This window comes from Notolepis coatsorum (genome assembly GCF_963971535.1).
Source record: "Notolepis coatsorum genome assembly, chromosome: 4".
In the NCBI taxonomy this organism is placed as follows: domain Eukaryota; kingdom Metazoa; phylum Chordata; class Actinopteri; order Aulopiformes; family Paralepididae; genus Notolepis; species Notolepis coatsorum.
In genome coordinates this window covers 94069083-94309520 of record NC_140168.1, presented here as the reverse complement: position 1 = coordinate 94309520, position 240438 = coordinate 94069083, and the positions used below count along the sequence as shown (strand labels likewise).

The following is a 240438-nucleotide window of genomic DNA, read 5'->3' as shown; positions in this document are numbered from 1 at the left end:
AGAGAGAGAGGTAGAAAGAGAGAGGTAGAGAGAGAGAGGTAGAGAGAGAGGTAGAGAGGTAGAAAGAGAGAGAGAGGTAGAGAGATCTTGACACTACCTGAAATGCTCAAGACAGCACTATATGAATGAATGAATGAAAACTTTATTTAACAGATTGCAGAATGGGTACAATACAGTACGGCTCAATACATACAATTGTTAAGGGGATGCAGACCTGAGAAAGACGTTTGTCTTGTTTCCATCAGGGTCCCCTATAGGATACACTATTTGCACAGCCATTTGAAATCTACAGTTAAGTTACACATTACTGTATTTCAGGGGTGTAAAGTACTTGAGTAATTGTACTTCATTACAATACTTAAGTACTGTTTTGGGGGATTTGTGCTTTACTTGAGTATTATTAGGTTTGTATACTTGTACTTTTACTCAATTACATTTCTGAGAAAAAAAACACACTTTTTACTCCTTACATTTAAAACGCAGACCTACAAAGTACAAAGTACAAATCTCGCAGGTCCAACTATTTTAATTAGTATATTTGTTTATCTGGCCAAACTAACGTTAACGTTATTAATCCTGCGGCCGCGCTTTATTTAAAAACAGCCAATCAAATCCCCATCAATCGAAAATGAACCCGCCCATACAGGGGCGTCCATTTGGTATGGCTCGCCATACCTTGGCAAATAAAAATGTAAATTTTTTTTTTTTTTTTTTACAATTTTTTATGTTTTTATCAAAGGGCAGCAGAGACAAGTGATACAGGGACACGGGTAAGGTCTGGCTTAGTGATTATAATAGTGCAGTTCAGCATTCAGTAACCCATACTTTTTGTGAATGTGTTTTTGATACTACATTCTGTTGAACACACACCTCAAAACCGTACCTAAGGAAAATTGGCTCAATTGCAAGAAAAGTAATAGACAGTTATGATATTACATTCTGCATAATTCGTATGCAAAACATTGTGGTTCCCTGCTTTAGTCTGTTGACACATTTCTATACTAAAAATGCTTGTGTAGTCCTGTGTCATACCTAAATGTCATATAACTGAATTGTATAGAAACAACTCACCAAAAGTAACTATTGCACAACTGATTTGACAAAAAAATTCCACCAAGGGGGGGAAAACCCCCCTTTACCCCCCCCCCCCCCCCCCATCCTTGCCATACCTTGCCTTTTACTGAAAGGACGCCACTGCGCCCATACCCATGCTGATTGGTCCTTGTGCAAGACTAGAAAGCGGGGATCTTTGATTAAACACCTGCTATCAGAAGAATAGACAGTCAGAATAAAAGTTTTTACTTTTTAGTACTTAAGTACATTTAAAAGTAGAAACTTTTTTAATTTTACTCAAGTGTGTTTTTAGCCAGATACTCTGACTTTTACTTGAGTATGATTTTGAGACGGTACCCATACTTTCACTTAAGTATAATTTCTGGGTACCTTTTACACCCCTGCTGTATTTAGAGTACAAGACACTGAATATGTATGTTTAAAATTTTTACTGCATAATTATGCTCTTCTGCAATTCTAATTTGTTCACAGCATTGTGCAAAAGAAAAACGTATTTATAACAAACATATGAAACACCCTTTGGGTAGAGCTGTGCACAACTGTAAACAATATTGCAGTACATATTGAAACTGAATTGGAACATACAACAACATACACAGTACTGTAAATCATTCATTCACATCCAGACGTTCCTGTCTGTCTGGCAACATAATTATCTTCATCGACATCACAGTGAATATCATCCCTGGCAGCGAGGAAAGTATCTCCTCGAGCGGCGAATCCTCTTCAGGACTGTATAAGTACAAGTGGAAGTCTTTATTTGTCATCAGATTAACACACACACACATATGCAATGGGCGACCCACAGGAACACAGACACATACACACACATGCACTGAGTCGCTGATGAAATGTTCTCTGCACTTCCCATCCCGTCGTCCTTCCCCCCTAAGGGCAGCCGGGAGCAGACAAGGGCTGCAGTGTGGGGCCGCGCCCCCGGGGACCAATCCAAGTGCTCCTGTCCGTCTTCATCAGAGACGCGACAGCGTTAGCGATCTGTTGTGCATGTTTTTCCATTGGGTTTCTCTTATCGGGGGGGAAACCCTTGTGAGCACGGGGGGAGAACATGCAAACTGCACACAAAAAGGCCCTTGGAGATAAGATAAGATGATAAGATGATCCTTTATTAATCCCCTTGGGGAGATTCAGGTGTCAAAGCAGCATGGGGGGGGGGGGGGGTACTGGGGGGGATACATAGCTTCACAGTCCTATACTGTCCAGTATCTATATACACTATAGATACACTTAAAGTATAGATACAAATACAATATAATATAAAAAAAAGTACAAACACAAAATAGTCCAGTGATGAGAGTCCAGTGATTATGAGTCTCTAGTGCAAAATACAAGATAGTCAGTTCGGTGATGTGAGTCTCTAGTTCTCAAGTCCCGAGTTCTGACAGTGATAGTTCTGGCAGTAGATCCGGCCGTCCAAGTCCTTTGTTGTAGAGCCTGATGGCTGCCGGTATAAAGGACCGGCCCAGACGGTTTGTGGTGTGTCGGGGTGGGATGAGCTTCTAGTTTTTTCCTCATCCTCCTCTCAGCCACCACCTCTAGGTTATCCAGCTCACCGCCCACTACTGAGCTAGCCTTCACCAGCTTGTTCAGCTTGCTGGAGTCCCTCAAGCTGATGTTGCCCCCCCAGCACACCACAGCTAAAAAGAGGACGCTGGCTACAACCAGCGTAGAAAGATAGCAGCAGTCGGTTGCACACGTTGAACGACCTGAGTCTCCTCAGGAAGAACAGCCTACTCTGTCCCTTCCTGTAGAGGGCCTCAGTGTACCACCTGGGTAACTGGCAACATGGCAACCTGGTCCCCAAGCGAGAATCGAACCCTGGACCTTCTAGCTGTGAGGCGACAGTGTTAATCACTACACCACCGTGCCGCCTCATAGTATTTGATTTTTTTTTTTGAGCTACTTTTTCTCCCATTTTCTATTTTTCTCCCATCCCAATTTCGTATCGTCCAATTCTACCCTCCCCTGTCTCGAACGTTGTTAGGCCATGCCTCCCACAAGCCGGCTGCAATGTGGACTAAGCCTTACATCACGTGTCCCCTCCGGTACTCGAGGAAGCAGCAGTCGCATCTTTTCACCTGCACAGCACAATCTCTCAGTGTCGGGGGTCTGCGTTTGGAGGGCACGCCGCCCCCGTCGCTTCCTGATTCTGCTGCGCAGGCGCACCAACCAACCTGTAGGAGTCGCTGTCCACAACGTCCGATCCCCACCCATCAGCTTCCCACCCCCTAATACTGCCAATTGGGACTTCCGGTTGACGGCACGCGTGTTCATGTCGCTGTGAGTGTCTCCTCACAAACCTCCAAAATGTGTTGAAATTAACGTAACTCAACTCGAAATATAAATATAAATCAAATCATGTTGTGCCAATGGATCTGAGATCAGGAGCGGTTACTCAGACGAACACGACAAAGAGCAAGACAAAGAAGCCGCCTCACGGGACAAACAAATCAGAACCAGAAATGGAAAAGCTCGAACAAAGTATCAAGATGATGTTGACAGACTTCAAAGAAGACATTTCCAAACAAATTGGGGATCTCCGATCCGAGTTTGGGAATTTTACGTCGGAGATTAAACAAATAAAAAAGGAAGTTAACGAAATCCACTCTGAAGTAGGAGAGGCTGCAACTAAAATTATAGAGGCCGAGCAAAGAATACATCAGCTTGAAGAGAGAGAGTCTACTACAAACGCGGCCCTGAAACACCTGCTACAAGAACAAAAAAAGACTAACGAAAAAGTAGAATACCTAGAAAATAAATCTCGGCAGAACAACATACGGATTTACCAAGTAAAAGAAGGCGCAGAGGGGGACAATGCAGTGGATTTCATTAGTGCACTACTTTTGGAAAAGCTGCAGATCCCCGCGGATACACTGCATATTGTCGCAGCGCACCGCGCGCTCAGTAAGAAGCCGACACAAGAAAATGCCCCCCCTCGGTCCTTTGTGGTGAGTTTCCTACAGTGGAACACCCGGCGACAAGTCCTACAAGCAGCCTGGTCTAAGAAAGAGATAAAAGTAGGAGACAATCGAATCTACTTCTCTCAGGATTTCTCAAGCAAGATTCAAAACGAAAGAAGCAGGTACGCCCCAATAAGAAAACAACTGAAAGAAAAAGGAGTGAAATCACACATCATATACCCAGCCAAACTTAAGGTGTTTGGAGATGGTGGAACAACTACAACGTATGACTCTCCAGAAGAGGCAGATGCGCGCTTAAGGTAGCAGGGAATTATCTCTACTACCGAGCCGAGGATATATCAGGCCCCGGTGCGCAGCGCAGATGCCCAATCCACCGCGTTCCAGAGGGCGCGCGACCAGAGGCACGGAGCAGACGGTGAGACTGTTGGCTCACACCTGAGAGACTAAGGTACTGTAAATGTGACGACTACGTAAGAGAATATCTACTGGAATCCAGTGACAATTCCCCACCATCGCCATCTCCTCCCTTTCTTTTTTCATGATTATTCGGACAATATGGAATATTGAACTTTATAAGACAATTGCAGTTTCCCCCCCCCCCAGCCCTCTCTCTTGAGTCTATCTTCCCCGACTCCCATTAGAAGATGTGAACTTGTATGAGCTTACACACGGACAACAAACTAAAGATAATTGTGAAAGGATTTTCGTTTTGTTACTCTAAAAATTATGTATTATTTAATTAATAGCCTATACCTTGTAGACCTTAAAGGAGCGGGGAATTATCTTTACTACACACCCGAGGCTATATCAGGCCCCGGTGCGCAGCGCAGATGCCCAATCCACCGCGTTCCAGAGGGCGCGCGACCAGAGGCACGGAGCAGACGGTGAGACTGTTGGCTCACTTCTGAGAGACTAAGGGTGTGTTCACATCTGAAAGTCCGGGGAAAGTCCGGACTTTCCGTGGAAAGTCCGGACTTTCTGGTGGACCAAATGTGAAAATGATACATTGTTTAATTTTGGTCTGCGTTCACACTACCCTGTTTGGTGCGGATCTAATTTGTAAACAAAGGACATGCTGTCGCATCTATTGGACACAAACGTAATCAGTTGCCGGCAGCGCAGTTATTATGGAGCAATCTCTCTCTGTCTCTCGGATCAATCAAATCAAATAATTAACACATGTATGTTGTCATTTTAAACAACTCACCATTCATTCATTATGCATCAGCAGCAGCTAAATTAACGTTATTATAGTTCACAACACAGCAGCGCGTTTTGAATCGCTAGCCTATTAATTATCGTCTCAGCAAGCACAGTCAATACTTTTTTCCGTAGCCGCATTTCGCGGAGACAGCTGTGTATAGCGAGAGAGAGAGAGAGAGAGAGAGAGAGAGAGAGAGAGAGAGAGAGAGAGAGAGAGAGAGAGAGAGAGATTTCCTTCCTGCGTAAGCTGTCAACTACTAGACAGCTGCATAGAAGCAGCTCGAGATGCGTTGTTGTTACAGAGCTGCTCCACGCTGCTATTATGAAATTACCCAAAGCTTTTTTTTTAAGCTTTTTTTTTCTTTATCTGAATGTCCGCGAATGTCCTCCGAGTCCTCACGCAGGAGAAAGTTGGGGGGTCCGTGCGCGGCGCGAGTCTAGAGTAGAGAGAGAGAGAGGAAGAGAGAGACTGCGTCTAGAGAGGAGAGAGAGAGGGAGGAAGAGAGAGACTGTCCGCGTGCGGCGCCAGTCTAGAGAGACTCAGGACTGGAGGCTACTTTGCTTCCTGGATTAGGTACTATAGTTCGATTGAAACGAACCGAGTCCCAACTTTTCAAGAGGACCATGGTTCGGTTGTTTGGTCCTCATTATAGTTCGGTTTGCGTTCACACCTGTACAAACCAAACGGACTATCGATCTAAAGGCAACATGGAAGAACACAAGATGGCAAGATACAACGTCAGGAGAGCAGTAATAGAGGCAAAACGGCGTTACAGGGATAAAGTTGAACTTCAGTTTGAACAGGCTGACTCTAGAGGCATGTGGCAGGGCCTCAGAACAATGACAGACTACAAAGGAACCCCCCTCAAACTGAACAGTGACATCTCCTTAGCAAATGATCTCAACTCCTTCTATGCGAGGTTTGAGGCTGTGAATAACAACACCAGCCTACAAACCACGGCAATGGGGGGGGGGGGGTCTGCTGATGGAGACTCAGTGTTCAGGGTAACAGAGCATGAGGTGAGACGGATCTTTAAAAAAGTGGATATCAGGAAGGCAGCAGGACCGGACGGCATCCCCGGCCGCGTCCTAAAAGTCTGTGCCGACCAACTGGCCCCGGTATTCACTGACATCTTCAACCTGTCCTTGGAACAGGCCGTCATCCCCACCTGTCTGAAGAAGTCCACCATCATCCCTGTACCCAAAAAATCTACGCCCGCTTGCCTCAACGACTACCGCCCTGTAGCCCTCACCTCCATAGCCATGAAGTGCTTTGAGAAGCTAGTGAAGGGCTACATCTGTTCCTCCCTCCCCATCAACCTGGACCCTCTGCAATTTGCATATCGCCCCAACAGGTCCACGGAGGACGCCATAGCCCATGTGCTGCACACAGCAGCATCACATCTGGACAAGAGGCAGGGGAACTATGTGAGAATGCTGTTCATCGACTACAGCTCAGCATTCAATAACATAGTCCCCTCCAAACTCATAGCCAAGCTCAGGGACCTGGGCTTGAACTATGACCTGTGCCAGTGGGTCCTGGACTTCCTGACGGGCAGACCCCAGGTGGTAAGAGCCGGCAACTGCACCTCCTCATCCATCACGCTCAACATAGGGGCCCCCCAGGGCTGTGTTCTGAGCCCCCTCCTCTACTCCCTGTACACACATGACTGCGTAGCACAGCGGAACAACAACACCATCATCAAATTTGCTGATGACACAGTAGTGGTGGGCCTGATCTCTGCCAACGACGAAAGGGCCTACCTGGAAGAGGTAGAGAACCTGTCACAGTGGTGTCAGGAGAACTGCCTCTCCCTGAACGTCAGCAAAACAAAAGAGATGATTGTGGACTTCAGGAGGTCGGGGGTCAAGGACTACAGCCCCCTCAGCATCGACGGGGCACCAGTTGAGAGAGTGAACAGTTTCAAGTACCTCGGAGCCCACATATCCGAGGACTTGACATGGACCACACACATTGACAGTGTTGTGAAGAAGGCACGACAACGCCTCTACTTCCTCAGGCGCCTAAGGAAGTTCCAAGTCAGTCAGAAGATCCTTAGGAACTTCTACTCATGTACAATAGAGAGCATCCTGACCGGCAACATCACCTCCTGGTTTGGGAATAGCACTGCACAAGACCGTAGCAGACTACAAAGAGTGACACGTTCAGCCGAACGCACAATTAGAGGGGGGCTTCCCACCCTCCAGAACATTTACAACAAGCGGTGCAAGGGGAAGGCTAAGAGAATTATTAAGGACTCGAGCCACCCGAACAACTGCCTCTTTGAACTGCTGCCGTCAGGCAAGCGATACCGGAGTCTTATGGCGAGCACAGAAAGACTCAGAAGGAGCTTCTATCCCCAGGCCATCAGGCTGCTAAACGAACAATAATCGCTAAACGAACAATAATCACTATGCAACAACCATCAAATGCACACAGCACACACACCCACACGCACACACTCACTCAAACAAACAACACACTGCAGCACCCACTCTCCACACTTTAGATCACACAAACACACTTACACTTTATATTTATTGATAAAGGATTTGCACTACAACTCGTACACCTACTGTGAATTGTACCTAAACTGCACCTCGTCCATTTATGCCTTGCACTATATAGTATTGTATATTAGTACACTGCACAGTATTGTATATTGTATGGTAACTACGTCTACGAACATTGTACATATGTCTAAACTGAACACTGTGACCTCTTTTTTTACTTCTAATTTTTACTATGTTTTTATTTCATACTTATCTTGTCATGCACAGTCTCTGGAGCGCAACAGTAAGAAGCATTTTGTACAAAAGTATTCTGTACTTCTGTATGACAACTATTAAAGAAACTTGAAACTTGAAACTTGAAACTAAAGGGACCATGGTCCACTTAAAGGGACCATGGTCCACTTAAAGTGGACCAAACAGAGTAGGTGTGAACGCGCCCTAAGGTACTGTAAATGTGACGACTACATAAGAGAATATATCTACTGGAATCCAGTGACAATTCCCACCACATCTCCCTCTCCTTTTTTTTCATGATTATCCGGGCAATATGGAATATTGAACTTTATAAGACAATTGCAGTTTCCCCCCCCCAGCCCTCTCTCTTGCGTCTACCTTCCCCGACTCCCATTAGAAGATGTGAACTTGTATACACACGGACAACAAACGAAAAATTATTGTGAAGGGATTTTCGTTTTGTTACTCTAAAAATGATGTATTATTTAATTATTAGCCTATACCTTGTAGACCGCAAACGGTGTTTATTTTTATTTTTTATTTTTCTCAATTATTAAATATTAAACTAAGAGCCAGAAGAATGGGAACAAGGTGAAGGCTTAAATGATCTATGGATGATAACAAATACAATATATATATATTATTAGTGTGGGTGACCTGGCGAAGCCAGGTTGCCACCCACACTATACATATCCATACTCTTTTTATTTATTTATTTATTTATTTATTCCACCGATTTTGCAAACACTTTGCAACACGTAAGCGTTCGCGCCCCATACACGTGAAAGGTATCAAAACGAGCGGCTTGCCTATGGCAACACCGGTCTCCGAACTCGTAAAGTTTCACCGCACCGTCTGGCTACGAATCGACTTTAAACGGTAAAATTTCAGAAATGCATGCAATTTAGAGTGCGAGATCCACCGATTTTCCCAACAACACTCGTGCCAGAGCGTTCGCGCCCCATACACGTGAAAGGTATCAAAACGACCGGCTTGCTCCAACTCGATGTGATATTCGAACTCGTAAAGTTTCACGGCACCGTCTGGCTACGAATCGACTTTAAACGGTAAAATTTCGGAAATACAGTGCAATTTAGAGTTTCAAACACTTTGCAACACGTAAGCGTTCGCGCACCATACACGTGAAAGGTATCAAAACGAGCGGCTTGCCTATGGCAACTGCGGTCTCCGAACTCGTAAAAGTTTCACCGCACCGTCTGGCTACGAATCAACTTTAAACGGTAAAATTTCGGTCCCATTGGGAATGCATTGCAATTTAGAGTGTAGCAGCTGAAATAATCTTTTTCCCCCTACCTTGGGTGAATTGCGAGTGTGATCTCAATTTTGGACGTAGAAATAAAACAAACACATCAAAACGATGACACGGCTGTCATGCCCGCTCACAAAAGAAAAATAAATGGAATTGGACATTTCTATCTCAACTGCCGACCATTTGTTTGAAGGTTCTCCTCCCCATTGACCGCCATGCAATCGCCCTCTAGAAATCAATTTTTTTTTAGCCTTCTGTTCCGATCGCCGAAGGAGTGCCACAATATCGCACGAATGCCACAATCTCGCGCACAATCCTTCGCCTACTTGTTGTAGTGCTCTTGTGCGAGTCACAACGCTTCATCTCTTATAGTTTTCTTTTAATCAACGTGACAATGCAGTCATGTAAAGAAATTTCAGAATATGCAAGTCATTGTGCTCATGGCTGATTGGTTCAGGCTTAACAGCTGTGAGGCTCAGGGCTCATGGCTGAGCTGACCGCGTGTAGCTGTTTCGCAACAGTAAGTGACTTCCGGGGTAGGCCTGATTGGCCCCGACAGGCACGTGACGCGCAACTTTCTCTGCCGCGCGGCACGCTCCGCGGAGCCCTTACGGAATTACGTAACCGTCCAAATACGCCATGACTCTCATTCGGCGCTATAGCTCACCTCGCAGAGCAGTGGTCCTGCGATCCTGCGGTCCGTTGTTGGTGAGTTCGAATCCCATCAAATCTTTTTTTTTTAACGTGATTTTTTTTTTAACATGTATTCTTTCGCCGGTTAAGGTTAGGCATGGTTAAGGTTAAGGTTAAGGTTAGGCATTGTTTCGGAGTTGGTTAAGGTTAGAACGGTTAAGTTTAGGCGCTGTTAAGGAGCTGGTTAAGGTTAGAGTTTGTGTTAGAGAATGGCAATATTCTTTCTATGGTTAAGGTTAGGCATGGTTAAGGTTAAGGTTAGGCATTGTTTCGGAGTTGGTTAAGGTTAGAACGGTTAAGTTTAGGCGCTGTTAAGGAGCTGGTTAAGGTTAGAGTTTGTGTTAGAGAATGGCAATAGACAGCCTATTTCCGCGCGACAGCTCTCAGCAGCCTCGTTGCGCGTCCTGAGTTTGCCGCGTCACGTGCCTGTCGGGGCCAATCAGGCCTACCCGGAAGTCACTTACTGTTGCGGAACCGGTACACGCGAGCTGACCTGCCAATGACATCATCCACTTAACCCATCATTGGCCATCACTGTGTTGCACTACTGAATTGGTGGACAGCGCCCTCTGTCTTGTGGGTTGTGTCATTGTACTCAGTAGGGATATCCTCTTTCATTTTTCATTGGTCCATGTTGACCACCTTTCATTGGTCGATGTTGACCACTCCCCCGATCCTTAGACCACGCCCCCTTAGGCCACACCCCCTCAGTGTATCTCTTGAACCGTTTGTCGTAGAGACTTGCGGATTGTGCCATTGGTCGATGTTGACCACCTTTCATTGGTCGATGTTGACCACGCCCCCTTAGACCACACCCCCTCAGTGTATCTCTTGAACCGTTTGTCATAGAGACTTGCGGATTGTGCCATTGTACTCGGTGTAATAGTGTAATAGTGTGTAATAGTGTAATAGTGTGTAATAGTGTAATAGTGTAATAGTGTGTAATAGTGTGTAATAGTGTAATAGTGTGTAATAGTGTAATAGTGTGTAATAGTGTGTAATAGTGTAATAGTGTAATAGTGTGTAATAGTGTAATATTGTGTAATAGTGTAATAGTGTAATAGTGTGTAATAGTGTAATAGTGTGTAATAGTGTAATAGTGTAATAGTGTGTAATAGTGTAATAGTGTGTAATAGTGTGTAATAGTGTAATAGTGTGTAATAGTGTAATAGTGTAATAGTGTGTAATAGTGTAATAGTGTGTAATAGTGTAATAGTGTGTAATAGTGTAATAGTGTGTAATAGTGTAATAGTGTAATAGTGTGTAATAGTGTAATAGTGTGTAATAGTGTAATAGTGTGTAATAGTGTAATAGTGTAATAGTGTGTAATAGTGTAATAGTGTGTAATAGTGTAATAGTGTGTAATAGTGTAATAGTGTAATAGTGTAATAGTGTAATAGTGTAATAGTGTGTAATAGTGTAATAGTGTGTAATAGTGTAATAGTGTAATAGTGTGTAATAGTGTAATAGTGTAATAGTGTGTAATAGTGTAATAGTGTGTAATAGTGTAATAGTGTAATAGTGTAATAGTGTGTAATAGTGTAATAGTGTGTAATAGTGTAATAGTGTGTAATAGTGTGTAATAGTGTAATAGTGTAATAGTGTGTAATAGTGTAATAGTGTAATAGTGTGTAATAGTGTAATAGTGTGTAATAGTGTAATAGTGTAATAGTGTGTAATAGTGTAATAGTGTGTAATAGTGTGTAATAGTGTAATAGTGTAATAGTGTGTAATAGTGTAATAGTGTAATAGTGTGTAATAGTGTAATAGTGTGTAATAGTGTAATAGTGTAATAGTGTGTAATAGTGTAATAGTGTAATAGTGTGTAATAGTGTAATAGTGTGTAATAGTGTGTAATAGTGTAATAGTGTGTAATAGTGTGTAATAGTGTGTAATAGTGTAATAGTGTGTAATAGTGTGTAATAGTGTAATAGTGTAATAGTGTGTAATAGTGTAATAGTGTAATAGTGTGCAATAGTGTAATAGTGTAATAGTGTGTAATAGTGTAATAGTGTAATAGTGTGTAATAGTGTAATAGTGTAATAGTGTAATAGTGTGTAATAGTGTAATAGTGTGTAATAGTGTAATAGTGTAATAGTGTAATAGTGCAATAGTGTGTAATAGTGTAATAGTGTGTAATAGTGTAATAGTGTTATAGTGTGTAATAGTGTGTAATAGTGTAATAGTGTGTAATAGTGTAATAGCGTAATAGTGTAATAGTGTGTAATAGTGTAATAGTGTAATAGTGTGTAATAGTGTAATAGTGTGTAATAGTGTAATAGTGTAATAGTGTGTAATAGTGTAATAGTGTGTAATAGTGTAATAGTGTAATAGTGTGTAATAGTGTGTAATAGTGTAATAGTGTAATAGTGTGTAATAGTGTAATAGTGTGTAATAGTGTAATAGTGTAATAGTGTGTAATAGTGTAATAGTGTAATAGTGTGTAATAGTGTAATAGTGTGTAATAGTGTAATAGTGTAATAGTGTGTAATAGTGTAATAGTGTGTAATAGTGTAATAGTGTGTAATAGTGTGTAATAGTGTAATAGTGTGTAATAGTGTAATAGTGTGTAATAGTGTAATAGTGTAATAGTGTGTAATAGTGTAATAGTGTGTAATAGTGTGTAATAGTGTAATAGTGTGTAATAGTGTGTAATAGTGTAATAGTGTAATAGTGTGTAATAGTGTAATATTGTGTAATAGTGTAATAGTGTAATAGTGTGTAATAGTGTAATAGTGTGTAATAGTGTAATAGTGTAATAGTGTAATAGTGTGTAATAGTGTGTAATAGTGTAATAGTGTGTAATAGTGTAATAGTGTAATAGTGTGTAATAGTGTAATAGTGTGTAATAGTGTGTAATAGTGTAATAGTGTGTAATAGTGTAATAGTGTGTAATAGTGTAATAGTGTAATAGTGTGTAATAGTGTAATAGTGTAATAGTGTGTAATAGTGTAATAGTGTGTAATAGTGTAATAGTGTAATAGTGTAATAGTGTAATAGTGTAATAGTGTGTAATAGTGTAATAGTGTGTAATAGTGTAATAGTGTAATAGTGTGTAATAGTGTAATAGTGTAATAGTGTGTAATAGTGTAATAGTGTGTAATAGTGTAAAAGTGTAATAGTGTAATAGTGTGTAATAGTGTAATAGTGTGTAATAGTGTAATAGTGTGTAATAGTGTGTAATAGTGTAATAGTGTAATAGTGTGTAATAGTGTAATAGTGTAATAGTGTGTAATAGTGTAATAGTGTGTAATAGTGTAATAGTGTAATAGTGTGTAATAGTGTAATAGTGTGTAATAGTGTGTAATAGTGTAATAGTGTAATAGTGTGTAATAGTGTAATAGTGTAATAGTGTGTAATAGTGTAATAGTGTGTAATAGTGTAATAGTGTAATAGTGTGTAATAGTGTAATAGTGTAATAGTGTGTAATAGTGTAATAGTGTGTAATAGTGTGTAATAGTGTAATAGTGTGTAATAGTGTGTAATAGTGTGTAATAGTGTAATAGTGTGTAATAGTGTGTAATAGTGTAATAGTGTAATAGTGTGTAATAGTGTAATAGTGTAATAGTGTGCAATAGTGTAATAGTGTAATAGTGTGTAATAGTGTAATAGTGTAATAGTGTGTAATAGTGTAATAGTGTAATAGTGTAATAGTGTGTAATAGTGTAATAGTGTGTAATAGTGTAATAGTGTAATAGTGTAATAGTGCAATAGTGTGTAATAGTGTAATAGTGTGTAATAGTGTAATAGTGTTATAGTGTGTAATAGTGTAATAGTGTGTAATAGTGTAATAGTGTGTAATAGTGTAATAGCGTAATAGTGTAATAGTGTGTAATAGTGTAATAGTGTGTAATAGTGTAATAGTGTGTAATAGTGTAATAGTGTAATAGTGTGTAATAGTGTAATAGTGTGTAATAGTGTAATAGTGTAATAGTGTGTAATAGTGTGTAATAGTGTAATAGTGTAATAGTGTGTAATAGTGTAATAGTGTGTAATAGTGTAATAGTGTAATAGTGTGTAATAGTGTAATAGTGTAATAGTGTGTAATAGTGTAATAGTGTGTAATAGTGTAATAGTGTAATAGTGTGTAATAGTGTAATAGTGTGTAATAGTGTAATAGTGTAATAGTGTGTAATAGTGTAATAGTGTGTAATAGTGTAATAGTGTAATAGTGTGTAATAGTGTAATAGTGTGTAATAGTGTGTAATAGTGTAATAGTGTAATAGTGTAATAGTGTGTAATAGTGTAATAGTGTAATAGTGTAATAGTGTAATAGTGTAATAGTGTGTAATAGTGTAATAGTGTGTAATAGTGTAATAGTGTGTAATAGTGTAATAGTGTGTAATAGTGTAATAGTGTGTAATAGTGTGTAATAGTGTGTAATAGTGTAATAGTGTGTAATAGTGTGTAATAGTGTAATAGTGTGTAATAGTGTGTAATAGTGTAATAGTGTAATAATGTGTAATAGTGTGTAATAGTGTAATAGTGTGTAATAGTGTAATAGTGTGTAATAGTGTAATAGTGTAATAGTGTGTAATAGTGTAATAGTGTGTAATAGTGTGTAATAGTGTAATAGTGTGAAATAGTGTAATAGTGTGTAATAGTGTAATCGTGTGTAATAGTGTGTAATAGTGTGTAATAGTGTAATAGTGTGTAATAGTGTGTAATAGTGTAATATTGTGTAATAGTGTAATAGTGTAATAGTGTTGCGGGTTGTGTCATTGCACTCAGTAGGGATATCCTCTTTGATTGGTCTATGTTGACCACTCCCCCGATCCTTAGGCCGCGCCCCCTTTTTGTATCCTTTGAACCGTTTGTCATAGAGACTCGCGAGAGACCCTCTCCCCCGTTGGCCGGCGGTGCACAGGCGTCACCCACACTTTCACAATTTCCCCCGCGCGGAATTGTCTAGTTATTATTATTATTATTATTATTATTATTATTATTATTATTATTATGAATGATGTATTATTTAATTAATAGCCTATACCTTGTAGACCGCAAACAGTGTTTATTTTTATTTTATTTTTCTCAATTATTAAATATTAAACTAAGAGCCAGAAGGATGAGAAATGATCTATGGATGATAACAAATACAAGTTATATTATTATTATTATTATTATTATTATTATTATTATTATTATTATTATTATTATTATTATTATTATTATTATTATTATTATTATTATTATTATTATTTTATTATTATTATTATTATTATTATTATTATTATTATTATGAAAAAAGAAAAGAAAAGTCCTCATTATTCTCTTGAGTATGAGTAGTGTGTGTAGGCATGTTTATGTATATATATCTTCTTTTTTTTATTACATTTTTATAATTAGGAATGGGTGCATGTGTGCATGCATATGTATGTGTGTATGTGTATATATATGCACAGGTTTATGTGGGTATAGTGTGGTGATGTGTGTAGCATTGTCATACGTGCGTGGTGTGTGGGCATGCATACCTGCATGCATGCAAGCAGACAGGGCCGGTTCTGGCTTTTTGGGGGCCATAAAAAAAAAGTTGTATGGGGCCCCCTGAACGTTAAGAAGATATATTTATACTATTATTGTTTTTCCTTCTCTCTTCTTTTCTTGAGCATATAGGTACTTTCACTCAACGCACAAGAGTGCTTGGCTACCAATAGAGACTTGTCATTTTAATTAAAAAAAAAAAAAAAAAAAAAAAGGCTAAAACGGCAGTTTAGGGACACTATACATGCACATAATGGTGATTGGTGTTGGTATGGGGGGTATGTGTTATGTGTGCTCACATGTGGGTGCAATGCATGTGAGCGTATGCACATATGAGTGTAGGTATGACATATGGTTACCCTTCCCCGTATTGGTGTTAGTTGCTGTGTGTGTGTGTGTGTGTGAGTCGGTATGTATGTAGTTTTGTGTATATGTATGCATGCCGGTATATACTACGACTATTATTATAATCTATGCTTTGAATGGTATTAGAGATCTATGTGAGCTATAGAGATTGGAGACATGTCTGGAGGGGAGGGTGCTGTTGATTGTTGTGTGTGTATGTATGTATGTATGTATGTATGTATGTATGTATGTATGTATGTATGTATGTATGTATGCGTAGTATCGTGTATATGTATGCATACCTGCATATACTATGACTATTATTATAATCTATTCTTTGAATTGTATTGGAGATATACTTGAGTTACACAAATTAGCTATAGAGAAATTATTGGAGGGACTGTGCACCCGCATGCCGTCTACCATGCAGATATGGGCAACCTTTTGTCCCATAACTATAGCCACACTCACCACCTTGTGGCAGGGGTTACTTAATGATAACCCCTCTTTCCACATAACCTTAATAATGTGGAATATCTCCTGTAACCGGTTAGAGGTTGCAGAAATTGGAAGTTCACTGTTGGGTGTTATGTTTGTGTTTTATGTTTGTGTTCTTGTACACAAAGTTTCAGTTATCTATGTTTTTTTTATTTTAATTTTTTTGGTTAAAGGTTTTGAATACATATATAAGAAAATAGCCTCAAAAGCAGTGCAATGGGGACACTTAAATTAATCTCTCTCAATACAAATGGCCTAAATAACCCAATAAAAAGGAAGAGGATACTGCAAAAACTTAAGAAGGAAGGAGGAGAAATAATCTTCCTTCAGGAAACACACTTGACCAAAGTGGAACATGCAAAGTTGGAGAAATTAGCCTCAGCCCAAGTATTCTTCTCCTCTCACACATCAGCAAAAAGAGGAGTGGCAATCCTCATAAAAAATAACCTCACTTTTAATAAAGAAAAATGTATTAGAGATAAGGAAGGAAGATATGTTTTGGTTACGGGGGAAATAGAAGAACAACAAATAACTTTGATTAATGTCTACAATCCGCCTGGAAAAGGAGCAGATCTAATGAAAATAATCGTATCCTTGATAATGACAGAGGTGAAGGGAACACTCATAATGGGGGGAGACCTCAACTTGGTGATGAATCAGAAGGTAGACACCCAAAGTAGAATAAAACATAAATCGGAACAAGCGGCAGTGTTATTAAGAAAAACCCAAATAGAGTTGGGACTTTTGGATGTTTGGCGTTGTCTACATCCCCAAGGCAAGGCCTTCACCTTTTATTCCAATGCACATAAGGTCTATTCAAGACTAGATTACTTCTTTATGTTTAAAAATGAGATTTCAAAGGTCACAAAATGTGAAATATTACCTATAACTATAGCAGACCATGCACCAATCATAATGGAATTAAACTTGAAGATGGAACGAGGGGAAACGATTTGGAGGTTAAACAACTCCCTATTTGGCGACCAGGACTTCAAGGAGAAAATAAAACATAGCATGAAGTCTTACTTTGAGATCAATGACAATGGAGAAGTGACATCCACAATACTGTGGGAAGCTGCAAAAGCAACAATACGAGGAGAAATCATAGTATATTCATCCTGGAAAAAGAAGCAAAGAGATAGAGAAAAGATGGTACTGGAAAACAAAGTAAAAAAACTACAAGAAGAACATGAGAAAGGGAGGAACAAAGAAGTACAGATACAATTGAACGTAGCTAAAAAAGCATTGGAAACTATAGAAATACATGACATTGAAAAGAATCTCATGCTCTGTAGGCAAACATATTATGACAACAGCCCAAAAGCACTGAAAATATTAGCATTTAAACTAAAGAAACAGAAAGAAAAAACTGCAATAGCCACTATTATGGATAACAACTCCACATATAAGAGGGGGAAATCGAAAATAGCATTATGTTTTAAGGATTATTATCAAAACCTCTACACTCCAGAAGTAATAGGTGTGGACCCACAGAAAATTAAACAATACCTAGATATTTTAAACCTTCCCACAGTGTCCGTTAAACAAAATAATGAATTAGTACAACCAATAGTAGAGACAGAAATCCTAAAGGTCATCCAGAAGGGTAAACCGGGAAAAAGTCCTGGAAGTGATGGATTTACTTACGAATTCTACAGGGAGTTTAGATACCTAGTTACTCCCATCTTATGTAGAGTTTTTAATGAGATCCTACAAACAGGAAACTGGCCGGACACATGGAATTCTGCCATCATTACTGTTATACCTAAAGAAGGAAAAGACCCGACAGACTGTGCATCGTATAGACCAATATCGCTCTTAAATGTAGATCAAAAATTATTCACATCAATTATAGCAACCAGACTCTCACATATACTACCTAATATAATTAACTTGGACCAAACAGGATTCGTTAAAGATCGTCTCCTAAGCGACAATGTGCGGCGTACTCTTAATATCATTGATTATGCAGTACAAACAAAGCAACAAATGCTGACATTGACATTAGATGCTGAAAAAGCCTTTGATCGGGTGTCATGGCCCTTCATATTTGGAGTATGTGAGAATTTTGGATTCCACCAAACTTTTATTAAATTGATTAAGGGAATATATAAAGAACCTAACGCAAGAGTAAGAGTGAATGGGACACTCTCTACGAAATTTATTTTAAAAAGGGGGACAAGACAAGGGGACCCATTATCGCCCCAAATATTTGCCTTATGCATAGAACCCTTATCCGAAAGCATAAGGAAAAATATGAGGATAAAAGGTCTCACAATAAAGGAAGATGAACATAAACTAGCACTGTACGCGGACGACATCATAGTGTATCTTACAGATATATATATTTCACTACCGGAGTTACTCGATGAAATTACAAACTATGGAGTTCTGTCTGGATATAAGCTTAATTTAAATAAAACTGAAGCTATGGAAGTAGGTGACCACTTGGAGAAAGACTTCAAAAAACAGTTTAACTTTAAATGGGACCGAAACAAAGTGAGATATCTGGGAATAACTATACCTAATAACCTAGACAATCTACATCAGTGTAATTATGGAAGTTTGGAGAACTCTGTAAAGGAAGATCTGAATAGGTGGAAAATTGTACCTCTCACTTTATTTGAAAAAATTAATATTATTAAAATGAACATCTTGCCACGTTTTCTATTTTTATTCCAAAACATGCCATTATACATAACACCTAAATGTTTCAACGTTTGGGAGGGGCTGCTGAGAAAATTTATATGGGATGAAAAGAAACCTAGAGTCAAACTCAAAATCTTGCAACAAAAAAAAGAAGGAGGGGGACTAGCATTACCAAATTTAATTAATTATTATTACGCAGCACAGGTAAAACCGATTCTAATATGGATGAAAAACGAGATGAGACCCAAATGGAAGTCAATTGAGTTGAATCTAGTGGAATCACTCAGCACATTGATCTTCTCCAGATATAAAAAAGCACAGATCAAAAACTTGAACCCCCGAAAGTAAACAAATGGTTAGAAACTGTAGAGGACATATATAGTATGGAAAAGGTAACCTACAAAATCAATAAGAATGAAAATATGCTGGGAAAAAGATGGGGTCTCTTTAAACTATGGAGGGGTACTAGTTGACAGACAGATCAGTCTTTAAGGAAGATTTTAAGTAACAGGAAACAGTGATGATCTACTGATCAATTGTTGGGGAACACCCCTTATAGGCCTACAGCTACTGTATACCTACAATGAAAATTCAAGCCTTTTTACTTATTATTATTATTTTATTTAAATGTTTAGTTTTTTGGTTGGTTTCTTTTTTCTATTTTCTTATTTGTTTGCTGTTATTATTGTTGTTGTTGTTTGTTGTTTTTCTTGTGTGTGTGGGGACGGGTAGGGATGGATGTTGGATGTATGCCGGTCCGGGATCTATGCTGGTGCTCGCCCCTTTGTTTGTGTTTTCGTCTCCTGTTTTTTGTATGGGTGATGGGTAAAAAAAAAAAAAAAAAAAAAAGTGTCAAGATTTGGAATATGCGTATGTACATTTGTGTGGGTATGTACGTATGTAGGTATGGACAGGTGCAGTTGTGTATGTGTATGTGGGTACACTTACTATACCTAAATGTAAAATGTTTTTGTTTGACACAATAAAGTATAAAAAAAAAAATAATAATACTGCCAATTGTATTAGTATGAACGACCAGCCAAGCTGATAGCAATGCGGAGAGCTGGGCTCGAACCCAGCATATTTTGCCTGTCATTATCATTGTTGACGGTGAGGCATAAAGTACTTTAATCATATGTATACATTTCTTTCCAAGTCCTGTAGCCTCTAGTACCGTCCAAAGATATGTTTTACATGTTTTTATGTTAATTTGCACAGTTGAAAAGGATCAACAGCATACATGTTTTTTTATTAGGCAAGATTGTTTATTATTTATTTACCATTTTTGGGTAAATTGGGCGCATACGTGTGATATTTCTGAATAATAAACAAATGTTCTACTCCACAATTCTTCTTTCATTATTATTCAAATAAAACCATATTATATGATGGAATAAGGGACACATAAGGTGTAAGAAAAGCTAAGTATTGTTGAATATTTACATTATTAACACTTTGCAATAGCTATGTATATGTCCCTAACAGGGTGGAACTCTCTCACGGTCGATGGCTGAACAATCCAGCCATAATTATTATTATTATTATTTAAGTGCTAGAGCTCTACCAATACAAGTACCTGAAGGTTAAACATGTTATTTACCTGATATAATTCAAAAAACGCAAAAAAAAACATGATTTCTTCCCCAAAGGTTAGCACATTGAAAAGTCACCAATAGCCAGGAATGACCCATATTCAATGACAAGTATACGTCACATGATGGCAGACGCCAGATGCCTCCTCCGGGGCATAAATCTCAGCACAGCCGAGCCTAATGATCTGTTTTCACGGTGGGTCGGGAGACGTGTTTTAACTTATTTCATTTCTTTACAGCAGCCGTGAAGGCAGCAAGAGATGAGAGAATCGTCTCTGAACAACCGAACAATCCCATTGTTTCCAGAGCTTCTGATGAATGTGAGGAGGGAGGGAGGGAGGGGGGGGGCAACAATTCCAGCACTGTTATCAGGAGCAAACAGAAGGAGCGAACGCTCAGTAGGGGCCCATTCACAGCCCTGCAGCGAAGATCCCGTACCGCCTGACTGTGACTCACGCAGCTGCATGGATGGTGTGCAATGTAGCTTGTGTGTGCGTGCGTGTGTGCGTGTGCGTGCGTGTGTGTGTGTGTGTGTGTATAAGAACGTGTTTGTGTGTTTGAGTTTGTCCTCACAGCAGGGGGGTTATTTATGTTCACCCAGTGATTGAACATGTTCTCTGCCGCTGAACGTAAGTTCTGCCGATTGACTTGACTTTTGTGAAAAGCTTTCCTTTGCTGCGCTAACCTTTTCTGCCTAAACAACAACAACAACAACAACAACAACAACGACTCCATCACACTGCATTCTTTAGGGTGTGAATAAACACGATCCGATACCTGGTCCCTTTGAAGATCAACCAGCTACTGAGCCTCGTGCACCACATCGTACACCACATCGTACACCACATCGTACACCACATCGTACACCACATCGTACACCACATCGTACACCACATCGTGCGCCACATCGTACACCACATCGTACACCACATCCAGAGCCTTTTGGCAGTTGCTGTCCATTATATAGCCTAGCAGCCCCAATAAAGAAAAGATTCAATGAAAGACGCAGATGCAGCGTCCCCACAAGAAGATCTACCTGGAGCAAACCATCAGCAGCTGTCACCCTTATTTGAGAAGAAGCCAATTATAGGCAACATGACAATTACTGAACAGATCCCGTTTCAAAAGACCAGGGCCCTCATTTATCAACGTGGCGTACGCACAGATATGTGCTTAACCCGTGCGTACGACCATTTCTAAGCAAAGTGTGGGATTTATCAATTTGAACGTGAACTTGACTTTGTGCTTATGTCTACGCACAGCTCTGAGCATGCTTAGCTGACGCCCAGTGGTAGAATATCGTTACTACGGCATATGCGCTCCTCAGTTCATGCATTAGTTTCAACGCGGAAATAAGCTTTTGTGCATTACTCCTGACACTGGCGCGTGTTCTGTATGAACCGTAATTCATTATAGTTCATTGTGAAATAGCGACAGTAGTGTAATTATAATGGGCTCATGCGCGAACAAGAGGTTGGCTTGCTTGTTTGGCAGGCGGGGCAGACGCAGAACACCTAGTGTAACTGCCGCCGTGTCATAGTGTAATTCAAGTTAAGCTTCAGTATGATGTCATATAGTAGAACCGGTTAGAACAGGCTAGAACCTTCCAGAACTGCGCTCCTGTTACGACCCCTGTGAGTCTAAGGGTAAAGGGCTGTAACATAACAGTTGGTTGACAGAAAAGATGGACCACGTTTGTAAACAACAATGATATTTATTGATAGATGCAAAGGAAGCACATGTAGCTCAAGGGTGAGCCCAGGCCAAAACAACAAACAAACACCACTATACTCCAAATAAACCCAATCTAATCTATGGTAAAAGAAATTACATTACCTAAACTACTCTTACCTAACCAAAACAGGAGAAAACAATATCCAAAGGAAATGGCAGCTCACCCCATCTGTGCTTCCTGAGAAAGAGAGAAAAACACATTAATGATACATAAAACAAAGGCAGAATATATACAAAAACAAACTATAACTAGCAATGCTCTCTCTGTGGCCATACACACACAAGGCAATTGCCACTAAGCACAAAGGCCAATAAACGAAATGCAATATTGTCAAAGTCAAGGTTACAAAATCACACTAGGCCTCATGCCAGAGAGAGAGAAAGACTGAAGGGAGAAGCCATGTTTTAACAGGTGTGTGGTGATCCATGATTGGGTGGTGTTGATTGAGTGTTGGAGTCTGGAAAACCATCCACCAATCGGTGCTGTGTTGCTATAATGGAAGGGCAGGCCTGGCAGGGACCAATGGTGGAGGGAACAATGGCTGGAGGGAGGAAACAAAAATGGAGAACACACACACATGGAGACACACACTGGGGAATATATACATTGGGATGTAACAGCTCCACAGTGTATAAATAGAGAGAACTTACAAGGGTTCTCTCTCTCATTTCTCAACCACCATCAACCACCTAGCCCCTTTCGTGACTGTGATGCACCGAGTGAATCCACAGTCACTTGCTCCTCAATAGGAAACCAACCTAGATTTACCCTGAATGACTGGTTCTGACCGAACCGTTCGTTATACAAGAATCACAGAGACGTTTCAAAGGTACTCACAGTTGCAGGAGGGTTTCGGACAGAGATACGGGATGGTTTGAAAGCTCGGCGTTGCTAATAAACATTTTAAATATTTTTTATAAACTGGTCAACACTGCATTATTTCCGGCGTTGTGTGCATGATGCGCATGCGCTGTGATCACACCAGGCAACCAACGCCGGAAATAATGCCGTGTTGACCAGTTTATAAAAAATATTTAAAATGTTTATTAGCAACGCCGAGCTTTCAAACCATCTCGTATCTCTGTCCGAAACCCTCGTGCAAATGTGAGTACCTTTGACATTTCTCTGTGATTCTTGTATAACGAACGGTTCGGTTAGAACCAGTCCTTCAGGGTAAATCTAGGTTGGTTTCCTATTGAGGAGCAAGTGACTGTGGATTCACTCGGTGCATCACAGTCACGAAAGGGGTTACAGAATGCCCACCTCCACCAAACGCGATTAAATATTGTTTCAAATAAAATTATTTTGTGTCATGTTTCCAAATAAGATTGGCCACAACGAAATGCTTTCTACTTCAATTTGTTGGTTAATAGATTACCTCGCTCCGTTGAAACTTCACTGAGACTAACAGTAAAAGACAGTATTTTAATAATAATAATAATAACAATAATAATAATAATAATAATAATAATAATAATAATAATAATAATAATAATAATAATAGAGCTTCATTTTATATAGCGTCTTTCAAGAGACCCATGCAAGGTCGCTTTACATAGATAGGGGGGGGAAATAACAAAGTAATAAACATAGTGGACAGACTATGTAAATATGATGATGGGATTCAAGTTCATGTTTGTATTTATCACATAGGCAGGCTACACATGGCGTATAGGCTACATCATACATGGCAGTGAGATTCATTGTTTTTGTATATGCTCTCGTATTATTGTTTATATAGGCTACCCAATACTGACATCAAAATAGATTGTATGCCTCTAGAAATCATATGCAGCAGGTAGAAAATGTACGGAAAATCTGTCGCGATTTGGAATACAATTGAGGAGAACTTTAATCCCTGGGTATTAATCGATCAAAACGGAAAAAGGCAGTCATATTCCAGCATGGGCTTTATTAGTTAATATGGTCTTTAAGAGATATCATATCCGACATCACCGTACGTGTACATGTCTGTCAGCTTGTCTCGTATTTCTCCATAACACGCAATTCCCTCGGGTCAGTCCATTATTTCACATCCCATGGGGGTGTTTCATGACCATATATGGATAATAAGGGCGGTTCTGGTATGCAAATACTTAAAACCATGCACAAGCTCAAGCTTAGGAGCAAGGTGATATTTATGAAGACAGGTGTGCGTAGGACCTGTGTACGCACGTGTGATAAATCCCGTTTATTTTGTGCGTGCACACATTCAAAATTCTGTGCTTACGAATGGAAGTAGAATACTTTCTAAGAAAAATTGATAAATGAGGGCCCAGGGCCCTCATTTATCAATCATGCGTAGAAAGTGTTCTATTTTCGTTCCTACGCACGGAATTTAGAATGTCTCTACGCACAGAAAAATCTGGATTTATCAAACGTGCGTGCACAGGTTGTACCGACTCGTACGCACACTCTGTGTTGATGAATACCAATTGTTCTTACCGTCTATGCTCATGCACGATTCTAAGTATTTGCATACGGAACCGCCCCTAATCAACCATATATGGTAATTAAACACCCCCATGGGAACATGCCTGTTTGTGGAATGTGGAATAATGGCTATGCGAACTATAAAGAGAAACTTCACTGAGAGCGAGATTGATCACGGAGGTCATCTAATGAACAAATTCAAGGTAGAAAGCATTTCGTTGTGACCAATCTTATTTGGAAACATGACACACAAAATTATACTCAGCTTTTTACTAAAAACAATAATTGTATGATTTTAAATATTTTTGGAGAATAAATAAATCCAATTAAGTTGTCCATTCCAGTGGATGGAGCGTCTAAGGGTGTTGACTGACGCAGTCCTATACAGAACCAGCACATTGACAGAAAAAAATGACAAGCTGACCCGACATTTGCACTGTAATGACTGAAATGAACAAGTCACTGAAGCAAATTGCTACGTGTGCAACCCAATGGAGAATACAAACTATTTTGCGCTTGCGTTTACTACTGCAAAATAAATGCACTCTATGGCTCTTCAATTCGTTGATTGATGGAGCTGTTGATGTTGGGAAATGGAGCGATCTCCAATCTCACACTGAGAAGAATCCCAGGGTGGAGAGGACTTGAATGTGAACGGGGATGGCATTCGTGCGTGTTGTTCCATGCTCCAATTTGTGTCCCGGGTAGCGGACTCTACTTATTCTCTCTGCAAATAGACTGCCATATCCGTGACAAATCTTCCTATAACACAAGATAAACCATGCTGCATTCATTCGGAAAGACCTATTCAAAATGCTATTTATAGGGTTTGACAATAATTACACTCATGTCTCTATTTTACAATTAACTATAATTAATTATGAGTCATACCGAACACATCGGTGTTGGAACTCTAATGCATGAAAGTTTATTCCATCTGCAGTCTTCCTATTCTACTGCTTGGTGCCATATACGCACAGTCGGAGCTGTGCGTAGATATAAGCACAATCTCAAGCGCACGTTCATTAACTCATTCAGTGCCAGCTATTAGTCTTGGCCTTGTAGCTAACGTGCTAGGTTTCCATTACATATTTTCACTGTGCGTCACTATCTTTGGAGAGCTATATCTATATTCTATATTATAGCTATGGGGACAATACTATGGTCATTTGACAGTGACTTTCTTCTGTCCAAGATGCAAAAAAGAGATAATTTTTTCATGCATACGTTCACGCGTTATCCCGTGGTGAATAAAAGTATAATTTCAGAGTGATCCGGGATAATTCCTGGGAAGCGATTTATAGGGCGCAACGTGAATTCTACTATAAGCGTTGAACACGCTACTATTTCCAAATCAAATGTATGTCATAATCAAGGCCCGGGCCTTCCTCTGCCCCCATCCTGCCGCGCCCATATATGGGCAGCTTCCTGCTGCAGCATTCCCACGCTGCCAGACGAGCATCAATCAGCGCGGCTGTGAGGGATTCCCTCATCAGCAGCCCCTATATCACCCCACGGATCCTGTCGTCCTTCGTCGCAGTGTTATCTAGTCATCCTAGATACGAGGATGTATCCTGCCTTGCTGCACTTCTAAGTACTGCCGACCCTGTGCCCAGGAAACCCGCTGCCTGCCTACACTGTCTATCGAGACTCCGCCTGCCCGGACGTTCCCGAGGAGAACGACGAGCACTCCAATATCACATTATGCACATTTCTCTGTTGTACTATTGACGCCTGGTACCTGTGGAATAAATATCCTAAACCGCTCCATTCTCTCTCTCCCTGTGTGTTCTGCTATTGGGCTCAGCCACCGCTGCCGCCACTTCCTGCGGTTCCGCCGCCCCACATCCTTGACGGTCAAACTGTCTACACGGTGCGGAGGATCATGGGTTGTAGGCGGAGGGGTAGAGGGTTACAGTTCTTGGTGGATTGGGAGGGGTACGGGGTAGAAGAGCGTTCCTGGGTGCCTCAAACGGATATCTTAGATCACAGCCTTATCGACGATTATCGTCGGCTGCATCCCGAGGCACCCAGATGAACGTCAGGTGCCGTTCGTCGGGGGGAGGTACTGTAACGTCTGGCTTTCTTTCCTTATTCAGGAGTGGAAGCCCTATTGCCATCCTGGAATTCTCACTCTGTCTCTGTAATTATCCCTGATTGTTGTCACCTGCGTGTGTTTTGTGTCACTGGTTCTGATTGGGTCTGCGGGGTCTGCGGGCTGTGTTGAGGCCTTTATAGTAATCCCTTGCCTCTCTCTTTGTGTCGGTTCTTCAGCAGTGTTACTGGGAACAGCCGTCCACGGGCAGAAGTCGGATATCTCGCCCGGTGTTATTATTTAAAGTTCTTTTGCTTAAGGTCGAGAAGTCGGATCTCTCACCGCTCTATTCTCTGTTGCTTTTCCTTATTTTGATTCTCTCAGTACTATTCTTTTGTCTTGCTAATTACCTGCTTTTGCTACGTAAATATATATTATCGCTCAAAGTGTTTCTGATAATAAATGAAGTAACAATTTATGTTCATATGGCCAATAGATTTGATATTATAGTGTATTTTTGATTGATTAGTAATAGTTATTTCAACAGTATTATAGCATTATTCAGAATGGCTAGTTGACCACAGTTTGGCTTGACCTTTGTAAACCTGATTAAGTTGACACACACACACACTATCTCACCCCCACCCAGGAACCAGTTTTGTTGTAAACCTGATGAACAAGAGAGACACACACTAGATGCATGTGACACACACACACACACACACACACACGAAACTAAAACATTGAGGACCCACATACAGGTGGAACAAGGTTACCCTCCACACAGGAGCCAGAATGAGTGAATTACCATGTTAATGTCTAGAACGAAAGTCAGCCTTTGTGATCAAATAAATGTATTGTCATTATGCTATGTGGACCAGTCGACTCCAATACCAGGTACGGGGGTCGAGAAAGTGTTTAAATACTGAGCAGTCTCGACATTAGAACACACTACAGACCCAAGCTGTCCGTGTCACTGAGAGATTCTTTTGTATCCTGTGAATTTGCTGTATTCAACCGCTGATGCCCTGCTGAATAAATCGACTGAGAACCTGAAGCCATTGACTTTCAACTTGTATCCAGCATCTGCTTTCTTGCCCTGAAATTGGTCATTTCATAATTGTTGTTTACAAAGTCACAGCTGATTTGTAACCTCATTAAACACTTTAATCGCCATGGGTTAAATTCATAATTTACCATCCCTCGCCAGCTCTATTTGTCTATGGAGAAGTTCCCCTTCTTTGCAGGGCTATAACTTTTTAAATTCTATTGCTAAATTGCGATTATTATGGCCCATTCAATGTCCTATATGTATTGTTCAGGGTGTAGCAACGTTAATCTTTTTCATTCACATATTCATACTAAAATATGGTCTAAAGTATAAGTATGTTTTTATCGTTTTCTGCAGCTTTCTCCAGAACTTGATTTATAGCTCCAAATGCATTATATGCATGATGAAATACAGTTTGATAGCGATCTGTGCCAGATAATAAATTTCAACTGGAGGTACTTCTAGAAGTTTCTACGTATCATCTGATGATGACCGGATGGGCGGGGGATCGTTTATAATTCCGTGGGCAGCGTTAGATGATTCATCCAGAGTGGGTCATATGTTCATCAGAGCAGTTAGTAAAGAACACGTTAGAATATAACGCTGGATCTTACCGTATCTTCCTCGCGCCGCTGGCAGATGAGCGTGGAACAGAATTTTTTATATTATGGGATGTAGAAATGCCCGATCAATTTCCAGGTTGTATAATAGTATATACGTCCAAATCATGTTGTTTTTTCGAGTTATTTGCACCGATCGATGTTCACTGTATCAAGACGGAGTCTCTCTAACGATAGCGAGTGGCCGGACCACATATGGATGAGCACTACCGGTTCAAAGGTTAATATCCGGTTGGCGATCTGCCGATCGGCCACCAGATGGCGCTCTTGAACCGCTAGAGAGTTGAGAGGAGCTTTGCACTGTGTCTCAGGGCTCCGGAAAGGAAATATTTCGATTTCGATGACAGATTTTTGAAATATTGACATCAAAGACGAGTTACGGCGTCTTCGGCAGAATGAGCATGGCTCGGAATGACGTGAAAACTCGTTCCCGGCGATCATAGTGTTAATGGTGCCAGAAACCCGGGGACGATAAACCAGAATTAGGACCGAACCAACAAAAAGAAACAAACAACTTTTGGACCTCGCCAGCAGAACTCTTCAAACAACTAAGGAGGACATTGCTATTCTTTTCAAACACTGAGTTTCATTTCTTAAAAAGCTGAAGGTGAGTAGAACTGCAACATGTTAACAAAATGTTAAATTGTGTACCATTGCCAGAAGGAGAGAATGACTGATTCGGGGAGGAAAGTAACCTTTGAGGCATCCAGGAACGCTCTTCACATACCACTTTAACATAACCCATAGAGGTCAGTGGATCAAGGGTTGAATGCTCCCAAGCACTGGGATACACAAACGTCATGTTGAATGCATACTTTTACTTTTGATACTTAAGTACATTCAATATCAAATACTTCTCTACTTTTACTTAAGTAGAATTTGAATGGAGGACTTTTACTTTTACCAGAGTACTAATTTATCTGGTCTACTTTTACTTAAGTAAAGGAGTGTTGGCTAATCCACTGAAACGGTCTGTTACTCTCTCAAGTCTGCCAAAGTATCATTTAGATGAGGTATTGAATATAGTCACTAGATGGCGATATTTGCTCATCCATATGTTAATCACCTCATCATGCTGGGCTGATGATCCCAGGTCAAATATAAATATTGATTCTTCAAATCTACTGCTCAACTCAACTGTAGACCTTCTCAGCCAATCAGATCAAGAAACATTATGCTAACGCTCTACAGGAGGAGTTTCACTGCCTTTGTACTTGTTAGATTAGATTATACTTTATTGTCATTATATTAGCATACAAAGAGATTTGGGACTCAAATTTAAGGTGCAGTAGTGGAAGCCGAAGCAAATATAAAGTCACACAAGTAATAAAAGAGAAACATACGTGTGTGATGAAAGGCTGACTTTGAATGTACAGTTGTTGACTACAGGCTCAGTCAGGCTTAGCGGATATGAATAGAACACACACACACACACACACCCCCCCACACACACACACACACACACACACACACACACACACACACACACACACACACACACACACACACACACACACACACACACACACACACACACACACACACACACACACACACACACACACATCTGTTGTTTGAACTACTGGGCTGAGTTCATTTCCCCTTGATCAATTTTGTAACAGTCTTGGGCTATTGTGACAAAGGTGATGGAGATGTCTTGGCCTACACTACACATGGCACTAGACTACACAGCACTACACTACACATGACACTACACTACACAGCACTACACTACACAGCACTACACTACACATGGCACTACACTACACAGCACTACACTACACATGGCACTACACTACACACGGCACTGAGAGAAATGTGGCTTCATTTAAAAAGCTGAGGCCGTAATCCAAACGTAAATAAATGGGTAGACCCACCAACCAACAGGAATAACGGATGGACTGCATCAGGGCCGTTTCTATCTTTTTGGGGGCCCTATGCAAAATGTTGTTTGGGGGCCCCTATTTTGTGAAACTATGGTGGGGCGTGGGGGGATTACAAACCCTTTAAGATGGGCATGCATTTAACATTTAATGCATCAATCTGGTGCACTTTAACACTTTGGATGCCAGCGACGCGTTTTGTCGTTAGTTCATGCTGCCAGTTGAGTGCCGGCAACGCTATATAGCGTTTGTTTGTTGTATTTTTTTTATTGGCGGTTTGAATTCATATTTCATCAATCGAGCCTCACGCTAGTGTTGCAGAGTCTCTCTGAGCTCAATTGGGAAGATACCGCCCCCTATCGTCTCCCTGTGTAACTGCTGCCCCATTAGTTTAGACTGATGAAGGGGGGGGGGGGGGGGGGGGGGGCAGTTTTTTACTTTTCCGTCAAGCCAACTGAAGAGACCAAGTGATCGCCGGCCCTCAGAACAGCTTGGATTATGTATTTCCAGCACCCAACGCTGAATCAATAAACGCGATCGATATTTGAAATGCCGATCAGGAATTGGAATAATCTTTTTGGATAACATTTGATCTGAGGTAAGGAATCTATTTTACCAGTCTTGGGGTAATCAGAGCTTTTTTCACAGATATATCAACGTGTCCCATATGTGTGTGTGTGTGTGTGTGTGTGTGTGTGTGCAATCAGGAAATGAGAGAATATACTTTTTGTGTATGCCAGAATATTCCAGTAAATGCCGTTTATCACGGAATCTATATATTTTCCTGAAAAACGAGGGCTTTTCAAAATGCTATAAAACGGAAATGAACCGATTAAAAAAACAATCCGTTTCGACAATGTTGACTGCAAACAAGTCATTGATAAATGACGGGCAGATTAGACACATAGCCATAATTTAAGACAGAGATTATGCGTTCACAACGCTAAGGTACCCATGTACATGTCAAAATACTTCCCAAAGGTCAGTGAATACCACAACCACTACACCAGAGGAAGCTCAACAAATCATGTTAAACCCAGATTCGGCTCAAACAAGGGACTAAACACGTTTCGCAATTATGCCACATCAATGTGGAACGCCCTACCCAAAGCTGTAAAGGAATGTGAATCCCTACCCACATTCAAAACCACTCTTAAAGAGCACCTACGGGAAGCTGCAATTCGAAACTGGCCACCGTAAATGCCCAAACCCCCCACCACCTCCTAATAGACAGTCTCCTCCCCACCGCATGTATATATTCCCTCCCCGCCGTATGTATATTTCTCTCCCATCCACCCACCCCCTCCAAATGTACAGTCTCCACCCCACCGTATGTATATTTCTCTCCCACCCACCCCCCCCCCCCCTCCTAATGTACAGTCCCCTCCCCATCATATGTACTCTGTCAGGATCTATGGGTAACAGAACTGTATATTTGAATACCGTTTATGTCACAAATGTATCAGTACTAAATACCTGTATGTCCCTATGCCATAAATGTCATGTATGTTGTGTATGTCATAAATGTCGATATGAATTGAAAATGGGGGACCCTGATGTAAACAAGACAAACGTCTTTCTCAGGTCTGCATCCCCTTAACAATTGTGTGTATTGAGCCGTACTGTATTGTACCCATTCTGCAATCTGTTAAATAAAGTTTTCATTCATTCATTCAATCATTGAAGTGGGTGCTGGCATTTAACCACGTTTTACCATGTTCACCAGTGGTAATCAAAGTGTTACTCGAAACTAACCTAAAGTTAGTTTAGGTTCGTGTTAAACTTTAGATAATGTATAAAATAAACATATTCCGCTGCTATAGACGTCGCTCTTTTATTTTGAAACCGCCCAGAAAGGAAGTCATTGCTCTCGTTATTTGCTTTAGTGTCCGCCCGGTTCTGTGTTTGTTGGTTAGCTCCGTTAGCTAGCAGCCTATCAAGACCAGCCATTGGAATACTGTTTTCTAAATTGGGGAGGCTTTTAATCGTCAAGGTAAGAGGATTTTAAGTCATGGTATCCATAAACTTCAATCGGTTCGGATCCTTTGAATGAATGAGAATGTCAACAAACCCGGCTTCACGTTGAAATCACTGACTGCGCCCAGAGAGGAGTGGTTAGGCAAAAAATTGTTCTGAGTATATTTGCTTAGAAAACGTAATTGTAGAATTCTTTATTTCTCCACGTGGTAAATACACAGGTCACAATATGTTTACAGGAATGTTTTGGAGTTGTATTTGGAGTGTATTTCGTGACTGTAGGGCACTGTATGGAACGTCAGGGTACAAGTCTGACCCACTTCCAGGGATGAAGCTAAGCTACGCTAATGGAGCGGCTGTTCCCTAAGCCTAATGCACGCACAGAGACAAAAAAGGTATGTATCTTCTTGTCTAACTCCAGGGAAGATGTTAAATAAGCTAATTTCCCAAAATGTTGGAGTTTTCCTTTAAGCTGATGATTTTTTACATCCGTACAGGATATATATATATATAGTATACAGTGTATTGAGTAAAAAAAAAATTATAATAATAATTATAATAAATTATTATTATATATATATATATATACTTTTTTTTGTTTTGTTATGGAATTTTAGGCGGCCCCATGGTGGCTTCGGGGGCCCTATGCAACCGCATAGTCCGCATATGGCAAGAGACGGGCCTGGACTGCATAATAATCACTTTACAACGTATGCCTCACATTCACGACGACGAAGGCAACCAACCAGCTCGTTGGGAGCACTTAGTGTCTTGCTCGAGGCCCGGGAGGAGCTGGGATCAATTACTGGACTACACTCTACCTTCTGAGCCACTGCCGCAATGAATAGTAATGAAGACACAGTTTCATTATCTTGTTGATTGAATGAGCTATTAACCCTTTCACTACCACACTACAGAAGGTTAACACTTTCACTACCACACTACAGACGGCTAACCGTCTATAGTGTGGAAGTGAAAGTGTTAAACTTCTGTAGTGTGGTTGTGAAAGGGTTAACCTTCTGTATTGTCGCAGTGAAAGGGTTAATCGTCTGTAGTGTGGTAGTGAAAGTGTTAACCTTCTGTAGTGTGGCTGTGAAAGGGTTAACCATTTTGTTGTGTGGCAGTGAAAGGTTTAACCTTCTGTATTGTCGCAGTGAAAGGGTTAATCGTCTGTAGTGAAAGTGTTAACCTTCTGTAGTGTGGCTGTGAAAAAGTTAATCCTTTTGTCGTGTGGCAGTGAAAGGTTTAACCTTCTGTATTGTCGCAGTGAAAGGGTTAACCGTCTGTAGTGTGGTAGTGAAAGTGTTAACCTTCTGTAGTGTGGTTGTGAAAGGGTTAACCCTTTTGTCGTGTGACAGTGAAAGGGTTAACCTTCTGTATTGTTGCAGGTTAACCATTTGGTAGTGTGGCAGTGAAGGGGTTCATTCAAGAACACGCCCCGAAGGGGGAATGCATTACGTCCACAAACAAATTGACAGTGGTGGAAAGTAACTAAGTATCTTTACTCAAGTACTGTACTTAAGTAAAATTTTGAGCTACTTGTACTTTAGGTGAGTATTTTCATTTTAGGGAACGTTATACTTTTACTCCACTACATTTCAAGGGAAATATTGTACTTTTTACTCCACTAAATTTTTCTGAATCCATCAGTTACTAGTTACTTTGAAGAAAAGGATTTTGTAGACCTTTTATCAGAGCAGCATAACTGGACCACATACCACTTGGGGGCCCTATGCAACCGCATAGTCCGCAATGGCCGATTTTACCATTTTTCACCCCATGGCCATACATGGATGCCAACATGAATCTGAAGGAAATCCTAACATGCAAGGTGTTGAAGTGGATTCCCAGGCTGTTTCGGTTCTGCTCTGCTTCAGAACCTGTTGCCTTAGTACTCTGCGTTGTGATTAAATACCTTAAAGCTGGGATCACTTCTCTTCAAACTGACTGAGCAGGCCGAAAGGCAGAAGGAATTAAGGAGGAAAGATAGTTTAACAGTTGTTTAATCAAAGTTTAAGAATGTATACCAATTACAATAAGAAGATGCTATGGTTGTTGATCACAAACACTATGCCGTAAGATGATAACAACCAGACTAATATTACAGTATAAAGATAAATTGTTGCTGGTCTTTGTTGTCCTGGCTGACAAAACAAAGCAGTCTGTTTTCAGTATAAAGCTGGTCTTTGTTGTCCTGGCTGACAAAACAAAGCAGTCTGTTTTCAGTATAAAGCTGGTCTTTGTTGTCCTGGCTGACAAAACAAAGCAGTTGGTTTTCCCTCCAAAAAGTCCTTTTGTTCTCGTTCTGCCTGCTGTAGATGGGTGAGATGGTGGGTGAGGTCCTGTCCTGTGTGGGTTTTTGGTTCAGAGTGTTCTTCTGTTGTTTCCTTGAGTCCCTCTCCCCACATCACACACCCATCTTATAGCCCAGGGCCGTGTCTCGGAGTTGATGACATCATCACATTAGTTCCTCCAATCACAGGACTGCTTAAGCTGGCATTTGAAAATAGGGGTTTGGCTTATAGGCCAAACCCTCACATTACTAACAGAGAATATTTTCCCTATAAAATTACTTAAACATTACCTGACTTGTTAATACTTTGATGAATCAAAGTTTATATTGATTACCTAAACACAGATATATTTCTTTATTACTAAGTCTGTTTGACTTTCAGAACATATATCTAACAAATCTAATCTTTCTGTTAGCTTAATAGAATACATTTTAATACCATATAGAACATTGCTTAACAGATTGCAGAATGTGTAACAATCAATTAATCATACTGAACATTAATTGAAAATAGCACAGACACATTAACTAATTGTAGACATTTTAGTATGACCAAACACTAATTATATTTTAACTTACTTATTCAAATTACTATTTTAACAATATACCAGGAAATAGTTAGTTTGGAGATCTCCTGTGTGTGTGTGTGTGTGTGTGTGAATGTGTATGTGTGTGTGTGAATGTGTGTGTGTGTGTGTGTGTGTGTGTGTGTGAGTGTGTGTGTGTGTGTGGATGTGTATTCGAAAATGTGTGTGTGTGAGTATGTGTGTGTCTCTGTGTGTGTCCCCAGGCCGTAAGCAGATAACACTTCATGGGCGCTTTGATCACTGTGTGTGTGTGTGGATGTGTATGTGTGTGTGTGAGTATGTGAGTGTCTGTGTGTGTGTGTGTGTGGATGTGTATGTGAAAATGTGTGTGTGTGAGTGTCTGTGTGTGTGACAGGATACTCCAGCGAGATAACATGTCTACATGACCTTTTGTCTTTGTTTGATCTTTACAGAGCCCATTGTCCCCGGCCATAGCAGATGGTCCTTGGGTTGCGGTCATAGATAGAATCTTTTGACCACTCAGTTCATGTGTAAATCGACCTGTGTGGCCTACAATGGCAATCACTTCTATGTAACCACACACACATTCATATTTCTTATTGTTTTGAGGCCTAAATATTTCCACACATTAGTTAATCATGAGTCTATGTTTGGGAATTTACTACAGTTCCCCACTCGGATAGTTTACCTATCCTTAATATGTCAAACATAGATATCAATCTCTACACACTACTATCTAGATAACACTTAAGACATTTTAAATCATATTAGTATAACATATATATGGTTTTGCCACACTCAGATCCTAAAATTCAAATTAGCCATTTCAGTTTTTGTGATCATGTGCACGGTCTTTAATAACTTGTTCTCGTACCAAGATCAAATGGAGCATTTGAGGAGGGGGGTCCATGTTTTTTAGATTTGACCCTGCCTCCTCTTTATTGCTCAGAGCTGGTGCAATATCACGACTGCTGGGTGCAACTCAGAAAGCAAATTGCCTTTCTAATACACCCCATCTTCTGTCAAGCACATCTTGACTCGTGGAGATCCTCTCTTAGGGGGTAGAGCCCCCTGCTGTAGTATCTTCTATTCTTCACAGCGATGGGGAGGTCGTTGCTGGCTGCTCGACCCCTTCGCTGGTTGACCCTCGGATCAGTGGAAGAGGTTTGTGTCTCCTCCCCTCCGCCTGGTCGTCGATAGGGGCGATAGCAGCTCCCCCCCCTTCGCTTGTTGACCCCCTGGTCAATAGTTGAGGCCTTGCTTCTGTTGACAGCCGGAGTTGTTGCTGAGGCCTAGCCGCCTGTCTGCTCGTTAGTTGTCTGTCGTTTCCCTCTGAAGCCTCAAGACTCGGTCACTGCGTTGGCCAAGACAGGCGTCTCCTGGTTCTCCGCAGTGTTGTGGTTCCCCATGGAACCGCTGGGTAGACACTAGCCAGTGTCCTCTCCCATCCGTATCCTGTAGTGAATATATCGCTTCGGGGCACAGTGGGGATCACTTCTACCACAACAATTGATTGAGAATCCATAATTTCCATCCCTCAGACTCTCTTTACTGGTCTGAGCTTTTGACAACTTTCTTTTCCAAATCATTTATCTATATATTTCATGGCTTCTAGATCATTAAATTTCAAAATTCTGAAAAATTCACATGGCTCTCATTATATTATGCTGATACGTATATTCCTCCACCTCTCGATGTGAAATACACAATGAAACATCGTTACCGTCTTCCTCTGGTTTCGGACAGCTGCATCCCGGACCGGACAGCACTGACATCCATTCTCCCAGTAACCTGTGTGTACGGCAACAATCACAGTCCGCCTTAAACACATATTTTCCACATCACAAGCCAATCATCAATTGCACATGTTCACACCCTACACAAGACTAATTTGGCCAATAGCGACCAAATCTATTGAGCTTCATTAATGTACAGAGAATCATGCTCCCCAACACTATTACCAACCACGACACACCCCCAGCCCCTAAAACTGGGTATTCAATGGGCGGGAACAAAAATCCATAACTAGCTCATGATCCTTCACTTTGTTCCCAGTCCATTTTACAGACATATACTACCCCGTCCTGATGTGTCGAGATCACTCCCAGCTTGCCAGGTATCCTAAGAAAAAACACACAGAAAGAAAGAAAACAGAAAACAAAACACAAAGAAAACGCTGCCAAATCAATAAATGAAAAAATAAACCAAACTTGTGAGCTTCCTAGCTCATTTTTAACTAAAAAATAAAAAGGGAAATCAAATGAATAAACGAAATGTACACTCCCGGCCTAAGTCAGGAATTGCTCATATCACACTAGAAAAGAGAAGTAAAAATAAAAGTAAACAAACACCTATCCTATTGCTCATAACTGTTAATATGCTTCTATCAATACTATAAAATACTAGAAACAACTATGAGTCTTTTCAATTTCTTAATCATGCAGTCCACCTCTTGATCAATCTGAATGTTGACCGAGCATGGATAATTTACTGATCACTAGCTGCCGCAGTGTCACATCATCACACTGTCTAATATCGATTAACTGTTTAACATAATTTGACCTCTTGTTAGTCTGATTAGTTCATGCATTTGTCAGTCACCCATACATTCGTTTTTAGTAACTTTCATTCATAATCTAATCACCTAACACCTCTATTCACTTTTTATTCTAATCTAATTAGGAGCATATTTTATCATTCAATATATCCCACCTCTACCCTAGTCAGTTGCATATATTTTTATTCTGCCGGTGGCCTCTGCAGACATGACCTTTGAAAATGACCTTTCACCCCACAGCCCCAACAACACTGGCGGTCTCCCCCGGGTTGTGGGACCCGGTGGGTCAGTTGCCTGTGACCGGATGACCCTGGGGTCATCGGGCCCAGTACATGTCCTGGTGGTGTGCCATCATCGCCATGGTTCCCTGGAGCCTGTTCGGAGGAGAAAGCCACGTACCTATTTGGTCCAGTCACAGTTCCTTGAGAGGGGCCCGTGGTTGGGAGGGGCCCGCCACCTGTTCCTGCACAAACACGCCCTGTTGGGGATATATGGTCCTGCTCTGCACAGTTCCGAGCAATGTGTCCGAGGGTCCCACACGTCCAACAGTGCACCTGCCGCACACGGTAGCCAATCGGATTCCTGCCTTTGCCTACACCTTTTCCTCGTGGTTGCCACCTCGTGGGTGGTCCCATTGGGGTTAGTTGTTGTCCCGGCACGGGACCCCCTTGTGGCCCCAACTGGGCCTGTCTCTGGCCATCTGGTTCTCCAGAGGGAGAGGGAGAGAGGCGATTGGAACCTGTCTCCCCTCCGGGCTGTGTGGGCTGGAGTAGGCCTTGGAGATAGTCCACTACCCGTCTAGCCTCGGCTAGCTGTTCTTCGAGAGGGAGGCACGTCTGTAACTGGCAGTCATCTGCAACGGACACTTCAGCTTGGAATACAGCTGTCTCTGGGTCGCTTGCTGCAACGACTCCCTGTGGCGGAGTAAAAGACATTATTTCCAGTCCCTCCGTCTCACTGGACACTAGAGGGGAGTCGATCAAATTCCAGTCAATCAAGTCAACGTCCAATTCGGTCAATGTAATGTCTGCAGAGGTTATCGGCATTATCTTGATTTGGGTACGCATTCTACACCGGCCTCCTTTAACTACAAGGTTCTGTAATGGCCTGAATATCTTTGGCCATCTCTTCGTCACTTTTATTGTGACATCCCCAGTCGTTGAAATAGACAGATTGTCTACCCTTTCTATGGTCAGTGCATCTAACCCTCCGGTTGCCCCTATCTGTGTATTTTCCATTCTCCGCTTCCTTCAATCACTCGTAACGTCACCGTTTGGAAAGCAAGTTTCTCTGTATTCAAACTATTTTTACCAAACTTGAGTTAATTTCACTCACACTTCTATATTGGTGTAAACAGGAATTGATAATCCCGGTCTTGTGATACTATACCCCCTGACTGTCAACAGTCTCTTCGATTTCCCTGTTGGGGTTCGGAATTGTCAGCGCCGGCCATCCGTCCTGGAGCAGCTGTGAAAAGAGAGAAGCAAAAAATACACTTAATTATCAGTGACATTTGCCATTCACAATCCATCATTTGTCTTTAAGCATGGAATGTCGGGCATCTCCTAGACTATGATCATATGAGAGCACTTGTGCAATTTTCGTTTTTGATTTATCAATGACACCGCCTTAATCTTTTTTCCAGTTGTCTCCATTGGAAACCCAGATTCTCAATCCTGTTGTCAAGATCCTCCATAGAATACCACTCCGGGGAACTTATTTTCCATCAGCTGTTTCCTGAGATGGTGGTCAATCAGAAAGTTGTTATTTACAGCCTATCATTCCTAAACATCTGTATCGGACATTGTAATTTAGGTGAATAATCTCACTTTTACCCTAATCGTTCTTTGCAAATGACTATGTGTATGTGTAACTATATTTATTTCTGTCCGTGAAAGCCTAGTATGTATTTCGCTCATATTACATTACACATATCAGTAACACACATATTTTCCATTCACAATCTCTCACACAGTTATTATATATCCCCCGTAACACCTAACCCTTTAGGTGTTAAAATAACGCTCTTCTCACGGGAACAGAAATCAATATCCAGCGCCTTATGTCACTGAAGTCCCCGTGCATTTAGAACAGTGTCACACAACCCGTTCATAACCACAGGCGGCGACACCATCCCCATATTGAAAATCCTGCCGACCAATGACATTCCACTGGCCAACTCGTCCTGTGGCCCACGGCATCACCCCCAGTTTGCAACCTGGAACGTGACACCCCGGGCCCCTTACCCAAGGATATTCAAAAATTATTCCACTCACAACCACTGCCACACACATACAGCACCCCACTCAACCACCGTAACCAGTCACCCAAACACTCACACACAATATAATTCGACGCGCGTAGTGTGGCAGCGAGCCTTTGACGAGTGCACGCATAGCGCACCCCGTTAATGCGCGGTGGCAGACAGCGAGCCCACCCCCGCCACGACGTTTAGCAGTCCCCGTACCCCTGGTAAAATGAAAAAATGTGCGCAGTGTGACAGCGAGCACCGACGAGTCACACACAGCGCACAAAGCGTGGAGGCAGACAGTGAGCCACGACGAACTGTCTACCCACACCCCCATTGCAGCCGAGTAGAGTATTTATGCTCCGACTTACGGCCCACCAACATGAACTGGAACGGAGCCCCAGCCGGGGCCCGTCCAAATGTAAGGAAAGAAGTACGAACGCCTTGTCGAACAAAGCGTAGCGCCAACGCAGGCAATACCACTGCCAGCACTAGAAATTCCCTAAAAATAACAATAAAACTGAATATGGAACAACAACATACGCATAACAAGTCCCAAACTCAGCCTACCGCCTTTGAAACCTTACAGTAAACAGCAATAAACAATATACCTAGCACTACACCGCGTTTGAAACCCATAAAAAACTCTATATACAGGCCCTAACCTAGGAGAGAAAGTGAAAGCGTTTCGGGGGGGCCGAGGGGGGGGGAAGTACACGGAAGAGAGGCGGTGTTGAAATGAGGGGAGCGAGCGAGAGGGGGGGGTAAGAGAGAGAGAGAGTGAAAGAGGGGGGAGGTGAGAGGGAAAGAGGGGGGGAGGTGAGAGGGAGAGAGGTAAAAGGGAGAGGGAGGGAGGAGGGTGAGAGGGGGGGGGGAGAGGCGAGAGGGAGAGGGAGAGAGGCGGAAAGGGAGAGGGAGAGGGAGGGAGGAGGGTGAGAGAGGGAGGGGAGGCAAGAGGGAAAGGGAGAAAGAGAAAGAGAAAGAGAAAGAGAGAGAGAGAGAGTGAGAGAGAGAGAGGAAGAGAGAGAGAGAGAGAAAGAGAGAGAAAGAGAGAGAGGGGGAGAGAGAGAGGGGGAGAAAGAGAGGGGGAGAAAGAGAGGGGGAGAAAGAGAGGAAGAGAGAAATAGAGAGAGAGAGAAAGAGAGAGAAAGAGAGAGAAAGAGAGGGGGAGAAAGAGAGGAAGAGAGAGAGAGAGAGAAATAGAGAGAGAGAGGAAGAGAGAGAAGAGAGAGAGAGAGAGAGAGAGAGAGAGAGAGAGAGAGAGAGAGAGAGAGAAAGAAAGAGGAAGAGAGAGAGAGAGAGAAAGAGGAAGAGAGAGAGAGAGAGAGAGAGAAAGAGAAAGAGAAAGAGAGAGAGAGAGAGAGAGAGAGAGAAGAGAAAAAGAGAGAGAGAGAGAGAGAAAGAGAGAGAGAGAGAATAAGAGAGAGAGAGAGAGAGAGAGAGAGAGAGAGAGAGAGAGAGAGAGAGAGAGAGAGAGAGAGAGAGAGAGAAAGAGAAAGAGAAAGAGAAAGAGAGAGAGAGAGAGAGAGAGAGAGAGAAAAGAAAAAGAGAGAGAGAGAGAGAGAAAGAGAGAGAGAGAGAATAAGAGAGAGAGAGAAAGAGAGAGAGAGAGAGAGAGAGAGAGAGAGAGAGAGAGAGAGAGAGGAGGAGAGAGAGAGAGAAAGAGAGGGGGAGAAAGAGAAGAGGGGGAGTGAGAGAGGAAGAGAGGGGGAGAGAGAGTGTACAATGAAAACGTTCTGTGAGCAGAATCCAAACATATTCATCCTGTACACTTCTGCCCCCTACCGTATTCCCAATAAACTCCACCTTCCCCTTAACAATGGACGCTCGCCACCCCTACCAAGATGGACGCTCGGCACCCTCCCAAGATGGACGCTCGGCACCCTCCCAAGATGGACGCTCGGAGCCCCGTCAAGATGGACGCCCCCTCGCGAGACATACCGAGAGTCCCGTCATGCCATGACGTCAGCACAGTTAGCTTAGCATGTTAGCCTAGCATATTAGCTTAGTTAGCTTCAACCTAGCGCGCGTAAGCCGTCAGACCGCGCACCCTTGTGACGTCACAACCGGCGATCGCTTTAGCCATTAGCGCGGCTAAGTAGCATTAGCTTAGCTTACCCCATGATCCCATAAAAACGTTCCCAACGACCCGTTCCGCCGCGCGGGCCGTCCCCTCGCAACGTTAATACAATACCACATACCCCACAACAGAATCCTACTTCCCTCAAAACGCCAGTGTAGTGATCTAATTAGAAATATAAAAACATAATATCAAAACACTAGTTGACCCCTCCGTCGTCATTTCCGGCGAGCTTAGAACGACTTCCGGGTTGGGTTTAGAAAATCCCGATCACCTTAAACATTACATAACTGGTTTTATCTGCGGCGAATATGAAAACTTTTAAGTGCCCTACATATCCCCGTAATCTCAAGACACTATCGATCGACCTTATACATTTGAATTACGTCCACTTTTCGCTCCGCATGCTCCGGTGTCCAGAGGCTAATACCACAGCTAACGGCTGCTGCGTTCGACGGGCCTCGGAAAACCGGCGTTCTTCTTAAAATTCCCTACGGCCAATCGGTGCCCTAAATTACACAATAACATAACCATACTCTCACACGTCCCACCAATCACTCCTAACCATAAACATTCGCCAAACATACATTCATACACGCTTCCTAACACAATTAAAAAGTACACAATTAAAAAATACAAAATCAGCATTCACGCACATTTCCGCCTCTCGAACGCCGCACGCGGCGCGACCGGCAAACATTTCATTAAGCACTATTTTGTTACAGCACGCCCGCCCGTGCCCAAGGCTAAAACCAGACCTACTCGTGCTAACTCTTCTACTGTAGAGAATACTATGCAACGGCGTGCTTCAGTCACTACTTTAAGACATACTATGCACGGTGTCTATCCCGGCTTAACTCTGAGCACGAATCTAAGACATGTTCCTATCCCCTTACTTGTTCCGACTGGCAACGGCGCCCCGTTCATAGTGCTAACATTTTTACTATAAAATATACTACGCTCGGTGATTACAGAGCCGCCCTCCCCAGCCAGAATATTCAATTTAATTTACCCTTACATCATGATTACATGAGGTTAAATTCTTAGCAACCCCCTCCGCGGTTCGAATAGAGCGCCCATACATCATCACACTCACCTCTTAGTAACTGTTCCTAGTCACTTTGAAGACGATCGACCAGTTGTTCTCCTCGTCGACCGGCGTGTAGGAAAAAAAATTCCTTTGTTGTTGTGATAACATGAGCACTAGATTCACTGAAGTCCGGCACCAAAATGAAGTGGATTCCCAGGCTGTTTCGGTTCTGCTCTGCTTCAGAACCTGTTGCCTTAGTACTCTGCGTTGTGATTAAATACCTTAAAGCTGGGATCACTTCTCTTCAAACTGACTGAGCAGGCCGAAAGGCAGAAGGAATTAAGGAGGAAAGATAGTTTAACAGTTGTTTAATCAAAGTTTAAGAATGTATACCAATTACAATAAGAAGATGCTATGGTTGTTGATCACAAACACTATGCCGTAAGATGATAACAACCAGACTAATATTACAGTATAAAGATAAATTGTTGCTGGTCTTTGTTGTCCTGGCTGACAAAACAAAGCAGTCTGTTTTCAGTATAAAGCTGGTCTTTGTTGTCCTGGCTGACAAAACAAAGCAGTCTGTTTTCAGTATAAAGCTGGTCTTTGTTGTCCTGGCTGACAAAACAAAGCAGTTGGTTTTCCCTCCAAAAAGTCCTTTTGTTCTCGTTCTGCCTGCTGTAGATGGGTGAGATGGTGGGTGAGGTCCTGTCCTGTGTGGGTTTTTGGTTCAGAGTGTTCTTCTGTTGTTTCCTTGAGTCCCTCTCCCCACATCACACACCCATCTTATAGCCCAGGGCCGTGTCTCGGAGTTGATGACATCATCACATTAGTTCCTCCAATCACAGGACTGCTTAAGCTGGCATTTGAAAATAGGGGTTTGGCTTATAGGCCAAACCCTCACATTACTAACAGAGAATATTTTCCCTATAAAATTACTTAAACATTACCTGACTTGTTAATACTTTGATGAATCAAAGTTTATATTGATTACCTAAACACAGATATATTTCTTTATTACTAAGTCTGTTTGACTTTCAGAACATATATCTAACAAATCTAATCTTTCTGTTAGCTTAATAGAATACATTTTAATACCATATAGAACATTGCTTAACAGATTGCAGAATGTGTAACAATCAATTAATCATACTGAACATTAATTGAAAATAGCACAGACACATTAACTAATTGTAGACATTTTAGTATGACCAAACACTAATTATATTTTAACTTACTTATTCAAATTACTATTTTAACAATATACCAGGAAATAGTTAGTTTGGAGATCTCCTGTGTGTGTGTGTGTGTGTGTGTGAATGTGTATGTGTGTGTGTGAATGTGTGTGTGTGTGTGTGTGTGTGTGTGTGTGTGTGTGAGTGTGTGTGTGTGTGTGGATGTGTATTCGAAAATGTGTGTGTGTGAGTATGTGTGTGTCTCTGTGTGTGTCCCCAGGCCGTAAGCAGATAACACTTCATGGGCGCTTTGATCACTGTGTGTGTGTGTGGATGTGTATGTGTGTGTGTGAGTATGTGAGTGTCTGTGTGTGTGTGTGTGTGGATGTGTATGTGAAAATGTGTGTGTGTGAGTGTCTGTGTGTGTGACAGGATACTCCAGCGAGATAACATGTCTACATGACCTTTTGTCTTTGTTTGATCTTTACAGAGCCCATTGTCCCCGGCCATAGCAGATGGTCCTTGGGTTGCGGTCATAGATAGAATCTTTTGACCACTCAGTTCATGTGTAAATCGACCTGTGTGGCCTACAATGGCAATCACTTCTATGTAACCACACACACATTCATATTTCTTATTGTTTTGAGGCCTAAATATTTCCACACATTAGTTAATCATGAGTCTATGTTTGGGAATTTACTACAGTGTCTAAATGATGTGTTTCTTAACGGGGAATTCAAATATGAGGTCATTTTTGTGATAGGATAAATATAACCTGCATAATTTTGGATTTCAAAATGGCTGATTTTACCATTTGAACCCATTGGTATTGTATTACAAAATTGCAAAGATAAAAAATATATGGGAAATCATTTATAATGACAAAACCATCAAATTTATTAACAAGTGAACTGTATATAACTGGATACAACTCCAAAGATCAATAATAATAATACTAACTGTAACTGAGGGGTACAATTCCCTGACTGTATTGATAAGTATGGTATCATTAAACCACTACCGCTTTATGTACTTTAACTACTGGCCATACAGTACACGATATCTAAATATGATGAACACTTTCCCACAATGAAAACGGTTCCACACAAAGGTAATAATCAAATATTTAATATAGCAAAAGGTACATATGATAGTTACTATTACATTTATGATTTGAATGCACTTGTAAGGCAAATGAGTACTCGTAGGCAAATCAACACTGAATGTCCAATCTCTGGTTACGCAGGAAGCAAGTATACAACCTGGCTCTTAGGGAATTAGATCTATGGTACTCTTAATGATATAGCAGGATATTCTGGAAGGGGTCCTCCCGGTTGTAAGCCGGTAGGGGGGGTAGGAGAGCCGTCGGTAGTAGACCGTCTGGTCAACGATATCTAGGGAGACTTCAAGTACAGAAGACAGTGCAGTAGACTCTTGATCCGCAGATGAATACACCTTGGTTCTCTTGTAGGCTGTAGCTCCACAATGAAGAAGAAGCTAGGCGACCTCAGTCTCTCTGAGCGCCGACTCAACTTGACTCCTCTCGGGGGTAAATCCAACACTCACAGGCGTCGGCGATTATCCGCTCCACAAATCATAGTACCAAAGCAAATATATTCCAGCCGCATAGGGCTCAGCAGTCGTCGGGTAGGTAATCCAGTGTACATGTCCCTCGGTCCTCGTCTAGATCTCCTCGGATGAAGGCGCCATGTGGTCGGCCCAGCCTGGTTAAGACTCTAGATAACACGAGGAAGCGTTGGAGATGCTGGTCACTTTAGAACTCTAACCGCACGATGCACCATACACTATAGACTATTATTACTTAATAGAAATACGTCGCACTCGACGGTACAGTGCCAAACTCTGACAATTCAGCTATTAATTCGCACGAAGTCTCGATGCTATTCTAAGGCCAAACAGGCCATACTACACCGCACGCGGTATCGTGGGTGAGGCTTCACGTTCTGTTACTTAGTTGGGTAGAAGGGTAAAGGACTAAGGGATTTCTACATTTACTTGCGCCATATTTATATGCACGGTGAACAAATAGTGCCACTCTCATTTCGGTAGCCGTATCCTTGAGCGGAGCCGGGGCTAGTACGGACATGTCTCGTCGGTACCTTTGAACTTGACGTCAGGGGCCGGTCCCCTGGCGCCTGGTCCTTTTGTCCAATAAGAGAATGAACTATTATGGGCTATAGTAGGCTAAAGGGATATTCCGTGTATATGTACAAGGAATATACAAGGGATATCAAACGATATACAAATACTATTCAATATATATCCATAAATAAATATATATATTCGGTTTAATCTGATCCTTCGTAACACTAACAATAATAAATTGTATTTGTAATGCACACAAACACCTAAGTGCTAAATCTCGATCTCCTTTGTCAAGTTGGACAAGTTATTTGATATTTTAACTTGCAAGTGCCAGATTACTAGTTGTGAGGAGGCAGGTTGTGAGGGTTGTGTGATGCAAGCCCACATTAACTGTTGCTGCAGCAAAGACAAAAAGATTCCTGTGAAAGATATTGCCTACATCAAGGGACAGAGGGAAAAGGTTGGAAGTAAAGGACCACACCAAATGGCTGGAGCTGATCTGCCTGAGCACAAGAGACAGGTGAAAACATTGGAAAGGCAGGGGATGGAAAAGAAGGCAGAGAAAAGGAGAAGGGGCAAAGAAGAAAGCTTTGCAGCAGCAGACAAGGTTGCCAGGAAGGATGTTGAGAGCTTCCTTACAGTCCCTGAAGTTGAGCTCATTCCTGAAACTGACCCTGCAAGCTTCAGCAAAGCTACGGAAAAATTATGATGAGATTCCAAACATCGCCCTTGCTAGTGTAAGGTATGGCATAGGTCTAAGGCCAACTGCAGCTATAGCAACTGCAGCTCTGGTTGATGCAGGACTCATCTTAGAAGATGACACAAGTAAAGTGATTGATAAGAACAAGGTTAAGAGAGCACAAGAAAAGTTGATGCAAGAGCTGGGGGAAGAGTTTGAGGAGAAGTGCAGGGAGGAGGGGGGGATCTCCTGTATCCTCTTTGATGGGCGGATTGACATGACCAATGTGATCATGGAAGCTGAGGGCAGTGACCAATCTTTTCCTGCAAAGATCAAGGAAGAACACTATAGTGTTGCTAGTGAGCCTGGCAGCAACTATCTGTTCCACTTTACACCAGAGAAAGCAACTAAAGAGGAGTCCCATGCAGAGAAGATTGCTAAGGTCCTGTTTGCCTGGCTGAAAGAGAGAGGTTCTGATAAGACCTTGTGGGCCATTGGAGGAGACTCGACCAATGTCAACACTGGAGTGAAGGCAGGTGTAATGCGGAAGCTGGAGCCGCACCTGGGGAGAAAGCTGGTCTGGTTGGTGTGCAACCTGCACACTGGTGAACTTCCACTGCACCGTCTCATTGTTGAAGTTGATGGGGCTACTCTGTCAGACAACAAATTGTCTGGGCTAATAGGACAGCTCCTTGATTCTGTTACAGACTTGGAGATCAATCCTAACTTCACCAGGATCTTTCTTGGCCCTCCACTGATCAAGCTGCCTGAGAAGATCATTCAAGATCTCTCAACTGATCAACACTATGGCTATAAGCTGGTCTGTGCAATTAGGGATGGAGTGCTTTCTGCAAGGCTGGCTCTGCTGGAGATTAGACCGGTAAACCACAGCCGCTGGCTCACCACAGCAAACAGACTCCTCAGGCTCTGGGTGTCAAAGCATCAACTTAAAAGAAAGAACCTGAATAATCTACAATGCATTGTGGAATTCATCATTGGAGTGTATTATCCATGTTGGTTCAACATGAAGGTCAAGCACTCCTGGATCGAAGGGCCTAGGCACATCCTGTTTCAGCTGGACTGCCTCAAGTCTCAGAGGAAGGAGGTGCTGGATGTTGTGATGCCAACTGTGAGAAGATCTGCTTGGTATGCCCACAGTGAAGCCATCCTTCAAACACTGCTGTGCTCTGAGGATCAAAAAGAGAGAATTGAGGGGGTGGAGAGAATCCTGGCCATCAGGGGAGAGGGGGATCCAGTCACTCAGCTGGGAGACTCCTCTGTCAGGATCAGAAGAACGCCTCACATCAATAGTGACGCTTCCAGCATTGGTGGCTTAATCAGCTGGTCAGAAGATTTGTCAGAGCCACCTCTCACCTGCTCCCTAAGCACCTCCGAGGTGAAGAACTGCATCAACACCCCCATGGAGGTTCTCGACTGGCCTTGCCACACACAAAGCATCGAGAGGGTTGTTAAAATGGTGACTGAGGCCTCAGCTAAGTACTTTTCACAAGAAAAAAGGGATGGAGGGATCAGAGCTCAGGAGACCAGCAGGAGGCTGATGTCCAAGAATGAATCCAAGCAGGACTTGTGCAACCTGATCAAATTTAAGAAGATAGAGGATTGATGACGTTTGTTAAAATGGTTACAGAGGTTTCTGCTGAGTAGTTCTGGAAAGAGCTCACCTATTTATGGCTGACGTTGACTTTAAGTTTGTGTTTGTAGGTTGGTGGCTAAAGCAGTACAGTAGGAGATCTTGCCATCCAAGAATGAGTCCAATCAAGATATTGGAACCTGGCAAAGTTCAAGAAGTCAGGAGATCGAGATTTAGCACTTAGGTGTTTGTGTGCATTACAAATACAATTTATTATTGTTAGTATTATTATTATTGATCTTTGGAGTTGTATCCAGTTATATACAGTTCACTTGTTAATACATTTGATGGCTTTGTCATTATAAATGATTTCCCATATATTTTGTAATACAATACCAATGGGTTCAAATGGTAAAATCAGCCATTTTGAAATCCAAAATTATGCAGGTTATATTTATCCTATCCCAAAAATGACCTCATATTTGAATTCCCCATTAAGAAACACATCATTTAGATACCTTGCATGTTAGGATTTCCTTCAGATTCATGTTGGCATCCATGTATGGCCAAGGGGTGAAAAATGGTAAAATCGGCCATTTTGAAATCCAAAATGATGTAGGTTAGAGTTATCCTATCCCAAAAATGAACTCATATTTGAATTCCCCATTAAGAAACACATCATTTAGACACCTTGCATGTTAGGATTTCCTTCAGATTCATGTTGGCATCCATGTATGGCCAAGGGGTGAAAAATGGTCAAATCGGCCATTTTGAAATCCAAAACAATGTAGGTAGGAGTTATCCGATTAGAAAAATAATCCCATATTTGAATTCCCCACAAAAAAACACATGTTTTAGACACCCCACTCGATTGATTTTCCAAAAAAAAAGTATGGCCCGCCCTACATAACAGGCAGGAAGTGGTCACGCCCTCATCCTTCCAAGTTCGAATTCCATACGCGGAAAACATCCAAGGGACCTCAGGGCGCTGAAGAGCGAGATGCTCAGCCAGTATTCATATAACTAGGGTTACAGGATAACCTTACGTTATATTTCACTACTGGCATCGCGTCTCGCTCTGCCTTTTTTTTTTTTTATACACTTTTTCTCCCCATTTTTTTTTCTCCCATCCCAATTTCGTGTATCCAATTCTTCCCTCCCGTCTTGAACGTTGCTAGACTATGCCTCCCACAGGTCGGTTGTAGTGAGGACAGAAGCCTTGCATCATGTGTCCCCTCCGGTACACGAGGAGGCAGCCTGTCGCATCTTTTCGCCGCAGCAGCTCGAACTCTCAGTGGCGAGGAGTAACGCGTGGGAGGCTCATGCTGCCCCTGTCACTTCCTGCTTCCGTCGCACCGGCGTCACCAAACCGACCTGTAGGAGTCGCTGTCCACAATGTCAAATCCCCACCCACCGGCTTTACCACCCTCTAACACTTGCCAATTGTGTTAGTATGAACGACTGGCCAGCTGGTAGCAACGCCGAGAGCTGGGCTCAAACCCAGCGTCTCCTGCGTTAGAGGAGAGCGCCTTGCCCACTGCGCCAATCAGCCGCTCGCTTCTGAGATAAAGGGCAGAGCGGACGCGTGGCCACGACAAATACACCCCCTGAGGGCCCGTAAGCCCCAGCCAGGGAGGAGGGGAGTCCCGTCCACCCGCCCGTCCTAACGAAGGGGGGGAGGCAGTCAACTACAACCAAAGTGCCACCACGAGTGGAGTGCGCCCTGACGCCCCCAAGGGGAACCTGTCCAGCCAACGTGTAGCAAAGGGCAACCCTCGCACAACCAATGTGACAGTGCTTGGACAGCGCCTTACCCGCCCGAGGGCCACCGTAACAAACAAACAGTTGATCGGAAGCCCTGAGATCCTGCGTGCGACTAAGGTAAACCCTCAGTGCACGGACAGGACATGACAGGTGAAGGCTCGCCTCCAACCCACTAGCGTGAGGAGGATGAAACGCCTGAATCACAATATCCCTGGAGCAAAAAGAGCTCCGGATATTCTTTGGCACGAAGACCGGATTAGGCCTCAGAGTCACACCGCTATCGGCCCGAATAGACAGGCACTCAGGCCGCACCGAGAGAGCACACAGCTCACCCACGCGCTTAGCGGAGGTGATGGCCAAAAGGAACGCGGTCTTAAAAGACAGCCGATCCAATGGCGCCTGCCAAGAGGCTCAAACGGGGCCTCCGACAACTGGCCCAGGACCAGTTGGAGGTCCCAACTCGGAGACAGAGAACGTTCCACAGGCTTGAGACGCCGAGTGCCAAGCAGGAAACGTTTGACGAGAGAGTGGCTGAACAGCGTACTGCCGTCAAAGCCCACGTGACAAGAGGATATAGCCGGGGAGTATACCCTCACTGTCGAGGCGGACAGCCTATTCAGGATAGACTGGAGGAAGGAAAAAGCCGAGTCCAGGAGGCAAGACACTGGGTCCAGGCCCCCAACCTCACACCACTCTCGAACCATACGCCACTTCCCTGTGTAAGCCGCGGTAGTGGACGGAGCGTGCGCGTTCCGGATGGCGTTAACCACAGAAGAGTTAAGACGCATCCCCACCAGATTCACCTTTTCAGCAGCCAAGCCATCAGGGGCTGCCCCAGAACAGGAAGCAGAACAGAGTTCCGCGTGCCTGAGAGAGGGCCCGCGGTGACCACGGAACAGGCCACGGCGGGGCCACCAAGAGCTGAATCAGGGCCGGGAACCACACAGCCGTGCCCCGGCCCGGCGCGACCAGGTTCAAAGTCCCGCGCTCCTGACGTACCCGCCCCAACAGCTGAGCTATCAGGTGTATGGGGGGGAACGCGTACAGAATCCCGGGGGAGACGGGGGGAGCGTACTCCTCCCTGTCTGATGACATACGATGCAGACGTCGTGCTGTCCGTCCTGATCAGAACATGCTCGCCCATCACATGATGGCCGAGCCGTCCGAGGACTCGAAGCTCTGCCTTCAATTCCAACACATTGATATGTAGTGCAGACCGGGCAGCATGGTCCTTGCCAGCTGCCCCCTACTGTGTCGGTCCGACACGTCCCCCCCCCATCCTGTGAGGGAGGCGTCGGTGAAGACCGTGACGTGTGACAGCCTGCTGCCCATGGGGACCCCGCTGGTGAGGGCCCCAGGCCCCCCCCAGAGGGCGAGGTCCCCCAGTACTGACATGGGAACCTTCAGCAGCTTCCACTTGACTCTCACAGGGTCTATTTTCACACTGAAAAACCCACCTCTGTATCCTCCTCATGAACAGGAGGCCAAGAGGGACCACAGCTTGAGCAGATGCCATAATACCGCGCAGGTGTATCACGGTCAGCGCCGTAACCGTCCTGCCAGGACGGAACCTCCCGAGCACGCCGAGAATATCCTCTCGCCGCCACTCTGAGAGGGATGCCCATATAGACCTTGAGCTTAGAAATAAGCCCAAGTACTCCACCCGTTGACTGGGAAGAGGAGCACTCTTGTTCCAGTCTACAGCTAAACCCAGGCTGGTGAGGAATTCCACCACCTGCCTGGTATGAGACCTGGCGATCTTCTCTGACCGCCCGAGGACCAGAACATCATCCAGTGTAGAATAAAATTCATATCCCCTGACGACGCAGAGGCCCCAGAGCGGTCTCCACGCACTTGGTGAAAATGTGAGGAGCCAGAGAGTAGCCGAACGGCAGCCTCTGGTACTCGTACGCTAAGCCCTGAAAAAGGAAGCGTAGGTATGTCCTAGGAGGGAAGATCGGGATGCGAACACGCATCCTTCAGGTCTATGGAGGTGAACCAGTCCCCCACCTGACAGCGCTTAACAGGTGGGTGACGGTCAACATTCTGAACCTTCCATTGGACAGGTCCAGTATGGGTCTGACACCCCCCGCCCCGATTTCTCGGGCACCAGAGAATATCGGGAGGAAACGCCGCTCATCGCGTCCTCCCATGGGACCACGACGACGGCCTGCTTCGCCGCCAGAGAACGAATCTCCTCGGCCAGGGCTGTCACTGCCGCGGACTCTGATAATAGAGTCTGTACCAAACCCAAAAAACGGAGGGCGGGGGTGTGTAAACTGTAACACAAGCGCCGCCCTCAGCGTTCTCTCCATCCACACGACCTATGGCTACTACTGCAGCCATACGTGGTAAAAATTCCAAAGCGCCCCCGCCGCCAACTGCCGCTAGGAATCGTAGATAGGTGGCCCGGTCCCTCCCGCTGTGTGTTGTCAACCCTGGTCTCGCCAACCACGCGAGCAGGGTGTCCCGCAGAGCCGGGATATCGCACCCTGACTCTACTAACGAGGCAATCGCACCCAAGGGGGGGACCCCGACAGCAGGGGCGGTCTGATACCATCACCCCTGGTGACATAGGCTCCCCCGCTGAGCATCTTCCCGACTTGGCTTACTGAGGACAGCCTGCTCTGCAGCTGGACATGCATGGTGTGTGGTCCCACACTGCCCGATAGGGTGGGTCTCTACACACCGTAGCCCTGTAGTGATATTACTACCACTAAAGTAATACCCGGCCTGGCGAGGGCGGGGCTGGGGGGAACCCACGCTGCAACCTCCTGGGCCTAGAGTTCCCCCTCTGACAAACATTTTTAGATACAGGGAACCCTGCTCCGTCGACAGATACAACACCAGGCTCACCAAACACAGACGCAGGACGTGTGGTGTGGGAGCCGCTTGACAGCACAGCATTCTCATATACAGACCCAGGCCTAGCTAGCAACTGGGTGTCAGCCCCTGTCTCCATGAGAAGCGAAATGTGGGGCCGCTCGCGCTTCACTGGAAGAACGTGGCCCGCAGCCAAAGGGGACAAATCAGAGCCCTGAGTCCCGTAGTGTAGCGGGGGGGAGTAACCGGAGAGCGTGCTAGACACAGCTAGATGGCAACGGTTTTTTAGGGCGTGCCCATCTAATATAGCCGATCCCTCGGGCCGCCAAGACTGTCGGCCTTGTGATCACCTGTTTTCTTTGTGTCCAGGGTATCTCAGGCGGGGGAAACATGGCCGCTGGCTGGGGGCTTCGCCGCAGCCGCTGGCGAGGCCGTGCTCTCACCTCTGGCTGCGCAGTGTGGGGCAGCGTGGAGGCCAGGTCAAATACCGCCCGCGCCTCCATGGACAGACCAAGGTCCCACCGTGGAGAGGGGAGCCCTGAGGAGGAGACCCCTCCCCTCCTCAAGGGGAGATTGCTCCAACCAAAGGTGCCTGTGAACAACCGTTGACAGCATCCTAGCCCTCCCTGCGGTTATAGCTTGCGGCTGGGTCAAAAGCTGAATAACCTCAAAACCTTGCGCGATGGTTTCGACGTTGGCTGGCCCTAAGGCTCCACCACCGACACCATTTTTGACAGAAAAGCAGCCAATTGAGCAATGTTGTTAGTTGCTGCTAAATTCTGTACCGCGGCGGTATACGCTTCATCAGCCCACCAGCCACTTGCCGGGCCGACTCGCCTCTAGGCGTCGGCCAGGCGGGATACCGTTCCACCATGTCAGGGCAAAGGACCGATGCCACCTGCTTCACTAAGCACGGAACACCAGTGGCGGCTGCTGACCAAAGTCTATTACTAGTGAAGCACTGCTCCACTAGTAGTCATGCAATAACTTCCACTGCGGTGTGCACCCGTGAAGGGATAAATGAATAATATATTGCAGAATGGGCTAGCCCAATAAACACAATTGTTAAGGGGATGCAGACCAGAGAAAACGTTAGTCCTGTCTATATCAGGGTCCCCTATTTTCAATTCATAGATTCACAAAATGCACACCTGCCCTGAGCCCTGTCGTCAGCCCATCCACCCATGTAAAGGGTAAATAAGCCTCAGCTAAAACCCCCAACATTAGACACCGATTGACCGTCAGCATGAATGGTTAAGAGGAGGGAAGAGTAAAGACAGCCCCGGTGGGGTACATGGGAAACGGCGCCCCAACATTGTAGCATTAGCACCAGCTGTTCGCGCTAAGATACTTGGAAAAACATCCAACAGTGAGTCATGATGACCACGTTTATCCAAATATCCCGCCCCACGCGCCAATACATGGCCCGGTCGTCTCACGAGACAACGAGCAGTATTAAACATGCCAGTACCAATGCCTGCCAGCGCAGGTCCTACCTGGGCGCGACGTGGCTCGACTGCCAAACGCTGTGCGAAGTCCATCGGTCCGCTGTCAAACGACGAGGAAAACCCAGGATAGGACCGCCGTGCTGTCTGGACGTGCCGAGAAGGTGCCGGGGGCTGGCGTACTTCTCCCTACGCTTCATAACAAAATTCCACCTGTTTGCAAGTGCACATGCGCAGCTTCCGCGTTTGGAAAAGAATGAGGAAGGATGAGGGCGTGACCACTTCCTGCCTGTTATAGGGGCACGCAGGGGAGTGGCGTGGTCACGTACAAGTGGGTGCATGTGTTTTGGTTTCCGTGGCACAGTAGGTGCTGGAGATAATGATATCTCAGAAGGCAGAGTGAGACGCGATGCCAGTAGTGAAATATAACCCGACTAACCTCGGGTCTGGCGTTGAATGAGTTAATCAGAGCAGCAGAACTGGACCACATACCACTTTAAGATTACCTTTAATCAGAGCAACATAACTGGACCACATACCACTTTAACATAACCTTTAATCAGAGCAGCATAACTGGACCACATACCACTTTAACATAACATTTAATCAGAGCAGCGTAACTGGACCACATGCCACTTTAACATAACCTTTAATCAGAGCAGCATAACTGGACCACATACCACTTTAACATAATCTTTAATCAGAGCAGCGTAACTGGACCACATACAACTTTAACATAACCTTTAACCAGAGCAGCATAACTGGACCACATACCACTTTAACATAACCTTTAATCAGAGCAGCGTAACTGGACCACATACCACTTGAACCTATAGAGGTCAATGGATACACAAAACGTCATGTAGAATGAGTACTTTTACTTTAGATACTTAAAGTACATACTTCACTACTCATTTATCTGGGTATTTCTACTTTTACTTAACCCTTTCACCGCCGCGCTACCAAACAGTTATGTTATGGTTTGACACCGACCCCAAACGCAAACGGCACAGAGAGAGTAGTTTCAGAGTTAGCCAAAATCTAGGGCTTGTTTATTTTACAGAGTAACAGAAAGGACTTGGTTGAGAACAGAAACAAACTGGGAAACAAGCATGTGAGGAATGTTGCTGCTCTGCAGCTTCTCCCGGGGGGGTTACGTCTGAGGAATCTGTCCGTGACGTCAGAGCCGCTCTGCAGAATCCTCCCGGCAGTACTCCGAGGTGGTAGCGGAACAGGGAGAGAGAGAGAGCGGGTTAGCTCAGTGAACAGTTGGGAACTGACAGGTGACAGGTGAAGTGACTTGTCCCAAACAGATAATCCAAGTGACAGAATCTTCGGTGTGAAACACACAGTGAGCAATGTCCAAACAATAAATCCAAGTGACAGAATCTTCGGTGTGAGACACACAGTGAGCAATGTCCAAACAAATATGAATCCCAATGAATATCCAAAAACAGGCAAAAAGGGTGAGAGACAGTCTGAACGAAAAACAGGATCTCTTCAGTGTTTACACACACGAAAAATGATTGAGTCCAAAGACTGTCTTGCAAAAACTCACCAGAGCGCTGTGCGTGAAGCAAGCAGATCAAACAGGGCGAGCGCTTCGTAACGGGGAACGGGTTGTCCAAACGGAATACTCCTCGAGAGTCCTGGGAGGCAAAGCACAGGGAAAAGCAGGCGACGGAAGGAACGGCAAATGCAGAGAATATATCAGAACGATCCAACAACACTAAATGGGGAATCCGAGTATATAAAGCAAAAGGGATGCTTAATGACAAGCTGTGACAGCTGCGGGATGAGATTGACAAGCGTGTGGTTGGGGGAGCACCAATCAAAAGGCATCTACAGGAAGAAGCGTGTGGAGAGGAGAATGCAATTAATTAACCGAAATCCCTTAAAGGAACAGAGCGAGTGGGTGGGGAGCGGACCAATCATCACAGTACTTTAAGAAGCCCGTGGTGGGGAAAGAACCAAACCTCACAAGTTAACCCTTTCACTGCGACAATACACAGAAGGTTAAGTAAAAGGAAGGGACTTCTATCACCGCTGCTGATTGAGGATTTGAAGGGCGGCGGCGAGGTTGAAACGCAAGACCCTTACATGAGGCCCTCTTGTAACCATGCGTGTGCAGGGGCCCCAGGTCCCTTGGAGAGGAAACGGGACCCCCTTTTCAGTTCTGGGCACAACGGTGACCCCACGGAGAAAGAAGGTGTCAATTGGTTTTCAGCCGGGCTGGTAGAAAAAGGAAGAGGAAAGTGGGAAAGAAAGGGAGAGAGGGGGGGAAAAATACATTGGCACACCACCAAAAGCTGCAGGTGTCCAATAGACAATAGACTGCACTGGTGCCTGGCACACACTGGCCAAGCTAGGTCCGTCCCGACCAGGATACCCAGCCGCATGACGGTAAACACAGGAAGAGAATTACTGGGCTCTCTTTGGGTCACAATGTCACAGATGACATGTGTGATGATGTTGATGTGCAGCGCCAGTGCTGCAAACTGTATGCACAGGCCAATATATGCTGGAACGAAAATGTTATGTGTTCTACAGATAATGTGAAAATAAGCCTGTTGTAAAAACTGCAGGTAGCATATACTGATGCATTCAGGATCCTCCTTAACACTTTGAGTGCCAACGACGCTATATGTCGTTAGTTCATGCCGACCGTTGAGTGCCAGCAACGACAAATAGCGTTTTTTTGTTAGTCTCTCTAGTCTCACGTTAGTGCTGCAAACTCTCTCTGAGCTCCATTGGGAAAATACCGCCCCCTATCGTCTCTCCCTGTTGTACTATTGGATTAGACAGAATTAAACATATGGGGGGGGGGGGGGGGGAAATCCAGTTTCCTCATTTTACTTCTCCGGCAAGCCATCCGAGAGGATCCAAGTCATTGCAGAGCCGCAAAACAGCGTGGAATACATATTTCCAGTACCCAGCGCTGAATCAATAAACACGATCGATATTTGGAATAGCGATCAGGAATTGGAATAATCTCTTTGGAGAACATCTGATCTGAGGTAAGGAATCTATTTTACCAGTCTTAGGATAATCAGAGCTGTTTTCACAGAGATATCAGCATGTGCCCTATGTGTGTGTGTGTGTGTGTGTGCTGATCAGGAAATGAGAGAATACATTTTTCAGCTTGCTTCTCTAGCATGCATAAGTACACAAAGTATCGATAATCTAGCGTTTATTTGAAAACTATTCATAAATAGGCCGAGAAATGACAATGTTTTTTGTGTATTCCAGAATATTCCAGTAAAGGGCGATTATCACAGTATCTTTATATTTTCCTGAAACTTTCAAGAAAACAAGGGTTTTTCAAAATGGTATAAAGCGGAAATTAACCGATTAAAAAACAATCCGTTTCGATAATGTTGACTGCAAACAAGTCATTGATAAGCGACGGCCAGATTAGACACATAGCCATAATTTAAGACATCGTTTATGCGTTCACAAATATGAGAGCGCTATCATTGAAGTGGGTGGTGGCATTCAACAGGGGTAAGGCGCACCGCATGGCTGGTAATCAAAGTGTTAAGCTCCCAAGATGGACTAGTGCCAGCTATTTGTTTGTGACAAAAAATGTCCCCACATTCCATGCTCTGCTGAGGAACTTGATGTTTAAATTTATGTGTTGACTATTAGAGTAAAAAAACTGAATAATAGGTGCCATTACTGATGTCAAACAAAGCGATACAAGGTACTCCTCTGGTTTGTGGAAACATTGGAATAGATGCCTTTATGTATTTTAATCTACGTTGTCCTTGTTTATTGTATTGTTTTTACATGTGTAATATGGACCTTGAGTCTCGAATAAAGTCTTCATCATCATCATCATCTCTGTATATCTTTAGAGACCCAGAGGCTCTCTCTCTCTGTGTACATTGTGGGAGACCTACTTGATTTATGACCTACTTGGGCCTGTTGCTTTTTTTCCCATTTCCTTATTCATACAAGGGAGGGGTGTGTTGTCGTGAAGTTTAATTAAAGGAGGCTTGACAGTTGACAGACGATATTCAGGCTCTGTGTTCTGAGTTGGTATTTTCAGTCTGTGGTCTTGACACTGAAGAATAAGAAAATGAAATACTTTATTATTATTATTATTATTATTATTATTATTATTATTATTATTATTATTATTATTATTATTATTATTATTATTATTATTATATTATTATTATTATTATTATTATTATTATTATTATTATTATTATTATTATTATTATTATTATTATTATTATTATTATTATTATTATTATTATTATTATTATTATTATTATTATTATTATTATTATTATTATTATTATTATTATTCTTTTTTACTTACTTGCAGAACATACAGGTAATTATATCTATTGAGAAAACCTCAGTTTAGCCATTGACTGTAACGGTAACAACAACTGTATTGTACCAATTAGCGGTTTTGTTGACTTTTATAGTTCCATGTACTAAAATGCCATTGCAATATGATGTGACAAATATTATTAGGCCACATTAAACAATGCACCTGTCCAGTGTGGATGGAGTAGGGTAGGCTACCCATGAGTTGACACACTTGCAAGTTATCGTGCCCTCAGGACACACACTCTGGGTGAGAGAGAGTCTTTCTTTTGTATTCTCAGGTGTAGTGATTGTACATAATTCACACAGAACTGTTGTTGGGAATATTGGTTCCCCCAGAACGATTTAGGGTGTGGCACTTCCTGCCACCGGCATTCATGCTATCTATCGAGTCACGTACGTCGACATGTTGTTTTACTGATGAATAACACTATGGGTGCCGGCCAGAAATCCGGAAAATGACTGTGGATTGCCAGCGCTATTTGTCTATGGAGAAATTCCCCTTCTTTGCAGGGCTATAACTTTTTAAATTCTATTGCTACATTGCCATTATTAGGGCCCATTCAAAGTCCTATATGTATTGTTCATTGTGTAGCAACGTTAAACTTTTTCATTCACATATTCATAGTAAAGTATGGTCTAATGTATAAGTATGTTTTCATCTCTTTCTGCAGCTTTCTCCAGAACGTGATATATAGCCCCAAATGCATTATATTGATGATGAAATACAGTTTGATGGCAATCGGGGCGATATAAAAAATTTCAATTGGACGTACTTCTAGAATGATCTACGTATGATCTGATGATGACCGGATGGGCGGGGGATCATTTATAATTCCGTGGGCAGCGTTATATCATTCATCTAGTGTGGGTGATATGTTCATCATAACAGTTTATATGGAATACGATCAAAAATAACGCTGAATCTTACCGTATCCTCCTCGCGCCGTTGGGCGATGAGCGTGGAACAGTCATTTACCTATTATGGTATGTAGAAATATCGGGTCCATTTCCAGCTTGTATAATAGTATATATGTCCAAATCATGTTGTTTATCGAGTTATTGGCAATCGATCGCTATGTATTGTGTCGAGATCGAGTCCCGGTAGCCAAACAGAGTGCCCGGAAGTAATACGGCCGACCAGCACAACCTCCATAGCACTTCCTGTTTGGCGATTGCGCCGATCGGCCACCAGATGGCGCTCCTGAACCGCCAGAGAGCTCAGTGGGTCCTCCTGGTGGATCTCAGGCCAGCGGAGGGGAAATATGAATCCGATCGCAGATTTTTGAAATATTGATATAAGGACGCTGTAAAGCGTCCTCCGGCAACTTGAGCATGGCCGGGAATGACGCTTTTAAGCGTTTTCCGGCAGTCAAAGTTACATTCAGCTTCGAGACACGGCCTCCGACTCCTATCTCTCAGCACTACACTGGTGACCCCGACATTAGTCTCGAAGAAGTTTCCGAGACAGATACGACGAACATGGCAAACAACGCCGTTTTTCTCAGACTGCCAGAATTTTGGGAGCAGTCGGCAGCAGCATGGTTTGCCCAAACGGAGGCGCAATTCGCCCTACGTGGAATTGTTGATGACGCCGCAAAATATTTCCACGTCGTCTCGAGCCTTAACAACACTACGGCGGCGAGGACGGTAGGATTCATTACAGCTCCACCTTCCCATAATAAATATGAGGCGTTTAAGACGCACCTTCTCAGAATTTTCTAGTTGTCGCAGTCAGAGCGGGCCCGACGCTTACTAGCTATACAAGGCTTGGGGGACAGCAAGCCGTCGGAGCACATGGAAATGATGCTGAACCTACTGGGCACCGAACAGCCTAATTTTTTGTTTAGAGAACTGTTCCTCAGGCACATGCCGCTACAGGTGCAGACGGCACTCGCCAATACGACAATTACGGATCCCCGGGCTTTAGCAGAGGAGGCGGACCGCTTCTACCTAGCCACGCGGCACTTAGCCCCAGAGGTGCTAGCCCCGGCACGAGCGCACACGCCCAGAGGGGGAGGGGCGAAGATGGAGAGAGGCGCCACTGCCGCGGCCGACGGCAATAATGACACAGGCCTGTGTTATTACCATGCACGTTTCGGCGCGAGAGCGACAAAGTGCCGCCCAACTTGCACTTTTGTCAGGTCGGGAAACGCCAACACCTGCGCCCAGTAGCGGCCGTGAGCGCAGGTACGTCAAACAGGCTACTGTTCATTAAGGACACACTCTCCGGTCAAAAATGTCTCTGTGACACCGGAGCGCAGAGGAGCGTCCTACCTGCGACTGTGGAGGACACCGCCGGCGGGGATGCGTCTATACTTTTACCAACCCATTTCCAGTTTCGCGTTCTGCGATCTGATTGGCCACTGACGTTTCTGGTCATGTGACATGTGCGCCAATCACGTGACGCCTGTTTCTGCACCTATTTCCGCCTCGAACAGCCTGCAAACTACCTAACGCCTAGTTTATCACTGGTTAAGCTTAGGCAACTCTTTCGAAGTTGATTACGGTTAGAGTTTGGAATCAGGGCTGGTGTTCTATCGCCCTGCTCTAAGACAAACTCTAACCTTAACCAACTTCGAAAGAGTGCCTAAGCTTAACCGGTGATAGAAACAGGCGTCACACGATTGGCGCAGATGTCACATGACCAGAAACGTCAGTGGCCAATCAGATCGCAGAACGCAACGTGGAACTGGGAATGGGTTGGTAAAAGTAATGACGCGGCGGGGATGGGGGTCCGTGACTGACGACCGCCAATGGTAACCCTATCCGCACCTACGGTACGAGGACCGTGGAATTGTGTTTTGAGGGCCAGCGGTTCACGTGGGACTTCGTCACGGCCGACATCTCGTTCCCGCTACTCGGGGCGGATTTCCTTTGTGCACACGGGCTCCTCGTGGACGTTAGGCACGGCCGCCTAGTAGACGCCCAGACATATGCTTCATTGACATGTATGCACGATGAAGTGGTATACAGCGGGCTAGCCAGCTCGATCGCAGAAGGTGACGTGTACCAATGCCTACTACGGGAGTTTCCCAGCTTAACACAGCCTACATTCTCGGCCGCGACCACCAAACACAGGGTCGAGCACCACATCAAGACTGAAGGAGCTCCCGTGTACGCTAGGGCCCGCCGGCTCAATCCTGACAGACTAGCAGTCGCTAGGTCAGAGTTCGCCAACATGGAGAGGTTGGGGATTATCCGACGCTCGGACAGTCCCTGGGCCTCTCCGCTGCACATCGTTCCTAAGGCTGACGGCGGATGGAGACCGTGCTGCGACTACAGATGCCTCAACGACGCTACTACGCCAGACCGCTACCCAGTCCCCCACATCCAGGACTTTTCAGTGCACCTGGCGGGTAAGCTGGTCTTTTTGAAGGTGGACCTGGTGCGTGGTTACCACCAGGTGCCGGTACACCCCTCGGATGTTCCGAAGACGGCGGTGGTAACACCCTTCGGACTATTCGAATTCCTGCGGATGCCGCTCTGACTTAAGAACGCGGCACAGTCTTTTCAGAGGCTAATGGACTCGACACTCAGAGACATGCCGTTTATTTTTGTTTACCTAGACGACATCCTCGTTGCCAGCTCCTCGCCCGAAGAGCACCTGGCGCACCTCCGGTGCCTCTTTACGAGGCTTGGCCAACACGGCCTAATCATCAACCCGGCTAAGTGCCAGTTCGGGTTGACCTCCATACAATTCCTCGGACACCTCATCGACAAGAGGGGGGCCGCCCCCCTCCCGTCGAAGGTGGAAGCCGTTTCCGCTTTCCCCCGACGGCCTGAGCACTCAGGGAATTCCTCGGGATGGTTCCGCTGGCGTTTTTCAGCTGACCCCCAGGGAGCGCAAGTACAGCGCATTTGACAGAGAACTCCTAGGCCTCTGGTTGGCGGTGCACCATTTCCGGTTTATGCTAGAGGGCCGGGAGTTTACGGCCTTCGTCGACCACAAACCCCTCACGTTCTCCATGTCCAAGGTGGCTGAGCCGTGGTCCGCGCAACAACAGCGCCAACTCGCATATATTTCTGAGTACACTATGGATATAGGACATATCGCCGGGAAGGCCAACGTGGTCGCAGACTGCCTATCCAGGGTCGTCATCGGAGCTGTGCAACTGGGCCTCGACTACGTCAGCATGAGCTCGGAACAGGCCTCCGACCACGACATCCAAGCCCTCAAGACGGATACCAGTCTGCACCTCGGGGACGTCGTGATTGGCGGCTCAGGCGCGTCCCTGCTCTGTGACCTCTCAGAGAGAGATTAAGGATCCAGCTTCTGTCAGACCTTATATATATATAGATTAGTGCTGTCAGGCGATTAAAAAAATTAATCTAATTAATTACATGATTTGTAATTAATTAATCTAATTAATCGCATTTTAATCGCATAACCATTTTATGCCTGATATTCTATATTATATAATCATATTTCAAATTGCATGTGTCCGGATGGCAGAATTCAGTACTGTATCTACAAAACCTTCTGTTTAATCATCTTCCATCTATTAATTTGCTTAGATTTTTCAGGTCTGGTCAATTTGAGCATGGTGTTATTCACAGTCAAAGATACAAAAAAATGTATTGATATTCTCATTTGGTTCATTACAATTTACTCAAAATAAAATTTTCATTCAATCAATCACCGCGCAGATTGATTGATTGAATGAAAATGTTATTAACAGATTGCAGAATGGGTACAATACAGTACGGCACACAATTGTTAAGGGGATGCAGACCAGGGTGCAACTTGCACCGTGCAATCCATTCTTTGTGGATCTAGCCCACAGTATTTCTGACACTGGGAATACATTCCCTGAGATTCATAGATGTCCCTAGAATCAGATACCAAGAACATGCAAATGGACCATATTAAAAAATAGAAAAGTCTGTAAATGTGTATTCTACATTCTTATGGAATGAATGAGATACAAAAAAAATATTATTAAAAAAAAAAAAAAAAAAAAACTTTTTTTTTGTAATTAATTTTGAGTTAATTTTCATAACGCGATAATTTGCTGTGTAATTAATTAATCTAATTAACGCGATAAACTGACAGCCCTAATATAGATATATATATATATATCTGTCAGACCTGCATATAGCCACGCCCCTTTTAGTTTGATTGATTGCAGCCACGCCCCTTTTTGAGATGATGTATGACCCCCTAAGTCCTGCCCCCTTCTCTGATTGGTCGATGATTCAAGGAGGCGGGACATCCGGTTTTGAGGGGAGGGACATCCGGTTTCGGAAGGGGAGGGACATCTGGTTATGGAAGGGGAGGAGTTTTCAGATTTTTTTCAAAATAAAAGTTTTATTTTTTTTTCAAAAAAAAAAAAAATATTCAAACGTTTTATTTTCAGATTGTGTGTATTCCAAGTTTTTCAAAATAAGTTTTTTTTATTGTCAGAAATAAAAGACTCACGTTTTTTTTTTAGATTCAAACGTTTTTTTTTTAGATGCAAACGTTTTTTTTCTTCTTTCAGATTGTGTGTATTCCAAGGTTTTCACAATATGTATTTCTGTATTCCAAGGATTAAACATTTCACAATATGTATTAGTGTTTCTTCACAATATGTTTTATGTGTATTCCAAAAGTCTTAAGAATAAATGTGTTTATTTTCAGATTGTGTGTATTCCAAGTTTTTCAGATGAAACATTTCAAATGTGTGTGTTTTCTTAATGCCATATGCCAAATGCAAAATACATTTATTCTGAAGATACAATGTATTATTCTTCAGAAAGTGCATTCTTCCAAGTGGTGTTTGTGTGTTTCTTAAGAATGTATTATTCTACAGAAATGTTCAATAGCCGCTCAGTCAGTATGGTGTTTCTTTAAGTAGAAAGCGTCTCCCTCTCAGTAGAATGTCTACCTCTCAGTAGACTGAATATTTATCCCCATGCTCTGTTTGTCTCCACTCCGTAGGCTGTCTCCTCTCAGTAGACTGAATATTTCTCCCTCTGTCTAACTGCAGCTTCTCTGAAGTGTCTCTCAGCAGATTGAAATGAAACGATGCAGGTTCTCTGAAAATTCTGATAGTGACATCCCCCTTAGCTGTCATAGTAAGAGGGTGTTTAACGAGGGCTAATGGGATGGCTCGAAACTAGTGTATTCACCTTCTGTCAAAAGCAGATTTATGACCCTCAGACTTCCTCCTTTCTGCAGACCTCACAGTCCCCCAAGGTGTGTGTGTGTGTGTGTGGCTATGCGTGTATGTGTCTGTGTGTCTGTTTTCATAAAATGTTGTTTATTGATTATTCTTGTTTAATTTTATATGTTTGGATCCAGACCCCAGGAAGAATAGTCGCTGCTGAGGCAGTGACTAATGGGGATCTGAAATAAAGAAATAAAGAAATCCTACAGTTACACCTTGGGGGACTGTGAGTTTTCTTGGCAATCATGTTATGATCACTGAATCCAATTGGCAATTTACTAATTGCTGAATTAGTAAAAATATGATCTATATTTTTTATCTATGATTTGTTGTCATTAATGAAGTAATTGGGACAAGTTGCATACCGTGGGTATGTCATTAAGCATTCTTCTCATAGAGCAGGTATTAGATAGCCCGTCTATGTTTAGGTTTCAAGTTTCTTTAATAGTTGTCATACAGAAGTACAGAATACTTTTATACAAAATGCTTCTTACTGTTACGCTCCAGATACTGTGCATTGGGGGATTATCCATGAAAACAGACACACAGACACATACACGCATAGCCACACACACACACACCTTGGGGGACTGTGAGGTCTGCAGAAAGGAGGAAGTCTGAGGGTCATAAATCTGCTTTTGACAGAAGGTGAATACACTAGTTTCGAGCCATCCCATTAGCCCTCGTTAAACACCCTCCTACTATGACAGCTAAGGGGGATGTCACTATCAGAATTTTCAGAGAAAGGGGGGGCAGGTGGCGCACGGAGATTACGTTCGTCACCAACACCGGGAGACACTGTTCGAATCCAGCTCCCGGCGTTGCTATCAGCTTGGCTGGCCTCTCACACTGATACAATTGGCTGTATCAGGGGGTGGGAAAGCTGAAGGGTGGGTCCTGGGCGTTGTGGACAGCGACCCCTACAGTTCGGTCGGGGCGCCTGCTCAGCGAGGGTTGGAACTGAGGAGAGATAGTGTGGCCTCCCACACGCTACACTCTCCCCGGTGAGAACCTGCGCGGCCAGGTTGGCCTGCCCCAGGCTGCACATGCGTCGGAGGAAAGCATGTGACAGTCTCCGGTCTCCCGGACCAACAGTAGGGGAAAGTACGCAACAACCAGGAAGGGTGGGATGGGAGAAAAATCGGGAAAAAGGAGGGGAAAAAAAAAAAAAAAAAAAGAAAAAAAAAGAAAGAAATATTCAGTGACCCTGCATCGTTTCATTTCAATCTGCTGAGAGACACTTCAGAGAAGCTGCAGTTAGACAGAGGGAGAAATATTCAGTCTACTGAGAGGAGACAGCCTACGGAGTGGAGACAAACAGAGCATGGGGATAAATATTCAGTCTACTGAGAGGTAGACATTCTACTGAGAGGGAGACGCTTTCTACTTAAAGAAACACCATACTGACTGAGCGGCTATTGAACATTTCTGTAGAATAATACATTCTTAAGAAACACACAAACACCACTTGGAAGAATGCACTTTCTGAAGAATAATACATTGTATCTTCAGAATAAATGTATTTTGCATTTGGCATATGGCATTAAGAAAACACACACATTTGAAAACCTTGGAATACACACAATCTGAAAATAAACACATTTATTCTTAAGACTTTTGGAATACACAAAACATATTGTGAAGAAACACTAACACATATTGTGAAATGTTTAATCCTTGGAATACAGAAATACATATTGTGAAAACCTTGGAATACACACAATCTGAAAGAAAAAAAAACGTTTGAATCTAAAAAAAAAACGTTTGAATCTAAAAAAAAAACGTTTGAATCTTTTATTTCTGACAATAAAAAAAACTTATTTTGAAAAACTTGGAATACACACAATCTGAAAAAAAACGTTTGAATCTTTTATTTTTTTTTGAAAAAAAATTAAAGCTTTTATTTTGAAAAAATTCTGAAAACTCCTCCCCTTCCGTAACCAGATGTCCCTCCCCTTCCGAAACCGGATGTCCCTCCCCTCAAAACCGGATGTCCCGCCTCCTTGAATCATCGACCAATCAGAGAAGGGGGCGGGACTTAGGGGGTCATACATCATCTAAAAAAGGGGGCGTGGCTGCAATCAATCAAACTAAAAGGGGCGTGGCTATATGCAGGTCTGACAGATATATATATATAAGGTCTGACAGAAGCTGGATCCTTAATCTCTCTCTCCTCTCCACCGGACACCCCCGCCCGCTGGTCCCTAAAGGCTGGCGTAGGTGGGCCTTTGAGGCGGTGCACGACCTGTCTCACCCCGGTAGGAAGTCTTTGAGCAGGTTGGTTTCACAGAAATGTGTGTGGCGAGGGCTCAAGAAAGACGTGATGACCTGGGTCGATGCATGTGTGGCCTGCCAACGGGCTAAGGTGCACCGACATACAGTATTAAGGCCCCGCTTGTGACATTCGCAGTCCCCGAGAGAAGATTCGATCATGTCAACGTTGACCTTGTGGGCCCGCTTCCCTCCTCTCACGGGTTTACCTACCTGTTTACTATGGTGGACAGCATAGGCGGCGGAGGGGCGTATGATCTAGGTAGGCTGTAATGGGAACTCCCCCTCACGCGTAGCGCTAGAAAAATTTGACCTTTTATTTTTGGTTTCACGCAAACTGTCCAGGTTCTGATTTCATATACACACACACTACTAGGCTATACTACAGCGAGCCCCACTCATTTATATATAGTGCAAATTAAGTGTTCAAATGAAGGCATCCAATAATATATGAACCATTGTCTTACCTTAATGCAGATAAATGCGACGTTTCGTCTTGGTGAGAATTGAATCACAAGTTGCAATGAAGTGAACGTTTTTCGTAATTTAGATCTCATCATGCTTTGAAAACAATGTACATACAGTAGCTCTAAAAAGTTTCCACGATTTGATGAACTCGGACTCTCATCATGTCCTCTTAGAGCAAGCCCTTGTTTGCCAAGATAAAACAACATACAGCCTCAGGTGATCGCTAGTTATGCCTCCTCGCTTCTCTACAAAGCGATCGGCGGGCTGAAATTCAGAACACAGATGTTTGCTTTACTCTGCCTGCGGCATCAGATTCAGGATGATCATGTGAATGATGTGATTGGCCACATTATTTAACCTGAGCCTATGCGTGATTGGTTACTGCCTGTATACCTGGAATGTTAAACGCTGCCACAGAATGACACCTTCGTCGTTGACACCTCGGCCAGCGAGCCGGCTGCAGCACAAGACACACACTAGCCAGCAGCCTGCGCATATATAGTATATACATTTCAACAGTGGCGGCGGTGCTTTGTGGTTCGCAGTTCACGTTAATAGGTCGAGTTGAAAATGTAATGCTCTGAGATGCTCTGGAGCAGGGGTCGGGAACCTATGGCTCGCGAGCCATATATGGCTCTTCTGGTGACAGCATATGGCTCCCAGACATTTTTGAGAAAAAAAAAAAAAAAAAAATTTTTTTTTTTTTATATACTTGTGATATTTCTTAATAATACGGTGTCATTTTAAAGTAAACAGAAATTTGTTTTGAAGATACAGCTAATAGTATCTGTAGCTGAAGATATAGCGAGCAGAGCTGGCGAGGGAACACAAGTGGACAGAAATTAAAAATCTTCAACCTGAAGACCAGCTGATTCTTAAAACTTGGAACGAGCTTCCTGTGACATACCACACAATGCAGCGTGAGTATTGCCGTATTGACCATGTTTGGCTCTACATATGCATATGGGCAGTCATTCTCGCATATGAGGAACATTAAGACCAACCTACGCTCACGTTTAACTGATGGAAGCCTCAACGCCTGCATGAAGCTCAATCTCAGCACGTATGAACCAGATTACAAGGCCATCAGCAAAACCATGCAGCACCAGAAGTCGCATTAAAAGTAAGACATATTTAATTTATTATACGTTAAAAATACTATATGGCTCTCAATGAAATATATTTAGAAATATTTGGCTTTTATGGCTCTCCCAGTCAAAAAGGTTCCTGACCCCTGCTCTGGAGCAATCTCTCTCGGTCTCTCGGATCAATCAAATCAAATAATTAACACATGTATGTTGTCATTTTAAACAACTCACCATTCATTCATTATGCATCAGCAGCAGCTAAATTATGTTTATAATGTTTATACAAACGGTGCGTGCGATGTGATTGGTACAGACAGTACTGGATGCATTGCGGTCTGGAATGTCAACTGTGTCACCACACCTACCCATTGACACCTCCGTCGGGGCGACCCCCCCCCCCCCCCCCCACACACACACACAGACAGGCTGCCTAATTCTGCAGTATGCCCAATATTATTTATATATAAATGCTAAATATTTACATCAGACATGTACAGACAATGTACAAACAAACAATAATTCTACATATTAGGTACAGGCAAGCATATGGTGTTCTGCAGGGATGTTGTTGACAAGTTCTTTTTTAACCATGTTTTGAAGTGGGGGTGGGTGGGGGCTCCTGCCAGTCTTCAGTGTATTCAGGCCGTCTGGAATGTTAAGTGTCACCACACCTATCCATTGACGGACCCCAGCCCCCCCACACACACACAGGTACACAGGGGAAAAAATAAAGGCTAAAATTTTTTTTTTTTTAAATAAATAAAAATAATGTGTCGACTGGTCTGGGAAGGCACAGCCTGCCCCAGCCTTATACAACCGCCGCCCATGGTGGACAGGACCACCCGATGGCCGGAAGCCGTTCCCCTCGCCTCGACATCTTCTTCCGACGTGGCCCGCACCTTTATCAGCACGTGGGTCGCACGTTTCGGGACCCCGTCCGACCTCACCTCCGACCGGGGCTCACAATTTACCTCGGAGCTCCGGAACGCGGTCGCCAGCGGCCTGGGGGTTAAGCTGCACCGTATCACCGCGTACCACCCTCAGGCCAACGGGCTATGCGAACGCTTCCACCGGTCCATGAAGGCAGCCCCCGGTTCTCCACACACGCTGAGGCCGGAGAGTTGTTCCCCCCCGCCGGGGGGATTTTGACTATGGGTGAATTCTGGGGGGGCTTGTGTAGTGATTGTACATAATTCACACAGAACTGTTGTTGGGAATATTGGTTCCCCCCCAACGATTTAGGGTGTGGCACTTCCTGCCACCGGCATTCATGCTATCTATCGAGTCATGTACGTCGACATGTTGTTTTACTGATGAATATTAAAGGAGTTACGTTGAGCTTCGAGACACGGCCTCCGACTCCTATCTCTCAGCACTACAAAGGATACATTTATTTTCATTATTTATTTTTTGCTCATTTCAGAGGTGCAAGTTCAAATACAGAACGAGGGGAGGAGGAGGGGGATGGATAGTGTTAATTAATTAATTAAATATATATATATATTTAAACGACTGGTCAGCAGTGGTCACGTGGGCCATTGGGAATTTCCTGATAACCAGCTAGCTAACACAACAAGTCGAGACAATGTGAAACATATCTATTGTTCACCAGTTGATGGTTTAAAAAAAAAGTTTTTTAGTTACAAAGTCTAGACTCAACGTTGCCTTTCATAATCCAGCTGGGCAGCATTCTAGCTGACTCGACACTTATCTGAACGGCGGCGACACAGAGTAGAAGACGACGACAACAACAACGACACTCCTCCACTCCGCAAGAGAAGAAGAATAAGAATAAGAAGAAGTGAAGTGACAGTTAGCACCATAGCACCACTATACTGTAGTCTACTGTAGCTGCTGCAGCGAGAAGAAGAAGAAGAAGAAGAAGAAGAAGAAGAAGAAGAAGAAGAAGAAGAAGAAGTGAAGTGAGTGACAGTTAGCAGTGGCACTACTATACTCACTGTAGTAGTTTACTGTAGCTGCTGCTGCAGCGCGAGCCCGGTCTAACCGGTAACCCTTTCACTGCCGCACTACCAAAACGGTTAACCCTTTCACTGCGACAACAACAATACACAGAAGGTTAACCCTTTCACTGCCACTACACGACAGCCGATTTTAAAACCCTTTCACTGCCCACACGACAGGAGATAGTAGTGATAGTGTGATAGTAAAGGGTTAACCTTCTGTCGTGTGGCAGTGAAAGGGTTAAACCAGTCCCCGGTGCCACGCGCCAGAAGAACCATCATCAACGTGTGGAGCACGAAGAAGAAGTGAGTGACAGCTGTGCTGCAGCGCGAGCCCCGTCTAACCAGCTGTAGCAGCGCGAGCCCCGTCGAACCGGTAACGTTAAACCAGCGCCACGCGCCAGAAGAAGCATCACCGACGTGGAGGGAGCGCGAGACGACAGGAGAGAGAGGGGATGTGGTGGTGGTGGGCACGCTGTTGACAGTTACTGCTGCGACCCAGAGAGGAGGAGGACACACACACCGACAACACTCCCGACTCCCCGAGAAGAAGCTACAAGGAATGTAGCTTGTGATAAAAAGGTATGCCCGTTTTGTTTTAGTACGACACGGCGAAGTTATTATTATAGCACATTATACTTTTCAGAGAAAAAGTTCACGTCTGGTTTGTCGGTAAAAAAGAAAGTTGGGGATATTGTCGTCATTGAACACATGACAGACAGAGCCGCTACAGTTCCAACTAGGCTATATAATATAACTTAATACGAAGTATCATGCTGTCGAGACGGTGGCTAAATATGGGATTGTTAGCAGCAACCCACTGTCAGGATGTTAAACAAGAGACAATAATTAGGGGGATATTAAACCTCCCTCTTGAACACGGATAACGCTGATCCTGTGAGTCACAGTCTACATAAACACTGCATGTTTTAGTGACAGTGTCTACCGTTTGGTTGTGGACTCGGGGGATTATTTATTATTGATCATTGCCAAAAAAATGCAAAGTTGTCGAAAGTTCAACTCCACTGCTCTGTCGTATGATCGAATTATGGATTATGCTCGACAGCCTATTTGCCTATGAACCACTTTGCTGCAAGGCAAGACACCCACTCATCACCATCAATAGACCTATAAATTACTGTAGTAGTCGCTGAAAAACAACCCCTTTCCTCCCTTCCTTCCAGCTGTCTGATGCGTTTATGATGAATTGAAAATGGGGGACCCTGATGTAAACAAGACGAAAGTCTTTCTCTGGTCTGCATCCCCTTAACAATTGTATGTATTGAGATGTACTGTACTGTACCCATTCTGCAATCTGTTAATAAACTTTTCAATCAATCAATCAATCAGTCTCTCTGCCAAGTCAACAGACCGGCCAGATATCCATTAGGGAAATTAGAGCTACTACTACTTTCCCTGACCGAATAGCTGTACTAGGAGGGCCAAGAGGTCAGCTAATCAATTTCCATTAACTAGGTCTTGGAAGACTAGCGTTTGGCTGTACATTCTAACCACCAAAGGCAGATTGATTGATTGATTGAAAACTTTATTAATTGATTGCAGAATGGGTACAGTACAGCTCAATACATACAATTGTTAAGGGGATGCAGACCAGAGAAAGACGTTCGTCTTGTTTACATCAGGGTCCCATCAGGGATGAGGTCTTGGTAGTAATGGATTACAATGTAACGCTAACTGGATTACAGTAATTAGGTCTAAATAATAAAAAAAAAAAAATGAAAATGTAAACTGATTACAGAAAAATGCAGTAATCATGTTACAGATACCTTTTAAATCAGCTACTAACTTGAATACTCAGAAGCATGTTTGAATGGGTAAAATGCACTCTGATGGTGATAATAAGGACATTATTAGATTGTAGACAATGATACTAACGTCATTCAAATGACAGTGTGTACATTGGAATAGCCTAAATTGTCAGTTTTTACCTTTTCATTTCTGTGCCTCAGAAGCAAAGTAACCCTAAAGTATTCAAATGTAATCCACTTATGTTACTGTGTTTCGGGAGCAATCCAACCGATTACATTACGCATCACTATACCTGTTGGCAGGTCATCAGTAATCAGTTACTGGACTACATTTTCTTTTTTCCCTAACCCTGCCAAGAGGCAAATAATGCAGCAATTACCTAAGCGTTTACATTTTCTATAGACAGACTGAAGCTATTTGCGTCAGCGTTGTGTCAGAGGACTCCTGATTAGAAGGCGTCTCTATCCAACGTTCAGCCCTGACCTCCATCATCGCACGCCTCTGCCTGGCTGACTCGGTTGAAATGGCGTCCCCTCCGTGTTGTATATGCCGAGTGTAATCACAGAAGAGAGTTTGTTTGTGTTGCTAAGAGGCACCGCTGTTTACATGGAGCGAACTCTCCTTTTCGGCGTTCACAGTTTGACGTGTCCAGCTGGTCTGGCATTTTTCTCTGACGGCATGTTGTGGACCACAGATGGTGGACGGCTGTCTTTCTGTCTCGCTCTTTCTTTCATTCATTCATTCTCTCTCTCTCCTGTGAATGGTATCAATGAGTGCGTCCCGATCTGCACCGATATATCCTGTTATACTGACCTGACCTGTTTATCTGACCTATCTCTGACCTATCTCAAACAGAATCTGGCCCATCTCAAATCGCTTCAAGGCAAGCAACGCTTGTGATTGGAGGATCACGAAAAGAGCGCCTGTTTTGAGATGGGCCAATATTATCAACAGGATATATCTCAAAACCTGCCCCTTTCCCCCCCGATCCTCCAATCGCAACTGCCGCTTCGAGGGAAGCAACAGCTGTGATTGGAGAATCAAGAAAAGAGGGCCTATTTTGAGATGGGCCAATATTATGAACAGGATATATCTCAAAACCCGCCCTTTCCCCCCCGATCCTCCAATCGCAACTGCCGCTTCGAGGGAAGCAACAGCTGTGATTGGAGAATCAAGAAAAGAGGGAGTGGCTTGAGATGGGTCAATTGGGATAGTTGGCTCATGTATCGTGTCCCTGTTTACAATAACTCAGGGAAGTTCTTATACCGATTATGAGAACCCTGAATAAGACTGACTCTGGGATACTATATACTTTTAATTTTTTTATTTTATTTAACCAGGAAAGTCACATTGAGATAAAAAATCTCTTTTTCAAGACAAGCTGCAGCAAAGGAATACAAAATTGCACATAAATACAAAAAACCAACAACAAATTACTAGGGCTGACCTTCGATTTTTTTTGGAATTCGAAGCTTCGGGGCCGAGATTCGATTTTAATTCGAAGCTTTGAGATAAAAAATAAAAATAAAAATAAAGTATAATTAAAAAAAAAATTTGGGGGGGACTTGTACAGCACTTTGTTCAACTTTGTCAGTGCTGTAAAGTTTAAACCTTTTTAAATCTTAGACAAACAAAACACTTTGCTTTCATGAAATATTGTAAGCCGTCATTTGAGGCTTTATAAAAGCAGCACAATGAACACAAATCTGTCAGTGCCGAGTCCGACCTCATCTTAAATAACAAACAGCACTCATCTTAAATAACAAACAGCATTGCTTGTTGTAGTTAACACTTTAATCGCCGGAAACGCCGTAACTCGTCATTCCCCGCCATGCTCATTCTGCCGAAGACGCCGTAACACGTCTTTGATATCAATATTTCAAAAATCTGTGATCGAAATCATATTTCTCCCCCGGGGACCTGAGATATACTGCTGAGCTCCACTCAACTCTCTAAGGGTTCAAGAGCGCCATCTGGTGGCCGATCGGCAGATCGCCCAACAGGAAGTCATGTGGATCACTCGCTATCATTAGCAGGACTCCATCTTGACACAATGGATGTCGATCGGTTGCAAATAACTCGACAAACAACATGATTTGGACGTATATACTATTATACAACCTGGAAATGGATCGTGTATTTCTACATCCCATAATATGAATATCTCTGCTCCACGCTCATCGCCCAACGGCGCGAGGAAGATACGGTAAGATCCAGCGTTATTTTCCAACGTGTTCTTTACTAACTGCTCTGATGATCATATCACCCACACTAGATTAATGATATAACGTTGCCCACGGAATTATAAACGACCCCCCGCCCATCCGGTCAACATCAGATCATACGTAGTAACTCCTAGAAGCACGTCCAGTTGACATTTTTTATCTCGCACAGATTCCTACCAAACTGTATTTGATCATCAATATAATGCATTTAGGGCTATAAATCAAGTTCTGGAGAAAGCTGCAGAAAACGATAAAAACATACTTATACTTTAGACCGTATTTTAGTATGAATATGTGAATGAAAAAGTATAACGTTGCTACACCCTGAACAATAGATATAGGACATTGAATGGGCCATAATAATGTCAATTTAGCAATACAATTTAAAAAGTTATAGCCCTGCAAAGAAGGGGAACTTCTCCATAGACAAATAGAGATGGCGAGGGATGGTAAATTATGAATTTAACCATGGCGATCAAAGTGTTAACAAAGAGAGGCAGAGTTGATTTTGCAAAAAAAAAACATCATATATATATATTCTTTTTATAATCAAATTTTATTTTCATATTCGAATCCCATGCCCATCGAACGAAGCTTCGAAGTATTTAAGACAGCCCTACAAATGACACAAATACACTAAACAACCAATATCAGAGCCAGAGGCAACCTAGCAGGGCAGGCAGCAACAATAGACTATTAGGGCAAATCAAAACAACCACAGACCATTGATTCAGCCTCTAGTCCCTTCATGAGGCATTTAAAAGCATCCAGTGATACATAGTCAGAGAGTTTCAGGTCATTCTGTAACATGTTCCAAGCCGAGGGAGCTGAATAACTAAATGCTCTCTTTCCCATTTCAGTACGAACATTCGGAACAGACAATAGGAGCAAACTTTGAGAACGTAGAAAATTACTCTGAAAACTTTTCTGGACAATATACTACAAGTAAGTACACAAGTAAGGGGGGAGGAGACGGATAATTGCCTTGTAAATCAATATGTACCAATGCACAAGTCTGTGGGTGGCCAGTGCAGACCAGCCAACACGGGCATACAGGGTACAGTGATGATGAGTCAACCCTACATACAGGGTACAGAGTGATGATGAGTCAACCCTACATACTAGTGATGTGACGATTCATCGATTTGCATCGGTGCGCTGGCATACACGTTCACGATGCAAGTGCACCGGTGGAATAAGTCTGCGTCGGCAAAATGTCAGGCTGAACTCGCGATGCATCTTGTTGTAGCGTCTTTGCATCGGTCAAAAACCGATGCATTGATATAATTTCCTCTCATCCACTTGTCAGCAGTGCACTGTGACTGCACACACACACACACAGCAGATACTATTGCTTTGCTACTACATAAGGCGAGAGCCGCGTCACAGTTATCAACAAACAGTGGAAGTCGAGGAGACATGAATAGAATTGCTCAACATGCTAACGCTAGTAGCCTCTGGCTAACGCCAGTTAGCCGTTCAGCTAACGCTAAACTAGTGTCTAACTAAAGTGACTCTGCAACACCAGTAACATTAGTGAGGAGGGGGGGGGGGTATATTGAAGACGCTTGACAACAGGGGTTCAAAGATAACTTCACATTTATTGGTTATTCATTTCTTAATTATATCGCTTCATGCAATCCATCCAGGCTGGCTCGGTGTTGTTGACATAATGCTACGGTCGGAAAGTATATAGACGCATCCTAGTGACCTAGTCTAGTGTGTGACATCATCAACTGTCGACGGCCGCTCAGACGGGGAGGGTCTCTCTCTCTCTCTCTCTCTCTCTCTCTCTCTCTCTCTCTCTCTCTCTCGTGTGTTTTTATCTAAAGTGTATAGAAAAGACAGTTTATGCAAAAGTCTTCTTAGGCACCCAAGAGTTTTTATATAAATTGTCTTACAGTAGATTCTTTTATTTTTAATAATAATAAGCTGCATATAAGGAATACAACCAAATCCTCTGTCATACCATAAAATTGTATTATTTATTATTATTTTGCATCGTGTTGAATCGCATCGTATCCCCCCGAATCGCATTATGTTGAATCAAATCGTATCGAATCGTATCGTATCTCAACAGGGGGTGAATCATATCGCATCACATCGCCCGGTGCTTCAAATGTATCGTTAATGTATCGTATCGTTGGCACCGTATCGAGATGCACATCGCATCGGCCTCAGTGAGGAGATGCACATCCCTACTACATACAGGGTACCGTGATGATGAGTCAACCCTACATACAGGGTACCGTGATGATGAGTCAACCCTACATACAGGTACAGTGATGATGAGTCAACCCTACATACAGGGTACCGTGATGATGAGTCAACCCTACATACAGGGTACCATGATGAGTCAACCCTACATACAGGGTAGTGATGAGTTGACCCTACATACAGGGTAGTGATGAGTCAGCGCTTTACAATTTGTCACAAACCTCAACAAGCTGTGATAGATAGTCAATAATACTCCGACACTGAGACGACGCGTGTATGTACAGAACATCACCGTAATCAAGCACAGGCATAAAAGTTGCAATAACAAGCCTTCTTTCAGCCTCAAATGAGAAACAAGCTCTTTATTTCAGTCTCGATTCGATTTTGATTTCAAGTTTCTATGGATTCATTTGGGCTTAGATGGCTCTGGTTTTCAGCACCTGCCGTTGTTGTCAAAAGATGTAATTAGGTCAACACGAGTTTCCATTGTTAGTTCAGCAGAAACTAGAGACATCTGCAGAAATAATGTTTAGCGAAAATGTTCACACATCCACTGAAAAAAGGCATACTGTAGAGGCAGTGCCGGGTCGAGGACCGGGTGTCCAAATCCACCACTTGATTTTACTTTAGATTTTAAGTTGACGATGGATTGGATTTCCCCTAGTGCCTGAGGCAAAATACACAACATGCAGCACAACTGATTCCATTTCCTGTTTTGTTTTGCCTTGACTTCTTTGTCACCTCCGTTTCCTTGGTAGTTCAGAATGTTCTGTTCTAGGGCCATCTGCGATTGGGACATACTGTATATAACGAGCTGAAGATGCATACAGCTTATTCTAAATATGCTGCTGCATTCTGCTGTTTGGTCTTAGACCACCAAGGATTCTTGTCAGTCCATATACCGGTATGTCGATTTGTTTTTCCCATGATGAATGAATTAGCTTATTTTCTGAAAAGCATGTCTCTGGTAAACACTCGATTTTAAAGCGATCCCTCTGCATTATTGCATACTTGTGGAAAACTAAAATTTGACAGATTGGTCAGAAAAGAGTTTCTTTAGTGGAGGCCCTAGATTTTTTTGTATGTTTAGTAAAAGCATTCACGGTGAAGTCCTGTTTGACAGGTGGTGGTGTGAGGAATGTCTTTCACCAGAATTCACTTTCCTACATTCCAGGCCCCGGGTTCAGTGATCTTTTACTCATCCCCTCTTGACTGATAAAATCTGCCCTTTGTTCCCCCGCCATTGTCAAACTTGTTTACTACACTGTGGTGTGTGAGCCGTTAGGGCTGGGAAACTTTTGAGAATTTCACAATTTAAACATAATTTCTTTCCTCTGGGTCGTGATTAAAAAAATAATCGTGACGTTGTCTTTTCGTTCGGATGAAACTTTACAGTCTGTAGGACTAGGCTTGACGCGGTAGTCGGTAGGGTTGGGTACCGTTCATATTTGAACCGATACCGGTACCTGAGAATCTATACCGGTAGCTGGCTGTACCTTTTTTGGTACTTTCATTATAAATAATGTTAATAAAAATGTTATTTCAGACAGTTGTAAAACTAAACTAAAGTCTAAACTTCTCAATTTGAACATTGTTATCACACCACACAAACTAAAACCTTTCCCTACCTCCCTCTCCCAAACCGTTACTACAACAATTTTTTTTATGTTGCATGATCATGTTTACATGTATTATTTTTAAAGTTTTCAAATATCAACATTATCTGGCCATCCTCAGTAAATACTATCAAACTCCTCTGACCTCATCCAAAGACCAGAGATGGAAAACACACACACACACGCATCGCACACGCACATGCACACACGGAACAAAATAAGCACCCGCCAAACGCCAATGGCGTGTAGATTTCCTCTTTGGCTGGTAAATTACAGAGGCTACCCGGCCACTCTGGCGTGTAAAATAATTGGGAGCCATATGAGCATATTAGAGTATTATATCAGGGCTATACAGTGCAAGCATTTCACTCGCATTTGCCTCTAAAAATAGATTTGTGCGAACCGGGAAAATCATTTAGGAGCACAGTGTGCGAGTAATAGTCTTGCGCAGTGGGCGTCTCAACTGCGCGATTGTCATTTCATAATAGAGACGGAGCAGCGTGGACCAGCTCTGTAACAACTCATCTCGAGTCTGCTTCTATGTGCAACGAAAACTCTGCGAGCAGCAGTTCCAATAGACCTGTCGCTAAACCACGCCCCCTTTGAAAACTCGGTCAAGCTAAGCCGACCGTGGATGACTCTCGTTGACGATGGCCGTAGGCAATGTTCCCTCTAATTTATTTTCGGTCTGAGCAAACACTCAAACCTCCTGAGCAGACATCAGCAACTACTGAGCAACATACGTCACCTGCAAATTAACCGGTTAGTTGATAAGCGGCAGTTTGTGAAAAATCTGAGAATCTTAATTTCCCTCAATGTCTAACGTAAAAATATATACATTTTGCTGATACACAGAGAAATAATACAAAAAGGCATATTATATTCCTTAATCAAATATTTATTTGACCACTAATTGACGATACAGAGCAAAGTCCTTCTTTGGTGTGAGTCGTGTCACTAACTTTTGTCTTTTTAGGAGGCTGACTCGTCATTATTTTATTAAGTGAATTATAATGCGACTTCAAGGGTGACCATATTGTGATTATTTTTTAAAGAGGACACTCTGCCTTCAGCCTCAAGATACTTAATGATACTCAAAGTTTACTCAAAGATGCCTTATCATTATAATATATTTAAAGTATGCCTCCTCTGTATTGATATAAAATTATTGTTTATATAATTTTATAATACAAAATAATATCTCTCTAGAACCAAAGTTACTCAACATGCTGTATTATGCCTAAAGTAATCTATCTGACAAATCTCAAGAAAATAACAAAATCAACCTATGACAAAATAATATATATTTTCAAGTCTTACTGGACAAAATAAATAACAAGAAAAATATGAAGTAATGTTCTAAATAATACCTCTTCTGTATTAGAAAATCCAGCTTTAAAAAATATATCTTTGTATCTTTTCAATGTAATGTATATTATAAAACAGTAATCTCACAAAGATACTAATTTAAAAGTGCACTATGCAGTTTCAGATTTGTTGCAATTAGTGTACTAAACTAATTTATTACACACATAATCCTTAGAATGATTGTATCATAAGCATCTTATCAAACCAAAACATCATTTTGAGGCATCAAAATAGTTTTCAATTATTTTCTTTCTCTCTGTATAGCTGCATTCTTCAATCAATTCGGTCAACTTTGCCATCAAACTCTCGCCTCGCACTGCTTTGTTTGTAATGTTTTTCTGTGTCCATGTGAGCTTTGAGATCGCCAGCACCTTTATTAGACACAGAAACATATGGTCAAGCTTTGCAACATGAATGACCACAAGGTGGCGCGATACAACGTAAGGAGGACAGTGTCAGAGGCCAAACGACGCTACAGGGATAAAATTGAACTCCAGTTTGAACAAGCTGACTCTAGAGCTATGTGGCAGGGGCTCAAAACGATGACAGACTACAAAGGCGCCTCCCTCAAACTGAACAGTGACATCTCCTTAGCAAATGACCTCAATACCTTCTATGCAAGGTTTGATGCTGGTAATAACAACACCAGCTCACAAGCCTCGGCAATGGGGGGGGGGGGGTCGGCTGCTGATGGAGGCGCAGTGTTCAGGGTAACAGAGCATGAGGTGAGGCGGACCTTTAAAAAAGTGAATATCAGGAAGGCAGCAGGTCCAGACGGCATCCCCGGCCGCGTCCTAAAAGTCTGTGCCGACCAACTGGCCCCAGTATTCACTGACATATTTAACCTGTCCTTAGAACAGGCTGTCATCCCCACCTGCCTGAAGAAGTCCACTATTATCCCTGTACCCAAAAAATCCAAGCCTGCTTGCCTCAACGACTACCGCCCTGTAGCTCTCACCTCCATAGCCATGAAGTGCTTTGAGAAGCTAGTAAAGGGCTACATCTGCTCCTCCCTCCCCATCAACATGGACCCCCTGCAATTTGCATACCGCCCCAACAGGTCCACGGAGGACGCCATATCCCATGTGCTGCACACAGCAGCATCACACCTGGACAAGAGGCAGGGGAACTATGTGAGAATGCTATTCATCAACTACAGCTCGGCATTCAATACCATAGTCCCCTCCATACTCATAGCCAAGCTCAGGGACCTGGGCTTGGGCTATGACCTCTGCCAGTGGGTCTTGGACTTCCTGACTGGCAGACCCCAGGTGGTGAGAGCAGGCAACTGCACCTCCTCATCCATCACCCTCAACATAGGGGCCCCCCAGGGCTGTGTTCTGAGTCCCCTCCTCTACTCCCTGTACACACACGACTGTGTGGCTCAGCGGAGTAGCAATACAATCGTCAAATTTGCTGACGACACAGTGGTGGTGGGCCTGATCTCTGCCAACGACGAGAGGGCCTACCTGGAAGAGGTCAAGGTCCTGGCGGGATGGTGCCAGGAAAACAGCCTCTCCCTGAACGTCAGCAAAACAAAGGAGATGATTGTGGACTTCAGGAGGTCGGGGGTCAAGGACTACAGCCCCCTCAGCATCGACGGGGCACCGGTTGAGAGAGTCAACAGCTTTAAGTACCTCGGAGCCTACATATCCGAGGACTTGACATGGACCACACACATTAACAGTGTTGTGAAGAAGGCACGACAACGCCTCTACTTCCTCAGGCGCCTAAGGAAGTTCCAAGTCAGCCAGAAGATCCTTAAGAACTTCTACTCATGTACAATAGAGAGCATCTTGACCGGCAACATCACCTCCTGGTTTGGGAATAGCACTGCACAAGACCAAAGCAGACTACAAAGAGTGACACGTTCAGCCGAACGCACAATTGGAGGGGGGCTCCCCACCCTCCAGAACATTTACTACAAGCGTTGCAAGGGCAAGGCTAAGAGAATCATTAAAGACTCCAGTCACCCGAACAACTGCCTCTTTGAACTGCTGCGGTCAGGCAAGCGATACAGGAGTCTCAAGGCGAGCACAGAAAGACTCAGAAGAAGCTTCTATCCCCAGGCCATCAGGCTGCTAAACGAACAATGAATGAACACTACACAACAACAACCACCAAACGCACATAGCACACACATCCACACGCACACACTCACTTTAAACAAACACACTGTAGCACCCACTCCACACACTTATAGCACACACCCACTTTAAACAAACACACTGTAGCACCCACTCCCCACACTTTATATTTATGGATGAAGGATTGCACTACAACTCGTACACCTTACTGTAAATTGTACCTAAAATTGTACCTCATCCCATTTCTGCTTTGCACTAGATAGTACTGTACATTAGTACACTGCATAGTATTGTGTATTGTATATTATATGGTAACTCAGAACATTGTACATATGTCTATACCGAACACTGTGACCTCATTTTCTTCTTCTAAATTCATGCTATATTATGTTATTATGTTATTTGATACTATCTTGTCTAGCACAGTCTCTGGAGCGTAACAGTAAGAAGCATTTTGTATGAAAGTATTCTGTACTTCTGTATGACAACTATTAAAGAACTTGAACTTGAACTTGAACTTGAACTTGCACTCGTTGCACTCCGCTTCCAATTAAACTCGCCCGGGACGATAAATTGGGAATTTTCTCTGCAGTTCATCTGTAATGTACATTTTCGCGTTTGCATTGTGAGGAGCCAGCGATGCTGGTTGGATCTGTGCTTCCTGCTCTGTTGTCTGTGTGAGAGCGCAGTAGCGACGCCCACAAAGCACTGAAAGCGAGGCTTCTCTTGGTAACGTCACACGCAACAGGTTACCGTAGTATTCGGTGCAACGCGCCAGTCAATTTAACTACATGCATATTTTACACAAACGTTTCTGTGCGCAACAGATTTCAGATGTGCGCGGGAGCGTTTTGCCATGTGCGCACGGGCGCAGCTTAGGGGGAACATTGGCCGTAGGTAGCCCCTTTCCTGACTGATGCAAGCCTTGCTTCACAGTCACGAAAGGGGCTATGCCGCGGGAGATTTACCACAGCAGGTAATAGACCTGTTTTTTAAAGATAACACAAATATTTCATCTAGAAGCAGACAGAGAGGGTTACAATATGCAGTGGAAAAGTACGTTCATGAGATACCCATTTACCTTAGACCTCCATGGTGATGCAAGCATTAGCTATAGATAACGTCGCATTACTTACAGTTGACTTGATTGAAGATTACAAGAACTATGACGATAATCCATGATTATTACTATTGCTGATACATTTAGTTTAGTGGTCCAACGCAGTATACAAGCTAGACCAGACAGTTGTGTCACTACTAGTCACTAGAATGAGGAAAAAAGTGAGAGCTGTCACTTGCCAACAATCCTCATCCATAAAGGGGTGAGGCATCAGAGAATGGTATGCTGCACATTCTAGTGTACATCAGGTCAAATGATTGATTACACTAACTATAAATGTATAGTGATAGAGACCAAAGTAAAAAGACCTAATAATAAAATAGACCTAATAATAGGGGGCGACAGTGGCTTGGGAGTAGAGCAGTCGTCTGGTAATCCGGAGGTTCTCGGTTTGATTCTCGCTCCTCCCGGGCAGCGTGTCGAAGTGTCCTTGAGCAAGACACTGATGAGCAGGTTGGCACCTTGCATGGTTGCCTCCACCGTCGGTGTGTGAATGTGTGAGTGAATGGGTAAGATGTGAGAAACAAATTGTAAAGCGCTTTGGATAAAAGCGCTATATAAATACAGCCATTTACCAAAATACCTGTAAATCACAGTATATGGGTACAGGACATTTTCTTTTTCTTATAACTTTTCTTATAACACTAAGTATAAGTTATATTTAATATAAATATAAATAAATGCATATACAACACATTCTCAAGATAGATCACTCTGATTAGAAAAGAAAACCCACAACTAAAGTGTACATAAATAGCCACTATTTTTAATATATACAATAAATATACATGGATTTACAGTTACACAAATGGATGTATGATATAAACTGGAATAGCGAACAATATCATGTGTTGTTGTGATACATCTATGGTAATTTAACATTATATTCTTCTAGTACCTCCATTGTGGATTAATAGCCTGGTCTGTTGACATTTGCAATATCAGCAACTGTTGATGAAGATTAAGTACTTTAACATTGTAAACCAGCAATCTGAGGGACACAGAGCAGCATAACTGGACCACTTTAACAACCTTCAGGTCAATCGAGGGTTGAATGCACTGAAATACAAGAACACCCTATAGATTATGTACTGTACTTTTACTTTTGAAACTTAATACAGTACTGTAGTGATTGTAATGGTACATAATTCACCCACAGACCTATTGTTAGGAACATTCTAGAAAATTAGTGCCGCCCGAACATTCTGGAACGTGTGTGATGTCATGGCAGTACATTCTAGAACCTTAGGTATGCCCGATCATTCTGGAACGTTGGTGATGATGTCATAGTAGGACCTTCTAGAACATAGGTGTCAAACTCATGGCCCGCGGGCCAAATGTGGCCCGCCACGTCATTTGATGTGGCCCCCAAGAGCTATTTTTTTAACATTAATCTTGGGTTAAAAAATAGCGGCGTTAAAATAATTGTGGGTTAATGCGTTAATAAAGCTTTAACTTTGACAGCCTTAGTTATTACACATTCTTACACATGCATGTATGTTGAACATCTGAGGTATTGATGAAGTAACAAAGGAAAAAAGCCAAAAGCACTTACTCCTCAGACATTCTTTGACAATTTTACAGCCCAAAATACAAAAAAGATCCAGGCGGAATAGGTAACAAAGGGTTGAAGAAATATTATCTGAACTGTCGGATGCAAACTGGCTGTGTGACATAACCGAGCATCTCGCTCAATTGAATAAGAAGCTGTAGGGATGCAAACAAGTCCCACCCAAAACTTGACCAATATAGTTGTGAACTGAGACAACCCTTATTTTGTTACAGTTGTGTGTTCATGCAGACACATAATAGCAATTTCATTACGAATTGAAAATGGTGGACCCTGATGTAAACAAGTCGAAAGTCTTTCTCTGGTCTGCATCCCCTTAACAATTGTGTGTATTGAGCTGTACTGTACTGTACCCATTCTGCAATCTGTTAATTAAACTATCTTCCATTAGTTGGATGTATGGCCTCTGCAAGGTTGTGTGCAGCCATTTGTTTTTGTAACATCTGCTACATCTGTCCCACATGTTCTTTGCAGCTCAGTTGTTAGTTCTGCCTCTTGACTGTGACAAAAAGGTTTTGAACAAACATAATGTCATAGCTTGTATTTGATGATCTTCTTCTTTGTTATTTATTTGAATGGTTTGATTAATGGAGTAATATGGGGTTCTGATAAACTAAAATTATTTGTTAAAATAACATAAGCTAACATATATTTTTACATCTATGCAAATGCATATGCAATATGTATAACTTGAATAAGTAATAAATACAGAAACAACATGTTTAACAATATGTAAACGAGTAGCTACATTTATTTTACATTACATTAACATTTATACGGTATTTGGCCCTTTGAGGGCAACCATAATGCTGATGTGGCCCTCTGTGAAAATGAGTTTGACACCCCTGTTCTAGAACCTCTAACATTCCTATTAAATTTTAAGCATTCTTTAGCTTTCTAGTAATGTCCACCTTCCGGGGAGCCTGCTCCACAGGCCGGCACTCCTCATCTGGAGTAAGAGGGGAGGAGAGAGGGTGATGGATAAGGAGAGAGGGGTGATGGATAAGGGGAGAGGGATGAGGGGGAGAGGCAGTAACATCTCCAGCACACCTCATTCTGTGAAAAAAACACAAAAAGCTGAGTATTAGCTAAGCATAGACAGATAATAATAATAGTTCATTTATGGAGCATCTTTCATACATAAAATGCAGCTCAAAGTGGATTTTATTGATTCCTACAAACCGGTTGATACACTCACACTCATCTGTGGCCTTTTGGAATAAACCTAGTCAGCGTTAGAGTATGGTCAGGGTTAGCTTATGGTTATGGTTGGGGCTAGGTTATGGTTCTGTATATATAACCTTTATTTACCAGGGTAGGTTCGCTGAGCATGAATGCTCTTTTTCAGCAAAGCCCTGCTTCACATTCACACAGTTCCATTCACACCTGGGAGCTTTACCACTAGCTGGCTCTACTAGTACTAGCCCTGCTATCAATCCAGTCCAGAGTATAAGCTAACGTTATGATGCAGAAAGCTAACCTTATGATGCAGAAATATCTGCGGTATCGTTACATGTTGGCAGCTAACGTTAGCTAGCTGGGCTGGATATACGATAGCTAGTTCGCAGTCAAAGTCAAACGTTAGCAAACTAATAGTTTGGTCTACGTTTCTAATACATGACGTCAAATATTATGTCTTTATGAATTGACCTTACCTTTGAGCAAACATATAAGTGTCCTTGGTAATGGTAGCTGCTAACTTTAGCTAACTAGGCTGGATTATACAATAGCTAGTTCGCAGTCAAAGTCAAACGTTAGCAAACTAATAGTTTGGTCTACGTTTCTAATACATGCCGTCAAATATTATGGCTTTATGAATTGACCTTACCTTTGCGCAAACATAAGTGTCCTTGGTAATGGTCTTCACATTCAGTTGTGTATGTGGTCGACGACACAGTAGAATCCACCGCTTGCACTTTTCGTTTGGGCTTCGGAAAAGGTATGAAATATACTCCTCCATCCAGTCTTTCAGGGTACCTGGTGTCCGAATTACAGGTACCCCATGCACAGCGTTTCACCATCGGATATTATGTAGATAATAACATAAAACTGAACTCTTGACAGTGGTTTCGATCAAAGCCGTCTGGTTTGATACAGCCTACAATCCTAGTTGACCGAGGTTTGTGCAGCGAGGATTTTGCTGTGATATGATTGGACAAATTCTATTTTGGGGCGTGGTTTAGTGACAGGTCTATTGTCTAACATGCTTTGCATCCTCGCCAGTTATACCCACGTCGCGCTAAAAACATTAACTACTGTAATAGTATCTGCTAACTGAGTACTCCAATTAAGCTAACCTGCTAACGCTAACTACTGCTGACGCTAATCACTGGGGATGCTCAGAGGCATAGTGGGAGAAGAGAGGGCTGAGAATCTGTCTCTCTCCATCTATGTGTGTGTGTGTGTGATAGCATTTAAATGATAATGAATTAAATAATTGTATAAAGAATTTTCCATGTTCTGTCATCTAATAATATATTCCATTACCTTTCCTATCTGTATCAAAGTCAAAATGTTGGTATTGTGACAACACTACAACATACAAAAGCAGCTTGACAACCAATGTCCTTTGTGTCTAGTAGTAGGCATGGGCCAATGTCTGATTTTGGTGATATGTGCTATTGCACAGATGTTGACCATTAGTATGCACATGCACGCACAGTATAATATGCATGTAATAAATAGTTTGTTAATAAACTCTGTTACTTGAAAAATGTTCACTGTGCTCCTAAATTTATTAATTTTAATTTTATTTAGGAGCACATGTGCTCCCGGGGGAAAAGGTTAGCGTAGAGCCCTGTATATAGTAATAATAATAACATGGCGATATACTAAAAAGTTATTTCAAATTTTTGGCTGGTAAAAAAATCTGCCTGGCTGGTAGTTTTTTTAATCTACCAGCCACCTTGGCTAGTAACACACACACACACACACACACACACACACACACACACAGAGGGAGAATGGCTTATAGCAAACTGATTTTAGAATATTTCAGCTAATGAAATATGAAATGAAATGTTTATTATCATCAAACAGTTTGTTTTTAGAATTCTGGGTCTCAATGAATCCAAAATGTCAATGTGGTTAGAAGTGGTGGAGAGAATAAAAGCTAGCTTATAATGGTAGTGTCTGGTTAGGAGCGAGGGATAATGGAGGTACTATCCAATGGAGGGGTCCGGGAGGGGGGGGTTCGAGCTGGAGCATATATGTGTAGGTTTTTAGATAACAGGTATTAGGGGTATATCATATATAAGACGATTAACTAAAATGTGATTTCATTGGATGTGCACTGACAACTAATGCTTGTATATCTTATCGTGTGTTGTCATGTTTGTTTATGTGTTTGTTTAAAAAATTATAAAAAAATAAAATACAAGAATATTTCAGCTAATGAAATATGAAATGAAATGTTTATTATCATCAAACAGTTTGTTTTTATAGTGTAACATTTGGCTGCTTTAAGTCCTTGAACGTAGAGAGAGGGAGAGAGCGGCTCAGCCCCCCCCCCCTTCCTCACTAATGGACCTCGAAACTGGTGTCGCAGAGTATTTATCCGCTGTGAGCTTAAAATAAAAAATGCTAATTATTTTAGGAATTTGTGAATTGATTTTTAATCTGGGGTAGATACAATCTTGATTCTCAGTCTCTCCCCCCCCCCCATCTGACCCTCATGAACCAGTGTTTCCCCTAGGATTTTTTTCTATTTTTTTCAACTACTAGTGTTGTCGCGGGGCGCGCGTGTCACGGATACGTGGTGTCAACAGTGTCGTCATAGACGTGCGCAGTAAGGCGGTTGTTAGTATCGGTGCATTTCTCTACACTGAGCTGAAATGAAACGATTGCACATAAATTAGGTAAATAAATATTAACAATACAACACATAAATTAACTTATTTACAATTATACATACAGTAGTGACAACACACATATGAACTATTTACAATACAGGGAGGCACATACAACACTCATAACTATTTACAACCAGTGTCAGAGCGAGCGCACTCAAGTTGTTCGGAAATTCTGAGGGCTCAGTGCACACTGGATGCTCTGACCAAAGAGTCAGTTTATCAGAGCGGAGCAGATTTTCAGAGTGAATTTATTAACTCACCTTAACACATTAACTGCCACGCTTATATCCATCAATGTTTGATCACTGCCACCAATCTAAGTATATGGAGATGTTCACCTTCTTTGCAGGGCTATAACTTTTTAAATTGTATTGCTAAATTGACATTACTATGGCCCATTCAACATCGATTATCTATCGTTCAGGATGTAGGAACGTTTTACTTTTTCATTCACACATTCATACGAAAATACCGTCTAGTATAAATGTTTTCATCGTTTTCTTCAGTAATTCCTAGAACGTGAGATATAGGCATAAATGCATATATTAGATTATCAAATGCCGTTTGATACCGATCCACGCTATATTAAAAATTTCAACTGTACATGGTCCTAAACGTTATGACTGATCATGCGCGGGTGAACGGGGGGGGGTCGTTTATAATTCCGTGATCGTCGTTAAATGATTTATGTAGTATGGGTGATATATAGATCAGAGCAGTTTGCATCGATAATAATAAACAAAAACGCCTCCTCTTACCGTTGGGCGATGATACTGGCGCAAACAGATCCCAGTTATTTGATGGGGATTGAGGCGATCCATTTCCGGTTTGTATAATACTAATACACGCCCAAATCATGTCGATTATTGAGTTATGGCAGCGATCCATATCCACGGTGTGTGGCTAGAGTCCTGGGATGATATGCGAGTGGCCGGACGTAATTAGGAGACGCACCGATATCCAACCGGCATATCCGGTTTGGCAACTCGCCGATCATCCACCAGGTGGCAGTATTGAAGCGTTGCAGAGTTGTGCTGAGTCCCACAGCATCAGACACGGCTCTGAGTGAAATATGAATACCTTGGCGAAAATATGAAATATGATCAAAATAACGTCGTACGCCGTGATCTGGCAGATTTCACATGAAACCCGTTGTACGACGTCTTTGGCGCAGAAAGTGTTAACTAGGGCCCTATGAAATCCGTTTTTATCTTTTCCTGTTTTCGGATATATAATTTTTTTTCGGATTTCTCTGATTTAATATCTTTTTCCTTTGTAAAAAAACAAAACAATCAAAAATTATGTTTTTAACTAACTTTAACACATTGAGTGCCGACCACGAGATTAGTCGGGTTAACTCGCCATGCGTTGCGTGCCAAGGCCAGAGAAAACCAGAGAAAACGTTCTTTTATTAGCAATATCCATAAATTTTTCATCCATCCAGCCTGACGTTATCATTGGGAATGGGTCTGAGCTCGAAAAGGGCAAATACTGCCACCTATCGTCTCCCGGATGGTATTGCACATCATTGGATTTGATTGGGTGGGGCTGTGCATCAGAAAAAAAGTCCGGTCCGGGGTTTTCCCTTCTCTGGCAAGCAGTATCTGTTACCACATTCACTGGGGAGGCTCGGAGCAGCTTTTGATTGTGTTTTGGACTATAACGTTGGATCAATAAACACAATCAATATTTGGAATGGCGATCAGGAATTGGATTAATCTTTTTGCAGAACATCTGATGTGAGGTAAGGACTCTGTTACCAGTTTTGGGTTAATCAGATGTTTTTTTCACAGCGATCACAACGTGTGTGTGTGTGTGCGTAACGTTAGCGCTAAGCACGGCATGGATAATCGATTTTTCAGCCCGCTTCTCTAGCGTGCATAAGTACACATATACTATCGATAATCTAGCGTTTATTTGAAAACTATTCATAAATCAGCCGAAAAATGACAACGTGTTTTGTGTATTCCACTAAAGAGCTATTATCGTGGAATTTCTCTGGAATTACTAGAAATCTCCAAAACTATACTCGTATTTAAAACTGAAGTGTACCAATGAAAAAACAAGCAAGTCTGTCATTGATAAGCTAGGGGTGTTTTAGACCTATAGCCATACTTTAAGATATAGTTTAAGCCTTTGCAAATCCCCGACCTCCCATTGACTTCCTTATTGGCACGGTAGCCCTAATGCGTGTTGCTTTTTAACAGCAGTGCAAGAATGTGACAATTTGACCATGTGACCGCGGCAACGCGGGAGAGCGGCAGTGCGGAAATAGGCTGTCTCTAAGACAAACTCTAACCTTAACCAGCTCCTTAACAGCGCCTAAACTTAACCGTTCTAACCTTAACCAACTCCGAAACAATGCCTAACCTTAACCTTAACCATGCCTAACCTTAACCTTAACCATAGAAAGAATATTGCCATTCTCTAAGACAAACTCTAACCTTAACCAGCTCCTTAACAGAGCCTAAACTTAACCGTTCTAACCTTAACCAACTCCGAAACAATGCCTAACCTTAACCTTAACCATAACCATGCCTAACCTTAACCGGCGAAAGAATACACATTAAAAAAAAAAACACGTTAAATAAAAAAATGTCATGGGATTCGAACTCGTCAACAACGGACCGCAGGACCGCTGCGCTGCCAGGTGAGCTGAGCGCCGAATGAAAATCATGGCGATTAGGGCGGTTACATAATTCCGCAAGCTCTGCCGCTCCGCGGTTGCCGCGCCTGCCGCGGGGCGTGTCGCAGCCAATCAGGGAAAACGCGGAAGCAACGGCAGCACTGCTCCGCTGTTATTAAGCAATAGGCAGCCCTAATATGGTCAAAGGAGCGTGGCGTTCTTTTTATCTTGTGGGACTTGTACAGCACTTTGTTCAACTTTGTCAGTGCTGTAAAGTTTAAACCTTTTTAAATCTTAGACAAACAAAACACTTTGCTTTCATGAAATATTGTAAGCCGTCATTTGAGGCTTTATAAAAGCAGCACAATGAACACAAATCTGTCAATGCCGAGTCCGACCTTATCTTAAATAACAAATAGCATTGCTTGTTGTAGTTAACAAAGAGAGGCAGAGTTGATTTTGCAAAACTATATATAATTATTATTTTTTTTATTGAATTTTATTTTCATATTCGAATCCCATGCCCATCGAACGAAGCTTCGAAGTATTTAAGACAGCCCTATTAAATGGACTGTTATATCTTATTAAATTGTGGACATTTATTCATTCCCACTTATTAGGCACTATTTCTGATGGTAAAATGAGCGTATAAAGCAAAATACAGAATTCTGAAATATTAAAACGAAAAAAAACGGAATTTGGAAAAAAATAAAACGGATTTCATATGGCTCTAGATACATGATGGTTAGGCCTTTGTGTTTTCCTCAGTGAGGGATTATCTTTTGTCGGTCAGCAGCGTTTTGTACTTGCTGAAGCTTCTCTCTGTAATATCAACATTATCTGGCCATCCTCAGTAAATACTATCAAACTTTCCAAAGACCAGAGTTGGGATGCGCACACACACACACACACACATGCCGTGCCGCGCCACCGTTTTAAAGTCTTAGTGAAGATTGATTTATATGAAAACAGATTTATGTATAATTTAGCTAGCTCGCCAACGTTACTGTGATTAAAGCAAATCTTTTTTTAAACGAAAAAAACGTAATATAATCTTTTTTTTATTATAATTTGTTCAGGGGGGGCGGGGGGTCCCATTGACGGGGCAGGCCTCCCGCCAAGGCAATGGTAGGGGAAACACTGCATGTATTGCATGCACTGCCCGCCTCAAGTGTCCAGAGTACGCTAGCTTCATCCGGAGGTCCGTATTTTTTAAATCCGAATGGGAACCGATGGGAGCCGTCAGCGCTTTGGTAATTGGTCCGTCTCGAACTCCGCCTCCAAACTCTGTTTGAGGAAAGCATAGCAACAGTCATGATTGGAGGATCAAGAAAAGAGGGCGGGCTTGAAATGGGTCAATTTGTCTTTTGTCACAGCCACATGCTGCCTTTTGGCAAATTATCATCTATTTACTGGGTGAGTTTCATTCAATACTACTGCTAACCAGTGGAGGCGGTGGTGGTAGTGGTGGGCAGAGGCAGGAGAGATGTCAGTAGGTGTGAGGGCAGGACTTTCTGACACGTATCCGTCTGTGTGAGGGCAGGACTTTCTATGGTTTATCTTTTTTTTATTGGAAGAATTTATGCAGATTTATACATTTCAGTTATCCAAATTATACAACTTCCATTTCCTTCCCCATTCCTATCTCCTCACCCCATCCCACCCAGTGAGGGTGACGACAAACATACATATAATTCACATAAATAAAAAATAAAAATAAAAGAAAATAAAAATAATTAAACAAATACAGATGTGACAGACAAAACTACGCAAAAAGAAATTAAGTAAAATTAAAAGAAATAAGAAAAAATATAAATAAGAAAGACGGTAATAATAATATATAATATAAGTAATACTCTCCATTTTAGTAGCATAATTTCCAGATGGTAAAACAAATAAAATGTAAAGTAAATTTCTCTCTCACCTTTTATATAATTTCGTTATTTTCATTTTTCTTTCTACTAAAACTGTATTGTTTATTTTGCTCTGTAAAGTTTTTTTTTTGTATTATATATATATATATAAATAAAAAATATTTATGTATTATTATTATTATTATTATTATTATTATTATTATACCACTGCTTAGGGACAGCCCGAATCTCTTTGTGATGGTGGGTCTGTCTGAAAATTGTGGCGGGCCTTCGCCAATAGCCTAGATCTATCCGCTGTGTGTTGTCGCCAGTCCTCTCCAGATGGCCGTGCTCTGTGTCGTGAACCTCTGTGTCGTGAACCTCTGTGCTCTGTGTCGTGAACCTCGGTGCTCTGTGTCGTGAACCTCTGTGTCGTGAACCTCGGTGCTCTGTGTCGTGAACCTCTGTGTTGTGAACCTCGGTGCTCTGTGTCGTGAACCTCGGTGCTCTGTGTCGTGAACCTCGGTGCTCTGTGTCGTGAACCTCTGTGTCGTGAACCTCTGTCGTGAACCTCGGTGCTCTGTGTCATGAACCACGGTGCTCTGTGTCGTGAACCTCGGTGCTCTGTGTCGTGAACCTCTGTCGTGAACCTCGGTGCTCTGTGTCGTGAACCTCTGTGCTCTGTGTCGTGAACCTCTGTGTCGTGAACCTCGTGCTCTGTGTCGTGAACCTCGGTGCTCTGTGTTGTGAACCTCTGTGTCGTGAACCTTGGTGCTCTGTGTCGTGAACCTCGGTGCTCTGTGTCGTGAACCTCTGTGTCTTGAACCTCTGTGCTCTGTCGTGAACCTCGGTGCTCTGTGTCGTGAACCTCTGTGTCTTGAACCTCTGTGCTCTGTCGTGAACCTCGGTGCTCTGTGTCGTGAACCTGTCTTGAACCTCTGTGCTGTGTCGTGAACCTCGGTGCTCTGTGTCGTGAACCTCGGTGCTCTGTGTCGTGAACCTCTGTGTCTTGAACCTCGGTGCTCTGTGTCGTGAACCTCTGTGTCTTGAACCTCGGTGCTCTGTGTCGTGAACCTCGGTGCTCTGTGTCGTGAACCTCGGTGCTCTGTGTCGTGAACCTCTGTCTTGAACCTCGGTGCTCTGTGTCGTGAACCTCTGTGTCGTGAACCTCGGTGCTCTGTGTCGTGAACCTCGGTGCTCTGTGTCGTGAACCTCGGTGCTCTGTGTCGTGAACCTCTGTGCTCTGTCGTGAACCTCGGTGCTCTGTGTCGTGAACCTCTGTGTCTTGAACCTCGGTGCTCTGTGTCGTGAACCTCTGTGTCGTGAACCTCGGTGCTCTGTGTCGTGAACCTCTGTGTCGTGAACCTCTGTGTCGTGAACCTCGGTGCTCTGTGTCGTGAACCTCGGTGCTCTGTGTCGTGAACCTCGGTGCTCTGTGTCGTGAACCTCGGTGCTCCGGCGTTTAAATAAAGCGTCTTCTTCTCCGCGGGCCAAAGGATCACATCTGTCCTCCGCTACAGACCTCACTTCTCCTGCGCCGCGGTACAAATTGAATATGTGTGATCGACAACGGTGCACATTCCTGTGTCACACTGTGTGGTGCTGCTGCGTTAGGCCTTAAAGGAACAATGTGCAGGGTTTGCACAAGGTCCTTGAAGTCCTTAAAGTGCTTGATTATTTTACAAAAAAAAGTCGATGCCTGGAATTCCTTAAACAGCAATTTTTTTACAAGGTGCTTAAAAAGTCCTTGACCATTGGCATTGAAAGTTGTGTTCATCCATGATTAAATTGTTCTGAATCAAGAAATATAATTATTATTTTTATTTAAAGTGTAACTAATTGTCGGAAATTTGTTTTAAGCCATAAATATTGGATCAGGTTTTATTTTCTATAAAAAAAACTGCATTTAAAAGGGAATTGTATCCTTTTAAATGTCCTTAAAAGTGCTTGAAAGTCCTTGAATTTCATTTTGCAATGTCTGTGGGAACCCTGTGTGTGGTACTGCGTTAGGCCTTAAAGGAACACAATGTTGGCATCTAACAACCAAGAGTCAGACGAGAAAGATTGATATCCATCTCATCTCTGCGTGCTCGGTAGCCGCGGAGAGAGGTCCAGGTGCATGCTGGTCTGGAGAGCAGCAGGGAGCAGCTAGCCTGGCTCTGTCAAAGGCGAAGAAATACAACTTCCCCAGAACTCCAAAACCGACGCTACAGGGATGATCGATCTTCTTGTCCGACTCCGGGGGAAGATTGCTTTCCCAAATGGCTTTAGAGGCAAATTCCTCTTTGCTCGGCAGGCTCGAGGCTATCGCTGCATGTTAAGCCTTCTGTCGGATCTCCACTCGTTCCAGACCTCCTCCCGGCCACGGCTATCGGATTCGGTGGAGGGAGGAAGGTGTGACGGACGTCTAATAAAAGGGGGTTTTGTCTGCAGCCTTGAGAGAAGCCGTCTCCATTCTGTAACCTCAGGACCTGAGAGCTCTCTTCTGGCCGGAGCCCAGCGGCCCAGTGAGAGGGAGCGGGCCCAGTGAGAGGGAGCGGGCCCAGCAGGGGAGGAAATTAGGCCACTTTACTCGCCAAATGCGAGTATTTTTTACGTTTGGCGAGTAATTCATGAAGAGCACTCGCCAGTCTGGCGAGTACTTGTAATTACAAAACAAACAAAAAAATCATTCTGCAATCTGCTGATTCGCTCACTGGCACAAGCCGAACTCTGACTCCCCCCTTGATTCCTCCCATTTGCGCCTCAATCCAACCATAACCAATGAACATCATCGTTGTACAGATGCGCTCTAAGCTCCTCCAATGAACACTCATTTTCTAGAAGATGCCGCCCATCTAGGGGAAGTGGACAGATCACTGCGTGCGGACCTACAGACTCCTGCCACCGGCTTGACAACGTAGACAAACTTAGACAAAAACACATCAGTGGATGAAAATAATTACATGTAGTGTCGTCGCTTTCGGATATCAGTGCGGTCTGACATGGGGGCGAACAATAGCATGCGACGCGTCTCCTTCGAGTCGGATGAGAATGACAAGTCAACCAGGCACCAGCATTAGCCGGCTAGCTACCTAGCATGTAACAAGCTACCATAACGCGCGTTCAACATAGTGGACTATACTGAGCGGCTTTGCTTAAATGCAGCCGAGTGACATTTTATTATTACCGGGTTTCCCCCCATATCACCACTCGCCCATATGCCCTTCACAACGGTGATGTTGTCATACTTGGCATTCAGAATACACCTGCTGAACCCCTAGCGTTGTCGATTCGGTTCCAATGTATTGTCATCTTACAGCACAAGTACAGTACAACCAGAATACATTTGGCATCCAACCAGAGTGCAAATGTAACAAGTCAAGTTGTTTTATTTAGCTATTACATTACAGTGAAATGCTTGGTTCTTTCACTGCCCAACTCAGTCCAACCTAGACCAGTCCAACCTAGTCCAGTCCAGCCCAGCATCTTTCACTGCCTAGTTCAGCCCAACCCAGTCCAGAATAGTTCCCTCTTTCATGTTAATATGTGATATCCTAATATTTTGAAGAGTAGAGACAGTGTGATTAATACATGTTGTATGCTAATATTGTGAAGAGTAGAGACTGTTATTAATGTTTTATGCTAATAAATATTTTAAAGAGTAGAGACACGGTGTGATTTTTACTATGATTGAAAATCAATTTAGACAAAGACATACAAAGAAGTAATTATCACAATTAGCGATTTTTTTGGGCTGGTAAAAAATCAGTTTGTCTGGTAAAAAAAATCAGATACTCGCCAGTTGGCTGGTAAGCCAAAAAGTTAGTTTCCTCCCCTGGGGCCCAGTGAGAGGGAGCGGGCCCAGTGAGAGGGAGCGGGCCCAGTGAGAGGGAGGGAGCCCAGTGAGAGGGAGCGGGCCCAGTGAGGCCCAGTGAGAGGGAGCGGGCCCAGTGAGAGGGAGGGAGCCCAGTGAGAGGGAGCGGGCCCAGTGAGAGGGAGCCCAGTGAGAGGGAGCGGCCCAGTGAGAGGGAGCGAGCCCAGTGAGAGGGAGCGGGCCCAGTGAGAGGGAGCGGGCCCAGTGAGAGGGAGGGAGCCCAGTGAGAGGGAGCGAGCCCAGTGAGAGGGAGCGGGCCAAGTGAGAGGGAGGGAGCCCAGTGAGAGGGAGCGAGCCCAGTGAGAGGGAGCGGGCCCAGTGAGAGGGAGTGGGCCCAGTGAGAGGGAGCGGGCCCAGTGAGAGGGAGCGGGCCCAGTGAGAGGGAGCGAGCTCAGTGAGAGGGAGCGGGCCCAGTGAGAGGGAGGGAGCCCAGTGAGAGGGAGCGAGCCCAGTGAGAGGGAGCGGGCCCAGTGAGAGGGAGTGAGCCCAGTGAGAGGGAGGGGGCCCAGTGAGAGGGAGCGGGCCCAGTGAGAGGGAGCGAGCCCAGTGAGAGGGAGCGGGCCCAGTGAGAGGGAGCCCAGTGAGAGGGAGCGGGCCCAGTGAGAGGGAGCGGGCCCAGTGAGAGGGAGCGGGCCCAGTGAGAGGGAGTGAGCCCAGCGTCTCCGAGAGCTCCGATGGGGGGGAGAGGAAGCCTCTGTGCTTTATAGCGAGACTCGACAGCGCGGTGTGCGGTGGGGTCTGAAGGCCTAAACAAACCAGACGAGCTCAGGGCCTCACACAGGCCTGCATGCTGTAGTGTTGAGACACACACACACACAGACATATAGACAGACACATAGACCTCACTCACTCACTCACTCACTCACTCACTCACTCACTCACTCACTCACTCACTCACTCACTCACTCACTCACACACACACATTGACAGACTAACGGACACATAGACAGACATCACTCACTCACTCACTCACCTACTCACTCACAGGAGGAGGAGGAAGGGAGAGGGAAGAGGAGTAGTAAAGAGGGAGGAGGAAGGGAGGAGTAGTAGAAGAAAGGGAGAGGGAGGAGGAGTAGGGAGAGGGAGGAGGAGTAGTGAGAGGGAGGAGGAGTAGTGAGAGGGAGGAGGAGGAGTAGTGGATGAGGAGGAGTGGAGAGAGAGGAGGAGGACGAGGAGGAGGAGTAGTAGAAAGGGAGAGGGAGGAGGAGTAGTAAAGGAGGAGGAGGCGGCTGGCGGTCTCACTGTTCATTGTTGACCTGCTGTAATATTAAAGGGATAGTTCAGATTTTTGGACATTAAGTTGTATGAAATACTTGCCAGTAGTACAGTATAGTGGATGCGAAGCCATTGGCTTACTTGGTGAGTCCCGCGGTGGGAGTTGACTACATAAAAACACGTTCGGGCGGCGAACGGCAGAAATGGGGTCACGGAACCAAAACAATTCTAATCCACACCACAACATGCCAGCAGAGGGTCGGCCATCTACAAAACAACATGTCCTCCAGCATTTCCAAACGGCTGATTGGCTGCGTTACCAGTGAAACGGCTTCATAATGCACCGGCTTTTTCCAAGAAACAAAACGGTGCCAAGTGATTGCAGAATCCATTGTGGTGGAGGATGATGATTCATTGTTAGAAATAGCGAACCCTTTCCCTTGCATGTTGTGGTGTGGATTGAATTATAACTAAGTTTGCTTTCCGGTTCTCTCGGAACCCCCGGCCAGAACTCCGACCGCAGAGTTTTGGATAATATCCAGAAATCATCCGAACTATCCCTTTTTTAATGCAGCACCTCGTTGTCGACACAGATGAACGCTGTGGTTTGATCCCCCCTCCACACCCATCCCCTCCCCTCCCCTTACCGAAGCACTTCCTTGAAAATGAAAAGTAGTGCTTGGAAAAGTATTTAAAAGTCCCTTAATTTCATTTTTGCAATGTCTGTGGGAACCCTGGTTTCAGTGACTGCAGTAGAATCAAAACTAACAGCACCTGGGTTGGTACAGTACAGTAAAAGGACAAAAGACAGAACAAACACCAAGGACTACACACACTCACACCCCGCCCTCACCAAACAGTTACAGCCAACAGTTTCTTTAGGGAATGAAGATCATGACAAAGGGAACAATAAGAAATAACCCTTTTCATCCACCCAGTCCTTTGTCCCAGTGTCTCCTCAGAGCACTTGAGATTACATTTTATTTTCATTCTCAGATGTACTGTATCGACGGAGCTCTTGATACACAAGAGGCGATAATAGTATGGAACTTAATTTGTGACGGTACTATCAGGATTAGGGATGGGCGTGAGTAATCGATTAATCCATTACTCGTGGCTATGAGAAAACTCTGAAATTATAAATTTTTATTATACATTTTTTATTTATTTATTATTTTTTTTATCCACTTTTTCTCCCATTTTCTATATTTTTCTCCCATCCCAATTTCGTATCATCCAATTCAACCCTCCCCTGTCACAAACGCTGTTTCTTGCCTCCCACAAGCCGGCTGCAATGTGGACTAAGTCATACATAGTACAAGTCCCCTCCGGTACTTGAGGTAACAGCAGTCGCATTTTTTCACCTGCGCAGCTCGATCTCTCAGTGGCGAGGAGTAACGCGTGGGAGGCTCACGCTGCCCCCGACACTTCCTGATTCTACTGCGCAGGCGCACCAACCGACCTGTAGGAGTCGCTGTCCACAACGCCCGATCCCCACCCATCAGTTTCCCACCCCCTAATACGGCCAATGTGTATTAGTATGAACGACCAGCTAAACTGAAAGCAATGTGGAGCGCTGGGCTCGAACAGGCGAGCCCAGCGTCTCTGCATTCGTGGCGAGCGCATTGCCCACTACGCCACGTAGCCGCCCTATTTATTATAATTTTTTAACATATTTGTTTCACATGTATGTGTAAGATTATAACTGTTTGTTTGTTTCATTAAACATATACGTGAATGAACAAAATTAAGTAAAAAAAAAGGATATAGGTTGTCCAGCTGCCCAGAGCTGTCAAACGCAGGGCTGAAGGGCTAGAATTGACGGTCCGCTCTGCTCTGACAATTGCGCGTTGACAACACGCCCACTACGCAAAGCTATTACTTGCACAGTGTGCTCCCAAATAATTTTTCCAGTTCGCACATAATCTATTTTTACGGGCAAATGCGAGTGAAATAGTCGCACTGTAGAGCCCTGTGAAGTATAATCCATCAATTGCATGTCCTATTTCTCGCCTAGAATGTTGTCTGAAACATATTTTAGATAACCGCAGTGGAGAATGTTTACGAACAAGTCGTAATTTTTTACATGCATGTTTTTCTTTACATGCACACACGGGTCAAGGGTCACGCATCGTCGGGGAGAATTATGACCCCAGATGCAAATCTGAATGGCTCGTTGAATCCCAATGTATTCTGACCTTAGGCAGCACAGAAAAATCTGAATTTCATCATTTGTGACCTTTAATGTTCAGGGGAACCATGTTAATAAATAACTGAATAAAATGTCCCCCCACACAGATTTGATGGCCTGCCTCTGCCGTTCATATCTAACGAGCATCTTAATAATAGCCCTAAGTGCGCCGTTATGATGCTGGCATGTTGATCATCATCAGCCTGGTCTGTTGGGTGCGGCGGTGTCATCAACACTCGGACTCATTTGTATGCAAATGCACTGTATAGCATTAGTGCAAAGAGAGGAATATGATCAAGTTAATGGTGAAAAGGGGCCGGTCCATCATCTAAACCTCCACCGTCTGGGAGGCGGCTTTTGACTGAGATGTTCAATATGGAGAATGACTTGCCGTTGGTGGTGGTGGTGGACTTTACTGCTGCAATGATTTCATGTTCACTCTGTGTCCTCGGCAGTTATGAAGCATAATGTTTCATCATGTTCTCCACGGGGTTCATGATAAATGCTGATGCTAGATAATGTATTTATAACTATAAATAACTTCATGCCGTCTCTCTCTCTCTCTCTCTCTCTCTCTCTCTGTGTTTCTCTGCCGTTCCTCCAGAGGGCTGTGTCCTCCCGGGGCACTCTGTCTCTATCCGACCCCCCTGCCCAGACGCCTCCTCAGCGGGGGTGAAGCGGAGCCGCCATGAGGGGGCGCTGCTCGCGGAAGCTGGGCGTGCTGGCCAAGGCCTTCCTCCTCCTCTGGCTGCTGTGGCTGGCCTACCTCCTCATGGCCCACTCCTCCTTCTCCTCCTCCCCCGACTCCCCCGCGGGGGACGATGACGACGGAGGGGGGCGCAGCCTCCTGGTGAGGCAGTCCATCGAGAAGAGCGCCGAGGAGGGCCAGCTGGCCAGGCCGCTGTACGCCAAGGCCCCGCTGGACCTGGACCAGCCCGGGGAGTGCGGCCGGGCCACCCGGCTCAGCCTTGGCCCGGAGGACAAGAAGCTGGAGGAGGACAGCGTGGAGCGCTACGCCATCAACATCTTCGTCAGCGACAAGATCTCCCTCCACCGGCACATCCAGGACCACAGGATGTCTGAGTGAGTATGGCTCCAAGGTCGCCGTCGGGATCCCTCTGAAACACGGCCAAGTTTCCGCCATCGACTAAACAATCTGAAATAAAAACGAAGCAAAAACCAAAAACCTTCTTATCAAATCAAATCAAATGTATTTGTAAAGCCGGCAATTACAAGGTAATGCCCCCATGGGCTGTACAAGGCAGGCAGAAAAGTGGATTTTTTTTTTTAGCGTTTATCGCTTTTCTGGTCAAGCATGACCGACAGATACAGGGTGAAACGGGATATAGAGCAGGGGAAGACATTCTGGCAAATGACGGCGGGTCCGGGAATCGAACTCGGAGTCCACCAGATCCGTGACGCAGCACGGTTTTCCCCGACGCAGAAATAGCGCAGAGATATGCGGTGAGCTACTGGAGCTCCCCGTGGCAATTTCTTTTACTTGAACTTGGAAGTTCAACTCAAGTTCAGACTTCTGTTACTCTATTTCATTAGCACTAAAAGTGATTTTCCTTTTTTGCATTAGTAACTTCAGAATGTTATCTTTCAAAAGAGACCAGGCTCATGCATGTGCTATAAGTATAAAGCTAAGCTTTGCAAAAAAAGTATGCAGTCCTCAAGTTCAAGTAAAAAAAAAAAGTTCTGGGTGCCTGTTAACACATTGATCGCCATAAACGAGTTACGCCGTTTTTGAAATCAATATAAAAAAAAATCGCTCCCTCTCTTCAAAACCGGAAGTTGTGATCGGTGCGTCGAGGAAATCCCTCCGGCAGTCATATCTTGTTACGTGGGTCCAGACAAACACTGGCGTGCATATGGATCGCTTCTATAATGCAATAATCAATATGATTTCGGCGTTTATTGCGCCATACAAACCGGAAATGGATCTAGGCGATCGGCGTCAAATAATTGGGATATTTTTCTTCCAGTCACATCGGCGCACGGTAAGAGGACAGTAACGTTATTTTCAGCCCAATTGTGTTTCTTTGTTTGCAAACAGTCTGATCAATATATCAACCCATACTACATAAAGCCGTTACTGACGATAAAGAAATTATAGACGACCCCCCCCCCCCTTTCCTTCACGCATGATGAAGCCTAATGTATACCGATCATATACATTTGAATTTTTTAATATAGCGTGTATAGGAAAGAAACGGCAATCGATAATCTATCATATGCGTTTGGGCCTATAACTAGGGTTTTTGGAATTACAGCAGAAAAGCTTATAAACATACTTATATTCAAGACGGTATTAACACAACAATGTATGAATGAAAAAATATAACGTTCCCACATCCGGAACGATAGATAATCGATGTTGAATGGGCCATAGTAATGTCAATATAGCAATACAATTTAAAAAGTTATAGCCCTGCAAAGAAGGTAATTATCTTTCAACGGTGGCAGACTGGCTATATTGATGGATATAACCCATGGCGGACAATGTGTTAAGAATCTGTCGTACACATTGTTTTTCTGTCATTTCTGGAGTCACTCGTTCATCACTGACAACACGCTTCATTTGGTCAAGAAGTTACACTTTTCCGAGGCTTTAGAGCAGCCATTCAGTGGTTTCGCGGTGGTCACAGAGTCCTTAGTTACCATGGCAACCACTCACCGCGCAATTATTCCCAGCCTTTTGGCAGAGATCGCGATTGATCGTAAAACATCTTTTAACGCCCGGACTGCCGGAATGGCCTCACCCCCTTCAGCCACAATGCTCTCAGACCGTCGTAAAAAAATTTAATTCATGATAATATAACAAACAAACTGTCTTTTCTTGAATTCAAAAAACACTTAAAGTTAAATAAATGTCAATACTTTCATTTGTTGACTTCTGATGATTTTCATGTAAAAATAATAAACAATCCAATAATTTGCGTACTGTTGTGGAATATTTTAAATGAGCCAAGACGGTGAACTGTAGAAATTCAGATGAGTCAAATTGTATCAAAAAGAACAGAAAAAGTATCCTCAGTTTACAATCCGAGACGAGTCTAAACACGAGCGTCTGACCAGAAAGTGAGAAAGAGCTCTGGTCAGACTTACAATAAATACATGACATCAAAAGATGACAAATTAATAACAGATATGACAAGAAAAGTAAACAACGATGAGATTAGGGGTTTTGTCATATCTGTCACAAGATTGATATGAAGCCAACAAGAAAAAGAACAAGATGTGATTTATGGACATATGTCATATCTAAGTCAAGCTGTCCTGACCTTTTAAGTTGTTTTAAGAATGAATAAATGCAAACTTTATTTAACAGATTGCAGAATGGGTACAATACAGTACGGCTCAATACACACAATTGTTAAGGGAATGCAGACCAGAGAAATACGTTTGTCTTGTTTACATCAGGGTCCCCCATTTTCAATTCATAGTGATTCATGGAACACCGTCAGACTGTCGCCTAGTGTCTTGACTAGTCAAACTAGTTAAAGCTTTGTACAGAGAAAGATGTATTTATAACAGAGCTATGAACATGATCATATTTTCGACCACAGTACGCAGTGGTCACATTTTACGCTTTTTACCCGGGTGAAGTCGACACTCTTGGAAGCCTTGGCACACGCAGCAGACCACTTCACTTTCATCCAGCGTGGTTCGAGAGGCACGCTTGGCCATACGATATATTATACCCTGTATATTGTTCATCTACAATTAGGCCTGGCCTCGGCTTGTAATATGCGCTGGCATTGACTCTATAATCAAGGTTTCTATTCGTCAGAGGATGTCCGGGCCGCTACTCTCTCTCTAAACTCTTTAACCCTTTCACTACCACACTACAGAATGTTAACCTTTCACTACGGTTAAGGGTTGACCTTCTGTAGTGTGGTTGTGAAAGGGTTAACCAGTTGTGTGGCAGTGAAAGGGTTAACCTTCTGTATTGTCGCAGTGAAAGGGTTAACCCTTTGGCAGTGAAAGAGTTAACCTTCTGTGGTGTGGTTGTGAAAGGGTTAACCATTTGTTGTGTGGCAGTGAAAGGGTTAACCTTCTGTAGTGTCGTGGTGAAAGGGTTAACCCTTTGGTAGTGTGGTAGTGAAAGGGTTAATGCCATCCTCTGAAGCCATGGTTCTGTGGTAGAAATGATATGCCCCCCCCCCCTCCCAGTTACCCCCCCCCCTTCCCCACACCTACCATAGTCCCAGTTTCCCCTGATTAATCCCCAATACACATGTCCTGTCTTCCCTTAATCAATATCCCTTTCTCCCCTGATCAATCAGTCCTCCCACCTAAAGCCCCCACATTCCCTAACACCCCCCCCCCCCTCCTGGTATAACCTGGTTATCACCTGGCTCCACCCCTTCCTGTCATATATAAATATCCATGTATTCTGTGATTCAGGAGCCCCTCGTTGGGGCTCCTCTAAGCCAAATCTCCTATTTGACCTAATAAATCATAACAACCGACTATGGACCAAGGGAGTTATTTCCTCCGGCGTCCACCACAGTTCCTTGAGAAACATATGCTTCTACTTTTCTGACCGGCAGCTGTCAGCGTGCCATGTACCCCCACGCTGCTCCACGGAGCCCCACGTGGCCAGAAGGACAGTGGAGGCTTTCAGTTCATCCGCAGAAAAAGTCTTTCATATCTCTACTAGGAATATTACGAGCATTACGAGCGCATTCGACAACATTTACAAGTTGCAGAAGGAGAAAACCATCCTGTCTGTGAGCGATATTCATTTTTGCATAATGAGTAGGGAGTAGGGACCTACTGTCTCTGTGAGAATACAGCCTGTGTGGTTTGCAGGTCGCGGTTTTGGTCCAACATTATTTAGATCGGCCTGTGGTGAAAATCATATCGGGAGTGAGAGAGGGGAATCTTAACACAGAGAGAGAAAGACACACACACACACACACACACACACACACACACACACACATACTAGGGCTGACCCCTATTAGTCGATTAGTCGACTAATTGGTCGAAAGGAGCCGTAGTCGACTGCCAACCTCTTAGTCTAATAAAAAAAAATAATAATTTATAAAAAATATATATATATTTTTTTATCATTCTTTCCAAAAGAAAAGAGGCCTAGAAGCGTGGCTAACGCTAATGGCACGCATACCAGAGGCTAACTGCCTACGAAAACAGGCACAGAGGCACTGAAAGATGATTTCACCCATCTAATGAACACACTAGACTAGACAAATATCAAGATGTATCCATCAGTGGACCAATTGCATGCTTTTGCAGAGGACAAGAAGCCTTCAGTCGACTCCTTCAGACATTAAGCACCCCCCACAGCCCAAATGGAATGATTTTTTTTAGTCTACTAATAGTCGACTAACAGCAAATTTTGACAAATCATAGTCGACTATCCAAATCCTTAGTCGGGGACAGCCCTAACCACACACACACACACACACACACACACACACACAAACACACACACAAACACACAACACACAACACACAACACACAACACACACACACACAGAGAGAGAGAGTGAGGGGTGTAGTGGTGGGAGACTGGAGAGAGACAGAGAAAAGGGGGGGAGGGAGACTGTCCAAGGTGTTTATAGAGAGAGATGAAAGAGAGAGAGAGTGGTTGCATATGGTAGGCAGCAAAAACAACGCAGCAAAAAACGAAACTCTTGCTTTATATGGATATATTTATTTAGACATAAATAGATATAGTGGTCTGTGTGACTGCTTGCCGGTTATAGGTATAAATGATCATGTATATAGATATAGTGGTCTGTGACTGTGCTTGGCGGTTATAGGTATAAATGATCATGTGTGTATATATATATATATATATATATATATATATATATATATAGTGGTCTGTCTGTGGCTGTGCTTGGCGGTTATAGGTATAAATGATCAGAACTCTATTGTAGTTTGTTTTACAATGTTCTTACGTTGTGAAAGCATGTAATAAGACATATTTAGGAAAAGTCATGGACTGAGAACATCATAGCTTTTAATTATACAGAATTATATACATTATGCAATTTTGCGGCTAGTAATTTAGCTGTTCCCGCCATCTTCAGTGTTACAGATTTCCCCCGTTCAGAACTAGCATATTATATTTAGACTGCAGGGAGAAGTTGCATGCGCGCTCTCCAGCCAAAACCACATCAGGAGGGAACGCAGGCCTGTCCGACGCTGACTGAGCTTTCTGAGGTCTCTCCTGGATATATATAGACCGTCACTGGTATCACTTGAAGTAGAGTAAAGTACAAAAAAATATATACTGTAACTATTGTGACAAGCCTGGTGGGGTTCAGACTCGCCACGGTTCAAATACAAACAAATTTGAATGTCCACACAAGAGCAATATCAATCAATACAAGTATTTATTGAATTCAGGGCAGAATCCAGTGGGGAAAAAGCAAAAGAATGGCCATAGACAGTCCGAGGGTCAAAAACACAAAACGGGCTCGCCGACAGAAAAGGGGATTGTTCACTATTCAGGGTAGTCGTCCGGTCCAGGGTCAGTACACAAGGGGGTTTCTCAGCCAGTCCAGGGTCCAGTACACAAATAACACCTACTCGCCTTCACAACTCCGAATACTACAATCTCTCTCTCTAAATAAACAACAACTCCAACCTCACCTCCGCTCAACTTACTCCTAACTAACCTAGTGGCTTTGTAGTGTGTGGGTCTGGGCGTGTGCACGTGAGATGTGGGTGGACTAATGATGCAGAGGTGTGTTCTATCAGTACTAATCAGCTACCTAATTGACTCTACTCCTTCTGTGGCAAAAGTATCTCCCATCCTCCCACTTCAGCCACTTCAAACATATCCATGAGAGGGGGGGTGAGATCTGCCACAATATATTATATTATATTATTGCAGGACCATTTTGAATGAAGTAGCACCATGACAATTGTATTACAAGATAACGACATAAAAAATATGTAATATCACATTGTAATTTATACTGGAAAACTATACCATCAAATACTGTTGTACCTTCAAGAGACTAAGAAAAATATTGTTGATATGATACTTTTTGCCATATCGCCCAGCTCTACTTTGCATGGATCCATGGATGGTGTACCTTCATATTTGGTATACCTCCTCCTAGCCCTATGCCAGAATAACCAAATGCACGTTCGAATAATTTAACTATTAAATTAAGAATCATTGTTAATTTTGAAACATTTCAGTTGTTTCGTCAATCCAAATCACATACAAGTACATAAATCACATGAAAATACTCTATGAACTAACTATGAATGTACACAACACTCCAAAACGTACTATCTTTTGATAATTACGTTTAAAAACATTGTTAATCAGAAAACTGTGTTTTTCGTAGGGCTGTGTATTGGCACTGATTAATAATAATAATAAATGTTATTTGTATAGGGAATTGCACTTCAAAGTGCTTTACACCAGTAAGAAATAAGACATAAAATCTGTGTAAAACAAGCAGCAAGAGCAAAGCATAAAGTGAGATAAAATAATGATAAAGGTCATAGTATGCACCCAGCGGATAGTGGGGCGTAGAAATAAAAAAGAAGTAAAATAATAGCAAGGGTAAGATACAATGATAATATTGAGAGATGTAATTACTAGGGCTGTCAGTTTATCGCGTTAAGTAGATTAATTAATTACACAGCAAATTATCGCATTATGAAAATTAACTCAAAATGTATTTAAAAAAATCGATTTAATTATTTCTTTTTTTATCTCATTCATTCCATAAGAACGTAGAATAAACAGTTAACATTTTGGTCCATTTGCATGTTCTTGGTATCTGATTCTAGGGACATCTATGGATCTCAGGGAATGTATTCCCAGTGTCAGAAATAGTGTCTGTTACTAGGCTTGAGTAAATTGTAATGAACCAAATGAGAATATCAATTCAATTCTTTATTTTTTTCTCTTCTTTTTGACTGTGAATAACACCATGCTAAAATTGACCAGACCTAAAAAATCGAATCAAATTAATAAAGGGAAAATGATTAAACAGAAGGTTTTGTAGATACAGTACTGAATTCTGCCATCCGGACACATGCCATTTGAAATATGATTATCGAATATAAAATATCAGGCCTAAAATGGTTATGCGATTAAAATGCGATTAATTAGATTAATTAATTACAAATCCTGTAATTAGATAAAAAAAAATAATCGCCTGACAGCTAGGGATGGGTACCGAATTCGGTACTTTTGAGGTACCGAACCGAAACACGTCGGTACTACCGAGTATCGAATCAAGTGAGATACCGATTTTTATTTAATTTTTTTTACTTATTATTATTTTTTTTTAACTTTTTTCTTTTCATGTCAACGTTCACACGCACAATATATGCTTTTTCTTTTCATGTCAACGTTCACACGCACAATATATGCTTACCTAGGATTTGACTTGATTCAACAACAAAGCAGTCGGAGCAATGACGAGCCGAAAACTGTCGAAATTGTAGTTATTTGAAGTTTGGATTTTTTTTTTACGACTGAGGTAGGTAAATTAAATTTCTTGAGACTAAAGTACCGAAAAAAAGGTACCGTTGGGTACCGGTATCGATTCACAGGTACCGGTACCGGTATCGGTTCAAATGTGAAAGGTACCCATCCCTACTGACAGCACTAGTAATTATGTCTCTCACCCTACTTTGTCACTTCAGCCACTTCAAACTGTTAACTGCGCTTAACATGACAGTGGCGTCTTTAATTTCTCCTGATGAGAGAAATTAGACAACAATACCTTCCATACCGGAGCTGACTAGCGCCACGCCGATACATATCGTTGCTGTCTCCCACACTTTGACCCTTCTAGCCTCCCTCTCAGGGCCAGCCTCCCTCCCTCAGGGCGAGATTCCCCAACTGCCTCTCTGGGGCGAGGCTCCCCAACTGCCTCTCTGGGGCGAGGCTCCTTGTCAGGGTGCAGTTCTAGGCGTGGGGCCCTTTCCACTCCAATTAATGTGTTTCACAGTTTTGGGGCGTAGTTTACAAAGGCTGCATCACCGATCTTCTTATGACTCTTTCTGGTGACCTCTAATAGACCTGCATCTGATGATCGCAGTGTTCTGGCGGGTGTGTAGTTTATTAGAGAGTCAGCAATGTAGCTGGGACCTTGTCCATTTAGAGCTTTGTATGTGAGGAGAAGCACCTTAAAATCTATTCTAAAAGTTACAGGAAGCCAGTGTAGAGTAGCTAAGACAGGACTAATGTGTTCCCTCCTTTTGGTTTTGGTTAGTAGTCTAGCTGCAGAGTTTTGAATGAGCTCTGGAGTCTTTCTGTAGTTTTCTTGGGGAGACCAGTGAATAGTGCATTGCGGTAGTCTAGTCGGCTAGATATAAAAGCATGAATTAGCTTCTCTGCATCATTTTGATTTATGAATGGTCATACCTTCACTATGTTTCTGAGATGAAAGAAGGCTATTTTGGTCACTTTGTTTATGTGGGAGTTGAAGTTCAAATCTGAGTCCAGGACGTCACAGAGACTTGTCACCTCCGGTTCAATCCAAGTGGTTAAGATGCCTAGATTATTTGTTAGCATCTCCCTTTTTGATTTGGGGCCAACACAACACACAGGACTTCAGTTTGATCCTCGTTCAATTTGAGAAAGTTATCGTTTATTGCCGACAGGCAGTTGGTAATGGAGTTTATGAGTGTCGCATCATTTGATTCAGCGGATTATGTACAATTGTGTATCATCCGCATAGCTGTGGACATCTATACCATACTCTCTGATGATGTCACCGAGCGGTAGCATATATAGAGAGAAAAGAGTAATGGACCTAAACGGCTGCCTTGTGCAACCCCGTAGCGGCTTTCATATTTCTCTGATGTATGGCCTCCTAGATTAACATAAACCATTAAGAAACCAATAAGCTTTTCAAGTCGATTTATTAGGATGTTGTGATCAACAGTATCAAAAGCGGCACTGAGATCTAATAGGATAAGGATGGAGATTTTATTTGCATTAGAGTTGAGTCTGAGGTCACTAATTACCTTTTTGAGAGCAGTCCCCCATACTGTGCTATATTCTGAAACCTGACTGAAAGACTTCTAAATCTTCTAAGATTACCCGATTTGATTTTGATTTAATTCGGCTTGATGGGCAATTCAATTAGGCAAGGGGGCCAGCAGCAGCTGCCATTGTTGTCAAATGATGTAACCTGGTCGACTGAGTTTCTGTAGTAGTACAGTAGAAACTCAGCGCAAGGCAAATTAGAGACTGAGATCTGTAGGACGGGAGAAATAACATTTAGCGAAGATCCACTGAAAAAAAGCATACTGCAGATTAAAATATCTATCTTGGGATTTTAAGAATCGATTAGATTCAAATTAAACAATTCTATATCAGCCCCCCCTCACCCCCTGATATATTTTCCCAGTCCCAGGTGTTGTCTCAGTTGTTGAAAGGTCCTGTGGTTCTCTCCCCCCCCCCCCCCCTCTCTCTCTCTCTCTTACTCACCCTTCTTCTCTCCATTCCATCTCTCTCTCACCTTCTCCTGTACCCTTTCACTGCCACATGACAAAGGGTTAACCCTTTCACAACCACACTACACAAGTTTAACCCTTTCACTACCACGCCACAGACGGTTAACCCTTTCACTGCCACACGACAAAGGGTTAACCCTTCCACTACCACACTACAGATGGTTAACCCTTTCACTACCACACTACAGACGGTTAATGAGGATGAAGTGCCTGCATTCAGGACGCATTACCGGCGCCTTGATTGTCGTCTTGGAAACCACCTCTCTCCCGGCACCTCCTCTGAGTGCAGCGCTTCTCCGCCAGGCTGCCGTCCACAGCTGTCCTCGACTGACCGGAGCCTCGCCAGTGTTGTGTGTTAATGTCTTCACCTAGTGAGGTAATGTCTTCACCTAGTGAGGTAATGTCTTCACCTAGTGTGGTAATGTCTTCACCTAGTGAGGTAATGTCTTCACCTAGTGAGGTAATGTCTTCACCTAGTGAGGTAATGTCTTCACCTAGTGAGGTAATGTCTTCACCTAGTGTGGTAATGTCTTCACCTAGTGTGGTAATGTCTCTTCACCTAGTGTGGTAATGTCTCTTCACCTAGTGTGGTAATGTCTTCACCTAGTGTGGTAATGTCTTCACCTAGTGAGGTAATGTCTTCACCTAGTGTGGTAATGTCTTCACCTAGTGAGGTAATGTCTTCACCTAGTGTGGTAATGTCTTCACCTAGTGAGGTAATGTCTTCACCTAGTGAGGTAATGTCTTCACCTAGTGTGGTAATGTCTCTTCACCTAGTGTGGTAATGTCTTCACCTAGTGAGGTAATGTCTTCACCTAGTGAGGTAATGTCTTCACCTAGTGTGGTAATGTCTCTTCACCTAGTGTAGTAATGTCTTCACCTAGTGTGGTAATGTCTTCACCTAGTGAGGTAATGTCTTCACCTAGTGAGGTAATGTCTTCACCTAGTGTGGTAATGTCTCTTCACCTAGTGTAGTAATGTCTTCACCTAGTGAGGTAATGTCTTCACCTAGTGTGGTAATGTCTTCACCTAGTGAGGTAATGTCTTCACCTAGTGAGGTAATGTCTTCACCTAGTGTAGTAATGTCTTCACCTAGTGTGGTAATGTCTTCACCTAGTGAGGTAATGTCTTCACCTAGTGTGGTAATGTCTTCACCTAGTGTGGTAATGTCTTCACCTAGTGAGGTAATGTCTTCACCTAGTGAGGTAATGTCTTCACCTAGTGTAGTAATGTCTTCACCTAGTGTGGTAATGTCTTCACCTAGTGTGGTAATGTCTTCACCTAGTGAGGTAATGTCTTCACCTAGTGTGGTAATGTCTTCACCTAGTGTGGTAATGTCTTCACCTAGTGTGGTAATGTCTTCACCTAGTGAGGTAATGTCTTCACCTAGTGTGGTAATGTCTTCACCTAGTGTGGTAATGTCTTCACCTAGTGTAGTAATGTCTTCACCTAGTGAGGTAATGTCTTCACCTAGTGTGGCAATGTCTTCACCTAGTGTGGTAATGTCTCTTCACCTAGTGTGGTAATGTCTCTTCACCTAGTGAGGTAATGTCTTCACCTAGTGAGGTAATGTCTCTTCACCTAGTGTGGTAATGTCTCTTCACCTAGTGAGGTAATGTCTTCACCTAGTGTGGTAATGTCTCTTCACCTAGTGTGGTAATGTCTCTTCACCTAGTGAGGTAATGTCTTCACCTAGTGTGGTAATGTCTCTTCACCTAGTGAGGTAATGTCTTCACCTAGTGTGGTAATGTCTCTTCACCTAGTGTGGTAATGTCTCTTCACCTAGTGAGGTAATGTCTTCACCTAGTGTGGTAATGTCTCTTCACCTAGTGTGGTAATGTCTCTTCACCTAGTGAGGTAATGTCTTCACCTAGTGTGGTAATGTCTTCACCTAGTGAGGTAATGTCTCTTCACCTAGTGAGGTAATGTCTCTTCACCTAGTGAGGTAATGTCTATACCTAGTGTGGTAATGTCTTCACCTAGTGTGGTAATGTCTTCACCTAGTGTGGTAATGTCTTCACCTAGTGTGGTAATGTCTTCACCTAGTGAGGTAATGTCTCTTCACCTAGTGTGGTAATGTCTTCACCTAGTGAGGTAATGTCTCTTCACCTAGTGAGGTAATGTCTTCACCTAGTGTGGTAATGTCTTCACCTAGTGTGGTAATGTCTTCACCTAGTGTGGTAATGTCTTCACCTAGTGTGGTAATGTCTTCACCTAGTGTGGTAATGTCTTCACCTAGTGTGGTAATGTCTTCACCTAGTGTGGTAATGTCTTCACCTAGTGTGGTAATGTCTTCACCTAGTGAGGTAATGTCTTCACCTAGTGTGGTAATGTCTTCACCTAGTGTGGTAATGTCTTCACCTAGTGTGGTAATGTCTTCACCTAGTGTGGTAATGTCTCTTCACCTAGTGTGGTAATGTCTCTTCACCTAGTGAGGTAATGTCTTCACCTAGTGTGGTAATGTCTTCACCTAGTGTGGTAATGTCTTCACCTAGTGAGGTAATGTCTTCACCTAGTGTGGTAATGTCTTCACCTAGTGAGGTAATGTCTCTTCACCTAGTGAGGTAATGTCTTCACCTAGTGAGGTAATGTCTCTTCACCTAGTGAGGTAATGTCTTCACCTAGTGTAGTAATGTCTTCACCTAGTGAGGTAATGTCTTCACCTAGTGTGGTAATGTCTTCACCTAGTGAGGTAATGTCTTCACCTAGTGTGGTAATGTCTCTTCACCTAGTGTGGTAATGTCTCTTCACCTAGTGTGGTAATGTCTTCACCTAGTGAGGTAATGTCTCTTCACCTAGTGAGGTAATGTCTCTTCACCTAGTGAGGTAATGTCTTCACCTAGTGAGGTAATGTCTCTTCACCTAGTGTGGTAATGTCTTCACCTAGTGTGGTAATGTCTTCACCTAGTGAGGTAATGTCTTCACCTAGTGTAGTAATGTCTCTTCACCTAGTGTAGTAATGTCTTCACCTAGTGTAGTAATGTCTTCACCTAGTGTGGTAATGTCTTCACCTAGTGAGGTAATGTCTTCACCTAGTGAGGTAATGTCTCTTCACCTAGTGTGGTAATGTCTTCACCTAGTGTGGTAATGTCTCTTCACCTAGTGTGGTAATGTCTCTTCACCTAGTGTGGTAATGTCTTCACCTAGTGAGGTAATGTCTTCACCTAGTGTAGTAATGTCTTCACCTAGTGTGGTAATGTCTTCACCTAGTGAGGTAATGTCTTCACCTAGTGTGGTAATGTCTCTTCACCTAGTGTAGTAATGTCTTCACTTAGTGAGGTAATGTCTTCACCTAGTGTGGTAATGTCTCTTCACCTAGTGAGGTAATGTCTTCACCTAGTGTGGTAATGTCTCTTCACCTAGTGTGGTAATGTCTTCACCTAGTGTAGTAATGTCTTCACCTAGTGTGGAAATGTCTTCACCTAGTGTGGTAATGTCTTCACCTAGTGTGGTAATGTCTCTTCACCTAGTGTAGTAATGTCTTCACCTAGTGTGGTAATGTCTTCACCTAGTGAGGTAATGTCTTCACCTAGTGTAGTAATGTCTTCACCTAGTGAGGTAATGTCTTCACCTAGTGTGGTAATGTCTCTTCACCTAGTGTGGTAATGTCTTCACCTAGTGTGGTAATGTCTTCACCTAGTGAGGTAATGTCTCTTCACCTAGTGTGGTAATGTCTTCACCTAGTGTGGTAATGTCTTCACCTAGTGAGGTAATGTCTTCACCTAGTGTAGTAATGTCTTCACCTAGTGAGGTAATGTCTTCACCTAGTGTGGTAATGTCTTCACCTAGTGTGGTAATGTCTTCACCTAGTGTGGTAATGTCTCTTCACCTAGTGTGGTAATGTCTTCACCTAGTGTGGTAATGTCTCTTCACCTAGTGAGGTAATGTCTTCACCTAGTGAGGTAATGTCTTCACCTAGTGAGGTAATGTCTCTTCACCTAGTGTGGTAATGTCTTCACCTAGTGAGGTAATGTCTTCACCTAGTGAGGTAATGTCTCTTCACCTAGTGTGGTAATGTCTTCACCTAGTGTGGTAATGTCTTCACCTAGTGTGGTAATGTCTTCACCTAGTGTGGTAATGTCTTCACCTAGTGAGGTAATGTCTTCACCTAGTGAGGTAATGTCTTCACCTAGTGTGGTAATGTCTTCACCTAGTGTGGTAATGTCTCTTCACCTAGTGTGGTAATGTCTTCACCTAGTGTGGTAATGTCTTCACCTAGTGAGGTAATGTCTTCACCTAGTGAGGTAATGTCTTCACCTAGTGTGGTAATGTCTCTTCACCTAGTGAGGTAATGTCTCTTCACCTAGTGAGGTAATGTCTTCACCTAGTGTGGTAATGTCTTCACCTAGTGTGGTAATGTCTCTTCACCTAGTGTGGTAATGTCTTCACCTAGTGAGGTAATGTCTCTTCACCTAGTGAGGTAATGTCTTCACCTAGTGAGGTAATGTCTCTTCACCTAGTGTGGTAATGTCTTCACCTAGTGTGGTAATGTCTCTTCACCTAGTGAGGTAATGTCTTCACCTAGTGTGGTAATGTCTCAAGTTCAAGTTCTTTAATAGTTGGCATACAGAAGTACAGAATACTTTCATACAAAATGCTTCTTACTGTTACGCTCCAGAGACTGTGCTAGACAAGATAGTATCAAATAACATAATAACATAATATAGCATGAATTTAGAAGAAGAAAATGAGGTCACAGTGTTCGGTATAGACATATGTACAATGTTCTGAGTTACCATATAATATACAATACACAATACTATGCAGTGTACTAATGTACAGTACTATCTAGTGCAAAGCAGAAATGGGATGAGGTACAATTTTAGGTACAATTTACAGTAAGGTGTACGAGTTGTAGTGCAATCCTTCATCCATAAATATAAAGTGTGGGGAGTGGGTGCTACAGTGTGTTTGTTTAAAGTGGGTGTGTGCTATAAGTGTGTGGAGTGGGTGCTACAGTGTGTTTGTTTAAAGTGAGTGTGTGCGTGTGGATGTGTGTGCTATGTGCGTTTGGTGGTTGTTGTTGTGTAGTGTTCATTCATTGTTCGTTTAGCAGCCTGATGGCCTGGGGATAGAAGCTTCTTCTGAGTCTTTCTGTGCTCGCCTTGAGACTCCTGTATCGCTTGCCTGACCGCAGCAGTTCAAAGAGGCAGTTGTTCGGGTGACTGGAGTCTTTAATGATTCTCTTAGCCTTGCCCTTGCAACGCTTGTAGTAAATGTTCTGGAGGGTGGGGAGCCCCCCTCCAATTGTGCGTTCGGCTGAACGTGTCACTCTTTGTAGTGTGCTTTGGTCTTGTGCAGTGCTATTCCCAAACCAGGAGGTGATGTTGCCGGTCAAGATGCTCTCTATTGTACATGAGTAGAAGTTCTTAAGGATCTTCTGGCTGACTTGGAACTTCCTTAGGCGCCTGAGGAAGTAGAGGCGTTGTCGTGCCTTCTTCACAACACTGTTAATGTGTGTGGTCCATGTCAAGTCCTCGGATATGTAGGCTCCGAGGTACTTAAAGCTGTTGACTCTCTCAACCGGTGCCCCGTCGATGCTGAGGGGGCTGTAGTCCTTGACCCCCGACCTCCTGAAGTCCACAATCATCTCCTTTGTTTTGCTGACGTTCAGGGAGAGGCTGTTTTCCTGGCACCATCCCGCCAGGACCTTGACCTCTTCCAGGTAGGCCCTCTCGTCGTTGGCAGAGATCAGGCCCACCACCACTGTGTCGTCAGCAAATTTGACGATTGTATTGCTACTCCGCTGAGCCACACAGTCGTGTGTGTACAGGGAGTACATCTTCACCTAGTGTGGTAATGTCTCTTCACCTAGTGTGGTAATGTCTTCACCTAGTGTGGTAATGTCTTCACCTAGTGTGGTAATGTCTCTTCACCTAGTGAGGTAATGTCTCTTCACCTAGTGAGGTAATGTCTTCACCTAGTGAGGTAATGTCTTCACCTAGTGAGGTAATGTCTTCACCTAGTGTGGTAATGTCTTCACCTAGTGAGGTAATGTCTCTTCACCTAGTGTGGTAATGTCTTCACCTAGTGAGGTAATGTCTTCACCTAGTGTAGTAATGTCTTCACCTAGTGAGGTAATGTCTCTTCACCTAGTGAGGTAATGTCTCTTCACCTAGTGTGGTAATGTCTCTTCACCTAGTGAGGTAATGTCTCTTCACCTAGTGTGGTAATGTCTCTTCACCTAGTGTGGTAATGTCTTCACCTAGTGTGGTAATGTCTTCACCTAGTGAGGTAATGTCTCTTCACCTAGTGTGGTAATGTCTTCACCTAGTGAGGTAATGTCTTCACCTAGTGAGGTAATGTCTCTTCACCTAGTGTAGTAATGTCTTCACCTAGTGTGGTAATGTCTTCACCTAGTGTGGTAATGTCTTCACCTAGTGTGGTAATGTCTTCACCTAGTGTGGTAATGTCTTCACCTAGTGTGGTAATGTCTTCACCTAGTGTGGTAATGTCTTCACCTAGTGTGGTAATCAGGGTGTCCGCGGATCCTTAAAAAGTCTTAAAAGGTCTTAAATTTGTTTATCAATAATTAAGGCCTTAGTTTGTCTTAAAATGTCTTAAATCCATTTTCAGAGGTCTTAAAAATGCCATAGAAAGGAAAGATAAAATGCCATGTCATCTTATGTTTTATTATGAAATCTGGGGGAAAACGGTTAACGGGAGATAAAGTTTGACTTTTCATTGACCGTGTTGTAGAATCACGCAGACCGGAATGGGGCGGAACCAACAAGGAGTTGTGTTGGGCCGGGGAACCATTTCAGCAACGGCTCTAGCTAACGTTAGCAATGCGAAGCGATAACGCTAACGTTACATTTAGTTTAGTTTAGTTTAGTTTAGCATTTGCACTCGTTAATATGGGAAAGTGCCAATTTAACGAGAACTGGCTCGACAATCCACTGTTTGCGCGATGGTTGGTCCCAGTCAAAGACCATTACGAGCCCCGCTGCAACAAAAAAAATAGCAGTCGCGTCGCACATGCTGAGCGCTAAGCATGTTACCTCTGCAAAAACCGCCTGCAAACTACTATTTCGCATTTATTTTCGGCCCCGCCTGCCTCCACACCAGCTGCGCCATCAGGTAGGACTATAACATTTGCACCAACAGAAGTCCGGATAACATTCGGCTCCACGCCAAAGCTTGAAGCTGAGGTCTTAACTTGAAAATAATCTATTCACGGATGTAAACAAGGACACGTTTGTGTTTATGTTCGATGAGAGCTTCACCCACTATGTATTTTTTCCTCCCACCCACCCCCTCCTAATGTCGTACAGTATCCTCCCATGTATGTTAGGATCTATGGGTAACAGTACTGTATATTTGCATATCGTATATGTCACAAATGTAACAGTACAGCACTATATACCTGTATGTCCCTATGCCATAAATGTCATGTATGTTGAGTGTCATAAATGTCACTATGAATTGAAAATGGGGGACCCTGATGTAAACAAGACAAACGTCTTTCTCTGGTCTGCATCCCCTTAACAATTGTGTGTATTGAGCCGTACTGTATTGTACCCATTCTGCAATCTGTTAAATAAAGTTTTCAATCAATCAGAGAGAGAGAGAGAATGTATACCATATTCCATTGTCTCTTTGTGCTTATGAGTTTTAGTGGTTTTACTTGACAAAGTAAACAAATGAGAGGTAGTTGATGGGTTAGGGTTAGGGCACAAAGTATTCATTCATTCAACCAAACCACAAAAACAAAACAACTGGATGAATGAATGAAAACTTTATTTAACAGATTGCAGAATGGGTACAATACAGTACGGCTCAATACACACAATTGTTAAGGGGATGCAGACCAGAGAAAGACGTGTGTCTTGTTTACATCAGGGTCTCCCATTTTCAATTCATAGTGACATGACATTTATGACATACTCAACATACATGACATCATGACATTTATGGCATAGGGACATACATGACATACAGGTATATAGTACTGTAGTGTTACAATTGTGACATATACGATATGCAAATATACAGTACTGTTACCCAGAGATCCTAACATAAAATATATACATATGATGGGGAGGAGACTGTACATTAGGAGGGGGGGGGGTTTGGACATTTACGGTGCCCAGTTTCTAATTGCAGCCTCCCGTAGGTGCTCTTTAAGAGCGGTTTTGAATGTGGGCAGGGGTAAAGTGGGTTTTAGGAGTGAGGTTAAGCAGTAGTCTGACCAGTTTGTTTTGTGATGTTTGTAATCTTGTTTTTAGGGCCTTTGAGGTGCTTTGGTACCATGAGGTGCAAGCATAGTCGTAGTACCCTTGAATGAGTGCTCCTGTTAGAGTCTTCAGGGTATTCTTGTTTACCAGAGAGGAGATCCGGCACAAGAATCTTGTTTGTTGGTTGACTTTTTTGATACCCTGGGGAGGGTGGTAATAGTTATGTGTTCTGACAGTGGCTGTTGCACTTGCTGCTTGGCCCCTGGTATATTTTGTATAGCTATATTTGCTATTTATGTTTGGTCACCCCTTTGTTGAAATTCATCCAACCCAGTTACTCCTTTAAGTTCAAGATTTTTAAGTTTCCAAGTTATGTTTTAATAAACATCTTTGGACCAATGTGTCCCTAAACTTAAACTAATTGGTGTTGTTGCATGATTTGTCATTTTGTTATTGTGAAATTGGTATTAAATTTAATTCTGAGTGGCATTAAAAAGTCTTAAAAAGCATTAAATTTGACTGGGCTAAACCTGCAGATACCCTGGGTAATGTCTTCACCTAGTGAGGTAATGTCTTCACCTAGTGTGGTAATGTCTCTTCACCTAGTGTGGTAATGTCTTCACCTAGTGTGGTAATGTCTTCACCTAGTGTGGTAATATCTTCACCTAGTGAGGTAATGTCTTCACCTAGTGTGGTAATGTCTTCACCTAGTGTGGTAATGTCTTCACCTAGTGAGGTAATGTCTTCACCTAGTGAGGTAATGTCTCTTCACCTAGTGTGGTAATGTCTTCACCTAGTGTGGTAATGTCTCTTCACCTAGTGTGGTAATGTCTCTTCACCTAGTGTGGTAATGTCTTCACCTAGTGTAGTAATGTCTTCACCTAGTGAGGTAATGTCTTCACCTAGTGTGGTAATGTCTCTTCACCTAGTGAGGTAATGTCTTCACCTAGTGTGGTAATGTCTCTTCACCTAGTGTGGTAATGTCTCTTCACCTAGTGTGGTAATGTCTTCACCTAGTGTAGTAATGTCTTCACCTAGTGAGGTAATGTCTTCACCTAGTGTGGTAATGTCTCTTCACCTAGTGAGGTAATGTCTTCACCTAGTGTGGTAATGTCTCTTCACCTAGTGTGGTAATGTCTTCACCTAGTGTAGTAATGTCTTCACCTAGTGTGGAAATGTCTTCACCTAGTGTGGTAATGTCTTCACCTAGTGTGGTAATGTCTCTTCACCTAGTGTAGTAATGTCTTCACCTAGTGTGGTAATGTTTTCACCTAGTGAGGTAATGTCTTCACCTAGTGTAGTAATGTCTTCACCTAGTGAGGTAATGTCTTCACCTAGTGTGGTAATGTCTCTTCACCTAGTGTGGTAATGTCTTCACCTAGTGTGGTAATGTCTTCACCTAGTGAGGTAATGTCTCTTCACCTAGTGTGGTAATGTCTTCACCTAGTGTGGTAATGTCTTCACCTAGTGAGGTAATGTCTTCACCTAGTGTAGTAATGTCTTCACCTAGTGAGGTAATGTCTTCACCTATTGTGGTAATGTCTTCACCTAGTGTGGTAATGTCTTCACCTAGTGTGGTAATGTCTCTTCACCTAGTGTGGTAATGTCTTCACCTAGTGTGGTAATGTCTCTTCACCTAGTGAGGTAATGTCTTCACCTAGTGAGGTAATGTCTTCACCTAGTGAGGTAATGTCTCTTCACCTAGTGTGGTAATGTCTTCACCTAGTGAGGTAATGTCTTCACCTAGTGAGGTAATGTCTCTTCACCTAGTGTGGTAATGTCTTCACCTAGTGTGGTAATGTCTTCACCTAGTGTGGTAATGTCTTCACCTAGTGAGGTAATGTCTTCACCTAGTGAGGTAATGTCTTCACCTAGTGTGGTAATGTCTTCACCTAGTGTGGTAATGTCTCTTCACCTAGTGTGGTAATGTCTTCACCTAGTGTGGTAATGTCTTCACCTAGTGAGGTAATGTCTTCACCTAGTGAGGTAATGTCTTCACCTAGTGTGGTAATGTCTCTTCACCTAGTGAGGTAATGTCTCTTCACCTAGTGAGGTAATGTCTTCACCTAGTGTGGTAATATCTTCACCTAGTGTGGTAATGTCTCTTCACCTAGTGTGGTAATGTCTTCACCTAGTGTGGTAATGTCTTCACCTAGTGAGGTAATGTCTCTTCACCTAGTGAGGTAATGTCTCTTCACCTATTGTGGTAATGTCTTCACCTAGTGTGGTAATGTCTTCACCTAGTGTGGTAATGTCTTCACCTAGTGTGGTAATGTCTTCACCTAGTGTGGTAATGTCTTCACCTAGTGAGGTAATGTATTCACCTAGTGTGGTAATGTCTCTTCACCTAGTGTGGTAATGTCTTCACCTAGTGTGGTAATGTCTTCACCTAGTGTGGTAATATCTTCACCTAGTGAGGTAATGTCTTCACCTAGTGTGGTAATGTCTTCACCTAGTGTGGTAATGTCTCTTCACCTAGTGTGGTAATGTCTTCACCTAGTGTGGTAATGTCTTCACCTAGTGAGGTAATGTCTTCACCTAGTGAGGTAATGTCTTCACCTAGTGTGGTAATGTCTCTTCACCTAGTGAGGTAATGTCTCTTCACCTAGTGAGGTAATGTCTCTTCACCTAGTGTGGTAATGTCTCTTCACCTAGTGTGGTAATGTCTTCACCTCTTCACCTAGTGTGGTAATGTCTTCACCTAGTGTGATAATGTCTCTTCACCTAGTGTGGTAATGTCTCTTCACCTAGTGAGGTAATGTCTCTTCACCTAGTGTGGTAATGTCTCTTCACCTAGTGAGGTAATGTCTTCACCTAGTGTGGTAATGTCTTCACCTAGTGTGGTAATGTCTTCACTTCACCTAGTGTGGTAATGACTTCACCTAGTGTGGTAATGTCTTCACCTAGTGTGGTAATGTCTCTTCACCTAGTGTGGTAATGTCTTCACCTAATGTGGTAATGTCTTCACCTAGTGTGGTAATGTCTTCACCTAGTGTGATAATGTCTCTTCACCTAGTGTGGTAATGTCTCTTCACCTAGTGAGGTAATGTCTCTTCACCTAGTGAGGTAATGTCTTCACCTAGTGTGGTAATGTCTTCACTTCACCTAGTGTGGTAATGTCTCTTCACCTAGTGAGGTAATGTCTTCACCTAGTGTGGTAATGTCTTCACTTCACCTAGTGTGGTAATGTCTTCACCTAGTGTGGTAATGTCTCTTCACCTAGTGTGGTAATGTCTCTTCACCTAGTGTGGTAATGTCTCTTCACCTAGTGTGGTAATGACTTCACTTCACCTAGTGTGGTAATGTCTTCACTTCACCTAGTGTGGTAATGTCTTCACTAGAGATGTTCCGATACCATTTTTTCCTTCCCGATCCGATTCCGATACCTAAGCCTTGGGTATCGGCCGATACCGATACTGATCCGATACCAGTGCATACATAAAAAATAAAATAAAAACTATTATATAAATTATATATATATATATATATTTTTTACAGATACTGTTTTATATATACTGTTTTTTAGTAATAACTAGAAAGTAATGGTATTTATTCAACAACAGGTGATTGTATAGATTAGTATTAGTATCATTAATCAATGAGTATGGGGCTGCAGCACTGCAGATATACCCTACTCCAATGATCCGCACGGACGTTAGACGGTGTTGCACTCGCTACCCAGTCTGTTAGCTAGTAGCTAGTATTACCGTTTATGTTGTGATTTTCGATGCAAAATAAATATTCAACATTCTCTTTTGAGACTCCGCCTCAGACTCTTATCCTTTGGCACTTGGAACTTGCTGTACTTTGCTTGCAGGTCTGCAGCCATTATTGCTGGATTATGAATAGCACCAACTTTAGCCACGGTAACGTTATCAAGCTAAGCTAGCTGACCTAGCTCGTCTTACCCGCATTGACATTTGATAACGTTAGTCAGCTAACGCTAGTCAGTAGCTACTTGACTTAAATACGATTCACCGAAAGGACAGGCGATCATCTGATTTGATGCAACGTTAAAGCGGATGTTGTTCCAACTAGCTAGCTTTTCAGCTAATGCTATAATAATACCAGCAAGCAAAACGCATCCCGTCCGAGCTCCCCGTCACACGCTCTGTCGGGACAATGGAATTTAAGAAAGTGTATCTGCTGTTAAAATGACAAACAGCATCACACTTTAAAACACGTTCATTTTATAATCCTCACTCTCGGCAGGAGATAAATGACGTCATGGGATCGGAGGCTAGAATTTACGTGTACTCGCCGATACCAGCATTTTAAGCAGTATCGGCGGCATTTACGATACTGGTATCGGAACAACTCTAGTCTTCACCTAGTGTGGTAATGTCTTCACCTAGTGTGGTAATGTCTCTTCACCTAGTGTGGTAATGTCTCTTCACCTAGTGTGGTAATGTCTTTTCACCTAGTGTGGTAATGTCTCTTCACCTAGTGTGGTAATGTCTTCACCTAGTGTGGTAATGTCTTCACCTAGTGAGGTAATGTCTTTTCACCTAGTGTGGTAATGTCTCTTCACCTAGTGTGGTAATGTCTTCACCTAGTGAGGTAATGTATTTTAGTACTGCCCCCCCCCCCCCTCTTCTTCTTCTTCCTCCTCCTCCTCCTCCTCCCCATCTCCAGGTAGCGTATAGCTTATCCGCAACAGTAAGTTACTTCCGGGGTAGGCCTGATTGGCCCCGACAGGCACGTGACGCGCAACTTTCTCTGCCGCGCGGCACGCTCGGCAGAGCTTGTGGAATTACGTAACCGTCCAAATCCGCTATGACTCTCATTCGGCGCTTTAGCTCACCTGGCATAGCAGCGGTCCGTGGTCCTGCGGTTCGTTGTTGACGCGAGTTCAAATCCCATGATTTTTTTTTTTTTTACGTGATTTTTTTTTTAACGTGTATTCTTTCGCCGGTTAAGGTTAGGCATGGTTAAGGTTAAGGTTAAGGTTAGGCATTGTTTCGGAGTTGGTTAAGGTTAGAACGGTTAAGTTTAGGCGCTGTTAAGGAGCTGGTTAAGGTTAGAGTTTGTGTTAGAGAATGGCAATATTCTTTCTATGGTTAAGGTTAGGCATGGTTAAGGTTAAGGTTAAGGTTAGGCATTGTTTCGGAGTTGGTTAAGGTTAGAACGGTTAAGTTTAGGCGCTGTTAAGGAGCTGGTTAAGGTTAGAGTTTGTGTTAGAGAATGGCAATAGACAGCCTATTTCCGCGCGACAGCTCTCAGCAGCCTCGTTGCGCGTCCTGAGTTTGCCGCGTCACGTGCCTGTCGGGGCCAATCAGGCCTACCCCGGAAGTAACTTACTGTTGCGGAACAGGTACACGCCTCCAGGTAGGCATAATGAACCCCAGATGCGCTTTATCATTTTTGCAGGTTTCCAGGTTACATGTTCTCATGACTGAATAGCGGGACAAGCCAACTCCCCACCCACCTGTGCGCACTTGGAAAAGCTGCATAGGAAATCTGCTTAGAACCGCCAATTCTCTCTTAACCCTTTCACTGCCGCACTATCAAACGGTTAACCCTTTCACTGCAACAATACACATAAGGTTAACCCTTTCACTGCCACACAGCAGCAGGTTAACCCTTTCACTGCACCGTCGGTAGTGTGATAGTAAAGGGTTAACCTTCTGTAGTGCGGCAGTGAAAGGGTTAATAGTGATAGATGGATGGAGGGAGAAATCTCAGACACATTTCACCAAAAGAAATAAAGCGCAGGCACTGCTGAGTGCAAACCCTTTGGCTCGACTACACGGATGCGATTCAAATGGAGCATTTATTCCGGCGAGATGCCAACCCTCCTGGCGACCCGGGTCTGCGCCGTGACAACGGGACGCTTTGATCTCCTCTGCGGGGGGTTGGGGAGGGGAGAATTAGCTGGAATGCCACGTATAGTGAGCTGCGATAATCACAAAGTCCAACGTGGGCCGCTTATTAAAAGATGAGGCCCAGACAAGCCAGTGCGCGATTGAGCGGCAATCACCTGAAGCAACCTTTTAAATCTCTGCGCCGGTGGAATCCCCTGTTCATGTCAATGTATGCAACCGTTACTTTTTCCTTTTTACAGTCCAGCCGACGGATCCGTGCGCTCGGGTTTCAGTGTCTCGTAATAAACGGGAGGATCTTGGCAGCGTCTGTGGTCTGCTTTGGAACGAGGCCAGGTGTGTCTTTTAAGACACGCAAGCTTTTTAACTTAAGACACTGTGCTCCCAGTCGTGTCGCTAATGGTTTCCTCTCTCCGTCCTAACCTCGCTCTCGCTTTCACTCCCCTCGCCCTCTCGCTTTTCTCCTCCCAGGCCTTCTTTTGTTTCCATCCTTCCCTCCCCTCCCCCCTCCCTCCTCTCCCAATCAAACACGCTTTCTGTCATTTTCTTCCTGTTTGCCCTCCTTCGTATCCACCTTTCTTTCTCTCTCCATCTCCCTCTCTCTCCCTCTCTCTCCCCCTCCATCTCTCTCTCTCCCTCTCTCTCCCCCTCCCTCTCTCTCCATCTCTCTCACCCTCTCTCTCTCTCTCTCTCTCTCTCCATCTTTCTCTCTCTCCCTCCCTCTCTCTCTCCCCCTCACTCTCTCCATATCTCTCTCTCTCCCTCCATCTCTCTATTTGCCCGTGTTTCTGTGGTCTCTCCATGAGAACTGCTGTGGTATGTTGCTCTTTGGTGTGAGATTTCCTCTGCCTTATTTTGCTCCCTCTTTACCGTCTTAATGGCTCCCATCTGGAACAGGACCAACACCCCCCCCCCCCCCCCCCACCCCTTAGCGCGGGGTAAAAGGTGGAAATACAGTCACGACGAAGTATAACTTTTTGAGCAAAAAGACTTTGAACGAGAGATCCAGCGTGAACTCTAACTGGTTTAATAGTTGTTTGGTGGAGGTGTGTGCAGCCTTCCAGCCTGAACTCTTAACCCTTTCACTACCACACTACAGAAGGTTAATCTTTCACTACCACACTACAGACCAGGCACGTGCACACACAGAGCCCAAGGGGTGCTTGAGCACCTGCCCTTTTGAGCCTCATAAAAAAGTGCCCTTTTAAAAAATGTATAATATATATATATATTTTTATTTATTTTTTTTAACTTTGACCAGTCAGCTGGTTCTTTTAGCGTTTATCGCTTTTTCTGGTCAAGCATGACCGACAGATACAGGTTGAATGGGGTATAGATTGGGGGAAAGACACTCTGAGAAAATACGGCGAGTCCGGGAGTCGAACTCGTGTACCCCAGATCCGTGACGCGCACGGTTGTCCCCGACGCCGAAATAGCGTTCGAGGTACGCGGTGAGCTACTGGAGCTCCCCTATATATATTTTTTTTACCGTTATGCATATAGACTGCCCTTCCAACTGAAAAATGTCAGGATAGAATCTAAATATTAGGTAAAGAGAGAGAGATGCCCCATATTCCATTGCAGTTTGCACAGCCTCTTCTCCGTGGACCTATATATTTTATGCATAGCGTGGGTGGTGATGATGATGATGATAGAAACCGCTGTGGCGCATACAGTTGAATGCTGGTATTACACTCATTGAGGGACACGAAGAAGTCAAGGGATTTGGGAATCTCGAATACAAATCGGGATTGGAATAAAAAATGCATTTATATTAAACAGTACAAAATATACAGCACTTCTTGGGGTCTGTAGGGTAAGCACTTATTCCCTCCCCCCTGAACATTTATAGAGATGTATGGGCCTTTTAAGTCAGTGATAAAAGTCTCTTTCAAGGATAAGTGAGCTCCTGCACTGATTATTATAGTTCAATATTCAATATTTGATCACCAAAACCCCCCAAAAAGCATAAAAAGGGGGCCCCCCCACCCGAAAAGGGCCCTTAAAATCGGGCTTGAGCGCTTCGCGCGCTCTGTTAAAACACAGGTATAGTGCCCTTTTCGGCCTTAGAGCACCTGCCCCTCTAAAGTCCTGTGCACGTCCCTGCTACAGACGCTTAACTACCACACTACAGACGGCTGTAGTGTGGTAGTGAAAGGGTTAACCTTCTGTAGTGTGGTAGTGAAAGGGTTAACCCTTTGGTAGTGTGGTAGTGAAAGGGTTAAGCTGCGGTTCAGACATCCCTCCCCTTGTCTGCGATTGGTCCAAATACCACATGGCCGGTTTGCACCACGGGTCAGCTGGCGTCAACACTTCCTGTAGTCCCACTTCCTTTACCATTATTTCATAATGAACGTGATGTCGACTGATCTCAAGCGGCTCGGGGGGTCCGGCCCCGTCGTCACCTGGAGGTGGTCGGTCGGTCGGGAAACACACCCTGGAGCCGAGCGATCCGACTGGACTTTTAGTGTTCAGTACCGGTCCACAAGGAGCGCTAGCATCCATGTCAGGTCTGCTGCTGGGCTTTGGTGCAGAGAGAAGCAGTGTTGTTGGACTCGAGCCCTGGACTGATTTTCAGGACTCGTGACTCGACTTGGACTCGAGCACTGATGACTCGGACTCGAGCGTTGACTGCATTCGGACTGAATAATAATACGGATAAATACAGTTCTATTTATTTTGAATATTTTTTGTAATAGGCCCTAATCATTTGGCATGAGATATCGATGGCTATATTAATACCGTAACATTATTTAATTTCGTGCAAGGGCAGACACGTGTGTGCCACCTACATGCGGATTCGCATCGATACCCTCATGTTCAGCACTTAAGATGCCTAAAGAGACGATACCCACATGTTCAGCCATTAAGATGCCTAAAGAGACGATACCCTCATGTTCAGCACTTAAGATGCCTAAAGAGACTATACCCTCATGTTCAGCACTTAAGATGCCTAAAGAGACGATACCCTCATGTTCAGCACTTAAGATGCCTAAAGAGACGATACCCTCATGTTCAGCACTTAAGATGCCAGGGGAGGAAACTAACTTTTTTGCTTACCAGCCAACTGGCGAGTATCTGATTTTTTTTACCAGCCAAGCAGATTTTTTACCAGACAAAAAAAATCGCTAATTGTGATAATTACTTCTTTGTATGTCAAGCCGCGTCAATGTTGTGTATGCATCTGGGTAGGCACACTGTGCCTTTAAGACAGCACGGTGGTCTTACGACAGTGCTGTGAAGTACCGTCAAGTGTTGTGGTAACGTCAGTTGGGTTGGTGTGCTGTTGTGCACAGTGCACTGGTTGAGCTAGCCCCTTTCGTGACTGCGATGTGCAAGCCAGGGGCTTTTGAGCATGAAATAAAATGTCTAACCTTACGTCGTAGTCCGGTGCTTTTTTGGAAACATTATAGTCATAACAGATACACCTAGCTGGCTGCTTTGAGCACAAGGGGCTAACGTTAGCTAGCAAGCAGCTATAGCTAAAACGCTAACTAGAAGCTAACCACTTAGTCCAGTAGACTAACATTACACCTCTGTGATTTAAATGTGTCCTTAGTAACTTATACTCTAGGGTTGTACTAGGGTTGGATGCAGTTCCCCGTTGGTCAGTCTGTCTGTTTTCCATCTTCTGCTGTGTTTAACGTTATCTGTTTGCGAGTGCTCCTGATGGCTAGCCTAGTACTGCGGGACTTTTATTATTATATGTCCGCGGGTTGGCCAGTACTGCGCAAACGTTTATTAAACATTATATGTCCGCGGGTGGTCTTGTGCAGTGCTCTCGTGGCACTGTCAACTAAAGCGAACACTCAGAAGACACGCACTGTTTGCCAGTGCAGTGATTGCAGAATGTTTTATTTTTTTGTATACTCGCCAGCAGGGGAGGAAACTAACTTTTTGGCTTACCAGCCAACTGGCGGGTATCTGATTTTTTTTACCAGCCAAACGTAAAAAATACTAGCATTTGGCCAGTAAAGTGGCCTAATTTCCTCCCCTGCCTTACTAAAGAGACGATACCCTCATGTTCAGCACTTAAGATGCCTAAAGAGACGATACCCTCATGTTCAGCACTTAAGATGCCTAAAGAGACGATACCCTCATGTTCAGCACTTAAGATGCCTAAAGAGACGATACCCACATGTTCAGCACTTAAGATGCCTAAAGAGACGATACCCTCATGTTCAGCACTTAAGATGCCTAAAGAGACGATACCCTCATGTTCAGCACTTAAGATGCCTAAAGAGACGATACCCTCATGTTCAGCACTTAAGATGCCTAAAGAGACGATACCCTCATGTTCAGCACTTAAGATGCCTAAAGAGACGATACCCTCATGTTCAGCACTTAAGATGCCTAAAGAGACGATACCCACATGTTCAGCACTTAAGATGCCTAAAGAGACGATACCCTCATGTTCAGCACTTAAGATGCCTAAAGAGACGATACCCTCATGTTCAGCACTTAAGATGCCTAAAGAGACGATAGTCTCTGAAGAAGTCCACTATTATCCCTGTACCCAAAAAATCCAAGCCTGCTTGCCTCAACGACTACCGCCCTGTAGCTCTCACCTCCATAGCCATGAAGTGCTTTGAGAAGCTAGTAAAGGGCTACATCTGCTCCTCCCTCCCCATCAACATGGACCCCCTGCAATTTGCATACCGCCCCAACAGGTCCACGGAGGACGCCATATCCCATGTGCTGCACACAGCAGCATCACACCTGGACAAGAGGCAGGGGAACTATGTGAGAATGCTATTCATCGACTACAGCTCGGCATTCAATACCATAGTCCCCTCCATACTCATAGCCAAGCTCAGGGACCTGGGCTTGGGCTATGACCTCTGCCAGTGGGTCTTGGACTTCCTGACTGGCAGACCCCAGGTGGTGAGAGCAGGCAACTGCACCTCCTCATCCATCACCCTCAACATAGGGGCCCCCCAGGGCTGTGTTCTGAGTCCCCTCCTCTACTCCCTGTACACACACGACTGTGTGGCTCAGCGGAGTAGCAATACAATCGTCAAATTTGCTGACGACACAGTGGTGGTGGGCCTGATCTCTGCCAACGACGAGAGGGCCTACCTGGAAGAGGTCAAGGTCCTGGCGGGATGGTGCCAGGAAAACAGCCTCTCCCTGAACGTCAGCAAAACAAAGGAGATGATTGTGGACTTCAGGAGGTCGGGGGTCAAGGACTACAGCCCCCTCAGCATCGACGGGGCACCGGTTGAGAGAGTCAACAGCTTCAAGTACCTCGGAGCCTACATATCCGAGGACTTGACATGGACCATACACATTAACAGTGTGGTGAAGAAGGCACGACAACGCCTCTACTTCCTCAGGCGCCTAAGGAAGTTCCAAGTCAGCCAGAAGATCCTTAAGAACTTCTACTCATGTACAATAGAGAGCATCTTGACCGGCAACATCACCTCCTGGTTTGGGAATAGCACTGCAAAAGACCAAAGCAGACTACAAAGAGTGACACGTTCAGCCGAACGCACAATTGGAGGGGGGCTCCCCACCCTCCAGAACATTTACTACAAGCGTTGCAAGGGGAAGGCTAAGAGAATTATTAAGGACTCGAGCCACCCGAACAACTGCCTCTTTGAACTGCTGCCGTCAGGCAAGCGATACAGGAGTCTCAAGGCGAGCACAGAAAGACTCAGAAGTAGCTTCTATCCCCAGGCCATCAGGCTGCTAAACGAACAATGAATGAACACTACACAACAACAACCACCAAACACACATAGCACACACATCCACACGCACACACCCACTTTAAACAAACACACTGTAGCACCCACTACACACACTTTATAGCACACACCCACTTTAAACAAACACACTGTAGCACCCACTCCCCACACTTTATATTTATGGATGAAGGATTGCACTACAACTCGTACACCTTACTGTAAATTGTACCTAAAATTGTACCTCATCCCATTTCTGCTTTGCACTAGATAGTACTGTACATTAGTACACTGCATAGTATTGTGTATTGTATATTATATGGTAACTCAGAACATTGTACATATGTCTATACCGAACAACTGTGACCTCATTTTCTTCTTCTAAATTCATGCTATATTATGTTATTATGTTATTTGATACTATCTTGTCTAGCACAGTCTCTGGAGCGTAACAGTAAGAAGCATTTTGTATGAAAGTATTCTGTACTTCTGTATGACAACTATTAAAGAACTTGAACTTGAACTTGATACCCTCATGTTCAGCACTTAAGATGCCTAAAGAGACGATACCCTCATGTTCAGCACTTAAGATGCCTAAAGAGACAATACCCTCATGTTCAGCACTTAAGATGCCTAAAGAGACGCCCCAGATTGTGCGCTTTGCTTACACGGATTTTACATCAAATTCCAGCAAGAGCACTGCTAGACGTTCGATATGTAAACTAACTATTGAAGAGAAGACCACAGGGCTTGACATTAACACCCGCTACCTTCCAAATGTTGGTAGAATTCAGCAGTGGCATGTAACTCTGTCACTCTTTTTTTTTTTTTACTTTGACCAGTTACTTGCGTCGAGCGTAATGAGTCTCTTTCTCTCTCTCGGAAGCTTACTTGCGTCGCGCATAATGAGAGTAACTCTCTCTGTCTCAAGTAGCCAAACTTTACACTATAAAAACGAACTGGATATTTGGATAGAGTGTGTGTGTGTGATTTTTGGCTGGTGAAAATGCTGAGTGGCTAGTGACTATGGAAAACCACGAGCCACAGTGGCTGGTGAGCCAAAAAGTTTATGTCAAGCCCTGGAAGACTGGGACAACCTCAAACTTCAACAGACATCTGTGGAGTGGACTCAACCTTGATGACTTGGTCTCGGACTCGGACTAGGGCAATGGGGACTCTACTCTGGCTCTTCTTTGGTGACTCGGACTTGGACTTGAGATTTAGTGACTCGACTACAACACTGGAGAGAAAGCAGAGCCTGGGGGACTTGGCATGGATCTTAATTAACGTTCTGGCGCTGCTTTTCAAAACCACAAGGCTCCAATTAATCTACTGTGGCATCATGTCGGTCACGTTAAGAGACTTAGAGCTGAACCCAGACGTTATTTATAATAGAGGTGTACAGGGTTCGCACAAGGTCCTTGAAGTGCTTAAGTGCTAGATTTTTTACCAAAAAAAAAGTCAAGGGCTGGAATTCCTTAAACAGCCCATTTCTTTTAACAATGTGCTTAAAAAGTCCTTGAAATTCAAATCAACCATTCACATTGAAAGTTTTGTTCAATCATGATAAAATTGTTCTGAATCAAGAAATCGTTTTTCTTTTTTGTTTTAATAAAATCTGATGAGTCGCTGTCTCGCTCGCTCCAACTGCTTTTCCTCATTTCTTGGCGTGTGATGCTCTAGCTGGCAAGCAGGCCAAGAAGATGCTTAAAAAAAACAGCATTTAAAAGTGAATTGTATCCTTCGAGTGACATCCTTGAAAATGAAAAATAGTGCTTGGAAAAGTACTTAAAAGTCCTTGAATTTCATTTTGCAACGTCTGTGGGAACCCTGGGACTCGACCTTGATGACTTGGACTCGGACTAGGGCAATGGGGACTCGACTCTGGCTCTTCTTTGGTGACTCGGACTTGGACTTCAGATTTAGTGACTCGACTACAACAGCAGAGCCCTTGGCATGGATGTTAATTAATGTTCCGGCGCTGCTTTTCAAAACCACAAGGCTCCAATTAATCTACTGTGGCATCATGTCGGTGACGTTAAGAGATTTATAGCAGAACCCAGAGGTTATTTATAATAGAGGTGTATTTCTGTCACTTTCCATTCAACAGACTCCTGAACAAGGACAAGAACAGGAGATGGCCCTCTTAAAAAAACTCTTGAACACACACACACACACACACACAGACACACAAGACACATGCACTGCACCTTAACACATTGTGTGCCAGCCGGATATGACGATTTATCGCTTGGATGCCAGCATGTTAATTAATGGGAGGACGAGCACATTTGTGAGCGATTAAACTATCTTAAATTATGGCTATGGGTCTAATACACCCGTCGTTATCAATGACTTGATTGCAGTCAACATGTACGAAACAGATTGTTTTTTCATCAGTACATTTCCGTTTTATACCGTTTTGAATACGAGTATAGTTTTGGAGATTTCTAGAAAGAAAAAAGATTCCGCGATAATAGCCATTTACTGGAATACACAAAACACGTCGTCATTTTCCGGCTGATTTATGATTTTCAAATAAACGCTAGATTATCGAGAGTATTTGTGTTCTTATGCACGATACAAAGGCGGGCTGAAAAATCATTTATTCGTGCCACGCTCAGCGCCTAACGCCGCACACACACACACACACACACACGTTGTGAACGCTGTGAAAAAAAAACTCTGATTAACACTTTAACTGCCACACACGAGATATCTCGGGTTTATTAATATGTGGTTGAAAGCCACTCACGAGATTTATCGGAATTTTTATTTTAATTTTTTTAGCGATCTGAAATCATATTGCATCACGCGAGCCTACCCGAGTATACCCGAGCACCGCCGGCGATCATATGTGGAAAAAAGAGCCCCCTATCGTCTCCCAGATGACATAAGGGATTTTCGAATGGACTCAATGAAAATGGATGGGGAAAAAAATCCGGTACTCCACATTTTCCAGTCCACTGATCCAGCCGGGGTTACCAGAGTTCATTCTGGAGCCTCTGAGACCCGCGGATCATGAGTTCCTACTGTATCGCGTTGGATCTATACACTTATCGATTTTTTTCGAATGGTGATCAGGAATTGGAATATACCAGTTGGATACCATCTGATGTCAGGTAAGGAATCTATGTTATCAGTGTTAGGATAATCAGACTAATTTTGATGAAGTTATAAGCTGTTTTGTGAAATGGGCTCTTTCGGTTTCACTGTAAAAGTCCCAGAGGAAATCAACGAGGCGATTATCCGTGCGCGGCCCGAATGTGCTTGCGTGCACGTATAATATTGATCATCTAGCGTTTATTTGAAAACTATTCATAAATAGGCAGACGAATATCAACGTTGTGGAATATTCCAGTAAAAGACGATTTTCATAGAATGGTCCAGAATGATCTCAAAACGGGTGCTTTTCTAAATGCTCTGAAACGGAAATGAAGCGATAAAAAAACAATCTGCCTTGACAGCACTGACTGGAAAATAGTCTTTGATAAGCGACGGGCAGATTAGACACATAGCCATAATTTAAAACATAGATTAGGCGATATTAACGTTAACATTGAAGTGGATGGTGGCATCAAGGGGATAAAAAGGAAAACCCAGCGTGGCACTCAAAGTGTTAACCAAAAACTGGTAACATAGAGTCCTTACCTCAGATGTTCTGCAAAAAGATGAATCCAATTCCTGATCGCCATTCCAAATATCGATCACGTTTATTGATCCAACATTATACTCGAAACAGATAATCGACGCTGCTTCCAGTCCCCTCAATGAATGCACTAGTATCAGGTTGCATGCCCCAGAAGTAAAATGTGGACCGGAGTTCTTTTTTCTGATGCAAGTCCCATCGACTCCAATCCAATGATGTGCAATACCATCCGGGAGACGATGGGGGGTGGTATTTGCCCTTTTCGAGCTCAGAGCCATTCCCAATGATAACGTCGGGCTGGATGGATGAAAAATTTATGGATATCGCTAATAAAAGAAATAACGATTAAAACCTGACTATACTCGTGGTTGGCAATGAATGGGTTAATCAGAGCAGCAGAACTGGACCACATACCACTTTAACCTATAGAGGTCAATGGATACACAAACATCATGTAGAATGTGTACCTTTACTTAAGTACATTCAATAGTAAATACGAAAATAAGAGTACTCATTTATCTGAGTATTTCTACTTTTACTTAAGTAAAGGAACTGTATACTTCTTCCACCACTGGCATTAACTTGTTGGTATTTATTTTAGTTGAATCTGTCATCATGATTGTTCACTTGGAAAACTGCAAGGAGCGATGTGGCGACGCCCTCTTTGTGACGAGAAGCAGTGGCTTCCTGGGAGTGTTGTGGAATATTTTAAATGAGCCAAGACAGTCAACTGTAGAAATTAAGATGAGTCAAATTGTATAAAAAAGAACATTGTTTATTCGTTGTTTTAAGAACACTGTAGGGGTGCACCGATGTATCGGTCGGGTATCGGTATCGGCCGATAAGTGCCTTGTTGACTGCAATCGGCCTATCGGCCGATAAGCTCAAATGTGCCGATAAATATCCATCAATTTGTGTAGCGTCAAGACAAAAAAAAGTTCACTCGCGACCTGCACAACACCGTCCCCAGTCCCCCCCCCACACACACACACACAAGCTACTGCATCAAAGTTACTACTTATGATTAACAAGGCATTCGTTTTGTGGCATTAAAGTTATATAGTTAGTGTTACACGTTCAATAACATCAGCATATTATTTACCCGAACGTAGCAAGCGTTCATACTAGCTCAGTTCCTTCCGTTTCTCACAGAGCCCTGAGTTTTACCCATTCTGCAATCTGTTAATAACGTTTTCAATCAGACACATGTATAGAAAGGCTTTGTTTTATTATAACATCAGTTGCAGTAAAATCATTATGCCTCATTTAAGTCATCCTGCGGAGCTAAAACCTAAACGTCAGCCGCGCCGCCATTGTTGTTGTTGTAGAAAAGCTCTCGTCAAAATCAATGGCGGACAAAAGCCGAAGTAAAAAATGTATACGCGCTTGCCGATTGGTGGTAACAGCAGAGGCGGGTGCAAGCGGTGTGTGACGTAATTGGCAGAATCGACTGTCAATCAAAATTTCATTGGTTGAGACAATAGTATCTAGCTGCAGCCCAGCAGGTAGACCATGCTGGGAGAACTAGTACCTAGCTGCAGCCCTGCAGAACATACTGGGAGAGAGATAGTGCTATTTCTTGATGTTTCCTTTTTTTAAGTAAGTAAAGAGGCCTATGTTCATATCGGTGAGCACAATTTGTAACACAAATATACAGTAGTTTCATAAAAAAAAAAAAAAAATACAAAAAAAAATATATTACAAATAATATATATATATTTAAAAGAAATTTGTTGCCACAAATATCGGTATCGGTATCGGCCGATTGTGTTAGTTGAACAATCGGTATCTGTATCGGTGGCAAATTTTCATATCGGTGCATCCTTTCACTGCCCAAGCTTAATTCCTTTTTACCTCCTTGAATGCCCAGCACCACTTCAATGTTAACGTTAATATCGCCTAATCTATGTTTTAAATTATGGCTATGTGTCTAATCTGCCCGTCGCTTATCAAAGACTCATTTTCCAGTCAACATTGTCGTAGCAGATTGTTTTTTTATCGCTTCATTTCCGTTTTCTAGCATTTTGAAAAGCACTCGTTTTCATGGAAAAATGAAGACATTCCATGATAATCGCCCTTTACTGGAATATTCTAGAACGTTGTCATTTTTCGGCCTATTTATGAATCGTTTTCAAATAAACGCTAGATTATCGATAGTATATGTGTACGCATGCACGCTCTGGCCGCGAGCTGAAAATCGATTCTCCTATTTCCTGACCACATAATCACATAAAAGCTTATATCTCCGTGAAAACGAGTCTGATTATCCTAAGACTGGTAACATAGATTCCTTACCTGAGATCAGATGGTATCCAAATGGATTATTCCAATTCCTGATCGCCATTCGAAAAAATCTATCCTTTTATTGATTCACCATGAAAAACACATAATCCCCGCTGCTCTGAGGCTCACTAGTGGAGCTGATCGACCCCGGCTGCGTGAGTGAGAAGTAAAATGTGGAGTCAGGGATTTTTTTTCTCATTCATTTTCATTGAGTTCAATTCAAAAGGGTGAATTACCATCTGGGAGACGATAGGGGGCGCTTTTTTCACATCTGAGCGCCTGGAGTGGCTGAATTTCCAACGGTAGACTCTGTTGATGAAATATGATTTCAGAATTTTTTTAATCATTTCAGATAATGGTTGAAGAAGTGAGTCTTTAGTCGACGGCAATTCAACCCCCGGGGGGGTAAACCCGAGAACTCGGGTTGGGCAATCAAAGTGTTAAGACTGTCGCCCTAGTGCAGGGGTGGGCAATTATTTTTCCCATGTTGGAGGGCCGGGCCAAAATTCCAAACTCAATTATGCATAATATACATTTTATTTCTATATAAAAAGCAGTAAATGGCATTGTTTTGACCCCTGGTAAGAGTGTATGTTATTATTTGGCAATTAAAAGGTGAGGTTAGCTTTCAAAAATATCATTTATTCAAATAGAATTAATTTCCAAAATGATAAACAAAATGTGAAACATTAATAACAAAGGGCATTTTGAGTTTCATATACTATTGAAACAAGGATTTTCTTAGCTTTCTAAAGACATCACATCATCTTATAGCCAAAATAAACAAGACATGTCACTGAACTGTGTAAAGAAAAGTGTCCCAGTTTTGTAGCCTTTTTTACTTTACATGCCTATATTAAACATTTAATGTTTCAGAACTCTGGGGACCTTAAGTGTGAGCCAATCATTTGCATTCAGGAGTTGTTCCAAACTAGAGAGAGCCGGTATAAACTTAGGGGAACTTGTGTCTTCAATATTGCAAAGGCAAGGACAAATATAAACAGTCGCTGTATATCTGTTAAAGGGGTAAAACTATGGAATAACTGGGACAAAGAAGTGAAAATGTGTAGTTCGATACATACATTTATGAAATTATTAAAATATAAGGTGATGCATAAATATAAAACCTTATTATCCTAATTATATTTTATTATAACATAACTATTAAAATCGTGGTGAAAAAGATATATAAAAAATGAATAAATAAATGTTTATACGTTTTGTATATAAAACTATGAAACTTTTGTAACCTTTTTGTTTTTGCAAAATGATTGTACTGAATTATGTTTGTTTAAAAAAAAAAATGTGTAATGTAAAAGGCAATTATAAGCCTCGGCTTCAGCCTACACCTTTTCGGTCATTGTCTTTCTTTTATAAATGTTCTACTACTACTGTACATTGCTTTGTAAAAGAAGACCGAAATAAAATCATTAATTCATTCAATCACAATGGCTTCATAAAGACAATGGATGCCAATGCCTCTCTGCCCAGAGGACCAACCAGCCCTATCATAATGGATACAGTGATGGAACCATAACGGTCACCGGTGATAAACTAAGGGCAGAATGATACACAGAGAGAATTGAGAGCAGGCTCTTTTTAAGTGATGCCCTGATTACAGAACAGGCACATAATAACTACAAAAAGAAATAACCTCTTTCTCTCTCTTTGACCCCCGTAGATGCCGAGCCAAGAAGTATGATTACCGCTCCCTGCCCACCACGTCCGTTGTCATCGCCTTCTACAACGAGGCCTGGTCCACTCTCCTCAGGACCATCCACAGCGTCCTGGAGACCACGCCCGCCCTCCTGCTGAAAGAGATCATCCTCATCGACGACTACAGCGACCGCGGTCAGACTCTCTCCTCTGTCCTCTTGTTAGGGCTGACCCCAATGCTCCCAAGCTTCAGACTCTCTCCTCTGTCCTCTTGTTAGGGCTGACCCCAATGCTCCCAAGCTTCAGACTCTCTCCTCTGTCCTCTTGTTAGGGCTGACCCCAATGCTCCCAAGCTTCAATCGTTGCCATGGTAATCGCTGCCATGGGAAATGGCTGCCACAGTAATCGCTGCCATTGTAATAGCTGCCATAGTAATCGCTGCCATGGTAATCGCTGCCATGGTAATCGCTGCCATGGTAATGGCTGCCACGGTAATCGCTGCCAAAATTACTATTCGAATGCTTCTTTTTACCACTCCAAAAATCTGCCTACATCAGCATACGAAATAGCTTTATAGAAATAATAATTCAACATTCACTTTGAAAATCAGTTCTTCTTTTAGTCATGGGAACTTTGAGGAAATCAGCATACATCAGCATACAAAATAGCTTTATAGAAATAATAATTCAACATTCACTTTGAAAATCAGTTCTTCTTTTAGTCATGGGAACTTTGAGGAAACCCACTCACACGTTGAAACTGTGTGCGTGTGTCGGATGAAGCTTCAAAGCCCAAAAGATGGTAATTGGAAAAGCCAGAGTACTCTGTTAGGGCAATATGGAAAAAAACACAAACAAGTATCACAATCTCGGGCCAATTCCAAGCTAAAACAGCAGGGCACGGATATCTGAGGATTTGATGCCGAGAGCAACGTGTGATATTTCAGACATCAAAGCAAAGTTACTTGATCTTCTCCTTTTTTGACGCAGAGAGAAGCACGCTACATCTCTCTGATGGAGAAACCTTTTAATATGCCAATCATTTCTGTCTAATGAGCCCAAATTAAATGTTTTCTATGTGGTTCAGTAAAACTACTGGATTAGATCAGTGTTTGCTGATGGTTAAAGGAAAAGATGACTGCAGACCGAGAGACTGGCGTCTGCTTCCCCTTGTCTCCTGGTATGAAAAGGGGCCACAACGAGAACAAACAAGAACCCACGGTTTCTGCTAACTAAAGGTTAACCTTCTGTAGTGTGGTAGTGAAAGGTTAACCTTCTGTAGTGTGGTAGTGAAAGGGTTAACCGTCTGTAGTGTGGTAGTGAAAGGTTAACCTTCTGTAGTGTGGTAGTGAAAGGTTAACCTTCTGTAGTGTGGTAGTGAAAGGTTAACCTTCTGTGGTGTGGTAGTGAAAGGGTTAACCTTCTGTAGTGGTAGTGAAAGGGTTAACCGTCTGTAGTGTGGTAGTGAAAGGGGTAACCTTCTGTAGTGTGGTAGTGAAAGGGTTAACCGTCTGTAGTGTGGTAGTGAAAGGGTTAACCGTCTGTAGTGTGGTAGTGAAAGGGTTAACCGTCTGTAGTGTGGTAGAGAACGGGTTAACCTTCTGTAGTGTGGTAGTGAAAGGGTTAACCGTCTGTAGTGTGGTAGAGAAAGGGTTAACCTTCTGTAGTGTGGTAGTGAAAGGGTTAATCGTCTGTAGTGTGGTAGTAAAAGGTTAACCTTCTGGCTTCTGCAGTGGTAGTGAAAGGGTTAACAGTCTGTAGTGTGGTAGAGAAAGGGTTAACAGTCTGTAGTGTGGTAGTGAAACGGTTAAAAACAATGAGGTAAACAATGAGTAACCACAATTTGCAGCACATAGCCTATGGCTCTCAAACGTGTCATATCAAGGACCCCCACATTAACCCCTAATAGTTCAGGGACCCCCACATTGACTCCTAATAGTTCAGGGACCCCCACATTGACCCCCCTAATAGTTCAGGGACCCCCACATTGACCCCTAATAGTTCAGGGACCCCCACATTGACCCCTAATAGTTCAAGGACTCCCACATTGACTCCTAATAGTTCAAGGACCCCCACATTGACCCTAATAGTTCAAGGACCCCCACATTGACCCCTAATAGTTCAGGGACCCCCACATTGACTCCTAATAGTTGAGGGACCCCCACATTGACTCCTAATAGTTCAGGGACCCCCACTTGATCGTCTCAGGGCCTCGTATCTGTGAAGATCATTGTTTTTAGATGTGATTTAGTCCAGAATTCCATGTTCTATAATGTATGTAGGTGGTGAGATAACAGTGGAGAAACCTATGATCACATAACAGTCATTCTACCATTGAACTAAACTTCTACTGAATAGAATATCAGTGAAATTAAACTGTTACTCATGTTGCTGCGGACCCCCTGGAACCCTCTCAAGGACCCCTGGAGGCCCCTGGACCCCACTCTGAGACCCACTGGACCCCACTCTGAGAACCACTGGGCCCCACTCTGAGAACCGCTGGACCCCACTCTGAGAACCGCTGGGCCCCACTCTTGAGACCCACTGGGCCCCACTCTGAGACCCCCTGGGCCCCACTCTGAGACCCCCTGGGCCCCACTCTGAGACCCCCTGGGCCCCACTCTGAGACCCCCTGGGCCCCACTCTGAGAACCCCTGGGCCCCACTCTGAGACCCCCTGGGCCCCACTCTGAGACCCCCTGGGCCCCACTCTGAGACCCACTGGGCTACATACAACCACCATTCAGGCCAAACCTTAAATTCAACAACTCTGGACAACTTTCAAGTGTTGGCAAAGACGATACAATAATGTGTTGCAAGCAATACCAACCGAGTGACGTGACTACGTTGCCTCCCTACCTGCGTGAGCTGCTGTGCTAAAAAACTACGGTGGGGCTCTATGGAGAAACCATGACACTCCCCTGACTAAAAGTTGTTTAGAACGAAAACGGCTGGATGTCATTTAGCCAATTAAGCGTGGCTATCTACCTTTGGCATGGATTGATTGTTTAGATCGCCAGCATGGCGTAACAAATGCAAATATATTGTAGTCTGCCCCATTGTTCTGACCAGGATTACGTTCCTTTTGCCCCCTTGATGCGCACACACACTTGAGTCTGACGTGGACAGCGAACGGGTCTATTCAGATGTGCCAAATATAACCACTCCCCCAACCCGCCCAACTGTGCCACTAGAGGGAGTCTGACGTCACAGATTGGGGGGCGGGGCAGAGTGTGAAAATATCAATCACCCGGGGCAGCAACATCTACGTTTCGATGACACCGCTATTACATAGAAGAGTAACGGAACACTGCTGGTGAAACCATTAGCCCCGTGTCTCATCACTCTTTAATGGAACGCACGTGTCGTCGGTTTCACTCGCGTCGAGTGATTCTCTTGATTTGAATACGGCCATAGAGGCAGTGATGACTGGGATACATAAGTCTTTAACCCTTTCACTGCCACACGACCAAAGAGTTAACCCTTTCACTGCGACAATAATAATAATATATTTGATTTGTAGGGCGCTTTATAATTGTGGAGCAAATCTCAAAGCGCTACATAGTAAAAGAACATAAAAGCTAGCAGGAGAGTAAAAAAAGAATCTAAAATAAGCAAGACTAAAATGAGTAAGGAGTAAAAAGAACACTAAAACTAGTAAAAGAACATAAAATAAGAAGGGCTAAAACTAGTAAAAGAACATAAAATAAGAAGGGCTAAAACTAGTAAAAGAGTAAAAGAACATAAAATGTGTGGAGCTAAAACTAAAGGCTCTATTAAAAAGATGAGTTTTGAGGCCCTTTTTAAAAGCATCCACAGTCTGTGGTGCTCTCAGGTGGTCAGGGAGAGTGTTCCACAGTCTGTGGTGCTCTCAGGTGGTCAGGGAGAGTGTTCTACAGTCTGTGGTGCTCTCAGGTGGTCAGGGAGAGTGTTCCACAGTGTGTGGTGCTCTCAGGTGGTCAGGGAGAGTGTTCTACAGTCTGTGGTGCTCTCAGGTGGTCAGGGAGAGCGTTCCACAGTCTGTGGTGCTCTCAGGTGGTCAGGGAGAGTGTTCTACAGTCTGTGGTGCTTTCAGGTGGTCAGGGAGAGTGTTCCACAGTGTGTGGTGCTCTCAGGTGGTCAGGGAGAGTGTTCTACAGTCTGTGGTGCTCTCAGGTGGTCAGGGAGAGTGGTCTACAGTCTGTGGTGCTCTCAGGTGGTCAGGGAGAGTGTTCCACATTCTGTGGTGCTCTCAGGTGGTCAGGGAGAGCGTTCCACAGTCTGTGGTGCTCTCAGGTGGTCAGGGAGAGCGTTCCACAGTCTGTGGTGCTCTCAGGTGGTCAGGGAGAGCGTTCCACAGTCTGTGGTGCTCTCAGGTGGTCAGGGAGAGTGTTCCACAGTCTGTGGTGCTCTCAGGTGGTCAGGGAGAGCGTTCTACAGTCTGTGGTGCTCTCAGGTGGTCAGGGAGAGTGTTCCACAGTCTGTGGTGCTCTCAGGTGGTCAGGGAGAGCGTTCTACAGTCTGTGGTGCTCTCAGGTGGTCAGGGAGAGCGTTCTACAGTCTGTGGTGCTCTCAGGTGGTCAGGGAGAGCGTTCTACAGTCTGTGGTGCTCTCAGGTGGTCAGGGAGAGTGTTCCACAGTCTGTGGTGCTCTCAGGTGGTCAGAGAGAGCGTTCTACAGTCTGTGGTGCTCTCAGGTGGTCAGGGAGAGCGTTCCACAGTCCTGTGGTGCTCTCAGGTGGTCAGGGAGAGCGTTCCACAGTGTGTGGTGCTCTCAGGTGGTCAGGGAGAGCGTTCTACAGTCTGTGGTGCTCTCAGGTGGTCAGGGAGAGCGTTCTACAGTCTGTGGTGCTCTCAGGTGGTCAGGGAGAGCGTTCCACAGTCCTGTGGTGCTCTCAGGTGGTCAGGGAGAGTGTTCCACAGTCTGTGGTGCTCTCAGGTGGTCAGGGAGAGCGTTCCACAGTCTGTGGTGCTCTCAGGTGGTCAGGGAGAGCGTTCCACAGTCCTGTGGTGCTCTCAGGTGGTCAGGGAGAGTGTTCCACAGTCTGTGGTGCTCTCAGGCGGTCAGGGAGAGCGTTCCACAGACTGGGAGCGGATGAGCAGAAATACACAAGGTTAACCCTTTCTCCGCCACACGTCAACTGGTTAACCCTTTCACTACCACACTACAGAAGGTTAACTAGGGGTGGAACGGTTCACAAAATCTACGGTTCGGTTTGATTGATTGATTGAAAATTGTATTAACAGATTGCAGAATGGGTACAATACAGTACGGCTCAATACACACAATTGTTAAGGGGATGCAGACCAGAGAAAGACTTTCGTCTTGTTTACATCAGGGTCCCCCATTTTCAATTCATCATAACATATATGACATACACGACTACAGATAGACAGTACTGCTAGATTTGCAAATACAGTACTGTTTGTGATACAAAAAGTATATACATTTGACGTAGAAACTGTACATTGGAGGAGGTTGGGTAGGTGGGGGGTGGGGGGGGAACTGTACATTAGAGGTGGGGGTTGGGTAGGGGGTGGGTGGGGGACACTGTACACTGGAATACTGACAAAGCCATACTTGGTAATTTACTGTACAACTAGGTTAGGACATTTGTAGGGGCCAGTTTCAAATTGCAGTCTCCCGTAGGTGTTCTTTGAGAGTGTTTTTGAAAGTGGGTAGTGATTCACATTCCTTTACAGCTTTGGGTAGGGCGTTCCACATTGATGTGGCATAATTGCGAAATGTGTTTAGTCCCTTGTTTGAGCCGAATCTGGGTTTAAGATTTGTGGAGCTCCCTCTGGTGTTGTGATTGACAGTGTCGAATGCCTTTTGTAGGTCCAGCATGACCATGCCACAGTATTTTCCTGCGTCCACCTCTTCTTTGATGATGTGGTCGTTCAAATAGAGAAGGCATGTGTCAGTGGAGTGGGATGTTCTAAAGCCAGATTGGAATTCGTAGATTCGATTTTTTTCCCGCAATGTACTTTTTGACCTGTTTGTATACAATTTTTTCCATGACTTTCGAGATGGAGGTAAGAATAGAAACAGGGCGGTAGTTGCCTGGGTCTAATTTGCTCCCCTTTTTGTGCAGGGGGGGGTCACTCTCGCAATTTTGAAGTATTTGGGTACGTGTCCCTGTTTTATGGAGAGGTTTATTATGTGTGTGATGACTGGGGTTATGGCGGCTGCTGAGTCTCTGAGGAATTTGGAGGGGATATTGTCATGGCCAGTGGCCTTGTTAGGTTGGAGGGCGCTCAGTTTTTTGAGTACCTCAGCTGTTGTTACCATTTCTAGTTTGAAATCGTCTTTGCGGACCCCTAGGTTATTGTAGTAGGCTATGATGTGTTCTACCCCAAAATGCCCTGAGTGGGAGGGTAGTTTATTTACCAGTGTTGTGGCTATGTTTGTGAAGAAAATGTTTAAGTAATTGGCCACATCCAGCTTGTCTGTGATCCCGTCTTTATGTTACGTTTGAAAATCTGGTTTTAAGTTTTTTTTACTGCAGCCTAGTTGATTATTGAGTAATTTCCAACGTTCACTGGGTTTATTTGAGTTTTCCTCCGTTTTTTTTTTCTTCTTTTTTTTTTATCTTTTTCCCCCTCCTTTTTCCTCCGATTTTCTCCCATCCCAATGTTAGTCGTTATGCCAATTCCCAATCCCCTTCCTGGTCGCTGCGCACTTACCCCCCACAGTCGGTCTGGGAGAGTGGAGGCTATCACGTGCTTCCTCCGACACACGTCTAGCCAATCAACCGCTTCTTTTCGCCTGGCAGCGCGGACTCTCACTGAGAGCGTATAACGTGTGGAAGGATCACACTACCCCCCTTAGATCCTATCCACGCTGAGCAGGCGCCCCGACCGAACTGTAGGAGTCGCTGTTTACAACGACCCAGACTAGGGCTGGGCGATATAACGATAACGATAAATATCGCGATATATTTTAATAATCGATATCGAAATTTAAAAAAAAATCGAAAGCTATTTTTTATATATATATATATATATATATATATTTTTTTACCTGCAACAGGGCAGTTTTAAAACTGTAGACAGTGGACAGACTTGTCTTTCTTGCCTGCAACTTAAAGTAATGGCTTTGCTTGTCCAAATGACAATACTGACCAAATTGAGATTTATTTTTCTCTTGTCCATTTATTTTGTTTGCTTTCTAATTTAAAATACAGTTTGAAACAGTCTGTACACAGTAGGCTATGTGTGCTAGCAGAACTAGACTCCAGTCACGAGTCACGGTGCACATGTGCAGTGGTTTGTCCACCAAAAAAGCGCCAAAAGATCGAAAATAAACTAGCAGAGCCAGAACTGTTCAACTCCCCTGGAGCCACAGCCAGCAGAGAAGCCGGTTTACTTTAGCTTTTAAACCAGCTGCAGCCTGAGAACTGGAGTGTGAGGGGATGTAACACTAAAGATGGCGGCAATGACAAAGAATTGCTGCAAAATAAACATACAACTGTTGTTAAAAAAAAAAAAAAAAAAAAAAAAAAGTTTAATACGTATAACAATTCGATAATTATCGATATCGAGAAATATGATAACATTATCATATCGTTATCGCGATATGATTTTTTTCCATATCGCCCAGCCCTAACCCAGACCCACCCCGCCAGCTTTTCCACCCTCTAATACAGCCAATTGTATTAGTGTGAACGGCCAGCCAAGCTGGTGACAACGCCGGAGCTGTGAGCTGGATTCGAACAGGTGAATCCAGCGTCTCCGGTGTTGGTGACGAACGCAATCTCCACTACGCCACCTGACCGCCCAGTTTTCCTCCGTTTTGTCATTGATGAAATTCTTTTTTGCAGTTTTTAATCATGGAGTTTACGTAATTTCTTAATTTTTTAAACTTAAGTTTTTATTAACATTTATAGACAAACAAACACTTACACAATACCTACAATGACATCAACAACACAACAGTACATCAACATGGGCCCCTTGAATTCGGCCGCTCTCAGCCTCCCAGACCCCCATGAGAGGGACCCCCCCCCTTCCCGCCATCCACCCCCAGAAACAGGGCTCCCCCACATCCCAGGGCCATCCCACGCGGGGCCGAGCACTCAGCGACACGGGTACCTTGAATTTGATTGGGCCAGGCCCAGTAGAGGGGCGAGGGGTGGTACTCCCCCCCCCCCCCCCCCCCCCCCCACCGAGCCAAGTCCGCTACCGCCCATGTCACCAAGCACCCCACCCCGCGCCCGACGGCCCCACAACATCCAGGACCCCCCCCTCCCGGGCCAAACCGCGGCAATGATGGTCCCCCTCCCCCGACATCCCCCCCCTGAGTTAAGCCCATATGAGTCCCCCATATCCCAGGCCGATGCGTGCTGAGCCGGGCCCCCAGCGTCATGGGTCCCTTGAATCAATTGGGCCAGGTCCAGTAGAGGAGAGGATGGGGGACCCCCCCCCCCCTATCCTTTTGAATTCTTGTCCTTCACATTTGTCCATGTGCACATTTAAAGCAACTGCTATTCTAACATAACTCAGATTTTTTTTTTAAAAGAAGACTTAAGACAATTGGCACTTCCCAGGTAATTATTTTAACCCCGTTTAACCCCAGTTGGCGGGTTGGAGGGGTAAGGCTCTCCTGGAGAGGGCCCCTCCTATAACAACGGAGATTCCCCAATGGGGATTCTCCAATGTCCCTATTATTGTCCAACATTTTCTTTGAATTCTTATCTTTCATATGACGGTACAGTTCCAGAGCTCCCGGTCGCGTGAATATTAAAGGCAACCAACTTGTGTTCAGCTTTTCGTTCAGCGTTTCTCTGATTGGCCAATCAATCAATCCACTAGCACACGCCCTTGCGGCAAAAGAGAGACGCGGCAGGAGCGCTGGTCGAACCAGCGGTGTTCTGTTGTGTGACTGTACTAAACTCTTCCACCACATGACCGACATTTGACATACAGTACACCTCCTATCTATGTTGGGATTATGTTTGGTCATGACAAAACAATAAAAATCGCTACTGTTAGTAATGCTGCCACCACCCACTTCAATGACAGAGCTCTCATATTTGCGAATGCATAAACTATATCTTAAATTATGGCGATGTGTCTAATATGGCTGTCGCGAAGTCATTGATAAGCGACAGCCATATTAGACACTTAGCCATAATTTAAGATATAGTTTATGCATTCGCAAAATATGAGAGCGCGCCGCTGTCATTGAAGGGCTTCCTACAACAGAGCACCGCCGCTGAGCACCGCCGCTGCTGCTGCTGAAGCTGTATCAAGCCGGCGGCGGCGCACGAAAGCCGGGGATAAACCACCGCGTCGCCCCGCTGGCGCTTCAGGCTCAGCAGCCTCCACGGGCGAAATAACATATAACGTTACAGTTCCACACTGATGTACAGTCGCGAAGTCATGCCTCTCCCTCTGACAATATCATAATGATGTGTTTTCTATATTATATCCACAATCATTCATCTAAAAAATTGTATGGGCTTTGATTAAACATGTAACCTACACCTACTGTAACTTACTGTACCTCTGCTTCCTACAGCACAGCAGGTAATGGCGTTAATCAATGGAACGCGAAACATAATAACGTTAAGCTTTCTAGTTCAGCGCATTTCATAACTGTATGGGCTTTGTTTATACACGAGTGAATCTGGTAGTTGGTTGTTAAAAACGCGAAACATAATAACGTTACACTTTCTAGTTCAGCGCATTTCATAACTGTATGGGCTTTGTTTATACACGAGTGAAACAGCAGCCCAACACAAGTGCGTTGGAACAGCAGCCCATGGTACACAAGTTGGTTGCCCGCGCTGCCGCTCGCTTGCGCTCCTTGGATTTCATTTGGGACGTGGGACGACTGCGCTTGCCTGCGCGTGGGGGCGGGGGGGCGCGGCCAATCAGAGAAAAGCCGAACACAAGTTGGTTGCCTTTAATATTCACGCCTCCCGGTCAGGTCTCCGAATATTTTCCCCATGTTCCCCGTCGTCTTAGTTGTGCGCCATGTGTGTTAGTGTCTACAGTTCAGTCTAGTACGTGTTATTTATATTATATGTCCCGAATCAAGTCCCAATTTCCCCAACTAATGTGTTTACCTTGTCTGTATTCCCAGTAGTCTGTGTGTTATCTCCAGTGTGTCTCGAATCATAACCTCCATTCACTATCACATAGGGGTGTGTAACGGTACGCGGATACGTACTGTACCGCGTCAATGTGGTCCTCCGGTACAGTATGGGCTGTGCACCGTACGATTGCAACGGTGCGGAACCTTTTTTTGCGGAACTTAAATCCCCCCGGCCCCACGTAATTTATCAACAACACTGCGGTCTGCTGTGAGCATTATAAAACAAACGTGTGTTTAACCGACCGTGAATTAAAGTGTCAATGCTGTTTGTCATTTTAACAGCAGATACTTTCTTAAATGCCATCCTCCCAACAGAGCACTGTGACGGGGAGCTCTGATGGGTTCGCTTGCTGGTGTTAGCATTAGCTGAAGAGCTAGTTTTAGCTTAACGTTACCTTGGCTAAAGTTGGGACTATTCATAATCCAGCAATAATGGCTGCAGACCTGCAAGCAAAGTACAGCAAGTTGGCAAAGGAGTATTCCAACGTAAATGACATTTTCACCAGTAAAGTTAGTCTTTCCATCTGCCGGTAGCTCCATGCTAGCTAACCTAGCTCACGTTAGCGTCGTCACTGAACCACCTCGCGTACACAATTAATGACATGTTGCGGACAGCCATATCGGTGACAATGTTTAGCTTTTAGTGCCAAATGATAAGAGTCTGAGGCGGAGTCTCAAAAGAGAATGTTGAATATTTATTGTGCAAAAATCACAACAGATCCTCTCCAACGGAGCCTTGTAGACGGAGTAGGGTATATCTGCAGAGCCACTTGGTAACGAGTGCAACACCGTGTAATGTCCGTGTGGATCGTTGGAGTAGGGTATATCTGCAGTGCTGCAGCCCCATACTCAGTGTATAGATTTGTATTAGTATCATAATTAATCACCTGTTGTTGAATAAATACCATTACTTTCTAGTTATTACTAAAAAACAGTATATATAAAACAGTAGCTGTATAAAAAAAAAGTATAATTTATATAATTTAATTAAATTTTTTTTTTAATGTATGCACTGGTATCGCCCGTGCGATATTATTGAATTAGCCTCCATGCTCCTCTGAACACTCCGCCTTGCATCGAGTCCAGTCTGCGCGTTGGTTTGCATGTTAGCATCGTTAGCATTCCGCACCGCTCCCAGCCCGATCCGAATGCTAACTTGCACATTCATCGTGTCAACTTCCATGTTAGCTCGTAGCTCCGTCTCCAGCCAGGCCTCGCTGCGGTCCACCGCCATGCTAGCTTGTATTACTTGCTGCGTCATCTCCTCGTGTTGTATCTGTCCCTTTGTCACATTTTCTTTGTCAGGGGTCATTTCTTCTCTGAGCTCGTCCCGACCCTTCTTTAATTCTTCCCTGAGTCTGGCGATGTCGCTCCGAATGTTCTGCGTGTTAGCTTGTATGTTAATCTGTATGCTAGCTTGTATTTTAATCCGTATGCTAGCCTGTAGCTCCGCTGCCCACTGCGTCATGCTAGCCTGAATTACCTCCTGCGTCATTGCTTGTACTTCTTCTGGGGTCGCTTTTCTCGTGTTCATCCTTCCTTCTCTTGTATCCTTGAATTGTCACTTTTTATTTCGTTTTGAATTGTTTTTCTTCCTTTTTTTGATATTCATTGACCGCAAGCTCTTTCATGTGGCTTTTACGTCATTTCTTAGTCTGTTTTTTTGCAGTTTGAGTTCAGTCACGTGGGCTTGGAGTTCACTGCTCGAGCTTTTGGTAAGCTTTGACTGACTTTTACGAAACTCAGAGCATTTTTTTGTCTCTGGTTTTCATAGTGGTCAATATTTCGGAGTGCATCCACGGATCAGCACGATTTTTAACTCTGGTGGTTCTTAGGGGGGCCATGTCGTTTAGTATTGTTGAGAATTTGGTTTTGAAACCAAGCCATGTTTCTTCAACTACTGTAGTCAGTGTACCACTGAGCTCTTCTGACCAGACCAGTCCAGGCTCTCCAGTTCTAGTTCTATTTGAAGTGACGTCACACAAGGAAGTAAATAGTCAACAGTAACACTGCGTTGGAAGGAGAAGCCCTGATGATATACTATAAACCAACAGCCAATAAATGTGAAGTTATCTTTGAACCTCTGTTGTCAAGCCTCGTCAATATACCCCCCCTTCCCCACTAATGGAACTAATGGAACACAGCGAAGTGACTCCACGGTTAGCTCGCGGCTAATGCTAGTTAGCTCGCAGGCAGCTAACACTAGTGACACCACTTTCCGACAACGGCCTTGACCGGGGCTCGAACCGGTGATCTTCCGATCATGAGTCCGGAGCTATACTCATGTAGCCAGTGAAAGGGTTAAAGGGGCCCGGCCCCCTATTCACGACAATAAAACCATCTGCGATCTTGCCAAAAAGAAAGAAAATGGACAGTCTTTTTTTTTTTATCTACTTTTTCTCCTCCTTTTTATGTGATTTTTCTCCCCATCCCAATTTACCTCTTGTGCCAATTCTCCCTCCCCTGTCCTGATCGTTGCTTGCATATGCCCCCCACTGGCCGGTTGTAGGGAGGATAGAAGCCTTGCATCACATGTCGCCTCCGATACATGTGGAGGCAGCCTGTTGCATCTTTTCACCTGCCAGCGCGGACTCTCATTTGGCGAGGGGTAACGTGTAGGAGGCTCACACTGCCCCCGCCATTTTCCTGACTTTGCTGTGCAGGCGCCCCAACCGACCTGTAGGAGTCGCTGTTCACAACGACCAGACTACCACCCTTCGACTTCCCACCCGCTAACTCTGCCAATTGAGTTAGTATGACGGCCGGCCCAAGCCGGAGGCAACGCCGACATCCGGATTTGAACCCGGTGTCTCTTGCGTTGGTGACGAGCACAATGTCCGCTGCGCCACCCAGCCGCCTGAAAATGGACAGTCTTGACCCGTTCCTCTAAATCAGCTGATGTACCGACGCCCTCCCAGCTGTAACTGGATACTGATGGTCGACAGACGAAGTTAAATGGAACACCGTCTATGCTGTATTTAGAACATAGATACCGTCTTTAGAGATGTGTGCGTTTGGCCGTCCAGAGACGAGATACAAGGACTGGAAAAGCGAGGGGAGCCACATTCCCTTAAAGGTGCTGTATGTGCTGTAGGTGGTCTACGTTTTAAAATAATAGCTCTGCATTCCAACAGCCGTCACTGGTACAGAGTGTCTGACGGCAACGTGGGTCTTCCAGTCCCTCCTGCTCTGCAGTAAAACACAAAACCTGTCTTCTGGAATCCCGTTCCCACTTTATCCAATCAGGAGCGAGAACTCCACATGTAAAGAGACAGACACAAAAGCTTCAGAGAGGATATGTAAAGACAGAGACGGAAGCTTCAGAGAGGAGATTTAAAGACAGACAGAAGCTTCAGAGAGGAGATGTAAAGACAGAGAGAAGCTTCAGAGAGGAGATGTAAAGACAGACACAGAAGCTTCAGAGAGATGTAAAGACAGAGAGAAGCTTCAGAGAGTAGATGTAAAGACAGACGGAAGCTTCAGAGAGGAGATGTAAAGACAGAGAAGCTTCAGAGAGGAGATGTAAAGACAGACAGACAGAGAAGCTTCAGAGAGGAGATGTAAAGACAGACAGAAGCTTCAGAGAGGAGATGTAAAGACAGACAGAAGCTTCAGAGAGGAGATGTAAAGACAGAGAGAAGCTTCAGAGAGGAGATGTAAAGACAGACACAGAAGCTTCAGAGAGGAGATGTAAAGACAGACAGAAGCTTCAGAGAGGAGATGTAAAGACAGAGACGGAGACAATTCAGAGAGATGTAAAGACAGACAGAGAAGCTTCAGAGAGGAGATGTAAAGACAGAGACAGAAGCTTCAGAGAGGAGATGTAAAGACAGAGACAGAAGCTTCAGAGAGGAGATGTAAAGACAGAGACAGAAGCTTCAGAGAGGAGATGTAAAGACAGAGACAGAAGCTTCAGAGAGGAGATGTAAAGACAGAGACAGAAGCTTCAGAGAGGAGATGTAAAGACAGACAGACAGAAGCTTCAGAGAGGAGATGTAAAGACAGAGACAGAAGCTTCAGAGAGGAGATGTAAAGACAGACAGACAGAAGCTTCAGAGAGGAGATGTAAAGACAGACAGACAGAAGCTTCAGAGAGGAGATGTAAAGACAGACAGACAGAAGCTTCAGAGAGGAGATGTAAAGACAGACAGACAGAAGCTTCAGAGAGGAGATGTAAAGACAGACAGACAGAAGCTTCAGAGAGGAGATGTAAAGACGGACAGAGAAGCTTCAGAGAGGAGATGTAAAGACGGACAGAGAAGCTTCAGAGAGGAGATGTAAAGACAGACAGAAGCTTCAGAGAGGAGATGTAAAGACAGACAGACAGAAGCTTCAGAGAGGAGATGTAAAGACAGACAGACAGAAGCTTCAGAGAGCAGATGTAAAGACAGAGACAGAAGCTTCAGAGAGGAGATGTAAAGACAGACAGACAGAAGCTTCAGAGAGGAGATGTAAAGACAGAGACAGAAGCTTCAGAGAGCAGATGTAAAGACAGACAGACAGAAGCTTCAGAGAGGAGATGTAAAAACAGACAGAGAAGCTTCAGAGAGGAGATGTAAAGACAGACAGAAGCTTCAGAGAGCAGATGTAAAGACAGACAGAAGCTTCAGAGAGCAGATGTAAAGACAGACACAGAAGCTTCAGAGAGGAGATGTAAAGACAGACAGAAGCTTCAGAGAGCAGATGTAAACACAGACAGAAACTTCAGAGAGGAGATGTAAAGACAGACAGACGGACAGAAGCTTCAGAGAGGAGATGTAAAGACAGAGAGAAGCTTCAGAGAGGAGATGTAAAGACAGACACAGAAGCTTCAGAGAGGAGATGTAAAGACAGACGGAAGCTTCAGAGAGGAGATGTAAACAGACAGAAGCTTCAGAGAGCAGATGTAAACAGACAGACAGAGAAGCTTCAGAGAGGAGATGTAAAGACAGACAGACGGACAGAAGCTTCAGAGAGCAGATGTAAACAGACAGACAGAGAAGCTTCAGAGAGGAGATGTAAAGACAGAGACGCTTCAGAGAGGAGCTGCTATCGCTATCAGCTCTATCTTTAATCTTTCAAAATGTTCAGTTGCTATTGCCTGCACTCATCTGTGTTTCACTACACACTTGAGTGCATGCTTACCAACTGTCCGTCTGCAACACTACTATCACCGACATCTAAGAAGGGAGATCCCCCCTTGAATGGCCCTTCTAAGGTTTCTCTCCTCCACACTGCCTGTGGAGCATTTTTCCCTATTGTTAGGTTTTAGTGAGTTTTTCCTTACCTTCGCGTGGGGTATGTCTGGGAGTGCTTGCATTCTTTTTTTTTTATCCACTTTTTCTTCCATTTTCTATATTTTCTCCCATCCCAATTTCGTATCATCCAATTCAACCCTCCCCTGTCACGAACGCTGTTTCTTGCCTCCCACAAGCCGGCTGCAATGTGGACTAAGTCATACATAGCACAAGTCCCCTCCGGTACTTGAGGTAACAGCAGTCGCATCTTTTCACCTGCGCAGCTCGATCTTTCAGTGGTGAGGAGTAACGCGTGGGAGGCTCACGCTGCCCCCGACACTTCCTGATTCTACTGCGCAAGCGCACCAACCGACCTGTAGGAGTCGCTGTCCACAACGCCCGATCCCCACCCATCAGTTTCCCACCCCCCTAATACGGCCAATGTGTATTAGTATGAACGACCAGCTAAACTGAAAGCAATGTGGAGCGCTGGGCTCGAACAGGCAAGCCCAGCGTCTCCGTCATTCGTGGCGAGCGTTTTGCCCACTACGCCACGTAGCCGCCCTGGAGTGCTTGCATTCTTTCATTTATTTGCATTTATTTTAAATTTGTTGGACCTTATGGTGTCCTTGTTCTGTTCTTGACTTATTGTTATGTTTTCTTCTTGACTTGTTTAAAGAAGACCTGTACGGCCCATGGGGACATTAACGTGTGTTGTCGGGCCTTATAAATAAATTTGATTTGATTTGATTTGAGATGTAAAGAGAGAGACAGAGAAGCAGAACAGTAAAAGGTATATTGAAATGGTAATGGAATACCGCCCCCTTTCTTTTTTTTAAAGAAAGGCAATCTTAAAATAACAAGTTCTCCTCTATGCTAGAAAATCACTTAGCCTATAGCTTTCTTCATGTTTTACGATATCACTGCACATGCTGTTGACTGGCTCTGTGTTCTCTCTCTGCGCCACCTTGCAATTATCTTGTCAGCTCCTCTGTTATTTTGTGTGTGTGTGAAAGCGAGAGAGAGAGAGAGAGAGAGCGAGTGTGTGTGTGAAAGCGAGAGAGAGAGAGAGAGCGAGTGTGTGTGTGAAAGCGAGAGAGAGAGTGAGTGTGTGAAAGCGAGAGAGAGAGCGAGAGTGAGTATGCGAGAGAGAGAGAGAGAGAGAGAGAGAAAGACACACAAAAGGGAGTAAGTGTCTCGGCAGCAGACCTCCAGAGACGCAGTATGCACGCCATCTATTTTAATTGCTACAGTTCTAGTGCACACTTATTCTAGTGTACACTTAGCCCTTCTCCCCCCTCGTGCAGTACATGGGTTTATTCCTGGTGGCCCTGGCGGGGGCCTCCTGCCGACTGGTGTCCCAGACGGATACAGTAAGACATTAATAATGTCTAGTCTCGGGCGGCTAGGTGGTGTAGTGGGCAAGGCGCTCGCCATCAACGCTGGAGACGCTGGGTTCGAATCCAGCTCTCGCCGTTGCTATCAGCTTGGCTGGTCGTTCATACTAACACAATTGGCAGTGTTAGGGGTGGGAAAGCTGATGGGTGGGTCCTGGGCGTTGTGGACAGCGACCCCTACAGTTCGGTCGGGGCGCCTGCACAGCGAGGGTAGGATCTGGAGGGAGGTAGTGTGACCTGCCACACGTTACACTCTCCCGGTGAGAATCTGCGCGGCCAGGCTGGCTGCCGGCTGGCTGCACATGCGTCGGAGGAAAGCATGTGACAGTCTCCAGGCCTCCCGGACCAACAGTAGGGGGGAGTGCGCAACAACCAGGAAGGGGGTTGGGAATTGGCATAACGACTAACAGTGGGATGGGAGAAAAATCGGAAAAAGGGAGGGGGGAAAAAGATAATTAAAAAAAATATATAATAATAATAATAATAATAATAATAATAATGTCTAGTCTCGCATCATGTCTAGGGGTGTGGACATTTCTCGGTTCTAAGACCTGTGTAACGTTGAGTAACTTGTGTTCCCCTGGGAAAGACTGTTCATCATCACGGCATATAACTAGGTTTAATCCAAACGTCCATTCAGGAATCTTTTGTATTATGAAATAAGACATTCTGCGATATCTGTGACTATTCCTATTCGTTGGTCTGTGTTCCGCTGACACTGTTGACACGCCCACTACGCAAAGCCAGTGCTCCGGTCATGCATCCACTCGGCTCATAGAAAATACAGCATCAGGGTATTCTAAAAGTATCGATTCGATACTAATAAAATGGAGTATTGAACTGTTTTTTAACAGCTGGGTATCGAGATACCTTTGTAGTATCTGTGTATCTGTGTATCATGCAACACATTTATTTTGACATTCTGATTTAAGAACTTTCTAAATAAAAGTAAATTTATCTGACTGCTAGTATTAATTGATGAAAAAGTAGCCATATGCAGTAATATAGATTATAAAATTGGGGATGTAATATATTATTGAGATGCATCATAGAATCTAATCGAATCGTGGACGGCTGAATCTAATCGAATCGTGGACGGCTGAATCTAATCGAATCGTGGACGGCTGAATCTAATCTAGTCGTGGACGGCTGAATCTAATCTAGTCGTGAGGCCAGTGAAGATCTACAGCAGGGGTCGGCAATTAGATTTTGCCGCGGGCCAGATTTTCCCCAAGCCGTTGCTTGGCGGGCCAGGATCAAAAACAATGGCTAATTTAATATACTGATATTGAAAAAAGACAAAGGTTTTTCTCTGGTCTGCATCCCCCCAACAACCGTGTGCACTGCGCCGCACTGCACTGCACCCACTCTGCAATCCGCCAAACAAAGTTCTCACTCATCCATTCATTCATGAACAGCTCTCAGCTGTTGCAGATCAGCTTAACAATTGTGTGTATTGCGCCGTACTGTATTGTACCCATTCTGCAATCTGTTAAATAAAGTTTTCATTCATTCATTCATGAACAGCAGATCAGCTGTTGCAGATCACCGCGGCGGGTGATGAACAGATCAGAAGACAGAATGCATGAAAACACGACTCACCATACCTTGTTTGTTGTTCAGTCCTCCAAAATCCCTGCTAATGTTTGAAACATGTCACATATCCACTCGCCGCCCTCCAATTCCAGATTGGCGTTGAATGCAGCTACTTTATCTGCCAACTTGAACACAGTTGTAATAACAACCATTTCCTGTTGTCGCCACATATTATGCAGAGAGGACGTCGGCTCGGCACGCAAGAATCACCGACCTGTTGCAATAAACCCGTATTTTAAGTATGGCTCCTGTTTATTAAAAGAAGCGTTATATTTCCCTGTTGCGTTTCCCTGTCCAAAGATGTTTGTTTTGTTTTTTAACACATTTTGTTACTCGCTCCATCTCGAACGCGGAAGTGAAAGTTCGTTAGGGACTATTCCATTGGTTCTCCCAGTCCACGTGACCATTTCTAGCATTTCAATTGGCTATAGTGCTATTGATGACTACCGGTAGATAGATACAGCTTCACAATAAAAGACACCCTGGCGTCCCGAGTGAATATTTCCTGCGCGTAAAATAAATATCATATTCTCAAAATAATCTGACGGGCCAGAAATTATTGCTGGCGGGCCAATGTCGGCCCGCGGGCCGCCTATTGCCGATCCCTGATCTACAGCTCTAATCATGCCCACGGCTCTTTATTACTGTTCCTCTCTGTGCGCTGCTCAGCGGTGGAAGAAGTACACAGTTCCTTTACTTAAGTAAAAGTAGAAGTACTGTGTCTGAGTACTCTGGTAAAAAGTAAAAGCACCTTTTTGAGATCACGTGTACAAAATATCTAAGCAAATGAATAAAGGGCTGATGATTTACAGGTTTTTGTGTAGATGCAGTACAAAAAAACATGTAATAATTAGTGCTGTCAGGCGATTACATTTTTTTATCAAATTAATTACAGGATTTGTAATTAATTAATCTAATTAATCACATTTTAATCGCATAACCATTTTAGGCCTGATATTCTATATTTTATAATCATATTTCAAATGGCATGTGTCCGGATGGCAGAATTCAGTACTGTATCTACAAAACCTTCTGTTTAATCATCTTCCATTTAGTCATTTGCTTAGATTTTTCAGGTCTGGTCAATTTGAGCATGGTGTTATTCACAGTCAAAGATAAAAATTGTTTTATTGATATTCTCATTTGGTTAATTACAATTTACTCAAGCCTAGTAACAGACACAGTATTTCTGACACTGGGAATACATTCCCTGAGATCCATAGATGTCCCTAGAATCAGATACCAAGAACATGCAAATGGACCATATATAAAAAAAAGTCTGTAAATGTGTATTCTACGTGCTTATGGAATGAATGAGATAAAAACTATTTTTTTTGTAATACATTTTTAGTTCATTTTCATAACGCGATAATTTGCTGTATAATTAATTAATCTAATTAACGCGATAAAATGACATCCCTAATAATAATACATCCAAAGAGCGTTTAGAAAGGTGCTGAATACAAGTATTGCTCCCCCCCCAAATGTATCATTTTAAATTTAAACATTTTGACGGGTCCATACATGAATGTTGTTGTTTACATGTTACAGACATGTACAGTATATCCCTTCCCTACTTTCTTTCCCCCATTTCCCCACCTGATTGGATAAGTGACATGTTGGTGCTCTAGTGCGACATCTAGTGGCTGAATGTTATCTTTAGCGCCTTTAAACATTGCGCTAATCGCAGTAGTCATACCGTACCACAAGTTAAACTGAGAGAAAACTATTTTAAATACACTCTTTAACACATTGGCCGCCATGCATTGTACCCATCTTTGGGCCCTGTCTGCCAGCGCTGTAACCCTATGGAGATGTTTACCTTCTTTGCAGGGCTATAACTTTTTAAATATTATAGCTATATCGACATTACTATGGCCCATTCAACATCCGGTATCTATCGTTCCGGATGTGGGAACGTTATATTTCATACATTGTCGTGTTAATACCGTCGTGAATATAAGTATATTTTTAAGGTTTTCTGCAGTAATTCCTAAAACGCGAGATTATCGATTGGCGTTTCTTTCCTATACACGCTGTTACGTACCCCAGTAGGGAGACGCAACACAAGGCCACAGACAGGGTAGGTGAGGGTGCAGTGACACAAACCCATGAAACAATTTGCCAAATAATTGTATTTATTTACACAAAACTCAGCAACACAGAGAGCAAGGAGGACCTACCAGTGGCACCAAATGAAATATCAAAAGGAAATGAAAACCCACCCCCCCTTACAGGCGCCCAAAAGTACAGGTGGCGGTGCTCACTCTAAGGCTGGTGTCTTTAACATCAGGTCACCTATGTGATGCAAAATGTAGACCCCAGGGTATCTTCCTGTCCTCAATTGTCCTTGTGTGCGAAACAAAAGATTAATATACAGGAAAAATAATCACCATTGGCTGGGTGATAAGTGAACAAACAAATACACAAACAGGTTATGGGATAAACAGAAATGTGCTACAAACATCAAAAGATACAAGGATTCCACTAAACAATATAGCACAACTAACCAGAGCTTTAGGTACCAGCTCTACACCAACCGAAATGCCTAAAAGGCCACAGCTCTACAGAACACACAACACTAAAGATACAGCTTTACAATAAAGAACTATACTAAAGCTATTTCCTACCAACTAACAGCACAAAGTGCCAGAGCCTTCACCAGCTCTACAAAATACCTGCTCTCCCACAAAGACACAGAATAGTTACCACAACCAAACGAACCAGGGAGCTCCCTAACACTGCACACAATGGGGTATATGAAGGAGTGTGGAGCTTGATTGCCTGACGAGCCTCAGCTGCTGCTGTTGCTGGAACTGAGACACCTGATAATGGGGATATGTAGACACAAGAGGGCGACAAAAGAACACAACAAACAACACATGCCTATATATACAACAGATTATTATACATTACTCCCTCTATATATATACATAAGGACACCGTCCGTAACACACGCTATATTAAAAAATTCAAATGTATATGATCGGTATACATTATGCTTCATCATGCGTGAAGGAAAGGGGGGGGGGGTCGTTTATAATTCCTTGATCGTCGGTAGCGTCTTTTTTTAGTATGGGTTGATATGTTGATCAGATGGATTGCAGTGAAATAAATAAACAATCGGGCTGAAAATAACATTAGATTCCTCTTACCGTTTGCAGATGAGACTGGAGGAAAAATATTCCAATTATTTGACATCGATCTGCTAGATCCATTTCCCGTTTGTATGACTCAATAAACGCCGAAATCATATTGATTATTGCATTTCGAAAGCGATCCCAATGCACTCGATTGTGTATCTAGACCCACGTTACAATATATCTCTGGCGGAGGAATTTCCCTGATGCACCGAGCGCCACTTCCGGTTTGGCGTGGAGTGTAACTCACCCGAAATCCACCAGGCGGCGGTATTGAGACGTTGCAATATCAGAACAGGGTCCAGCTGTGTCCCGGAGGGAGGCTGGATGAATTATGGATGCCATGGCGAAAAAATTTATATATTTTTTTATTTTTTTATATTATTTATAATAAACAAAAGTTTATTTGTTGTTGGCACACAACGCATGGCGGGCAATAACGAGTATACTCGTTGGCGCACAAAGTGTTAATAGTCTAAGAACTTGGGAAGCACTGTTTTAGTAGTGTCTACTAATTGCTTGTCTTGCTAGATTTGTCCATAATAGTTTGAGGAACACAGTAAAAAAAAAAAAAAAACACAAATCTGTTGGTGAAAAGTGAGTGTCTCTGTGTCTGTGAGGTTGAGATGGTTGGGGGGGGGGGGTGGACCAGCAGTACCTCGCCTGTGTCTTTCTGAGACATGACACCATCATGGTGATCTCAGTGTGTGCTGCTGACCTCCAAATTACACAATTTCCTCTCCTCTAACCAGCCTAAAGCGGGCATAACGTCTGACCTGTCACTCGCAACCAGACCTGTTTAGCTACAGACTGACGGGGGCAGAATGACGGGAGGGAGGAGTGGGGAGAGGAGGCGCTAATGGGCTAATTTCTTCCACCAGATTTTTTTCCATATTGTTTTCTAAAAGGGGTTCTTTCTATCGGTCTCTGTCTCTGTCTCTCTCTCTCTCTCTCTCTCTCTCTGTCTCTGTCTCTGTCTCTGTCTCTCTCTCTCTCTCTCTCTCTCTCTCTCTCTCTCTCTCTCTCTCTCCCCCCCCTTTAGGGATAGTGAGTAGTCCAGTCCCGCTTAGTGTTTTGTCTTTATTGGAGAGAGTAGGAAGGCTGAGACAGAGTAGGGGAGGCACAGGAGAGAATGTTCTTTATTGAGACAGTAGGAAGGCTGAGAGGGAGACAGTAGGGGAGACACAGGAGAGAAGGTTCTTTATTGAGACAGTAGGAAGGCTGAGAGGGAGACAGTAGGGGAGACACAGGAGAGAAGGTTCTTTATTGACACAGTAGGAAGGCTGAGAGGGAGACAGTAGGGGAGACACAGGAGAGAAGGTTCTTTATTGACACAGTAGGAAGGCTGAGAGGGAGACAGTAGGGGAGACACAGGAGAGAAGGTTCTTTATTGAGACAGTAGGAAGGCTGAGAGGGAGACAGTAGAGGAGACACAGGAGAGAAGGTTCTTTATTGAGACAGTAGGAAGGCTGAGAGGGAGACAGTAGAGGAGACACAGGAGAGAATGTTCTTTATTGAGACAGTAGGAAGGCTGAGAGGGAGACAGAGTAGAGGAGACACAGGAGAGAAGGTTCTTTATTGAGACAGTAGGAAGGCTGAGAGGGAGACAGTAGGAGACACATGAGAGAATGTTATTTATTGAGACAGTAGGAAGGCTGAGAGAGAGTAGGGGAGACACAGGAGAGAAGGTTCTTTATTGAGACAGTAGGAAGGCTGAGAGAGAAACAGAGTAGAGGAGACACAGGAGAGACGGTTCTTTATTGAGACTGTAGGAAGGCTGAGAGGGAGACAGAGTAGGGAGACACAGGAGAGAAGGTTCTTTATTGAGACAGTAGGAAGGCTGAGAGGGAGACAGAGTAGAGGAGACACAGGAGAGACGGTTCTTTATTGAGACAGTAGGACGGCTGGGAGGGAGACAGAGTAGGGGAGACACAGGAGAGAAGGTTCTTTATTGAGACAGTAGGAAGGCTGAGACATAGTAGAGGAGACACAGGAGAGACTGTTCTTTATTGAGACAGTAGGAAGGCTTGAGACAGAGTAGAGGAGACACATGAGAGAAGGTTCTTTATTGAGACAGTAGGAAGGCTTGAGACAGAGTAGAGGAGACACAGGAGAGAAGGTTCTTTATTGAGCCAGTAGGAAGGCTTGAGACAGAGTAGAGGAGACACAGGAGAGAAGGTTTTTTATTGAGACAGCAGGACGGCTTGAGACAGAGTAGGAGACACAGGAGAGAAGGTTGTTTATTGAGACAGTAGGAAGGCTGAGAGGGAGACAAGAGTAGAGGAGACACAGGAGAGAAGGTTATTTGAGACATCAGGGAGGCTGGGAGGGAGACAGAGTAGAGGAGACACAGGCTAGAAAGTTGTTTATTGAGACAGTAGGAAGGCTTGAGACAGAGTAGAGGAGACACAGGAGAGAAGGTTCTTTATTGAGATGGTAGGAAGGCTGAGAGGGAGACAGAGTAGAGGAGACACAGGAGAGAAGGTTCTTTATTGAGACAGTAGGAAGGCTGAGAGGGAGACAGTAGGAGACACAGGAGAGAAGGTTCTTTATTGAGACAGTAGGAAGGCTTGAGACAGAGTAGGGGAGACACAGGAGAGAAGGTTCTTTATTGAGACGGTAGGAAGGCTGAGAGAGAGACAGAGTAGAGGAGACACAGGAAAGACGGTTCTTTATTGAGACAGTAGAAAGGCTGAGAGGGAGACAGAGTAGGGGAGACACAGGAGAGAAGGTTCTTTATTGAGACCGTAGGAAGGCTGAGAGGGAGACAGAGTAGAGGAGACACAGGAGAGACAGTTCTTTATTGAGACAGTAGGATGGCTGGGAGGGAGACAGAGTAGGGGAGACACAGGAGAGAAGGTTCTTTATTGAGACAGTAGGAAGGCTTGAGACAGCGTAGGAGAGACACAGGAGAGAAGGTTCTTTATTGAGACAGTAGGAAGGCTTGAGACAGAGTAGAGGAGACACAGGAGAGAAGGTTCTTTATTGAGACAGTAGGAAGGCTTGAGACAGAGTAGAGGAGACACAGGAGAGAAGGTTCTTTATTGAGCCAGTAGGAAGGCTTGAGACAGAGTAGAGGAGACACAGGAGAGAAGGTTCTTTATTGAGACAGCAGGACGGCTTGAGACAGAGTAGGAGACACAGGAGAGAAGGTTGTTTATTGAGACAGTAGGAAGGCTGAGAGGGAGACAAGAGTAGAGGAGACACAGGAGAGAAGGTTCTTTATTGAGACAGTAGGAAGGCTGAGAGGGAGACAAGAGTAGAGGAGACACAGGAGAGAAGGTTCTTTATTGAGACAGTAGGGAGGCTGAGAGTGAGACAGTAGGGGAGACACAGGAGAGAAGGTTGTTTATTGAGACAGTAGGAAGGCTGAGAGGGAGACAGTAGGGGAGACACAGGAGAGAAAGTTGTTTATTGAGACAGTAGGGAGGCTGGGAGGGACACAGAGTAGAGGAGACACAGGCTAGAAAGTTGTTTATTGAGACAGTAGGGAGGCTGGGAGGGAGACAGAGTAGAGGAGACACGGGAGAGAAGGTTCTGGCAGGATTTCATCCGCTGCTGCACCTTCTCTGGGTTTGACACGGTTTGACTTGCCAAGCCTCTCGTAGATCTGGAAGGAATACAAATGGCTACAGTAGTTCCTTATGCCCTAAAAAGTTATACAGGCTGCCTGACCCTGTCATAAAATGAAGGTAGTTACCTGATGGTCACATCGCTGCGAAAATAACTCGCTAAGATTAACACTAGATGATTCATAGTATTCGATCTGAGACATCTTGGTAGGCAAATGACAGACGACTGTAATCAAATAACTGATGATTGTCATTGGGTACTGTTTTGTTCGGTGGTTCAATGATGAGTTGAGTCCTTGATCATGAACACTAGTACATTTATTTTACTCCAGCAGATCAGGTTACATGTTATTGATGCAGGTAATCCAAGATGGTCGTTCTTACTTGTTCCTGCTCTACTTATCAGAACCTACCATACTGACACCTAGTGGTGCAAAGGAATAATAACATCCCTAATCATCACAGGTACATGTAGAAAATAGACTTGAGATGTTGCAGATAAGATGAGATATTCCTCTATTGATCCCCTTGGGAAAATTCAGGCATCATAGCAGCGTTGGGGAGGGGGAGGGGGGGGTACAGGTACATGGTGATGGTAGAAGACATGGTCATACAATTATAGTACAGTAGAAAAAAAAATTGGCAGTGTAAACAATATAATCAGTATGCAGTATGCGCATAATGAGCAAGTAGGCAGTGTAAATCAAGGTGCAGATGACGGTCTGTATGCCCTCTGTTATATTGCATTACAATAAATATAGTTACAATAGACGCTATAATCTAAATATATCCTATGAGTGAGTAAGTAAGTAAGTATACAGTATACACAGGAGCAGAATGCATAAGGAATGTATGGCGTGATATAGATAGATACTTTATTGCCATTTCAACACATGGTTGATTGGGATTTGTCTCGGTGCAATGCTCATTTCATCATAAAACAGTGGGGAAAACATAGTTTAAAAAACATACAATATAAAAATAAAAACATACAAGAATACATACAATGCAATCCCTGAAGTAGAAGTATTTCACAATAAAAAAAAAAAAATGCAACAGTGCTACAGTGCATAAAATAGCTCAGTGCTCCACTTAAAGTGCCTGTCGGCTAGTACAAAGTGTCTGTGCATTAGGGCTTGAGTTCAGGTGACGGACAAACACACTTACACTTTATATTTATTGATAAAGGATTTGCACTACAACTCGTACACCTACTGTGAATTGTACCTAAATTGCACCTCGTCCCATTTCTCCATTTCTGCCTTGCACTATATAGTATTGTATATTAGTACACTGCACAGTATTGTATATTGTATGGTAACTACGTCTATTCTGCATCGAACATTGTACATATGTCTAAACTGAACACTGTGACCTCTTTTTTTTACTTCTAATTTTACTATGTTATTTTATTTTATACTTATCTTGTCTTGCACAGTCTCTGGAGCGCAACAGTAAGAAGCATTTTGTATAAAAGTATTCTGTACTTCTGTATGACAACTATTAAAGAAACTTGAGAAACCTCGGGATATCCTACACCTGAGTCTTTTGAGTCTTCTACCAGAGGGAAGGGGGTTAAACAGGTAGTAAGCAGAGGGGTCATCAATCACCCTCTCCCCTTTCTGCCTGATGTGTTTGGCATATAGAAAGGCCACAGAAGGAAGATCACAGCCAAGGATTTTTGACGCCTTGCGTACAGGGACCGAAACTAGAGAGCGCCACCCGCCATTTGCGCTCAGTTTTTACGTTTGGCGCCTCCCACTGAGAGGTCTGACCGCCGTGTGGCGGCCAATCAAATAGTCATGTGAAAACTGAAAATCATGATCCAATTCTTTAGCGGAGTTCTCACTCGCTGTCTCAGCACAGACATGCAGCGCACCGCGCACTGCTGCTGCTGCTCCTACCCCCTCCCCACCTGTTTCTGTATGCCTGCATGTAAACAGAGGCTATTGCCTCCGAGTCACCGTGACGTTAGTCTAGTCAGTGTGGGACCTTCGTGAGATAACGTTAGCTACCGTTACAAAATGACCCAGTCAACTATTCACTTAGTTTAATACATGAGGCATTGTGTAACGTTATCCAGCCGGCTAGCTACTGATAGCTCCAGACATCAACAAATCCTCCAGCAATAGTCCAGTGCATAATACCTCCGTTGGCTAGGTAGCTCACTAGTCACTACGAAATGTCGCAGTAAACTAAATAGTTCACTGAGGCGTTGTCCCAACGCCATCCAGCAGTAGCTACAGATAGCTCCTGGCATCAATGTCCTACAACAACAACATGCGTATTCGAGTCCCTGGCTTACATCGCTGAGTGAGGGCTGCTGAATAGGGTCCAGCTGTAGCTCAGGAGAATCATTTTGCATGCTGAATGTAGCGTTTAGGGTCCAGCTGCAGCGCCGGAGAATCCTTGCTGGAGCTGGAGGCCACTCGAGTATACACACAGACAGTGGAGCTGTTTGCAGACAGTGAGGTGGCGATGTCTCGCAGATAACACAATCACAAGTATGGGGGGGGTGGGTGGGTGTATGAGTCTGTGACTGAACGTGCTTCTCATCTTGACTAGCTCATCGTAGAGGGGGTGGGAGGGATTCTTCCAGGATATGATGATAGGATGATGATCAGATATGTCTTTGACTGTGTGCGTGTGGCGTGTGCGTATGTGTGTGTTAGGGGTGGACGGTATAAACGGTATACGGTATAAACGGTATGAATTTGCTCTACGGTATGGATTTTGACTATACCGTGTAACCGGTAGGGCAGCTCTAAAATAGCAATGACGTCATGTAACCACAGCGCGACTATTTCAATCGCATTTGCCCCTAAAAATAGATCGAATTAGTCATAGATAATAGATATGTGCAAACTGGAAAAAGTTATTTAGGAGGCTTCGCGCAGTGGGCGCACTGGGTGTGTCAACACGCAATTGTCATTTCATAATAAACACATATCACCGCGGCGCACAGCAAGTTTCAATTTCAGTTCCTGGCATTTTTAACCAGTGGAGAAAGGTAAGAGATTTCCCTATCGTTTTTCTTATATGAATTATTCTACGTTAATAAAACATACCTGGTGATCAACTACAGTTTGCTGTAAACATTATGATATGTGTGTAGTGTTATGATAACGACGGGAGGACGGCTGCAGCAGTGGATTTGCGAAATAGCATGCAGCTGCAGAGCCAGTGGTTCTTTCAGGTCTGGTCACAGGCCCGCTCAACAGCGCCCCCCCCACCAAACGGCTGAACGACCTGAAAGAGCCACTGGCTCTGCGGCTCTGCAGCTACATATGCTTCTAGCAAAATCCAGCCCCGCTGTTTGCAATGGGAGCAGCACGGAGTCTCGACTCGGGACTTATTTTATTTGGAATATAATGACTTTATACGCAAAAGTAGCCTAGTTTTAAGTTAAAATATTATAAATCTACATGCCTTGAGGATGTCATTCTTTATATAGCCTGCCTATCAGGCAAAAAAAATTATTCTAACGGAAACACTGATACCGTGATATATACCGTTACCGTCTATGCTTCAAATTATACCGTGATATAAATTTTAGACCATACCGTCCACCCCTAGTGTGTGTGTGTGAATGAAGAATGAATGAATGAATGACATTTTATTTTCGTGTCATGTCAGACGACCCATCCCTTACATGATTATAAAACACCAAAAACAACAATTGAACATAACAATAATCACTTCCCAAGGTTTCTAAGCTACACCGTGCACACCATCAGAGGCCAAAATACATCACAATTATGTTATTTTCGTGCATTTATCCCAAGCTTTCTCTAAATATTATGCAAGTGCGAAGACCCTGTAATAAAAAAAATCCATTTTAATCTTATCTGCATCACTAAACCACATTAACTCAAGGTTTTTACACCTGCGTGTGCGTGTGTGTGTGCGTCATCAAGGAGAACCTGCCTTTTCCCAGTCCTTGCCCTACAATGGTGGAATGAACTACCTACCCACCCCAGTTAGGACAGCCGAAACCCGTCCAATCTTTTGCCGTCGACTAAAGACGCACTTCTTCAACCATTATCTGAATTAAAAAAAGACAAAAAATATCTAACCCTAACTAACCTTACTGTCATGCACTTGTCCTAATAAACTAACCTACACTGTAGCACTCAACACTTTGATGAACATTGTTACTCAGCTGATAGAGTTGTGCCCTTCCTGATGACTTGTCGTACAGAACTTGTAAGTCGCTTTGGATAAAAGCGTCAGCTAAATGACTGTGTGTGTGTGTGTGTGTGTGTGTGTGTGTGTGTGTGCGTGCCTGTGTGTGTGTACCCCAGGCTACCTGAAGGACCAGCTGGCGGAGTACATCAGCGACCTGGATCGCGTGCGGCTGATCCGCACCAACAAGAGGGAGGGGCTGGTCCGGGCCCGCCTCATCGGCGCCTCCTACGCCACGGGGGACGTGCTGACCTTCCTGGACTGCCACTGCGAGTGCGTCCCGGGCTGGATCGAGCCCCTGCTGGAGAGGTGAGTCGTGTGTGTGAGAATGGCCCCCGTCGTCAGAAAAGACCACCACAGAGACAGTGGGATCGAATCCACCTGCGGTGCTTCCGGGTTGGCCGACCGTCCACACTAACACAATTGGCAGTGTTAGAGGGTGGGAAACCCGGCGAGGGTGGGTCCTGGTCGTTGTAAACAGCGACTCCTACAGTTCGGTCGGGGCGCCTGCACAGCAAGGGAAGGATCTAAGAGAGGTAGTGTGACCTTCCACACGTTACACTCTGAATGAATGAATGAATGAATGAAAACTTTATTTAACAGATTGCAGAATGGGTACAATACAGTACGGCTCAATACACACAATTGTTAAGGGGATGCAGACCAGAGAAAGACGTTTATCTTGTTTCCATCAGGGTCCCCCATTTTCAATTCATATAGACATTCACAACATATATGACATTTATGGCATAGGGACATATAGGTATTTAGTACTGATACATTTGTGACATAGACGGTATTCAAATATACAGTACTGTTACCCCTAGATCCTGACAGAGTATATAGATATGATGGGGAGGGGACTGTACATTAGGAGGGGGTGGGTGAGTGGGTGGGAGAGAAATATACATATGGTGGGGTGCAGACTGTACATTTGGAGGGGGTGGGTGGGTGGGTGGGAGAGAAATATACATACGGCGGGGAGGGAATATATACATGCGGTGGGGAGGAGACTGTCTATTAGGAGGTGGTGGGGGGTTTGGGCATTTACGGAGGCCAGTTTTGAATTGCAGCCTCCCGTAGGTGCTCTTTAAGAGCGGTTTTGAATGTGGGTAGGGATTCACATTCCTTTACAGCTTTGGGTAGGGCGTTCCACATTGATGTGGCATAATTGCGAAACGTGTTTAGTCCCTTGTTTGAGCCGAATCTGGGTTTAACATGATTTGTTGAGCTTCCTCTGGTGTAGTGGTTGTGGTATTCACTGACCTTTGGGAAGTATTTTGACATGTACATGGGTACCTTAGTCGTATAGTGTATCTTGTAGACCAGGCCCATTGCAAGTTGCTGTACTCTGTCGTCTACTCTAAGCCATCCTAGGTTGTCAAAGTGGGCAGGGGTGAGGTGGGTTCTGGGGGTAAGTTCAAGTAGTAGTCTGACCAGTTTGTTTTGTGATGTTTGTAATCTTGTTTTTAGCGCCTTTGAGGTGCTTTGGTACCATGAGGTGCACGCATAGTCGTAGTACCCTTGAATGAGTGCTCCTGCCAGAGTCTTCAGGGTATTCTTGTTTACCAGAGAGGAGATCCGAGGAGATTACTCTCCGAGTGAGAGTCCGCGCTGCCAGATGAAAAGAATCGGTGGGCTGGGTACATATGTGTCGGAGGAAGCATGTGATAGTCTCCGCCCTCCTGGACCGACGGTAGGGGGTAGAGTGCGCAACGACCAGGAAGGGGGATTGGGAATTGGCATAACGACTAACATTGGGATGGGAGAAAAACGGAAAAAAAGGAAGGAGGAAAAAGATAATTCCAAAAAAAAGAATGGTGAAATTGATGTTTCTTGTTTATTTTTTAATTTTTTATTACACATGTGCCAAGTGTAAAGGGTTGTTAACTCATTGACCATCACGCTTTTTTTATCTTTACTCAATGGCGCCAGCGTTATTGACCATTTTAGCGATGGTTGCGGACCCATCGTGTGTTCTGTATTATAGCTATGGAGACAATATTATGGCTCATTTGACAGGCATTGTGTTGAATGTCGGATATTGCGTATTGGCTAGACATCATAACCTGGACTATACAGTATATAGAGAGAAGGAATAAAACGCTGTGAGACAGGATTCGTGTATCAAGGAAGCAAAATTTTTATTTGTGAAGGTCGCTCTTATATACACACACTCAGCTGGTCGTAATGAGTCAATCACTCAGCTGGTGTCAATCAGTCAATCACTCTGAATGGATGACGGGAGAGCACACTCATTATTGTCAACACATTGTTTATAGTCCAAGACTATTCCACGCTAAACATCGCGCCTTTCCAAAATAATCCAGTGATCCATAATCCGAGATATGACGCGTTATATGCTTTATGCACAAATCGTTCGGGTTGCTTGCCTGAAACCCCAAAATACTTCAAAATCTTCAAAATCAAAGGTATACATGTGTCTTCACAAAATGTACAAAAACATGTTTCAGGTTCGGTAAAATAGACATAGAATAGACCTTACCTTAGCCAGAAGGTACACCTAAAAGAATAATCGATTGTGATTACTCGTGTATATGTGTATACTCGTGTATATGGGAAACAATAGGTTTGAGGTGAGAAAATCTCAGAGCGATCGCTCTGTCCTGATTCCCTCTGAGGGGGAGGAGTTCTTGCAGTGTGTGTGTCTGCTAAAGTGGCTCCACACTAAACTATCTCAGTTCAAAAGCTAGGTGATACTGCCACCTGGCGAGATTCGATCGTCATTGCAATTCCAACGTAGGCAGCTGTGCAAGGGAGACCCAGGGAGCTCCGGACGAGTGTTTAGAACGGGGATCAAAGGAAAAGGATCAAAGGATCAAAACCCAAGAAAAGTCGGGTTTGGCGCTCAACGGTTTGCGACGAAAACCGGCTTTACTCTGGTTTGGCAAGCAAAGAGCTAAAGTGTAAATGGCTGTTGAAGTGTAAAGTGTAAAGGGCTGTTAAAGTGTAAATGGCTGTTAAAGTGTAAAGGGCTGTTAAAGTGTAAAGTGCCAAGTGTAAAGGGCTGTTAAAGTGTAAAGTGTAAAGGGCTGTTAAAACCTCTTACGACACAAGGTATACGGGCCCTCTTTAGGGCGATTTGCCTACCAGCGCGACACGCCACTTTGGCGACCTCTAGCGACTCGGGCGTGCATTTCTTAATACAATATATAGATTGAATTAAAGCCCTATTCGTTGCCTGTGGCCTAGTTTCAGGCGACAAAATCCGTTCAGCGGTTCTCGAGTTACATGCTGATATGTGAGGCATGCGCCGAAGTAGACGGTAGACTTTTTATTTTTTCAAATACCACTCCCGAGCCTCTACCTCCGTCAATCATTTGGCGATCTTGAAAATGATTAGTCAGGGGAGTGTCATGGTTTCTCCATAGAGCCCTGTCGTATTACTTTAGCGCAGCAGCTTGCGCAGGTAAAGGGCAACTTAGTCACATGACTCAGCTGGTATTGCTGATTGGCTCGAACACGGTATGTTTGTAAACAGCGAACAGGTCTATGTGCTCTGTCCACATGTTGTTATTGTTGTTGTTGACGGTGTTGTTGTTGTTGTTGCCCGCCCAGGATCGGTGAGAACGAGAGCACCATCGTGTGCCCGGTGATCGACACCATCGACTGGAACACCTTCGAGTTCTACATGCAGACGGACGAGCCCATGATCGGAGGCTTCGACTGGAGGCTGACCTTCCAGTGGCACGCCCTCCCTGACGCGGACCGCAAGAAGCGCAAGTCCCGCATCGACCCCATCAGGTTTGTGTCGTACTTATTAACCCAGGGTTCGCACAAGGTCCTTGAAGTGCTTAAAGTGCTTGATTTTTGTAAAAAATTTAAAGTTGAGGCCTGGAATTCCTTGAAAACAGCCCATTTTTTAACAATCTGCATAAAAAGTATTTGACATTCAAATCAACCATTCGCATTGAAAGTTTTATTCATCCCTGATGAAATAGTTCTGAATCAAGAAATATAATTTTTTAATCTAAAGTGTAACAAATTGTTGGAAATTGGTTTTAAGCCATAAATATTGGATCAGATTTTCTTTTCAATAAAAAACAGCATTTAAAAGTGAATTGTATCCCTTTAACACTTTAACTGCCGGAAGACGTGTTTAGGCGTCCTTCCCCGCCATGCTCAAGTTGCCGAAGACGCCGTAACTCGTCTTTGATATCAATATTTCAAAAATCTGTGATCGGATTCATATTTCCCATCCGCTGGCCTGAGACCCACCAAAAAGCCCCACTGAACCCTCTAGCGGTTCAAGAGCGCCATCTGGTGGCCGATCGGCGCAATCGCCTAACAGGAAGTTACTTGGACGATGTGCTGTTCTCCCATATTACTTCCGGGCACTCGGTAAAGGTCCCGGCACTCTAGCTCGTCACAATACATAGCGATCCGTTGCCAATAACGCGATAAACAACATGATTTGGACGTATATACCATTATACAACCTGGAAATGGACTGGGTATTCCAACATCCCATAATAGGAAAATGTATACTCCACGCTCATCGCCCAACGGCGCGAGGAAGATACGGTAAGATTCAGCGTTATTTTTCAATGTCTTCTATACTAACTGATCTGATGAACATTTGACCCACATTAGATGAATGGTATAACGCTGCCCACGAAATTATAAACGCCCCCTCGCCCATCCGGTCAACATCAAATGACGTGTAGTAACTTCCAGAAGTCCGTCCAGTTGGATTTTTTTATATCGCGCCGATTGCTATCAAACTGTATTTGATCACTGAGGACGCGACCCTGGTCAGACGCCTCTGGTTTTAGCTCCGCAACGATGTACTCACTTTTAGCTATTATGTTTATTTTTTCTACTTTTCTATTTAAAGCAACACTGGCGGGTACGTCATACGACCGTCAGACACTTATGGACCTGAACCCCGGGCTCAAAGAGGAGTTTGGAGACACTTTTGACCTAGAATGGCCAGCAGAAATCAGACGGGAGAATGGCGGCAAGGAAAAGGACAAAGGCGACGGCAGGAGGAGACACAGCTGGAGACGTGGAGGTATCAGATTGAGACTAAAAAGAGCTGCTTACCGCCCAGCAATTCCATCCATCTTTCTGGCGAATGCCCGTTCGTTGGAGGGTAGGATGGATGACCTGAGAGCGAGGGTCCGGTTCCAACGGGAGATGAGAGACATCAACATTATTTGTCTCACAGAGACATGGCTCACGTCGACGACTCCGGACAAAAGCGTATCTCCCTCGGATGCCTTCACAGTCTTACGTGCAGATCGTACCCCTGCCTCAGGAAAGACCATCGGCGGCGGAGTCTGCCTCATCACGAACAATTCCTGGGTTAATCCCGAGGGGGTGCAGGTTCTCTCAAACTCGTGTTCGCCGGACTTGGAACATCTTTCTATCCTGTGTCGTCCGTTTCACCTCCCGAGGGAGTTCACCGCGGTCGTCATGACTGCCGTGTATATCCCCCCACACGCGAATACGGGCAAAGCGCTGGGCGAACTACACGATAATCTCAACAGACACCAGATCAAACACCCAGACGCAGCGATGGTAGTGGCCGGCGATTTCAACCAGGCCAACCTGAAGAAAGTGATGCCGTCCTTTTTTCAGCACATCGCTTGCTCCACCAGAGGGAAAAACACACTCGACCACTGTTATTCCCCGTTCAAAGCCGGTTACAAGGCAGTAGCCGCTCTGCCATTAACGGGGTCCACAAGCTCGAGCGATCATGACTCCATCTTGCTATTTCCGGCATATCAACAGAGATCACGTGACGCCGTCGTGTCACGTGAGACAAAGAAGTGGACCGACGAATCAGAGGCCACGCTCCAGGACGTGCTTGCAGACACGGATTGGGATATGTTCAAAGGAAGCGCCAGTGACGTCAGCGAGCTAGCAGACACAGTGGTGTGTTATATCACAACAATAGCCGATGGTATTGTCCCCAGGAAAACGGTGCGGATTTTCCCAAACCAGAAACCGTGGGTGGATAGCACTATTAGAGCAGCTCTGAACTCTCGTACCACCGCCTACAACCTGGGTAGAGAGTCAGGAAACATGGAGGAGTATAAGGCTTCAGTCTATACTCTACGCAAGGCTGTCAAACTTGCTAAGAGGACATATGCTGATAAACTGGAGACACAAATGGCACAAAACGACACAAGAGGATTATGGCAGGGACTGAAGACAATAACTGACTATAAAGTCAGCGCCCCCTCAATGGGGAGCGACGACGCCTCCCTCGCGGACAAGCTCAACATCTTCTACGCTCGGTTTGGTGGAGACAGTGGCGCTGCTGGCTCTCCGGCTAGTGACGTCACTGGCGCGCCGGCTGTTGTGGAGGGGGGGGGGGCAACCGCGAGGGGGGGACGACGCTCTCTCGTTGTCGGAACACAGTGTGAGAAGAGCATTTATGCAGGTGAACACCAGGAAGGCTGCTGGCCCAGATGGCATAACGGGACGTATACTCAAGACCTGTGCCAACCAGCTGGCCCCTGTGTTCACCGCCATATTTAATCAATCACTGGCGGAGTCAGTGGTCCCTGCCTGCTTCAAGATGTCTACCATCATCCCTGTGCCGAAGAAACCCTCCCCAGCATGTCCAAATGACTACAGACCGGTGGCACTCACCTCTGTGGTCATGAAATGTTTCGAGAGGCTGGTCAAGGACCACATTTGTGCCTCCCTCCCCAGTGATATGGACCCTATGCAATTTGCATACAGGACAAACAGGTCCACCGACGACGCGGTCTCCCAGGTACTGCACAGCACCCTCTCGCACCTTGACCGTCAGAAGGGGGGCTACGTGAGACTGTTGTTCATTGACTACAGCTCAGCGTTCAACACCATAGTCCCCACCAGACTGGTGGACAAGCTGATCGAGCTAGGTCTGAGCTCCGCCCTGAGCGCCTGGGTACTGGACTTTCTGAGCGAAAGACCCCAGGCGGTCAGGGTGGGGGGTCAGACCTCCAACACCATCACCCTGAGCATCGGGTCCCCCCAGGGCTGTGTTCTGAGCCCCCTGCTGTACTCACTCTACACACACGACTGTGTGGCCAAGTTCAGCTCCAACTCCATAGTGAAGTTCGCAGATGACACGGTGGTGGTGGGGCTGATCTCGGACAACGACGAGAAGGCCTACCGGGAGGAGGTTGAGGTACTGGAACGCTGGTGCCAGGACAACAGCCTGCTCCTGAACATTGGTAAAACCAAGGAGCTGATCGTGGATTATAGGAGAGGACAGCAGGAGACGCACACACCACTGATGATTAACGGGGCTACCGTGGACAGGGTGAGCAGCTTCAAGTACCTGGGGGTCCACATCTCAGAGGACCTGACATGGTCAACACACATAGACACAGTAGTAAAGAAGGCGAAACAGCGTCTCTACCACCTGAGACAGTTAAGGAAGTTCAGAGTATCGGGAAAGATACTCCAGTCCTTCTACTCAGGAGCTGTAGAGAGCATCCTGACCGGAAACATCACTGCCTGGTATGGAAACAGCACGGCACAGGACAAGAAGGCCCTACAGAGAGTGGTGCGCTCAGCCGAGCGTACCACGGGTATTGCACTACCCCCCCTGCAGGTTCTATACAACAAGAGGTGCAAATCCAGAGCCTGCAGGATAATGAAGGACCCTCACCACCCAATAACAGCCTGTTTCAGCTGCTGAGGTCAGGCAGACGCCTGCGAACCCCAGCTACTAGGACAGAGCGGCTTAGGCTCAGCTTCTTCCCCCAGGCCATCAGAGCTATGAACAATGAACATTGAGTGCTCAGAACATTGAACTGTCCACACACAAGCACACATGAACACACACACGACACGCACACTGTGCACGCTCACACACGAGCAGCCACTTAACACTTTAACATGAGCGGGCACACACTCATGTCGCACACACGCACACTTAATGGCCAAAGGAAAGGACACTTTAAATTAGAATAACAGGAACAGTGTATTGCACTACCAAAGCTAACTAGCATGTCCCATATGCTCTGTAAATAACTATGTACAGATACCGAGATGTCACTCCATGTTACCTGCTACCTGTTACTGCACAATGTTGTTTCCTTCTTTTGATTCTATTATATGTACCACTGTATTGCACATCGTTGCGGGCAAGACCACCCGCATTTCATTGTATACCTGTATGCCGTGACAATTAAAACTCTTGACTTGACTTGACTTGATCATCAATATAATGCATTTGGGGCTATAAATCACGTTCTGGAGAAAGCTGCAGAAAGAGATGAAAACATACTTATACTTTAGATCATATTTTAGTATGAATATGTGAATGAAAAAGTTTAACGTTCATACACCCTGAACAATACATATAGGACATTGAATGGGCCCTAATAATGGCAATTTAGCAATAGAATTTAAAAAGTTATAGCCCTGCAAAGAAGGGGAATTTCTCCATAGACAAATAGAGCTGGCAACCTATGGTATATCATGAATTTAGCCTTAGGCAATCAAAGTGTTAAATGCCCTTTTAAAATGGATAATAGTGCTTAGAAAAGTACTTGAAAGTCCTTGAATTTAATTTTGCAATGTCTGTGGGAACCCTGTTCACCAAGTCTTGTGTCCTTAGTCAATTGGCCGGGCGCACAAATCCTGTTGCTATAGGTTGTATAATGCTATTTATCAACTCGTCCTATGAACTTCAAATTAACTTTAACCACTTAAGCCCGATCTGCCTGGTACAAGATTTATTTCACGTCACAAATAGATCAATACAGTCTGTATTAAGTGATGTTGTGTTTCTTCTTAAAATGTAGCCAAGAGTAAAGACCCTAACCCTCTCAAAACAGCAGTCAAAGTGTATATTTTCGGGGCGCCCTTGTGGCGCACTGCATAGTGCCTCGCACACCTACGCGGCCGTCCCGGGTTCGCCTCCCGCTCCCAGAGATGACTTGTCGCATGTCCTCCCCACTTCTTCTCCCTCTCCTCTGTTGGTCTTGTATGGCCATAAAAAGGAAGCTGTAAAAATGCTAAAATAAATCTTAAAAATAAAAAGTGTGTATTTTCAGCAATACATTTGTTTAGCAATGATTTTAAGTGTTATTAGCTAAATATGAGCTTATAAAGATCTCCGGTAAGTACAGGGTAATAGGAAGGCAATGAAAACAATTGCATAAAAGACACAAAGGTTAAGATAATACTAAGTCATAATATAATAATAATAATAATAAGTTATAATAAGTCACAATATACAGGGAGGGAGAATCGTCTTACCAGATCATCACACCCCTAACACATGGCCAAAGATATATAGATATACCTGATGTACCAAAAATATATACAACATTCACAGGGTTTCCTACACTGTAAAGTGTGGAATATGTGCAGTAATCTCCTTGGTATTGGGTTGTGACTGCAAAGTGGTCTTTTATTGATCCAACACGAGCCTGGCCACTGTCTCAGGCACATCGAGGTCGAGGCCAACAGGACTTTATTAGTATAGTCCTTCACATGAGCAAGTGAGTATTATTTAGTCCTCTGTATTCCACTCAGGTCTTCTCCCATCTTGACTGCCTTGCCTGAGGCACTTGTGGGCCAAACACGTACCGGTACTTCTTTTTTTGTGTGATAAAATGTTCTTAATTTTCCTATTTTTCCACATGAAACAAGATGTACACAATACAGTAACAATAATAACATCGCAGGACAGCAATAATACTAATAATGACAAAACTATTAAATTAAATCAAATTAAATTAAATCAATAAAATAAAATAGTTATAATATAAATTAAATATATATGTAACGGATGGTATCGTGAAGCGCAGTCAAGAAGGGCTGGGGTGAGTAGCGGTGCTATGGGTTAAACTCACTCTCACATCCTCAAAGACAGATAGACACGTTGCGAAGTAGTGAATTCACCTCTTGGTATAGCGGTCTGCGTTGGGCCGTGCTTTTGCAGTGGCATCCCCAGAGCTCTGGAACGAGCTGCCTCTGCATGTTAGGCAGCCCCCACTCTGCAGGTGTTCAAATCACACCTCAAAACACATTTATTTGCTCTGGCTTTTGGTTTTTAAACAGTTTTTGAGAGACCTGCCTTTTTTACGTGACATATTGTATATGTTTTTATTGTGTGCTTTTATTTATTTTTATGTTTTTATCTTATGTTGTGGGACTTGCACAGCACTTTGGTCAACTTTATTGTTTTTAATTGTGCTCTATAAATAAAGTGGATTGGATTGGATTTTCAATTAAGATTTGTTTTGCTTTGAGTCTGTGTCCCCTGTTCCGTCACACGACTCCTCTGTGTTCCCCTTCAGGTCTCCTACCATGGCAGGCGGGCTGTTTGCTGTGAGCAAGGCCTACTTCCAGTACCTGGGCACCTACGACATGGGCATGGAGGTGTGGGGCGGGGAGAACCTGGAGCTCTCGTTCAGGGTGAGTGAGTGAGGCGCCTCGGAGAGAGAGACAGGGCGGTGTAACGGTACATGTGTCCGTACCGAACCGTCTCCGTAATACTGGACCTTCGGTTCAGTACAGCGCTGTGTACCGAACTAATACAGCGTTACTTTAACCACTAACCAGGGTTTGCACAAGGTCCTTGAAGTGCTTAAAGTGCTTGATAAAAACATATATATATATATATATCTTTTTTAAAAGTCAAGGCCTGGAATTCCTTGAAAACAGCCCATTTTTTAACAAGGTGTTTAAAAAGTCCTTGATTTTCAAATCAACCATTCGCATTGAATGTTTTGTTCATCCATGATAAAATTGTTCTGAATCAAGAAATAATTTTTTTTTTAATTTAAAGCGTAACTGTAACTGAGGGGTACAATTCCCTGACTGTATTACTAGATATGATACTTACTACCACTACCTTTGTACTTAATATTCGGCCACCCAGTACTCGGCATAAATATATTATGATGAACACTGTCACGTAGATGAAACGGATCCAACACAAATGTACGAATTAGAAATAGGTCTTTATTTCTACACAGCGATGGTGTGTAGAGCAAGCACTTAATCAAATCAATCACATTTATGAATGGGAATTAGTATGCACTTTTATGGCAAGAGTATTCGTCGGTATATCAATAGAGAATGTCCAATCTCTGAAGGCGCAGGTGGTACATATACGACCTGGAATAGTTTAAGGAATAACAGCAATGATACTTTAATGATTATAGACTGGATACACTAGGGGGGGGTTAATCCGGTCGCTTGTAAGCCGACAGGAGTAGGAAGGGGGGGGGGGTAGAATCCGGCTGCCTCATCCGGCCAAGGGTATCCCAGGTGAACCCACTGTAGTGCCGTTCAATGCGCCGGCGATCCTTGGACCACAGATGAAAGCAGGTGGACTCTTTGTGGGCCGGCGTCCTCCGGTCCACGGAGGAGAGACGTGAAGCGACCTCGTCTTGCAGAGCGTCTCCTCACCTTGCGTCCTCTCCAGGGGGGGGGTTCCAACACACGGCAGTGTCGGGGGTCTTTATCCATGGAATAATCAACGTATACAAAGCATAATCCGTGCCTGGGAAGGCGGGCTGTCGTCGGTAGAATAATCCGGTATACAGGTCCACTCGCTCGTCGGCTCTGGGGCTCCTCGGGTGCAGCTTCACGTGGGGTCAACCACCCTGGATAAGCAGCCAGTTCTCTGCCCGAAACGATGGGGTACTGACTACGGTAGTATTCTCACCGCACGAAGCACTATATATTAACAGACTATTATTAGCTTAATAGACTACGTCCAACTCGACGATATAGTGCCAAATATGACTATTCAAATATTAATATACACGATGTCTCAATACCGATGGTAAGCCGAACTTGGCCTTACTCCCACACGTGGCGTCGCGGGGAGGCTTTACGTCTGTGACTCTATTGGAGGGTAAGAAACTGGACTGAAAAGGGAAGTCCTACTTTAGTAGCGCAGTATATATACGCACTATGAACAAATAGTCCCATTAGTGGTGCGGTAGCCAGATTCCTACGCGGAACTAGGACTTGTTCGTACATGTTGAGCGGTACGTTTGAACTGGGTCTGGGGGGTATGGCAGCCTGGCACCAAGGTCTCGACCAATAGTAGAATGGAGACTATTATGGGATGTTCAGTAGGCTAGAATGGATATTCAATGCATATTGTACAAGGAATATACAAGGGATATCAAGGAATATTAGAGAATATACAAATACAATTAAATATATATATATATAAATAAATATATATATTCGGTTTAATCTGGCCCTTCACAACAGCCACCCCCTGATTGGTCCCAGACCTAATCAGTTAAGCAGAGACAGATTAATCGCGTTGTCTATTTACACATAAGGGTTTGCTGGAGGGGTCAGTCAACTTCACAAAGTCATAGGGTTATAGGGTCATGGTCATCATCGATTGTGTCTGGGAGTCGGGGCAGTTCTATGAGCCTCGCCACGGGACGGGTGTAAGTGCGACCCTGGACGAGCACTTCAGCTGCTCGGACCTTGCCGTCGGCACCGGTGATCACTTTGCTTACGCGGCCGGCCGGCCACATAGCTCTGGGCAGTGATTGATCAATAATCATGACGACTGTTCCTTCTGTCAAATTGTCTCTCTCCTTTACCCACTTTTGGCGGGTCTGTAGAGACGGTAGGTAGTGCAGTAGGAATGTCCTTTGTTGTGCACTCTCTATGGTGGGGTCTGCGGAGATAACAGTGCTCAATCCACAGAACACAGGCTTCTTATTTTCCACCTCCTCTGGACTTGCTTCCCTCGGGATAGGCATGGGCCACTGTCCTTCCGGGAGTCTTAGGAATGCGGGGCCGTCACTGTAGACATTGCGACGGGTGAGGTCATCTAGGGGCATTCCCCGGGTGATGACGTCAGCTGGGTTCTGTTTTGTATCAACGTAGCGCCACTCTGTTTCTCCGGTTAACTCTTCGGTTAAGTCTTGAATCTCGGTGACTCTGACTCCCACGAAGACTTTGTACTTGCATGAGTCCGATTTGATCCAGGCGAGTACTGTCGTGGAATCTGACCACAGGATTGTTCTAGACACCGGTATGGTGAGCTCACGTTGGATGAGCGTGGCTAGGTGCGCTCCGGCTAGGGCTGCGCAGAGCTCTAGACGTGGGATAGATTGTTGCTTGCGTGGGGCTATTCTCGAGCGGGCGAGGACAAATGCTGTGTAGATCTCTCCCCCCCTTTCTTGGGCCCGCAAGTAGGCTACTGATCCGTATGCGACCTCTGAGGCGTCACTGAAGACGTGTAAGTCCATTTTACATGTCTCTGGCCTCACCGTGGGTGGGAAGTAGCTTCGGCGCATATTAACGCCTGGGAGTGAGTGGAGCTCCATCTCCCACTCTCTCCAGGTGGATGCAAGGGGTGCGGGAATGGGGTCGTCCCAGCCCTGGTCCTTGTCCCACAATGCTCGTACAATCATTTTTGCCCTGGTGGTGTACGGTAGAATACATCCTAGCGGGTCATATTGTCGGGCGAGTGTTGTGTACACACTCCGTCTGGTGGTCGGCGCCGCCGCCGGCCTTCCCTGGTCCGTAGTCAGGGGCTTGTGTCTGTAGTGAAGCGAATCTGTTTTGAATCGCCACACCAATCCCAGGGTCATCTCCTGGGCTTCTACCGGGATTGTAGCCATCCAGGTCTCGCTGCTGGCTGCCTTGTCCTCGGAGGAGAGGCTGCGCAGTACTTGCGGATCGCTGCTGGCCCACTGCCTGAGATCAAAGCCGCCTTTGATCAATGAGGCGCGGAGTTTAATCAGGAGAGCCTCGGCTTCTCCCTGGGTTGAAAGGCTTTGTAGACAGTTGTCTACGTAGAAGCTGTTCTTTACGCTGTGTCGGACCTCTTCGTCCGCTGCTGGGTCCTCTGCTACATGTTTCTGTAGTGCAAATGTAGCACAGCAGGGGCTGCACGTCGTTCCGAAGGGGAGGACTTCCCATTGGTAGATGGCTGGGTGCTCATCTCCTGGCTTCTCTCTCCATAGGAACCGTAACAGGGGCTTGTCCTCCTCTACTAATCTCACCTGCAGGAACATTCCTTTAATGTCCCCGCTGATGGCCACCTTTTCCTGGCGGAAGCGGAGTAGAACGCCGAGTAGGGAGGGGCCGAGTGTGGGACCGGGCAGTAACTCTTTATTCAGATTTTGGGATCCGATCTGGTAGCTGTAGTTAAATACTATGCGGTCTTTACCGTTGTGATGGACCTTGTGGTGAGGCACGTACCACGATTCAGTGGTCTGGTCAGCCTCTTTAATGTCCATCTTTGTGACGTGTCCCGCTGTGATGAGCTTCTCAATCTCAGCGCGGTATATACACTCTCTTGGGCGGGGTTCTTGGCTAAGCGCCGCTCCGTGTTCAGCAGGTACCGTTCTGTGGCGTCTGTCTTGGCGTGGAAAGTAGGCATTCCTTCTCGCCGCAGGAGTGGCGTGGCGTATCTCAACACGCCGTTGACCGGGACTCTCTTGGTCCCTGTCTCGAGGAGACGAATGGCGTAAATGTCATCTTTAGAGCGAATGTCTTTCTTTCCGTTCTTAAAGGGCATTTGTTCCAAGGTCCATAGCCGCTCTACGTGTTGCAGGAGTGCGGTTTCTCCCTCCGTGACTCGGGAGTGGAGACATCTAGTGGCTGTACTTCGGTTGAGAGATTTGGCGAGCGGGCCTTGGAGAGTCCATCCCAAACGGGTCTCGACTGCTGCAGGACAGCCTCGGGGTCCGGTATGAACCCGGTCTATCGGGACAATGAGGTCTGCATGGTCGGAGCCTATCAACAGGGTCGGCATAGCATTGTCTATGAGCGGGATCGGTAACTTGCGCAGATGTGCATATTTCTCCATCAGCTTGGCGACGGGGTATGTGTACCGCGACAGTCCTATTTCTTGGCTGGTGAAAGCGTCTGTAATCTGGTACCGTCGCTCAGGCTGGCCGCTTGCTGCGATAGAGAATGAGACATTCTCGCCCTTTATCGTCTTCAAATCTCGTCTTATTGTCCGAATTGTCATTTGGGTTTCGCTTCCCCGCAGCCCTAGCTGGGCCGCAGCGGAGGCGAGCAGCAGGGTGAATGGCGTAAATGTCATCTTTAGAGCGAATGTCTTTCTTTCCGTTCTTAAAGGGCATTTGTTCCAAGGTCCATAGCCGCTCTACGTGTTGCAGGAGTGCGGTTTCTCCCTCCGTGACTCGGGAGTGGAGACATCTAGTGGCTGTACTTCGGTTGAGAGATTTGGCGAGCGGGCCTTGGAGAGTCCATCCCAAACGGGTCTCGACTGCTGCAGGACAGCCTCGGGGTCCGGTATGAACCCGGTCTATCGGGACAATGAGGTCTGCATGGTCGGAGCCTATCAACAGGGTCGGCATAGCATTGTCTATGAGCGGGATCGGTAACTTGCGCAGATGTGCATATTTCTCCATCAGCTTGGCGACGGGGTATGTGTACCACGACAGTCCTATTTCTTGGCTGGTGAAAGCGTCTGTAATCTGGTACCGTCGCTCAGGCTGGCCGCTTGCTGCGATAGAGAATGAGACATTCTCGCCCTTTATCGTCTTCAAATCTCGTCTTATTGTCCGAATTGTCATTTGGGTTTCGCTTCCCCGCAGCCCTAGCTGGGCCGCAGCGGAGGCGAGCAGCAGGGTCTTCTCTGACCCGTCATCGAGGACGGCGTAAGTGTCCAGGACTTTATTCTGGTAGCTTAGTGTCACACGCACTACTTTTAGGAGTACTCGGGCTCCACTGCTGCTGGCGGGATCGATGTACATGACGCTCGCTTTGCTGCTGGATGGTGCGGGTGAAGGGCGCCGTCTGTTACTGTCGTGAAGTATGTCCAGATGGGCTCCATCGCACTTGGTGCACCTTTTCTTTAAGCGGCATTCGGCTGCCATGTGTGAGCGCGCACAGCGAAAACAGCGCTTGTTGGACTTTATCCATTGACTTGCTTCCTCCGCGTTCAGCTTGGGGAAGGAGTCACATTGCGCTAGCCAGTGTTCTTTCTCACAGTAGGGGCACACTATCTTCCACTTCTCCGTTCTGGAGGGGGTACTGTGGCTCCTGCTGCTCGGTACTGACTCCGATTGGTGCATCACAGTCACCGATCTTCTTCCATCATTTAGTCGTCTGGTTCCTTCTCTGGAGCCAGGGGTGCTCCGTCCGAATGTATCTAGCCGTAGGCTGCTGACTTCTCTCGCCAGGAAGTCTGCTAGATCGAGGAGGTTCGGTTCGGGGCCATTCGGGTCTCGGTGGTCTCTCTGTCGCCTAAAACGCTCCTGTCGAGCGGGCGGCAGCTTCTCCAAGATCCTTTCCACATTTGAGTTGGCGTAAAGTTCATGCCTCCCCTTCTCTCTCTGCGCTCCCAACATCCCTACCAGGGACTGCACTCTGATGGACAGGTCGTCCAGTGCTCGATTGTCTATTGCTGGGGGTAAGCGGTCGATGTGTCGGATCTCCTGGATCACGTAATCCCATATGCGCCCATACCTCTGGTCCAATGCTACCAGCGCTGCTGTGTATGGGGTGGTGGAAGTCGCGTAGGTGAGCGCTATATTATGTGCGCGGGGTACCTTTAAGTGCTTCAGTAGGATGGCGTATTTATGGCGTTCATCCAATACATCCACCAACATGGTCTCCAGACACATGCGGAGTTCTGTGTACTGGGCCCGGTTCTCTTGGGTGAAGTCGGGTACCATAGGCGTGCCAATGTATGACGCTGACTGTGGATACATCGGCGAGTGTTGGGGGAGAGGCCTCCTAGGCGAGTCTCCTCCCGCTCCTTGGTATGGGCTGGTACCGGCAGTGTACCATGGCCCGCTTGTCCAGGTGCTGTTCCTCGGTGCGGGTTGTGCGTCGTGCTCACCCGGGTATAGAGTCGGGGGTCTGTAGCGCAGCTCCGCGGGAGTATAGCCTGGGCTGTACCGGACCTCCTGGTCCGGTAGAGTACTGTGCTGTCGTCGGGCGTGGTTCTCCTCCTCTTCGTCTTCAGTTAGGTCATCCAGGGCTTGTAGTCTCTGGTTTAGCCTCTCCACAGGATATGCTGCTCCTTCCCGGTTGCTAGGTCTCGCTTGGACCGGTGGGGGGAGGTGGTCTGTGGGGGGTATAGACCTCGTCTGTTGGTCAAGTTCAGGGTTGTTTACTCGGCTAGGGGATGCCGCCCTGGAGGTGTGTCTAGACGAGTTCCTGGAGCCTCTGGCGGAGGGAGAGGGTGTTGTCCGTCTGATCAGCTGTTCTATTAGTTGCGCTTGCTGTCTGTCGCGCTCTGCGTCCCGTAGAGCACCAGCAGCTGCTCGCTGGCTGTCTGCTCGGTCTCGGGCCACATTCTCTTCCCTCTGAATGCGTCTTATTTCTAGACGTATATGCTCTTCTTCGCTCCGCTGCTGGATCTGCAGTCGGTCGCGTTCAGCAGCGGCGTTCAGGCTGATGAGGAAGGCCTGCTGTAGGGTCCTCTCTGCCTCGCTGGGGGAAGGCGGTTGTATAGGGGAGCCTTCCCTCGGGGTACTCCTTGCGGAGCCTTGGAGCTCTATCTCCACGGTGCTCTCCCCGTCTTCTTCCGTGCCGAGTTCTGTCTCGGTAGCGTTGTATTCCTCCCGGGACTCATCGGGGACTACTTCTTCAGTACTGGCGGGGTGTGAAGTCATGTCTGGTTCCCACTGGTCCCCACCGTGAACTTGGTCAGTTACATTAGAACCCGTAGGGGCCTCTATGGTCGGGGTAGTCTGGGCGTTGGGGTTAGACATACTTTTACTTTCTAGTTTTGCCGCGTTTACTGTTAGTAGAAGACTAGGTTGTTGACTGACAGCGTAAGCCTCTAAGTACTGAGGGAGCCGTCGTTCGCGCTGCGGGCGTTGGTTAGGAGGATCGTTTCGTGGAGTGTTCATCATAGGCCATTTCAATATTAATAACACTATATTAATATTACACTAATTACCCTCCGGCTCGAAGGACCAATTGTAACTGAGGGGTACAATTCCCTGACTGTATTACTAGATATGATACTTACTACCACTACCTTTGTACTTAATATTCGGCCACCCAGTACTCGGCATAAATATATTATGATGAACACTGTCACGTAGATGAAACGGATCCAACACAAATGTACGAATTAGAAATAGGTCTTTATTTCTACACAGCGATGGTGTGTAGAGCAAGCACTTAATCAAATCAATCACATTTATGAATGGGAATTAGTATGCACTTTTATGGCAAGTGTATTCGTCGGTATATCAATAGAGAATGTCCAATCTCTGAAGGCGCAGGTGGTACATATACGACCTGGAATAGTTTAAGGAATAACAGCAATGATACTTTAATGATTATAGACTGGATACACTAGGGGGGGGTTAATCCGGTCGCTTGTAAGCCGACAGGAGTAGGAAGGGGGGGGGGGGGTAGAATCCGGCTGCCTCATCCGGCCAAGGGTATCCCAGGTGAACCCACTGTAGTGCCGTTCAATGCGCCGGCGATCCTTGGACCACAGATGAAAGCAGGTGGACTCTTTGTGGGCCGGCGTCCTCCGGTCCACGGAGGAGAGACGTGAAGCGACCTCGTCTTGCAGAGCGTCTCCTCACCTTGCGTCCTCTCCAGGGGGGGGGTTCCAACATACGGCAGTGTCGGGGGTCTTTATCCATGGAATAATCAACGTATACAAAGCATAATCCGTGCCTGGGAAGGCGGGCTGTCGTCGGTAGAATAATCCGGTATACAGGTCCACTCGCTCGTCGGCTCTGGGGCTCCTCGGGTGCAGCTTCACGTGGGGTCAACCACCCTGGATAAGCAGCCAGTTCTCTGCCCGAAACGATGGGGTACTGACTACAGTAGTATTCTCACCGCACGAAGCACTATATATTAACAGACTATTATTAGCTTAATAGACTACGTCCAACTCGACGATATAGTGCCAAATATGACTATTCAAATATTAATATACACGATGTCTCAATACCGATGGTAAGCCGAACTTGGCCTTACTCCCACACGTGGCGTCGCGGGGAGGCTTTACGTCTGTGACTCTATTGGAGGGTAAGAAACTGGACTGAAAAGGGAAGTCCTACTTTAGTAGCGCAGTATATATACCCACTATGAACAAATAGTCCCATTAGTGGTGCGGTAGCCAGATTCCTACGCGGAACTAGGACTTGTTCGTACATGTTGAGCGGTACGTTTGAACTGGGTCTGGGGGGTATGGCAGCCTGGCACCAAGGTCTCGACCAATAGTAGAATGGAGACTATTATGGGATGTTCAGTAGGCTAGAATGGATATTCAATGCATATTGTACAAGGAATATACAAGGGATATCAAGGAATATTAGAGAATATACAAATACAATTAAATATATATATATAAATAAATATATATATTCGGTTTAATCTGGCCCTTCACAACAGTAACTAATTGTCGGAAATTAGTTTTAAAGGTCCCATGCATTATAAATGGCCTTTTCCAGTGTTTAGCATTGTTTCCTAGCAATTGGGGATTATATCAATGTGGTCTGTGTCGTTAATTATCATATTGACTCATCAGTCTAGTCTCAAATTCACGAGATCTTCCCTCACTCAACTAAGCTGACTCGCAATGCGACGTAGCAAGGCGCTGATTGAGCTGATTGTGATCTGATTGGCTCTGTGGTTGTAGTCACCGCCCACAATTCGCTCAACAACAGAGCAGTGGATTACTTCCTCAAACGGGTTGCGCGGGTGCCAAGAGGGGGAGAGGGATACGGAGCAACGTGAGCATTTACACACAAACCCAACTGTGTGTGTGTGTGTTTTCAATTTACAGATGTGTTCCATAGAATCACAGGAATTGTGTAAAGTTGCCCAAATAGTGAAAGGAATAGCAATGCATGTCCCCTTTAAGCCAAACATATTGGATCAGATTTTTTTTCTATAAAAACATTTAAAAGTTAATTGTATCCTTTTAAATGCCCTTTTAAAATGAAAAATAGTGCTTGGAAAAGTACTTGAAAGTCCTTGAATTTCATTTTGCAATGTCTGTGGGAACCCTGACTAACGGAACACACGCATTCCTTTTTTTTTTTTTTTTGCATGTACGGTGTGCCCCTCCTTCCCAAAATATAATTTGTGCCAAAGGGCCGGATTGTGCCCACGCACACCACTGAGAGATTACCTGTAAGGCTGTAATTTAGCATAGCCTCATACTATGGCGAACAAACGGCCAGCCAGAGCTAGAAGGGCTTTTGTGTACGTTACACCCCTAGAGAGAGAGAGAGACCAGAGAGGTTTACCACGGAGCAGATGCTGCTGCTAATCTCTCTCCAAACAACATCTTTTATGTGTACCAGCTTCACCGCATGAGATCTGAGAAGCCTTCAAAGCTACGGGGTTTGAGAACTGTACGAAAAGTGCATACTTAAAAAAGCGTTCAAATACTTTACTGTACAAGTGTAAACATTTCCTAAAACTTAACAGCCGTGCACAAATTATTTGAGTTTACAAAATATTGAGAGTTAAAGAATATTAACTTTGTTCCTTGTGTTGTGTTCATTCCATTTTATATACTAGCTTTAAAGGGGTAGTTGTGTTGTGTTAATTCCATTTTATATGCTATCTTTAAAGGGGTAGTTGTGTTGTGGTAATTACATCTTATATACTAGCTTTAAAGGGGTAGTTCTGTTTTTTCCCCTACTTGCCAATGATGCTATTGATTGGTCCTTTTTCAACGCAATCCATGCTTTTCCTTATAACTAGCTCCGGATAGCTGGCCACAAACGAGGTGTGAGGTCAAAGGAGTCAAGCTCCTGTTTGTACTGGTTGCTGACTGAAGCTGACTGAAATCTGCTTTGCGTGCACCGTGTGGAGTACATTTCAGTGAGCCTCGCTCAGCCTGTGGCAGACAGGTGCTCGACCCCATTGACTTTGCATTGAGCTTTAGTTCACGCCGGAGCTAGCATGAGGATTGTGCAGCTGATCCTTTGATGCCACTTAGCTCAGGGATTGACCTCCAACACGCTCTGAAGAGGGAGATGCTCCCCTCTGTTGCAGAGTTCAGGACCTCAAACCACTGTCTGTCAAGTGGGGATGTGCATGACTGACCAATCATTTTAGAATAGTCTACTGCCAAACATTGAAAAAACACTAAATTGTTATTTTCTGTTTCAGTTTAAATTCAGTTAAAATGTTCAGTTTCAGTTGAATTCAGTTATTCTTTTAAATAGAATGGATCATTAAAATCAAAGGGTATTGCAAAAAGAATATTATAAAAAATATTATTGTAAAAATATTATTCTGTATGTAATGTGTGGTCACTGTAAATGAGGGAAACTACAGTGCCTTCATGAGTATAAATAAAGGTTTGAAATTTAATTAAATTAAATCAATACGGCTAGGGTTCCAAAAGATCTGAACTATCCTTTTTAAGATTTACAGTTTTTTTTACTGCAAATATTTTTTTTTTTTGCAGTAATACGCAATCTTTCATGCACTGTTAAAAACATGAAATAAACACAAAAAGTGCAACAAAAGTGCAACTAGGGCTAAAAACCCAATGAAATAAAATAATAATAAATAATATATGCTTCTTAGCAGACTTCTTAGCTTAACATAACAGACCTACAGTAAGTTTGGGGGAACTAATGGGATAACTAGGGATGCAACAAAAGTGCAACTAGGGCTAAAAACTAGGGATGTCCCGATCGCCTTTTTTTGCTTCGGATCCGATCCCGATCATGTGATTTTAAATATCTATCGATCCGATCGTTTCCGATCCGATCTTTCACATTAGTAATCAATTTTGACGCATTTTTGTCAGAAACTGGCAGAGCGAGACAAGCCCATCTGTTGCCTATAATAGTCCGGGGCGCGAGCGCGGAGGCGTTTGTTATTACATTCACCCTGAGAAATGTGCTTCTGCTTCATATGAGAAATATTAAAAGTTTCAATATATGTTTGCACATTAGTATACATTCAGTGTTCGACTTACGTAATGGTCCATTCTGGTCTGAAACGCCGACGATAATCCTCAGTCACATAACGTTATCCTCCAGGTGAAAAGTTAGTCTGAAAACTTCGCCTCCAGCATGTCCTCCTTGCAAACATTGCAACTGGCTTGACTTTCTATTTTAAAATGCTTAGTTCCAAACCTCTGACATTAAGTCTAGCTGCTCAAGTCAGTGGATATTAACCGTGTTTCGGGAGCGACGTGTTGTACTGTTGTTGTTGTGATGTGGTCGAGCGTGAGCGTGTAGCGTGTAGCGCTTAAAGGGAATGTGTTTGTTGCAACGGTGAAAATTAAAGGGGAATGTGTTTGTTGTGGAAAATTATTCTGCTCTGTGTGACAATAAATACATTAATGATGATATATTATATGTAATTTAAAACCAAAACTAAGGCCTCCGTATGAGTTTAAGACGTGGACATGGTCATGTTTGTTGAATAAAATTTTTCTTTTTTTGACTGCCGATTTTTATTATTATGTTTTCCCGATCCCCGAGCCTCTGAAAAGCACGTGATCGACGCCGATTCCGATCGCGTGATCGGATCGGGACATCCCTACTAAAAACACAATGAAATATAATAATAATAATAATAATAAGTAATTATGCTTCTTAGCAGACTTCTTAGCTTAACATAACATACCTACAATAAGTTTGGGGGAACTAATGGGATAACTGGGGATGCAACAAAAGTGCAACTAGGGCTAAAAACACAATGAAATAAAATAATAATAATAATAATAAATAATATATCCTTCTTAGCAGACTTCTTAGCTTGACATCCCAGTGAACTAATGGGATAACTGGGGATGTTGTTTGCTCCTGACAAGAGTCTCAAAGTCTGGGGTGATGGTAGACAAAGCAACTCTGAGGTCATGCTCAATGTCCAATCTGTTCCTCTGCTTTGTCTTCAGCTGGACCAGAGCTGAGAAGCCACTTTCACAAAGATAGGTAGTAAAAAAAAAAAAAAATACAGATTTTTTTTTTACACACTCAGGTCGCGACCCACCAGTTGAGAAACACTGGTGTAAACAACATCGATAAAATGTACTGTCGTTTAAGTTAGTAAGTTGTTTACATAGTACTGTGACTAGGACCAAACAATTAAGATCAACTAACGAATTAAAAAAGGCTGTAGCAAAAAAAAAAAGAAGATCTTTCTCAAGACGATCGGCTACGCTGAAGACTGTGACACGGAGATGCTCTCCATTATGTATTCGGTGGAATGGCCCTTTTTAGGAAGAGGGGCCGACTTCAGCAGAAAGCAGGGAAGCCGGTCGTCTGCATGTAATTACAGCCCATAATAAACATCTCCACGGGGACGTCAGAACCTCACTGAAGCAATGAGGAAAAAGACTACAGCTGTTTGAAAGATGTTTCAACTGCTTGAAACCTGACATGTAAACTGGGAAACTTTAACTTGGGACACGTTTCGAAAACGTCATCCATCATCACTCCCTTGTTTCCATTCTGTCAGTGAGTTCTTATGAAAGACCGGTTGTTTGTTCATCTGACTGTAAAGAGGCTTTAAAGTAGTCCTACATACTTAAATATTATGCTTAAAATTACATTAACACATTGACTGCCACGATTCTATCCATCAATGTAGGCTCACTGCCACCAGTCTAAGCCTATGGAGATGTTCACCTTCTTTGCAGGGCTATAACTTTTTAAATTGTATTGCTAAATTGCAGTGAAAAGAATAAACAATCAAGCTGAAAGTAACGTTACTGTCCTCTTACCGTTCGCCGATGAGACTGGAGGAAAAAGATCCCACTTATTTGACGTTGATCGACTAGATCCATTTCCGGTTTGTATGGCGCAATAAACGCCCAAATCATATCGATTATTGAGTTATGGCAGCGATCCATATGCACGCCAGTGTGTGTCTGTAGTCCCGCAACGATATGTGACTGCCGGACGGATTTCCCAGATGCACAGAGATCACCAGATCCACTTCCGGTTGTAACTCGCCCGATCATCCACCAGGCGGCAGTATTGAGGCATTGCACTGTTGTGCAGAGTCCCACTGTATCACCAGAGGCTGGGTGGCGGAATTATGAATGCCATGGCGAAAAAATTAAATATGATCTCAATAACGTCGTACAGCGTGGTTTGGCAGAATTCGCATGACCAGCAAACCTGTCGTAAGCCGTTTTTGGCGGTCAATGTGTTAACTTCTATGGTTCTCGTCCTCTGAACTAAAAACGTCTGCACGCTTTCTGGCAATACTCTGCTTTTTGCCTTGTACATAACTAATAATATCTGTAACTCAACTATATCGCGCCGGCTCCCTGTGACCATATATGGCATCCTCCTGTTCCTCTCCTCATCATGGTTCACCTGCTCAGTCACCATGGACCCCTGCCTGCTCTGCCCTCTCTCACCCTGGACCCCTGCTCTGCCCCCTCTCACCATGGACCCCTGCCTGCTCTGCCCTCTCTCACCCTGGACCCCTGCCTGCTCTGCCCTCTCTCACCCTGGACCCCTGTCTGCTCTGCCCCCTCTCACCCTGGACCCCTGCTCTGCCCCCTCTCACCCTGGACCCCTGCTCTGCCCCCTCTCTCTCTCTGGACCCCTGCTCTGCCCCCTCTCACCCTGGACCCCTGCTCTGCCCCCTCTCACCCTGTACCCCTGCTCTGCCCCCTCTCTCTCTCTGGACCCCTGCTCTGCCCCCTCTCACCCTGGACCCCTGCTCTGCCCCCTCTCACCCTGGACCCCTGCTCTGCCCCCTCTCTCTCTCTGGACCCCTGCTCTGCCCCCTCTCTCTCTGGACCCCTACTCTGCCCCCTCTCTCTGGACCCCTGCTCTGCCCCCTCTCTCTCTGGACCCCTGCTCTGCCCCCTCTCTCTGGACCCCTGCTCTGCCCCCTCTCTCTGGACCCCTGCTCTGCCCCCTCTCTCTCTGGACCCCTGCTCTGCCCCCTCTCTCTCTGGACCCCTGCTCTGCCCCCTCTCTCTCTCTGGACCCCTGCTCTGCCCCCTCTCTCTCTCTCTCTGGACCCCTGCTCTCCCTCTCTCTCTCTGGACCCCTGCTCTGCCCCCTCTCTCTCTCTCTCTGGACCCCTGTTCTCTCTCTCTCTCTGGACCCCTGCTCTCCCTCTCTCTCTCTGGACCCCTGCTCTGCCCCCTCTCTCTCTCTCTCTGGACCCCTGCTCTCCCTCTCTCTCTCTGGACCCCTGCTCTGCCCCCTCTCTCTCTCTGGACCCCTGCTCTGCCCCCTCTCTCTCTCTGAACCCCTGCTCTGCCCCCTCTCTCTCTCTGGACCCCTGCTCTGCCCCCTCTCTCTCTCTGGACCCCTGCTCTGCCCCCTCTCTCTCTCTGGACCCCTGCTATGCCCCCTCTCTCTCTCTGGACCCCTGCCCCACACTGTCTTCATAAACCAAGTCAACTGAACTAAACTAAGAGGCTTTAGAAGCGAGGCAGTGGAACACGTAACGTAACAGAAACCACACAAGGTTCTATCGCCACGTCATCCCAAAACCACAAACAGTTTTTATCATAGTTTCGTGAAGCGTCCGATTCTTCTTTATCAATCTCGGCCGCACAGTGCGGTGTGCGAGACAGACGGTGTCGGATTACGGTGTACGGTTTCATCAGAATCCACACCCCTCATTTAGGTAATGCACCATTCCTTGTTGCGGCATCGGTGTTCCCTTTCGCTTGTTTGCGTCAATCACACGGCCGCCAGTTTTTGGTGTCGGTGTGCGGGTCTGTCCCTTGCTTGTAGGACTGTGTGTGAAAAGGCATTGTGATAGTTTGTGCGTATGATTTAGTGTGCGCATGTGTGGTTCCAGTGTGTGTGCAAAGTGTGTGAGGATGAAGGGTCTGTCCTCCTGAGTAATGTGTTGCGTAGGAGGAGGTAAAACGCTGCTCAATGGGACTTGGAACGGGGCATCATTTATGTTTTGGGAATTGGTTTGCAATAGTGTTTTTTGGGGGATACTAGAAGGGAATATAAGATGGAAAATAATTGTCAACTCAACAGCCGTTCTAGCGATGGATATATTATAATGCGTTTTTGCTTTTCTATAATTGGAACATGACTCAAACAAGTATTTTCAAAGCTACCTAGTTAGTGACCGGCCACATCTCTCTCTCTATCCCCTCTGCTTTTGTGTTGCTATGGCAGCGAGAGAGAATAAAGCAATTACACGATGCAAAATTGATACCATAAATCAGAAGGCGTATTCAAAATGCAGTCAAATGTCTCTCTGCCGACGGGATCAAATCGGCATGGCAACCGAATGAACCCTTTCACTACCACACTACCAAAGGGTTAACCCTTTCACTGCGACATACAGAATGTTAACCCCTTCACTACCACACTACAGAATGTTAACCCTTTCACTGCCACACTACAGTAACGGTAACCGTCGGCAGTGTGACAGTAAAGGGTTAACCTTCTGTAGTGTGGCAGTGAAAGGGTTAACCTGCTGTTGTGTGACAGTGAAAGGGTTAAACGTTTGGTAGTGCGGCAGTGAAAGGGTTAAAGCACTTTGATTGGATGTTTGAAACCCTCCTTTAAAATATGACATCTGTCGTGATATTTTCTTTAGCTCAGGATTTGGCCCAAATGTTCATAATAATAATAATAATAATTGGTTCATTATTCTCTACAATTCCATAGTGAGTAGAAGTACCCAACAGACCTATAGATTAGATTAGATTTTATTCAAATGTATTGTCATTACATTACAAGTATGCATAAGGTAGTGTTATTGTCCTTTTTAGGTTCCTAGTAGTTGTAGTTGGATGTCTGGCAGCAGTCCCTGCCCACTGTTGTGGAGCCTGATGGCCGCTGGTATGAAGGACTGGCCGAGGCGGTTAGTTGAGTGTCTATAATATATACAATTATAGTATTATTGTACATGGCTATCATACAGGTATGTAAACCGTAATATATGGGTAGACTATAGGTCGAGGTAGGTAGTTATGTTTAACCTTAGAGGTGATATTACAGGTTGTGGAATAACCCTCCACCATCTTACCTGGGTGTTGTTTACATTAGCCACCTATGGGCAGCGGCTCTATGGTTATGGTTCTATGGTACCATAACGTTTCTACAACTAGACAAGTTCCAGGTTCAATCTAGAATATTAAAATCACATGTTATAACTGACATTCTCTCTCTCTCTCGCTCTCTCTCTCTTTCTGTCTGTCTCTCTCTCTCTGTCTTTCTCTCTCTCTCCTTTCTGTCTCTCCCCCCCCCTCTCTCTCTCTCTCTCTCCCCCTCTATCTCTCTCTCTCCCTCCCCCCTCCCCTCCTCTCTCCCCCCCTCCCTCTCTCTCTCTCCCCCTCTCTCCCTCTCCCCCCCTCTCTCCCCCCTCCCTCTCTCTCTCTCCCCCCTCTCTCTCTCGCTCCCCCCCTCTCATCTCTCTCCCCCCCCTCTCCTCTCTCCCCCCCTCCCCCCTCTCCCCCCCTCTCCTCTCTCTCCCCCCCTCCCCTCTCTCTCTCCCCCTCCCTCCCTCTCTCCCTCTCCCCCCCCTCCCCTCTCCCTCTCTCTCTCCCCCCCTCCCCTCTCTCTTCCCCCCCCTCCACTCTCCTCTCTCTCTCTCCCCCCCTCTCTCTCCCCCTCTCTCCTCTCTCTCCCCCCCTCTCCTGTCTCCCCCCCTCCCCTCTCTCTCTCCCCCTCCCTCCCTCTCTCCCTCTCCCCCTCTCCCCCCCCCTCCCCTCTCCCTCTCTCTCCCCCCCCCCCTCCCCTCTCTCTTCCCATCCCTCCGCTCTCCCCCTCCTCTCTCTCTCTCTCCCCCCCTCTCTCTCTCTCTCTCTCTCTCTCCCTCCCCCTCTCTCTCTCTCCCCCCTCTCCTCTCTCTCCCCCCCTCCCCTCTCCTCTCTCTCCCCCCCCTCCCCTCTCTCTCTCTCCCCCTCCCTCCCTCTCTCCCTATCCCCCCCTCTCCCTCTCTCTCTCTCCCCCCCTCCCCTCTCTCTCTCTCCCCCCTCCTCTCTCTCTCCCCCCCCCCCCCTCTCTCTCTCTCTCTCTCTCTCTCTCTCTCTCTCTCTATCCGTCCTCCTCTCTCCCCCTCCCTCCCTCCCTCCCCCTCCCCTCTCTCTCACTCTAGGTGTGGCAGTGTGGGGGAAGCCTGGAGATCCACCCCTGCTCCCACGTGGGCCACGTGTTCCCCAAGAAGGCCCCGTACGCTCGGCCCAACTTCCTCCAGAACACGGTCCGGGCCGCCGAGGTCTGGATGGACACGTACAAGCAGCACTTCTACAACAGGAACCCGCCGGCCCGCAAGGTGGGAGAACTAAATACCAGAGTATTGAAGCTGCACTATGGAACCTGTTGTGGAATATTTTAAATGAGCCAAGACCGTGAACTGTAGACATTCAGTATAAGTCAAATTGTATAAAAAATAACATAGTTTTATTTCTGTGGCCACAGAAAAGTATCCTCAGTTTACAATCAGAGACAAGTCTAACACACAAGCGTCTGACCAGAAAGTGAGAAAGAGCTCTGGTCAGATTTACATTCACTGCCACACGACAGCCGGTTAACCCTTTCACTGTGACAATACAGAAGGTTAGCCCTTTACTATCACACAACCGACGGCGATGCTCCATCATTAGCATCATTAGCTCCGCATAGCGAGCTAATGATGCTAATGATGGAGCATCGCCGTCGGTTGTGTGATAGTAAAGGGCTAACCTTCTGTCGTGTGGCAGTGAAAGGGCTAACCTTCTGTCGTGTGGCAGTGAAAGGGCTAACCTTCTGTCGTGTGGCAGTGAAAGGGCTAACCTTCTGTCGTGTGGCAGTGAAAGGGCTAACCTTCTGTCGTGTGGCAGTGAAAGGGCTAACCTTCTGTCGTGTGGCAGTGAAAGGGCTAACCTTCTGTCGTGTGGCAGTGAAAGGGTTAAATACCAGCTGGGAATGACGAATGAAAACAAAGATGAGAAAATGAAAACAAAAGATGGGTTTAGGGGTTTTGTCGTGTATGACACAAGACTGATATGAAGACTAACAACAAGAAAAGAACAAGATGTGATTCTTCTTGACGTGTCATATCTAAGTCAAGCTGTCCTGAGCCTTGGTCGTTGTTTTAAGAACACTGTTAAGACTGTCGCCCTAGTGTCTGAGCTGTATACTAGTTATAACTATATTAACTAGTCAAGGCTGTACGGAGAATACTGTATTTAAACAGAGCTATGAACATGTCCAGTAATGTAATTAGGATGAAACGTATAATATTTTCCACCACATAACTCTGTCATGAAACAGGATCACTTCTTTAGTCCAATCTAATGGTGCTTTTCCACTGCATGGTACCTACTCGACTCGACTCTACTTGGCCTTTTCGGTTTTCCATTGCCCACATTTTTCTTTTTGTACCTGCTTTGTCGAGGTTCCAAGCGGGTAGAAGAGGTACCAACAAGTGACATGAAACACTGCAGACCACTGATTGGTCAGAAGAGAGAATCATCACTACGTCATCATTGCGCTACACAGGGGGCGTCCTGCACAAAACACAAACCCGCCATCTTTAAATAGCCTCGCGAATACTAAACATTAGCATTCATTATTTGTTTGCAGCAAAAACAAAGTGCCATAAACAAAAAAGGATACATTCACAGTGTATTCTGCCTCATTTATTGATGAAACAAAACCAACAGCAACACAATTTACCACCAAGAACAAAGAGTTTAGTCACACAAACCCACCCATACCATACAATGAGTTTTGGTCATACATTTGATTGTTGTTCAAATACAGCTTGTAGGGTTTGCTTGTCACAAAATAAATCCCACTCTCAGTCAGTTGAGACTTATATTTGAGAGCATATCATTATGTTATCCATCACATTGGCTACTGTAACCTGGCACACTGATATGTCAGCCAAATCATGCCACGTTTCACCCCCCATACGTCTACTTTGCCAACAAGCCGCAGGACGGTGGGCAAGAGTGCTGCTACTTACAGCTGTGTCTCTGGTTGTCACCATGGAAGCTGCAATAAACGGTTGCCACGCCCACTGTGTGCCTGAAGGGAGTGGAAGCAGAGCGCTACCTACACACACACACACACACACACACACACACACACACACACACACACACACACACACACACACACACACACACACACACACACACACACACGACGCAACTCATAGGAAATACGGCTCTTGTTAAAACACTGTCATTCACATGCTTTCGAGCAACACTGTACTTATTGTACTTTTTTTTATGCCTATTATGTCTGTACTTTCTACATTGCACTACTTTCATTGTATTTTTTTATTTATTTTTTATACCCATTATGGCTGTACAATTGTATGCCTATGTTCATTTTGTGCTATTTGCTGTGACGCACTTTGAGCTGCAATCCATGTATGAAAGTTGCTATATAAATAGTTATTATTCTGGTACAGGGTATTGCCATATCTTGCTAGTATCGGTGTACCGGTGCAACACTACACTCCAGTGTACCTTTCCCTGCCCTTTCGCTGCCTGTCACTTCCCTGTTATTTACGTGTCTGAGGCGAAGGCCGTCTGGGCCAGAGAGCGAGCCCCACCCCCTGCCAGCGACGCTGTGTAACACCCAGCACAGTGTTTTATATTGTAATGGGAGTGGATCCACTTGGATTGAGATGCTTCACATGATATGATTCGCCTGTCTGGTTGTCAGCGCCTGATGAGACGCCGTCCGTCAGGGAGAGAGAGAGAGAGAGAGGGGGAGGGAGGGAGGAGAAAGAGATAGGGAGGGAGAGAGAGACAAAGAGGGGGAGAGGGAGGGAGAGAGGGAGAGATAAGAGACAAAGAGGGAGGGAGGGAGAGATAGTGAGAGAGGGGAGGGGGGGAGGTAGAGGGAGAGGTAGAGAGAGCGTGAGCGAGGGAGGGAGAGAGATAGAGGGGAGAGGGAGAGCTTGTTTGTGCACTTGTGTACCTGCACCATGCCTCTCGGGTTCGGAGTGTTAGCCAGCATCAAAGTTTCATGAATCTCGGTTTCACCTCCTCTGCAAAAAAGAAAAAGTACATTATTAATGCTGTGGATCTTTGATCAAACAATAAATTACTTGCCCAGAGGGAGCTGGAACACAGGGGGAGGGGATGCCAGAAGAGGGGGCTGCCAGAGGGGGAGGGGTGGGGGGGGCGCTGCCAGGGGAGAGCAGGTAGAGCCCTCGTGTTATCCTGGTGTCGTCACCACGCAGAGCCCTCGTCTGTTGCTACAAACACACTGTACACACAGGGCTATGGAGACATGATCCAATAGACTCTTTTTTATACCCCCGAGTCTCCTCAACACAGAGAGACCAACCCCAAGTCGATCTGCACTTTCTCTGCCGAGCTATAGTCACTTTTCCGCACCTACTCCTCTCGCAATGCGCAGATTGCCCAGGGAGTGTGTCTGGACAATCCAGAGAGATTCCGCGGGCAATCTGCGCATTGCGAGAGGAGTAGGTGCGGAAAAGTGACTATAGCTCGGCAGAGAAAGTGCAGATCGACTTGGGGTTGGTCTCTCCGTCAACTATGGCCAACTATGAGGGGAGGGGAGTTCTTCTGCACCTTTGCTGCCAGAAAATCCCATCCTGAGAATCCCCCTGTAGGCATCTGCCACACACTCACTCTCTCTCTCTGTCTGTCTGTCTGTCTGTCTGTCTGTCTGTCTGTCTGTCTGTCTGTCTGTCTGTCTGTCTGTCTGTCTGTCTGTCTGTCTGTCTGTCTCTCTGTGTTTCTCTCTCTCGCTCTCTCTCGCTCTCCTCTCTCTCTCTCAGAATCCCATGTGTGTGTTTTTAACTTCCATGGCTTTCATTGAAGTTGCTCAACACTTTAGCAAACACTGATATCTACAGCTCAACGGCTGAGCCAATCAGCTGCCAGCAGGTGTCTCCATCTGCTCGCTATAGCTACACGGATTCATCCGTCGTGTCCAGGATGCATGTTCAAGTGCCCCCCGTTAAGATAAGATAAGAATTAACTTTATTGTCCCCGAGGGGAAAATTTACTTGGAACATCAGTGCTGCATCATTCTGCGATAACAGTGTAAACAAAGAAGAAAATAATATATATATATACAATCATTCATTCATTCATTCAGTTAGTAAAAAGGACTTCAGACAAATATGACAATACATGGAGACATGCAACCATAATTCATAAGTAGGTAAACTCATTTCAAAAGCTTCAAAAAGCTTCATATTGCACCCTGCCCTAATTAAATTACAACATATTAAGACTTGGACAAGAAAGAAAGGTGACAGCCCACTGTTGGGTGGCACCTCAAAGGAATAGACCTCTAGTGTTATTTAGGAGAGCGATGGATGTAGGAAGGAAGGAGCTTGTAGCGGTTGCTCTTATATCTACTTGCTCTGAACCGTCTCCCTGAGGGAAGAACTTCATATTCAGGATATAGATTATGAGAAGGGTCCTGTAAGATTCTCTGTGCCTGGCTGGCCACTACTTTCTCAAAGATAGATTGGAGTGATGGATACTTGGTGTTTCCGGTCACCTTCATCTCTGCTTTCACTAGCCTTTCAATCTTCGACTTACACTGTACTGTGAGTGTACCAAGCCACACTGCCATCCCATATCTCATCAGGCTTTCTAAAATAAAGATGACCTTTTCTTGTAACAGTGAGGGGTTGTCTCACCAGAGAAATTGTGAAATATGTACATAGTGCACTTGTGAGCTGAGCTGTGACGAGAACCCTCTCTGTTGAAGCAAGCCGTTCAGAGTTGTGGCCACAATTGACGTAATTAATAACGTGCGTCTATGTGTCTGAAGAGAAAATGCTTGTATAAACGTAATTCTAGCCTACATCTAGGTTTGGGTATTTCCAACTACCCAAGTGGGGCCTAGGTTTGGGAACCGCTGCCCTAAAACCAGGTAGGGATGGGGACCGACTCCGGTACTTTTAAGGGTATCGACTGAATCACGAGTACCGATTCACGTGAGATCCACCGGTGACACGTAATTTTTTTTTAACATAAAAGAAGTTTTTGTCCGATGACGTCACCGTTTCGCTTACCGCAAAACGAAACCTATGAAGTGTGCCGCACGTTCACGTCAACGCTCACGTCAACGTTCACGCGTAGAATACACGCTTACCTAGGATTTGACTTGATTCAACAACAACAAGGCAGTCGGGGCAATGGCAAGCCGAAAACGGTCGCAAGTGTGGTTATACTTTACAAAGCTAGAGATGCAGACAACGCTCGCTGCAATATTATATATTATATATATATTAACAAATTGTTCTAAATAAATAATAATGATAATAAATTATTAGAAGTTTGGACTCATTATTTTGTCACTCTGCTTGTCCTCCCCAGGAGACCTACGGGGACATCTCCCAGCGGGTGCTGCTGAGGGAGAGGCTGAAGTGCAACAGCTTCCACTGGTACCTGAGGAACATCTACCCCGACCTCCACGTCCCCGAGGACCGCCAGGGCTGGCACGGCGCTGTGAGTGTCCGCGTCGTCCGGTATCCGCTTGCCACCATCGTCCTTGTTAGCACTCTGTTTTCCCCGACCGCCCGCCGGGTCCATTCACTCTCGACGGGGCTTTTGAGAATGATGTCAAGCAATTAAGTGATGGCAATGAAGTAGTGTCTGTAGCCGTGACGTTCGGACAGACCCAGGAGAGCTTGTCAAGTGTCCCGTAGCAGCGCGGGGCTATCGCTTTACACCGATCACAGGGCCAGTTAACGTAATGCCATTCCGTGGCCGCTTGTATCCGTGCCACCTTACAGCACCGCCGATGTATTCATCTCTTTAGTGTCAGGCGGCATGGCTCTACCCATGGAGTTACACGGGGAATGGAACGCCAGATCCTCGCAGTTGATACCCTGCTTGACCCATTGAGCGACACGGAAAATGGAACCCCTAACCCTGGCAGTTTAAGTGCCATGCTCATGCCCTACGCCGGTAATTGAACCCCTTAACTGGCAGCCGAGTTGTACTTGTACTTGAAAAGCGGTATGGATATAGACCTTTATTCATTCTACAGAGGAAATTAAACCCCCTTGGTACCACGCTCACCCCTACACCGCCAGTGTAATACAGTGCTAAGTAGGGCTGCACGATTCTTGCTAAAATGTGAATCACGATTTTTCTCTCTAAAGAATTGAGATCACGATTCTCTCACATGATTCTTATTTTTTCAATAAAATAATTTATTGCACTCTTTCTTAAACAGACAACATAACATATCAAAGTGCTTGACTTAAACTTTAAAAGTCTCTCTTTTAACCCTTTCTCTGCCACGCTTATATCCATCCTTATACCATCTTCTGCCAGCTCTATTTGTCTATGGAGAAGTTCCCCTTCTTTGCAGGGCTATAACTTTTTTAATTGTATTGCTAAATTGACATTATTATGGAAACAATCCCCACTACCACAATGAGAGTTTACCCAAATCAAAAACCCTGGGTAGACAAATCCGTCCGTGAAGCTCTGAGAGCGCGCACCAAAGCATACAACGACGGCCTAGTGGCAGGCAACATGAATGACCACAAGGTGGCGCGATACAACGTAAGGAGGACTGTGACGGAGGCCAAACGGCGCTACAAGGATAAAATTTAACTCCAGTTTGAACAGGCTGACTCTAGAGCTATGTGGCAGGGGCTCAAAACGATGACAGACTACAAAGGCGCCTCCCTCAAACTGAACAGTGACATCTCCTTAGCAAATGACCTCAATACCTTCTATGCAAGGTTTGATGCTGGTAATAACAACACCAGCCCACAAGCCACGGCAATGGGGGGGGGGGGGGTCTGCCACTGATGGAGACTCAGTGTTCAGGGTAACAGAGCATGAGGTGAGGCGGACCTTTAAAAAAGTGAATATCAGGAAGGCAGCAGGTCCGGACGGCATCCCCGGCCGCGTCCTAAAAGTCTGTGCCGACCAACTGGCCCCGGTATTCACTGACATATTTAACCTGTCCTTAGAACAGGCTGTCATCCCCACCTGCCTGAAGAAGTCCACTATTATCCCTGTACCCAAAAAATCCAAGCCTGCTTGCCTCAACGACTACCGCCCTGTAGCTCTCACCTCCATAGCCATGAAGTGCTTTGAGAAGCTAGTAAAGGGCTACATCTGCTCCTCCCTCCCCATCAACATGGACCCCCTGCAATTTGCATACCGCCCCAACAGGTCCACGGAGGACGCCATAGCCCATGTGCTGCACACAGCAGCATCACACCTGGACAAGAGGCAGGGGAACTATGTGAGAATGCTATTCATCGACTACAGCTCGGCATTCAATACCATAGTCCCCTCCATACTCATAGCCAAGCTCAGGGACCTGGGCTTGAACTATGACCTCTGCCAGTGGGTCTTGGACTTCCTGACGGGCAGACCCCAGGTGGTGAGAGCAGGCAACTGCACCTCCTCATCCATCACCCTCAACATAGGGGCCCCCCAGGGCTGTGTTCTGAGTCCCCTCCTCTACTCCCTGTACACACACGACTGTGTGGCTCAGCGGAGTAGCAATACAATCATCAAATTTGCTGACGACACAGTGGTGGTGGGACTGATCTCTGCCAACGATGAGAGGGCCTACCTGGAAGAGGTCAAGGTCCTGGCGGGATGGTGCCAGGAAAACAGCCTCTCCCTGAACGTCAGCAAAACAAAGGAGATGATTGTGGACTTCAGGAGGTCGGGGGTCAGGGACTACAGCCCCCTCAGCATCGACGGGGCACCGGTTGAGAGAGTCAACAGCTTTAAGTACCTCGGAGCCTACATATCCGAGGACTTGACATGGACCACACACATTGACAGTGTTGTGAAGAAGGCACGACAACGCCTCTACTTCCTCAGGCGCCTAAGGAAGTTCCAAGTCAGTCAGAAGATCCTTAAGAACTTCTACTCATGTACAATAGAGAGCATCTTGACTGGCAACATCACCTCCTGGTTTGGGAATAGCACTGCACAAGACCGAAGCAGACTACAAAGAGTGACACGTTCAGCCGAACGCACAATTGGAGGGGGGCTCCCCACCCTCCAGAACATTTACAACAAGCGTTGCAAGGGCAAGGCTAAGAGAATCATTAAAGACTCCAGTCACCCGAACAACTGCCTCTTTGAACTGCTGCGGTCAGGCAAGCGATACCGGAGTCTCAAGGCGAGCACAGAAAGACTCAGAAGAAGCTTCTATCCCCAGGCCATCAGGCTGCTAAACGAACAATGAACACTACACAACAACAACCATCAAACGCACATAGCACACACATCCACACGCACACACTCACTTTAAACAAACACACTGTAGCACCCACTCCACACACTTTATAGCACACACTCACTTTAAACAAACACACTGTAGCACCCACTCCCCACACTTTATATTTATTGATGAAGGATTGCACTACAACTTGTACACCTTACTGTAAATTGTACCTAAATTGTACCTCATCCCATTTCTGCTTTGCACTATATAGTACTGTACATTAGTACACTGCATAGTATTGTATATTATATGGTAACTCAGTTACGTCTATTCTGCATCGAACATTGTACATATGTCTATACTGAACACTGTGACCTCATTTTCTACTTCTAAATTACATGCTATACTATGTTATTTGATACTATCTTGTCTAGCACAGTCTCTGGAGCGTAACAGTAAGAAGCATTTTGTATGAAAGTATTCTGTACTTCTGTATGACAACTATTAAAGAAACTTAAACTTAAACATTCAACGTCAAGTATCTATCGTTTAGGATGTAGCAACGTTCTACTTTTTCATTCACATATTCATACTAAAATACGGTCTAAAGTATAAATGTTTTTATCGTTTACTGCAGCATTCTGCAGAACGTGAGTTATAGCCATAAATACATATATTAGATCATCAAATGTAGTTTGATACCGATTGACGTCAGATAAAAAATTTCAATTGTACAAGGTCCTAAACGTCATGCCTCATCATCTGCTGGTGACCGGAGGGTGGGGGGGGGTTTATAAGTCCGTGGCCCACGTTAAATCATCTATGTAGTATGGGTCATATATTGATCAGAGCAGTTTGTATCGAAAATAATAATCAAACGCGCTGAAACTCACCGCAGCTTCCTCTGACCGTTGGGTGATCAGCGTGGAGCAGAAAGATCGCTATTATGGGATGTTGATATATGCGATCCATTTCCAGGTTGTATAATACTATATACGTCCAAATCATGTTGTTTATCGAGTTATTGGCAACGGATCGCTATCCAGTGTATCAAGCTGGAGTCCCGCGAGCGATAGCGAGTGGCCGGACGAAATATGGGTGAGCACCACTTCCGGCCGCTCACTTCCGGTTTTGGCGATTCGCCGATCGGCCACCAGATGGCGGTCTTGAACCGTTGGAAAATATGGGTGAGCACCACTTCCGGCCGCTCACTTCCGGTTTTGGCGATTCGCCGATCGGCCACCAGATGGCGGTCTTGAACCGTTGGAGAGTTGAGTCCGACTACATGCCAGCTGGACCGGCTACCCTCCCCACTCCTCCAGACCATAGCACCGGACATCCTCCCATTCCTAACTGCAACCATCAACTCCTCACTCAACTCGGGGGTGGTCCCCACCTCCCTAAAACAAGCCAGAGTCACGCCCCTCATAAAAAAACCAACCCTGAACCCCACCGTCATAGCCAACTATCGTCCTGTCTCTCTTCTCTCCTTTCTTTCTAAAACACTTGAACGTGCTGTATCCAACCAACTTACTGCTTATCTCTTACAGAATGACCTCCTAGACCCCAATCAGTCTGGCTTCCGGACTGGCCACTCCACAGAAACGGCCCTCATTGCGGTCACAGAGGCACTTCACTTAGCAAAAGCGAAAGGCCTCTCCTCTGTCCTGATTCTCCTAGATCTATCTGCAGCCTTCGACACAGTCAACCATCAGATCCTCCTCGCGGCCCTCGCAGGAATGGGAGTGGCTGGATCTGCGCTGACATGGCTGACATCATACCTCAACGACCGCTCCTACCAAGTGTCATGGAGAGGGACTCTGTCGGCCACCCGCCCCCTCCGGACGGGTGTCCCCCAGGGCTCGGTCCTAGGACCCCTTCTCTTCTCCCTCTACACTAAATCACTGGGTAACATTATCACGTCTCATGGCTTCTCATATCATTGTTATGCCGATGATACTCAACTCTTCCTCTCCTTCCCTCCCTCAGATATCCACGTCTCTGAGCGGATCTCGGCCTGTCTGTCCGACATCTCCGCCTGGATGACGACCAACCACCTCAAACTGAACCTAAGCAAAACAGAATTGCTCCACCTGCCGGCCAAATCCTCCCCCCTGACCGACCTCTCCATCACAGTCGAGAATGCAGCTGTGACCGCGTCCCCGACCGCCAAGAACCTTGGTGTTGTCCTCGACGACCAGTTGAACTTCTCTGCTCACATCGCAGCGACAACCAGAACCTGCAGATTCCTCCTGAGCAACGTCAGAAGGATACGCCCCTTCCTGACAAAAGAAGCCACCCAACTCCTCATCCAATCAACAGTCATCTCCCGCCTCGACTACTGCAACGCACTGCTAGCTGGCCTCCCGGCCACTGCCACCAAGCCTCTTCAACTCATTCAAAACGCAGCGGCCCGCCTGATATCAAACCTACCGAAGTCGGCCCATGTCACCCCACTTCTTAGGGACCTGCACTGGCTCCCCATTGCTGCACGTATCCGCTTCAAGGCCCTCGACCTAGCATACCGTGCAGCAAAGGGAACCGCTCCCGCCTACCTCCGGTCAATGGTCTCTAACTACACACCCTCAAGACCCCTACGCTCTGCATCTTCTGGCCGCCTCAGACCTACTCCTATCCAAGCTCCCGGAGGGTCATCAAAGAGAAGCCGCCTATTCTCAGTCCTTGCCCCACAATGGTGGAATGAACTACCCATCCCAGTTAGGACAGCCGAATCCCGTCCAATCTTTCGCCGTCGACTAAAGACTCACTTCTTCAACCATTATCTGAAATGATTAAAAAAAAAAAAAAAAAAAATCTAACCCTGACTAACCTTACTGTCATGCACTTGTCCTAATAAACTAACCTACACTGTAACACGCAACACTTGATGAACATTGTTACTCAGCTGATAGAGTTGTACCCTTCTTGCTGTCTTGTCGTACAGAACTTGTAAGTCGCTTTGGATAAAAGCGTCAGCTAAATGACTAAATGTAAATGTAAATGAGAGGAGATCAACAGCAAGTCTCAAGTCTCCGTGGGTGAAATATGATTGCCATGACAGATTTTTGAAATATTGATCTCAAAGCCGTTGTACGACGTCATTGGCAGATTAAGCATGGTGAGCAATGACGTCTAAAGTCGTCCTTGGCGATTAAAAGGTTAACCCTTTAATCGCCAAGGATGCCGTAACACGTCATTGCTCGCCATGCTTAATCTGCCAATGACGCCGTAACACGTCATTGAGATCAATATTTCAAAAATCTGTGATGGCAATCATATTTCTCCCGCGGAGACTTGAGATCTCCTGTTGATCTCCTCTCAACTCTCCAACGGTTCAAGAGCGCCATCTGGTGGCCGATCGGCGGATCGCCCAAACAGCAAACCGGAAACAGAAAGTGGTGCTCATCCAAATTCGGTCCGACCACTCGCTATACTGTAGCTCCCGGGGCTCCATCTTGACACACTGGATAATCAATCGCTCGCCCTAACTCAATAAACAACGTTATTTGGACGTATATAGTATTATACAACCTGGAAATGGTTTATCTAGATCAACATCCCATAATAGCAAAATGTCTACTCCAAGCTGATCGCCCAACGGCCCGAGGAGACTGGGGTAAGTTTCAGCGTTTATTATTACCATGTTCGATACAAACTGCTCTGATGATCATATCACCCACACTACATGAATCATCTAACGTTGGCCACGGAATTATAAACGACCCCCCCCCCCCATCCGGTCAACATCAGATGATGAGTAGTAACTTCTAGAAGCACGTACATTTGAAATGTTTTATCTGGCGCCGATCGCTATCAAACTGTATTTGATCATCAATATAATGCATTTAGGGCTATAAATCACGTTCTGGAGAAAGCTGCAGAAAACGATAAGAACATATTTATACTTTAGACCGTATTTTAGTATGAATATGTGAATGAAAAAGTAGAACGTTGCTACATCCTAAATGATAGATAATTGACGTTGAATGGGCCATAGTAATGTCAATTTAGCAATACAATTTAAAAAGTTATAGCCCTGCAAAGAAGGGGAACTTCTCCATAGACAAATAGAGCTGGCAGAGGATGGTATAAGGATGTACATAAGCGTGGCAGATATATATATATACAATATAACTCAAGTCAGAATCGTCAAGATTTGTCATTTAGAAATGAGATTGCATAGGTCCATGAATCGAGATCGGGATTTTTTTTACGATTAATGGTGCAGCCCTAGTGCTAACTGTAGTCTCTTCCTTCCAGGTACGTAGCGCCGGAATGCACTCAGAATGTCTGGACTACAACGCTCCAGAGCACAGCCCCACAGGGACCCACCTCTCCCTGTTCGGCTGCCACGGCCAGGGGGGCAACCAGGTGGGTCAAGAGTCTCTCTCTCTCTCTTATCTCTTCTCCACATCTCCCTGTTCGGCTGCCACGGCCAGGGGGGCAACCAGGTGGGTCAAGAGTCTCTCTCTCTCTCTCTCTTATCTCTTCTCCACATCTCCCTGTTCGGCTGCCACGGCCAGGGGGGCAACCAGGTGGGTCAAGAGTCTCTCTCTCTCTCTCTCTTATCTCTTCTCCACGTCTCTCTGTTCGGCTGCCACGGCCAGGGGGGCAACCAGGTGGGTCAAGAGTCTCTCTCTCTCTCTCTCTTATCTCTTCTCCACATCTCTCTGTTCGGCTGCCACGGCCAGGGGGGCAACCAGGTGGGTCAAGAGTCTCTCTCTCTCTCTCTCTCTCTCTCTCTCTCTCTCTCTCTTATCTCTTCTCCACATCTCCCTGTTCGACTGCCACGGCCAGGGGGGCAACCAGGTGGGTCAAGAGTCTCTCTCTCTCTCTCTTATCTCTTCTCCACATCTCCCTGTTCGGCTGCCACGGCCAGGGGGGCAACCAGGTGGGTCAAGAGTCTCTCTCTCTCTCTCTCTCTCTCTTATCTCTTCTCCACATCTCCCTGTTCGGCTGCCACGGCCAGGGGGGCAACCAGGTGGGTCAAGAGTCTCTCTCTCTCTCTCTCTCTTATCTCTTCTCCACATCTCCCTGTTCGGCTGCCACGGCCAGGGGGGCAACCAGGTGGGTCAAGAGTCTCTCTCTCTCTCTCTCTCTCTCTTATCTCTTCTCCACATCTCCCTGTTCGGCTGCCACGGCCAGGGGAAGAGGAGTCACCCGTGGTTAACTTCTGAAGATTATACTCGGCCGGCATGACTGGAATTTGATATCAGGTTCTGTGTCGCAGGTATAGAACAGAATAGAAATCCTTTAATAATCCCGAGGGAAATTCGGCACTACAGATCGCTCACATTGAACAACAATAAACATTTAGGTATAGTCAATAGGAAAAATAAAATAAGAATGGGAATATAATAATATAAAAAATAAGAATAAAATAGAATAAAGAATACATATATACATTCTGGTATGTATATACATTCTAAAATCTTAAATATACAACTATCCAGCCAAATATATACAGAAATATACAGTCAAATGTACAGTAATAAGTGTAAAAATGTAAAGTGTAATCCAGGAAGATTGTGAGAAGTGTAAAAAGTGTCCAGAAAGATTTCGCCAGGCTGTACCGTCACCCTGTGCTCTGAGCGCCTGGATACTGGACTTTCTGAGTGAAAGGCCCCAGGCGGTCAGGGTGGAGGGTCAGACCTCCAACACCATCACCCTGAGTATCGGGTCCCCCCAGGGCTGTGTTCTGAGCCCCCTGCTGTACTCACTATACACACATGATTGTGTGGCCAAGTTCAGCTCCAACTCCATAGTGAAGTTTGCGGACGACACGGTGGTGGTGGGGCTGATCTCTGACAACGACGAGAAGGCCTACCGGGAGGAGGTTGAGGTACTGGAACGCTGGTGCCAGGACAACAGCCTGCTCCTGAACATTGGTAAAACCAAGGAGCTGATCGTGGATTTTAGAAGAATACACCAGGGGACACACACACCACTGGATAAACGGGGCTACCGTGGACAGGGTGAGCAGCTTCAAGTTCCTGGGGGTCCACATCTCAGAAGACCTGACATGGACAACACACAGACTCAGTCGTAAAGAAGGCGAAGCAGCGCCTCTACCACCTGAGACAGTTAAGGAAGTTCAGAGTATCTGGGAAGATACTCCAGTCCTTCTACTCCGGAGCTGTAGAGAGCATCTTGACTGGAAACATCACTGCCTGGTATGGAAACAGCAAGGCACAGGACAAGAAGGCCCTACAGAGAGTGGTGCGCTCAGCTGAGCATACTACGGCTATTGCACTACCACCCCTGCAGGTCTAAGAGGTGCAAATCCAGAGCCTGCAGAATAATGAAAGACCCTCACCACCCCAACAACAGTTCAAGCTGCTGCGGTCAGGCAAACGCCTGCGAACACCAGCAACTAGGACAGAGAGACTTCGGCTCAGCTTCTTCCCCCAGGCCATCAGAGTCTTGAACACTGAACTCTCCACACACATGAGCACACACATAACACACACACTGTATACGCTCACACACTAACAGTCACTTTAGCATGAACACACACACACACACACACACATGCTGCACACGCTCACACTCAACGGTCACTTTACACAATGAAAAGGTCACTTTAAAAAAGAAAAAAAAACAACGGGAGTGGTTCTTGTATAGTAAATAGATGGATATAGCAAGTTAGCATAAGGACACATAGTATAACTGTAGATTGTATAGTATAGCATTGTATAGTAGTTAGGGATGGGTACCTTTCACATTTGAACCGATACCGGTATCTGTGAATCGATACCGGTACCCAACGGTACCTTTTTTCGCTACTTTAGTCTCAAGAAATTTAATTTACCTACCTCAGTCGTAAAAAAAAGAAAATCCGGGGAGCTCCAGTAGCTCACCACGTACCGCGAGTGCTATTTCAGCGCCGTGGACAACCGTGCTCGTCACGGATCTGGGGCTGAGCGCGTTCGAATCCCGGACGGCAGCCGTGCCTTTCCCAGAGTGTCTTCCCCCCCATCTGAACCCTTTCAGCCTGTTTCTGTCGGTCGAACTTGACCAAGTATGAATGCGATGAAAAAGCGATAAACGCTAAAAGAACCAGCTGACTGGTCAAAGTAAAAAAAAATAAATAAAAAAATCCAAACTTCAAATAACTACAATTTCGACAGTTTTTGGCTTGTCATTGCTCCGACTGCTTTGTTGTTGAATCAAGTCAAATCCTAGGTAAGCATATATTGTGCGTGTGAACGTTGACATGAAAATAAAAAAGTTAAAAAAAAATAAAAAGTAAAAAGGGGACCCTGCATATATCGGTATTGGTTGATATCGGTATCGGAAATTAACAGTTGGACAATATCAGTATATCGGTATCGGTAAAAAAGCCAATATCGAACATCCCTATATAGTAGTGTACATAAGACCCAGTGCCTCATCCGTAGCTAACATTGTATTGCACTATCGCAGGACCTTAGCATGTCTTACCATGCTTTTTGTAAAATGTATGTACATTATACCTGTTATGTCTTATTCTTATTACTTGTATTATTGCACAAATGTCTTATTCTCATCCTATTCTTATTACTTGATGCACAATCGCTGTGGGCATGACCCCCCGCATTTCACTGTATGCTTGTATGCCGTGACAAATAAAACTCTTGACTTGACTTGTGATGCAGTGAGGCACAGTGATGCGTTATAGAGTCTGATGGCTGTTGGAACGAAGGACTTCCTGTGCCGTTCAGTGCTACATCTAGGGAGTCTTAGTCTAACACTGAACGTGCTCCTTCTTGTATCTAGTCTAGTCTTCCGCCACTCTACTGAAACGTTAGTACATTTGAAATGGAATGTTTTCCAACTCTTCAAGCATCCACCGAGTACGGCTGGATATCGATTTCCCGATTCGATTTCAATATCTTTGGTTAGGGATATTTCAGTCATTATAGGGATATTTCAGATTTATAGTGCACTCTATATTTGGAAACCAAATCTCAGAGTGCTACAGAGTAAATACAGACTTTAAAAACATAGGCAATTAAAAAACAAGACATAAAAGCATAAAAAAGGGATAAAACACACGAGGCATGTATAAAACGGTTAAAACTAAGGGAAGGCTTTTGTGAAGAGGTATGTTTTAAGTCCTCTTTTAAAGGAAGCAGTGGTCTGTGCCTGTGGTGCTCTGAGGTGGTCAGGGAGGGCGTTCCACAGGCGAGGAGGAGCAGCCGAGCAGAAGGCCTGGTCGCCCCCATGGTGCGGAGCTTGGTCCTGGGGGGAAGGAGGCGGTTTGTGTTGGCGGAGCGAAGGTTACGGGTGGAGGGTTCTGGGGTGAGGATCTTTGAGGTAGGGGGGGGGGGGGGGGGGGGGGCATTTCCGTGGATGCATTGATGGGTCAGAAGTAGGGGTGGGAATCACCAGAGGCCTCACGATACGATAGTGTTGCGATACAAAATATATTGCGATATGCGGAGTATTGCGATATTGGTATTGCGATATATTACCTTTTTTCAAATGCAAAGTAAAACTTTGTCAACATGTTTTGTCTAATAAAATAAAGTTCAGTCTGTTCATCTCACTTCAATCATTTTTATTGCAGAACATGGTATTTTCTCAAGCAGACAGATGTAAACACTGTAATCTGTGTCGCATGTACCTGACAAACTGAACTGTTTGTATTACAGTCATATTCCAACTTAACTGAATGCACGTGTGTGTGTGTGGACCACTGTACTATTACAGGTATTGAAATGAACAATGCAACTTCCTTATACAAAAAAAATAAAAATACTAAAAAATATAATTAAATTTTAAATATCGATACTTGGTGTCCCTGTATCGATACAGTATCGCCATGCAAAGTATCGCGATACTACTACATATCGATTTCCCCCCTCAGAAGGGATATTTAGTATTCAGTCCGGGTGGTGATGGGGAGCCAGTGCAGTGAGTGGAGGATGGGTGTGATGTGGTCGTGTTTACGCACTCTCTCACCAGGATCCTAGCAGCGCTGCTCTGGATGTATTGGAGCCTCTAGTTAGTTGCCATTAGTTGAGCATGCCAGGCACGTCTAACCACAGCCTGTACTAAGATAAGGGGGAGAGGAGAGGGCAGAGCACGTCTGACCACAGCCTGTACTAAAATAAGGGGGAGAGGAGAGGGCAGCGAGGCTCTCCCGTCTCATCCAGTCTGACGCGTGACGCAAAACACTGAGCCTCTCCTGGGAACAGGCATCCGGTCGACGTACCCGGCTCGCTCACGTTAACGGGCTCTCCTCTCTCACGTTAACGGGCTCTCTCCTGTCTCACGTTAACGGGCTCTCTCCTCTCTCACGTTAACGGGCTCGCTCCTCTCACGTTAACGGGCTCTCTCCTCTCTCACGTTAACGGGCTCTCTCCTCTCTCACGTTAACGGGCTCGCTCCTCTCTCACGTTAACGGGCTCGCTCTCACGTTAACGGGCTCTCTCCTCTCTCACGTTAACGGGCTCTCTCCTCTCTCACGTTAACGGGCTCGCTCCTCTCACGTTAACGAGCTCTCTCCTCTCTCACGTTAACGGGCTCGCTCCTCTCACGTTAACGGGCTCTCCTCTCTCACGTTAACGGGCTCTCTCCTCTCTCACGTTAACAGGCTCGCTCCTCTCACGTTAACGGGCTCTCCTCTCTCACGTTAACGGGCTCTCTCCTGTCTCACGTTAACGGGCTCTCTCCTCTCTCACGTTAACGGGCTCTCTCCTCTCTCACGTTAACGGGCTCTCTCACGTTAACGGGCTCTCTCCTCTCTCACATTAACGGGCTCTCTCCTCTCTCACGTTAACGGGCTCTCTCCTCTCACGTTAACGGGCTCTCTCCTCTCTCACGTTAACGGGCTCTCTCCTGTCTCACGTTAACGGGCTCTCTCCTCTCTCACGTTAACGGGCTCTCTCCTCTCTCACGTTAACGGGCTCTCCTCTCTCACGTTAACGGGCTCTCTCCTCTCTCACGTTAACGGGCTCTCTCCTCTCTCACGTTAACGGGCTCTCTCCTGTCTCACGTTAACGGGCTCTCCTCTCTCACGTTAACGGGCTCTCTCCTCTCTCACGTTAACGGGCTCTCTCCTCTCTCACGTTAACGGGCTCTCCTCTCACGTTAACAGGCTCTCTCCTGTCTCACGTTAACGGGCTCTCTCCTCTCTCACGTTAACGGGCTCTCCTCTCTCACGTTAACGGGCTCTCTCCTCTCTCACGTTAACGGGCTCTCTCCTCTCTCACGTTAACGGGCTCTCCTCTCTCACGTTAACGGGCTCTCTCCTGTCTCACGTTAACGGGCTCTCTCCTCTCTCACGTTAACGGGCTCTCTCCTCTCACGTTAACGGGCTCTCTCCTGTCTCACGTTAACGGGCTCTCTCCTCTCTCACGTTAACGGGCTCTCTCCTCTCTCACGTTAACGGGCTCTCCTCTCATGTTAACAGGCTCTCTCCTCTCTCACGTTAACGGGCTCTCTCCTGTCTCACGTTAACGGGCTCTCTCCTCTCTCACGTTAACGGGCTCTCTCCTCTCTCACGTTAACGGGCTCTCCTCTCTCACGTTAACGGGCTCTCCTCTCTCACGTTAACGGGCTCTCTCCTCTCTCACGTTAACGGGCTCGCTCCTCTCACGTTAACGGGCTCTCTCCTCTCTCACGTTAACGGGCTCTCTCCTCTCTCACGTTAACGGGCTCTCTCCTCTCTCACGTTAACGGGCTCTCTCCTCTCACGTTAACGGGCTCTCTACTCTCTCACGTTAACGGGCTCTCTCCTCTCTCACGTTAACGGGCTCTCCTCTCTCACGTTAACGGGCTCTCCTCTCTCACATTAACGGGCTCTCTCCTCTCTCGTTAACGGGCTCTCTCCTCTCTCACGTTAACGGGCTCTCTCCTGTCACGTTAACGGGCTCTCCTGTCTCACATTAACGGGCTCTCTCCTGTCTCACGTTAACGGGCTCTCCTCTCTCACGTTAACGGGCTCTCTCCTGTCACGTTAACGGGCTCTCTCCTCTCTCACGTTAACGGGCTCTCCTCTCTCACGTTAACGGGCTCTCTCCTGTCTCACGTTAACGGGCTCTCTCCTCTCTCACGTTAACGGGCTCGCTCCTCTCTCACGTTAACGGGCTCTCCTCTCTCACGTTAACAGGCTCTCTCCTGTCTCACGTTAACGGGCTCTCTCCTCGCTCACGTTAACGGGCTCTCTCCTCTCTCACGTTAACGGACTCTCTCCTCTCTCACGTTAACGGGCTCTCCTCTCTCACGTTAACGGGCTCTCCTCTCTCACGTTAACGGGCTCTCCTCTCTCACGTTAACAGGCTCTCTCCTCTCTCACGTTAACGGGCTCTCTCCTCTCTCACGTTAACGGGCTCTCCTCTCTCACGTTAACGGGCTCTCTCCTGTCTCACGTTAACGGGCTCTCTCCTCTCTCACGTTAACGGGCTCTCCCCTGTCTCACGTTAACGGGCTCTCTCCTCTCTCACGTTAACGGGCTCTCTCCTCTCTCACGTTAACGGGCTCTCTCCTCTCTCACGTTAACGGGCTCTCTCCTCTCTCACGTTAACGGGCTCTCTCCTGTCTCACGTTAACGGGCTCTCTCCTCTCTCACGTTAACGGGCTCTCTCCTCTCTCACGTTAACGGGCTCTCTCCTGTCTCACGTTAACGGGCTCTCTCCTCTCTCACGTTAACGGGCTCTCTCCTCTCACGTTAACGGGCTCGCTCCTCTCACGTTAACGGGCTCTCTCCTCTCTCACGTTAACGGGCTCTCTCCTCTCTCACGTTAACGGGCTCTCTCCTCTCTCACGTTAACGGGCTCTCTCCTCTCTCACGTTAACGGGCTCTCTCCTCTCTCACGTTAACGGGCTCTCCTCTCTCACGTTAACGGGCTCTCCTCTCTCACATTAACGGGCTCTCTCCTCTCTCACGTTAACGGGCTCTCCTCTCTCACGTTAAAGGGCTCTCTCCTCTCTCACGTTAACGGGCTCTCTCCTGTCACGTTAACGGGCTCTCCTGTCTCACGTTAACGGGCTCTCTCCTGTCTCACGTTAACGGGCTCTCCTCTCTCACGTTAACGGGCTCTCTCCTGTCTCACGTTAACGGGCTCTCTCCTCTCTCACGTTAACGGGCTCTCCTCTCTCACGTTAACGGGCTCTCTCCTGTCTCACGTTAACGGGCTCTCTCCTCTCTCACGTTAACGAGCTCGCTCCTCTCACGTTAACGGGCTCTCTCCTCTCTCACGTTAACGGGCTCTCTCCTCTCTCACGTTAACGGGCTCGCTCCTCTCACGTTAACGGGCTCTCCTCTCTCACGTTAACGGGCTCTCTCCTCTCTCACGTTAACGGGCTCGCTCCTCTCACGTTAACGGGCTCTCCTCTCTCACGTTAACGGGCTCTCTCCTCTCACGTTAACGGGCTCTCTCCTCTCTCACGTTAACGGGCTCTCCTCTCACGTTAACGGGCTCTCTCCTGTCTCACGTTAACGGGCTCTCCTGTCTCACGTTAACGGGCTCTCTCCTCTCACGTTAACGGGCTCTCCTCTCACGTTAACGGGCTCTCTCCTGTCTCACGTTAACGGGCTCTCCTGTCTCACGTTAACGGGCTCTCTCCTCTCACGTTAACGGGCTCTCCTCTCTCACGTTAACGGGCTCTCCTCTCTCACGTTAACGGGCTCTCTCCTCTCTCACGTTAACGGGCTCGCTCCTCTCACGTTAACGGGCTCTCTCCTCTCTCACGTTAACGGGCTCTCTCCTCTCTCACGTTAACGGGCTCTCTCCTCTCTCACGTTAACGGGCTCTCTCCTCTCTCACGTTAACGGGCTCTCTCCTCTCTCACGTTAACGGGCTCTCCTCTCTCACGTTAACGGGCTCTCCTCTCTCACGTTAACGGGCTCTCTCCTCTCTCACGTTAACGGGCTCTCCTCTCTCACGTTAAAGGGCTCTCTCCTCTCTCACGTTAACGGGCTCTCTCCTGTCACGTTAACGGGCTCTCCTGTCTCACGTTAACGGGCTCTCTCCTGTCTCACGTTAACGGGCTCTCCTCTCTCACGTTAACGGGCTCTCTCCTGTCTCACGTTAACGGGCTCTCTCCTCTCTCACGTTAACGGGCTCTCCTCTCTCACGTTAACGGGCTCTCTCCTGTCTCACGTTAACGGGCTCTCTCCTCTCTCACGTTAACGGGCTCGCTCCTCTCACGTTAACGGGCTCTCCTCTCTCACGTTAACGGGCTCGCTCCTCTCACGTTAACGGGCTCTCCTCTCTCACGTTAACGGGCTCTCTCCTCTCACGTTAACGGGCTCGCTCCTCTCACGTTAACGGGCTCTCTCCTCTCTCACGTTAACGGGCTCGCTCCTCTCACGTTAACGGGCTCTCCTCTCTCACGTTAACGGGCTCTCTCCTCTCACGTTAACGGGCTCTCTCCTCTCTCACGTTAACGGGCTCGCTCCTCTCACGTTAACGGGCTCTCTCCTCTCTCACGTTAACGGGCTCTCTCCTCTCACGTTAACGGGCTCTCTCCTGTCTCACGTTAACGGGCTCTCTCCTCTCTCACGTTAACGGGCTCTCTCCTCTCACGTTAACGGGCTCTCTCCTCTCACGTTAACGGGCTCTCCTCTCTCACGTTAACGGGCTCTCTCCTCTCTCACGTTAACGGGCTCTCCTCTCTCACGTTAACGGGTTCTCTCCTCTCCTGACAATTATGGGTTTACGCTGCCCGGGAACCTTTTTCTTTTGATTACCGGGCGACCACTTTTTTTTTTTATCTACTTTTTCTCCCTTTTTTCTGTATTTTTCCTCCCATCCCAATTTAGTCGTTATGCCAATTCCTTTCCCTCCCTTCCTGGTCGTTGCACGCACTTGCCCCCCACTTGCCGGCCTAGGGAGGGTTGATGGATACTATCACATGTCTCCTCCGATACATGTGGAGGCAGCCAGCCGCTTCTTTTTCCACCCGACAGCGAGGACTCTCACTGGGGGAGCGTACCGCGTGGGAGGCTCACACTACCTCCCCCAGTTCCCTTCTTCGCTGAGCAGGCGCCCCGACCGACCAGTAGGAGTCGCTGTTTACAAGCGACCAGGATACACACCCCACCGGCTTCCCACCCGCTGACACTGCCAATTGTGTTTAGTATGGACGACCGACCAAGCCGGAGGCACCGCTGACGGCTGGATTCGATACCAGTGTCTCTGCGGTGGTAGGCAGGCGCTTAGTCCGCTGCGCTACCCACACAGGTGTGTTTGATTGACAGGTTTAACAGCCAGCAGAGCGGTCTGGTCCTGTGAAGACGTACATATTTAATGCTCGTGACAATAGACGGAGGCACCTTCCTCTTGGATGCCCTTCCCCCCACCCTGGACCTCCTGATTACCCCCATTGAGAAATCAGCGTTTCCACGGCTCCCGCCTGAAGGCCCCCGACCCGTCCCCCCCGACCCGTCCCGCACTGGAACCGGGCCTGTTTAAAAGATATACGAGCCTCCCAGGGCAGAGTGACTGGAACGGGGGGAACTGGGTAAATAAGTTCTAAGCCCAGACACACGGACCCAGAGAGAGACTCCTTATTAGAAAACCACCATTACGGGCCCTGAAAGATGTATGAGACACGGAGAGAGGGACGTTTAAAGATTGATTACCTGGCCCCTCCGTTTAAAGGGAGCATCGCGCCTTTTGTCCTGACTGTGCAGGATGTTGAAATGACACCTGGGGGGGGGGTTGTTGTCTTCATCACATCCAGCTCATTGAGAAGACCAGTGCCTTGTGTCTGTAGTGATGTGATCACTCTGCATACACACACACACACACACACACACACACACACACACACACACACACACACGCGCCTTGATCCCACACAGTAAAGGGAACGACAGACGTCCTGCAAACCTAGTAGAAAACCCCTGAGGTATCCCTGTTCTATTTTGCTTCTTGAAAGATATGTATATAAATATATATAATTATGCTTCTGAATATAAAACAGAGAGAGAGAGAGAGAGAGAGAGAGAGAGAGAGAGAGGATTATACCGGGTAACAAATGCGCGTCAGCCAAAACATGGATTCAAAACCAATCTTTGAATTACTAGGATTTTCAAGTTTGCTTTTATTTGTCACGTATAAAGTACATTACAGTGAAATGCTTGGTTCTGTATGAGCCCCCTGAGAATGTGCTTCATACAGTAAAATAAAAGTAAGTAAAAGAGGAATAAATAGTCCCAACAATATACAACCTAAGTACAATGAAGTAAAAATGCAGACAATGAGGCACAAAAAAGTTCAAAATGTGATTTTCGGATGAACTACCTCAAATGGATCCGTCATCCGCTCTATTTTCAATCTTTCAAAGTGTTATGTAGCCCAGTTGTACTTATTTGTGTTTCATTACACGTATGTACATACTTACCAACTGTTTCGCCTGTTTTATTGCAACACTGCTATCACCGACATCTAAGAAGGGAGACCCCCCCCCCTTGAACGGCCCTTCTAAGGTTCCTCTCCTCCACATCGCCTGTGGTGCTTTTTCCCTATTGCGAGGTTTTTAGTGAGTTTTTCCTTACCTTTGCGTGGGGTATGTCTGGGAGTGTTGCATTCATTTATTTTACATTTTATTTTGGATTTCATGGTGTTTTATGTTTTGTTCTTGGTTTATTGTGATGTTTCTTCTCGACTTGTTTAAAGAAGACGTGTCCGGCCCATGGGGACATTAACGTGTGTTGTCGGGCCTTACAAATACATTTGATTTGATTTGATTTAAACTTAATGTAACCAGTGCCTGTCTTCTCTCCTGTGCGACCTGACAGTACTTTGAGTACACGACCCGGAAGGAGATCCGGTTCAACTCCGTGACGGAGCTCTGCGCCGAGGTCCCCGAGGGACAGACCTCCATCGGGATGAAGCACTGCCCCCACGACCACGAGCCCAGGCCCCCCCCACTCATCTGGGAGTTCAGAGACGTGAGTGACACGCTTTCACTACCACACTACAGAACGTTAACCTTTCACTACCACACTACAGATGGTTAACCTTTCACTACCACACTACAGAAGGTTAACCTTTCACTACCACACTACAGATGGTTAACCTTTCACTACCACACTACAGAAGGTTAACCTTTCACTACCACACTACAGAAGGTTAACCTTTCACTACGACACTACAGAAGGTTAACCTTTCACTACCACACTACAGAAGGTTAACCTTTCACTACCACACTACAGAAGGTTAACCTTTCACTACCACACTACAGAAGGTTAACCTTTCACTACCACACTACAGAAGGTTAACCTTTCACTACCACACTACAGACACTTAACCTTTTACTACCACACTACAGAAGGTTAACCTTTCACTACCACACTACAGAAGGTTAACCTTTTACTACCACACTACAGACGCTTAGAGGAAAACTCCAACATTTTGGGAAATTAGCTTATTTAACATCTTCCCTGGAGTTAGACAAGAAGATACATACCGGTACCTTTTTTGTCTCTGTGCGTGCATTTAGCTTTGGGAACAGTAGCTCCGTTAGCGTAGCTTAGCTTCATCACTGGAAGTGGGGCGGTGCAATAGCCTGACGTTCCCTACAGAGTCCTACAGTCACGAAATACAATCCAAATACAACTCCAAAACGTTCCTGTAAACATGTTGTGACCTGTGTATTTACCACATGGAGAAATAAAAAATAATTGAATTCGACAATTACGTTTTCTAAGCAAATATACTCTGAACTATTTTTTGCCTAACCACTCATCTCTGGGCGCAGTCAGTGATTTCAACGTGAAGCCGTGTTTGTTGATATTCTCATTCATTCAAAGGATCCGAACCGATTGAAGTTTATGGATACCATGACTTAAAATCCTCTTACCTTGACGATTAAAAGCCTCCCCAATTTAGAAAACAGTAATCCAATGGCTGGTATTGATAATATAATACTAACTACTGCACGGAGCTAACCGGAGCTAACACAGAACCGGACACGTGAACACTTAAGGCAACACACTTGTGCTTCCGCATTGCTCTGATTGGCCCACTGACCCCACGTGACGCTACGCTCGTTTTCGCCCGCACGCCCGTAACGCAAGCGAGCCTTGTAATGTTAAGCGACCTACTCGCGGAAATGTAATGTTAATCGGCGGAATGTACATATTTATCAAAACAACTACCAGATTCACTCTACCAGATTCACTCATAAACGTTATCGTTGTATAACATAACATTATATGCTGTTATTTCGCGTTTTATTCATAACGTTATATGCTGTTATTTCGCGTAAAGTTATGGGTTTGAATCACTGTACATTGAGGGGGGTTGAATCACTGTTTACACTCCCCACTACATTCGTCACTCAGTTTTAACATCGACGGTTAGCTCAACTCATTCGTCAGCTTGCTGTGGAGCCTATGGTCAGCTGGTGACAAGTTCGAATCACTTAATTTTTTTCCTGCAACATATCCACTCTTGAACAATGAAAAACTCCTTTTTCTTTTACTTACAAATAAGAGCAGCTCTGAAGGCTCGCGGAGATTAACGTTATTTCGATTGATATGAATAGCTAGTTACGTTTATATAGAGAGATGATAAATTAATTAAACGTAAAAAATAATAATAATAATAATAATAGAAGTGATTCGAACTTGTCACCAACTGACCATAGGCTCCACAGCAAGCTGACGAACGAGTTGAGCTAACCATCGATGTTAAAACTGAGTGACGAATGTATAATTTACACTTGTGCCAATTGCCTACTTATTATTAAGCTAGGTATTGTGCGAGCGTTGCTTGATTAACCTGCGTGGTTATTATGTAGGGAGGATTACGAATGCATAATGCCGCGGCAACCTATTAATATTACCTATGCGACCTATGTGACGCATTAAAGATGGCGGCTTTGTGTTTTTCTGGAGAGCCTGCAACGAGTGACGCGTCTACGCTCGGTGCGTAGAGCTGCTGCGATTCACGAAGGGAGAGCGCTGGCCAATCGGAGCAATGCGGAAGCACAAGTGCGTTGCCTTAAGTGTTCACACGAACCAGACGGTCACTAAAGCAAATATAATGACTTCCTTTCTGGGGGTTTTCAAAATAAAAGAGCGACGTCTATAGCAGCGGAAAACGTTTATTTTGTACATTATCTAACGTTAACACAAACCTAAACTAACGTTACAACTAACCTAAAGTTAGTTTAGGTTCGTGTTAACGTTAGATAATGTACAAAATAAACGTTTTCCGCTGCTATAGACGTCGCTCTTTTATTTTGAAAACCCCCAGAAAGGAAGTCATTATATTTGCTTTAGTGACCGTCCGGTTCTGTGTTAGCTCCGGTTAGCTCCGTGCAGTAGTTAGTATTATATTATCAATACCAGCCATTGGATTACTGTTTTCTAAATTGGGGAGGCTTTTAATCGTCAAGGTAAGAGGATTTTAAGTCATGGTATCCATAAACTTCAATCGGTTCGGATCCTTTGAATTAATGAGAATATCAACAAACACGGCTTCACGTTGAAATCACTGACTGCGCCCAGAGACGAGTGGTTAGGCAAAACATTTTTCCGAATATATTTGCTTAGAAAACGTAATTGTCGAATTCAATTATTTTTTATTTCTCCATGTGGTAAATACACAGGTCACAACATGTTTACAGGAACGTTTTGGAGTTGTATTTTGATTGTATTTCGTGACTGTAGGACTCTGTAGGGAACGTCAGGCTATTGCACCGCCCCACTTCCAGTGATGAAGCTAAGCTACGCTAACGGAGCTACTGTTCCCAAAGCTAAATGCACGCACAGAGACAAAAAAGGTATGTATCTTCTTGTCTAACTCCAGGGAAGATGTTAAATAAGCTAATTTCCCAAAATGTTGGAGTTTTCCTTTAACCTTTCACTACCACACTACAGACGCTTAACCTTTCACTACCACACTACAGACGGTTAACCTTTCACTACCACACTACAGAAGGTTAACCTTTCACTACCACACTACAGAAGGTTAACCTTTCACTACCACACTACAGAAGGTTAACCTTTCACTACCACACTACAGACGGTTAACCTTTCACTACCACACTACAGACGGTTAACCTTTCACTACCACACTACAGAAGGTTAACCTTTCACTACCACACTACAGAAGGTTAACCTTTTACTACCACACTACAGAAGGTTAACCTTTCACTACCACACTACAGCCGCTTAACCTTTCACTACCACACTACAGACGCTTAACCTTTCACTACCACACTACAGACGGTTAACCTTTCACTACCACACTACAGAAGGTTAACCTTTCACTACCACACTACAGACGCTTAACCTTTCACTACCACACTACAGACGCTTAACCTTTCACTACCACACTACAGACGGTTAACCTTTCACTACCACACTACAGAAGGTTAACCTTTCACTACCACACTACAGAAGGTTAACCTTTCACTACCACACTACAGAAGGTTAACCTCTCACTACCACACTACAGACGGTTAACCTTTCACTACCACACTACAGACGGTTAACCTTTCACTACCACACTACAGAAGGTTAACCTTTCACTACCACACTACAGAAGGTTAACCTTTTACTACCACACTACAGAAGGTTAACCTTTCACTACCACACTACAGACGGTTAACCTTTCACTACCACACTACAGACGGTTAACCCTTTCACTAACACACTACAGCAGGTTAACCCTTTCACTACCACACTACAGATGGTTAACCTTTCACTACCACACTACAGAAGGTTAACCCTTTCACTACCACACTACAGAAGGTTAACATTTCACTACCACACTACAGACGCTTAACCTTTCACTACCACACTACAGAAGGTTAACCCTTTCACTACCACACTACAGAAGGTTAACCTTTCACTACCACACTACAGACGCTTAACCTTTCACTACCACACTACAGACGCTTAACCTTTCACTACCACACTACAGACAGTTAACCTTTCACTACCACACTACAGACGGTTAACCTTTCACTACCACACTACAGACGCTTAACCTTTCACTACCACAGTACAGAAGGTTAGCCTTTCACTACCACACTACAGACGCTTAATCTTTCACTACCACACTACAGAAGGTTAACCTTTCACTACCACACTACAGAAGGTTAACCTTTCACTACCACACTACAGACGGTTAACCTTTCACTACCACACTACAGAAGGTTAACCCTTTCACTACCACACTACAGTACTTGAGTTAAAATACTTAGTTACTTTCCACCACTGGTTGATAGGACTCTTTATTTGAAAGTGAACCGTTGCGTGTTTAATTCCCACAGGACGGGACCATCTACCACCCTCACTCGGACATGTGCGCGACGGCCTACAGACAGCCGGAGGGGCGCACCGATGTCCAGATGAGGAGGTGCACTCCTGGGGACGGACACCAGCAGTGGAAGTTTGAGTGGTAGAGGAGGAGGAGGAGGATGTGGGGGTGGGGGTGGTATTGACCTTTTCTAACTTAAACAACATAAACACTCTGGCCTTATTTCCTGTAGCCCACAGGAAGTAAACTCGAGCCGTTTCCCCGGCGACGGAATTGGACTGAAAAGCCGGTCTACCATACTGAGATTAGGTAAGACGGGTGTACTGTGACCAGGGCTTCTCCGTTACAATGGTGTTAGTCACCCGTGTAACAACACCTGGGTCTGACCTGGGATCAGCGTTCTAAAGGGCAAACCCGTGGGTCGCTCGCTCCGGTCAGCAGAATCCTGGGTGCCAAGTCTCGTTGTACCCAGAAAGACAAGAGGTGGGTAGGCTTCCTCTGTGTACCCATGCTACTCTCGACTACACCACCGAAGAAGAAGGAGAAGAAGACGAAGAAGAAGAAGAAGAAGAAGAAGAAGACGAAGACGAAGACGACAAAGACAAAGGGGGAATTAATGGGGAAAACTTCAAGTGGCCTTCTTTGACTTTAAGTGCACTTTACCTCGGTGGAAGTGGTCTTTGTCGCTCCGCTGCTCTCCGCGCACGGTCCGGGGAACGACTAGCGAATGGAGATCTGGCGCTGAGAGAAACACTTAGACCAAACCAGAGTTTTATAACGAGACCGATCCGGAGGTTTTTTACGAGACCGATCCGGAGCTTTACTAGACCCCAGTGGGAAGAGGGACGAATGTGTGCGAGAGAAGAGTTCTATGGTCTTGTTGTGAAGAGAGACCAAGCTGAAGATGAGCTTTATCGTCCGTTCACGTGCCTCGCCTGAAAGTGTCAATATTTATGTTTTTACTTTATACTTTTATCAATTTTTTTCTCTCTTTCTGTTAGGACTTGAAAATGCTGAGAATCGTTTTTTTTTTTTTTTTTTATTATATTATTATTATTATTATTATTATTATTATTATTATTATTATTATTATTATTATTATTATTATTATTATTATTATTATTATTATTATTATGACATGACATCAACAACACATCAGAGATAACACTACACAACACATTATAGTTAATGAGATCGTTACCGAGGGCAAGTTGTAATTAACGATGATACAATAGAAATTATGTTTTTTGACTGTCAAGCACATCCAACAACAAGTGCCTTTTAAAACGAGGACCTTTATACCTTTTCCAGATGTTATATCACCTTGCACTACAGAATGTTTCTGTAATGGATCTTTTGATAACTTGGGGGGGGGGTGATGAAATGTTGCAAAAACTATATATATATATATATTTTCACTGTTTTCCGGGAGTTCTGAAACGGTTACGGCTCTTTTTTCAATATTTGCCTACCCGGGATAAGAGAATGAAGAATGTTCTCCGAGCGAGGGACCGTGAACCGGCGTGTCCCGTCATGTGGGAGGAGAGAGAGAGCGACTCGTGGAGGGTGAGCCGCGTTGCCGTCATGTGGGAGGAGAGAGAGAGAGACGTGGAGGGTGAGACGCGTTGCCGTCATGTGGGAGGAGAGAGAGACACACGGAGGGTGAGACACATTGCCGTCATGCGGGAGGAGAGAGAGAGAGAGACGTGGAGGGTGAGACACATTGCCGTCACGCTCTTCTGCTCCTCGACTCCCAACACACCTCTTTTGTGTTCAGCAGCGTCTGTGTGTCATGAGCAGAGCGTTCAGCATTTTGTGCAAAGTGCAATTTGCCCCGAGAGGAGTAGGTTTAGCGAGACGTCACTCCCTGCGCTGCGAGTGTTGTATGGGCCTAGTCTTCCACCTGGCGCTGTGAGATTAAACAGCCTTTAGAAATATTAATCCACTACTGTGCCTTTTTTATCAGCCTAATGGTAGTTCTGTGCCTGAAAACTGTGCCTGTTGTGTGCATTTGGGCGCGCTCCGTCTCACTTCCAACACCGTGACATGAAGGGAGGAGGGCAACCCCTCTTTAATCCCGGAGGGGGGTCTGGTTTACTTCGCTTTCGGTTCAGTCGATTTCGGCCGGCGTCATTAGCCCTTTCACTGCCACACGACAGCCGGTTAACCCTTTCACTGTGACAATACAGAAGGTTAGCCCTTTACTATCACACAACCGACGGCGATGCTCCATCATTAGCATCATTAGCTCCGCGGATTGTGTGATAGTAAAGGGTTAACCTTCTGTCGTGTGGCAGGGAAAGGGTTAAAAGCACTGAAAAACATTTTAAGCAGGAGACGACGGTCATTATCTGAACCGTTTTTTAGGAATAAATCATAATGATAGTGCTCTTTCAGTAGTAAAATAATTTGGGAAGTGTCTCATCGACGTGTCAAATTGAATGAATCGAGAGGGGATTGACCCCCCAACACTGACCCCCCCCCCCCCCCCCCCCCCCCCTAGCTGTCATCAGTAATGGGAGAATGAGATGCAGCAGCCATTGCCTCATTCAATACCCACCTCTGTTCCACAATGGCAGTGGTGGAAAGTAACTAAGTATTTTTTACTCAAGTACTGTACTTGAAGTACAATTTAGAGCTCCTTGTACTTTATGTGAGTATTTTCATTTTAGGGAACTTTATACTTTTTTACTCCACTACATTTATCTGAACCCATCCAATTACTAGTTACTTTGAAGAAATGTATTTAGCATAGAAAACATAATATATACAAAATAAAACATTTATGAAGATATACTTTAACATTTGAAGCCTGTCGACTTCAAGAGCAGAGCAGCATAACTGGACCACATACCACTTTAACATCACCTTTAATCAGAGCAGCATAACTGGACCACATACCACTTTAACATAACCTTTAATCAGAGCAGCATAACTGGACCACTTACCACTTTAACATAACCTTTAATCAGAGCAGCATAACTGGACCACATACCACTTTAACATGACCTTTAATCAGAGCAGCATAACTGGACCACATACCACTTTAACATAACTTTTAGAGGTCAATGGATACACAAACATCATGTAGAATGTGTACTTTTACTTTAGATACTTAACTACATTCAATAGCAAATACTTCTCTACTTTTACTTAAGTAGAATTTGAATGGAGGACTTTGACTTTTACCAGAGTACTCTTTTATCCGAGTATTTCTATTTTTACTTGAGTAATAGAGGAACTGTGTACTTCGTCCACCATTGCACAGCGGCTAGGTTCACTTAAACCCGGCTCAGTCTCACCTGGTCGGCCAGAACTCGCCTCTAAAATGCATTCCTTGTCATTCCGTCTCCCAGTACTTGAAACAATAAGCACTAACTCGCTTCTTTCTATCCTCTGAAGACCCTCATCGGTGGTTCCCTCTCCGCTGGGACCGAAGGACCTTGTGTAGGGGGGGACTTTGAAGCACGATGCCTTCATAACTGCCATTGAAGTGCTTGTAAAAGCTACAGTGTGTTAGGGCTGACCTCGACTAGTCGAATGGTCGACTAATCAATCGAAAGGAGCCGTAGTCGAATGCCCAATCATTCCATTTGGGCTGTGGGGGGGGGGGGGGGGGGGTGCTTAATGTCTTATTTAACTTAAGACCGACATTAAATCAGACATTAAGCACCCCCAACTGCCAGTCGACTATCGGCAAATTTTGGCCAATCAAAGTCGACTATACAAATCCTTAATCGGGGACAGGCCTACAGTGTGTGCGATTTTCTTTTTTGTGTCGTTTTTTTGTTTGAATTTGCTCCGAAACGTATCTTCTTAATGCGGGACACGCTCACGTGTGGAGATATTCCAGTGTAATAAGGTTTCACAGCGAACCTCTCCCCCTTAGCGGTCGGAGAAGCTCAAAGGGATTATGTTGAATTGGAATGTAATTTAATGAGTTTAAAACGGTCTTCACTTTGTTGCTCCACATTAAGAGTCACGTTCTTATCGAATGTACTTTGTATGCGGTCGAGTCCTCATTCCAAACAATCAAAACATCGTACACATGGGAGCTCTCGAGTAACAGCTGTTTTGCCGAAGACTGCTCACTACAGAACGTGGTTTTAGTCCTTTTTGCGGCCATTTGCACCTATGAATATGAAATATTCATACTAGTCGATGGATGGTTGATCATTTAAAAAATGACTCAACACCATGGCTTGAAATACCTTCCGTTTTGTATTTTGCCTTTGTAAATAATGCCTGGTTTTAAAGGGACCTTGAAATGGGACAATGCAAACTTGGATTGAGCATCTTTGAAACTACTGATAAAAGCACAAGGGATGTTGTTGGTTGATTGATTTGAAGAAGGGGGTGATTGGAATCGGGTGGATGTTTTGTGATTGTAAGATCAGTAATCAAAATGATTGAACGATTAAAAAAAACTAACAAAGATGCAAGTTGTCCTTTTTTATGTTCTCCTAAAATACAGTTGTGGAATATTTTAAATGAGCCAGGAAATTCAGATGAGTCAAATTTTATAAAAAGAATAGTTTTATTTCTGTGGCCACAGAAAAGTATCCTCAGTTTACAATCAGACACAAGTCTAAACACGAGCGTCTGACCAGAAAGTGAGAAAAAGCTCTGGTCAGACTTGAAAAATGAAAACAAAAGATGGGGGTTTTGTCATGTCTCACACAAGACTGGTATGAAGACTAACAAGAAAATAACAAGATGTGATTCTTCTTGGACGTGTCATATCTAAGTCAGTTAAGGTAGTACAGTACTGTATATCTGTATGTCGTGTATGTGATGAATGTTATGAATTGAAAATGGGGGACCCTGATATAAACAAGACAAAAGTCTTTCTCTGGTCTGCATCCCACATTGACGGCCACAGGGATTAGACGGGCCCCACTCTATACGGCCAGCATATCATAATAAGGTTTCATTGTGCATGAGGCTGTTTGTAGAGCTAAATCTATACTTTAGATTATTGTCCATTCTCATTGTCAATTGACACTATAAACCGTCCCTTCAATATGCCTTAAACAAATACTTTTTTCATCAATACGTTCCCATTTTATAGCGTCTTGAATATGAACGTTATAGCAGAATGTTCTGGGATATTTCTTGGAACACGAGATACAGGGCGCTAAGCTAATAACGTTAAATCGAATGGTGTTTCGGCCATAGACAAGCTAGAGATAAAAATCAAAATGCATTTGATCGGTATCATGGTCCACCATGAATGCATGAAAGGGGTGGGGGCGGGGGACATCGTTTCTGATTATTGATTACCAATAACGGCATTAGCCTCAGTAGCCTAATTCGCTGACCTGGTGGATGGCTATCAAAACAAGGCCAGATTGGGCTGTAATTGACGTCAAATAGCTCTTACCTGTGGCCGGTTGGACTGCAAAAAGGATTTCCCAGTTATCGATCGCCATCTGGTAGACCCATATGTCCATTGGCTGATGCTATAATCCTTTACTGCATACTGAATTCATCATCCCAAAAAGTATTTCAGGCGATCGGCTACACGCATAGCTAGCTATACTGTAGGCTAACAGAAAAATCCATTCATAATTTTTTTTTTTTTTAAAACACTGGTCTCTAACAGGTAACACTGCATTGAGACAGCGCCCCTATGAGGATCTGGCCGGTAATGCACTTTTCCGAATTCCAAGAGTAGGGTAAATCTGCAGTGCCGCTCGGTGACATTGAGTAGGATATTCAAATAGAATAAAAGCCAAAACAACCTTGCCACAGACATATCCGTGGTTGGCCCTCAACCGTTGGATCTGAAACACGGACATGTCCGTGGTTGGCCCCGAATGTGTTAACAATTGTGTGTATTGAGCTGTACTGTATTGTAAACCAGATTTACAAACATAAACATAAAGACTCATCACAGGCCAAATACTTAAACATTTTCTTTACAAACATAGCCACAACACTGGCTAATAAACTACCCTCCCACTCAGGGCATTTTGGGGTAGAACACATCTACAAAAACCTAGGGGTCCGCAAAGACGACTTCAAACTTGAAATGGTAACAACAGTTGAGGTACTCTGAGCGCCCTCCAACCTAACAAGGCCACTGGCCTTGACAATATCCCCTCCAAATTCCTCAGAGACTCAGAAGTCATCACACACATAATAAACCTCCCCATAAAACAGGGACACGTCCCCAAAGACTTCAAAATTGCGAGAGTGACCCCCCCTGCACAAAAAAGGCAGCAAATTAGACCCAGGCTACTACCGCCCTGTTTCTATTCTTACCTCCATCTCGAAAGTCATGGAAAAAATAATTGTCTACGAACAGGTCGAAAAGTACCTTGTGGAAAAAAATCGAATACGAATTCCAATCTGGCTTCAGAACATCCCACTCCACTGACATGCCTTCTCTATTTGCTCTGAAACGTATCTTCTTAACGCGAGACACACTCACGTGTGGAGATATTCCAGTGTAATAAGGTTTCACAGCAAACCTCTCCCCCTTAGCGGTCGGAGAAGCTCAAAGGGATTATGTTGAATTGGAATGTAATTTAATGAGTTTAAAAGGTTTTCACTTTGTTGCTCCACATTAAGAGTCACATTCTTATCGAATGTATTTTGTATGCGGTCGAGTCCCACGTGGTCCTCATTCCAAACAATCAAAACATCGTACACATAGGAGCCGAAGACTGCTCACTACAGAACGTGGTTTTAGTCCTTTTTGCGGCCATTTGCCAAAAGGCTTTCGACAATCGACACTGACAATCACTCCATTCTGATTGACAAGCTAAAAGCAATTTGTTTTGATAATTTATCAGTGAGCTGGATGCAATCCTACCAGGAGGGGAGAGAACAGACAGTGGAGGTAAACGGTACCCTACCCCCCCCCCCCCCCCCCCTCCCAGTGAGCTGTGGTGTTCCACAAGGAAGCATACTAGGACTGTTACTGTTTCCTAATTTATGCAAATGACATGTCATCAGCTTGTGACTGCAACTTGTTCCTGTTCGCGGATGACTCAGCTGGTCTCTGACAAGGACAAGTTGCAGGTTGAAAAAGCCCTCAGCTCTGAACTCGGCAGAATCTGTGCCTGGCTCGCTGATAACAAACTATCATTACACCTCGGTAAAACGGAGTCCATTCTCTTTGGATCAAATAACAAACTCAGCAAGACCAACCGCTTCTCTGTTACAGTGGGTGACAATATTGTCACAAAGAAAGATGGAATTACATACCTGGGTTCCATCCTAGAGGCAAATCTTTCCTGTGACAAAATGGCAACCAACGAACTAGATTCTTGTACCGGATCTCCTCTCTGGTAAACAAGAATACCCTGAAGACTCTTAACAGGAGCACTCATTCAAGGGTACTACGACTATGCATGCAACTCATGGTACCAAAGCACCTCAAAGGCACTAAAAACAAGACTACAAACATCACAGAACAAACTGGTCAGACTACTGCTGGGCCTTACTCCTAGAACCCACCTCACCCCTGCCCATTTTGACAACCTAGGATGGCTTAGAGTAGACGACACAGTACAGCAACTTGCAATGGGCCTGGTCTACAAGATTCACTACACCACTGACTAAGATACCCTGTATATACTCTCTTTTTTAGACTCTTTTTGTATCACAAACGGTACTGTATTTGTAAATCTGGGTATGTCATAAATGTATAGATGTAGCAGTACTGTATCTGTATGTCATGTATATCATATATGTTATGATGAATTGAAAATGGGGGACCCTGATGTAAACGAGACGAAAGTCTCTGGTCTGTATCCCCTTAACAATTGTGTGTATTGAGCTGTACTGTATTGTACCCATTCTGCAATCTGTTAATAAAATGTCAATCAATCAAACCCATGTACATGTCGAAATACTTCCCAAAGGTCAGTGAATACCAAGACCACAACACCAGAGGGAGTTCCACAAATCATGTTCAACCCAGATTCGGCTCAAACACAATAATGCCACATCAATGTGGAACGCCCTACCCACAGCCGTAAACATTTTTGAATCCATACCCACCTTCAAAACCGCTCTCAAAGAGCACCGATGATTACCCTGATGTAAACGAGACGAAAGTCTTTCTCTGGTCTGCATCCCCTTAACAATTGTGTGTATTGAGCCGTACTGTATTGTACCCATTCTGCAATCTAAGTTTTCAATCAATCACTCGAAACCCATTCTGCAATCTTAATACACACTAAAAACGGATGGGTCAAATTTGACCCAATTTGGGTTATTTTTGACCCAATTCATTGGTCAAAAAGGGCCGACCAGTGCGTGGGTTAATTTGACCCATTATTATTAGTTATTTTATTTGACCCATAACTTGGGTCAAATAAACTACCCATTTGAAGGGTAAAAATAACCCAACCTCAAAGTTGTTTTGACCCCATATTGGGTTATACCAATGACCCAATTTAAGGGTCAAAATAACCCAACCTCCAAGTTGATTTGACCCTGTCTTGGGTTATATTAACGACCCATTTTAAGGGTCAAAATAACCCACCCTCCAAGTTGATTTGATCCTGTCTTGGGTTATACCAATGACCCAATTTAAGGGTCAAAATAACCCAACCTCCAACTTGATTTGACCCCATATTGGGTTATACCAACGAGTCACGACCCAATTTAAGGGTAAAAATAACCCAACCTCCAAGTTGATTTGACCCCATATTGGGTTATACCAACGACCCATTTTAAGGGTCAAAATAGTTGATTTGACTGAATCTTGGGTTACATCAAAAGGGTCAAATGGACCCTATTCACAGCAGCCATCTTGTGAGCTAGATTGACAAAGATTGACCAACAGATGGACACAGCAATTAGGTTGGCACAGATGCTTGATTGAAAGGTATAACATGTGCTGAAATCAATGAAAAGAACAGATTCACACCCAGGCATAGAATACATTTCACTTCAAACATTTATTACGCTTGTTGTTGCATACATGTCACGGCGTGTGGACATCAAAAAGTGCTTGTGCTGGGCGGCTAGGTGGTGTAGTGGGCAAGGCACTCGCCACCAACGCAGGAGACGCTGGGTTCGAGCCCAGCTCTCTGCGTTGCTACCATCTTGGCTGGTCGTTCATACTAACACAATTGGCAGTGTCTCCTACAGTTCGGTCGGGGCGCCGGCTCAGCGAGGAAAGGATCTAAGGACGGTAGTGTGATCCTTTCACACGTTACACCCTCTCAGTGAGAGTCCGCGCTGCCAGGTGAAAAGAAGCGGTTGATTGGCTAGACGTGTGTCGGAGGAAGCATGTGATAGCCTCCACTCTCCCAGACCGACTGTAGGGGGTAGGTGCACAGCGACCAGGAAGGGGATTGGAAATTGGCATAACGACTAACATTGGGATGGGAGAAAAACGGAGGAGGGAAAAGATCAAAAAGAATAATAATAAGTGCTTGTGCTGCTAGTGCCCATGCTCATGTCAGAGTCTAAGTGAGAAATGCATTCAGGGTAACTGGAGGATTTAACTAGAGGTTGCCAGGGCCTGGTTGTTGTTATGTTCTCCTTGCAAGTGCTTTCTGTAAGACCGAATGAAAGAAAATGTTCTGCTACAAACTCCCTCACAACATTGGAAATAAGTGGATGAAGCGTTTATATTGTGTGCTACTCGTAAATGTGAAAAGAGAGACTTGGCATCACCAGGAATTAGCCTTTTGCATTTAAAGCATGTATACGCCATCTGCCTCGATATGTTAGAACTCTTAACTAAGTGATCACTTACAAATTCTCTGTAAAGTTTTGAGAACTTGAGCCGGGGGCCTATTTTGGGGATGAGGTTCCGGATTGTTTCGTCATCTAAAAGTTGAAACGCCTCCTCATCGATATCGTGATCTGAAAGACAAAGACGGAAAACAAAAATGCTTTTACAGTAATTTCAGTACCATCCAGTGGCAGCAAACTCCAACACAGGACCAGGCTGGCAGGACCAGAGACCAGGACCTTCCTGATGACTTGGTACAGAACTTGTAAGTCTCTTTGGATAAAAGCGTCAGCTAAATGACTAAATGTAAATGTAGGACAAGAACAGGATGAGAACCAAGATGAAGAACAGAATAATGTGTGTGTGCATGCATGCGTGTTGAAACTAGGGATGGGTACCTTTCACATTTGAACCGATACGGTACCGGTACCTGTGAATCGATACCGGTACCTTTTTTCCGGTACTTTAGTCTCAACAAATTTAATTTACCTACCTCAGTCGTAAAAAAAAATCCAAATTTCAAATAACTACAATTTCGACCGTTTTCGGCTTGCCGTTGCTCTGACTGCTTTGTTGTTGAATCAAGTCAAATCCTAGGTAAGCATATATTGTGCGTGTGAACGTTGACATGAAAATAAAAAAGGTAAAAAAAAATCTCACTTGAATCGATACTCGGTAGTACCGACGTGTTTCGGTTCGGTACCTCAAAAGTACCGAATTCGGTACCCATCCCTAGTTGAAACCCTACTGAACAATACTGCTTACTTAGTCATGCAAACATTTTCACGGTCAAGAAAGTAAAAATTCAATTGCCACTGAATTAGCTTTTCTGTGACAAAGCTGTCCATCAACACTGGCCTGAAACAAAACAGAAAGCAATGTGGAAATGAACACATCTGCAATTAATTAATGCCTCATGCCCAAGTACTCAGCCACGTGTGAACGATAGGCCAAGTACTAGCCGACATAGCAGCCTAGAATATTTAGCACTGAATTCAGGTGTAAAAAGCCTCACCACATGTCTGGCTTCCGCAGTCTACTGCTTAATTTAGTATAGGATGTTGTAAATTGATGCCGGAATCGCGGGACATTAGAGAGATGATGGAAAATGTCGACCTCAAAATGGCGCTTGTAGTGGCCGACTGTCATTCCTCTGTGTGCTGACAGTCGTCCACGATGCACCTGCTATTGTGCCTTTTCACGCTGTACCAAAGTTGTAGATGTTGAATGAATTGAATGTCCACAGTTGCTCCTCTTACGGTTTACAGGGTTTATTGTTGTCCAAGGGTAAATTAAAGTGAATTAAGGGTTAAACAGAACAGTCGTCAATTGCTCCGTGTGGTTCCAACAGTAAAACAGTAGCAGTTCCAACAGTGAGACAGTAGCAGTTCCAACAGTGAGACAGTAGCGTTTGAAGGTAAAACCTCGGCAGGTGCACAAGATTCCAGTGATCACCTTGGCTATTTATAGGAGTGGGCTGTAATGGGTGGTGAGCCCTCTAGTGTCCAAACATAAATAAGACAGTCTAAACAGTGCATGGTTCTAATATATAATATAATATATATATTATAATAATAATATAATAATATATAAATCCACCAAGTCGGTTTCTGCCTCTACAGCGCTAAATCACAGTATGTAGCTAGCTAGCTAGCCAACCAACTATGTCGCCGCATTGAGAGGACAACAGCTTTATTACACACATGGTTAATAAAGATATCAATCATATAACGTTACACAGCTATAGATAGTCTCCAGTTAATCTGGTATAGCAGGGTTCGAAATTAAGGGGGGCTTGGGGCAAAATGCCATAAAAGATTTACCAAATGCCCTCGAAAATCAGTTAAGGGGGTCAAAAAATGCCCCAGACAGTTTACTAATTATATATATAACTATATATGCTCTACAGTGCGAGCATTTCACTGGCATTTGCCCCTAAAAATATGTGTGCGAACAGGAAAAATCATTTACTCGCATAATGTGCGAGACGAGTGAAGATTACAAACTCAGTAGTGCTTTTTTTCGCTTGTGTGTGAGCGAGCGAGCATGAGAAGCGGAGTTGAAATGAGAGCGGAGAGCGAGTGTGTGAGAGAGCGTGTGTGTGCGACTCAAGCGTGCGTGTGCGTCTCGAGCATGAGAGAGAGCGTGCGTGTGTGCGAGCATGAGAGTAAGTTACTTAAGTGTAATAGACTCGAGATGACGGAGCCCCGCTACACAATAGATATATATATATAAACATTATGCGCTACACTGCCCCAGGTGAGAGAAGTGCAGGTCGCGCAGACTGTGGGTGGGGGAATGTGATTGGACCAAAGCTGAGTCAGACACAGACAGACATACATTGCTTTAGAGAGAGCGGAGAATTTCGACTCGTAATGGATATGGAAATGGTTCAAATTCATTGAATTCAGCTCAATTCTATTTAAAATGGCACATAGTCTTTTTTATTATGTATAGGTTACTAATATTTATTTAATAAATGAATGAATGTTCCATGTTCTGTCATCTAATAATATATTCCATTACCTTTCATATCTGTATCAAAGTCAAAATGTTGGTATTGTGACAACACTACAACATACAAAAGCAGCTTGACAACCGATATCCTTTGCGTCTAGTAGGCATGGGTCAATGTGTGATTTTGGTGGTATGTGCTATTTGCACAGATGTTTGGCCCTATGCACACGCACAGTATAATATGCATGTAATAAATAGTTTGTTAATAAACTCTGTTACTTGAACAATTTTTACTGTGCTCCTAAATTTATTTGTGTAAAATTGTATTTAGGAGCACATGTGATCCTTGGGAAAAAGGTTAGCGTAGAGCCCTATATTATGGAGACATTAACATTACGTTATCAAACATAGGGACGAAGACTGTAAACAAAAAATACAGCGCTTTGCGCCACCAAGACAGCCGCAGCCACAAAATGGAATTGGTAAATGTTTAATAATTTTGATGTTAATTTTCATCATAAAAATGCATATCCCCCGAAATAATAGAAAAAAGCCCCCGAAAATCTATTTTTTTTTCTATCCCTGTGGTATAGCAATAACAGTAATGTTAGTACTAGTACTGGCTAACTAGGCCTAGCTACTAGCCAGAACCTTTGTGCCTAACTAATACTCATAGACTTGGTCACTTTCGGTAGCAAGCTTGAACGGTAACGATTTATGTGTCGTGTCGTGTGGCTTATTTATTAATAGAGGTTACTTACCACATATTTTTACAAGGTTAGAGATTAACCGATTATAGAAATGAGTAGCTAAATTGCAACTTACGGTGGCTAGCTAGCTAGCTAGGTAACGAGTCCCAGCTAGCCACTAGCTACAGACTAGCTGTGAAGAGCTAGCTAATTTAGTTCCACAACGTTCACAGTGCATGGTTAAATTGACTCTATAGGCACAATGGATGGGTTGAGATATAAATACTGTGGTAACGAAACGAGATCTTACCTTGAGTCAGTGAAGTCTATTCTGTGAAGAGGGTTTGTTGACCGTGACTGTGAACATGAAGTTCGTGAACGTGACCGTCTGACTGACTGGAGTAACATAAGGCTTGTACGATTCCCAGTGGGGGAGGGGTGTAGCTTTGCAGATCCAGGCGGAAACACCCAGCTCTCTGACCCAACACACGGGTTATGTCTTATTATTATAACTCACAAATTGGGTCAAAATTGGGTCAAAATAAAATCTCAATAACCCAAATAATGGTTATGCTCAGAGAATTAACCCAGCATTTTGACCCAACACGATGAACCAAGAAATTGGGTTATAGAATTGACCCATCCGTTTTCAGTGTGCACAATTTCCAATCAATCAATCAAGTCAAGCTGTCCTTGGCCGTTGTTTTAAGAACACTGTTAACAAGCAGCTCTTGCCCGAATGAAAACAAAGATGAGAAAATGAAAACAAAAGATGGGTTTAGGGATTTTGTCGTGTCTCACACAAGACTAATATGAAGACTAACAACAAGAAAAGAACAAGATGTGATTCTTCTTGGCGTGTCATATCTAAGTCAAGCTGTCCTGAGCCTTGGTCGTTGTTTTAAGAACACTGTTAAGACTGTCGCCCTAGTGTCAGCTGTATACTAGTGAACTATATTAACTAGTCAAGGCTGTACGGAGAATACTGTATTTAGACAGAGCTATGAACATGCCCAGTAAGCTGTACAAATTATGTAATAGGATGAAACATATATTTCCCACCACACAGTGTGATAGCTGTTGTAGAATCAGCTGCAGTTGGTATGTCGCATCAGATAGTTAAAATGAAGCAAATTAAATTCAGTATCTTTAATAGCCCTTGATCCTAGGTAGTATTGATCCTAGGTAGTTTTGATCCTAGGTAGTTTTGATCCTAGGTAGTATTGATCCTAGGTAGTTTTGATCCTAGGTAGTATTGATCCTAGGTAGTATTGATCCTAGGTAGTATTGACCCTAGCTAGTATTGATCCTAGGTAGTATTGACCCTAGCTAGTTTTGATCCTAGGTAGTATTGATCCTAGGTAGTTTTGATCCTAGGTAGTATTGATCCTAGGTAGTTTTGACCCTAGCTAGTATTGATCCTAGGTAGTATTAATCATAGGTAGTATTAATCCTGGGTAGTTTTGTCCCTAGGTAGTATTAATCCTAGGTAGTATTGATCCTAGGTAGTATTAATCCTAGGTAGTATTGATCCTAGGTAGTATTGATCCTAGGTAGTATTAATCATAGGTAGTATTGATCCTAGGTAGTATTGATCCTAGGTAGTATTGATCATAGGTAGTATTGATCCTAGGTAGTATTGACCCTAGGTAGTTTTGACCCTAGGTAGTATTGATCCTAGGTAGTATTGATCCTAGGTAGTTTTGAACCTAGCTAGTATTGATCCTAGGTATAGTTTTGGTGTCTGTTTAATTAAGTGTCAAAGCAGTTGAGTGCTTGGCTCTATCTCATTCTTCCATTATGTGAGCTTTTTGCTGTATTGTGGTTTTGTGCAACAGCATGGAGTAGATATATGGATCTAACTTAATGTTGTGCATCTATGGTACCACAGTTAAACTATTCTGGGTACTCCTCTGCCAGACGAGGTAAGTATTCTAAATGATTTAGCTCCATCTACTGGTAGGAAAACAAACCACTCTAGTATCCAAATACAGCGGCCTACAGGTGGCCACCACCACCACCCCTCAGGAGCCAGGATTATCTTGTTTCCTTTTAATTATCTCAGAGGGGTCATTAATTTAATGTGAATGTTTTCAAATACCTGTGTTTACTCGTCATTGCACCACAATCACTGTGATTAACTGGTTAGGCTGATTGATTGATTGAAAACTGTATTAACAGATTGCAGAGTGGGTACAATACAGTACGGCTCAATACAAACAACTGATAAGAGGATGAAGACCAGAAAAAGACTTTTGTCTTGTTTACATAAGGGTCCCCCATTTTCAATTCATCAGGAAACTGATTCTTTAAAATTCAAAGGCTACTACTTTACGAGTGGTCTTAATGAGTGCACACTGGGCAATTTATTTTAGGGTGATGGAGATGGCCTTCAAGTTCAAGTTCCTTTTATTGCCACACGGCCAGGCCGGTGGAATTCAAGCACGGTGCAGGTGGTAGCTGCGACAATACCCACAGAAAACATAAAGGACACATGGAACAGTACAGTACAGAAAACACCACCTAGAACATATACATGACGGAACAGTACAGTACGAAAAAATATACAGACATCAAGGTACCATGTAACAGAAACCAGATAAACATAACAGCATGGGGTAAATTTAGGAGGAGTTGGAGTTGAGCAGTTGTATGGCCTTGGGGAAGAAATTATTATTGAACCTCACAGTACGGCTACCCAGTGACCTAAACCTCCTACCAGAGGGGAGGTGTTGGAAGAGGTGATGAGCTGGGTGCAGGGGGTCACTAATGATTTTGTTTGCGCGTGTGATGGTGTGATGCTTGTGTATGGAGTCCAGGGTGGGGAGTTTGCAGTTGATGACATACATACACTATCAACACAGGCGACACCGTTTCAGAGATATTTTCAAATATTCCTCAGCAACAAGATCTCACTAGTAACACTACTGAGGTAGTCCTTGCGTTGCTACACCTATCTCCACGGCGATGTTGCCTACCAGAGCAGTTAACAATATCAAATCGGACCACATTGCGTATAAAGTGTTATCTAACAAGGGGTTATAAATGAAAACTCCCTCATCCATTAACTTTGATAGTGTGTCCCTGACAAGGATGACAAACCCAGTGTACCATCGTATTACAACACTGCGGTTGCCTTTATCTCTTTGTTATTTTGACAATAAGTGTACTCAATCAAACAGTACGCCACTCGCGTTACCTTCTCGCTTTGAAGGGTTGTCTTAATTATTAATCCTTTTAATTTGCTTAAACATACATTTTTGTGTCATATTTCTTATTTTGTTTCATACTTGGATAACTTTTTCTATATGTGCGTGACAGGCTTTTTGATATTGTGAAATTGGACCCTAGTCGATCTTGAGCCAAAAAGACTGGGTCACGTTTAGGTTAATAATAGGCTATATTTGTACATATTTTTGCGTACAAGAGCAACTTAATTATTATTATACATTTTTGTATCCACTTTTCCTCCTCTTTCTATTTTTCTCCCATCCCAATTACCCGCTGTGCCAATTCTCCCCTCCCCTGTCTTGAAAGTTGCTCGCATATGCCCCCCACTGGCCGGTTGTAGGAAGGATAGAAGCCTTGCATCACGTGTCATCTCCGGTACACAAGGTGGCAGCCTGCCACATCTTTTCACCTGCCAGCGTGGACTCTCATTGGCCAGGTGTAATGTGTGGGAGGCTCACACTGCCCCCGCCATTTCCTGTCTCTGCTGTGCAGGCGTCCCCCAACCGACCTGTAGGAGTCGCTGTCTACAACGTCCAGATTACCACCCATCGACTTCCACCCGCTGACTCTGCCAATTGAGTTAGTATGACGGCCGGTCCAAGCCGGAGGCAGTGCCGACAGCCGGAGTCAAACCCGGTGTCTCTTGCGTTGGTGACGAGCGCAATCATGTCCACTGCGCCACCCAGCCGCCTAATTATTATATATATTTTTAAATCACGTGATACTCCAGGGTACAGTTATGTATTAAGTTGTTGCGGACCCGGAAGGAGTAAGTAGAATACATTTGACTACTTTAA

At 44.5% G+C, this 240438-nt stretch overlaps 1 protein-coding gene across 1 annotated transcript; it reads left to right on the top strand.

Annotated features, from left to right (window-relative positions):
• The first annotated feature begins 70664 nt into the window (after positions 1-70664).
• Positions 70665-228108, top strand: poc1bl (POC1 centriolar protein homolog B (Chlamydomonas), like). Its single transcript, XM_084312583.1, has 11 exons — positions 70665-71431; positions 101019-101497; positions 138197-138366; positions 167475-167664; positions 170935-171120; positions 177636-177753; positions 195304-195480; positions 200513-200644; positions 207609-207719; positions 219085-219237; positions 223575-228108. Exons 2-11 carry the CDS (start codon positions 101103-101105, stop codon positions 223704-223706), a joined length of 1764 nt encoding a protein of 587 aa, XP_084168709.1. The 5' UTR covers positions 70665-71431; positions 101019-101102; the 3' UTR covers positions 223707-228108.
• Positions 228109-240438: the final 12330 nt, after the last annotated feature.

Bases quoted from the DNA above. Each gene is read 5' to 3' on its own strand.
- poc1bl (XM_084312583.1), top strand. From the start codon at position 101,103: ATGAGGGGGCGCTGCTCGCGGAAGCTGGGCGTGCTGGCCAAGGCCTTC. The intron at 101,498-138,196 runs GTGAGTATGGCT...TGACCCCCGTAG, and splicing joins CAGGACCACAGGATGTCTGA to ATGCCGAGCCAAGAAGTATG. The intron at 207,720-219,084 runs GTGGGTCAAGAG...GCGACCTGACAG, and splicing joins ACGGCCAGGGGGGCAACCAG to TACTTTGAGTACACGACCCG.